At 41.7% G+C, this 288,358-nt stretch overlaps 7 protein-coding genes across 20 annotated transcripts in view; 4 read left to right on the forward strand and 3 right to left on the reverse strand.

The window, feature by feature from the left end:
• Positions 1–19,558: 19,558 nt before the first annotated feature.
• Positions 19,559–28,689, forward strand: glipr2l (GLI pathogenesis-related 2, like). Of its 2 annotated transcripts, XM_080767125.1 has the most exons (5): positions 19,559–19,822; positions 21,901–22,009; positions 23,649–23,752; positions 25,054–25,131; positions 26,186–28,689. In XM_080767125.1, exons 1-5 carry the CDS (start codon positions 19,810–19,812, stop codon positions 26,353–26,355), a joined length of 474 nt encoding a protein of 157 aa, XP_080623251.1. In that variant the 5' UTR covers positions 19,559–19,809; the 3' UTR covers positions 26,356–28,689. The 2 variants fall into 2 exon arrangements, with proteins under 2 accessions (XP_080623251.1, XP_080623252.1); XM_080767126.1 differs by lacking the exon at positions 25,054–25,131.
• A 71,806-nt stretch (positions 28,690–100,495) lies between these two features.
• Positions 100,496–153,595, reverse strand: plekhg4b (pleckstrin homology domain containing, family G (with RhoGef domain) member 4B). 3 transcript variants are annotated; one of them, XM_080767210.1, is made up of 25 exons: positions 153,313–153,595; positions 140,547–140,744; positions 136,787–138,119; positions 131,653–131,862; positions 130,489–130,612; positions 130,178–130,271; positions 129,484–129,570; positions 126,651–126,767; positions 125,547–125,645; positions 124,883–125,025; positions 123,858–123,996; positions 122,110–122,232; positions 121,604–121,768; positions 119,634–120,031; positions 118,754–119,275; positions 116,149–116,401; positions 114,216–114,305; positions 113,399–113,623; positions 111,446–111,616; positions 111,143–111,320; positions 109,805–109,921; positions 108,722–109,027; positions 106,853–107,088; positions 105,693–105,748; positions 100,496–101,387 (listed from the first exon to the last, which is right to left on the reverse strand). In XM_080767210.1, the coding sequence occupies exons 1-24, from the start codon at positions 153,379–153,381 to the stop codon at positions 105,704–105,706; spliced, it is 5,442 nt and encodes a 1,813-aa protein (XP_080623336.1). In that variant the 5' UTR covers positions 153,382–153,595; the 3' UTR covers positions 100,496–101,387; positions 105,693–105,703. The 3 variants fall into 3 exon arrangements, with proteins under 3 accessions (XP_080623336.1, XP_080623335.1, XP_080623337.1); XM_080767209.1 differs by having other exon boundaries at positions 106,853–107,094; XM_080767211.1 differs by lacking the exon at positions 105,693–105,748 and having other exon boundaries at positions 100,497–101,387; positions 106,853–107,094.
• A 20,823-nt stretch (positions 153,596–174,418) lies between these two features.
• On the reverse strand, positions 174,419–222,376 carry nkd2b (NKD inhibitor of WNT signaling pathway 2b). Of its 4 annotated transcripts, none has more exons than XM_080767846.1 (10): positions 222,059–222,376; positions 221,888–221,914; positions 221,647–221,738; positions 184,769–184,829; positions 183,456–183,577; positions 180,439–180,534; positions 179,041–179,179; positions 177,496–177,565; positions 177,138–177,259; positions 174,419–175,963 (listed from the first exon to the last, which is right to left on the reverse strand). In XM_080767846.1, exons 1-10 carry the CDS (start codon positions 222,081–222,083, stop codon positions 175,281–175,283), a joined length of 1,437 nt encoding a protein of 478 aa, XP_080623972.1. In that variant the 5' UTR covers positions 222,084–222,376; the 3' UTR covers positions 174,419–175,280. The 4 variants fall into 4 exon arrangements, with proteins under 4 accessions (XP_080623972.1, XP_080623971.1, XP_080623973.1 ...); XM_080767845.1 differs by having other exon boundaries at positions 177,138–177,262; XM_080767847.1 differs by lacking the exon at positions 180,439–180,534 and having other exon boundaries at positions 177,138–177,262.
• An 11,981-nt stretch (positions 222,377–234,357) lies between these two features.
• trip13 (thyroid hormone receptor interactor 13) lies at positions 234,358–244,387 on the reverse strand. 2 transcript variants are annotated; one of them, XM_080767373.1, is made up of 14 exons: positions 244,276–244,387; positions 243,501–243,588; positions 243,142–243,292; positions 241,958–242,084; positions 241,179–241,234; positions 241,000–241,090; positions 240,795–240,867; positions 240,640–240,703; positions 240,444–240,530; positions 239,882–239,988; positions 238,889–239,042; positions 237,828–237,949; positions 234,924–234,993; positions 234,358–234,794 (listed from the first exon to the last, which is right to left on the reverse strand). In XM_080767373.1, exons 2-14 carry the CDS (start codon positions 243,584–243,586, stop codon positions 234,705–234,707), a joined length of 1,278 nt encoding a protein of 425 aa, XP_080623499.1. In that variant the 5' UTR covers positions 243,587–243,588; positions 244,276–244,387; the 3' UTR covers positions 234,358–234,704. The 2 variants fall into 2 exon arrangements, with proteins under 2 accessions (XP_080623499.1, XP_080623498.1); XM_080767372.1 differs by having other exon boundaries at positions 241,958–242,087.
• A 958-nt stretch (positions 244,388–245,345) lies between these two features.
• On the forward strand, positions 245,346–257,281 carry brd9 (bromodomain containing 9). Of its 3 annotated transcripts, none has more exons than XM_080768004.1 (17): positions 245,346–245,479; positions 246,646–246,866; positions 247,250–247,390; positions 247,645–247,780; positions 248,159–248,216; positions 248,926–249,070; positions 249,676–249,786; positions 250,484–250,677; positions 251,478–251,610; positions 251,852–251,930; positions 252,066–252,161; positions 252,535–252,667; positions 253,367–253,478; positions 253,959–254,015; positions 254,154–254,259; positions 255,702–255,872; positions 257,016–257,281. In XM_080768004.1, the coding sequence occupies exons 1-17, from the start codon at positions 245,431–245,433 to the stop codon at positions 257,114–257,116; spliced, it is 2,043 nt and encodes a 680-aa protein (XP_080624130.1). In that variant the 5' UTR covers positions 245,346–245,430; the 3' UTR covers positions 257,117–257,281. The 3 variants fall into 3 exon arrangements, with proteins under 3 accessions (XP_080624130.1, XP_080624131.1, XP_080624132.1); XM_080768005.1 differs by having other exon boundaries at positions 250,544–250,677; XM_080768006.1 differs by having other exon boundaries at positions 250,547–250,677.
• A 635-nt stretch (positions 257,282–257,916) lies between these two features.
• zdhhc11 (zDHHC palmitoyltransferase 11) lies at positions 257,917–266,133 on the forward strand. 2 transcript variants are annotated; one of them, XM_080767993.1, is made up of 11 exons: positions 257,917–257,953; positions 260,892–261,110; positions 261,700–261,878; positions 262,143–262,244; positions 262,323–262,447; positions 262,943–263,098; positions 263,618–263,727; positions 263,830–263,879; positions 264,870–264,915; positions 265,297–265,375; positions 265,776–266,133. In XM_080767993.1, exons 2-11 carry the CDS (start codon positions 260,892–260,894, stop codon positions 265,967–265,969), a joined length of 1,260 nt encoding a protein of 419 aa, XP_080624119.1. In that variant the 5' UTR covers positions 257,917–257,953; the 3' UTR covers positions 265,970–266,133. The 2 variants fall into 2 exon arrangements, with proteins under 2 accessions (XP_080624119.1, XP_080624118.1); XM_080767992.1 differs by lacking the exon at positions 257,917–257,953 and adding an exon at positions 258,072–258,802.
• Positions 266,134–269,886: 3,753 nt separating this feature from the next.
• Positions 269,887–288,358, forward strand: part of tppp (tubulin polymerization promoting protein) — a 20,417-nt gene continuing 1,945 nt past the window's right edge. The window contains exons 1-5 of one of the 4 annotated variants that reach the window (XM_080767422.1): positions 269,887–269,972; positions 280,435–280,515; positions 282,429–282,758; positions 287,619–287,772; positions 287,946–288,358. The exon at positions 287,946–288,358 is cut by the window's right edge and continues 1,945 nt beyond it. In XM_080767422.1, the coding sequence (XP_080623548.1) occupies positions 280,502–280,515; positions 282,429–282,758; positions 287,619–287,772; positions 287,946–288,155 (708 nt within the window). In that variant the 5' untranslated portion in view covers positions 269,887–269,972; positions 280,435–280,501 and the 3' untranslated portion in view covers positions 288,156–288,358. Of the gene's footprint in view, positions 269,973–278,647; positions 278,779–279,537; positions 279,679–280,434; positions 280,516–282,428; positions 282,759–287,618; positions 287,773–287,945 lie in introns of those variants that run through there. The other 3 variants (XM_080767421.1, XM_080767423.1, XM_080767424.1) reach the window with 3 other exon arrangements.

The following is a 288,358-nucleotide window of genomic DNA, read 5'->3' on the forward strand; positions in this document are numbered from 1 at the left end:
GTACATTTCCCTTCATTTTCAATGGTGTTTTTAAAACAATCATTGAACTAAAAACAAACATTAAACCTGGATAATAATTTTAAAAAATAATAATAAAAAGGGAACGGTTGTGGACGGTCTTGGCTTACAAGGTTTCCAGCGACAGCAACAATACACGCACACACACACACACACACACACACACACACACACACACACACACACACACACAGGTTGAATGCGTACACACACAGACAGAAAGTGGATCCTATTTCAGGCTGCTGTCAGCAGCGGACAGAGAAGAGGAAACAGGATGAATTCTCCTGCGCTTCATTCTATCACAGAGCAGTGACACTGCAATTTACCACCCCCATCCATCTGCAACGTGTGTGTGTGCGTGTGTGTGTGTGTGTGTGTGTGTGTGTGTGTGTGTGTGTGCACATGCTTGTGTGCATGTGCGTATGTGTGCGTCATCTCAATAGTCTCAGCATGGATGATGATGCCTATACTATACATACGTTTATTGCAGTGCAATCTGCATCTAGCATGCTGCATGCATGCTGTAAAGTAGGCCTACACATAGATACACAGACATCTCTGGCTGTTACCGTATAATACCAGACCAGTATAAGCCCTCTCGCCCTGAGGGCGAGGTCGCGTGCACGCATTCGCCTATGGGTGACGGCAGACTGCATGCTGGGTGAGCGCTGGCGCATTGGAATGGGGGGTCAGATCAACATATGGAATGAATTCTTTACTTATGGACTGATCTTACATTTAATGTATTCCAAATACACAGCCATAGATCGGTCCTATCGGCGCACCATTAGCAGACTGAGCTCGTCGACTTTTAAACTTGTAGCACTGCCGTGTGTTGTATTCACTCGATAATAATGTCCTAAGACGTGTAAGAAGATATTGTCCTGACCTCTATAGTTTCATATCCATTTGAAATTTCTGGCAGAAAACGTATTTTAAGTAAAATATTGTCACTTTCCCACAAGATTACAACATTATCTTTCAGCGACGAGGCCGGACCTGAAATGCCTGCTGGAAAATATGAAAATTGAAAACGTACTTTGGGAACAGTCGCTGTTTGGGAAGCACAAACAAGGGCACACAATTGACATGTGCGTTGCATTGGTGTGGGCGGGGTAATTGATCACACCATGACTGACGGACGGGTTTTGCAGGTTTTGCATACGCTATACGGTCGCAATTATCTCAGCAGTGAGTGAGTGAGTGCATGTGTGAGTGTGTGTGCGTGCGTGCGTGTGTGATACCGCACTGATTGTGTGGACGGTTTATTTCTCTGGGCGCTGTTAGGCGCCGTCAGCGGCTGACAGCCTCCCTCCCTCCCTGCTGTTTACATGGCCAGAGCACTGGTGTAAACGCCACCAGCGTTCCCACCGCGCACCAACTTCCTTTATTAAAGTTTCCAGCTGAGCCGGCCGGGCGGCTCGCTTCTTCCACAGCAATCTGTCCAACCCATTCCCCCATACATCCCCTTCCTCTTTCTTCTGTCATCTCATCTGGATTTGTACAAGGATGCCCCCCCTCCCCCTCTGTCTCCCCCTCCCTCTCTCTCTCCCCCTCCCTCTCTCTCTCCCCCTCCCTCTCTCTCTCTCTTTCTTTCTCTCATTTCAATCTCTCATTCTCTCTATCTCGTACTACTACTATTTCTAAATGTCTATCTCTCGCTCTCTCTATCTCTATCTCTCTCTCTATCTCTCTCTCTCTCTCTCTCTCTCACTAGCCGATGGCTTTCTCCTGCGAATACGAGATGCTTTCATTCCAGTGTGAAGAGGGGGCTCAGAGGGGTGGTCTATCCAATTCACCAACCTCATTTTGTCTCAGAGAGTAGAAACCATCCACTCTTCTCTGCCATTTATTTTTTCACTACATTTGTGCGTGCATGTGTGCAGCTCTGTGTGAGTTTCTGCATGATATAGTGCAAGCGCAGACACGCACGCACCGTGCACACACACACACACACACACACACACACACACACACACACACACACACACACACACACACACACACACACACACACACACACACACACACACACACACACACTCTCCCTCTCATGGATACTACTCTAACCCCCAAGGCTGTGGTCATGCATTTTCACTCCATATTAGATTTCGTCTTTCTTTCTCTCTCTTTCTTTCTGTCTGTTTTTTCTTTTTCTTTTTTCTTTCTTTTTTGTCACTCTTTGGCCTTCTATGATCCATGACTGCAACAGAGAAAGTGAGGGAACACACAGTGGAGGCAGCGGTGCGGTGTGGGGGGTAGCATATAGGGGCTGTGCAGTAGACATTCAGCATTGAGCTGTCCCATTGTGTCCCAGGGACCTATTCCTCACAGAGATACTGTACAGGCCACTACTCTTTCTTAAGGCAAACAACAAACCAGGAGTTGCAGCTCTCCCTGTTTTCTGGGTCCGCGTCTCCCTTGACAAACGTGCCCGCAGGGTGACTGTATTGTGGCGGTAATACCCACAGCAGGCATGATGGTGAAGGCTGCCCTGTGAGAAACATTCATTCAGCTATATGTGCTCGCAGCTGCATCATCACATCAGTCTAAGACAGACAGACAGACATTCCTGCACATTCAGTGGTCAAAGTAAGATCCAATTTGAACTGTCAAGGGACCAACATGTCAGACTATAGACCCCAATAACAAGTAAACAACTTGTCTTTAATGGCTCTTGGACGGCCCATGTCAGTCAGTACTCCAAGTACTCCAGTTTATTAAGTCTAGAGAGAGGTTACTGTAATTAATGAATGAATGACCGCAGTTAACTCTCAAAGCTGGGAGGGACACAGTGCAGACAGTACAGACAGTAGAGACAGTATAGGAGCGACCAGATCATTTCAGGGAAGAGAATAATGCAAATGGTAGAAAAATACAATTAAACTCCCTCCTGTGTCATTCCAATAGGCTATTTCAATGATATTTCCCTACACCAAAAATAAATCAATAAATTGGAATGTTTGCAGTGGCTTTGATTGAATTCAGCTCCCAGATGCTGTATCTATTCACGATCTGTTCACACACAGTGTGACAGCTTAACACATGACAATGTACACTGCAGGGAGAGTGCTACAACACAAATGTATGCTGTGTGTGTGTGTGTGTGTGTGTGTGTGTGTGTGTGTGTGTGTGTGTGTGTGTGTGTGCGTGCGTGCGTGCGTGCGTGCGTGCGTGCGTGCGTGCGTGCGTGCGTGCGTGCGTGCGTGCGTGCGTGCGTGCGTGCGTGCGTGCGTGCGTGCGTGCGTGCGCGTGTGTGCACATGCATGCATGTTGTTTTAACGATGATTTTCATAAATGTTGTGAAAACCATGATAACCATGAAAAATATTAATATTTATGAATATCATATATATTTTTTAAAGCATGAAAAACTACATACTATATATACAGTAGCATGTGTTTCTCATGATTTCTCATGATCAGCTAAGAGTTAAAGAATATATGTGGTTAACAGAAAGACAGAGTCTTCTGAGATGTTCCCCACCAACACTAAATAAGAGCAAGTGTGTGTGTGTGTGTGTGTGTGTGTGTGTGTGTGTGTGTGTGTGTGCGTGTGTGTGTGTGTGTGTGTGTGAGTGTGTGTGTGTGTGTGTGTGTGTGTGTGCGCGCGTGCATACAGGTATTTACTATGCTGGAGAGGGCTTCTTGCACTGACAGCAGAGGATGACAAGCTGTCTGGGAGAAAGGTGTTGGTTAGGCCATCAGTTCCCACTCACCCACACAGACATAGACACTCGCACGCACGCACGCACGCACGCATGCACGTGTGTAGGCTACACATTCACTCACACAGTTGCTGTTGATCACACACAGTTAGTTTTGTCATAAAACCTAATTGATCAAATCTTCCCTTATCCTCAACACTTTGATGCCACTTAACAAAGCAAACAGAGCATTAAAGCTGCATTCTGCGAATCTGCGTTATGCTCCGCCTGCCAGGGGAAATGACTGTCTATAACAAGGCAAGCCAGCTCTCCTCGTCCTGTCGATAGCAGTTTATCTCAATCACTTTCACGTAAGGGACTCCCACACTGATACGTATTGGAATTTGGGCCGCGGACCCCCATCTGAAAAGGTTTCGTGACTAGGACCCCCGCAGGAGAACATTTGTGTCGTTACATTTTTTCAAAATTATAAAAAACTTTCTGAACTACGTACGTTGAGGAACAGGAACGTGAACAATCACAGGTGTACTGTATGTACAGTATACTGGGGATTGCGACAAGCATTGGCGACTGAGATAGGTGAAGGCAGGTGTAGTTGATACGGTGATAAGGATGGGGCGTGGCCTATACGTATAGGGTGGTCTCCACTCCTGAACTTGGGTTGATCACAAATGAATTTGTATAGGGCAGCTGCCAGCTGACCGTGGCGTGTACCACCGACTGCAACATTCCTGGGTCGATTCTGTCCTTTCCAGTCACTCTACTATCCTATTCAAATAAAGCAAAGATTGGCAAACAAAATTGGATGAAAAATAAAATAATCTGCCATATTGCAGTAGTGAGAACCATGTATGAGGGAGGGGCTTAACCTTTGTATTAAAAGGCTAGTCCCATAGAGATTAAAATCTATTACAAGAGAGACCTGGCCAAGAAGGACACCAATAAACATATTTAGAAAACTTGCATACAAAAAAAAAATAACCACTGCCATGGTAATTAAAATGCATATTGTGTGTGCTTTGAAATAAAACTCCTAGAAGGTCAAGCCCTTTCTTGTCTATTTTAAGATGTGGTGATGAAAATACTGGTCGGTAAACAGTTTTTCATCATCCTTACTCCTTGTCTCCTTCATGTGCTGTCTCATTAAGAAGATGTATCAGAGAGAGAGAGAGGGGGGAGAGGGGAACCAAGGGGGTATTATTATGTTTTGGGTTGTGACAGGGAGACAGCTTAACAAAGCTTTGTTCATTCCCCTTGGCGTTGACTTTGAGGCCTTGTTGCTTTCCCTACCAAACACCACCTCAATGTTTTCCAGATCTGTAGTGAGGTTTTAAGAATAAGTTGTGGGACAAATATTAAAGATCAGATAATCTGGCAGAATTTGACAATTATGCTTTAGGAAGGAGGAGGGGATGGCCAACCTTTTAAACAACACATTCTTTTCCGGGTGTGTGACTATCCACAATATTGCACAATGCAGCTTTAAAATGCCCAACAATTTCAAATTATAAAATGAACGTCCTCCTCTACAACCAAAAAAGAAACTCTAGTTCCGGAGCATGTGTCCGTATTTCCCGCAATTAGGAGGAATAGCAGAGATTATATGTCAAAGTCTTCATTTCTGGCTCTTTGGTGGTTTCATCTGATTGCTGAGAAACAAAAGTATTGCTGATATGGCCCAGCCCCTCTCTCTCTCTCTCTCTCTCTCTCTCTCTCTCTTTCCATTTGTCAGTCCGCCTGTCCATCCGTCAGTTGAGGTAGTACAAAACAGCCTACAAAGTAATGAGTTAGTTATTGCGACTGTATGTCGCATTTACTGTCTATGAAAACCTGCATCTCTCATCTGACGCATCCGTCCGTCCGTTAGTCACCCACGCCTCCATATGGTCACGCCTCGTGACATAACGTCTCCATATATGGTCACGCATCGTGACATCACATCTCCATGTATGGTCACGCCTCGTGACATAACGTGACATCATGAAGACTGCATCATCACCTAGATCTGCATATATGGAGCCAGCCAGCAACTCTCTGACTTCAAACCCTTAGAGATCCATATGGAGCTGACCTGTTCTGACATTCCATATGTTGATCCTCCCCACCCGTCCTTCCTGTTCTGACATTCCATAGATTGATCTGACCTCATAAAACCCTACTCAAACCCGCTACACTCAAGGCACGCTAAATATATGGCCAGTACAGAATTCATTCCATTTGTTGATCTGACCCCCCATGCCAAAGCGCCAGCCCTCGACCAGCAGTCTGCCGTCTGCCGTCACCCAGGCGAATGCGTGCACGCAATCTCGCTCTTGCGCTTCTCGCCCTCAGGGCGTCTTACTGGTATAATGGTTATAATGTTGTGTGGCATATTTCAGGGAACCATACAGGCCACTAGCATTGGTCCGTCACACACACACACACACACACACACACACACACACACACACACACACACACACACACACACACACACACACACACACACACACACACACACACACACATACACAATTTATTCACTGAACATACACAATTTATTCACTGAACATACACAATTTATTCACTGAACATATACAATTTATTCACTGAACATACACAATTTACTCCTCCGCATATTTCCGTCTGATTGCGGTGGAAGAACTGCCACTTGACATTTTTCAGAAAAGCGCTCCTATCCTGGTGGAGACCATCTGTGCCCCAAAGGGCAATTTTTCTAGATCTTACTTTATTTATTTTGTGTCAGGTTTACCATGAACCTATTATGACACATTATACTCATTGATCATCACCTATTAAAGATGGACTACACACCCAAAGTGAGGTAATCGGTGAGAGAGGAGAGGATGCTTGCCTAACATGTACAGGAAGAGAAATGGGAAGGAGACTGTGGTGACTGCATGGTGACTGGTGAGGGAAAGAAAATAAACCTATTTTACAAACCAAGGGAAATAAACCTCTAATACAAACCAAATTGCAAAGATAATTTACAATTATGAGACAGAGAGACAACGCAGTTATCAAGAAGATGGACAAAAAGACAATGGAGACAAATGAACAAGTTCAAGGTTATCTTTATTATCCCCCCAAGGGACAATTTATATACCCAGCCAGCAGTATAACCACAAAACCACCAGACAGACAATAGACAATAATACAATATAATCACATCGAATTATTAAGTCTGGTCAGACTGTACCTGTGTGGCCAGACAGAAGCAAATCAAACTAATTCGACACGGGTTGGCTAGGATCAGCCAGGATTGCTTGCTGTACACTTTGATGGGGCCCTGTTGTTGCTGTTGTTGCTTTTTTGTTTTCTTGTTTTTTGAGGGCAAGTGTGACCCATACCAGGCTACCACCTGATAAAGGCAATTGTGCGGAGAGGACAGATTTGATAAACACAAGAATAAAACACTTTCATGAAGGTCTTGTCAACATTAAAACTTCAAAGCTTGCGATAAATGTGCATTTGCTGATGGGCTTTTCCACATACGGCATCCATATGTAGCTTGAAGGTCAGCTTGTCCATTACAGTGCATTATTAAAAGGTATCTCTTATATAATGGTTTCTCCATTGCTGCAAAACCTCAAGAGCCTGCTCATTAATCGTCACAGGAGAGATGTTGCACTATAGGATTATTCCTCAAATATATTGTAATCTCCTCTGTTTTGGAATTTGGACGCATTGATATAAATCCAATGATGATTTGCACCAGTCTGTGAACTCTGACAGTACAGTTCCATGAAGGTCATCACTGTTGAAAAGATACACGGTGACGCCTCACATACTTGGACACCCATTTCACCCGCCAAACTATATTTGACAGCCCACAAATATTGTATACTGTGCAGAGCCTTTTCATTGCATTTTGGTGGTAAATACAATAGTGGTCAAAATAAATTAACCACCAATTATTATTATTTTTTAAACGAAAGCAGCACTTAATTTTCTGCTTCAGATCTGTGAGTCTGAAGAGGTGAGTTTTCAGACTGCCGTGGAAAATTGGAAGTGGGGGCACATGGAGCATTGGCCTGTGTAGGGCAGAAAGGGACAATGTCACATGTCAAGCTTATTTAATACCATTTTCCACCTAAATTAGCATGTCATGTGCTGTATATGTCTATTCTTAAATATGGGAACACCTGCAAAACATTGGTGACTGAGTGCCACTGTCGGTAGATGAGTAGGCCTATACATTTCTGCTATAACCTTTACCAATAAATAAATTATCTTATGGTCTGTCTTATCAATGATGATGTTCTTTTGATCATGAAATGAGTGTGTTCCATAAACTGTGTGAGAGTGTGTGCATGCGTGTCTTACTGTCCTACTCTCTCTCTCTCTCTCTCTCTCTCTCTCTCTCTCTCTCTCTCTCTCTCTCTCTCTCTCTCTCTCTCTCTCTTATTACGTTATTTTCTCTATCCTGAAATCAGGAGACGCTCTCTCATAGCATCGTGCTGGAAAACATGGCAAAAATGTGTTCTTTTTCCCTCACTGCCAATCAGAACTGCAGCCAATAAATCATTTCTCAGTCATTTGTCCCGTGGGTGAAATGATTGTAACCTTTCCTTAACAGGCTTAAGTGTGTGGGAAGGGGTATAAGGTGTGGATCATGTCCTGAAGATAAGGGGTGCCATATGCCCTCAATTGTCTTAGGTTATCATAACCAGTGTTTTAAATTGGATATGGCAGCAACCGGAAGCCAATGAAGGGAACGCAGAAGGAAATGTGAATACTTTGCCGTGTTGAAGACCAGGCATACATGCCACAGCACGTGAATCAGTTGAAAGGGGTTGAAGAGTGCAGCATGCAGGCAGACCAGCGAGGAGAGAGTTGCAGTAATCGTCTCTGAGGAAGGGTCTGATCCTTCTGATGTTGATTGAATGAATGCTGCAATGTGTGCCTTGAAGGTATAGCTGCCTGACTGTCCTTGACACCCACAGTCTCTTGTTATTTGATACAGCTATAGTAGTTTGAGTGCTGTAGACGGAAATGGAGACTTTCAGATGAAGAAGAAAAGCTCAATCTCGTCAAGCATGCAGTGAGTAAGGTTAGGTGTGCTGCCCCGTGGGAGGTTAGGGTTAGGGAGAGGGTTTGAGATATCGGACCTGTACCCCCCGCAATTGGCACTTGGCTGCATGGTGTTAATTTAGACTCTGGTGTACAGGACAAAATAACAGAGGAGAGAGACAGGATGCATCCCTGCAGTGGTGGAGGAAAAAAAAGTGATGAAATGCCTGCCATTTCCCCTTCACCCAACATACTGCGTCAGGCCATGTGGGTGCTGCTCGCTAACCAATCTGCCAGAGATGACCAAAAACAATTGTCCCCTTGCTCAGTGGTCCAGATAGTTACCTCATTAACAACATTTAACACCATTCTGTCTCAGGAACCGTTTATGTTAAACCAATCAGATTCAACAAAATTATAACACAGTGAAAATGTTATCATATCACCCATTAGCCATTAGAACACACAAACTCAAGCACAGAGCAAAATGCTGATCATCTCTCTGGCACTAAAATGACAATATGTATTAGCAGTCTACCTGATCACAATGAGTGACATTAGACACTGTACAACACTGACAAAGTACAGACTCAGCACACACAGCCTGGCAACAGAAAGGAGCAGATACAGGAAAGAGGAGAGACTATGTCAGCAACAACTAATCAGCTATGGAAAGTGAGCTGCATTTCTTAATGGAGTGCATAAAATTTAAAATGAGCTACAAATATCTCCCCACGATTGAGAAGAAACCCACAATGTATACTATTGTTCACAAGAAGAGAAATGCAAATATTTGAGATTTTAATGATACTAATAAAATTTATTTGTATATCTCATTTCTCAACATTTTAGCAGGACATTAAAGTGTATTTGTCTGCTTGAGAGATAGTGATTGACCCTGGACAAAGATGCATGCACGCACGCACGCACACACTCTCACTCACATGCAACCACTTGCATGAATTAATGCATATACGCACGCACACGCACGCACACACACACACACACACACACACACACACACACACACACACACACACACACGCATGCATGCACACACATTTATTCATGTTCTGCTTAACCCACTTGTACGTCAATTAAAGCCAATGAATCAATTTGATGAATTTGCCTGCAGCAGGGGTCTTCAACCTCCCGAGTCCCTATCCCTCCTTTCTGCAGCAGGGGTCTTCAACCTCCCTATCCCTCCTTTCTGGGTTATCTTCACAATTCAAAACACTGATGATGACCTACCAGGCAATCAAGGGCACACCATGATCCACCTCTACACCACTTCCCACACACGTAGATCAGCTAACGCAGGATCTCTCAGATGTAGAAAAAATAAATATTGGACACACTCGCTTTACAGTATATCACGTGTCGCCTCTGGATATGTACAAATACTTTCATTTTCTCTTTTTTGTGTGGGGGTGTGTGCCTGTGCTTGTGTGTGTGCGTGCGTGAGAGAGGGAGACTTTTTATTTTTTTGAGTTTTTAAACAAATCGGTGGTTCTGGACAACTGGATAACGACGCCTTCGAGTGCATGCCGAGTTTGAAGTCGATCGTTTCCATATATGCACATGACCATATATGGGCATAGCGGTCGGATGTGTGGCTCTGGACAACTCAAAATCAATCAATCAAAACTATTTGTATAGCACATTTTATATAGCAAGTGCAACCCAATGTGCTTCACAGATTACAAATAGAAGAACGGATATGGATCTCCATATATGCTTATACTAGAGGTTCGGGCCACCATGTGTCCCTCACATCTAGAGTTCGGGCCACTACGCTTTAACTAGACTGTTTTTCTGTCCTACTTCAATACAAAAACAGTCAACATTTTTCCTCACAGAAAAACAAATAAAAACAAATGTTCAGCGAAGACATCAATACATTTAGTATTCTAATTGTACAAAACAATGCTCTCTTAGTGAGCACTGAGCAGGTCACCATCTGAGACTGTAGGATTGAACACAGCTTTTACATCAGACTAGACTTTTAACCCATTAAAAGTGGGAAAGCATCTGTGTAATTTACTAATTTTAGATTTTAGCTATTTTATACACTAGGCTAGCACATTGGTTGGCTATTCAAAATGAGCAGATCTACAGGCTCATATAGTGAGTCACTTTGTGCCACACTATGAACTTGTAGATCTGCTATTTTAAAAGAAAGGAAAAAAAACAGACATTTTTAACTCGAGCAGCCCTTTGCTTCTGGGGGTCCATGGAACAAAATATTTTGAGATGGGGGTTCACGGGCAATCATTTTGGAGGTTCTTGACATAAAAAAGTTTGAGCACCCCTGATATAGCAACATCTTCAGAAGGCTGTTTTTAGAAGGCATTTTTTGAATCGGCCTCAGGACATAATATGTCCTGAGGCCGATTCTAAAGATATTCCCATCTTCTTCCGAATGTTCTTCTAATATTATTAGAAGAACATTCGGAAGAAGATGGGAATATCTTTAGATCTACATTTAGATTGGATATTTTTCAAAAAATAAATAAGGAGGGATGACTCATGGATGACTCTTGTCATTGAAATATAATGATGTCATAATAGGTGAACATTCGGCAGACAAGGGGACAATATCTGGAGGAAATACATCTACATTTAGATTGGATATTTCGGCCCCCAAAAAAGGAGTGGGGCCTAGAATAGATTGACCCATGGAGGACTCTGGTCAGTGAAATATAATTGCTTATGGCCTTGACACCCCCTCAGTTGTTTTTCCACTCACAGAGTCTGTGGCATTCAAACATCTGTTCGCTTCCAGCTTAAGACCCAGAGGATTCACAGTCATTAAGTTGTGTCCTAATACACAACCTGGGGAATAAGCCTGCATCATCAGGTGTTTGTTGTTCATTAGACCATTAGCCACATGAGCCCCACCGTCTGTATTCTGGGGGCAAATATTGTGCAAAAATAGCAGATGTATAAGGTAAAGGAGGGGATTAGACCCCAGAGATACGAAGTATCAACACAGTTGGTTTAAGTCGTTAATCCACTCTGATAACAATGCTCAGTCCTTGTTTGTCAGCGATCGACTTCCTGATTTTTTCCAACATCCAACTAATCGAACACATCAGTCTTCCAATCTTCCTGCGATGGCAACATTATCCATGCGAGTCCCAGCCAGCAATAGCAAGTGTTGGACTGTAGTTACCCCTTATTTATTAAAGTCCCAGTCTTCATGGCTACTACCTCTTCCAAGGAAGTGCCTATAAAGCATGAGAGACAGAGAGAGAGAGACAGAGAGGGAGAGAGAGAGAGATAGCAAACATTACATGCGTGCTGCGTGCACCTTTGTGTGCATGCATTTGGTGGTGGAGGGGATGCTTACATACGAACGAATATGGCCCCCCTCAACATCTCGTGTGTGCATGCGCGCGCGTGTGCACGCATAGGTTGTGTATGAGAACGGGAAGTGAAGATAATTTAATTAGGGGATGCAGATAGAGAGAGGGTTAGCAGGGTTAATATCCTGGCCTGCTCCTCTCTGGACTCAGTAATTGCTTTAAGCACATTAGGAACTCTATTGACTGCGATGGCCTTTTAAGACGTTAGGTATCTGCCGCTTAGCGTCAGCCGACTGGCAGTGGGAGTCAGCCTCCTTGAGTCCTTCCAACTCTGTCTCTCTGTCTCTCTCTCTCTCTCCTTCCCACTCTTCTTCTCTCACTTTCTTTTCACTTCTGTCAACCCACCACTTGATCTCTATATATCATTCTTTCTTCGAACTCCTCTCTTCCTCTGGCCACCAGTGTACATTTTGACAGCAAATTTGTATTTAGTTTTAGTCATATTTTTGTCAAATGTGTCTAAATTTAGTATAGGCTATCATAGGATTTTAGTCGACTAAATCTACATTTGACTAAAATGTATTATGAAATGGCTGATTTATAGCGGCTTAGCCGAAAACAGCCAATCTTCAAGCTTACAGCATGTTCTGCTGCGACACGTTGTGAGCTTGTAGATCGGCTGTTTCCAGAGCGCCACACCCGAGCGTGACCAAACCTAAAATGACTCGTCTTAGTTCTACTGGATCTCTTCTCCACTAGTCACTAGTAACATTTTAGTCTATTTTTTATTATTTTGTTATTGTTGACAATTTTGTCAATATAATTTAGTCATAGTTGTAGTCATCATAGCTTAGTTTTTATTTAAGTTTTGAAAAAAGCCTGTGTCAGAAGGTTGCGAGACAGACAGAAAATAACATGTCTCTCTCCCTCTCCCTCTCTCTCTCGTTCTGTAAATATGAGGAGATATGTAGAGTGATCATCATCCCAACGAGGCCAGCTTGATGAGGCCTGATTGGCAGGCGATTAACTCCTCTTAACCCCGCAGAATAACTGCCGCCGTCCTCTGTGGCAGAGGAACAGCCGGAGCTAATGACAGGACGTCATATAAGATAATGGCTCCTTCCACTGTCAAAATCCAGGAAATGGCTTGGTGCAACAGCTGCACATAGAGAGAGAGAGAGAGAGAGAGAGAGAGAGAGAGTGTGAGAGAGAGAGAGAGAGAGAGAGAGAGAGAGAGAGAGAGAGAGAGAGAGAGAGAGAGAGAGAGAGATACGTACTGTGTATATAAATAGAAAGAGGACGTGACATCACACCATTGAAATTAATGGCTGAAAACCTCTCAAGATGGCGCCACCTTGTGCGTGTGTGCATGCACGGGTGTGTGTGTGTGTGTGTGTGTGTGTGTGTGTGTGTGTGTGCGTGCGTGCGTCAGGAATGCTATCAACAAGTTGATAGCATTCTAGTATTACACTGACATGGCTGTACACACTCTACACTTGACATGGGACTGACACTGACTATAGGACTGTGCAGGAAGTACTGAATTGATAACAAAGTTTTAATGTATAGGTTGTTTACAAGCTCTCCTGCCAGGCACAGCTGTGGTGCCTTGAGCCACTCGTAGCAGCAGAGCTTTTCGCCGGATCAAAACTTATTTACAAGGCTGTCACTCATACCGTGGACAATACAGTGAACAGGGCAAAATAAATTGCTGACACTGCTGGTGTGAATTCAGCTTAAGAGCCTACACTAAGCAGTCACATATAAAGTGAGTCTGTCCCTATACTATAAAGTATAATAGAATTGCACAACATGGCTGTGGAAGTGTGGATGTGTTCGACGATGATTGGCAATGTTTGATAATAAGCTATTCCTTTCATTCTGGTGTAGGCCTACAGTGCTCTGAAGCGCCTTCCAGAAGGAGATGTGGTGGCCAGGATGTGAGGGGTCCCGCTCCCTGGCTTTGGTGGTGAAGAGATCTTGGAGTGAAGGCTCTACAGACTTGATGATGCACTGCAGCTGGTGTGTGTCCTGTTCAGTGTCAGTGCCCAACCCAATGTTGGGCACCACAGCTGTGCCTGGCAGGAGAGCTTGTAAACAACCTATACATTAAAACTTTGTTATCAATTCAGTACTTCCTGCACAGTCCTATAGTCAGTGTAAGAAGGCCCACTCCACAGAAACTGCCCTGCTGGCAGTCACAGAAGCACTACATGCTGCCCAAGCTGCTTCCCACTCTGCAGTACTGATCCTCCTAGACCTATCGGCAGCATTTGACACAGTGAACCACCAGCTGCTCCTAGACACCCTAGCGGATCTAGGCATCGGTGGAACGGCACTAAAGTGGTTCTCTTCCTACCTCACCGACCGGACCTACCAGGTTTCCTGGAAAGGTCTGTTATCATCCCCCCGAACCCTCCAAACTGGGGTCCCACAGGGATCGGTTCTTGGTCCCCTCCTTTTCTCACTGTACACTAAATCCCTTGGCACTATCATCTCTGCTCACAATATATCCTATCACTGCTACGCCGATGACACACAACTGTTTCTATCCTTCCCCCCCTCTGCCACTCAGGTGGAAGAGCGCATCACCGCATGCCTGGCTGACATCTCACAGTGGATGTCCTCCAACCACCTCAAACTGAACCCAGACAAGACTGAGCTTCTCTTCTTCCCAGCTAAGTCCTGCCCTATGCGGGAGCTAACTATCTCCATAGACAACGCCCTGGTAACGTCTGTCCCAACAGCCAGGAATCTTGGTGTTGTCCTGGACAGTCAGCTCTCGTTCAAAACTCACATCACAGCTGTCACTCGATCCTGTAGGTTCACACTCTATAACATACGACGAATTAGACCGTTCCTCACCCAGGAATCAGCCCAGCTCCTAATCCAGACAACAGTCTTGTCAAAACTTGACTATTGTAACTCCCTCCTTACTGGCCTACCAGCATGTGCACTTAAGCCTCTCCAGCTGATCCAAAATGCTGCAGCTCGCTTGGTCTTCAACCAGCCAAAATTCTCACATGTCTCCCCCCTGCTCCGCTCCCTCCACTGGCTCCCGGTCGCTGCCCGCACAGAATACAAAACCCTGATGCTGGCATTCAAAGCAACCAAAGGTATGGCTCCCCCATATCTTGCAAGTATGATCGAACCCTACAAACCCTCCCGCTCACTCAGATCAGCCAACGCAGGGAAGCTGGAAGTACCCTCACTAAAAACGCCGGGACAACGCTCCACACGTCCCAAACTCTTCTCCCTTCTGGCTCCAAAACTGTGGAATGCACTTCCCATTGCAGTCAGAACTGCAGCATCACTCCCAATCTTCCGCCGTAGTCTGAAAACCCACCTTTTCAGACTCCATCATGGCCCATAGCACTTACCCCACCCCCTTAGATAGCAATTCTAGTAGTCATAGCACATCATAGTACATATGTGTAGCATAGTAGTATAGATGTATAGCTTATATGTATAGTTTCATTATAGATATTCCACTGTTACTTTCTTAGCTACGCATGTTTCATGATAAATGTCTTTATGTGATGTATTCCCATGCTTTTGTTCTTGCTTAAATGTAAGTCGCTCTGGATTAAGAGCGTCTGCTAAATGCCTAAATTGTAAATTGTAATGTCCCCTCTATAACTTGGGAGAGGACAGACTCGCAGCTGAAGATATCTCACCTCTGTATGCATTGTTACCATCTCATACAAGACCAATGACGATTGTGTCACCTGCAAAACGTCAGGAGTTTAACCGGAGTCATTGGTGTAAAAGGAGAAGAGCAGTGGGGAGAGGACGCAGCCCTGTGGTACGCCAGTGCTGGTTGATCGGGTGGAGAACGTAAGTTTCCCCGTCCTCACTGCAGATTTTGTGAGACAAACAAGCGGACGACAACAATGAGCAACTACATTACATGTTAGAAACAATTGCCCAACACAAACCAACCCGCAACTATACCAATATTTACAAACAACCATAGGCCTACATAAAAACGCTTATAATAGGCGCACATGGCAACGTGCCTCACTTGCTGCTTGCTGTCAATGAAAACAGCTGGTAATCCACAGACAGGCACATTGAGCTGAGAGCTTGGAGTGAAGTAGTCCTCGGATGATCGTGTATGTGTTTAAAACAAAAAAGAAACAAAAATGAGGCGCAACCACCTCATTTCGCTCTTTTCGCCCTGTTGTAGCGCAGATCAGTCAACTCAGCACTGTCTTATCTTCTCTTCTGTTCTGTCTCTGCTCCACAGACTTCGTTTAATGAGGATGGTGTATTAGTTATTAAAAAGTCCTCACCCTCTCTCACGGGTGCCCCTAAAGAGGAATTATTAGCAAGTAAGTGCACTTTATGGTCCCCATTTGAGTTATTTCACATTCCTGACACCATAAATCCACACAATTTGAAGGAAATGCGATATGAGCGTGTGTGTGTGTGTGTGTGTGTGTGTGTGTGTGTGTGTGTGTGTGTGAGCGTGTGTGCGCGAGTGTGGGGGGGTGTATATAAGGTGAATTAATTCAGTTTGGAAGGAATGAACTGAAGTGCTTTTTTCACTGATATAATAGATCTTTTTGGGAGGATTTTCATCTGGGGGATTCAGGTGACAAAAAATGGAAATTGCAGATGGAGAGTGGAAGTGTGTGTGTGTGTGTGTGTGTGTGTGTGTGTGTGTGTGTGTGTGTGTGTGTGTGTGTGTGTGTGTGCGTCTGTGTGCGAGAGAGAGGGGGAGAGAGGAGAGAGGGGGGGGGGAGAGAGAGAGAGAGGGGGGGGGGGGAGAAGAGAGAGAGAGAGAGAGAGAGAGAGAGAGAGAGAGAGAGAGGGAGGAGGAGGGAGACAGCAGGGCTGTCGCAGCTGACAGGGCAAGGAGCCAAGCCATAAGTAAGGCAGATATAGCCAATGTGCAGAGATAAATGAGGTAATATCTGCATGGATCAATGTCACTACTGTTCCTCTAAAAGGGGCTCTCTCCATAAATCATGACACTGCTCCATTCACTGCACACATACACAGTACGCACGCACGCACGCACACACACACACACACACACACACACACACACACACACACACACACACACACACACACACACACACACACACACAAATCCTACATTCCAGATATACCACTCATTCAATCTCTGTGCAGGCCAGCCTACGTGTTCCACATACGCACTGAACACAAATTGCATAAAGTACTACGCACGCACGCACATGCACGCACGCACACGCACACACACACACACACACACACACACACACACACACACACACACACACACACACACACACACACACACACACACACACACACACACAGGTCACTGAGGTCAGGTGCAGTTGCCAGTTAGGCTACAAGAGGGTATGATCGGTGCAGCGCGCCATCACATAAATACAGACACAGACTGTAACACACACACACACACACACACACACACACACGCAGACATTACGTTCACATTCACAATCAAAACACACACACACAGCCCTCTCAGTATGAATTAAGATGGTACAGTATCAAGCTGTCTCTGGAGTCTGGACACCAGTGTGTAAAATGTCTCCTTCCGGTGAAGCGGCTCCATCACTGAGCAGGGGATAAGAGGATCCATTACGACGGCCCTCATCCGCCTAATGAGAAATCAAGTGGCTTGACTTTTCACATGAATCCCATCATGTCCACTCATATTACTAAACCAAGATGTCACTGGCTGCGTTTAGCATGACCGATAGTACCAACCAACCACTTCCTGAAAACGCCAGCTGGGCCCTCTGGCCTCATCATTTGTTGCATGCTAACAGCACCATCTTGTGGGTGACAAGTAAACTGCAGGTCATATGATTTCCTACTTAGTTTTGGCTTCCTACTTCCAGAAAGAAATCACGCCTTAAGTTACAGACACACCTTTTTCATGTTTTACTTCATTACTCTACTTGTGAACTGGTGATGTAAAAGATTGCAGTTGCAGCAGGATAGCACATATCATATGGGTATGTTGCACATCATAGAGACACATGGATGAAAACAAAATCTCTTTTCTGCTGCATGTCACAAGACATAATATTTTGAGAGGTCAAAAGATATTTTTGTAAAAAAAAATATATATATATATCTATAGGCCTACTGTATATCATTTTTATTTTGGTAACAGATTTGGGTACGTGCCTGTTATGCTTACTATATAAAACAGGGCCTGACATGCTCTGTGACACTGGGGCCTGATGTGTTAGGGCGTCACATTCCATGTGACACTAGGGCCTGATGTGATAGGGCGTCACATTCCATCATAGTCCGCCAGTCAGGGTTGTGGAGCGGGAAATTTGGTAGATAGTCTTTTTTATTGGCCTAAAATATTGTCTATAGGCCTATACATACATTCATGAATCACTTACTGACCGGCTGTCAGTATTGAGCAATTATTTTTATAGGGGTTTCTTTTGACCCTACCATTAAGGCAAAAATGTCAAACTTTCCTCATGCTTTAAGTAGCATGAAACATGTCACACTAGGGGGTTTTCATGATTCTGAATCCATTCCAAGTTAGTTAGCATTAGTTTGGCACAAAAAACACTCCTTGTTTGGCCGATATCGATATAATTAATTGCCGTTATGGCCGATAACCGATATTACCGATGTCAATATTTTATCTCATTCTGTATTAAGAAAATAAGTTTTGTCCATTCTGAAAAGTCCATGTAACAGGGTATCTGCACTGCAGGCTTACGCAAGTCAGATTTAATTTAAATACCTTTTTATTTGATATTTGCTTGTAGATCTGTTCAAGCTGTTACTTTGTATCTGTAAAGACAGATCGGTCTAATTGATTAATCGAACTGATGCCGATTAATCTAAAAACAACTAGAATTGGCCGATACCGATGTGTTTGCCGATTAATCTCCCATTACTACTCAATACTGACAGCCGGTCAGCAAGTGGATTCATGAAGTATATAGACAATATTTTATGCCAATAAAAAAAGACTAGACTATACAAAATGTTCCACTTTAAACAAAAGTGCTATCAAGTCAGTATCTTGACAAACAGACAGACAGACAGACGTCTCCTTATTGTATTCTGGTTTGTATAGGTGAACATAAAGTGTGAATAGGTGAACATAAAGTCAAAATACTAGATCTACAAGCTTTTGGCATTGTGACACGTTCTGGCCTTGTAGATCCTCTATTTTCACCAAGTGTAGTCAGTTTAGGCCCTGGGGGACCCTTATATATGGGACTTAAGTGGTTCCATGTGTTACAAGCACAGATTGGCCATCATCCCAACTAAAGTGACTAAGCATTACTGTGCAACTGTTGCCTAGCCACCAAATCACACAGTATCAGGGATTATCAGGCCCATATAAGGACATGTCTAACAGAGATGATGTCATCAGAACCAGATGCTGCTTGGGGCTCCCCCTTTCAGTTACAAGAATGTGTAGTCAAGTCGTAGACGTTGACTGAGTGAGCAAAGGGTGTGTACTCTCATCTGCTCCACAAAGATAGACAGTTACGGTGTGTGTGTGTGTGTGTGTGTGTTGGGGGTAAACGGGGTGGAGGAACAATACAAGAGAGAACAGGAAAACACAGGAAGAGTGAAGTGAAAGAGAGGGTTAGCACTTAGCAGCATAGTTGGGCTAAATGGGAAGGTTGGGGCAGCGTGCTAAACGCTGAGGAGGAGATTATTACCATCAGCAGCTGTTCCACAGCGTCAGGCTCAGCCATTAGAGGGACAGAATAACAGAGAAAGGACGAGAGAGAGAGAGAGAGAGAGAGAGAGAGAGAGCGCGCGAGCGAGCGAGCTGAGACAGCAGCATGGGAAAGTCAGGTAAGTGGAAACTGTTCTGCCACGACTAACTCTGATTGCATTCATTTGGCCTCAGCAAGAACTTTGACCCCAGAAACTGTGTGTGTGTGTGTGTGTGTGTGTGTGTGCGCGCGCGCGCGCGCGCATGCGTGCCTTTGTGAACTCGATCAGCTCGTTTTGCCTGTATTGAGGAAGGGATACTGTGTGTATATTTAACGTTGCCTAGGGTTCATGTAAATTCCTTCCCTGTTGTTTCTTGTGACAGTCTTGTCATTCATTATGACTCAGTCACCGTACGTTCCTCTCACTCTGTGTGAAGGGCTCATCAACTGCTATAAGGATCGACTGACTCACACTAGACAATCTTAAAGAAAGTTTGCAGATAAACAGCATTTTCCCATTCATCGCAAACAGTAGTTGATCTTTGAAAGGGACTCGGGAGACGGCAGTGCAGGGAGCAGAAGTATAAGATAGTTACAGCCATGATGGATGATTACACCCATAGGGCCGTGTGGGCGTTCACAGACTGTTTGATTGACAGCTCCCTGCAGTCACAATCCTGTTAGTTTTGTAGCACATCTAAGGACAGTTCAATGTATCATTCCTATTGGCCCATACAGTAGAATGAGTAGATCAGTGGGAATCTGGATCCAGGGACCCTCCGGTCTCTTGAGTGGGGTTCCAAATGGACCCGTACAGGTCTGTAACTCCCAGAGTGTACAAAATACAAATGGAACCAAATGGACTCTTACGCCCAATTTGGTTACAGAAGTCCTTGAAATTAGAAAGTGTGAGAGCCACTGCATGCAGACAGTAGATTGTGTGTGTGTGTGTGTGTGTGTGTGTGTGTGTGTGTGTGTGTGTGTGTGTGTCACAATCGGTCTATTGTAAGTGTGGGTCGCCATGAGACATATGAATAGACCTGTGAGTGATAGGCACCAGTTTGTTGTTGTATAGTGTGCGTGTGCTTCTTGGTTGTATGCATGCCTGTGTATTGGTGGCACAGACTGTGTGGGGGAGGGGGGGGGGGGGGGGGGTGGGTGGATTCTGGAGACGCATCATTATCTGTTTTTCGCTCCATCATACAGTATCTCTCTAACTCTGTCACTGTGGTCTCTCTCTCTCTCTCTCTCTCTCTCTCTTATCTCTTTCTTAAAACGCTTAACTAGTTTGGATTTGATTTGATCTAATTTCTCTTACATTTGGGAACGCATCCGACTCATGGAAAGAATAAGAGCATGGGGGAGCTATTTTTACACATGTAAGTAATGATTCAGACAAATTAACCGTACAGCTTGTATATGACAACAGTCAACATATAGTTATTGAGGATCAGAGGGGAATAGATAAACTCAGGATAGATGATAATGTTTCACCTTACATTAAGAAGTGAGATTCTGTCTCAACCTCTCCCTGATTACAAAGTCAACACAGCGTGGTATGGTAGCCATCTCAGCATGATGCTGTGTCCATTCTGCCTGTACATTGTCTATGTCAGTCAGTGGTTCTCAACTCTCTCTGGATCAGGGTCCACTTAGACATTTCAATAGCGTTTGCACTTTGCAGCCCACCCATCTGACCACTTAACCTCTTGAGTGGGCCGCGTGCATTTTCAGAGCATGAATTTTAAACGATCAATCAATCAATTTTGTTCCGGCTTGGATCAATGAAACTAATATAGTACCAAAATGAAATCAAATTTGTATTCTATGACATCAAAACATTTTACTTTATGGCAATTATTTTGGGGCCCACTTGTAATATCCTCACAGCCCACCATAGGTCCCTGACCAGAGGTTGAGAATCACCGTTCTGTTTTTCTTTTTCTCCCCCCACCACCCTACTTGACCCTGTTTAGGGTCAAATAGAATCCTGATTGACTTTGTGAGGTTTCGTTCCCATATTTGATATAATATAATTTTGGATGTGCCAGATTGATTGCTGTCTGTCTGTCCTGAATGTTGGTGCTCTCTCTGTGAACTATTAAGTATTTACTATTTTCTCTTGCACAATTGCTGCATGCAAGAATTCCAACAGATGTTTTACTCATTTGGTGTAATCTTGGATGGTTAATGGACCTCTCTCTCTCTATCTCTCAGCATCAAAGCAGTTCTCTGATGAGTTGTTGCACGTTCATAATGACTACAGGAAGAATCATCAGGCTCCTCCGCTCAAAATGAGCCGCAAGCTGAGCAGAGAGGCTGCACGGTGGGCACACACACACACACACACACACACACACACACACACACACACACACACACACACACACACACACACACACACACACACACACACACACACACAGGAAAATTAACAGCTCAGTTAACAATCATTTCACATAATGTTGAGTGTCCAATCGCTCAGGACAACAGTCATAGTTTAAAAGCTTACGCCGCCTAATGCATTAACTGCTAAACACACAAGTGGGCTCATCTGTCCTGTCATAAACATTACACGTTAAATGTGTCTGGTGCTGCCAATTAAGGAGTCATTATCATAATATCATTTCACTCTGAACTTGATTAATTGATAGACTGTGTTTCACACCTCATATACTAACAAACGTTGCCAAACAAACTCCCTGAGCTCATTGGCTCAGAATGCCATTCACCCGCGTGAGTGAGTCCAGAGACACAGAGATGTTGACAGCGAGCAGAGCTGTTTTGTGAATGGGGAACACGACTGTTTACAGTAAAGTGTTTACACTGGCTGTTCTGGAAGAGAAACTAAGTTAATCCACACCTGATAAACCAGGCCACTGTTTACGAGAACATGCACATACACAGTGAAATCCTCAGTGCACAATGTTAATGTAACTCTTTAGTGTGTACAAATAGACCTGAAAAGGTCCATTGAACATTAAATGAATACTGAGGATTTTACGGTGCACTGCGTTATGTTGTGTCGAGGAGACAGAATTTCAATTGAACCTTCAAAGAAGTGATTGATTGTTTAATCAATCAATCATTCAAAATATCAGGTACAGTCTTTCATATCCTAATCCTGTTTTTAAGTGATTAAACTATCTGAGCATATAACGCTGCTAATAACTATAATAATACACAACAAACACTAGTGATTTCAAATCTAATTTTAAAATGAGCTTTGCCATTAGAAACACATCTTTCACGGACCCTAAAGAGCGTGACTGTACTCAAGCGTGTAAGTAAGACATAATTACAAAGACGTGGATAGCTGTTTCTGCCTGCCTCTGTTGAGCAGAGGTTACAAAGGCTCAGGATTCCTCCCTATCAATTCTAATGCATGAGTTCGGGGTATTTTATTTGTGAGCTACAGTAGATCCAAATGTGCTCTACTATAGAAGATAGAAGATATAGAACGTGCAGTCCCGACCCCTTTCATGACGACGACAGGCCCAGGAAATAATTATAAAGTATTTATTTAAAGATCTTTAAAGCCTCAAACTAGATGAAGTGCCCCGCAGGGCACAGGTCTCCTCCAGGGCAGGTAAAATTGTGGCCTCCTGGTGGCGCGATAATAGGCCAATGTGAAAAGGGTGCCATTTCTTCTTACGCCTTGGATGGCAATTGGAATGTGTGTGAATGTAATGCACTGTAAATGTAAAGCGCCTTGGATATATATATATAAATGCACCATTTACCATTTACAATGCTGTCGCATGCTGAAAATAGTCGATTTACAAGCTTACTACGTGTCACGTTGTGACCCATACTAAGAGCTTGTCGATCTGCTATTTTTAACTCCTGGCGTTGATCGTGTGTGTGCGTGCGTGCGTGTGTGTGTGTGTGTGTGTGTGTGTGTGTGTGTGTGTGTGTGTGTGTGTGTGTGTGTGTGGGGCGCGTGGCGTGATCTGCGCATGTAGGTATGCAGAGAGTCTGGCCAGTACACGCATCCTGAAACACAGCGTGGAGTCTAGCAGGGGCAGTTGTGGAGAGAATCTGGCCTGGGCCTCTTACGACCAACCAGGTACACACACACATGCACGCACCCGCATACATACAGTATCACTTAATGAGTGGAATGGAATATCTGGTGTGAACATACACTTCACTGCATGTTCAGATGGCATAATCTCTCACAATGGTACTAAATAGGTCATGTGTATCACACACATACTGCAGACTGGCCATACAGACAGACAAGACAGGCCCCCCACTTTGAATGCCATCAACCCATAATCACCAGTAGGTTACTCATCAAGACCATGCAATTAATATTTAGGCTGACAACAACAACGTCTCCGCTCTAGTAAAGCCTATACTGTCTTACTACGAGCCTACTACGAGCTCACATCACAGACTGTGACTCTGTGCTTGAAAGTTGACAATTTATGGCAGTGTTTCCCAAACAGTGGGTCAGGATGGGCCAGATTTAAAAACAAGAAAATCTCACTTTTTCACGCGTTGTGAGCTTGTAGATCTGCTATTTTCTCTAGTTAAGAGACATTTCTCTGGTGGGAGATGAGCTAAGACGTTTGGGAACCACTGGTGGTCTATGGTGTGGAGCTCACAGTCTAATAACTCACTGCACAACAGTGTGTGGGTCCATGTGATTTATAACTTGTCTCTTACACTGTACGGTAGATTCACAGGAAAGTCCCAAGTGTTAATTTACACACAACAAAGATGGCTTTTACACCTCACAACACACAATGTAAAGTAGCATTGGATCATACAAAGGGTACTTGTCTATGTGTGTTTATTCATAAAGACATGCCATACACGCAGGGTGGTGTGTTGCACGTACCTGTCCTGCATAAGTGATTGCATCATTGTTTCTTAACCAGTGCATCAGGATGCCAAAAAGTTGTCACGACATGTTGTACTTGTAACAATATCATAGTGTTAATAGAGAACCTTTAATTCCATGCATGTTAGCTTCATGGTGCACGGCTGAGCTACACCAGGATTTTCAGCGTGCGTTTAGCTCGGTGTTTAGATCGGTGTAGCTTAGTGTTTAGCTCAGTGTTTAGCTCGGCCGTAAGACTAAATTCAGGACACTGGTCTAGGATAGGAAGGGCAGATTGAACGTGTTTTGTTTTTGTCCAATTTATTTGTAAGCGTAGCACGTTCTAAATGAACATACTTTGCTGATTTTGTAATGAGCCAAGTAAGGTTGTTTTTATGTTATGACACATTGTAAACACATTATGAAAGTGCAGATTGTAAGCTTCCAAAGGGTTTCAAATACAAACATGCTTACAACTTTGCTTTTAATTGGTGTGTGTGCGTGCGTGCATGCTTTCATGCGTGCGCGTGTGTGCGCAGGAAAGGATGTGGCAGACCGCTGGTACGACGAGGTAAAGCAGTACAACTTCAACCGCCCTGGATTCTCCTCTGGCACTGGTGAGCTTCTACATGTTCAAGAATGCACAGTCATGCAGATACCTGCTCTGTTTATGTGCCTATCTACCTAACTCTAGCTATCTGTGTCGATTGATCTTAAATATTGATCACATTGTTTTCCGTTCCCTGTTCTGTTATTATTCTGTATGGTCCCGTTTTTTAACAGCATACAATCAGTCTGTGAATCAACACCAATCTATCGTATTTGTGTATGCATGTGTGTCAGAGTTACTGAGTTACAACCAGGGCTGGGCTAGCAGGCCCGGGGATAAAAGTGTGTCCTACATACAGCACAAGTGCAAAGGTTAAAAAAGTAGTAATGTGTAAGGAATATAGATTCAGACCAAATGTGAGCAGTATGAGCATGGGTTACAATACAGGTATTGTACAGAATGCTCTTGTCTTCTCTAACCCAGTGTCCACAGCAGCTGAAACGCCACATTATGCAGTGGCAGATCATATAAAGGCATTGCATTGTCACAGCCGGGGAACAATCTGGTGAATTCCATGTGATTCTCCTCATTCCAGTGAATCACACTTGGACTGGTTCCAAAATCTGACTCATGAGAGAGGAATGAACTAAGGATTAATGTAACACTGAGACGTAGGAGAAGAGAGAGAGAGAGATAGAGGAAAGAGAAGCGATGGAAGAGCATGGTGACTGTAAATGTTTAGAGGAGATCATGTACCGTGTGTGTGTGTGTGTGTGTGTGTGTGTGTGTGTGTGTGTGTGTGTGTGTGTGTGTGTGTGTGTGTGTGTGTGTGTGTGTGTGTGTGTGTCTTACTCTTCACTTTCTATCCTCTGCTCTGCTGTGTCTTTCCGTCAGTCTCATCTCTCCATATTTTCTGTCATCATCTTTCCACTTTCCATCTGCCTTTCTCTCTCCCCCTCCACCTTCCCCCTCGCTCCCTCGGACCCCACCCTCCCATGTCTCATCAGTTACTGTAGAGATGAAAGAATGTAATGATTATTTTCATTCCAGAATGGAAAATTCTTAATCTCTCTCTCTCTCTCTCTCTCTCTCTCCCCCACCCCCCCCCTTTCTCTCTCTAGGTCATTTCACGGCAATGGTTTGGAAGAGCACTAAGAAGCTGGGTGTGGGAAAGGCCGTGGCATCAGATGGCTCTTCCTTTGTGGTGGCCAGGTACTTCCCCGCGGGCAACATCACCAACCAAGGACACTTTGAGAGCAATGTGCTCCCAGTTACTGCACCAAGCTCCTAAAGACGGAAGGAAATACTCTCCTGCCAGTTCAGATAAAAAATGTGCAACTAGTCGTCACGCTGTTTGGTTCCAACTGGAGGTACTTGTTGCAGCGCCACACCGCCTCAGTATCCTTTCTCTGTACAAAATAGCATTCCGTAAAAAAAAAAACTCTGATGAGATGATACAGTTTAAGAACATTGCAGAGAATAATGTCAGCCATGGCAGTGTGAACTAACCCATCTCAGAAGTCTGTTGGCAGATGTTGTCTTGGGAGATTCGTCTCATCGCAAATCTTTCATCTGAACTGGCTTTAAGACCCTGCCCCACTGAGAACTGATTCAGTTACTGCAACTACTGACCATGTTACCGGGCAGACTGTGTCTCTGGAGTTATGGTTAGTCACGGGGCTGAGAGACAGAGTCCACCACCAGGACGGTTCCTTTCCCCTCTCCACTGTGCCACTACCACCATCCAGCGGACTGGATTTTGGACTTTTGCTTTGAATCACTGTAATTTAAAGCGTTGGGGGGGAATTCTCAATAGGACAATAGACTGGTTGTTTTCAAATGCACACCTGTGGAGCCAGAACCGATCCAGAACTCTCTACACCTGAGGCTCGGTCAATTAATAATTAGAGAATTTGTTGAATAGAAAACTAGCTGTCTGGGTCCTGAGGAATAGAGTTCAGACTTCAGAGCCATTAATATAGAATGAAAGGTATTCCTAATTTCCTAATTTGAATTTGCTAATATTTTCTTCCCTGTTTTAAATACATTTAGTTTTGACTGTATACTGATAAAAGCATTCCATATACGCCAACGCCTCCTGAGCCAGTACTGTCACCTTTAGCCAAGTCTATATACATTTCCTGTCCACTATTAATTTGGAGGAGGCCTGTGTCCTGATCAGGGACATTAAGGGATTAAGGTATTTATAGCAAGTTATTTAGCACGTAGTGCAGCATGTACACACATACTACAAAGACGGTGTTCTATTTCACCAACAGTCTGTGTTGGATTTTACAGTTACGGTACTTTAATTTGAAATTTAAGACCCTGTATGCAAATCACACAGGCCAGACGGTCAATGACACACGACAAGCACACATTTCATCACCCCATTTCTGCACAGCGGCAGAAGCAGCAGCGGCAAAGCCTGGGCCGTGGATCAGTGGTCCAGGCACCTTTGGCTGGTAATCCAGTCTGGCAGTGTTCTGCGGGTTCGACTCCCGATCCCGACGGCCTTTACTGCATGTCATCCCCCCATCTCTCTCCCCATTTCATGTCAGCCTACTGTCTCTCCCTCCGTAAAAAAATAAAAAAATAAAAAGCAGCAGCAGCAGCAATAAATAATATGTCTTACCTATATTAGGGAGAAAGTGCCTTCCCTTTCCCCATGAATATATCCAACCAGGCAATAGTTTATTAAATGAGTTTGCAACGCGCTCTCCAGCTCAAATGTAAACCGAGGTGCAACCATTAACAGGTTCCTGTGTCACGCAGTACCAGTTACAAAGATTCCTACTACCCAAAGGTAGGTCCTAAACCACAGATACCTGTATTACTAAAAAAAACACCTATTTTTTCCCCAAAGTTAAATACATTTTTGTTGTGCTCTATATATTTTTTAAATATAAACATTTATTTTTACAAAAACAACATATATGTTTTTCTCCCCCCCCCCCCCACCTGTGCTGCAGCACCCTCAGCACCCCCGTGCCCTGATAGAGATTGTTCTCCACCGAGTGCACACCTAGGCCTACTGGTATTGTCTGTTTTGGTTGTTTTGTGTGATGGCGTGGTGTATTGACTTTTAATTGTGTACTTTTATATCAGCTGTTCATTTCATTGCATTATTGTGTTCTAGTTGTCACTAATTGTCAACTGACTTTGCATAAATCATTTAGTAGGCCTATTAAATGTTTCTCTAAATAAAGCATTCAAATCAAAGAGATTATCACTTAAAAAGTTTAAATCGTAAATTTTAAGTTTTTATTAAGGTAACCAATCAACCAGTACAATTTGGGTTCAAACAGGTCATCATGCATGTAAGGCTGTCAGAACATATAAGGGCAAAGTTAAACAACATATAAGAAATAATTCTACAATAATTCACTTACAATTAACACTGTACATACTGTAGTGTACAGTATATGGGCATCTTGAAAGAACCATACAATATATAGAATCAATCGTATAACAATCTGCAATAGAACAGGAAAGAATATTTTATATTCAAAATGGTGATAGATGGTAAAAGATGTAATCTACTGTAGGTAGAGGTGTAGTATCTGTTGACAGTTTTGTTATTGTTCCATCAATGTAATGAAAGCAGATAGCTCTATGATATTGGTCGGGGGGAAAAAAGCTGCAATCGTGAAAGCTGGTTATATACTGTAAAGGGGTTTTGGGGGTACTGATGCGTGCAAGGAAGCCACACAGACAGTGTTAAAAATCATAACATGCTTTAAGAAATTTCACTTCAATAAATCATTGCCTCAAATCATCTTTAAAAAAGTTGAACTGTAAAATACATTCTCATCTTCTTCTACTCAACATTTCACTTATCAGATGTTTGCTTCAGGGAACTGTGTCTTGTAATCGTCATCTGGGCTGCCGTAGCCTATGTTGCGATGACGGCCGGCTCTCTGATTTTCCCGCTTTGACTTGAATCTAACCCTAACCTCTGAATAGTTGAGCTCTACGTCTTCTTCACTGGTCTCCGTGTCAGAGTTTCCCTGCCTGGGGTTCTTTGGAGGACATGATGCTCCTCTGATGTTCTCATAGTTTTCCAGCCCTTTCTTCTCATCCTAAGAGTGATCAGTTAAAGGTAAGATCATGTGTGAGTTATTCATTGCTGCGCATTGTACATGCACCGTCGGAATGATGCACAACTGAATATTTGTGAAGTTTCCGAACTTTTTTCTTTCTTTCTTTAGACAAACAGCCGTAAGATATAGTCATGTATGAGTTTGACACATGGCGCAACATAACAGATGTTAACATGTTGACTGCCATACAACATGTCCTATTGATCCTCATATGAAAAGATGCTTTGTTTAGAATTACATTAAATTGTCTAAATGTAATAATTGTAAATAATCAGAAACAGATTGATACTGCAGTGGAGATATTGTTTTGATAAAGTATTGTTTGAGACCCTCAAGGACCCCATGGGGTTACATGCGGATCGCACTTTGAAAACCATTGTTGTACAGACATGTTGAATTAGACAAAATAAATCTAATGTATGAATGGCAACTTTACAATGCACCTATCCATTTACAGTATCTACGTCTACCATAGTAGAGTATGGAAGCTGCTGTTTCAGTGTATTTTGCAATACTGAAAGTGGCGGAAGCTCATGGCTTCTTAGTTTCTTGTGAGGAGATAAGCATCTATGTGCCAAATGTCTATGTCAAACGTGCTGGGCATGGGTTTTCAAGGTTTGCACGATCCCCTCTTAAGCATGATTTATACTTCCCGTGTCAAAAATACCAATCTACAAGCTCACTACTGTGCAGCGGCACCCGTCATACAACAGAGAATCAATTAGGCTTAATGCGCAACAAATTGAATGCTTTATACACCGACTCATTCCTGAGCCAAGAGGATTATTATAAATGTGTTAAAGCTTAGAGGTGAAGAGGTCCAAAATGTGGGTGGAAAGAGAATAATTATGTGAGTGCCGTTGCTGAAGTAACCACACTAATTAGCCTACAAAATAAGCCTCTTACTCAAGATAGATTTAGTCAACTAAAACGACTAAAATTAAAACATTTCACAAAAATATTACTAATATTACAAAATACTATATGACTAAAACTAAATAAAAAGGTGTTGTCAAAATCAACACTGATACAGATTGGTTAACTTAAAATAGAATTGTATTCAAGTTTTCACTGGTCAAGTTTCTGAACTGCCCACAGCCCTCCTATGAGACACAGACCGAGTAGAAAACAGTTGCGCCATTTTTTCATGATTATTAGTGAGGACCTATTATATGAAGATAGGTTGAAACGTGGTGAAGTGGTCCTTTAAGGATCGCTGACCTTTTCATGTGGCTGGGCCACCTTAGCATAAAGACCATCCTCGCCAGCTTTTGCTTTTAGCCCCGGAGAAATGCCTTCTCGGATGCTGAGTGCTGGATTTGATAAATGGAAATTTTAATTGAGTCTCACTTTTCCTCATTCCCAAAGTATAAGAAGGTGTAATTGACAGCATCATCCTGTGTCCCCCCATCTCCATCCCTGATTGGCTGCTGTTGCGAGGGAGTCTGAACATAATGTATTATGTATCAAGCATCAGTGAGTACAGTATAGCAAAATAAGCATTTCATTCACTCCTTCAAAGAGAGGCTGTACTGTAAAGGGTGATTAAATACTACTTTGCATGCCAGTGCCATGTTTGTAGATTTACAATACAGTAGCCTACTCGATTACTATGGTATTGACACCCCGGACAGTTTTTAAGTGGCTTGATTCAGTATTTACATATTTGATATTAATTTTAGCTGCTCTGCCCCCTTCCTATACAAACCCATAACTTCAACCTCAATTTTAACCATGTTAGATTCATTGAAAACAATCGTCCTTTTTTCTCGTCACTGATACTGCCCTCCTAATACGTGAGGTTTCAATTACTTTTTCCATTTATTTTTAACATGTATTGTTTAATAATTTATTTCTGGGCTTTCTCAGGCTGCTGATGCACATGTTCCAATAAAAAATAAAAACGAAAATTAAAAAGTAATAAAAAAAAACATGGGCAACCATCACCAGACAAAAGGTTGGGTGTTTTCGATGATGGTTAAAATGGAGGTTGAAGTTACAATGGGTTTGTATAGGGGGCGAGGCAGCTAAAATGAATATAAAATATCTAAATACTGAATTGAGCAAATTAAACACTGTCCGTACTGTTCACAAAAGCCTGAGTAGAAACTAGAAAGTGAAACATCCCTTTAAATAGGAGTATTAGATTTTGTATCTTTCATCAAGTTATTGCAGCTTTGCTTTGACATTTTATATAATGTCAATGGCCTAAAATCAATGTCACCTGTTTTCCAAAAGGCAAGTTCACAGTGCTGTATACAGTATGGATGTTGTTACACAACCTGAAAAGAAATAATAAGAACCGTAAACCTCTGCGTCTGTAGCACAGAACACCACCAATGCAGACAGAATTAATTTAGATACTGATATTATTTGAAATTGTTTAGAATTCCATAAAGGAACGTGGATTTTATTGTAGTGTATACATTAATTTCTGCTGCGATGATTATCTGTATTAACCTATATTCATAACTAATATCAACAGATGCTATGCACATACATATAAGTAGATTATCATGAATGAAAAACAAATTATGTGAACAATGTAACATTCACCACAAATGCAGTCACATTTGTGCTGAATGTAAATTAAACTAATAAGTGGGATCAATGAGTCGAGATTGCTAGCCCTTTCACCTACACAGGCCCCTTTTCCACCAGGGTTGAACCAGCTGAGTGTTTACACAGAAAATGAATTGGTTCAGAACCCTAAAAGTTGGCCAACACACACACACACACACACACACACACAAGCACATGAACAAGTTAACAAACGCATGTAAAAAATGTCATGTATTTTCTGTAAACGATAACGTCAGAGAAGTACACAGCAAAGTGGTCGATCACCAGAAAAATGAAAGGGCTCCAACATGGAATGGTATTAGACGTCCCCTGTTGGACTGACTTGTTTCTGTTGTGTCTGAATAAAAAGGCAAAAGATACCAAATTAGCTATGAATGAACATAAATGTACAGTTGATAAAAGGTTCATGTTAAATGTTTGTCTTACCTGTATACAAGACAGATAAGTAGAACGACAAGCAGTAGAAGAAGAAATGAAAGGACGAATGGCATAGCCTTCATAAAGTTTCCTGTCATTGGGGAAAGAGATTCATCGTTTGGTTTGCATCTGGTTTGTGATTTTGATCACTCACTCACTCACTCACTCACTCACTCAATAGAACTTGATGGAATTTTCACTCACTGTCCAGGAACAAGTCAACCGTGTCAGACCTTTTGGCTGCTATTTCATTCAAGGCTACACAGTAGTATGTCCCTGGTTGGGTTGGGAGAACAGTGAGGTTCTGATCCTCCGAAACAAACTTGTCCACAAATTTGCCTTTTACCGACCAGTACCATTTATATTGTATGATAGGAGGAAAGCTGGAACTGCTGCAACTTAGCACCACAGAACTTGACCCTCCAGGCTGCAAGCTTCTGCTTATAATGGCTGCGTGTTTTGGAGCATCTATAGGGAGATAAATCATGGAGAAAAGGTTGTTGCAATTAGACATCTGCCATTTTGCCAAGAGGGAAGTGTCGCAGCCTGCTTTTAAAAGTAACTCCTTAACATTGTTTTAGGCTGCACTGCCCAACACAACAGTACTTATGGCTTTGGGAGAGAATCAAGTTGCGTTCCATAGTACGAGACAGAACATACATAAACTGAATAGCACTTTTATGTAATGTAACATTTGAGAGAGGCTTCAGTGATGTACAGTATACTGACATTTGACTTTGACCTCAACCTCCAGGGATTTCCCTGCCCCAAGGACGTTATTGGCCGTGCATCTGTACCAGCCACTGTGGGAGGGAGTGAGAGACTGGATGGTCATGTTCTGAGCTGGCCCCATGGTCTCTTTGTTCCCTGGGGTGGTTCTCTCCCAGGTGAAGGAGGTAGCAGGTGGATTAGACTGGGCTGTGCAGCTCAGCACTAGCTGTCCATTCTCAGTCACAGTGGTACCTGGATGAGCCAACACTGTCACATTTTTGGGACTATCTATTGTTGTCAAATTAAAACATAGAAAGAAAATACATACATAAATATATATTATATAATAATTATACAGTAGTCTTTCCTGTGTTATGGATGACAAATTATTACATCTGGGTTACATATGGGTTTATGTCAAACATGCGGTCACATTCCACTATTCCATTGCTAGTAGAGGGAGTGCTGTGCTAGTAGGATCAAATACATGACAATGGCAAACATTCCCTCATGTGTTTTATTCATGTTGTTTAACCTTTACTTAGATCGGCATAACAGATGTATTATGTTATAGAATTCATTCAGAGAAAGTTGTAAGAAATACAGTACACTTACATGTCACCGCTAACTCCTTCTCTATTCTGTCTGAGCCCTCAGAGTTTTGGGCATTGCAAGTAAAAGGCCTGCATGTGACAATGTCAGATTAAATGACACCTGGAGAACATTTGGAGTACGTGGACCATAGTTTGGAGGCAGTATCTTGAAAGGAGTGTGAGACTTTGACTTGGATATCCTTGACAAAGTGATGCCTGACACAGGGAAACAGTGGACAGTACAGCTGATGATGAGACGATCGCCCTCCCTAACCTCAGATACCATTGACAGTTCAGGTTTCTTTGGGCCATCTGTGAATAGCAGGTAACGTATTATTAGCTTGACTGTCAGCTAAATTGTCTATGACAGCAGTTTTCAAACTTTTTCATATCAAGGCCCATTATTTATTCAGCGTTTCAGCCACAGATGGTGATTTGATGAGATTTTGCCTCTAGTTCCAAAAACATTTTGTTGTCCTTGGATAATATTTTGTCCACAATTCCATGCTGTATTGATGTGGTATCATAGGACAGATAACAACATAGAAAATCAAAATCAATTATTCTAATTGTGTAGACTTCTTGTAAAGTAAGTAATGCAGATGTTAAACAATAATTTAACTCTTGAAAGCGTAAAATACACTTTATACAGTATTCACTTTGTTCACTCAAATTGTAATCTACAGAACTATTGAAGCCAATTTGGAGTTTACATGGTAACTACACTACCTCTACGGAAATGTAATTGTTCTGCTTTAATGATGATCACACTTACACAACACCTGTATAGACAATCTACTGCTATTCCTCCCTGTGCCGACGGGGTTTGTGGCACTACACACATACCATCCATGGTCAGATATTTGAACATGCATCAGTTTTATGGTCTTGTGCCTCTCATTGACCATCCAGTCCACATGGTTGTGTTCACTGATGCGGTACCAGGAGTAATACAATGGGGCAGGATAGGCATCGGTCTCACAGATGAATGTGAGAAGGTTATTGACTTTTACGGTGTTGCTGGGATCCGTGTGCATTCTGGTGTTCTTTGGCCTATCTGTAACAATGAAAAGCATTTGATTTAAATCAAATCAACCGATTGTTTTCAACAGAGACACTGTCAGACATCTTTTACCAGTGTAACATGGTAATAAATATTACATTGGACTTCAATCTGAAGGCGAAGTGATTTTGTTTTGCCCACACTGTTACCAGCTTCACATCTGTAGGAGCCACTGTCTCGCTGTATGTTGCGAAGCTCATGTGTCTGTTGGTTAAAACCAGTTATCATTTCGTTCTTATACCAAATGTAACTGACTGGGTTGGGGTTGCTTTTCTTCACTTCACAAGTTAATGTTTTGCTGTCTCCTTCATTAAGTAGACATGTATCAGTCTTCATGAAAACTTCAGCTGTAGTTCTTATGTCAACTCCAACTGGGGCATCTGAAACAGAAAGTGTGAGAATGGTTGGTTGGTTCTGATAGTCAACAGAAGACAGTACTTAAATACTGTAATTAAGTACAACTTGGAGGTATTTGTACTTGACTTGAGTATTTACAATTTTCAATACTGTTACTTATATTCCACTATCTCAGGGAAAAAATATTGTAGCCTACGTTTACTCCAATACAATTATTTGAAAACTTTAGTTAGGCTACTAGTCATTTTGTAGATTTCGATTATTATTACAAAACATACATTAACCACTTTCAGCCCTTTATTTTGGCAATTTGAAAATAGCTCATCTACAAGCTCACAATGTGTCATTGCCTCAGCAGCCTTTTGACCATCTTTAAACCAGGACATGGTAGAGTTAGGACGCCCTCTGCTGGAACAAGTTAAAGTTACATGGTCTTTCTCCTTGATGTCCATAGACCTTACATGGGCAGTTGTACATCTAAATCAAAAGAAGAAAACAGAAAAGTTAAAATGTAAAGAAACGAAATATACAAACGCAATGTTAATAAGATTGATATGATTCATATACTTCTCGTGTGTGAATGCAATCTTTAACAGTGCAAATCTGAAATAAATATGCATTAGCCTACATTTTTTCCCATTGATATCTGAATTCCACAAATTGTTACTTGCGCAAGCAGAGCGCGCAAGTAATAGTTTCGCCCGGCTCGTATGCACCGTCCCAGCCAACCCGCCACTTTTGATGCGTATGCACCATCCCAGCAAATTGTGCCTGATTTGCTGGGACCAGATTACATGGTGTGTATATGTATAACTAGCTCTCAATGATGACGTATGAAATATGTGGATTAAAGGACCCAATGCCAGAGTGTAATTGGTTTTTTCGATGGTGACGTAATGACGATATGTTTTAGTGTTGGGAGGATTAAAGGTAATGCTCCTGTGTATACATGTACAGTATGTAATCTGGCACCACTGCCGTATCAGGCACAGTTTGCTGGGACGGTGCATACGCATCAAAAGTGACGGGTTGGCTGGGACTGCGTACGGCGCAAAGTAACCACAGTATACCACTAATCAATTTACAAATTAGGTGTAAGTATTTAGGACTAGTAGCATGCCAAAGTTTGTGTCTCATCCTCCGCAACACCCATTCTCATACACCGCTATACTTTTAAGTATGTTGCGGCAGAGAGAACGTCTGTTTCGGTAATGATAATTTAATAATGTCAGACTATATTTTTAAATAAATCATGTTTATATTTAAATCAACTATTAATTTAAATATTATTCATTAACTAGATATTTTAGCCCATCGTTTTTTTAATTTTTGGAAAAAAGAATATCCTCGTTTTTCATCATTTCTTACCATGGGCTATAGCCCATATCGTACGGCATACTATAGCACGCCATTTTTCATAATTTTTGAGGATTTGAAAAAAATGAAAAAAACGATGGTTTTTTTGAATTTTTGAATTTCTTTTTAATCCTCGTTTTTCATCATTTTGGACCATGGCCTATAGCCCATATCGTACGGCATACTATAGCATGCCGTTTTTTCATCATTTTTGAGGATTTGAAAAAAACGATGGGTTATAGCCCATCGTTTTTTGAATTTTTGGGGAAAAAGATATATCCTCGTTTTTCATCATTTTGTATGTAGGACTATTAGCATGCCAAAGTTTGTGCTATTGCCATATAGAATGCATTGGGCGTTTAAGTTAAATAACTCAGAAACTATAAAACATTTCAAAGTAAAAAGTTCCAGTATGTGTCTCCACAGTAAGCTGAATAATAAAAAGTGTGAATGGAGTTTCTAGGTGAAAGTGATTTTTGTGCCAATGTCTGCCATTGAGCCCCATTGTAAATTTGAAAGCACTATATTTCTAAAACTATGAAACATTTCAAAGATTCCTTTTCAGGCAAACATGTCCACTGTAAGATGAACCTAAGTAGGCTAGAATGGGGTTGCTAGGTGTAAGTATGTAGAACTAGTAGCATGCCAAAGTTTGTGTCTCATCCTCATACACCGCTATACTTTTAAGTATGTTGCGGTAGAGAGAACGTCTGTTTCGGTAATGATAATTTAATAATGTCTATATTTTTTAAATAAATCATGTTTATATTTAAATCAACTATTAATTTAAATATTATTCATTAACTAGATATTTTCTATTGAAAATAGTTATAGCCCATCGTTTTTTTAATTTTTGAAAAAAAGAATATCCTCGTTTTTCATAATTTTTTACCATGGGCTATAGCCCATATCTTACGGCATACTATAGCACGCAGTTTTTCATCATTTTTGAGGATTTAGAAAAAATGAAAAAAACGATGGGTTATAGCCCATCGTTTTTTGAATTTTTGATTTTTTGAACTTATGATTTGAAAAACGGCGTGCTATATGCCGTACGATATGGGCCCATGGTCCAAAATGATGAAAAACGAGGACGATGCAACATTGTCATTCTTGCTCAACATAACATAGTAGCCTACTGTAGGCTACGTACCGTTTTGTATACTCCACAGAAGGCACAGCCACTCTTTTTGTAGCCCTGAAACTCCCTTTGAATTTCTGGGAACTTTGCACCTTTTTTGTCATATTCTGACAAACACTCCCATAGGCTACAGACTTTGTCCACCTCCTCTCTGGACAGGGCATCGTTGTCTTTTAATTGGAGTAAGAACGCTGCAAAGTTCTGGACTGCTTGGAAGCCCTCAATATTGTCAGGTCCAACACAGTCCTACATCAAACAAAATAGTGGTGACATTTGTATGCAGTTACTACAGTTACAACTTTAATGAAGTTTAAACATAAAAGAAAAAAAGTAAACCTACATCATGAGTGGTGGAGGCTGATGCTGTTGATTGCTGTCCGCTGGCTGTGTCTTGCTGGGTAGCTGAGAGATAGACAAAACATTAATGAAAATATAATGTTAACATTATAGTTTAGTGTGAGTTCTGTGGACCAACACTAGGGGGCAGCAGAACACATGCCTAGGCTTACTGCTGAAGTCAGTATCATGGCCAGTGGTGGAAAAGTATCAATACTGCATATAGATGTACTTTGTTACAAGTAAAAATCCAGAATTCAAAATGTGCATAAAAGTACATAAATGCTGTATGTCTCATTTAAAGTTTTGAAATGTATAATATACAGATATCTTTTTAAATAGCTGATCTACAAGCCTGCAATGCTTCGCAATGCGACTCAGGGTGTCAAAACAGGTTGAGCTTGTAGATCGGCTATTTTTGCCACGACAGTAGGCTATATGCAATGTGGCCCCTCTGGAGTGATTGTGGAAATATAGTGGCCCTCTCCATAGCATCAAAGTTATCAAATAATAAAATAATACAGACTAGGCTTTGAAGTAAAAAAATAATTAATCATTGTTAATATATCAGTGTACACTTTCAATGGAAAGAAAAAGGCATACAGTTTGCTTACGGTGTTTCTCATTCACTGTTACACAGAAGAAGAAAAAATCACTCTGCAAATGATCATCACAATCAGAAATAAATAAAACGCTAATTTAAAAGTTTCCAAATCCCTACAATATTTGTTTTTAAAATGTATAATTTGTCTTAAGACTTAAGGTGGACTCAGAAGCTACTTTAATAAAGACGTGCAATGTGCAAACTACTCAAAAGTATAATATGGTACAACATGCAGTAATTATACCAGTGCTTTTTTGCCTCTGCAACACCATGCCTTTACTTGCATGTGAATTATTTTGTTTTGACGGTACGTGTACTGTTCTACATTTTTAATAAAATATTAATTTAATCAATCAATCAAACCCATTAATTATAACACAGGTATGCTATTAACTAAGCTATTCATGCTCTCTGAGTCTCAATAATAAGTAACTGCTGTTTAATGTAGCAGAAGAGGCAATTAATTGAACACAGTTTGGCACAATTTTAACATCCCAGATCGATTGAAATATGAATCTACTGTGCTGACTACAGCAGGGCCATATATAGTTCTAATGCACATTAGAGCTATGGACCAGAGCTAGACTACACCATGATATATTATTAGGAGTACAATAACTTTGCATTGTGAATAAAAAGGTAGCCACAGTGGGGTTGCAGTGTAATGCTGAAGGTTTAATCACAGGTCTGTCTTCTTTATGTATTATGATTAAACGTGCTGACTACAGCAGGGCCATATATATAGTTCTAATGCCCATTAGAGCTATGGACCAGAGCTAGACTACACCATGATATAATATTAGGAGTACAATAACTTTGCATTGTGAATAGAAAGGTAGCCACAGTGTGGTTGCAGTGTAATGCTGAAGGTTTAACCACAGGTGTGTCTGCTTCATGCAGTAAGAAGTGAGGTCACGTGCACACATCTGCCTGGGTGACGGCAGACTGCTGGGCGAGCGCTGGTGCTTTGGCATGGGGGGGGGGGGGTCAGATCAACATATGGAATTAATTCTGTACTGGCCATATATGGAGCGTGTCTTGAGTGTACAGGGTTTGATGAGGTCAGATCAACATAATGGAATGTCAGAACAGGTCAGCTCCATATATGGAGATCTAAGGGTGGCAGCGGGGGCAGTGTCTTGAGTGTACAGGGTTTGATGAGGGCCCAGGTAGGGCCGGGCCTTCATTTTTGGGCCTTAGAACTCTACTAATAACTTTGGGGCGGGCCCGTCTAGAGTTTGAATGGTATCAGTCAAAAGGGAAACATTGAAGAGGAAGGACGGGTGGGGAGGATCAACATATGGAATGTCAGAACAGGTCAGCTCCATATATGGAGATCTAAGGGTTTGAGGTCAGATGTAGAGTTGCTGGCCGGCTCAGCTCCATATATGGAGATCTAGTGATGATCCAGTCTTGAAATTTTGAAAAAAAAAATTGCCTCGTTTCTCATCATTTTGGACCGTGGGCTATAGCCCATATCGTACGGCATACTATAGCGCGCAGTTTTTCATCATTTTTGAAGATTTGAAAAAAATGACGAAATGACAAAAACGATGGGTTATAGCCCATGTTTTTTGAAATTTTGAAAAAAAACATTTGCCTCGTTTCTCATCATTTTGGACTGTGGGCTATAGCCCATATCGTACGGCATACTATAGCGCGCAGTTTTTCATCATTTTTGAAGATTTGAAAAAAATGACAAAATGACAAAAACGATGGGTTATAGCCCATGTTTTTTGAAATTTTGAAAAAAAAATTAGCCTCGTTTCTCATCATTTTGGACCGTGGGCTATAGCCCATATCGTACGGCATACTATAGCGCGCAGTTTTTCATCATTTTTGAAGATTTGAAAAAAATGACGAAATGACAAAAACGATGGGTTATAGCCCATGTTTTTTGAAATTTTGAAAAAAAAAGTTAGCCTCGTTTCTCATCATTTTGGACCATGGGCTATAGCCCATATCGTACGGCATACTATAGCGCGCCGTTTTTCATCATTTTTGAGGATTTGAAAAAAATGACGAAATGACAAAAACGATGGGTTATAGCCCATGTTTTTTGAAATGTTGAAAAAAAAAATAGCCTCGTTTCTCATCATTTTGGACCGTGGGCTATAGCCCATATCGTACGGCATACTATAGCGCGCAGTTTTTCGTCATTTTTGAAGATTTGAAAAAAATGACGAAATGACAAAAACGATGGGTTATAGCCCATGTTTTTTGAAATTTTGAAAAAAAAAATTAGCCTCGGTTCTCATCATTTTGGACCGTGGGCTATAGCCCATATCGTACGGCATACTATAGCGCGCAGTTTTTCATCATTTTTGAAGATTTGAAAAAAATGACGAAATGACAAAAACGATGGGTTATAGCCCATGTTTTTTGAAATTTTGAAAAAAAAAGTTAGCCTCGTTTCTCATCATTTTGGACCATGGGCTATAGCCCATATCGTACGGCATACTATAGCGCGCCGTTTTTCATCATTTTTGAGGATTTGAAAAAAATGACGAAATGACAAAAACGATGGGTTATAGCCCATGTTTTTTGAAATGTTGAAAAAAAAAAATAGCCTCGTTTCTCATCATTTTGGACCGTGGGCTATAGCCCATATCGTACGGCATACTATAGCGCGCAGTTTTTCATCATTTTTGAAGATTTTAAAAAAATGACGAAATGACAAAAACGATGGGTTATAGCCCATGTTTTTTGAAATTTTGAAAAAAAAAGTTATCCTCGTTTCTCATCATTTTGGACCATGGGCTATAGCCCATATCGTACGGCATACTATAGCGCGCCGTTTTTCATCATTTTTGAGGATTTGAAAAAAATGACGAAATGACAAAAACGATGGGTTATAGCCCATGTTTTTTGAAATTTTGAAAAAAAAAGTTAGCCTCGTTTCTCATCATTTTGGACCGTGGGCTATAGCCCATATCGTACGGCATACTATAGCGCGCAGTTTTTCATCATTTTTGAAGATTTGAAAAAAATGACGAAATGACAAAAACGATGGGTTATAGCCCATGTTTTTTGAAATTTTGAAAAAAAGATTTAGCCTCGTTTCTCATCATTTTGGACCGTGGGCTATAGCCCATATCGTACGGCATACTATAGCGCGCAGTTTTTCATCATTTTTGAAGATTTGAAAAAAATGACGAAATGACAAAAACGATGGGTTATAGCCCATGTTTTTAGAAATTTTGAAAAAAAAAGTTATCCTCGTTTCTCATCATTTTGGACCATGGGCTATAGCCCATATCGTACGGCATACTATAGCGCGCCGTTTTTCATCATTTTTGAGGATTTGAAAAAAATGACGAAATGACAAAAACGATGGGTTATAGCCCATGTTTTTTGAAATTTTGAAAAAAAAGTTAGCCTCGTTTCTCATCATTTTGGACCGTGGGCTATAGCCCATATCGTACGGCATACTATAGCGCGCAGTTTTTCATCATTTTTGAAGATTTGAAAAAAATGACGAAATGACAAAAACGATGGGTTATAGCCCATGTTTTTTGAAATTTTGAAAAAAAAAATTAGCCTCGTTTCTCATCATTTTGGACCGTGGGCTATAGCCCATATCGTACGGCATACTATAGCGCGCAGTTTTTCATCATTTTTGAAGATTTGAAAAAAATGACGAAATGACAAAAACGATGGGTTATAGCCCATGTTTTTTGAAATTTTGAAAAAAAAAATTAGCCTCGTTTCTCAATTTCAAATATAAAGTACTCACATTTTGTCTCACGGGTGTTAGCTAGTAGCAGCCCAATCGCTAGCACTGCTGCATTCCGCGTTCTTTAATAAAAAGCATTTTTGTCCGGTCATTTCTGTGTTTTGCCCGTTTTTGCCTTCAACTTCCGCCTTTCGGAACTGCACCTCAGCGCCCCTGTCGGTTGTCACTTGCAATGATTTTCAATGTTATTGTCATTTTATTTGTTTGTATTGCAGGCTGGATATCACAGCAATTAAACCCCACACACACAAAGATGGCACAGGCACTTCAGTTGAAATGTGTTGGCTGTAATACAGCCTTTACAAAGGGTTCTGGCGGAGGCTATAGAAAAGTGAAGATCTTGACTGTAACAACCCCTAAAACAGCCAAAGCTGTATTTCCTGAGGTGACCAGACGGTTGAGGCCCCCTTTTGGTGTTTTATTTCATACATACATACATACGATACAGCAACGTTTCGGCCTATGCGACCTTCATCAGGTCAACAAGTACAACATCAACATTGTACTTACCCAAATATTTTCATGATTTTTCTAAAAAAGCAGATCTACTCTGTGCCATACTATGAGCTTGTAGATCTGCAATTTTTCAATAGCTAAAGTTTAACAAAATGCTTAAAACACCAAAAGGGGGCCTCAACCGTCTGGTCACCTCAGGAAATACAGCTTTGGCTGTTTTAGGGGTTGTTACAGTCAAGATCTTCACTTTTCTATAGCCTCCGCCAGAACCCTTTGTAAAGGCTGTATTACAGCCAACACATTTCAACTGAAGTGCCTGTGCCATCTTTGTGTGTGTGGGGTTTAATTGCTGTGATATCCAGCCTGCAATACAAACAAATAAAATGACAATAACATTAATATAACCCTCGGGTATAAGGTCTTATACAAAAAATAAATAACAGCAACTACAGTGTCATACATAGACTTTCCAAAAAAATAAATAAATAGCCAAAAGTATTAAATGGATCAAACTATTAAAGAAAATAAAGAGTAGGCCTACTAACCTATCATTACTTAAGCCTATAACCTACAACAATACGGTAATCAATAATAACTTTTCAATAACTGTAGGCTAATAAGCTGAAAAAACACACTAACTGAAAGAATAATAAATCAAACAATCTATAATAGATCTATAAACAAAAAAACTAAGGAAAGTAAAAACTACTGAAACATTAGACAAACCAACAAACGGATCATATAACCTAAAACATATGCAGAAATGTAAAACATAAATGTGGCAGACGGCCAGATTTATCTTCTTCCTTTGGGCATTGAAAATCATTGCAAGTGACAACCGACAGGGGCGCTGAGGTGCAGTTCCGAAAGGCGGAAGTTGAAGGCAAAAACGGGCAAAACACAGAAATGACCGGACAAAAATGCTTTTTATTAAAGAACGCGGAATGCAGCAGTGCTATCGATTGGGCTGCTACTAGCTAACACCCGTGAGACAAAATGTGAGTACTTTATATTTGAAATCTGAATGTTTATATATACGTTTAGTTTGTAAATGCAGCAAGTGCCAAAAATAGGGTGAAGATTCGTCATGACTCTCGTATGAATACGAGAGTCATGTTTCAGGGCTACTAATAGATAGACATACCAACCAAAACCCAACCTTTATTCATTGCAGCCAGCAACACCTTCCTGGATCTCAGCCAACTCCCTCCCCAGGAGTGGGGCACCCTCCCACACTGTCAGGAAATCCCAGTGGGAACTGTAACTGACTTGACTAACATTCCGTTCACCACAGCAAATCCTCCTCCTCCTCCTCCTCCGACCGACAGCAATGTGAACCGATTAATTATGTTGAACTGTCCATCAACAGTCAACTGTCTGTCTGTCTGTCTGTCTGTCTGTCTGTCAGTCGTGTGTGCGTGCGTGTGTGCGCGCGCATGCGTGCGGCTTCCTTCCACACAGCTGTGATCCATACACTCTGACGGACCAATGACCGACGGTCTAGACCCGGATACAGTAGGCGGGGCTTATGATTTAAAATGGAACCGCACGCGTTCCGTAGCAGTGTGTTTGGGGCGTAGCTGCAACAAGGTAAGGTTTATTTTAGAACCGCATGGTTGTTAGCCAACATTAACTCTGTTGTTTTTTTAATATTAGTGTTGTTAGAAGGACTGTTGGTTGTTTATTGTGACTCTAAAAGGACAACAATATGAGGAATGTGTTGGTACTTTTTGAGACACAAACAAACAAACAGGTGGAAAGTAAATAATTCTACTGAAGTACTGTGGACAATAATATTGTACTTTTATATTCTATTATGTGGACACTTTACTAGTTATTTTGTAGATTCGGATTATTAAAAAAAATATATCCTTTTGGCTACATTGGCTACACAATTTACCACTTGGCTACAACCACATTTTGGCCATTTGGAAGTAGCTGCTCTACAATCTCACAATGCATTGTGATGCAATGCATTGTGAAATTGAAGATCTTCTATTTTCAGATTTATCTTTCTTTCAAACATTTGATATGGGACACTTCTGCTTAATGAGCTACATTTGTTCATTTTTTAAGTGCATTTTGATGCCATACCTTTTTACTTTAGTACATAATGGTAACACAAGTTGTTACTGTGGCTCAGACACATTCATAAGGCCACTTATGGGCCACTTCACCCCTTTTGCAACCAGATCTTATTTGAATGATTTTTGAGACGCACTTTCCTGGGGTTTTTATGTGTTTTTAGATATTTTAGTATTTCAAAGTGTCCATGGACTCCATGATGTCATGGACACCGGGCTCACTTCCTTCCTGAACTACTACTACTACTAATTCCCACAATGCTTTGGGCCACTGCTCCTTGTGGATAGGGGGAGGGCTGTCTTACTGAGACAACATTTAGTCCAGGAAGGAAGTGAGCCCAGTGTCCATGACATCATGGACTCTTTGAAATACTGAAATATCTAAACGCATAAAAACCCCAGGAAAGTGTTTTTTATCATCATTAAAATTAGATCTGGTTGCAAAAGAAAAATGCAAGCATTTCCTAAAGATGTGTTTTCTACAATGTATAATATCTGGATAAAGAGTAATGTTGTATGTTTGTGTCTTACAGGTTGATCATGTGACCTTGGATGCAGTCTTCAGGAGATAGCTGGTATTGATAATAGAGTGTCTACTCGGCTGGGCTGAAACGAATAACGGTGTCAACGAACGCTCCCTGAGATTACGAGGCGTACGGTGCTCGGGACGTATTGTGCCATACAACCTACGCGGCTCTATTAATACCGGCTATCTTCAACCGAGCGACGGAAGGCCCCCCATGGTAATTACATACAGAACTTTTTAGCTTTTAGGCTTCATAAAAGAAATGGTTGCACAAGGCAGATTATAGCCCTAGAATGTGTGTAATAATGGTGACACTCTGTCAGTGACTGTTATGACTTCCAAAATGTCATCCTGTAGGCTGACAACTAATTTTCTTTTCCCCTGCCATTTCAGAAAGTGAAGCTGACTGGAGGTGTGAACTCTATGCTGTTGCCACTGCTGGGTGAACTCTATGCTGTTGCCACTGCTGGGTGAACTCTATGCTGTTGCCACTGCTGGGTGCTGTTATCAGTGAAGGTTAGTTAACCGTCTGATTCCTGCTGCTTGTTTAAGTGGGCTACATGCTACCATACCATAGGTTGTCTTTCGCGCCATGTATAATTTCACTTAATTTGTGTGTATAATGCCAGTCCACATCACAGTTATGTGATGTGTTTGTGCAGGCATGTGATTTATTTATCGTTTAACATAATTTACGGGTAAAGTCTGTCCACATCCACATCACATAATGTATGTTCTCTTGTGTCTCCTCTCTATTCTTAAATAAAGTTGTTTATTATTTGTTGTCATAGTTTTTAATCGCATTTTGCTTTATTTTATTTAGGTAATTTCTTTCTTCTTGCCTATCTTTCCCTAGTTCTTCACTAGTGTTTTATGTGATGTGGAGGTGTGTGCTTTATGTCTTGTGTCATTATGGTAGCATGTAGTCCCTTAACACTGTGTTTACAGCTTACTATGCTGTTGGTCTGTGTAAACTAACAAGAGGAAGCAAATGATGGCCGCTGTGTCATTTGCTTCCTTCGTTGGTGTGTGTATTTTGTTTAGTGCTGATATTGAAGGTAAGTGAGTGTAGTTTATTATCCTTGACTGTTGGGCAGAAACCTTGTATCTCCATAGTTCAACCTTTTGTAAATTAATTTCCTTACTTGGTCATGCTACAGTGTCACACACAAGTAGCAAATGGCCAATCTCATGAGGCAAAGATAATCCATTATTGAATATTTAACATGTAGTATTCTGTTTTTCAAACCAGTGAAGTATCAGCAAGAGCTTGTGACTAAATAATAACATTGGAACACAGATTATTATATTAATAATATTGGATCAGTTGTTTTGGTCCATAAAAGTAACCATTTTGGACGTACAAGGTTTTTACCCAACCTTCATCTTTTCTCTCTTCTTTGCTTTAATAAAGTTATTTGTTTTTGGTCTCAGAGTTTTTAATCGCATTTTGCTTTATTGTATTGTAATTTCTTATTTCTTTCTTTCCTTCCTATCTATGACACTAGTTTTTCACTAGTGTATGTGTGACTCGGGTGAGTCGGGTCATGTCTCGCGTACAGTTTCTCATTTGGAGCTGTTTCATGTAATTTACCAGTAAAGCGTCATCACGTCAGTTCACATCAGATATGAACACAGGCCGATATGTGATGTGCATTTATGTGGTTTTTTTAAAGGTGATTTTTCACAGCAATTGCGGCTAGCTCGTCATTCACGTCTGTTGGCATTGCGCCATATGAATTGTGTTTATTGCTGTTCATGTTGTGTACTAATGTTCATAATATTGCTGACAAATACTGGGGCGCAAAGAATGCTGCTACCTCGTATAATTTATGTCAATCGTCCACAAATGGCATAAATTGTACAGTCTTGCCCCATGTTTCCTACATGGGACAACTAGATAGAAAAATACTTGCGCCACGGAAACCTAAAGGCCAACTGCTTGGGCAGAGACCAAGAAAATCTATTTTGTTCATGTTCATAAAGCGCTCAAAGTGCTTGAAGTGAAAAGTGCAGCAGCAAACATCTAGGTCATAAGACCATTGTTCATGCTATATTATCAGATCTAATTTGTGAGTAAAGCTTCATTACGTAAGCCCACATCACCTATGAACACAGGCCCGGTATGTGATGTGTGTTTATGTCTTGTCTCATTTCACATTTGTGAGTAAGGCTTCATCATGTCATCCCAACATCACATAATTAACTTAGGGTTAGGGTAGGGCTAGGTATGTGATGTTGGTTGATGTGATGTATGTCTTATAATGTCCAAGCTTCATCGTGTCAGTTAACATCACATTATGTGGTGTGTATTGATGTGATTTATTTATGCTGCCATTTGCAGCTAAAACTTTGGCATTGACGATGGGCCTATGACCCAAACGTTTTCTGCTGCACTTTTCACTTTTAGCACTTTGCAGCACTTTATGAGCATGACAATATTTTCTTAGTTTATGTCTGAGGAGTTTTCCTTAAGGTATTTGTGGAGTGAGTCTTCCGGCTTTCAATTGTATAAAGATATAAGCATGGCTATCATTATAGTCAAGATTCAAATTGAGTGTGTAGGCTCTCTCTTTTTTTTAATTATATTGCAAAATTTAAACTAATGACTGATTTGGACCTGTAAATTATAAACAAAAACTAAGGCACTGGTGTGGTACTCCTGGTTTACCAGAACGGGGTTCAACTCCCTGCGGTGCCCTCAATTTGTTGTATTTACATGGTTCATTTTCTGCTCATTGTTTCCTTTTCATAGATGATAACCCCCAGGTTCTTTACTGTGTCAAAATAATATAAATTGCTCTAAGCCTGATCGTTATCGATATAAATTAATGAGCTCCATCCCTACCCAATACCCATGTGTCTCCTCTTGCCTCACTTTCGTATTCTGACTTTTGTATCGCTCTCCTCCTGGGATCTTTGCTCAAAATGCCTAAACATTTATATATGGAAATTAAGTAAAAGACTGGGTTTACTACAAACTGTAGTCCTGTCCGAACCTGGAAGGACCACAGACGATGGTTTTAAATGTATAACAATCTTTATTAAAGTAAATACTCAGTGGGTTATAGAACAACACTAGAATGAGGCAAAACGGTAAACTACGACAAGACATTTCATATAATGCAAAGCACTTAAACACAAACTCCCATCACATAATAAAGCCTTTCTCTATAAAATACTAGCCTCTATTACGTGTACATAATATACTGATATATATACAACAGTGTTTGGTTGTGCAATTAACTCGCCCTGGTGGCGTGACCACGCCGAGGGGTTGGGTGGAGGGGTTCTCGTCTCACCCTCTTTACTTTGTCGGGTGACCTTTTGTCATAGAGGTTTTTAATCTAGTCTTGACTGTGCAGAGCGTGTCACCCCCGAGGACAGATGCCGGGAGAACTTAAACGCTCTGCCTCCTATTGTAACTTTTGATATTCAGGACTAAACATTTTTGTAAACTATGAACACACTGTTCTGTTAAGATTGTAGGGATCGATGAGTTCTTTGAAATATTGTGGTGCCTGACCATTGTGAGCTTTATAGGTGAGGATTTTGAACTATATGTATTTAACCGGGAGCCAGTGTAGAGGCCAGTGATGGTTCTGATCACATGGTTCTCGGACCCCTAGTATAGGGTTTCCTCGTTACTACAGAGGAGTGCCAAATCTTTGATTGCTACTTTTTTCATTTAATATCCATTCATTCGTTCATATCATTAATGTAATAAATCAATCATATATCATTGGAAAGGTCTGGACCTCGAGCTGACTGTGGTCTGATCCAAATATGGTCACTTCCTTTGTACCAACAACCAATCATGAAAATAGAGATGGTGGCTTTTCACCCCGAAAAACGAGCTGTCATTGGCTAAAATAAACTATCCAACTAAACATCTAAATATGTATTTTTAATGTGTATTTTGCTTTAGTTTGAAAGAAAACATGTTTAGGAAGCAAAATAGCAAAAAAAAAAAAAAGAAAAATCATGATTTCACCTGGGGTGTCTCACCTTAATTACATTAACCCTAGAATCACTATTCTGAGGTGAACATTGGCAAAAAAATCTGATGCTACAAGCTCATGATTTAAGAGGATTGGAAAAAAAGTCGATGCCAGGCCCAGGAAATGAATCCCAATGCATTTTTCCCATAGACATTTCAAAGTATTTATTTAAAGACCCAAGTGTCGTACAAAGCAGAGTGGTGACGAATCATGACAACAAACACAATATCTTGGCCCAAACAAAGAAGAAAAACAACAGTGTTGTACCTGCCGTTTTTTTTTCTAATTCTTTGTTTTGCCCAAAACATTGTGCCGTCATGATTTGTCACAACTCCAGTTGTCTTTGTCCGCGGCGCAAACGTCTTTAAATAAATACTTTCTGAAAAGTCTGAGGAAAATGAACAGGGATTTATTTTCCGGGTCACTCGAGGGGGCGGGACTGCGACGCTCTATAGTATGCCGTGGTGCAACTCAGCAGAGTTGCAGCACTTACTTCACACAGGTGTGATTTTTTTCTTATTTAGACTGTGTATTTCAACTCCAACTAAATGTTGTTCCCCCAGTATGACACGGAAAAGAAGAATAGCATAAGCTCAATAAGCTGTATGTCTTTTATTGGCTCTCAAACATAAACGATTTGTTTAGGTTGGGGGACCTGAACACACAACTTTGACATCTTCACAGTTTATTATTACAGCTACAATCCATATTGAAATATTTACCTTCAAGAAAAAGTGTTTGACCTTTTGAAAAAAACTCTTGTTTCAAGATGAATACACGGAGACAGTTGTGTAAAAGGTTCATATATTTATTTATAATCACAGCACATGTTTTAGAACAACTAACATGACTGCATCAGGTGAAATGGCAGTGTTAAGGCTAGGATATAATGTTCATATATTTTGAACACATGTTTCCAAGACCATGGTCTCGGAGTGATTGTTTTCCCAGTGTCTCCCCAGTGCCCCCCCAGTGTCCCCCTAGTGTCCCGCCAGTGCGCCACTTTAAATTACCTGTAAATTACAACAAAACAAACTCAAGGCACTGGTGTGGTAGGCTACTTTCTGGTTTACCAGAACAGGGTTCAACTCCCTGCAGTGCTCTGCTCAATTTGTTGTATTTACATGGTTTATTTTTTATATTCTGCTCAGTGTTGCCTTTTCATAGATGATAACCCTCAGGTTCTTTTTTGATTTATTTATTAGATCCCCGTTAGCTTAGTGTGAGTTACAGCTTGCTGTGCTTGGTGTGGCATTTTTTTCACTATTTCTGAGGATTTGAAAAAAAGGTGAAAATCACTCAGAACATGGACCAGGGTCTCGGAGTGATTTTCGTCCCAGTGCCCCCCCCCCCAAAATAAAAAAAACTATGGGTTATAGCCCATGTGTTTTGAAATAAATAAATAAAAAGTTATCCTCGTTTCTCATCATTTTGGACCATGGGCTATAGCCCATATCATACGGCATACTATAGCAAGCCGTTTGTCATCATTTTTGAGGATTTTAAAAAAAATTAAAAATTAAAAAAACGATGGGTTATACTTATAGCCCCTGTTTTTTGAAATTTTGAATTCCTGCCTGTCCAATTGTCCATGAGTAGCTGTCTGCCTGCCTGTCCAATTCTCCATGAGTAGCTGTCTGTCTGCCTGTCTATGAGTAGCTGTCTGACTGCCTGTCTATGAGTAGCTGTCTGCCTTCCTGCCTGTCCAATTGTCCATGAGTAGCTGTCTGTCTGTCTATGAGTAGCTGTCTGCCTTCCTGCCTGTCCAATTGTCCATGAGTAGCTGTCTGCCTGCCTGTCCAATTCTCCATGAGTAGCTGTCTGTCTGCCTGTCTATGAGTAGCTGTCTGACTGCCTGCCTGTCCAATTCTCCATGAGTAGCTGTCTGTCTGTCTGCCTGTCTATGAGTAGCTGTCTGCCTGCCTGCCAGCCAGCAAGTTGGTTAACAGAAAATAAATTGTTATGGCTGAGTAAAATAAAATACAATAAACACAATTTGCCTGAAAATAGATTACCCAGCTATGACCTTTTTCATGAAAAAAAATGAGTAGTGATATGGCTGACTGAGTAAAATAAAACAAAAGTTATCCTCGTTTCTCATCATTTTGGACCATGGGCTATAGCCCATATCGTACGGCATACTATAGCGCGCCGTTTTTCATCATTTTTGAGGATTTGAAAAAAATGACGAAATGACAAAAACGATGGGTTATAGCCCATGTTTTTTGAAATTTTGAAAAAAAAAGTTAGCCTCGTTTCTCATCATTTTGGACCGTGGGCTATAGCCCATATCGTACGGCATGCTATAGCGCGCAGTTTTTCATCATTTTTGAAGATTAAAAAAAAATGACGAAATGACAAAAACGATGGGTTATAGCCCATGTTTTTTGAAATTTTGAAAAAAAAAATTAGCCTCGTTTCTCATCATTTTGGACCGTGGGCTATAGCCCATATCGTACGGCATACTATAGCGCGCAGTTTTTCATCATTTTTGAAGATTTGAAAAAAATGACGAAATGACAAAAACGATGGGTTATAGCCCATGTTTTTAGAAATTTTGAAAAAAAAGTTATCCTCGTTTCTCATCATTTTGGACCATGGGCTATAGCCCATATCGTACGGCATACTATAGCGCGCCGTTTTTCATCATTTTTGAGGATTTGAAAAAAATGACGAAATGACAAAAACGATGGGTTATAGCCCATGTTTTTTGAAATTTTGAAAAAAAAAGTTAGCCTCGTTTCTCATCATTTTGGACCGTGGGCTATAGCCCATATCGTACGGCATACTATAGCGCGCAGTTTTTCATCATTTTTGAAGATTTGAAAAAAATGACGAAATGACAAAAACGATGGGTTATAGCCCATGTTTTTTGAAATTTTGAAAAAAATAATTAGCCTCGTTTCTCATCATTTTGGACCGTGGGCTATAGCCCATATCGTACGGCATACTATAGCGCGCAGTTTTTCATCATTTTTGAAGATTTGAAAAAAATGACGAAATGACAAAAACGATGGCTTATAGCCCATGTTTTTTGAAATTTTGGAAAAATAAAATAGCCTCGTTTCTCATCATTTTGGACCGTGGGCTATAGCCCATATCGTACGGCATACTATAGCGCGCAGTTTTTCATCATTTTTGAAGATTTGAAAAAAATGACGAAATGACAAAAATGATGGGTTATAGCCCATGTTTTTTGAAATTTAGAAAAAAAAAGTTATCCTCGTTTCTCATCATTTTGGACCATGGGCTATAGCCCATATCGTACGGCATACTATAGCGCGCCGTTTTTCATCATTTTTGAGGATTTGAAAAAAATGACGAAATGACAAAAACGATGGGTTATAGCCCATGTTTTTTGAAATTTTGAAAAAAAAAAGTTAGCCTCGTTTCTCATCATTTTGGACCGTGGGCTATAGCCCATATCGTACGGCATACTATAGCGCGCCGTTTTTCATCATTTTTGAGGATTTGAAAAAAATGACGAAATGACAAAAACGATGGGTTATAGCCCATGTTTTTTGAAATTTTGAAAAAAAAAGTTATCCTCGTTTCTCATCATTTTGGACCATGGGCTATAGCCCATATCGTACGGCATACTATAGCGCGCAGTTTTTCATCATTTTTGAGGATTTGAAAAAAATGACGAAATGACAAAAACGATGGGTTATAGCCCATGTTTTTTGAAATTTTGAAAAAAAAAGTTAGCCTCGTTTCTCATCATTTTGGACCGTGGGCTATAGCCCTTATCGTACGGCATACTATAGCGCGCAGTTTTTCATCATTTTTGAAGATTTGAAAAAAATGACGAAATGACAAAAACGATGGGTTATAGCCCATGTTTTTTGAAATTTTGGAAAAAAAAATTAGCCTCGTTTCTCATCACTTTGGACCGTGGGCTATAGCCCATATCGTACGGCATACTATAGCGCGCCGTTTTTCATCATTTTTGAAGATTTGAAAAAAATGACGAAATGACAAAAACGATGGGTTATAGCCCATGTTTTTTGAAATTTAGAAAAAAAAAGTTAGCCTTGTTTCTCATCATTTTGGACCGTGGGCTATAGCCCATATCGTACGGCATACTATAGCGCGCAGTTTTTCATCATTTTTGAAGATTTGAAAAAAATGACGAAATGACAAAAACGATGGGTTATAGCCCATGTTTTTTGAAATTTTGAAAAAAAAAATTAGCCTCGTTTCTCATCATTTTGGACCGTGGGCTATAGCCCATATCGTACGGCATACTATAGCGCGCAGTTTTTCATCATTTTTGAAGATTTGAAAAAAATGACGAAATGACAAAAACGATGGGTTATAGCCCATGTTTTTTGAAATTTAGAAAAAAAAAGTTAGCCTCGTTTCTCATCATTTTGGACCGTGGGCTATAGCCCATATCGTACGGCATACTATAGCGCGCAGTTTTTCATCATTTTTGAATATTTGAAAAAAATGACGAAATGACAAAAACGATGGGTTATAGCCCATGTTTTTTGAAATTTTGAAAAAAATAATTAGCCTCGTTTCTCATCATTTTGGACCGTGGGCTATAGCCCATATCGTACGGCATACTATAGCGCGCAGTTTTTCATCATTTTTGAAGATTTGAAAAAAATGACGAAATGACAAAAACGATGGGTTATAGCCCATGTTTTTTGAAATTTTGGAAAAAAAAAATAGCCTCGTTTCTCATCATTTTGGACCGTGGGCTATAGCCCATATCGTACGGCATACTATAGCGCGCAGTTTTTCATCATTTTTGAAGATTTGAAAAAAATGACGAAATGACAAAAATGATGGGTTATAGCCCATGTTTTTTGAAATTTAGAAAAAAAAAGTTATCCTCGTTTCTCATCATTTTGGACCATGGGCTATAGCCCATATCGTACGGCATACTATAGCGCGCCGTTTTTCATCATTTTTGAGGATTTGAAAAAAATGACGAAATGACAAAAACGATGGGTTATAGCCCATGTTTTTTGAAATTTTGAAAAAAAAAAGTTAGCCTCGTTTCTCATCATTTTGGACCGTGGGCTATAGCCCATATCGTACGGCATACTATAGCGCGCCGTTTTTCATCATTTTTGAGGATTTGAAAAAAATGACGAAATGACAAAAACGATGGGTTATAGCCCATGTTTTTTGAAATTTTGAAAAAAAAAGTTAGCCTCGTTTCTCATCATTTTGGACCGTGGGCTATAGCCCATATCGTACGGCATACTATAGCGCGCAGTTTTTCATCATTTTTGAAGATTTGAAAAAAATGACGAAATGACAAAAACGATGGGTTATAGCCCATGTTTTTTGAAATTTTGAAAAAAAAAAATAGCCTCGTTTCTCATCATTTTGGACCGTGGGCTATAGCCCATATCGTACGGCATACTATAGCGCGCAGTTTTTCATCATTTTTGAAGATTTGAAAAAAATGACGAAATGACAAAAACGATGGGTTATAGCCCATGTTTTTTGAAATTTAGAAAAAAAAAGTTATCCTCGTTTCTCATCATTTTGGACCATGGGCTATAGCCCATATCGTACGGCATACTATAGCGCGCCGTTTTTCATCATTTTTGAGGATTTGAAAAAAATGACGAAATGACAAAAACGATGGGTTATAGCCCATGTTTTTTGAAATTTTGAAAAAAAAAGTTAGCCTCGTTTCTCATCATTTTGGACCGTGGGCTATAGCCCTTATCGTACGGCATACTATAGCGCGCAGTTTTTCATCATTTTTGAAGATTTGAAAAAAATGACGAAATGACAAAAACGATGGGTTATAGCCCATGTTTTTTGAAATTTTGGAAAAAAAAATTAGCCTCGTTTCTCATCACTTTGGACCGTGGGCTATAGCCCATATCGTACGGCATACTATAGCGCGCAGTTTTTCATCATTTTTGAAGATTTGAAAAAAATGACGAAATGACAAAAACGATTGGTTATAGCCCATGTTTTTTGAAATTTTGAAAAAAAAAATTAGCCTCTTTTCTCATCATTTTGGACCGTGGGCTATAGCCCATATCGTACGGCATACTATAGCGCGCAGTTTTTCATCATTTTTGAAGATTTGAAAAAAATGACGAAATGACAAAAACGATGGGTTATAGCCCATGTTTTTTGAAATTTTGAAAAAAAAAGTTAGCCTCGTTTCTCATCATTTTGGACCGTGGGCTATAGCCCATATCGTACGGCATACTATAGCGCGCAGTTTTTCATCATTTTTGAAGATTTGAAAAAAATGACGAAATGACAAAAACGATGGGTTATAGCCCATGTTTTTTGAAATTTTGAAAAAAATAATTAGCCTCGTTTCTCATCATTTTGGACCGTGGGCTATAGCCCATATCGTACGGCATACTATAGCGCGCAGTTTTTCATCATTTTTGAAGATTTGAAAAAAATGACGAAATGACAAAAACGATGGCTTATAGCCCATGTTTTTTGAAATTTTGGAAAAATAAAATAGCCTCGTTTCTCATCATTTTGGACCGTGGGCTATAGCCCATATCGTACGGCATACTATAGCGCGCAGTTTTTCATCATTTTTGAAGATTTGAAAAAAATGACGAAATGACAAAAACGATGGGTTATAGCCCATGTTTTTTGAAATTTAGAAAAAAAAAGTTAGCCTCGTTTCTCATCATTTTGGACCGTGGGCTATAGCCCATATCGTACGGCATACTATAGCGCGCAGTTTTTCATCATTTTTGAATATTTGAAAAAAATGACGAAATGACAAAAACGATGGGTTATAGCCCATGTTTTTTGAAATTTTGAAAAAAATAATTAGCCTCGTTTCTCATCATTTTGGACCGTGGGCTATAGCCCATATCGTACGGCATACTATAGCGCGCAGTTTTTCATCATTTTTGAAGATTTGAAAAAAATGACGAAATGACAAAAACGATGGGTTATAGCCCATGTTTTTTGAAATTTTGGAAAAAAAAAATAGCCTCGTTTCTCATCATTTTGGACCGTGGGCTATAGCCCATATCGTACGGCATACTATAGCGCGCAGTTTTTCATCATTTTTGAAGATTTGAAAAAAATGACGAAATGACAAAAATGATGGGTTATAGCCCATGTTTTTTGAAATTTAGAAAAAAAAAGTTATCCTCGTTTCTCATCATTTTGGACCATGGGCTATAGCCCATATCGTACGGCATACTATAGCGCGCCGTTTTTCATCATTTTTGAGGATTTGAAAAAAATGACGAAATGACAAAAACGATGGGTTATAGCCCATGTTTTTTGAAATTTTGAAAAAAAAAAGTTAGCCTCGTTTCTCATCATTTTGGACCGTGGGCTATAGCCCATATCGTACGGCATACTATAGCGCGCCGTTTTTCATCATTTTTGAGGATTTGAAAAAAATGACGAAATGACAAAAACGATGGGTTATAGCCCATGTTTTTTGAAATTTTGAAAAAAAAAGTTAGCCTCGTTTCTCATCATTTTGGACCGTGGGCTATAGCCCATATCGTACGGCATACTATAGCGCGCAGTTTTTCATCATTTTTGAAGATTTGAAAAAAATGACGAAATGACAAAAACGATGGGTTATAGCCCATGTTTTTTGAAATTTTGAAAAAAAAAAATAGCCTCGTTTCTCATCATTTTGGACCGTGGGCTATAGCCCATATCGTACGGCATACTATTGCGCGCAGTTTTTCATCATTTTTGAAGATTTGAAAAAAATGACGAAATGACAAAAACGATGGGTTATAGCCCATGTTTTTTGAAATTTAGAAAAAAAAAGTTATCCTCGTTTCTCATCATTTTGGACCATGGGCTATAGCCCATATCGTACGGCATACTATAGCGCGCCGTTTTTCATCATTTTTGAGGATTTGAAAAAAATGACGAAATGACAAAAACGATGGGTTATAGCCCATGTTTTTTGAAATTTTGAAAAAAAAAGTTAGCCTCGTTTCTCATCATTTTGGACCGTGGGCTATAGCCCTTATCGTACGGCATACTATAGCGCGCAGTTTTTCATCATTTTTGAAGATTTGAAAAAAATGACGAAATGACAAAAACGATGGGTTATAGCCCATGTTTTTTGAAATTTTGGAAAAAAAAATTAGCCTCGTTTCTCATCACTTTGGACCGTGGGCTATAGCCCATATCGTACGGCATACTATAGCGCGCCGTTTTTCATCATTTTTGAGGATTTGAAAAAAATGACGAAATGACAAAAAACGATGGGTTATAGCCCATGTTTTTTGAAATTTTGAAAAAAAAAGTTAGCCTCGTTTCTCATCATTTTGGACCGTGGGCTATAGCCCATATCGTACGGCATACTATAGCGCGCAGTTTTTCATCATTTTTGAAGATTTGAAAAAAATGACGAAATGACAAAAACGATTGGTTATAGCCCATGTTTTTTGAAATTTTGAAAAAAAAAATTAGCCTCGTTTCTCATCATTTTGGACCGTGGGCTATAGCCCATATCGTACGGCATACTATAGCGCGCAGTTTTTCATCATTTTTGAAGATTTGAAAAAAATGACGAAATGACAAAAACGATGGGTTATAGCCCATGTTTTTTGAAATTTAGAAAAAAAAAGTTATCCTCGTTTCTCATCATTTTGGACCATGGGCTATAGCCCATATCGTACGGCATACTATAGCGCGCCGTTTTTCATCATTTTTGAGGATTTGAAAAAAATGACGAAATGACAAAAACGATGGGTTATAGCCCATGTTTTTTGAAATTTTGAAAAAAAAAGTTAGCCTCGTTTCTCATCATTTTGGACCGTGGGCTATAGCCCATATCGTACGGCATACTATAGCGCTCAGTTTTTCATCATTTTTGAAGATTTGAAAAAAATGACGAAATGACAAAAACGATGGGTTATAGCCCATGTTTTTTGAAATTTTGGAAAAAAAAATTAGCCTCGTTTCTCATCACTTTGGACCGTGGGCTATAGCCCATATCGTACGGCATACTATAGCGCGCCGTTTTTCATCATTTTTGAGGATTTGAAAAAAATGACGAAATGACAAAAACGATGGGTTATAGCCCATGTTTTTTGAAATTTTGAAAAAAAAAGTTAGCCTCGTTTCTCATCATTTTGGACCGTGAGCTATAGCCCATATCGTACGGCATACTATAGCGCGCAGTTTTTCATCATTTTTGAAGATTTGAAAAAAATGACGAAATGACAAAAACGATGGGTTATAGCCCATGTTTTTTGAAATTTTGAAAAAAAAATTTAGCCTCGTTTCTCATCATTTTGGACCGTGGGCTATAGCCCATATCGTATGGCATACTATAGCGCGCAGTTTTTCATCATTTTTGAAGATTTAAAAAAAATGACGAAATGACAAAAACGATGGGTTATAGCCCATGTTTTTTGAAATTTTGAAAAAAAAAATTAGCCTCGTTTCTCATCATTTTGGACCGTGGGCTATAGCCCATATCGTACGGCATACTATAGCGCGCAGTTTTTCATCATTTTTGAAGATTTTAAAAAAATGACGAAATGACAAAAACGATGGGTTATAGCCCATCATTTTTGAAATTTTGAAAAAAAAAGTTAGCCTCGTTTCTCATCATTTTGGACCATGGGCTATAGCCCATATCGTACGGCATACTATAGCGCGCCGTTTTTCATCATTTTTGAGGATTTGAAAAAAATGACAAAATGACAAAAACGATGGGTTATAGCCCATGTTTTTTTAAATTTTGAAAAAAAAAATTAGCCTCGTTTCTCATCATTTTGGACCGTGGGCTATAGCCCATATCGTACGGCATACTATAGCGCGCAGTTTTTCATCATTTTTGAAGATTTGAAAAAAATGACGAAGGGTTATAGCCCATGTTTTTTGAAATTTTGAAAAAAAAAGTTATCCTCGTTTCTCATCATTTTGGACCATGGGCTATAGCCCATATCGTACGGCATACTATAGCGCGCCGTTTTTCATCATTTTTGAGGATTTGAAAAAAATGACGAAATGACAAAAACGATGGGTTATAGCCCATGTTTTTTGAAATTTTGAAAAAAAAAGTTAGCCTCGTTTCTCATCATTTTGGACCGTGGGCTATAGCCCATATCGTACGGCATACTATAGCGCGCAGTTTTTCATCATTTTTGAAGATTTGAAAAAAATGACGAAATGACAAAAACGATGGGTTATAGCCCATGTTTTTTGAAATTTTGAAAAAAAAATTTGCCTCGTTTCTCATCATTTTGGACCGTGGGCTATAGCCCATATCGTACGGCATACTATAGCGCGCAGTTTTTCATAATTTTGAAGATTTGAAAAAAATGACGAAATGACAAAAACGATGGGTTATAGCCCATGTTTTTTGAAATTTTGAAAAAAAAAGTTAGCCTCGTTTCTCATCATTTTGGACCATGGGCTATAGCCCATATCGTACGGCATACTATAGCGCGCCGTTTTTCATCATTTTTGAGGATTTGAAAAAAATGACGAAATGACAAAAACGATGGGTTATAGCCCATGTTTTTTGAAATTTTGAAAAAAAAAGTTAGCCTCGTTTCTCATCATTTTGGACCGTGGGCTATAGCCCATATCGTACGGCATACTATAGCGCGCAGTTTTTCATCATTTTTGAGGATTTGAAAAAAATGACAAAATGACAAAAACGATGGGTTATAGCCCATGTTTTTTTTAATTTTGAAAAAAAAAATTAGCCTCGTTTCTCATCATTTTGGACCGTGGGCTATAGCCCATATCGTACGGCATACTATAGCGCGCAGTTTTTCATCATTTTTGAAGATTTGAAAAAAATGACGAAGGGTTATAGCCCATGTTTTTTGAAATTTTGAAAAAAAAGGTTATCCTCGTTTCTCATCATTTTGGACCATGGGCTATAGCCCATATCGTACGGCATACTATAGCGCGCCGTTTTTCATCATTTTTGAGAATTTGAAAAAAATGACGAAATGACAAAAACGATGGGTTATAGCCCATGTTTTTTGAAATTTTGAAAAAAAAAGTTAGCCTCGTTTCTCATCATTTTGGACCGTGGGCTATAGCCCATATCGTACGGCATACTATAGCGCGCAGTTTTTCATCATTTTTGAAGATTTGAAAAAAATGACGAAATGACAAAAACGATGGGTTATAGCCCATGTTTTTTGAAATTTTGAAAAAAAAAATTAGCCTCGTTTTTCATCATTTTGGACCGTGGGCTATAGCCCATATCGTACGGCATACTATAGCGCGCAGTTTTTCATCATTTTTGAAGATTTGAAAAAAATGACGAAATGACAAAAACGATGGGTTATAGCCCATGTTTTTTGAAATTTTGAAAAAAAAAGTTAGCCTCGTTTCTCATCATTTTGGACCATGGGCTATAGCCCATATCGTACGGCATACTATAGCGCGCCGTTTTTCATCATTTTTGAGGATTTGAAAAAAATGACGAAATGACAAAAACGATGGGTTATAGCCCATGTTTTTTGAAATTTTGAAAAAAAAAGTTAGCCTCGTTTCTCATCATTTTGGACCGTGGGCTATAGCCCATATCGTACGGCATACTATAGCGCGCAGTTTTTCATCATTTTTGAAGATTTTAAAAAAATGACGAAATGACAAAAACGATGGGTTATAGCCCATGTTTTTTGAAATTTTGAAAAAAAAGTTATCCTCGTTTCTCATCATTTTGGACCAATAGCTATAGCCCATATCGTACGGCATACTATAGCGCGCCGTTTTTCATCATTTTTGAGGATTTGAAAAAAATGACGAAATGACAAAAACGATGGGTTATAGCCCATGTTTTTTGAAATTTTGAAAAAAAAAGTTAGCCTCGTTTCTCATCATTTTGGACCGTGGGCTATAGCCCATATCGTACGGCATACTATAGCGCGCAGTTTTTCATCATTTTTGAAGATTTGAAAAAAATGACGAAATGACAAAAACGATGGGTTATAGCCCATGTTTTTTTAAATTTAGAAAAAAAAAGTTATCCTCGTTTCTCATCATTTTGGACCATGGGCTATAGCCCATATCGTACGGCATACTATAGCGCGCCGTTTTTCATCATTTTTGAGGATTTGAAAAAAATGACGAAATGACAAAAACGATGGGTTATAGCCCATGTTTTTTGAAATTTTGAAAAAAATAATTAGCCTCGTTTTTCATCATTTTGGACCGTGGGCTATAGCCCATATCGTACGGCATACTATAGCGCGCAGTTTTTCATCATTTTTGAAGATTTGAAAAAAATGACGAAATGACAAAAACGATGGGTTATAGCCCATGTTTTTTGAAATTTTGAAAAAAAAAATTAGCCTCGTTTCTCATCACTTTGGACCGTGGGCTATAGCCCATATCGTACGGCATACTATAGCGCGCAGTTTTTCATCATTTTTGAAGATTTGAAAAAAATGACGAAATGACAAAAACGATGGGTTATAGCCCATGTTTTTTGAAATTTTGAAAAAAAAAATTAGCCTCGTTTCTCATCATTTTGGACCATGGGCTATAGCCCATATCGTACGGCATACTATAGTGCGCCGTTTTTCATCATTTTTGAAGATTTGAAAAAAATGACGAAATGACAAAAACGATGGGTTATAGCCCATGTTTTTTTAAATTTAGAAAAAAAAAGTTATCCTCGTTTCTCATCATTTTGGACCATGGGCTATAGCCCATATCGTACGGCATACTATAGCGCGCCGTTTTTCATCATTTTTGAGGATTTGAAAAAAATGACGAAATGACAAAAACGATGGGTTATAGCCCATGTTTTTTGAAATTTTGAAAAAAATAATTAGCCTCGTTTTTCATCATTTTGGACCGTGGGCTATAGCCCATATCGTACGGCATACTATAGCGCGCAGTTTTTCATCATTTTTGAAGATTTGAAAAAAATGACGAAATGACAAAAACGATGGGTTATAGCCCATGTTTTTTGAAATTTTGAAAAAAAAAATTAGCCTCGTTTCTCATCACTTTGGACCGTGGGCTATAGCCCATATCGTACGGCATACTATAGCGCGCAGTTTTTCATCATTTTTGAAGATTTGAAAAAAATGACGAAATGACAAAAACGATGGGTTATAGCCCATGTTTTTTGAAATTTTGAAAAAAAAAAATAGCCTCGTTTCTCATCATTTTGGACCATGGGCTATAGCCCATATCGTACGGCATACTATAGTGCGCCGTTTTTCATCATTTTTGAAGATTTGAAAAAAATGACGAAATGACAAAAACGATGGGTTATAGCCCATGTTTTTTTAAATTTAGAAAAAAAAAGTTATCCTCGTTTCTCATCATTTTGGACCATGGGCTATAGCCCATATCGTACGGCATACTATAGCGCGCCGTTTTTCATCATTTTTGAGGATTTGAAAAAAATGACGAAATGACAAAAACGATGGGTTATAGCCCATGTTTTTTGAAATTTTGAAAAAAATAATTAGCCTCGTTTTTCATCATTTTGGACCGTGGGCTATAGCCCATATCGTACGGCATACTATAGCGCGCAGTTTTTCATCATTTTTGAAGATTTGAAAAAAATGACGAAATGACAAAAACGATGGGTTATAGCCCATGTTTTTTGAAATTTTGGAAAAAAAAATTAGCCTCGTTTCTCATCACTTTGGACCGTGGGCTATAGCCCATATCGTACGGCATACTATAGCGCGCAGTTTTTCATCATTTTTGAAGATTTGAAAAAAATGACGAAATGACAAAAACGATGGGTTATAGCCCATGTTTTTGGAAATTTTGAAAAAAAAAAATAGCCTCGTTTCTCATCATTTTGGACCATGGGCTATAGCCCATATCGTACGGCATACTATAGTGCGCCGTTTTTCATCATTTTTGAAGATTTGAAAAAAATGACGAAATGACAAAAACGATGGGTTATAGCCCATGTTTTTTTAAATTTAGAAAAAAAAAGTTATCCTCGTTTCTCATCATTTTGGACCATGGGCTATAGCCCATATCGTACGGCATACTATAGCGCGCCGTTTTTCATCATTTTTGAGGATTTGAAAAAAATGACGAAATGACAAAAACGATGGGTTATAGCCCATGTTTTTTGAAATTTTGAAAAAAATAATTAGCCTCGTTTTTCATCATTTTGGACCGTGGGCTATAGCCCATATCGTACGGCATACTATAGCGCGCAGTTTTTCATCATTTTTGAAGATTTGAAAAAAATGACGAAATGACAAAAACGATGGGTTATAGCCCATGTTTTTTGAAATTTTGAAAAAAAAAGTTAGCCTCGTTTCTCATCATTTTGGACCATGGGCTATAGCCCATATCGTACGGCATACTATAGCGCGCCGTTTTTCATCATTTTTGAGGATTTGAAAAAAATGACGAAATGACAAAAACGATGGGTTATAGCCCATGTTTTTTGAAATTTTGAAAAAAAAGTTAGCCTCGTTTCTCATCATTTTGGACCGTGGGCTATAGCCCATATCGTACGGCATACTATAGCGCGCAGTTTTTCATCATTTTTGAAGATTTGAAAAAAATGACGAAATGACAAAAACGATGGGTTATAGCCCATGTTTTTTGAAATTTTGAAAAAAAAAGTTATCCTCGTTTCTCATCATTTTGGACCATGGGCTATAGCCCATATCGTACGGCATACTATAGCGCGCAGTTTTTCATCATTTTTGAGGATTTGAAAAAAATGACGAAATGACAAAAACGACGGGTTATAGCCCATGTTTTTTTAAATTTTGAAAAAAGAAGTTAGCCTCGTTTCTCATCATTTTGGACCGTGGGCTATAGCCCATATCGTACGGCATACTATAGCGCGCAGTTTTTCATCATTTTTGAAGATTTGAAAAAATGACGAAATGACAAAAACGATGGGTTATAGCCCATGTTTTTTGAAATTTTGGAAAAAAAAATTAGCCTCGTTTCTCATCATTTTGGACCGTGGGCTATAGCCCATATCGTACGGCATACTATAGCGCGCAGTTTTTCATCATTTTTGAAGATTTGAAAAAAATGACGAAATGACAAAAACGATGGGTTATAGCCCATGTTTTTGGAAATTTTGAAAAAAAAAAATAGCCTCGTTTCTCATCATTTTGGACCATGGGCTATAGCCCATATCGTACGGCATACTATAGTGCGCCGTTTTTCATCATTTTTGAAGATTTGAAAAAAATGACGAAATGACAAAAACGATGGGTTATAGCCCATGTTTTTTTAAATTTAGAAAAAAAAAGTTATCCTCGTTTCTCATCATTTTGGACCATGGGCTATAGCCCATATCGTACGGCATACTATAGCGCGCCGTTTTTCATCATTTTTGAGGATTTGAAAAAAATGACGAAATGACAAAAACGATGGGTTATAGCCCATGTTTTTTGAAATTTTGAAAAAAATAATTAGCCTCGTTTTTCATCATTTTGGACCGTGGGCTATAGCCCATATCGTACGGCATACTATAGCGCGCAGTTTTTCATCATTTTTGAAGATTTGAAAAAAATGACGAAATGACAAAAACGATGGGTTATAGCCCATGTTTTTTGAAATTTTGAAAAAAAAAGTTAGCCTCGTTTCTCATCATTTTGGACCATGGGCTATAGCCCATATCGTACGGCATACTATAGCGCGCCGTTTTTCATCATTTTTGAGGATTTGAAAAAAATGACGAAATGACAAAAACGATGGGTTATAGCCCATGTTTTTTGAAATTTTGAAAAAAAAGTTAGCCTCGTTTCTCATCATTTTGGACCGTGGGCTATAGCCCATATCGTACGGCATACTATAGCGCGCAGTTTTTCATCATTTTTGAAGATTTGAAAAAAATGACGAAATGACAAAAACGATGGGTTATAGCCCATGTTTTTTGAAATTTTGAAAAAAAAAGTTATCCTCGTTTCTCATCATTTTGGACCATGGGCTATAGCCCATATCGTACGGCATACTATAGCGCGCAGTTTTTCATCATTTTTGAGGATTTGAAAAAAATGACGAAATGACAAAAACGACGGGTTATAGCCCATGTTTTTTTAAATTTTGAAAAAAGAAGTTAGCCTCGTTTCTCATCATTTTGGACCGTGGGCTATAGCCCATATCGTACGGCATACTATAGCGCGCAGTTTTTCATCATTTTTGAAGATTTGAAAAAATGACGAAATGACAAAAACGATGGGTTATAGCCCATGTTTTTTGAAATTTTGGAAAAAAAAATTAGCCTCGTTTCTCATCATTTTGGACCGTGGGCTATAGCCCATATCGTACGGCATACTATAGCGCGCAGTTTTTCATCATTTTTGAAGATTTGAAAAAATGACGAAATGACAAAAACGATGGGTTATAGCCCATGTTTTTTGAAATTTTGAAAAAAAAAGTTAGCCTCGTTTCTCATCATTTTGGACCATGGGCTATAGCCCATATCGTACGGCATACTATAGCGCGCCGTTTTTCATCATTTTTGAGGATTTGAAAAAAATGACGAAATGACAAAAACGATGGGTTATAGCCCATGTTTTTTTTTAAATTTTGAAAAAGAAAGTTAGCCTCGTTTCTCATCATTTTGGACCGTGGGCTATAGCCCATATCGTACGGCATACTATAGCGCGCAGTTTTTCATCATTTTTGAAGATTTGAAAAAAATGACGAAATGACAAAAACGATGGGTTATAGCCCATGTTTTTTGAAATTTTGGAAAAAAAAGTTAGCCTCGTTTCTCATCATTTTGGACCATGGGCTATAGCCCATATCGTACGGCATACTATAGCGCGCCGTTTTTCATCATTTTTGAAGATTTGAAAAAAATGACGAAATGACAAAAACGATGGGTATAGCCCATGGGTTATAGCCCATGTTTTTTGAAATTTTGAAAAAAAAGGTTATCCTCGTTTCTCATCATTTTGGACCATGGGCTATAGCCCATATCGTACGGCATACTATAGCGCGCCGTTTTTCATCATTTTTGAGGATTTGAAAAAAAGGACGAAATGACAAAAACGATAGGTTATAGCCCATGTTTTTTGAAATTTTGGGAAAAAAAATTAGCCTCGTTTCTCATCATTTTGGACCGTGGGCTATAGCCCATATCGTACGGCATACTATAGCGCGCAGTTTTTCATCATTTTTGAAGATTTGAAAAAAATGACGAAATTACAAAAACGATGGGTATAGCCCATGGGTTATAGCCCATGTTTTTTGAAATTTTGAAAAAAAAGGTTATCCTCGTTTCTCATCATTTTGGACCATGGGCTATAGCCCATATCGTACGGCATACTATAGCGCGCCGTTTTTCATCATTTTTGAGGAATTGAAAAAAATGACGAAATGACAAAACTGATGGGTTATAGCCCATGTTTTTTGAAATTTTGAAAAAAAAAGTTAGCCTCGTTTCTCATCATTTTGGACCGTGGGCTATAGCCCATATCGTACGGCATACTATAGCGCGCAGTTTTTCATCAATTTTGAAGATTTGAAAAAAATGACGAAATGACAAAAACGATGGGTTATAGCCCATGTTTTTTGAAATTTTGAAAAAAAAAATTAGCCTCGTTTCTCATCATTTTGGACCGTGGGCTATAGCCCATATCGTACGGCATACTATAGCGCGCAGTTTTTCATCATTTTTGAAGATTTGAAAAAAATGACGAAATGACAAAAACGATGGGTTATAGCCCATGTTTTTTGAAATTTTGAAAAAAAAAATTAGCCTCGTTTTTCATCATTTTGGACCGTGGGCTATAGCCCATATCGTACGGCATACTATAGCGCGCAGTTTTTCATCATTTTTGAAGATTTGAAAAAAATGACGAAATGACAAAAACGATGGGTTATAGCCCATGTTTTTTGAAATTTTGAAAAAAAAAGTTAGCCTCGTTTCTCATCATTTTGGACCGTGGGCTATAGCCCATATCGTACGGCATACTATAGCGCGCAGTTTTTCATCAATTTTGAAGATTTGAAAAAAATGACGAAATGACAAAAACGATGGGTTATAGCCCATGTTTTTTGAAATTTTGAAAAAAAAAATTAGCCTCGTTTCTCATCATTTTGGACCGTGGGCTATAGCCCATATCGTACGGCATACTATAGCGCGCAGTTTTTCATCATTTTTGAAGATTTGAAAAAAATGACGAAATGACAAAAACGATGGGTTATAGCCCATGTTTTTTGAAATTTTGAAAAAAAAAATTAGCCTCGTTTTTCATCATTTTGGACCGTGGGCTATAGCCCATATCGTACGGCATACTATAGCGCGCAGTTTTTCATCATTTTTGAAGATTTGAAAAAAATGACGAAATGACAAAAACGATGGGTTATAGCCCATGTTTTTTGAAATTTTGAAAAAAAAAGTTAGCCTCGTTTCTCATCATTTTGGACCATGGGCTATAGCCCATATCGTACGGCATACTATAGCGCGCCGTTTTTCATCATTTTTGAGGATTTGAAAAAAATGACGAAATGACAAAAACGATGGGTTATAGCCCATGTTTTTTGAAATTTTGAAAAAAAAGTTAGCCTCGTTTCTCATCATTTTGGACCGTGGGCTATAGCCCATATCGTACGGCATACTATAGCGCGCAGTTTTTCATCATTTTTGAAGATTTGAAAAAAATGACGAAATGACAAAAACGATGGGTTATAGCCCATGTTTTTTGAAATTTTGAAAAAAAAGTTAGCCTCGTTTCTCATCATTTTGGACCATGGGCTATAGCCCATATCGTACGGCATACTATAGCGCGCCGTTTTTCATCATTTTTGAGGATTTGAAAAAAATGACGAAATGACAAAAACGATGGGTTATAGCCCATGTTTTTTTAAATTTTGGAAAAAAAAGTTAGCCTCGTTTCTCATCATTTTGGACCGTGGGCTATAGCCCATATCGTACGGCATACTATAGCGCGCAGTTTTTCATCATTTTTGAAGATTTTAAAAAATGACGAAATGACAAAAACGATGGGTTATAGCCCATGTTTTTTGAAATTTTGAAAAAAAAAATTAGCCTCGTTTCTCATCATTTTGGACCGTGGGCTATAGCCCATATCGTACGGCATACTATAGCGCGCAGTTTTTCATCATTTTTGAAGATTTGAAAAAATGACGAAATGACAAAAACGATGGGTTATAGCCCATGTTTTTTGAAATTTTGAAAAAAAAAGTTAGCCTCGTTTCTCATCATTTTGGACCATGGGCTATAGCCCATATCGTACGGCATACTATAGTGCGCCGTTTTTCATCATTTTTGAGGATTTGAAAAAAATGACGAAATGACAAAAACGATGGGTTATAGCCCATGTTTTTTGAAATTTTGAAAAAAAAAGTTAGCCTCGTTTCTCATCATTTTGGACCGTGGGCTATAGCCCATATCGTACGGCATACTATAGCGCGCAGTTTTTCATCATTTTTGAAGATTTGAAAAAAATGACGAAATGACAAAAACGATGGGTTATAGCCCATGTTTTTTGAAATTTTGAAAAAAAAAGTTTGCCTCGTTTCTCATCATTTTGGACCATGGGCTATAGCCCATATCGTACGGCATACTATAGCGCGCCGTTTTTCATCATTTTTGAGGATTTGAAAAAAATGACGAAATGACAAAAACGATGGGTTATAGCCCATGTTTTTTGAAATTTTGAAAAAAAAAGTTAGCCTCGTTTCTCATCATTTTGGACCGTGGGCTATAGCCCATATCGTACGGCATACTATAGCGCGCAGTTTTTCATCATTTTTGAAGATTTGAAAAAAATGACGAAATGACAAAAACGATGGGTTATAGCCCATGTTTTTTGAAATTTTGAAAAAAAAAATTAGCCTCGTTTTTCATCATTTTGGACCGTGGGCTATAGCCCATATCGTACGGCATACTATAGCGCGCAGTTTTTCATCATTTTTGAAGATTTGAAAAAAATGACGAAATGACAAAAACGATGGGTTATAGCCCATGTTTTTTGAAATTTTGAAAAAAAAAGTTAGCCTCGTTTCTCATCATTTTGGAGCATGGGCTATAGCCCATATCGTACGGCATACTATAGCGCGCCGTTTTTCATCATTTTTGAGGATTTGAAAAAAATGACGAAATGACAAAAACGATGGGTTATAGCCCATGTTTTTTTAAATTTTGGAAAAAAAAGTTAGCCTCGTTTCTCATCATTTTGGACCGTGGGCTATAGCCCATATCGTACGGCATACTATAGCGCGCAGTTTTTCATCATTTTTGAAGATTTTAAAAAAATTACGAAATGACAAAAACGATGGGTTATAGCCCATGTTTTTTGAAATTTTGAAAAAAAAAGTTAGCCTCGTTTCTCATCATTTTGGACCGTGGGCTATAGCCCATATCGTACGGCATACTATAGCGCGCAGTTTTTCATCATTTTTGAAGATTTGAAAAAATGACGAAATGACAAAAACGATGGGTTATAGCCCATGTTTTTTGAAATTTTGAAGAAAAAAAATTTGCCTCGTTTCTCATCATTTTGGACCGTGGGCTATAGCCCATATCGTACGGCATACTATAGCGCGCAGTTTTTCATCATTTTTGAAGATTTGAAAAAATGACGAAATGACAAAAACGATGGGTTATAGCCCATGTTTTTTGAAATTTTGAAAAAAAAAGTTAGCCTCGTTTCTCATCATTTTGGACCATGGGCTATAGCCCATATCGTACGGCATACTATAGTGCGCCGTTTTTCATCATTTTTGAGGATTTGAAAAAAATGACGAAATGACAAAAACGATGGGTTATAGCCCATGTTTTTTGAAATTTTGAAAAAAAAAGTTAGCCTCGTTTCTCATCATTTTGGACCGTGGGCTATAGCCCATATCGTACGGCATACTATAGCGCGCAGTTTTTCATCATTTTTGAAGATTTGAAAAAAATGACGAAATGACAAAAACGATGGGTTATAGCCCATGTTTTTTGAAATTTTGAAAAAAAAAGTTTGCCTCGTTTCTCATCATTTTGGACCATGGGCTATAGCCCATATCGTACGGCATACTATAGCGCGCCGTTTTTCATCATTTTTGAGGATTTGAAAAAAAGGACGAAATGACAAAAACGATAGGTTATAGCCCATGTTTTTTGAAATTTTGGGGAAAAAATTTAGCCTCGTTTCTCATCATTTTGGACCGTGGGCTATAGCCCATATCGTACGGCATACTATAGCGCGCAGTTTTTCATCATTTTTGAAGATTTGAAAAAAATGACGAAATGACAAAAACGATGGGTTATAGCCCATGTTTTTTGAAATTTTGAAAAAAAAGGTTATCCTCGTTTCTCATCATTTTGGACCATGGGCTATAGCCCATATCGTACGGCATACTATAGCGCGCCGTTTTTCATCATTTTTGAGGATTTGAAAAAAATGACGAAATGACAAAAACGATGGGTTATAGCCCATGTTTTTTGAAATTTTGAAAAAAAAAGTTAGCCTCGTTTCTCATCATTTTGGACCGTGGGCTATAGCCCATATCGTACGGCATACTATAGCGCGCAGTTTTTCATCATTTTTGAAGATTTGAAAAAAATGACGAAATGACAAAAACGATGGGTTATAGCCCATGTTTTTTGAAATTTTGGAAAAAAAAATTAGCCTCGTTTTTCATCATTTTGGACCGTGGGCTATAGCCCATATCGTACGGCATACTATAGCGCGCAGTTTTTCATCATTTTTGAAGATTTGAAAAAAATGACGAAATGACAAAAACGATGGGTTATAGCCCATGTTTTTTGAAATTTTGAAAAAAAAAGTTAGCCTCGTTTCTCATCATTTTGGAGCATGGGCTATAGCCCATATCGTACGGCATACTATAGCGCGCCGTTTTTCATCATTTTTGAGGATTTGAAAAAAATGACGAAATGACAAAAACGATGGGTTATAGCCCATGTTTTTTGAAATTTTGAAAAAAAAAGTTAGCCTCGTTTCTCATCATTTTGGACCGTGGGCTATAGCCCATATCGTACGGCATACTATAGCGCGCAGTTTTTCATCATTTTTGAAGATTTGAAAAAAATGACAAAATGACAAAAACGATGGGTTATAGCCCATGTTTTTTGAAATTTTGAAAAAAAAGTTAGCCTCGTTTCTCATCATTTTGGACCATGGGCTATAGCCCATATCGTACGGCATACTATAGCGCGCCGTTTTTCATCATTTTTGAGGATTTGAAAAAAATGACGAAATGACAAAAACGATGGGTTATAGCCCATGTTTTTTGAAATTTTGAAAAAAAAAGTTAGCCTCGTTTCTCATCATTTTGGACCGTGGGCTATAGCCCATATCGTACGGCATACTATAGCGCGCAGTTTTTCATCATTTTTGAAGATTTTAAAAAAATGACGAAATGACAAAAACGATGGGTTATAGCCCATGTTTTTTGAAATTTTGAAAAAAAAAGTTATCCTCGTTTCTCATCATTTTGGACCATGGGCTATAGCCCATATCGTACGGCATACTATAGCGCGCCGTTTTTCATCATTTTTGAGGATTTGAAAAAAATGACGAAATGACAAAAACGATGGGTTATAGCCCATGTTTTTTGAAATTTTGAAAAAAAAAGTTAGCCTCGTTTCTCATCATTTTGGACCGTGGGCTATAGCCCATATCGTACGGCATACTATAGCGCGCAGTTTTTCATCATTTTTGAAGATTTGAAAAAAATGACGAAATGACAAAAACGATGGGTTATAGCCCATGTTTTTTTTAATTTAGAAAAAAAAAGTTATCCTCGTTTCTCATCATTTTGGACCGTGGGCTATAGCCCATATCGTACGGCATACTATAGCGCGCCGTTTTTCATCATTTTTGAGGATTTGAAAAAAATGACGAAATGACAAAAACGATGGGTTATAGCCCATGTTTTTTGAAATTTTGAAAAAAATAATTAGCCTCGTTTTTCATCATTTTGGACCGTGGGCTATAGCCCATATCGTACGGCATACTATAGCGCGCAGTTTTTCATCATTTTTGAAGATTTGAAAAAAATGACGAAATGACAAAAACGATGGGTTATAGCCCATGTTTTTTGAAATTTTGAAAAAAAAAAATAGCCTCGTTTCTCATCACTTTGGACCGTGGGCTATAGCCCATATCGTACGGCATACTATAGCGCGCAGTTTTTCATCATTTTTGAAGATTTGAAAAAAATGACGAAATGACAAAAACGATGGGTTATAGCCCATGTTTTTTGAAATTTTGAAAAAAAAAGTTAGCCTCGTTTCTCATCATTTTGGACCATGGGCTATAGCCCATATCGTACGGCATACTATAGCGCGCCGTTTTTCATCATTTTTGAGGATTTGAAAAAAATGACGAAATGACAAAAACGATGGGTTATAGCCCATGTTTTTTGAAATTTTGAAAAAAAAGTTAGCCTCGTTTCTCATCATTTTGGACCGTTGGCTATAGCCCATATCGTACGGCATACTATAGCGCGCAGTTTTTCATCATTTTTGAAGATTTGAAAAAAATGACGAAATGACAAAAACGATGGGTTATAGCCCATGTTTTTTGAAATTTTGAAAAAAAAAGTTATCCTCGTTTCTCATCATTTTGGACCATGGGCTATAGCCCATATCGTACGGCATACTATAGCGCGCAGTTTTTCATCATTTTTGAGGATTTGAAAAAAATGACGAAATGACAAAAACGATGGGTTATAGCCCATGTTTTTTTAAATTTAGAAAAAAAAAGTTATCCTCGTTTCTCATCATTTTGGACCATGGGCTATAGCCCATATCGTACGGCATACTATAGCGCGCCGTTTTTCATCATTTTTGAGGATTTGAAAAAAATGACGAAATGACAAAAACGATGGGTTATAGCCCATGTTTTTTGAAATTTTGAAAAAAATAATTAGCCTCGTTTTTCATCATTTTGGACCGTGGGCTATAGCCCATATCGTACGGCATACTATAGCGCGCAGTTTTTCATCATTTTTGAAGATTTGAAAAAAATGACGAAATGACAAAAACGATGGGTTATAGCCCATGTTTTTTGAAATTTTGAAAAAAAAAATTAGCCTCGTTTCTCATCACTTTGGACCGTGGGCTATAGCCCATATCGTACGGCATACTATAGCGCGCAGTTTTTCATCATTTTTGAAGATTTGAAAAAAATGACGAAATGACAAAAACGATGGGTTATAGCCCATGTTTTTTGAAATTTTGAAAAAAAAAGTTAGCCTCGTTTCTCATCATTTTGGACCATGGGCTATAGCCCATATCGTACGGCATACTATAGCGCGCCGTTTTTCATCATTTTTGAGGATTTGAAAAAAATGACGAAATGACAAAAACGATGGGTTATAGCCCATGTTTTTTGAAATTTTGAAAAAAAAGTTAGCCTCGTTTCTCATCATTTTGGACCGTGGGCTATAGCCCATATCGTACGGCATACTATAGCGCGCAGTTTTTCATCATTTTTGAAGATTTGAAAAAAATGACGAAATGACAAAAACGATGGGTTATAGCCCATGTTTTTAGAAATTTTGAAAAAAAAAGTTATCCTCGTTTCTCATCATTTTGGACCATGGGCTATAGCCCATATCGTACGGCATACTATAGCGCGCCGTTTTTCATCATTTTTGAGGATTTGAAAAAAATGACGAAATGACAAAAACGATGGGTTATAGCCCATGTTTTTTTAAATTTTGAAAAAAAAAGTTAGCCTCGTTTCTCATCATTTTGGACCGTGGGCTATAGCCCATATCGTACGGCATACTATAGCGCGCAGTTTTTCATCATTTTTGAAGATTTGAAAAAATGACGAAATGACAAAAACGATGGGTTATAGCCCATGTTTTTTGAAATTTTGAAAAAAAAAATTAGCCTCGTTTCTCATCATTTTGGACCGTGGGCTATAGCCCATATCGTACGGCATACTATAGCGCGCAGTTTTTCATCATTTTTGAAGATTTGAAAAAATGACGAAATGACAAAAACGATGGGTTATAGCCCATGTTTTTTGAAATTTTGAAAAAAAAAGTTAGCCTCGTTTCTCATCATTTTGGACCATGGGCTATAGCCCATATCGTACGGCATACTATAGCGCGCAGTTTTTCATCATTTTTGAAGATTTGAAAAAAATGACGAAATGACAAAAACGATGGGTTATAGCCCATGTTTTTTGAAATTTTGAAAAAAAAAGTTAGCCTCGTTTCTCATCATTTTGGACCATGGGCTATAGCCCATATCGTACGGCATACTATAGCGCGCCGTTTTTCATCATTTTTGAGGATTTGAAAAAAATGACGAAATGACAAAAACGATGGGTTATAGCCCATGTTTTTTGAAATTTTGAAAAAAAAGTTAGCCTCGTTTCTCATCATTTTGGACCGTGGGCTATAGCCCATATCGTACGGCATACTATAGCGCGCAGTTTTTCATCATTTTTGAAGATTTGAAAAAAATGACGAAATGACAAAAACGATGGGTTATAGCCCATGTTTTTAGAAATTTTGAAAAAAAAAGTTATCCTCGTTTCTCATCATTTTGGACCATGGGCTATAGCCCATATCGTACGGCATACTATAGCGCGCCGTTTTTCATCATTTTTGAGGATTTGAAAAAAATGACGAAATGACAAAAACGATGGGTTATAGCCCATGTTTTTTTAAATTTTGAAAAAAAAAGTTAGCCTCGTTTCTCATCATTTTGGACCGTGGGCTATAGCCCATATCGTACGGCATACTATAGCGCGCAGTTTTTCATCATTTTTGAAGATTTGAAAAAATGACGAAATGACAAAAACGATGGGTTATAGCCCATGTTTTTTGAAATTTTGAAAAAAAAAATTAGCCTCGTTTCTCATCATTTTGGACCGTGGGCTATAGCCCATATCGTACGGCATACTATAGCGCGCAGTTTTTCATCATTTTTGAAGATTTGAAAAAATGACGAAATGACAAAAACGATGGGTTATAGCCCATGTTTTTTGAAATTTTGAAAAAAAAAGTTAGCCTCGTTTCTCATCATTTTGGACCATGGGCTATAGCCCATATCGTACGGCATACTATAGCGCGCCGTTTTTCATCATTTTTGAGGATTTGAAAAAAATTACGAAATGACAAAAACGATGGGTTATAGCCCATGTTTTTTTTTAAATTTTGAAAAAGAAAGTTAGCCTCGTTTCTCATCATTTTGGACCGTGGGCTATAGCCCATATCGTACGGCATACTATAGCGTGCAGTTTTTCATCATTTTTGAAGATTTGAAAAAAATGACGAAATGACAAAAACGATGGGTTATAGCCCATGTTTTTTGAAATTTTGAAAAAAAAAGTTAGCCTCGTTTCTCATCATTTTGGACCATGGGCTATAGCCCATATCGTACGGCATACTATAGCGCGCCGTTTTTCATCATTTTTGAGGATTTGAAAAAAAGGACGAAATGACAAAAACGATAGGTTATAGCCCATGTTTTTTGAAATTTTGGGAAAAAAATTTAGCCTCGTTTCTCATCATTTTGGACCGTGGGCTATAGCCCATATCGTACGGCATACTATAGCGCGCAGTTTTTCATCATTTTTGAAGATTTGAAAAAAATGACGAAATGACAAAAACGATGGGTTATAGCCCATGTTTTTTGAAATTTTGAAAAAAAAGGTTATCCTCGTTTCTCATCATTTTGGACCATGGGCTATAGCCCATATCGTACGGCATACTATAGCGCGCCGTTTTTCATCATTTTTGAGGATTTGAAAAAAATGACGAAATGACAAAAACGATGGGTTATAGCCCATGTTTTTTGAAATTTTGAAAAAAAAAGTTAGCCTCGTTTCTCATCATTTTGGACCGTGGGCTATAGCCCATATCGTACGGCATACTATAGCGCGCAGTTTTTCATCAATTTTGAAGATTTGAAAAAAATGACGAAATGACAAAAACGATGGGTTATAGCCCATGTTTTTTTTTAAATTTTGAAAAAGAAAGTTAGCCTCGTTTCTCATCATTTTGGACCGTGGGCTATAGCCCATATCGTACGGCATACTATAGCGTGCAGTTTTTCATCATTTTTGAAGATTTAAAAAAAATGACGAAATGACAAAAACGATGGGTTATAGCCCATGTTTTTTGAAATTTTGAAAAAAAAAGTTAGCCTCGTTTCTCATCATTTTGGACCATGGGCTATAGCCCATATCGTACGGCATACTATAGCGCGCCGTTTTTCATCATTTTTGAGGATTTGAAAAAAAGGACGAAATGACAAAAACGATAGGTTATAGCCCATGTTTTTTGAAATTTTGGGAAAAAAATTTAGCCTCGTTTCTCATCATTTTGGACCGTGGGCTATAGCCCATATCGTACGGCATACTATAGCGCGCAGTTTTTCATCATTTTTGAAGATTTGAAAAAAATGACGAAATGACAAAAACGATGGGTTATAGCCCATGTTTTTTGAAATTTTGAAAAAAAAGGTTATCCTCGTTTCTCATCATTTTGGACCATGGGCTATAGCCCATATCGTACGGCATACTATAGCGCGCCGTTTTTCATCATTTTTGAGGATTTGAAAAAAATGACGAAATGACAAAAACGATGGGTTATAGCCCATGTTTTTTGAAATTTTGAAAAAAAAAGTTAGCCTCGTTTCTCATCATTTTGGACCGTGGGCTATAGCCCATATCGTACGGCATACTATAGCGCGCAGTTTTTCATCAATTTTGAAGATTTGAAAAAAATGACGAAATGACAAAAACGATGGGTTATAGCCCATGTTTTTTGAAATTTTGGAAAAAAAAAATAGCCTCGTTTCTCATCATTTTGGACCGTGGGCTATAGCCCATATCGTACGGCATACTATAGCGCGCAGTTTTTCATCATTTTTGAAGATTTGAAAAAAATGACGAAATGACAAAAACGATGGGTTATAGCCCATGTTTTTTGAAATTTTGAAAAAAAAAATTAGCCTCGTTTTTCATCATTTTGGACCGTGGGCTATAGCCCATATCGTACGGCATACTATAGCGCGCAGTTTTTCATCATTTTTGAAGATTTGAAAAAAATGACGAAATGACAAAAACGATGGGTTATAGCCCATGTTTTTTGAAATTTTGAAAAAAAAAGTTAGCCTCGTTTCTCATCATTTTGGACCATGGGCTATAGCCCATATCGTACGGCATACTTTAGCGCGCCGTTTTTCATCATTTTTGAGGATTTGAAAAAAATGACGAAATGACAAAAACGATGGGTTATAGCCCATGTTTTTTGAAATTTTGAAAAAAAAAGTTAGCCTCGTTTCTCATCATTTTGGACCGTGGGCTATAGCCCATATCGTACGGCATACTATAGCGCGCAGTTTTTCATCATTTATGAAGATTTGAAAAAAATGACGAAATGACAAAAACGATGGGTTATAGCCCATGTTTTTTGAAATTTTGAAAAAAAAGTTAGCCTCGTTTCTCATCATTTTGGACCATGGGCTATAGCCCATATCGTACGGCATACTATAGCGCGCCGTTTTTCATCATTTTTGAGGATTTGAAAAAAATGACGAAATGACAAAAACGATGGGTTATAGCCCATGTTTTTTGAAATTTTGAAAAAAAAAGTTAGCCTCGTTTCTCATCATTTTGGACCGTGGGCTATAGCCCATATCGTACGGCATACTATAGCGCGCAGTTTTTCATCATTTTTGAAGATTTGAAAAAATGACGAAATGACAAAAACGATGGGTTATAGCCCATGTTTTTTGAAATTTTGAAAAAAAAAATTAGCCTCGTTTCTCATCATTTTGGACCGTGGGCTATAGCCCATATCGTACGGCATACTATAGCGCGCAGTTTTTCATCATTTTTGAAGATTTGAAAAAATGACGAAATGACAAAAACGATGGGTTATAGCCCATGTTTTTTGAAATTTTGAAAAAAAAAGTTAGCCTCGTTTCTCATCATTTTGGACCATGGGCTATAGCCCATATCGTACGGCATACTATAGCGCGCCGTTTTTCATCATTTTTGAGGATTTGAAAAAAATGACGAAATGACAAAAACGATGGGTTATAGCCCATGTTTTTTTTTAAATTTTGAAAAAGAAAGTTAGCCTCGTTTCTCATCATTTTGGACCGTGGGCTATAGCCCATATCGTACGGCATACTATAGCGCGCAGTTTTTCATCATTTTTGAAGATTTGAAAAAAATGACGAAATGACAAAAACGATGGGTTATAGCCCATGTTTTTTGAAATTTTGAAAAAAAAAGTTAGCCTCGTTTCTCATCATTTTGGACCATGGGCTATAGCCCATATCGTACGGCATACTATAGCGCGCCGTTTTTCATCATTTTTGAGGATTTGAAAAAAAGGACGAAATGACAAAAACGATAGGTTATAGCCCATGTTTTTTGAAATTTTGGGAAAAAAAATTAGCCTCGTTTCTCATCATTTTGGACCGTGGGCTATAGCCCATATCGTACGGCATACTATAGCGCGCAGTTTTTCATCATTTTTGAAGATTTGAAAAAAATGACGAAATGACAAAAACGATGGGTTATAGCCCATGTTTTTTGAAATTTTGAAAAAAAAGGTTATCCTCGTTTCTCATCATTTTGGACCATGGGCTATAGCCCATATCGTACGGCATACTATAGCGCGCCGTTTTTCATCATTTTTGAGGATTTGAAAAAAATGACGAAATGACAAAAACGATGGGTTATAGCCCATGTTTTTTTAAATTTTGAAAAAAAAAGTTAGCCTCGTTTCTCATCATTTTGGACCGTGGGCTATAGCCCATATCGTACGGCATACTATAGCGCGCAGTTTTTCATCATTTTTGAAGATTTGAAAAAATGACGAAATGACAAAAATGATGGGTTATAGCCCATGTTTTTTGAAATTTTGAAAAAAAAAATTAGCCTCGTTTCTCATCATTTTGGACCGTGGGCTATAGCCCATATCGTACGGCATACTATAGCGCGCAGTTTTTCATCATTTTTGAAGATTTGAAAAAATGACGAAATGACAAAAACGATGGGTTATAGCCCATGTTTTTTGAAATTTTGAAAAAAAAAGTTAGCCTCGTTTCTCATCATTTTGGACCATGGGCTATAGCCCATATCGTACGGCATACTATAGCGCGCCGTTTTTCATCATTTTTGAGGATTTGAAAAAAATGACGAAATGACAAAAACGATGGGTTATAGCCCATGTTTTTTTTTAAATTTTGAAAAAGAAAGTTAGCCTCGTTTCTCATCATTTTGGACCGTGGGCTATAGCCCATATCGTACGGCATACTATAGCGCGCAGTTTTTCATCATTTTTGAAGATTTGAAAAAAATGACGAAATGACAAAAACGATGGGTTATAGCCCATGTTTTTTGAAATTTTGAAAAAAAAAGTTAGCCTCGTTTCTCATCATTTTGGACCGTGGGCTATAGCCCATATCGTACGGCATACTATAGCGCGCAGTTTTTCATCATTTATGAAGATTTGAAAAAAATGACGAAATGACAAAAACGATGGGTTATAGCCCATGTTTTTTGAAATTTTGAAAAAAAAGTTAGCCTCGTTTCTCATCATTTTGGACCATGGGCTATAGCCCATATCGTACGGCATACTATAGCGCGCCGTTTTTCATCATTTTTGAGGATTTGAAAAAAATGACGAAATGACAAAAACGATGGGTTATAGCCCATGTTTTTTGAAATTTTGAAAAAAAAAGTTAGCCTCGTTTCTCATCATTTTGGACCGTGGGCTATAGCCCATATCGTACGGCATACTATAGCGCGCAGTTTTTCATCATTTTTGAAGATTTGAAAAAATGACGAAATGACAAAAACGATGGGTTATAGCCCATGTTTTTTGAAATTTTGAAAAAAAAAATTAGCCTCGTTTCTCATCATTTTGGACCGTGGGCTATAGCCCATATCGTACGGCATACTATAGCGCGCAGTTTTTCATCATTTTTGAAGATTTGAAAAAATGACGAAATGACAAAAACGATGGGTTATAGCCCATGTTTTTTGAAATTTTGAAAAAAAAAGTTAGCCTCGTTTCTCATCATTTTGGACCATGGGCTATAGCCCATATCGTACGGCATACTATAGCGCGCCGTTTTTCATCATTTTTGAGGATTTGAAAAAAATGACGAAATGACAAAAACGATGGGTTATAGCCCATGTTTTTTTTTAAATTTTGAAAAAGAAAGTTAGCCTCGTTTCTCATCATTTTGGACCGTGGGCTATAGCCCATATCGTACGGCATACTATAGCGCGCAGTTTTTCATCATTTTTGAAGATTTGAAAAAAATGACGAAATGACAAAAACGATGGGTTATAGCCCATGTTTTTTGAAATTTTGAAAAAAAAAGTTAGCCTCGTTTCTCATCATTTTGGACCGTGGGCTATAGCCCATATCGTACGGCATACTATAGCGCGCAGTTTTTCATCAATTTTGAAGATTTGAAAAAAATGACGAAATGACAAAAACGATGGGTTATAGCCCATGTTTTTTGAAATTTTGAAAAAAAAAGTTATCCTCGTTTCTCATCATTTTGGACCATGGGCTATAGCCCATATCGTACGGCATACTATAGCGCGCCGTTTTTCATCATTTTTGAGGATTTGAAAAAAATGACGAAATGACAAAAACGATGGGTTATAGCCCATGTTTTTTGAAATTTTGAAAAAAAAAGTTAGCCTCGTTTCTCATCATTTTGGACCGTGAGCTATAGCCCATATCGTACGGCATACTATAGCGCGCAGTTTTTCATCATTTTTGAAGATTTGAAAAAAATGACGAAATGACAAAAACGATGGGTTATAGCCCATGTTTTTTGAAATTTTGAAAAAAAAAGTTAGCCTCGTTTCTCATCATTTTGGACCGTGGGCTATAGCCCATATCGTACGGCATACTATAGCGCGCAGTTTTTCATCATTTTTGAAGATTTGAAAAAAATGACGAAATGACAAAAACGATGGGTTATAGCCCATGTTTTTTGAAATTTTGAAAAAAAAGTTAGCCTCGTTTCTCATCATTTTGGACCATGGGCTATAGCCCATATCGTACGGCATACTATAGCGCGCCGTTTTTCATCATTTTTGAGGATTTGAAAAAAATGACGAAATGACAAAAACGATGGGTTATAGCCCATGTTTTTTGAAATTTTGAAAAAAAAAGTTAGCCTCGTTTCTCATCATTTTGGACCGTGGGCTATAGCCCATATCGTACGGCATACTATAGCGCGCAGTTTTTCATCATTTTTGAAGATTTTTAAAAAATTACGAAATGACAAAAACGATGGGTTATAGCCCATGTTATTTGAAATTTAGAAAAAAAAAGTTATCCTCGTTTCTCATCATTTTGGACCGTGGGCTATAGCCCATATCGTACGGCATACTATAGCGCGCAGTTTTTCATCATTTTTGAAGATTTGAAAAAAATGACGAAATGACAAAAACGATGGGTTATAGCCCATGTTTTTTGAAATTTTGAAAAAAAAAATTAGCCTCGTTTCTCATCACTTTGGACCGTGGGCTATAGCCCATATCGTACGGCATACTATAGCGCGCAGTTTTTCATCATTTTTGAAGATTTGAAAAAAATGACGAAATGACAAAAACGATGGGTTATAGCCCATGTTTTTAGAAATTTTGAAAAAAAAAGTTATCCTCGTTTCTCATCATTTTGGACCATGGGCTATAGCCCATATCGTACGGCATACTATAGCGCGCCGTTTTTCATCATTTTTGAGGATTTGAAAAAAATGACGAAATGACAAAAACGATGGGTTATAGCCCATGTTTTTTGAAATTTTGAAAAAAAAAGTTAGCCTCGTTTCTCATCATTTTGGACCGTGGGCTATAGCCCATATCGTACGGCATACTATAGCGCGCAGTTTTTCATCATTTTTGAAGATTTTTAAAAAATGACAAAATGACAAAAACGATGGGTTATAGCCCATGTTTTTTGAAATTTTGAAAAAAAAAGTTATCCTCGTTTCTCATCATTTTGGACCATGGGCTATAGCCCATATCGTACGGCATACTATAGCGCGCCGTTTTTCATCATTTTTGAGGATTTGAAAAAAATGACGAAATGACAAAAACGATGGGTTATAGCCCATGTTTTTTGAAATTTTGAAAAAAAAAGTTAGCCTCGTTTCTCATCATTTTGGACCGTGGGCTATAGCCCATATCGTACGGCATACTATAGCGCGCAGTTTTTCATCATTTTTGAAGATTTGAAAAAAATGACGAAATGACAAAAACGATGGGTTATAGCCCATGTTTTTTGAAATTTAGAAAAAAAAAGTTATCCTCGTTTCTCATCATTTTGGACCATGGGCTATAGCCCATATCGTACGGCATACTATAGCGCGCCGTTTTTCATCATTTTTGAGGATTTGAAAAAAATGACGAAATGACAAAAACGATGGGTTATAGCCCATGTTTTTTGAAATTTTGAAAAAAAAAATTAGCCTCGTTTTTCATCATTTTGGACCGTGGGCTATAGCCCATATCGTACGGCATACTATAGCGCGCAGTTTTTCATCATTTTTGAAGATTTGAAAAAAATGACGAAATGACAAAAACGATGGGTTATAGCCCATGTTTTTTGAAATTTTGAAAAAAAAAATTAGCCTCGTTTCTCATCACTTTGGACCGTGGGCTATAGCCCATATCGTACGGCATACTATAGCGCGCAGTTTTTCATCATTTTTGAAGATTTGAAAAAAATGACGAAATGACAAAAACGATGGGTTATAGCCCATGTTTTTAGAAATTTTGAAAAAAAAAGTTATCCTCGTTTCTCATCATTTTGGACCATGGGCTATAGCCCATATCGTACGGCATACTATAGCGCGCCGTTTTTCATCATTTTTGAGGATTTGAAAAAAATGACGAAATGACAAAAACGATGGGTTATAGCCCATGTTTTTTTAAATTTTGAAAAAAAAAGTTAGCCTCGTTTCTCATCATTTTGGACCGTGGGCTATAGCCCATATCGTACGGCATACTATAGCGCGCAGTTTTTCATCATTTTTGAAGATTTGAAAAAAATGACGAAATGACAAAAACGATGGGTTATAGCCCATGTTTTTTGAAATTTTGAAAAAAAAAATTAGCCTCGTTTCTCATCACTTTGGACCGTGGGCTATAGCCCATATCGTACGGCATACTATAGCGCGCAGTTTTTCATCATTTTTGAAGATTTGAAAAAAATGACGAAATGACAAAAACGATGGGTTATAGCCCATGTTTTTTGAAATTTAGAAAAAAAAAGTTATCCTCGTTTCTCATCATTTTGGACCATGGGCTATAGCCCATATCGTACGGCATACTATAGCGCGCCGTTTTTCATCATTTTTGAGGATTTGAAAAAAATGACGAAATGACAAAAACGATGGGTTATAGCCCATGTTTTTTGAAATTTTGAAAAAAAAAATTAGCCTCGTTTTTCATCATTTTGGACCGTGGGCTATAGCCCATATCGTACGGCATACTATAGCGCGCAGTTTTTCATCATTTTTGAAGATTTGAAAAAAATGACGAAATGACAAAAACGATGGGTTATAGCCCATGTTTTTTGAAATTTTGAAAAAAAAAATTAGCCTCGTTTCTCATCACTTTGGACCGTGGGCTATAGCCCATATCGTACGGCATACTATAGCGCGCAGTTTTTCATCATTTTTGAAGATTTGAAAAAAATGACGAAATGACAAAAACGATGGGTTATAGCCCATGTTTTTAGAAATTTTGAAAAAAAAAGTTATCCTCGTTTCTCATCATTTTGGACCATGGGCTATAGCCCATATCGTACGGCATACTATAGCGCGCCGTTTTTCATCATTTTTGAGGATTTGAAAAAAATGACGAAATGACAAAAACGATGGGTTATAGCCCATGTTTTTTTAAATTTTGAAAAAAAAAGTTAGCCTCGTTTCTCATCATTTTGGACCGTGGGCTATAGCCCATATCGTACGGCATACTATAGCGCGCAGTTTTTCATCATTTTTGAAGATTTGAAAAAAATGACGAAATGACAAAAACGATGGGTTATAGCCCATGTTTTTTGAAATTTTGAAAAAAAAAATTAGCCTCGTTTTTCATCATTTTGGACCGTGGGCTATAGCCCATATCGTACGGCATACTATAGCGCGCAGTTTTTCATCATTTTTGAAGATTTGAAAAAAATGACGAAATGACAAAAACGATGGGTTATAGCCCATGTTTTTTGAAATTTTGAAAAAAAAAATTAGCCTCGTTTCTCATCACTTTGGACCGTGGGCTATAGCCCATATCGTACGGCATACTATAGCGCGCAGTTTTTCATCATTTTTGAAGATTTGAAAAAAATGACGAAATGACAAAAACGATGGGTTATTGCCCATGTTTTTAGAAATTTTGAAAAAAAAAGTTATCCTCGTTTCTCATCATTTTGGACCATGGGCTATAGCCCATATCGTACGGCATACTATAGCGCGCAGTTTTTCATCATTTTTGAGGATTTGAAAAAAATGACGAAATGACAAAAACGATGGGTTATAGCCCATGTTTTTTGAAATTTTGAAAAAAAAAATTAGCCTCGTTTTTCATCATTTTGGACCGTGGGCTATAGCCCATGTCGTACGGCATACTATAGCGCGCTTTTTTTCATCATTTTTGAAGATTTGAAAAAAATGACGAAATGACAAAAACGATGGGTTATAGCCCATGTTTTTTGAAATTTTGAAAAAAAAAGTTAGCCTCGTTTCTCATCATTTTGGACCATGGGCTATAGCCCATATCGTACGGCATACTATATCGCGCCGTTTTTCATCATTTTTGAGGATTTGAAAAAAATGACGAAATGACAAAAACGATGGGTTATAGCCCATGTTTTTTGAAATTTTGAAAAAAAAAGTTAGCCTCGTTTCTCATCATTTTGGACCGTGGGCTATAGCCCATATCGTACGGCATACTATAGCGCGCAGTTTTTCATCATTTTTGAAGATTTGAAAAAATGACGAAATGACAAAAACGATGGGTTATAGCCCATGTTTTTTGAAATTTTGAAAAAAAAAATTAGCCTCGTTTCTCATCATTTTGGACCGTGGGCTATAGCCCATATCGTACGGCATACTATAGCGCGCAGTTTTTCATCATTTTTGAAGATTTGAAAAAATGACGAAATGACAAAAACGATGGGTTATAGCCCATGTTTTTTGAAATTTTGGAAAAAAAAGTTAGCCTCGTTTCTCATCATTTTGGACCATGGGCTATAGCCCATATCGTACGGCATACTATAGCGCGCCGTTTTTCATCATTTTTGAGGATTTGAAAAAAATGACGAAATGACAAAAACGATGGGTTATAGCCCATGTTTTTTTTAAATTTTTGAAAAAGAAAGTTAGCCTCGTTTCTCATCATTTTGGACCGTGGGCTATAGCCCATATCGTACGGCATACTATAGCGCGCAGTTTTTCATCATTTTTGAAGATTTGAAAAAAATGACGAAATGACAAAAACGATGGGTTATAGCCCATGTTTTTTGAAATTTTGAAAAAAAAAGTTAGCCTCGTTTCTCATCATTTTGGACCGTGGGCTATAGCCCATATCGTACGGCATACTATAGCGCGCAGTTTTTCATCAATTTTGAAGATTTGAAAAAAATGACGAAATGACAAAAACGATGGGTTATAGCCCATGTTTTTTGAAATTTTGAAAAAAAAAGTTATCCTCGTTTCTCATCATTTTGGACCATGGGCTATAGCCCATATCGTACGGCATACTATAGCGCGCCGTTTTTCATCATTTTTGAGGATTTGAAAAAAATGACGAAATGACAAAAACGATGGGTTATAGCCCATGTTTTTTGAAATTTTGAAAAAAAAAGTTAGCCTCGTTTCTCATCATTTTGGACCGTGGGCTATAGCCCATATCGTACGGCATACTATAGCGCGCAGTTTTTCATCATTTTTGAAGATTTGAAAAAAATGACGAAATGACAAAAACGATGGGTTATAGCCCATGTTTTTTGAAATTTTGAAAAAAAAAGTTAGCCTCGTTTCTCATCATTTTGGACCGTGGGCTATAGCCCATATCGTACGGCATACTATAGCGCGCAGTTTTTCATCATTTTTGAAGATTTGAAAAAAATGACGAAATGACAAAAACGATGGGTTATAGCCCATGTTTTTTGAAATTTTGAAAAAAAAGTTAGCCTCGTTTCTCATCATTTTGGACCATGGGCTATAGCCCATATCGTACGGCATACTATAGCGCGCCGTTTTTCATCATTTTTGAGGATTTGAAAAAAATGACGAAATGACAAAAACGATGGGTTATAGCCCATGTTTTTTGAAATTTTGAAAAAAAAAGTTAGCCTCGTTTCTCATCATTTTGGACCGTGGGCTATAGCCCATATCGTACGGCATACTATAGCGCGCAGTTTTTCATCATTTTTGAAGATTTTTAAAAAATTACGAAATGACAAAAACGATGGGTTATAGCCCATGTTATTTGAAATTTAGAAAAAAAAAGTTATCCTCGTTTCTCATCATTTTGGACCATGGGCTATAGCCCATATCGTACGGCCTACTATAGCGCGCCGTTTTTCATCATTTTTGAGGATTTGAAAAAAATGACGAAATGACAAAAACGATGGGTTATAGCCCATGTTTTTTGAAATTTTGAAAAAAAAAATTAGCCTCGTTTTTCATCATTTTGGACCGTGGGCTATAGCCCATATCGTACGGCATACTATAGCGCGCAGTTTTTCATCATTTTTGAAGATTTGAAAAAAATGACGAAATGACAAAAACGATGGGTTATAGCCCATGTTTTTTGAAATTTTGAAAAAAAAAATTAGCCTCGTTTCTCATCACTTTGGACCGTGGGCTATAGCCCATATCGTACGGCATACTATAGCGCGCAGTTTTTCATCATTTTTGAAGATTTGAAAAAAATGACGAAATGACAAAAACGATGGGTTATAGCCCATGTTTTTAGAAATTTTGAAAAAAAAAGTTATCCTCGTTTCTCATCATTTTGGACCATGGGCTATAGCCCATATCGTACGGCATACTATAGCGCGCCGTTTTTCATCATTTTTGAGGATTTGAAAAAAATGACGAAATGACAAAAACGATGGGTTATAGCCCATGTTTTTTGAAATTTTGAAAAAAAAAGTTAGCCTCGTTTCTCATCATTTTGGACCGTGGGCTATAGCCCATATCGTACGGCATACTATAGCGCGCAGTTTTTCATCATTTTTGAAGATTTTTAAAAAATGACGAAATGACAAAAACGATGGGTTATAGCCCATGTTTTTTGAAATTTTGAAAAAAAAAGTTATCCTCGTTTCTCATCATTTTGGACCATGGGCTATAGCCCATATCGTACGGCATACTATAGCGCGCCGTTTTTCATCATTTTTGAGGATTTGAAAAAAATGACGAAATGACAAAAACGATGGGTTATAGCCCATGTTTTTTGAAATTTTGAAAAAAAAAGTTAGCCTCGTTTCTCATCATTTTGGACCGTGGGCTATAGCCCATATCGTACGGCATACTATAGCGCGCAGTTTTTCATCATTTTTGAAGATTTGAAAAAAATGACGAAATGACAAAAACGATGGGTTATAGCCCATGTTTTTTGAAATTTAGAAAAAAAAAGTTATCCTCGTTTCTCATCATTTTGGACCATGGGCTATAGCCCATATCGTACGGCATACTATAGTGCGCCGTTTTTCATCATTTTTGAGGATTTGAAAAAAATGACGAAATGACAAAAACGATGGGTTATAGCCCATGTTTTTTGAAATTTTGAAAAAAAAAATTAGCCTCGTTTTTCATCATTTTGGACCGTGGGCTATAGCCCATATCGTACGGCATACTATAGCGCGCAGTTTTTCATCATTTTTGAAGATTTGAAAAAAATGACGAAATGACAAAAACGATGGGTTATAGCCCATGTTTTTTGAAATTTTGAAAAAAAAAATTAGCCTCGTTTCTCATCACTTTGGACCGTGGGCTATAGCCCATATCGTACGGCATACTATAGCGCGCAGTTTTTCATCATTTTTGAAGATTTGAAAAAAATGACGAAATGACAAAAACGATGGGTTATAGCCCATGTTTTTAGAAATTTTGAAAAAAAAAGTTATCCTCGTTTCTCATCATTTTGGACCATGGGCTATAGCCCATATCGTACGGCATACTATAGCGCGCCGTTTTTCATCATTTTTGAGGATTTGAAAAAAATGACGAAATGACAAAAACGATGGGTTATAGCCCATGTTTTTTGAAATTTTGAAAAAAAAAGTTAGCCTCGTTTCTCATCATTTTGGACCGTGGGCTATAGCCCATATCGTACGGCATACTATAGCGCGCAGTTTTTCATCATTTTTGAAGATTTTTAAAAAATGACGAAATGACAAAAACGATGGGTTATAGCCCATGTTTTTTGAAATTTTGAAAAAAAAAGTTATCCTCGTTTCTCATCATTTTGGACCATGGGCTATAGCCCATATCGTACGGCATACTATAGCGCGCCGTTTTTCATCATTTTTGAGGATTTGAAAAAAATGACGAAATGACAAAAACGATGGGTTATAGCCCATGTTTTTTGAAATTTTGAAAAAAAAAGTTAGCCTCGTTTCTCATCATTTTGGACCGTGGGCTATAGCCCATATCGTACGGCATACTATAGCGCGCAGTTTTTCATCATTTTTGAAGATTTGAAAAAAATGACGAAATGACAAAAACGATGGGTTATAGCCCATGTTTTTTGAAATTTAGAAAAAAAAAGTTATCCTCGTTTCTCATCATTTTGGACCATGGGCTATAGCCCATATCGTACGGCATACTATAGTGCGCCGTTTTTCATCATTTTTGAGGATTTGAAAAAAATGACGAAATGACAAAAACGATGGGTTATAGCCCATGTTTTTTGAAATTTTGAAAAAAAAAATTAGCCTCGTTTTTCATCATTTTGGACCGTGGGCTATAGCCCATATCGTACGGCATACTATAGCGCGCAGTTTTTCATCATTTTTGAAGATTTGAAAAAAATGACGAAATGACAAAAACGATGGGTTATAGCCCATGTTTTTTGAAATTTTGAAAAAAAAAATTAGCCTCGTTTCTCATCACTTTGGACCGTGGGCTATAGCCCATATCGTACGGCATACTATAGCGCGCAGTTTTTCATCATTTTTGAAGATTTGAAAAAAATGACGAAATGACAAAAACGATGGGTTATAGCCCATGTTTTTAGAAATTTTGAAAAAAAAAGTTATCCTCGTTTCTCATCATTTTGGACCATGGGCTATAGCCCATATCGTACGGCATACTATAGCGCGCCGTTTTTCATCATTTTTGAGGATTTGAAAAAAATGACGAAATGACAAAAACGATGGGTTATAGCCCATGTTTTTTTAAATTTTGAAAAAAAAAGTTAGCCTCGTTTCTCATCATTTTGGACCGTGGGCTATAGCCCATATCGTACGGCATACTATAGCGCGCAGTTTTTCATCATTTTTGAAGATTTGAAAAAAATGACGAAATGACAAAAACGATGGGTTATAGCCCATGTTTTTTGAAATTTTGAAAAAAAAAATTAGCCTCGTTTCTCATCACTTTGGACCGTGGGCTATAGCCCATATCGTACGGCATACTATAGCGCGCAGTTTTTCATCATTTTTGAAGATTTGAAAAAAATGACGAAATGACAAAAACGATGGGTTATAGCCCATGTTTTTAGAAATTTTGAAAAAAAAAGTTATCCTCGTTTCTCATCATTTTGGACCATGGGCTATAGCCCATATCGTACGGCATACTATAGCGCGCCGTTTTTCATCATTTTTGAGGATTTGAAAAAAATGACGAAATGACAAAAACGATGGGTTATAGCCCATGTTTTTTGAAATTTTGAAAAAAAAAGTTAGCCTCGTTTCTCATCATTTTGGACCGTGGGCTATAGCCCATATCGTACGGCATACTATAGCGCGCAGTTTTTCATCATTTTTGAAGATTTTTAAAAAATGACGAAATGACAAAAACGATGGGTTATAGCCCATGTTTTTTGAAATTTTGAAAAAAAAAGTTATCCTCGTTTCTCATCATTTTGGACCATGGGCTATAGCCCATATCGTACGGCATACTATAGCTCGCCGTTTTTCATCATTTTTGAGGATTTGAAAAAAATGACGAAATGACAAAAACGATGGGTTATAGCCCATGTTTTTTGAAATTTTGAAAAAAAAAGTTAGCCTCGTTTCTCATCATTTTGGACCGTGGGCTATAGCCCATATCGTACGGCATACTATAGCGCGCAGTTTTTCATCATTTTTGAAGATTTGAAAAAAATGACGAAATGACAAAAACGATGGGTTATAGCCCATGTTTTTTGAAATTTAGAAAAAAAAAGTTATCCTCGTTTCTCATCATTTTGGACCATGGGCTATAGCCCATATCGTACGGCATACTATAGTGCGCCGTTTTTCATCATTTTTGAGGATTTGAAAAAAATGACGAAATGACAAAAACGATGGGTTATAGCCCATGTTTTTTGAAATTTTGGAAAAAAAAATTAGCCTCGTTTCTCATCACTTTGGACCGTGGGCTATAGCCCATATCGTACGGCATACTATAGCGCGCAGTTTTTCATCATTTTTGAAGATTTGAAAAAAATGACGAAATGACAAAAACGATGGGTTATAGCCCATGTTTTTAGAAATTTTGAAAAAAAAAGTTATCCTCGTTTCTCATCATTTTGGACCATGGGCTATAGCCCATATCGTACGGCATACTATAGCGCGCCGTTTTTCATCATTTTTGAGGATTTGAAAAAAATGACGAAATGACAAAAACGATGGGTTATAGCCCATGTTTTTTTAAATTTTGAAAAAAAAAGTTAGCCTCGTTTCTCATCATTTTGGACCGTGGGCTATAGCCCATATCGTACGGCATACTATAGCGCGCAGTTTTTCATCATTTTTGAAGATTTGAAAAAAATGACGAAATGACAAAAACGATGGGTTATAGCCCATGTTTTTTGAAATTTTGGAAAAAAAAATTAGCCTAGTTTTTCATCATTTTGGACCGTGGGCTATAGCCCATATCGTACGGCATACTATAGCGCGCAGTTTTTCATCATTTTTGAAGATTTGAAAAAAATGACGAAATGACAAAAACGATGGGTTATAGCCCATGTTTTTTGAAATTTTGAAAAAAAAAATTAGCCTAGTTTCTCATCACTTTGGACCGTGGGCTATAGCCCATATCGTACGGCATACTATAGCGCGCAGTTTTTCATCATTTTTGAAGATTTGAAAAAAATGACGAAATGACAAAAACGATGGGTTATAGCCCATGTTTTTAGAAATTTTGAAAAAAAAAGTTATCCTCGTTTCTCATCATTTTGGACCATGGGCTATAGCCCATATCGTACGGCATACTATAGCGCGCAGTTTTTCATCATTTTTGAAGATTTGAAAAAAATGACGAAATGACAAAAACGATGGGTTATAGCCCATGTTTTTTGAAATTTTGAAAAAAAAGTTAGCCTCGTTTCTCATCATTTTGGACCATGGACTATAGCCCATATCGTACGGCATACTATAGCGCGCCGTTTTTCATCATTTTTGAGGATTTGAAAAAAATGACGAAATGACAAAAACGATGGGTTATAGCCCATGTTTTTTGAAATTTTGAAAAAAGAAATTAGCCTCGTTTCTCATCATTTTGGACCGTGGGCTATAGCCCATATCGTACGGCATACTATAGCGCGCAGTTTTTCATCATTTTTGAAGATTTTAAAAAAATGACGAAATGACAAAAACGATGGGTTATAGCCCATGTTTTTTGAAATTTTGAAAAAAAAAGTTATCCTCGTTTCTCATCATTTTGGACCGTGGGCTATAGCCCATATCGTACGGCATACTATAGCGCGCCGTTTTTCATCATTTTTGAGGATTTGAAAAAAATTACGAAATGACAAAAACGATGGGTTATAGCCCATGTTTTTTGAAATTTTGAAAAAAAAAGTTAGCCTCGTTTCTCATCATTTTGGACCGTGGGCTATAGCCCATATCGTACGGCATACTATAGCGCGCAGTTTTTCATCATTTTTGAAGATTTGAAAAAAATGACGAAATGACAAAAACGATGGGTTATAGCCCATGTTTTTTGAAATTTAGAAAAAAAAAGTTATCCTCGTTTCTCATCATTTTGGACCATGGGCTATAGCCCATATCGTACGGCATACTATAGCGCGCCGTTTTTCATCATTTTTGAGGATTTGAAAAAAATGACGAAATGACAAAAACGATGGGTTATAGCCCATGTTTTTTGAAATTTTGAAAAAAAAAATTAGCCTCGTTTTTCATCATTTTGGACCGTGGGCTATAGCCCATATCGTACGGCATACTATAGCGCGCAGTTTTTCATCATTTTTGAAGATTTGAAAAAAATGACGAAATGACAAAAACGATGGGTTATAGCCCATGTTTTTTGAAACTTTGAAAAAAAAAATTAGCCTCGTTTCTCATCACTTTGGACCGTGGGCTATAGCCCATATCGTACGGCATACTATAGCGCGCAGTTTTTCATCATTTTTGAAGATTTGAAAAAAATGACGAAATGACAAAAACGATGGGTTATAGCCCATGTTTTTAGAAATTTTGGAAAAAAAAGTTATCCTCGTTTCTCATCATTTTGGACCATGGGCTATAGCCCATATCGTACGGCATACTATAGCGCGCCGTTTTTCATCATTTTTGAGGATTTGAAAAAAATGACGAAATGACAAAAACGATGGGTTATAGCCCATGTTTTTTTAAATTTTGAAAAAAAAAGTTAGCCTCGTTTCTCATCATTTTGGACCGTGGGCTATAGCCCATATCGTACGGCATACTATAGCGCGCAGTTTTTCATAATTTTTGAAGATTTGAAAAAATGACGAAATGACAAAAACGATGGGTTATAGCCCATGTTTTTTGAAATTTTGAAAAAAAAAATTAGCCTCGTTTCTCATCATTTTGGACCGTGGCCTATAGCCCATATCGTACGGCATACTATAGCGCGCAGTTTTTCATCATTTTTGAAGATTTGAAAAAATGACGAAATGACAAAAACGATGGGTTATAGCCCATGTTTTTTTAAATTTTGAAAAAAAAAGTTAGCCTCGTTTCTCATCATTTTGGACCGTGGGCTATAGCCCATATCGTACGGCATACTATAGCGCGCAGTTTTTCATCATTTTTGAAGATTTGAAAAAAAATGACGAAATGACAAAAACGATGGGTTATAGCCCATGTTTTTTGAAATTTTGAAAAAAAAAAGTTAGCCTCGTTTCTCATCATTTTGGACCATGGGCTATAGCCCATATCGTACGGCATACTATAGCGCGCCGTTTTTCATCATTTTTGAGGATTTGAAAAAAAGGACGAAATGACAAAAACGATAGGTTATAGCCCATGTTTTTTGAAATTTTGGGAAAAAAAATTAGCCTCGTTTCTCATCATTTTGGACCGTGGGCTATAGCCCATATCGTACGGCATACTATAGTGCGCAGTTTTTCATCATTTTTGAAGATTTGAAAAAAATGACGAAATGACAAAAACGATGGGTTATAGCCCATGTTTTTTGAAATTTTGAAAAAAAAGGTTATCCTCGTTTCTCATCATTTTGGACCATGGGCTATAGCCCATATCGTACGGCATACTATAGCGCGCCGTTTTTCATAATTTTTGAGGATTTGAAAAAAATGACGAAATGACAAAAACGATGGGTTATAGCCCATGTTTTTTGAAATTTTGAAAAAAAAAGTTAGCCTCGTTTCTCATCATTTTGGACCGTGGGCTATAGCCCATATCGTACGGCATACTATAGCGCGCAGTTTTTCATCAATTTTGAAGATTTGAAAAAAATGACGAAATGACAAAAACGATGGGTTATAGCCCATGTTTTTTGAAATTTTGAAAAAAAAAATTAGCCTCGTTTCTCATCATTTTGGACCGTGGGCTATAGCCCATATCGTACGGCATACTATAGCGCGCAGTTTTTCATCATTTTTGAAGATTTGAAAAAAATGACGAAATGACAAAAACGATGGGTTATAGCCCATGTTTTTTGAAATTTTGAAAAAAAAAATTAGCCTCGTTTTTCATCATTTTGGACCGTGGGCTATAGCCCATATCGTACGGCATACTATACCGCGCTGTTTTTCATCATTTTTGAAGATTTGAAAAAAATGACGAAATGACAAAAACGATGGGTTATAGCCCATGTTTTTTGAAATTTTGAAAAAAAAAGTTAGCCTCGTTTCTCATCATTTTGGACCATGGGCTATAGCCCATATCGTACGGCATACTATAGCGCGCCGTTTTTCATCATTTTTGAGGATTTGAAAAAAATGACGAAATGACAAAAACGATGGGTTATAGCCCATGTTTTTTGAAATTTTGAAAAAAAAAGTTAGCCTCGTTTCTCATCATTTTGGACCGTGGGCTATAGCCCATATCGTACGGCATACTATAGCGCGCAGTTTTTCATCATTTTTGAAGATTTTAAAAAAATGACGAAATGACAAAAACGATGGGTTATAGCCCATGTTTTTTGAAATTTTGAAAAAAAAAGTTATCCTCGTTTCTCATCATTTTGGACCATGGGCTATAGCCCATATCGTACGGCATACTATAGCGCGCCGTTTTTCATCATTTTTGAGGATTTGAAAAAAATTACGAAATGACAAAAACGATGGGTTATAGCCCATGTTTTTTGAAATTTTGAAAAAAAAAGTTAGCCTCGTTTCTCATCATTTTGGACCGTGGGCTATAGCCCATATCGTACGGCATACTATAGCGCGCAGTTTTTCATCATTTTTGAAGATTTGAAAAAAATGACGAAATGACAAAAACGATGGGTTATAGCCCATGTTTTTTGAAATTTTGAAAAAAAAAATTAGCCTCGTTTTTCATCATTTTGGACCGTGGGCTATAGCCCATATCGTACGGCATACTATAGCGCGCAGTTTTTCATCATTTTTGAAGATTTGAAAAAAATGACGAAATGACAAAAACGATGGGTTATAGCCCATGTTTTTTGAAATTTTGAAAAAAAGAGTTAGCCTCGTTTCTCATCATTTTGGACCATGGGCTATAGCCCATATCGTACGGCATACTATAGCGCGCCGTTTTTCATCATTTTTGAGGATTTGAAAAAAATGACGAAATGACAAAAACGATGGGTTATAGCCCATGTTTTTTGAAATTTTGAAAAAAAAAGTTAGCCTCGTTTCTCATCATTTTGGACCGTGGGCTATAGCCCATATCGTACGGCATACTATAGCGCGCAGTTTTTCATCATTTTTGAAGATTTTAAAAAAATGACGAAATGACAAAAACGATGGGTTATAGCCCATGTTTTTTGAAATTTTGAAAAAAAAGGTTATCCTCGTTTCTCATCATTTTGGACCATGGGCTATAGCCCATATCGTACGGCATACTATAGCGCGCCGTTTTTCATCATTTTTGAGGATTTGAAAAAAATGACGAAATGACAAAAACGATGGGTTATAGCCCATGTTTTTTGAAATTTTGAAAAAAAAAGTTAGCCTCGTTTCTCATCATTTTGGACCGTGGGCTATAGCCCATATCGTACGGCATACTATAGCGCGCAGTTTTTCATCATTTTTGAAGATTTGAAAAAAATGACGAAATGACAAAAACGATGGGTTATAGCCCATGTTTTTTGAATTTTAGAAAAAAAAAGTTATCCTCGTTTCTCATCATTTTGGACCATGGGCTATAGCCCATATCGTACGGCATACTATAGCGCGCCGTTTTTCATCATTTTTGAGGATTTGAAAAAAATGACGAAATGACAAAAACGATGGGTTATAGCCCATGTTTTTTGAAATTTTGAAAAAAAAAGTTAGCCTCGTTTCTCATCATTTTGGACCGTGGGCTATAGCCCATATCGTACGGCATACTATAGCGCGCAGTTTTTCATCATTTTTGAAGATTTTAAAAAAATGACGAAATGACAAAAACGATGGGTTATAGCCCATGTTTTTTGAAATTTTGAAAAAAAAAGTTATCCTCGTTTCTCATCATTTTGGACCATGGGCTATAGCCCATATCGTACGGCATACTATAGCGCGCCGTTTTTCATCATTTTTGAGGATTTGAAAAAAATTACGAAATGACAAAAACGATGGGTTATAGCCCATGTTTTTTGAAATTTTGAAAAAAAAAGTTAGCCTCGTTTCTCATCATTTTGGACCGTGGGCTATAGCCCATATCGTACGGCATACTATAGCGCGCAGTTTTTCATCATTTTTGAAGATTTGAAAAAAATGACGAAATGACAAAAACGATGGGTTATAGCCCATGTTTTTTGAAATTTTGAAAAAAAAAATTAGCCTCGTTTTTCATCATTTTGGACCGTGGGCTATAGCCCATATCGTACGGCATACTATAGCGCGCAGTTTTTCATCATTTTTGAAGATTTGAAAAAAATGACGAAATGACAAAAACGATGGGTTATAGCCCATGTTTTTTGAAATTTTGAAAAAAAGAGTTAGCCTCGTTTCTCATCATTTTGGACCATGGGCTATAGCCCATATCGTACGGCATACTATAGCGCGCCGTTTTTCATCATTTTTGAGGATTTGAAAAAAATGACGAAATGACAAAAACGATGGGTTATAGCCCATGTTTTTTGAAATTTTGAAAAAAAAAGTTAGCCTCGTTTCTCATCATTTTGGACCGTGGGCTATAGCCCATATCGTACGGCATACTATAGCGCGCAGTTTTTCATCATTTTTGAAGATTTTAAAAAAATGACGAAATGACAAAAACGATGGGTTATAGCCCATGTTTTTTGAAATTTTGAAAAAAAAGGTTATCCTCGTTTCTCATCATTTTGGACCATGGGCTATAGCCCATATCGTACGGCATACTATAGCGCGCCGTTTTTCATCATTTTTGAGGATTTGAAAAAAATGACGAAATGACAAAAACGATGGGTTATAGCCCATGTTTTTTGAAATTTTGAAAAAAAAAGTTAGCCTCGTTTCTCATCATTTTGGACCGTGGGCTATAGCCCATATCGTACGGCATACTATAGCGCGCAGTTTTTCATCATTTTTGAAGATTTGAAAAAAATGACGAAATGACAAAAACGATGGGTTATAGCCCATGTTTTTTGAATTTTAGAAAAAAAAAGTTATCCTCGTTTCTCATCATTTTGGACCATGGGCTATAGCCCATATCGTACGGCATACTATAGCGCGCCGTTTTTCATCATTTTTGAGGATCAGAAAAAAATGACGAAATGACAAAAACGGTGGGTTATAGCCCATGTTTTTTGAAATTTTGAAAAAAAAAGTTAGCCTCGTTTCTCATCATTTTGGACCGTGGGCTATAGCCCATATCGTACGGCATACTATAGCGCGCAGTTTTTCATCATTTTTGAAGATTTGAAAAAAATGACGAAATGGCAAAAACGATGGGTTATAGCCCATGTTTTTTGAAATTTTGAAAAAAAGAATTAGCCTCGTTTCTCATCATTTTGGACCGTGGGCTATAGCCCATATCGTACGGCATACTATAGCGCGCAGTTTTTCATCATTTTTGAAGATTTGAAAAAAATGACAAAATGACAAAAACGATGGGTTATAGCCCATGTTTTTTGAAATTTTGAAAAAAAAAATTAGCCTCGTTTCTCATCATTTTGGACCGTGGGCTATAGCCCATATCGTACGGCATACTATAGCGCGCAGTTTTTCATCATTTTTGAAGATTTGAAAAAAATGACGAAATGACAAAAACGATGGGTTATAGCCAATGTTTTTTGAAATTTTGAAAAAAAAAGTTAGCCTCGTTTCTCATCATTTTGGACCATGGGCTATAGCCTATATCGTACGGCATACTATAGCGCGCCGTTTTTCATCATTTTTGAGGATTTGAAAAAAATGACGAAATGACAAAAACGATGGGTTATAGCCCATGTTTTTTGAAATTTTGAAAAAAAAAGTTAGCCTCGTTTCTCATCATTTTGGACCGTGGGCTATAGCCCATATCGTACGGCATACTATAGCGCGCAGTTTTTCATCATTTTTGAAGATTTGAAAAAAATTACGAAATGACAAAAACGATGGGTTATAGCCCATGTTTTTTGAAATTTTGGAAAAAAAAATTAGCCTCGTTTCTCATCATTTTGGACCGTGGGCTATAGCCCATATCGTACGGCATACTATAGCGCGCAGTTTTTCATCATTTTTGAAGATTTGAAAAAAATGACAAAAACGATGGGTTATAGCCCATGTTTTTTGAAATTTTGAAAAAAAAATTAGCCTCGTTTCTCTTCATTTTGGACCGTGGGCTATAGCCCATATCGTACGGCATACTATAGCGCGCAGTTTTTCATCATTTTTGAAGATTTGAAAAAAATGACGAAATGACAAAAACGATGGGTTATAGCCCATGTTTTTTGAAATTTTGAAAAAAAAAGTTAGCCTCGTTTCTCATCATTTTGGACCATGGGCTATAGCCCATATCGTACGGCATACTATAGCGCGCCGTTTTTCATCATTTTTGAGGATTTGAAAAAAATGACGAAATGACAAAAACGATGGGTTATAGCCCATGTTTTTTGAAATTTTGAAAAAAAAAGTTAGCCTCGTTTCTCATCATTTTGGACCGTGGGCTATAGCCCATATCGTACGGCATACTATAGCGCGCAGTTTTTCATCATTTTTGAAGATTTGAAAAAAATTACGAAATGACAAAAACGATGGGTTATAGCCCATGTTTTTTGAAATTTTGGAAAAAAAAATTAGCCTCGTTTCTCATCATTTTGGACCGTGGGCTATAGCCCATATCGTACGGCATACTATAGCGCGCAGTTTTTCATCATTTTTGAAGATTTGAAAAAAATGACAAAAACGATGGGTTATAGCCCATGTTTTTTGAAATTTTGAAAAAAAAATTAGCCTCGTTTCTCTTCATTTTGGACCGTGGGCTATAGCCCATATCGTACGTCATACTATAGCGCGCAGTTTTTCATCATTTTTGAAGATTTGAAAAAAATGACGAAATGACAAAAACGATGGGTTATAGCCCATGTTTTTTGAAATTTTGAAAAAAAAAGTTAGCCTCGTTTCTCATCATTTTGGACCATGGGCTATAGCCCATATCGTACGGCATACTATAGCGCGCCGTTTTTCATCATTTTTGAGGATTTGAAAAAAATGACGAAATGACAAAAACGATGGGTTATAGCCCATGTTTTTTGAAATTTTGGAAAAAAAAGTTAGCCTCGTTTCTCATCATTTTGGACCGTGGGCTATAGCCCATATCGTACGGCATACTATAGCGCGCAGTTTTTCATCATTTTTGAAGATTTAAAAAAAATGACGAAATGACAAAAACGATGGGTTATAGCCCATGTTTTTTGAAATTTTGAAAAAAAAAGTTAGCCTCGTTTCTCATCATTTTGGACCATGGGCTATAGCCCATATCGTACGGCATACTATAGCGCGCCGTTTTTCATCATTTTTGAGGATTTGAAAAAAATGACGAAATGACAAAAACGATGGGTTATAGCCCATGTTTTTTGAAATTTTGAAAAAAGAAATTAGCCTCGTTTCTCATCATTTTGGACCGTGGGCTATAGCCCATATCGTACGGCATACTATAGCGCGCAGTTTTTCATCATTTTTGAAGATTTGAAAAAAATGACGAAATGACAAAAACGATGGGTTATAGCCCATGTTTTTTGAAATTTTGAAAAAAAAAGTTATCTCGTTTCTCATCATTTTGGACCATGGGCTATAGCCCATATCGTACGGGGTTATAGCCCATCGTATAGCCCATCGTTTTTTGAATTTTTAGAGAAAATAAATCCAGGCCCATGAATTAGAGGATAAAGCTCACATGTTACCCAAATAGTTGAATACACAAAAGCCATTTCAACCATTTCCGCAATTTCCGCAATTACCATTTCCGCATTTCCGCAATTTCCATTTCCACCATTTCCGCAATTACAATTTTCGCAATTTCAGCAATTTCAATTTCCGCAATTTCCATTTCCAACTATTAATGGCAGCTGGGTTTCATCATTCAAATAAAATAGAATTCTGTCCGTTTAGCTATAAAATTATGTCAGGGAATAGGGATACAGCCTTGCATTTCCCCCCCCCCCCCCCCCCAAGCTTTTATTTTCGTTCGAGTAATAGTACAACTCTAATAGTATTACTTATAATAATGTAATTAAAGATAACTTCATTCAGATTTATTTATTTTTATTTCATTTTCCAGATTTTTTTTTCTTCTTTTTTTTAGATTTTCATTGGTGGGCCAGTCATAATGGTCCCGCGGGCCTGATGTGGCCCGCGGGCCTGAGGTTGAGTATCACTGGCCTACAGGTGCTCAAAAAGTTGCAAAACATAGCACACGCATCCGAAGTGGTGACAATTTACATAATTTATGGCTCTTGGACATCCTTCTTCTTTCAGTTCATTGGGGTCGCCACAACAGATCAATCTATTCCTGTGCTGGGCGTCCTCCTCAGTCACTCCAGCCACCGGCATGTCCTCAGCGTCCTCACCACATCCATAAACCACCTCTTCGGCCTTCCTCCTTTCCTCTTGCCCGGCAGTTCCATTTTGAGTATCCATCTCCCAATAAATCATAACTCTTCCACACCAACCTGTAGTACTCGTCATCTTCTTGTCCATGCTCTCCAGTGACAAGGAGATCAACCAGTGAGGTTTACAAAATAGTAAAAATAAATAAATAGGCAAGTAGTTTAGGGATAAGGGGTTTAGCATGGACGAAAATAGAGCCCCCTTATTATATATAGCTCAGCAAAAGAAGCCAAAACAAATGGTTTACAACATTTTTAATACTCTGTACAGGTTTACAAGACTGGCAATAGTACAAGAGAGAAAGACAGTATAATGTTGTTGGTACTTTATGTTTGTCTACAGTAGATAATAGACTGATTTCTGCTAACCAAAAAACCTTTTCCCCTGTAAAATACATATTAAAAATCTCATCTACAATATAAACATGGCTTAATGTCTAGTCAATAGAAACAAATGTACAGTCCATGACGTACCATTGTGACAGTGTTCAGAACTAAGCAATCAAAGTCAGATAGACCATGAAACGACGTGATGTTTTAAGAGGGCTGTGGAGTCTCATTTGTATAAAGTTTGAAGAGTCTCATCTGTGAAGAGTATCATCTGTGAAGAGCCTACAGTAAGTGGAATCTCAGCTGTGAGAGTCTCGTTGCCCCAAAGAATTCTATTTCAGCTTCTAGAGTCTAGACTCTTCTTACTTCTTCTGCATTCTCTCGTCCTCTTCTTATGGGGGTTAAAATGTTCATGTTGAGGACCTCAGAGCTAGAGAGAAGGAAAGACACATTATCAATCATTTAAAAAGGAGAGCAGGTAGACCTGGACCACTGTTTTTTCACCTTTGACAGACAACAGAGGACATCTGCACTGCCTCTGGGCTTAGGACAATAAATTAGTATGATCCACAATCCTCATCGGTTATTCATAGTAAGTTACAGGTTACATTCTGATAAAAATCGTTGGGTGTTCAGTAACCACTGCCAGAGTCTCTCTGTCTCTCCAGCTCTTTAATATTAACAGATAAACAAACGAACAGCCGTCATCCAATCAGGAGAGAGGACCCCAAAAATATCACTTAATTCAGTTCGTATTAAGGTCCTTTCAAACGGGCAGTGATTAACGCACCTAGTAATTCATTTTCCATGAGATCTGCTTTTTTTTCTCCTGTATGCGTGGAGAAGTCGAAGTATTTATGTGATCGGCTGAGTGCAGTCATAAAAGTTGTAATAATGTCTGTTACTAAACGAGCTGGTGAGACCCCACTGAAGAAACATAGCAATGATTATAGCAATGATTGCTATAATCATCAGCATTTCACAATCAGACAAATATTATAACATAATACTGTACCATGCATGGTCTCCATTCATGCACAACCATTTTGAATGTAGGGAATAAGTTCTATGCACAGCAGCCATATTGGAAAGAGAATTGGGCCTCTTCCTTAGTTCCTTCACAGGTCTTACCAATGATAGCGATAAGGCTCTGTTCCATTCTGGTCAAATAGAGTCAGGGTGCTGATGTTACTGGAAAGACTCCAGTGTGTCTCAAAGTGGGGTCCACCCACTTTCATGATGGGGTCCAAAGTGGGGTCCAGGGACCCTCATGATTCCTTGAGGGGGTTTCAATTGACCCCTTAACAGTTGTGTAACTCTTAAAGAGGCCCTGAACATATCATTATGATACTGTACATCAAGTACATATTGTGATGACTTCACGCAGCAGTCTGGGGCATATTGTATTTATCCCTACTGTATTGATACGGCTCCTAGTCCCAGCCCAGAGACAAACATTTCCCTGCATGTATGTCTCCCCTCCGCGCAACACTAAACCAGGAAGTGACTTTACACAGATAACGTCTTTTCATTTGTAAATCTGTCCATATAAAACATATATTTCCTCTCAAATATCTTAGTTTTACTAACATTGTTCATGTGAAATAGTTTGTTTATGCTTACTTAAACAGAAGGCCACCAGTCATAGTTCCAAGAGGCATCACATCACACTCTATGCGCGGAACTGAGATGGGGCCTGCTTGTTCATAAGTCCTATACTTATGGGAACAAACGATCTTGAGGCCCTAGCCTGCAGGGAAGGTACCATATACCGTCGCCCTGATGGTAAAAGATGGTATTGGCTGTGTAACGGGTGTGTGTTGTCCCTAGTAATGGCTTTCCCCTTCCTGAGTACCCGGGTCTCATACATTGAGGTCATACTCTCAAATCGTACCCCAGCTATTTTGCTGGACACGCTGATGATTTTATGGAGTTTGTTCTTATTAACCAATGATAATGAGCCATACCATGAAACAAAACAAAATGTCAATGCACTCTCCACAAAGGATCGATGAAAGAGTGCCATGATATTTTTTTCAACGTTATACTGTCTCAGTCTGCGCATAAAATGCAGCCTCTGCTGACCTTTCTTGTAGATGGAATGAGTGTTGGAATTCCATGTCAGCTTGGAATCAATCGTTGTACCCAAGTACTTATATTCGTCCACCATCACTACCCCATCCCCACCAATGACTATTTCCTGGTGTGCATGGGCACCAGTCCTAAGGTCCAATATGACCTTAGTTTTTTTTATAGGAGGAAGTTACTCCTGCACCAACCGGCAAACTCGTCCACTGTTCTTCTATAGCTTATCTCATCATCCTCAATCAGACCAACAATAGCTGTGTCGTCTGCGAATTTAACAATACAGGTGTTATCTGACTCACTCCTGCAGTCGCTTGTGTACAGCGTGAACAGTACCGGTGAAATCACGCTCCCTTGTGGAGCCCCCGTGTTGGTCGTAATGGGGAGAGATATTGCTTTATTCACCTTGACCTGTTGTACCCGCTCAGTCAGGAATGACTCCACCCACCTGATGATATTGGTGTTAACACCCATATCAAAGAGTTTCCTCATCAAAATATGAGGTCTCATTGTGTTAAACGCAGAGGAGAAGTCTACAAAGAGTACTCGAGCATATCGTTTCTTTTGAGGTTTATCTAGATGGTAGTAGATTTTATTAAGCATAAGAAGAAGAGCATCATCAGTGCCCCTCCCCTTTCTATATGCAAATTGCAAGGGGTCCATTTCATGTTGCACATTATTAAGGAGGTTATTTAAGATAATGCGCTCCAAGCTTTTTATTAACAATGATGTCAAGGCAACTGGCCGATAGTCGTTAAGGACTTTGGGATTAGACATTTTCGGCACTGGAACTATAAGCGAGGTCTTCCACGCTTTTGGTATATAGTGTGTATCTAGCGATACCTGGAACATGTGTCTCAGTACAGGGCTGAGCTGCTCCCTACACTCCTTAAGCACATAACCCCTTATCCCATCGGGACCCGGTGCTTTGCGTGGGTTAATTCTATTGAGGGTTCTACGCACCTCCTCCTCTGTAATAATGACCAGATTGGGTCCCTAAAATTAAAACGTTTGAAAGCCACTGTTACACTAAATGGAACAGAGCCTTCATTAGAATCATTAGTAACACCTGTGAAGGAAGTAAGAACTTAAGAAGTAACTTTTCCAATATGGCTGCTGTGCACGGAGAAACATGAAGGTAACACCCAGCAAGCTATATGAAAAAGAAGGTATACAAAGCCACCAACGTCATTTTCGCTATCATGCAATTTCAGTCGGCAGATTCGTTGGACCATGGGAGTCAAACTGCACTGCTGGAAGTTTTGTGGAATGCATTGGAGTCAATGAGAGCCCGGTTACCAGCTCATGAACAAACACTATTTCTAAAGACCTTTGTAAATAAATTACTTCTGGAAAATAACAGAAGACATATAACACATTATTGTCTGCTGTGTTGCTTTGTGCGATGTGTACACACTGTGTAATTTTATGGAGGTATCTAAAGAGCACAAAGTACATTTCTGAACCTATCAAGTATCGCAAGACTGTCCACCGTTTCCTGTCTGGCAGCCAAATCTCGCGATACCCCTACGACAAAAACTATACCTGCCGCTGTTTAGATTCTCAATAAAATTGTACTGTGCACATCGAAAAGCAAGTGATTAGAAAACCTGTGATGTAATTTTTTATATTCCTAAGCCAATTATATGACAAAGGACAAAGGTCGCATTTTGTTCAGAAAATAATGTTCACGAGCTGGTCCAGCTGGCTCCATTCACTGCATGTCACTCATGTATTTATCGAACTTCCGGTGCGAGGTTTGCCACCCATGAAAGCGTCCATGAAAGTGTCATGGCGTATCCATGACGTCAACGGCTTCCGTTCCTTCTGTAAAGAGATTCCTTGACACCCAGCAGGAAACACGAAAACAAACCCAAAAGCTACACAAAACAAAACCAGCCATCAGGAGGGGAAAGCCTAAATCCTGCTTTATTCTTAGTTGCACACCGATGTATCATGAAGTATAAATCTTTTATAATTTATACTTTTATACTCTGTTACGCTTTCGACAAAGAGTCGACAATCATTCTTCAAATCATCACATCATTATTTTAATATAAATTTGTCTTTAATTAAGGCATTTTTAAAACAGGGTTTTTCTAAGGTGCCGTGACACAAATCTAGGGGTGCCGCAGAATAATTAATAATATTTGGATTTTATCAATATCACTTCAGTTTAACCACTTAGACCCTCTATACTTAAACCAGACCTGAGTTGGTACATGGTGTGTTCTATTTCAATCTACAACAAATCTTTTTGACAAAATACCCGATCTACAATCGATTGTTTGTTTGTTTGTTTTTGTCACATTCCTAAGCCAATTTGATGACCGGCAGAGTCTCCTACTCCTATTGACCGATGATCCAGTCAAATCAAGTAGTACTCCATCAATTCAAGGCTTCGTGGGGTGTGTAACTGATAGAAAATAAGCCATGTTTTGGGTGAACCGCTGCTTTAAAACAGTCAACAGGTTAACAGGCAACAGATACACACAGCCAGCGATACCAAAAGATGCATTTTCAGCACAGATTAGTAGAGTCAGGCCACACAAAGTCATAAACAGCAGCTATAGCTCCACACAGTCGTTAGCAAAGCTGGTGACCAAACGGAACACCACAAGATGAACACTGGCCAGACCATTTTACTTACTGAGCTCTCATTCAGACCACTGTGGAGAGGCCTAGTGCTATATGAGAGGTCTTGCTCTACAGAAAACAACAACAAAACGGTGCTGCGTGAGAAGGTATAGCCTCACCTTCAACCCAGGGGGCTGTATATAGAACAGTGGTTCTCAACCTGTTGGTCGGGACCACCAGGGAAGCCCCAGATGACAGTGAAGTGATAATTTGAGGACTTTTAAAGGTATATTGCACTTTCAAAAACATTTCTTTTTCTCCCTGGAAATAAAAACGTCTGGGTTTTCGAGGCTATTTTGTCATCAACTCAGACTTTTGTGAACATCCCAGACAGTTTTTAAGTTGCTCGATTCAGCATTTATTTGATTAATTCAACTCCATTTTAACCATGTTGGATTCATCAAAACACCCGTCCTTTTTTCTGGTGACTCAGTCATAATGCCCTCCTAATAATTATATGTGTGTTTTTTTTTTTTTGTAACTGTTTTGTTTTAATAATTGTTTTAGATAATGAAAAGCATCAGGGAAAGAATAAGGCTATTATTTAGTTTTGATTTTTTTAATAAAATAAAAAAAGTAATCGAAAAAACATGGGCACCTCAGGTATTAGGTGGTTAGTAAGAGCCACCAGAAAAAAGGGTTTTCGATTCATCTAAGATGGTTAAAATGGACGCAAGATGTCAAAATAAAGCACAACCTTGAACCTTGATGGCGGTGGGGCTGTTTAGTAACCTGACACGGCCAGACGGGGGCAGTATTGATTCACAAGTTCGGGTTAAAACTTTCAAATCAATGCATGTCTAATATCAACAGCAAGCTGGAGCATGTCTAAATCTTTTTGATTTATTCACATACATATTGATCTTTTACTACTATTGTACATGCTTTGGGTAAAATCAACCCAAATTATTCTGAACATACTAACACAAATCTACTTAACCCTAACCTTGACATGACAGATCTGGCAAACTCATTATTTTAAGCCTATGGTAAATTCCTGAGAATGCTCAAGTGTAGTAGTCACAGCGCCCTCTACTGATAAACTTAAATCATTGCACTTTTAGTCAAATAACATTCTATTGGTGGTTACAGGTTGTAAATAATGTTCCAAATGTCCTGAAATTCCTGTTCCCTTTTTCATCCAAGATGCAAAGGAGAAATTACAATACTTACTGCTGTGATGAAGTTTGTGCCTTGGGGTTGGAGGTCCTGGTTCTCCTGGAACAGGGGAGGAGGAGGGGCCGCGGACGAGGGGGTGGTGGGTGTGTGGGAAGAGGAGGGAGGGGATGGGTCGCACAGGAAAGAGGGGGAGGGGTGCTCGTCATCGTTGATGTTGTTGTCGATGATGTAGGCGTCCAAAACGGGAGCCGACATGGCGCTCCTCCCCATCACACTGTCACTGGACGTCTCTGTAACTGTCACACAGTGTCACAGTGTCACTGGACGTCTCGGTAACTGTCACACAGTGTCACACTGTCACTGGACATCTCGGTAACTGTCACACAGTGTCACACTGTCACTGGACGTTTCTGTAACTGTCACACAGTGTCACACTGTCACTGTACGTCTCTGTAACTGTCACACAGTGTCACACTGTCACTGGACGTCTCTGTAACTGTCACACAGTGTCACACTGTCACTGGACGTATCTGTAACTGTCACACAGTGTCACACTGTCACTGGACGTCTCTGTAACTGTCACACAGTGTCACACTGTCACTGGACGTATCTGTAACTGTCACACAGTGTCACACTGTCACTGGACGTCTCTGTAACTGTCACACAGTGTCACACTGTCACTGGACGTCTCTGTAACTGTCACACAGTGGCACACTGTCACTGGACGTCTCTGTAACTGTCACACAGTGTCACACTGTCACTGGACGTCTCTGTAACTGTCACACAGTGTCACACTGTCACTGGACGTCTCTGTAACTGTCACACAGTGGCACACTGTCACTGGACGTCTCTGTAACTGTCACACAGTGGCACACTGTCACTGGACGTCTCTGTAACTGTCACACAGTGTCACACTGTCACTGGACGTCTCTGTAACTGTCACAGTGTCACACTGTCACTGGACGTCTCTGTAACTGTCACACAGTGTCACACTGTCACTGGACGTCTCTGTAACTGTCACACAGTGTCACACTGTCACTGGACGTGTCTGTAACTGTCACACAGTGGCACACTGTCACTGGACGTCTCTGTAACTGTCACACAGTGGCAATGTTTACAGTTATCCATGTCAGAGAATTCTTTAGAAATAGTAAAGTGTGAGCTAGAGGCTACATTTTAAAGCAGGGGCTGAGAGAGATGGATCTCCGCGTGCATCACACTCCTTGTGAAAAGAAGCGTCTGGAGTAATAGACGGGACAGTTAACACGGGACAAATAACTTACACTGACGTAAAAGTGAAAGTTCGGTTAGTTAGTCCAAAAGTAAAAGTAGTCATTGTGCAGAATGTCCCATCGCAAGTATTCATACTGTCTGTATAAACTTTTGAAAATAGCAGCTTGTAGATTGGCTATTTTCGGATGGCCGAAATTAATATACATCAAGTGGTAAATGTGTGGAATAATCCAAATCTACAAATAAGTAAAGTACTTGAGTAAATGTACGTAGTTACTTTACACCACTGCTGTCATACACACACACACACACACACACATACACATACACATACACACACACACACACACACACACACACACACACACACACACACACACACACACACACACACACACACACACACACACACACACACACACACATACACACACACACATACACACACACACACACACACACACACACACACACACACACACACACACACACACACACACACACACACACACACACAACAACTGTATTTGGCCATGGACCTGTGGGTCAGGACCCACATGATTTTGTTTAGGTTAGGGTTTGAGATAGGTTGTCGTTGTCGGACCAATAGTATGTCGAAACTAAAGCCTGCATCATCCAAGGGTGTCGTTGAAATAAAACAAAAAGTGTGAGGTCATTCTAGTCACTCACTCATGGAAGGCTGGCCGCCAGCGTCCTGCTCCAGCTCGTCCTCCTCGATGCAGTCGTAGGGCCAGTGGGCGAAGGAGGGCACGCTGCCCGCCACCGGGTAGGGGTGGGGGTGAGGGTGGGCGTGGGAGGGCGAGGAGGAGTAGAGGTGGAGGTTGAGCGAGCCCAGCAGCGAGGAAGACGACTGGCTGCTGGAGGAGGACGTGCTGCTGTTGGAGATGGTGGAGTGCGGCCTCTTGAACGACGAGGCGGAGGAGGAGGAGGAGTGGTCGAACGAGGACACGGCGATGGACGCTCGGGTTCGACACTCTGTGTCAAAGAAACAGGGAGGAAAGAATATATAGAGACGTCAGAGCGTCATTAGTTTATCCCTAAAAACCTAGTGGTGGAAAGTAACTAAGTGCATTTACTTAAGTACAGTTTTTACTTTACTGGAGTATTTCCAATTTTCAATACTTACTTCTACTTCGCCACATCTCAGAGGCAAATATTGTACTTTTACTCCACTTCATTTATTTGAAAACTTTGGTTCCGTTCACGAAAAGGTAATTATTTAAAAATATCTTTACAGTACACTTTATTTAAAAACGTTCCCTTTCTGCTAAGCAGCGAGCAAGTTATTCTTAGATGATTTAGGTCTAATCTGAGCGACTGTAAAGATGAAACGGAATTGGGGAGGAGGCTTTATCGCTTGATCTTTGTCAGAGTTTCTGTGCTCCAGACTCTATGACGGAAGCATCTGAAAATTGTGGGAGGCAACAGTCTGGCTCGCGAGACAAGGGGCAATCAGAGTCAATTAAGCTGTTTAGAGAACAGGTTTTCAGCCGCTCCATGAAGTCATGACCAGGCCTGGACTGGCAACTTGACACACCGGGCGTATGTCCGGCACCCCGTCTTAGGATCACTACAGGAATCATCAGAACATGGAGGGATGTTTTTCAGTAAAAGTGGTGGTGTTAGGGCTTGATTTTTCAGACGGGGGTCCATGGCCAAATACATATTTCAATATATTTTTCAGATGGGCGTCCGTGGCCACTACATTTGGAGGTCCTTGACAATGAAAATGTGTGGGAACCACTGGCTTACCCGAGCCCTTCATGATGTAGTCGATGGCTCTGTCACTGATGGCTGCATCGCTGGGCTTGATGTCCATGAAGGGTTTACTACCGATCCCCATGGAAACCATCTCCTGCATGCGCAACTCTGTAGTATTAGAAAAACATGTATCCTTTTAGTGCACCGTTTCCCAAACACTGGGTCACGTCGCGGACATTAATTAACATAATATTATTTCAAGATTTTAAAAGGTTAAAGGCTTTCAGCAGATTTTGTAATGTGTGTTTAATTGCTGAAATTTCATTTTCTCAACTTTTTCATGAATACAACTAGAAAAAGTGCTCCTCTGAGCACAGGTCTCCACCAGGTCAGGTACAGGTTATCAAGATGGGATATGAACAATCTGAAAGACCAGTTTCGTTTCAGAGATAGAGATGCCGTGTGCCGATGTGCGTGGTTTTGCGTGGAGTACTGTCCAAAAATATGTTTTGCAAAAATGGACCACTGGTGGCCCTATAACAGGCCCATGTTGCCAGAGTTCTGCCCTGGCATCCAGGGAGTGTGTGTGTGGCTTGTGCACAGTTTTGCTGCAAGCAAGCCAACGGTGCCGGAGATAGCTGATAACAGACGGACGGACGGCAAACAGACAGACAAACTTTGGAAGCCAATCTTAGCTAATCAGGACGGAATATGAAAACAGCGCCCCTACTGGTACTAATAGTCATACTGGTGCTCATTAACGTCACATAGGCGGACACATAGACACGGACATTGCTGTTCCTTGTTGCACCACTCAAAAATACGGACGGACGGACGGTCAGGGTGCAAAACAGTCTCTGATTGATTGATAGATTGTAGATTGTAGTCAATCTTTAATGCACCGAAATACACAACATCCAACTGTTAACTACTGCTTTAATGCACAGAGGCCAGTAAAATACACAACATCCAACTGTTAACTACTGCTTTAATGCACAGAGGCCAGTAAAATACACAACATCCAACTGTAGTTTCTAATATGAAATAAAGGTTTAGCATTGAATCGATCAGAAAACAGGGATGACAGGCACTCGGGTGGCGCAGTGGTATAGTCCCTACCCACCACCACCACCACGGAGGTTGTGGGTTCGAATCCACCGAATTAATTGGCATAACGACTACATTTGGGATAAAAAGGGGATAAAATAATTTTCTTCATTTCTTGTAAACTGTAAGCAGCCGTCCAAGTCAAAATCCTTGCGTGGGCAAATGTACTTGGCTGCTAAATTGAATCTGACCATGATCAATGATCATGATTACTGCCAAAGAAATCACAGTAAAACTACAGTAACATTCCAATATGTAGTAGGAACTGAAGACGTTTCTCACCCCTGTTTCTGAGCGCCTGCCTCCAGAGGATCTTTCCAATAATGGCGGTCCACACGGCCTTCACCTCCGCAGAACTGGCCTGGAGGATGAACGTGTCCTGAGACTTCCTCCGACGGAACCAGATCTCAAAACGCAGGCCGCTGTCGCCCACGTTCTCTGTCATACCTATCTCTGCCGTCTGAGGAGAGAAAATGTACTTCAAATACACAAATGGTTGCGTTCTGTTTGAGAAAACGATCATTCAGCGTGCAGAAAAAGAGGACATAAAATAGGAACCTCTTTTGTTTATACCAACATTCACACCTTGTAAGACTGTTTGTAGATGTAGAAGTCATATCCTCCCTCGATCTTTTTGGTCTTGCTGAAGAGGATGAGGTCTTCAAACAAGAAGACGTGACGAAGGTATTTCCTGCGGCCACACCAGACAATGAACTCATCCTGACAGCGGAGTTGACCCTGCTCTTTCAGGTTCACCTGGGGAGGAAACGTGGGGCGCATGCATGCGTCAGAGAGAACAATGGCCCTGACCCTCAACTGTACAACACATACAACACGCGATGATTGCCTTCTTGTCATTGTACAGAGACATGCCATAGCAATCCTACATGACATTCAGCCTTTTGGGAGGATAATAACTGTTCCCTAGGGAGACGCAATCACTTTTAAACTGACACCATCATTTTGTGTTGTCAATCAAGTAAGGAACAGATACATTATGAAAAATAAAATGGAAAATAAATGGTGGATTTATATAGCGCTTATATGCAAAGCTGGATACATATATTGTGCATTACATTCACCCATTCCGGAGGAAACCATGCAAGGCACCAACCTGCTCATCGGCAGCAATTAGGGGTTCATAGTCTTGCTCAAGGACACTTCGACAGCCCGGGATCGAACAGGGAACCTCACAGTTGCCATCCGGCCACTCTACCGCCATTCTACCCCTGAGCCACTGCAGCCCACTAGAATTAATTATTCCTCTATTAAAGTAATTCTTTGTCAGAACACCATGGTTCTCAAATGGGTTTTTTTGTTGCTATTTTTGGTGATCTTCATTTCCGGTTTCCCAGCCTGGAGTGGAGACCACCATTGTAACGATCGGCTATTATTAGCGTTAGCTCACGCTGTTTGTCTTTTGCCAGAAACGTTAACATGTCGGGACTCGGGAGTGATGCGGCACAAAATCACAAATGACATCCAAACCTTGTATGGATGACGATCACCAAGGACAGAGCTCGTATTTTCAGAGTTGAAAATAGTTGAAGTTCAAGGCATTGAAAATACCTACTTTGGTAAATGGGGGGGCCGTCGTGTGCAAAGATATTGGTGCTGGGGGTGACGGAGGCGTTGTTTAACCAATGTTAAAATCAGATTTTTGGCTCAACCGCTTCATATATGGTGTAAACTGTAAAGGATATACTGTATGTACATTGCTGGCAGATAACGTCCCATAGGCGGGGGGTACGAATATGTACGTAGATGGCAAAAAAAAAGAGTTACCGTAAACAGTTTGAGAACCACACGAGTTGATGATGTGGTACAGTAGTTTCAGTGGTGATGGCCGTGCCGTGCACTCGGTGTCACCGAGTTGAATGCAGATGGCATGGGAATTAATGGCATGGGAGTTAAAATGTATTTATATCTTTTATATTTTTTATCCCACGATTTTGTAACCCATTTTTCACCCGTGTGTCAATTATCTAATGTGATCCTGGGCTCTACACACCTTCTGCCAACCTGGGGAGAGCAACGGACTTGAACTCATGCTTCCTTAGTTCATGCATGAGTGTCCAAGTTGTTCCTTTACACCTGACAGGGGGGAGTTTCCCTGGTTGGACGTAGCGTGAGGAAGGAACAACCAGTTCCTTTCCCCTCCTGGCCAGGGGGAGGCAGTTTGGAGACCAGGATTACTGCATGTTTTTTGTGAGGGTACCCACCCTAAGGGACACGGGGAGATGCAAACTCCACACAGAAAGGCCCTTTCGCCAACCCTGCCTCGGGTATGGGCATTGATGACGCGGAGGAGGGAACACGCCGCCAGCACCCACAGCGTCCCCAGCGGGAATCGAACCCAGGACCTTCTAGCTGTGAGGCGACAGCACTTCTGACTGTGCCCCTGTGACCCGAATATATATTTTTTTAAATGGTAATTACCACAATACCGTCGGTAAGGGTGATTACCGCGGTAACACAAATCCCATACCGCCCCATGAGCCCTAGTGCGTGCGTGCCCACATGCTCTACTGTACATACATCACAGCCCTGGATGGCGTCCATGGCCAGCAGGTCGTTGCCATGGCGAAGCTGAAACTTGACCATCTCCTCGGCGGTGCGGAGGTCACTGAGCTCCTGCTCCTGTGATTGGCTGCACTCCTTGATGAGGTCCTTCAGCAGCAGCGCGTACTTACTCATCCTCTGGATGGGCTTCAGCAGGTAGGACGCCACGTCCATCTTGTCTGCCAGCTCCAGCTGCTTGTTCTGGACGGGAGGGAGAGGGAGAGAGGGTTCATATTAGTAGCTGAGCTAGCATAGCAAGTATTCTATCAATTTATTGCTGTCCGGCAGAAACCGCTTATCTCCATATTTTTACTTTTTGTGGGGTTTTTTTTTGTAAATGAATGCCCTACTTGATTATACTGCACCGGATTCAAATTCAAAATGGATATTTTATACAGTCTGCAGCGTGACACCAAACTATCTATTTTGAATATTTGTATGTTTGGTTTGTATGTAGTATACAAATGTATAGTATTTTCTTTTTCATGCATGTTTGTTTACACACAAGAAAATAATTCAATAAAACAGACATTACGACAGGAAAGAGGTGGTAGATGAATGATCGACATGTGACACAAAACACATGTCTGGCCAATCAGACAGCAGAGTGGAGGAGAGAGAGATGGACAGGGGTAAAATCATGTAATTCAAATTATTTATACATGTATTAAATATTTACTTAAACTGGTTTTGCTACGTGCCAGTGATTTATTTATTCTGCATTTCACACGGGTTGCATTTGCTGTCCCAGCTATGGGACAGATAAGCGGAGCCATTTCACTTGCAGACGCACCTTAAAGAACTCGTTCCCATGGCTGCTGAGCAGGGCATCCGACTGCGGCTTATTCTTGCTGTACAGAGCATACATTCCAAACTGATCCTCCTGCACACAAGAATAACAAGTTACAACACGGACTACAGTAAAACGCACGCACGCACGCCCACGCGCACACACACGCGCACACACACACACACACACACACGCACGCACGCACGCACGCACGCACGCACGCACGCACGCACGCACGCACGCACGCACGCACGCACGCACGCACGCACATGCACACACACACACACACACACGTACACACACACACACACACACACACACACACACGCACACACGTACACACACACGCGCACACACGTACACACACACGCGCGCACACACACACACACACACACACACACACACACACACACACACACACACACACACACACACACACACACACACACACACACACACACACACACACATTGGGCATGCTCTGTCACACACTGTGCAGTGGTGGAAAGAAAGTACTCACATATTAGTATCAATACAGCAATGTGGAACTAACTACTCCGTTACAATTAAATGTCCAGAAATGGACATTTACTTGAGTAAAAGTACAATGCGGAATGTCCTGTTTCAAGTTTTCAAATGTATTATATTAATATCTTTTGAAAATAGCAGATCTAGAAGCTCACAATGCATGGCATCGCGGCGCATTGTAAGCTTGTAGATCTGCTATTTTCAAATGGCCTAAAAATGTATGTAGGCCTGACGTGGTTGTAATAATAATCAAAATCTACAAAGTAACTAGTAACTACTTCAAATAATTGTAGTGGAGTAAAAGTACAATATTTGCCTCTGAAATGTAGTGGAGTAGAAGTAAAAGTACAGACATTTTTAAATAGCTCCAGTAAAGTAAAAGTACCTAAAAATTGTACTCAAGTACAGTACTTAAATGTAAAGTTACTTTCCACCACTGACAGTGTGAAGCATTCAGCATGGTGGGTTGACGAGAGGTTCTCCTCGTGCTAGTTTCCCAGCCAGGGTTCATCATTATGTCCGTTTACGGACAAATGTGTCCGTGGCAAAGAAATATATATATATATAGGGCTGAAGTGGTGGTTTTGTGATAATAATAATCAAAATAAAAAAAAAAAAAATCGTGAAAATGTGGCGCAAATCTTTGAATGTATTGTATATATTCTTCCAGAGCGAACGTTTTTAAATCAAATCTTTGCTTCTGAGGGGTCCCTGGAACAACGTATTTTCAGACGGAGGTCGGCGGCCAATTACATATCATTTTTGGGGTTCTTGACATGAAATGGTTTGAGAACCAGTAACATAGAAACAGGTATTTCAGAAAACTGTCAGGATTTTGAAGACATTTCGACGTCAGGCCTAAATGGGTTAACTCAAATATTTGTAGTGGCGTAAAAGTAAAATATTTGCCTTTGAGATGTAGTGGAGTAGAAGTTAAAGTACAGAAAATTGGAAATACCTGGAGTAAAGAAAAAAGAAAAAACAAAAAAGTACAGCAATTGAGTAAACGCACTTGATGACTTTACACCACTGGTGAGTTGTGAAATGCAGTACACACCTGTGTGTCTCTGCAGTACACACCTGTGTGTCTCTGTGGTGTCTGGTGTGCCAGAAGAACACACCAAGCTGACTCGTCCTGACAATTACAAACTATTGTACGTTTCAAGTGCAATGTTGTGCTTTATTGTTACATCTTGTGTACAGGTACATAAGAGTAAAACTTTATTGTTACATCTTGTGTAGTAAAACTTTATTGTTACATATTGTATACAGGTACATAAGAGTAAAACTTTATGGTTACATCTTTTTACTCAAGTCAATGTTGATTACTGGACTTTTAATTGTAACAGAGTACCGGTATTCCTGCATTGCAGTATTGATACTTTTCCCCCCACCACTGGGAACTCACGTGTCTCAGGAAGCAGCCGCTGACGGACAGCGGGGCGTGTGCGCACGCCTCCAGCTCCTTCAGGAAGTGGTGGCCGTGGAAGTCGCCCAGCTTCTCCACGTTCCCGAAAATGACGGCGCGCTTCCCCCGCAGGTCCTGCGGCAGGTCCGGCCGCTGCATCTCGGGGAAGTAGTGCTCCACGATGTAGCCGAGGGACCGCACGTAATCCCTCTCGGTGGTGATCATCTCGTCCATGATGTGCTGGACCTTGCCGCTGTGGTAGAAAGAAAACAGATATTGTCAGTGGTGAAAAGTAACCCAGTACGTTTACTCAGGTGCAGCACTTAAGTACAATTTGAGGTATTTATACTTTACTATTTCCAATATTTTGACTTCTACTCCACTACATCTCATAGACAAATATTGTACTTTTACTAATCAGGCGAAAAATGGATAGAAAAACAATTAAACTAATCCTTAATTGCAGCCCTGTTAATAAGGTATCAAAATTAAAAAGGGTTGTGGAACATTCAAAGGCCCGGATCCAAGAAATCCTTTAATTAATACATTATTATGCAATGTTGTAATCTATTATTACAATTGTGAAGTTGGTAGCCAATGAAAAGCGGCAAAAGATGTGAACATGTCGTCAGAGCTCTCAGCCCCTCCCCTTGCGAGCCTGCAATTTCATCCCTCTCTCTCCGAGACCCGCAGGAGAACACAAACAAGGAAGGGCAGGAATTCGATTTTGCTTATTCCTTCTAAATCTCTGTATGTAAACTATATCTCTCTCAGCGATCGTGTTACTTACATCAACATTGTTGTTTGTCAATAGTTGTTTTTTGCCGAAGTGAAACAATTACACTGTTCGTTACTTGACACATTGCATGCACACACACACACACACACACACACGCACGCCTGTAACTCCACCACGGCTGTTCGCATTGCATGCACACACACACACACACACACACACACACACACAGTCCCGGCTCCCGAAAAAACACCACACACGATTAGAACTTATAGATGCGCGATTACATACAGTTTCATTCATGCAAACACGGCATTTCTGCCGCGGAGTGCGTGGCGAAGTAACTCTGGTGTAATTCTAGTAATTCTAGTGAAGATATATATGGGCTCCATCTTGCGCCACCCTTATCCCTTATCCCTAAACTTATTTAGCCATTTTTGACTATTTTGAAAATCATTTTAAAATAGTCCAACTAGCCGATCTACATCTACACGTTGTGAGCTTGTAGATCAGCTATTTTAAGCAGGGTAATAGGGACTGTGATTTCCTCTACATAGCAGGGTAATAGGACTGTGATTTCCTCTACATAGCAGGGTAATAGGACTGTGATTTCCTCTACATAGCAGGGTAATAGGACTGTGATTTCCTCTACATAGCAGGGTAATAGCAGGGTAAATAGACTTTAGACGACGTCAGAGCTGGTGCAGTATAAAGCGGCGAAAGCACAATTGCCTTTGACTCTTCTGTCTGTCTGTGTATGTAAGATAGTGTTGCACCTACAGAGTCTCACCTCATTTTAAGACCAACAATGATGTATGATTTATACAATGTGTGGGCGCTGGTTGGAAAATAGCAATGATAATTGCACTGATCCTTAAGCCGTGTGGATTCACTCCTCTTGTATAATTTGAAAAGTGTCACTTGAGTGGCATCATTTCTATGTTTTTTGTTTTATTTAGTTTTTTGCTTAGTTATTTGTAGTTCAAAGACAGGTTACAGAGAGGGTATGCTACAGGTTGTGATACAGACAGTGGCTACGTTTACATGAGCAGTTAAATCCCCTTTTCATTCCGAATAGAAGTTCAATCCTATTAAACGTTGTTATGTAAACACCTACAAAAACTTACATCCGAATGAAAACGCTCGATGCGATCTAAAAACCATTCCGATGTCACTGGCCGGATTACTCCGATGTTCAATGCGATTGAAAGAAAATTTGACTCATGTATACACTGCTTCGGATGTAAGTTCATTCTGGTCTTTCTGAGCATGCTCCAAGGCGCTCATATCCAAGGCGCGCCGAGGAGTTTGCACATAGAGCGCGTTATTTCGTTCCTTTTTTCAGATCCGAAATCCACAAAAAAACGTGGATCAGCAGCAGATGACGATACCCCTGATCTGTGTGTGTGTGTGTGTGTGTGTGTGTGTGTGTGTGTGTGTGTGTTCAACGGTCTCTCTCTCTCTCTCAAAAATAACGAGCGACCCGATACAATAATAATCATCAGTTTTGCGTGCCCTGGCCGTGCTTTAGATAATAAAGTACAAATAAAAACGAGATGATCACCTTCCCAGCGGAGAAGCGGAGCCGCAGCGGGTGGGGAAAAAAAGACGGTAAACATATATGCCCGCCCCAAACCAAGTTACTTCACTGAATGAGCCCAAGGAACAAAGGCACAGTTCTCACATGCACTGAACTGTCTGAACCCACAGGATGTCCTCAATCCCCACCAGTGTTCATTTTGACAGCAAATTATGATTTAGTCTTAGTCGTTTGAGTAACACACCATTTAGCTTTAGTCCTATTTTAGTCATCTGAAATTGTTTGGTGTTAGTCTAGTCCTAGTCAACAAAATGACCACTGCCCCCCACCTGCTCTGTTTGTTGCCATCTCCGTCGGCGTGTCTGCCGTGCGTCCTGCAGGGCGTGGACATGCTGCGGCTCCGCCCCAGGGCGGGGCTCAGGATGTCAGGCCTCTGCAGCTTCTTCTCCGCCGACACGTTGTTGGTGACCTCCAGACCCTTGATGTACACGCCCGTGTAGCCATGATGGCCGCCGGGGCTGCCATCCCTCGGGCTCATCTCGTAGCTCATAGTCTTCTTCATGATCTTCTTCAGCGGCTGCTTGCGGTGGTGGTGCCGCGGTGCCGCGCCACCGCACGACGACGAGTAGGCCGGCTCCGAGTGCGTGGAGGTGACGGCCGAGTCCACGGTGCAGTCGCTGTCCGTGTCGTCAAACAGCGACGTCGTCGGGCTCTGGCGGAACTTACTGACGTCGTCGCAGTCCGACGGAGGGAAGGGGAAGTGGGAGGCGGAGGAGACGGAGCCGGAGGGACTCGTGGGGAACGGGCCGTCGCCGTCGGGGTCCGGCTTGCCGCCGTCCTGGCAGTTAGGGCTGCAACGATATGGAGATTTCATGTCTCGGTTATGTATGCCAAATATTGCGATATCGATACGATATACAATATTACTACTACCCCCTCCCCCCCCACCCCCACCACACACACACACACACACACACATACACACACACAAACAGGAGCATGAAAGAGAGGGAAATGGAGTGATGGTTTATTTTCCGAGGAGCACAGGCTAAAACAAATGAATGTTGCTGGCTTTTGAAGTGGACGATATATCGACAATATATCGATATATTGCGATACCGCTGCCTTTTTGCGATACTGATATTGTGATTAATGCGATATGTTCATACCTCGATAACAATACATTAACGATATATTGTGCAGCCTTACCCGTCGGTATAAGCAGCCACGTCAGGTAAAGAGGAAACTCCGTTAGCGGCGTGCTTTTCCGCGCAAGCGCTCGCCTCGTCTGCCGTGCGCTCCTCAGAGGAGACTTCTCCTTCTTCTTCTTCCGCCGCTGCTGCCGCTTTGGCTAACGTCTCCTCCAGCTGCTGCTTGGTCCGCTGACACTCGAGCCACAGAGCGTTCCACTGCTGCAGCTGCCGGGGACTGTCCAGGGACAGCACCTTCTCGTTGAGGGTGCCGAAGTTGTCCGCGGAGAACTTGGAGGCCTCGCCGTGATAGTCCCGGAGGATCCGCACCACTGCGGGCGGGAGGAGGCCGACGCCGTCGCTGTCCAGGTTCAGCTGGCGGAAGTAATCCTGGCAGTGCTGCATCCACTGCCTGGCCTGTATGTGGGACGAGACAGGAGCTCTGCTTAGACCAGTGCTTCTCAAACCTTTTCACGTCAAGGACCCCCAGCACCCATTCCCCGCTTCTGACGTAGATCAACGTCTTATGAATTAATCTGAGCACCCGCCATTGGCGTAGAGCTACGTCTTATGGTCTTTTGTAGTTGTTATGATCAATCATCATGTAGTAATGCTACTCACATTAGCAGTGGGTTGCTAGCCGCTAGGTGATGGTGTAAACAGCGATGGCACACACACAACAACATCCGGTTACGGTTTTTGGCTCTTCAAAATATGTTTTACACTTGGAAATATCCTGGCCGATAGGATTGAATTAATTAATTAATCCTGGAATGGGTTAAATTAATATGTATTTATAATAATATGTATAATAATATTTAGGAGCACCATCTGAAAAGATTTTCTTCCAGCGATGCCATGGAAGATTTCAATTTGTTTAAAAAATATGATAGGCCTATATACAAATGGCCGAGACACTTTTCTACACTTTTGTTCAGTTGACAATATGTCATGTTTGTTGTCACGTGTCCACATGCGACAGTATTACTGATGCTGCGTTCACACGAGTGGTGACCAAACTACAAAGCGGCCAAGCGCGGCCAGCTTCACTGCTGCTGAGCACACAACAGGGTATAGGGTTAAATAGCACAGGGAAGTGGTTAACAGCAACAATGAGCTTTTTATTCCATTTACAAAACGGAGCAGGAATTGTGGGGGGAGAGCTGGGGAGTGGAAATGGTGAAACAAAAACATGATTGACACTTCACTGCGTCATTGGGGTCACGAAGAAAAGTTGAAGCCAGCTCAACATTGTTTTTGCAACACGTCACACATCAGTTGGTGTCTTCATATTGCTGGCTGCCATCGGGAAAAAACCCACAATAAGTTTCAGTAAGCTATCGTTTTTTGTAAAGCCTTGTTAAAAAAAAAAAAAAAAAAAAGTAATATGTAATTTTGTCCAATCTGTATGGTAGAGTGTTAATGCAATATAACTTATACAATTGGGTGGTGTTATTTTGTCGCCCTCCCTCCTGAGGTTGTGTATCCTCAGCTGGTTACATTAGCCAGTGGGTTCCAGCCTGCTGCGCTGCGTTCCGTGTTTTGTTTTGTCACTTTGCTACTCAGTCTGGCCAGCAGGCAGCAGACTCGCATTTCATAACGTCACCTGGTACGTAGCCACGTTGTTACGTAGCCACGTTGTTACGTCATCAGCCAGCGCCACTCGGTCCATGCTTTTCTCACTGTTGAAAAAAATAGCGCCAGTTCGAGACTCGAGAGAAAAAACTACGGTAAAAAGTAAACCCTCATTTGATTCAGTAGCCCAGATTCAGTAGTACAAAAAAACTGACGTCTGTGTGGGGTGAGTTTAGTGAATGACACGTTCGTTGCAGTCAGAAGCCATAAGCCACGGGTCGATTTCACCCAGTTACATGTCCCTCCTACCTTGGAGATAGATAGGACCCTGTCCAGACTGAGTAGCGAAGTGACAAAACAAATCACTGAACGCAGCAAAGCAGGCTGGAACCCAAGCAGACTATGGATACATACCGAGTCGTAGAACACATGTAGATTGCTGAGGATGTCCAGCTGGGCTTTCCGCCTCTCCAACTGGCCCAGGATGGTCCCCAGGTGCTGTTTAAAGTCCAGCAGGGCTGAACTGGGGAGTGACTCTGGAGACTCTTTCACCAGCTGAAGTCCAATCCTCTGCTGGTGCTGTGGAGGCATAGTGATGATTTGGACAGAACATTTGGATCTAGTTTTTAGTCAGTCTTTTGAATACAATTTAATTTAGTTTTAGTCATATTTTAGCCATCTGGAATGTTTCACTAGTGTTAGTCTAGTTTTAGTTGACTAAATCTACAGTTGATTTCGTCGACTAAAATGTATTTTGGAGGGCCTTGGTGGTGCCGTAATGGCTGGTTTTAAACTTGGTTGCATGCTGAAAATAGCCGATCTACGTACAAGCTACGTACAAGCTACGTACAAGAGTACTTTTTCCAACATCAATGACACTACAGTACAGCACTGCATGTGTGGGCATGTAATGTATTTACCACAGACTCCTCCATGAACTGGTCCAGGCTCTGTCTCATGTCCTTCACTGTGGAGACAGACATGGTCAGGGAGTCCAGAGACACCAGCTGCTTCTCTCCTTCTATGCTGAACCACAGCTTAATCTGAGAGAGAGAGAGAGAGAGAGAGAGAGAGAGAGAGAGGGAGGGAGAGAGAGGGAGGGAGAGAGAGAGAGAGAGAGAGAGAGAGAGAGAGAGAGAGAGAGAGGGAGGGAGAGAGAGAGAGAGGCAATCGGAATGGAATACGAAAACTCTGACAGACATGTCTTGATCACATGACTACACAGATAATGGGTACTGATTTGCATGAGTTTCGGACAACATCTATAGGAGTAGCAAAAATATATATTGTTTTGCAATAATGGCCCTCATGGTAGCACTATAACAGGCTGTGGAGGTTTTTCCTTGGGCTTCCGGGAGTGTGCGTGCAAAGTTTCACACCGATGCTCAAAGTTTCACACCGATGCTCGACCGGTGCCTGATATTAGCTGTTCACTAGATCGGTGGTTCCCAAAGTGGGGTCCGGGAACCCCCGGGGGTCCTTGAGGGAGTTCCACGGGGTCCCCACCTAAATGATAGTTAGGGACCAAACTCAGATAGTGTACATTTGTACACACTCAGAGTTAAATTAACATTGAGGGGGCACGGTGGCACAGTTGGTAGTGCTGTCGCCTCACAGCTAGAAGGTCCTGGGTTTGACTCCCGCTGGGGACGCTGTGGCTGCTGGCGGCATGTTTCCTCCTCCGTCATCAGTGCCCATACCCGAGGTGGGGTTGCCGAACGGGCCTTTCTGTGTGGAGTTTGCATGTTCTCCCCGTGTCCCCTAGGGTAGGTATAGGTACCCTCACAAAAAACATGCAGTAATCCTGGTCTCTAAACCAGAGGTTCCCAACCACCGGTACGCGGACCGGTGCCGGGCCGCGAGACATGTGCCACTGGTACGCGAGAGGGGAACATCAAACAGTCCGTCACTGACTGTGATTTATAAACGGCTTCGAGTCTGTGTTACTTCCATGTTGCGTAGCAGAACTGTCCAATCCTTAGTATCTTTACCGTTCATGTGTGCTCTGCGGGCAGCAGCAGCAACCACCACCTGTAGGCTATTTTGTCACGATCGCGCTAATGAAACCAAATGCATGGTGACGGTACAGGATTATTATTTCATGTCAAAATGAAAAGATGGTGTTAAGGTAAAGTAATGCCTAATGTTTAAGTTTTCCACATGTACAAAGCAATTTATGAAAAAGACATAAGCCTAACCCTTTTTTTTAAATCATATCATTGTTGATAATGATATAACGCCAATTAGGTCAATGACATATAACAATAATAGGCCTATAGCAGCAGGTAGCCTATTTAAGGGGCAGTCAACTGTCTTCTGTGAGAACGTTAGGTTTTTTACACAAGGGTGTGTAGAGCCCAGGATCACATTAGATAATTGACACAGGGGTGAAAATGGGTTACAAAACAGTGGGATAAAAATTATATAAAAAAAGTAATAATAATAATAACATTGATTTTACGATACAAATTGGTTTTTGGGTGTTTGTTTTTGGCTACACAGCGCTCCTCAGACCAGCCCTGAGTAAAACAAGCGAGTAGTTTTTCCCATGTAGTTTTTTTCCATGTAATGTAATGTAATATAATGTAATGTCTTAATGTAATATCTCTGCTCTCTTCTACTATAGCATAAGAAATACTGCATGTTCAGACATAAAGGTGGAACCTACCTGTTGTGTTTGCTCCTCGAACCTGCGGACGTCCAGGAGACTCTCCAGGTGTTTCTGGGACTTGTTTGAAAGAATCACAAGTTTATGGACCTCTTCGTCCACCTGGTTGTACAGCAGGTGCACCATGTCCACGGCATCCCTGGATTCATGGAAAACATTATAACAATCATGAAAAAGACAGCGATCAGTATATAAAAAACTAGTGTATGTCCTCTCATAGACTGCGTGTGTAAATGAGGAGATGGAGTCGCACACCACCGGTACTGGTGTGTCCTCTCACATAAGACACCAGAGTGAAATATGGACATGAGATAATTGATTTGAGCTCACTCTTTGTGGGCACTAACAGAGGAACTTTGTGTATGCTTACTATGCTACCTGCCTGTCACTTTTGGAGCAATAGTATTGTGTACATTTGTAAAGTTTTTATTCATGAGTTTTCGATTCGATCTCAATGTTTTATACAGTTGTGTCAATAAAGTCACTAACTAACTAACTATGAATACACTACACTGTGAATAGTGCAGAGAATATAGTGTTCACTCACTCCATTCAATGTGGTTCGTCAGTACTGATACATCACCTATTATATCGTTGCTGTCGGGCAGAAACCTCTTATCTCCATATTCAAAAACTTTGTGTGTTCTTTTATTTGTAAATTAACGGCATACTTGATCATCCTACAGCGTCCCGCAAAAGTAGCAGATCCACAAGCTCGGAATGCGGCGTAAAGCAAAAGTGGCATTTGTTTTGCAGGTTTTTGTGTTCTACGGTATATGGTATATACATAACACTGATTCCCAACCTGTCCTGAGGACCTTGTGTCCTCTTGTGAATCCACGTAATGAATCAGTCTGGCTAATGAGAGGCTATACTCCTACCTGTAGATGTAATTAATCAGTCTGGCTAATGCCAGGCTATACTCCTACCTGTAGATGTAATGAATCAGTCTGGCTAATGCCAGGCTATACTCCTACCTGTAGATGTAATGAATCAGTCTGGCTAATGAGAGGCTATACTCCTACCTGTAGATCTCATTCTCACAGGGCTCTTCCTTCCTGATACGGGCCAGCACCGTCCCTCCCTCCAGTCTCAGCCGGTTCAGACGAGTGTCCTCCAGCACCAACCTCATCAGACTCTTCTGCTGTTCCATCACCTCCGATATTACCTATGATAAAAACACGATGCATGCACACACACTAACCTTTAGTCATTCCTACTAGCCTGGTTTCCACACTGCGTTCAGTGAATTTGTGGGCTACATTTCTACAACAAGGAGGTGTGATAAATTAAAACGCTTGCTTTTTATTATAAAAGGATGAACCAAATCAGAGACAACATGTTGATTGGAAATGTTTGATTGGAATGGAAAATGCCACAGTTCAATCAGTAAGGCAGCACAGAGACTATGGATGTAAAAGCTAACAATGAAAACAGAGACATAATATTTACTTTATTCAAAAGCAGAAAAGCAGATCGACAAGCTCGAAACCTGTCACTCCGCGCCGCGTTTCAAGCATGTAGATCTGCTACTTTTGATCATTTTGTGTGACACTGCAATATGATCAAGTATGGCGTTAAGTTACAAAAAAGACCACACCAAAAGTTAGGTTTCTGCCTGACAGTGACGATATGTAGCCAGAGGCACAGCCATTGTGCGTCAGAGACGCATAAATCCTTTGCTCTGACCTCAGAGGTTTCCAGGTTGCCACTGTTGTTCAGCGAGCTGATAGACTCCTGGAGGGAGGAGACGGCCGCACTGCAACTGCTGGCAAACGGCTCGATTTTCTGTAAATGAGAGAGAGAGAGAGAGAGAGAGAGAGAGAGTGTGTGTACGGGGAGAGGGAACCTTTAAGTTAGAAAACTGAAAAAATAACAGCATGTAAGATAAAAGGTAGGGTACGGGATATTTTTGGGTTAAAACAAAAAGTATTTAGTTAAAATGTTAAATCACTATATTCTGATAGTAATTGCTTTAAATTGTTTGTTCAAAAACAGGGGTCTCCAGGTCTATCCCACTCTTTAATAAACAGAAAATCAACAAGCACTTTATCACAATATAGAGCTTTTTAACACGTATTTAACCAAAGAAAATGACTTTATTTACCCTACCTTTAATAATGTACTAGAGATTAAGTGATGGAGAACAAACTAAATTCACATCACAGGAATGCAATGTGCAATGAGGTCATGACGTCCTTAGACTGGCCGACCTCCGAAATCCACATGAGAGCCAAGCCGCTATTAAGTCTTATTTTGGTGGCGGCCGGTTGTTTATGTACTGTATGTTGTATCACTGTTCCATTGGGGCCCAGTTTATATAAGGTGTACCTGTCTGAAGAGGATCCAGTGAATGTGGTCGTAGTGGAAGGAAGGTGTACCTGTCTGAAGTGGATCCAGTGAGTGTGGTCATAGTGGAAGGAAGGTGTATACCTGTCTGAAGTGGATCCAGTGAGTGTGGTCATAGTAAAATAAGGTGTATACAGTACCTGTCTGAAGTGGATCCAGTGAGTGTGGTCATAGTAGAATAAGGTGTATACCTGTCTGAAGTGGATCCAGTGAGTGTGGTCATAGTAGAATAAGGTGTATACCTGTCTGAAGTGGATCCAGTGAGTGTGGTCATAGTGGAAGGAAGGTGTACCTGTCTGAAGTGGATCCAGTGAGTGTGGTCATAGTGGAAGGAAGGTGTACCTGTCTGAAGTGGATCCAGTGAGTGTGGTCATAGTAGAATAAGGTGTATACCTGTCTGAAGTGGATCCAGTGAGTGTGGTCATAGTAGAATAAGGTGTATACCTGTCTGAAGTGGATCCAGTGAGTGTGGTCATAGTGGAAGGTGCCGTCCAGTTCCGCCGTGAGTTGAGTGGAGTCGATGTGCTTCAGTAGGGCCTTCAGAGAGCTGCACAGCTCCGTCTAGAAACCAAAGCAACACAGCCAGCCACACATTATGCTCTGACCTGTGGCCATTTTGAAGACGAACTTCTACTCCGTAGTATGACTGTGCCGCTTGACAGAAAGAACTGATCTACAAGCTAAGAATGTATCGCATTGCGACAACCTTGTGCTACAGTAAAATAAGCTTAACCACTTTAACCCTATTTTGTGATGATTTTATGTGATGATTATAGAAAAAACAATAGTGTGGGTTTTTGAGTAGCTCGCTAAGTACAGTATGATGATGATGTACTGTACATGATGTCACAGGTACCCCAAAACCTTTTGGTTGTTACTCTATCAATAATAAAGTCAGGGTTAGCCACTAAAAGGAGATCAACAACCGCATGACGGGTCGTAATGTGACACACTGAGCTTTTAGATGAACGGTTGTTTCACATTTTCTTTTTCCACATTTTCAAATAAGATCAAAAATCTATGTCTTTATTTACTTTGTTTAGCCATTATGAATCCAGGGAAAGTCAACTGAGCATGGATACCCTTTAACAGCAACAGCCATTCCTCATGGGCCTAGTGATGATGTAATGGTTAAGGCCCTTCCTGTTCCTGGCCTATGATCAGAGCCAGAGTCCAGCGCTATCTATGTCAATAGAGGAAAACGCTAATGTGTAGACCACTGGGTCGGGACCCATTTGTGGGTCGCGGACACATTGTTATGGGTCCCCTTATTTTTTTGTTTCCTAAATTTGGTTTTAATATTTATATTTAATATTTCAAAAAAAAATCTGTAACATTATTAAGAAATAAAATAAATTCCAAAAATTAACCCATTTTGACCTGGGAACAATTCTACAAATGTCTTCTAAATCCTGACTTTCTATGTCGTTCTCAAACATTTTCATGTCAAGGACCCTCAAGATGTTTAATGGCCGCAGACCCCCATCTGAACATATGTTGTTCCAGGGACCTCCCCAGAAGCAAAGATTTGAGTTAAAAACGAATATATATTCAAAGATTTGCGCCACATTTTCACGATAAAAAATAAATAGCAGACCTACAAGCTCGTAGCTTGAGAGAGAGCTTGTAGATCTGCTATTTTTCAATAGCTAAAGTATAACAATGCTTAAAACACCAAAAGGGGTTCCCGCCCAAAATGGGTTAAAAGAGGTCGTGAAAATAGCAGATCTACAAGCTGACAATGTGGTGCGAACCGTTGTTTTGGGTCACGGGCTAAAACGTTTGGGAACCACTGGGTTAGACAACACATTGTCTTTACAATGTGATTTGATTAGGAAAAGAGTAATATATGAAAAAAGAAAAAGAAAATAAGTAATATCTTCTTATGCAAATGATAGTACAGTAATGCTTGATGGGATGTTATTGGGCGTTAGTAGCTAGAGTGGGTTTTAGTAAGTTTTAGCTCTGTAACAACAGTCAACATTGTGGCTAGAGTGGGTTTTAGTAAGTTTTAGCTCTGTAACAACAGTCAACATTGTGAACAGCTGTTGACTCAAAAATGATTGCAACTGATAAACAACACTTTGATAAGAATGGAAAAAGGCTTAGATAAACTCTCTCTCTCTCTCTCTCTCTCTCCACCGGTCCGTGACCTGATAGCAGGACGGCTGCTTCTCCCATCATCACAGACATGGCTCAAGGACAGGCCAAAGAATGAATGGCCACAACGGACGGCAGTCTCTCACAGACCGTGTCCTTCCTGCTGGTGGAACACTGAGTTGTTATGCCACCGCGGGATGTGAAAACCACACTGTTGTTATTGTCACCGTGCGGCGCTGTTATTAAATATGACGGTAGTGATGAACTTGTTTCACATGTGATCATACCTCATTTTGGCGGTTGTATGTTACATCAGGAAGCAATAGGCAGTATATATTAGTATATTACTTACAGCATTCGACAAGGTTTCTTCAACTATGCAATGCATGCACCTCATGGTACCACAACAGCACCTCAAAAAGGTCATAAAAACAAGGCTCCAGACTTCCCAAAACAAACTAGTCAGGCTACTACTTGGCCTGACTCCCCAGAACCCACCTCACCCAGCTCATTTTGATAGGTTGGAATGGCTTAGAGTTGACGACAGAGTACAGCAACTTGCAATGGGCCTGGTCTATAAGATCGGCTACACCACTAAGATACCGGTACCCATGTACCTGTCAAAATACTTCCTTAATGTCAATGAAGTCCACGATCACAACACCAGAGGGAGTTCAACAAACCACGTTCAACCCAGATTCGGCTCAAATAAGGGGCTAAATTCATTTCACTCCTATGCCACTAAAATGTGGAACGCCCTACCAACAGCCGTTAAGAAATGTGAGTCGCTAGCCTCTTTACCGCTCTGAAAGAGCACCTACAGGCGGCTATAATTCGTAACTGGCCCATGTAAAAAAGCTAGTCCCCTCCCCCTTCTATTTTTCTATACTGTACACGTTTTCCCTTCTAAAAGTGTATCAGATTTTTTTTCTCCCTTTTTTGCATAGATGTGTATATCTGTTTATAAATGTTTTTCTGAATTGAAAATGGAGGACCCTGATGTAAACAAGTCTCAGTGCTTTTCTCTTTTTTGTATTGATCTGTACACACTCTGCAATCTGTTAATAAGATTCAATCAATCAATTCCTCCGGAGTAATATTTCACATTTATGTCATACCAGGCATCAGGCAGGTTAATGCTACCGGAGCTATTAATTAACTAAATTAAGTCTATTACCTGTACAGTGATTTCTCTCTCAGGTTTGATGGATGTCTCCTTGTCCACCAGGAAGAGAATGGAGTAAAGTGCATTTGGTATTAAGACCTGGGAAAACATGCACACACACACACACACACACACACACACACACACACACACACACACACACACACACACACACACACACACACACACACACACACACACACACACACACACACACACACACACACACACACACACACACACACACACACACACACACACACACACACACACACACACACACACACACACACACACACACACACACACACACATTCGTTTTTCAAATCAGTTTTAATTGAGAACAATACAATGAAAATGCACACAGCGTTTTGCCACATACAGCCAAACAACGCAAACTACGTCTTTAAACTGAAGGCCAGCCTTAATCACACAAAATGTCATGTCATGGAGGAGCAAGGAGTGCTTCTTTGAAAAGGCAATCAAACTTGGTCAGCGGTGAAGGAGCCAGCCAAAGTGTCAGGATAGCATTAATTACAGCGAGGGAAAACATTGCTTCATTATGGTATAAAACACAACATCAGAGAGAGAGAGAGCGAGAGAGAGAGAGAGAGAGAGAGAGAGAGAGAGAGAGTGAGAGAGAGTTCCCTGCTCCTTGGGCAAGTTGGAAGCTAATTACTGTGCATATTTTCCAGTGTGGGCTCACCTGGAGTTCAGACAGGGATGATAGAAGAGCTGGACGTGGCTGCTGTCTCCTGCTGTCTATGAGGACAGTCAGGCCTTGATCACGCCTCTCACTCCTATACAACCACAATTCACAATTAATATACTAGTTTACTGTATACTAGTATACAACCTGTGGGTCGGGACCCCCAAGTAAGGTGAAAATGTATCGTCAAATGCATGTCATATGAACGTTCCAATTTTTTATTTTTAAGTTCATACACACACACACACACATGTTGAACTTGGAACTGTACTCAGGTCAGGTGTGAAAGTAGATGAAATGTGACTTACCGTAGCGTGGAATAGTAGTATCCCAGTAAACAGGTGAGGTCTGTGGCTGTGCAGCTCTCACCTGTCCACACCCGACCCCTGGTGCACACCTGGAGCACGGACCTCCCACCGCGGTCTCGGTTTCCTGGAAGAAGAGAAGGCCATGCAGCAACGGGTCAATTAAGTCAGCAGCTCTCGTACTGACAAACCTCCTACCATAATGTCTAGTGGCGTTAACCCTCTCAGTAGGTTTATGTTTGTTTGTGTTGCGGTAACGTCCACCCAGATCGCAGATGTAAATTATCTCTCAGCTGCTTCATTTCACTTTTACAGCCACAGTTGAGAAATTCCAGCAAGGTGCTTGAAAAGCACCTGGACTACATTTCCACCCACCACTACTGACCGTAAAGACGACTTTAGTGGCGACTTTAGTGCCGACCCTCATGATTGGCTGCCTCCTAGCGACCTTACTAGGGACCTATATGATTGCCTGCCTAAGCAAATGATAGTCTGAATGGCATAAAAACCAATACTCTGAACGCCGCAATGCGGAGTGAGTGGCAACAGAAGCTAACAGAAGCTAATGGTATGAGCTGACTGGAGAGTAGAGGACAACCATTACAAAACACTGTGAGTGAACCAACAAAGGAACGTTGGAAACGAACGAAAACGGGCGCTACAAGAACTTAGGGCCCTATTTTCATTTTACCCCTAATCCCTAAACTTCTTTGCCTTTTTTACTATTTTGAAAAACATTTTTGAATAGTTCAAATAGCCGATCTACATCAAAACGTTGTGAGCTTGCTCGTAGATCGGCTATTTGAACTATTCAAAAATGTTTTTGCTAATTAATATGTTTTTCAAAATTTTAGCACTGATAAAAAAATAGGGCCCTCGAGAGTCATTCTTGTTTTTAATTTGAGTGAAGTAGGATGGTACGTGTGCGAGTTACTTTGGGCTATACAACTCAGCGACGATGATACGAGGATATTGTATGACACGGCCCTATCAGGTGTGTGTAAGATGAGAACATACTGTGTACACACACACACACACACACACACACACACACACACACACACACACACACACACACACACACACACACACACACACACTAAGCTGCGGGATAAACCTGCAGCCACTGACTGATATGTCACAGCGCTCGCTCATGGCATTACCTACCGGGTAGAACGACGGCCCCGGAGGCCAGCAGTTCCTGGTTGAGCTGTGACGCTAGGGTGGGGAGGCGTGAGCAGCACCAGTCTGACGGAGGACTTGTGGACCCAGAGGACGGGTGGACGGCCGTCCCATTAGCTGGTTTAGGCACGTGTGAGTCCTCTCCACCGTGGCTGGGCCGCCGGGTCTCGCCGCCGATGACCACGTCATGCTGACCTGCAGACAGTGGTGGCGGAAAAAAGTGCTCAAATGTTGTTAAGTATCAATACTGCAATGCAGAACTGCAAAGTAAAAGTCCCGGAATTCAAAATGTACTTGAGTAAAAGTACAAAGGTATTGGTATCAAAATGTAATTAAAGTACCAAAAGTACTCTGTGTGGAATTTGCATGTTCTCCCCGTGTCCCCTAGGGTAGGTACCCTCACAAAAATATGCAGTAATCCTGGTCTCTAAACTGCCTCCCCCTGGCCAGCCGGGGCGCCTGATGGAGGGGAAAGGAACTGGTTGGAATAACGTGCTCCTTTCACGCGCTACGTCCAACCAACTCCAACCAAACTCCCCCCTGTCAGGTGTAAAGGAGCAACTTGGACACTCAAGCATGAAGGAAGCATGAGTTAAGTCCGTTGCTCTCCCCAGGTTGGCGGAGGGTGTGTAGAGCCCAGGATCACAGTAGATGATTGACACAGGGGTGAAAAATGGGCTACAAAATCGTGGGATAAAAAATATATTAAAAAAATAAAAAATAAAGTAGGCTACTCAATATGCAGAATGTCCCATGTCAAGTTTTCAAATGTATAAAGATCTTTTAAAATGAGCAGATCTACAATCGCAACGCATTGTGTGCTTGTACATCGGCTATTTTCAAATAGCCGAAATGTATAGGTTTAAAGGGGTTAATGCATGTTTTGTAATGATAATAATCTAAATCTACAAAGTAACTAATATAACGTTTTCAAATAAATGTAGTGGGGTAAAAGTACAATATTTTGATCTGAGATGTAGTGGAGACAGTACATGTAAATTGTATTTGAAGTTGGAAATACTCAAGTAATGTACAAAATCCTCAACATTACCAAGACAACAACATCGATGTGTAGACTAGTCCGTAATGATACAGTATTTAGTATTTAATTCCATGATGATATATTACAAAATTGTTATTAAATACTCTTGTTATTCCATCATAATTGAGAAAAATAAAGGGAAGCTCCGCACACTCAGATCTGCGCACAATCAATGTATTTATTTAGCAAGCTTTCGGTCTACTGACCTTCTTCAGGCATAATCATTATTATTACATCATAATTAAAAATATATATTTTTGTATTTTTGTAAATATAAGGTTTTCTTTTATATTTTTAATTTCCTGAAAAATGAACATTTTGGAGTAGGGTGGTTTCTCCCCAACAGCAGAGATATGAAAATGTACTGTACATCACTGACTTAATTAGGAAGACTATCATGTTGGAGATTACTTTTTGTTTAACAGAACAGTGGGCATTCTAGTACCCATTCTATTTGTATTTATTTATTTATTCATTCATATATGAAGCTGAGCAGGGGAAATAGAGGAACAGGAAAGTGTGCAGCCCAGTTACGTACTGTTAATTCTTCACAGTCTGAAATGTTTACTGTAGGTACTAGTTGCGCACAGTCAGTATCATGTCGAATCTTCCTTTCACCTCAGCACTTTCTTACCTAACAGAGTCATGCCATTGACCAACACTCATTAGCGGTGAGCAAGGTGTGTTCTAGTGGCAATGAGCTCACTCTGACTCATTACGGAGACCAGGTGTTTGCTCACTGTGACTCATTGGTGGCTTCTGCAGGCTAAAACTCTGGCGTTATTAGCCTTTTCGTCTCTCTCGTCCTCCTCCCTCCTTCTCTGCTCCACAACCAGCCCTCAGGGCTCTGTTTTTACAGGAATGCTGCTTCTGACATTCCCAACTGGTACCACTGTTTACTGGCTTCATCGTAACCCTGGAGGGCCAGTCCAGTAACCTGGCAGCTTTCACACGGAATATTGATTTGAAAAATATTCAGTATTGGACAATAAATATGGCACTGATTGTAGACGTTTGTGAGATTAGCTGCAGGCAGACAGCTAAGACGCAGGCATGATCGAATGCAAGTTCTCAGCCTGGCAGAGATAATCATCAGGAAAATATTTGTATACATGCCAGGGTTTAATGTATGAAGTCATCTTCTAGACTTGTTGTCACCACTAGACTATTCTGGTGATGACATTGGACCATTGGGACTGGGAGTGTGCAGAGAGATGGCATTCTATGGTTCAGTATTTGACAGACACCTTCCTGGGTGTTTTCTTTTCAAAGCGTCTCTGCCTGGCCTCCTGTATTGTCCTGCCCTGTTCTGTGACGGTTACCCCTGCCAATAGGTTGAGCTCAACCTCTATTGTCTTCAAAAAGTCAATGCATTTCCTGTGTGACTGCGCGGCCGCGCTTCTGTTTGCTGCATGCTTCCTAAGTTGCTTTGTTTTCAGAGGAAGCGACAAATGTAGGGCAAAGCCTCCTGTTCATTGTGCCATGTGAAAGCCTGTTTTGTATACCATCTTAGACACTGTTTTAAACCACCAATGAGAGGCCAGAACAGTTTTAGCATGGATTGATAGCAGGCAAACATAGATGAAATGAAATCACAGAGGTTTCGCACGTAAAATGTTTGCAGTCTGGCATCATGGGTTTCAATTCTGTCCTGCTTATGCCACTTATGCCTGATTGATACATTGTTCTACGACAGTGTTTAAAATAATCTTGGCCTATAATGATATGTTCGAAATAGGAATGCCAGGTTGAAAGTGGTTAAAACTCAGAGTATTTCTTTTCTCCAGAGCAAAGTGTGAATCCGTGCAGACTGGATCTAGTGGTTCCACATGGACACAGGTAGAATTTGAAAGGCTTCTGCTGCATTCATCCCCAAAGCGCCTCAATGTTTCACAATGGAACCTTTTGTGAACGAGGCAACCCATCTGTCTGGGATCCGAGCCGCCAGACCCCCGGCCCTGTTCACACTAGAAGGTCCACCTCACTCCAGGCCATGTCACTGTGGGATACTGGGGTCTCTCAGGTCGCTCACAGGATCCTTTGTGATCACTCTTTTAAGTTCTCTGTGTGGGAAACCTGCTTTGCAAGAGCTGAAACACAATCTACACTGAGGTAATCTTTTTTTTTTTTAAGATTTGTTTTTGTCTTTTTGTTAGTTACAAGTGAAGATAGACAGGAAAGAGGGAGAGACATGCAGCAAAGGTCGTCATGAGCGGGACTCGAACACGTGACACGCTGTCAGGCCAGGACCTATATGTGGCATGCATAGGGTGGCCAGACGTCCGGTTTCACGCCGGACAGTCCGGTTTTACACCCACCTGTCCTCCTCCCACCTCAACCTCTGGCCGGACACATAATTGTCCGTTTTTTTGTGATATACAGTGCTTGTGCCATAACTGTCATTTACGTCGTCTGCCTGGGTATTAAAATCTCTGCAGCGCTGCTCAGCTCCGAAGCGAGTGGAGACGTTCGGAGTGTTGCCATGTCCGCTTAATTATAAGCGACTTTGGGCTTGTTATATATAATAGGCTACTAAGCCTAGTCAGGCTTCTTTTGGGCTTGTTTTCATAGACATGGTTGCTTGGTTCTCTTCCAAAACCTGGCAACACTGCCAGTGGGATGGTCGGTTTGTTACTTTGTTGAGCTCTCACAATCAATTTAGTATAGTTAATGCAGAGATAAATAAACCAAATATGCCGAAATGAAAAACTACATTTAATGAGCAATATGGAGCTCGACATCATAAAGAAAGGGAGGCTAAAGCACTGTGAACATATACATATAGGCTACTGGCTTCATTCTATTTCTATGTCCCACACCGATGACCATAAGACTGTATAAAAAACCCCACAAGAAAGAGATTAAACATAAAACATACCGGTATCTAAACATGAAATAAAATAAATTGATTATAAAATGAATGGCCTTTGTGGTACCCTAATTTAGCCTAATTTAAAAAGGTTAATTTAATTAGCAAATATATGTTCTCTGTGGACATAATGCTGGAGAGGATGGTGGTGAAAATCAGGTGCAATAGTAGTAGTAATAATATTAATATCTGGAATCTGGGGGGGGGGGGGGGGGTCGTGGGAGCGAGCCCCGCAAAAAGTGTCCTCCTTTCTGAGGTCTTGCAGGTGGCCACCCTAGGCATGCACCTGGACCACTAGGCCAGCGAGCTCCCCACACTGATGTAATCTTGTGTGTGTATTGATCATTTTGTTACTGTATCTTTACTGCACGGCTGGCGTAGTGGTCGTATGGTACTCTTTGAGAGGTTTAAATGAGCTCACTTGTCATCACAATTCAATACCCGGAAGAGGCTGCGCTTAACAAAATAGTGTGATTTCCCCGGCAACACTTTCTCATTGAGCTACCTGTGCAGACCAACACGAAAAGCAAAAAGTAAATCTCACGTGACGTCACAGTATAGTAAAGAAAACAGGAGTCAGCTTTCTGATTCTGAACCACGCCTGGGCTGGGGTTTAAAACGTTGCCTGTTTCCAGGGTAGGGCCATACGTGTCCCCAGTACAAGCCAAAAAACACATGGCTATGGGCTTTTAAAAAAGCAAATCTGTCACCAGTCATACTGATAAAGCAAGCGCTTGTCAATTATGAGCCGTCTCCTGACATCAACTCATGAGTCCAACCCCGCCCACTGACTGACTAACCTCACCAATCATATGCAGTATAATCACGTACGTACGTTTTGTAATGAAAGCTGAATTTTAGGCCCTAAGGTTGTATTTGATACGAAGAAGCCAATGTGCTCAATCAAGGCCGTTATGATTCAGCCACAGTTAGAGGAAAACAAACAACTGTTGTTAATAAGTTCAGAGTGACAGTTGAGAATATTACCCTGCCAAGGTACGCTTGTTGTAACAAAGCCTTGTTTTATGATGAGAAAATCATAAATCCTTTTATTTTTTCCCCCAAGCAACTTAACTTTGATTGCTGTCATAGTAATGTACTACAGTATATAAACAAGTAATTTCAATGAAGTTAAGCAATTTGTAGTGATTAGTGACTTTTGCATAATGTATGGCACGAGGTCGAGCTGTAGTACATTCTCCACCAACCTGACTCCTCTCGGCTGCTCCTCCTCTCAGAAGCAGGGAAGGCCGTGTCCAGCTCCAGCTTCCCGAAGCGCAGCGCGTAGCCGTTGATGAGCTTCTTGGGGGAGATGTTGACCGAGCCCCCGGAGGAGGAGCGTTCCCTGTGACCCTTGACCTGGCCAGCCTTGTTAGTCCTCTCCAGGGACTTGGAGCGCCTTTCGGCCCGCCTCTCGGCGCTGCGTAGCCCCCTCTGCAGGTAGAGCAAGGGCGTGCTGGGGCGGGGGGAGTCGTCTCCGCTCAGCAGCCAGCCCCTGCCCGTGCCCCCCAGCCTGCGAGACGTGTGCTCTCTCGGGGAGTTACGGGTGTCGGCAGGGACGCTGCCCGCCGCCACCGCCGCCACCCTGCCCCCCGCGGTGCCGTGCTCCGGGCCCTCCTCCAGGATGGACTCGGAGCTGGAGCCCAGATGCATGGGGTTCTGCAGGGCCTCCATGTAGGACTTCCTGAACAGTCTCTTGGTCTCGAACGCTGCCGAGTCCCTGGGGTGGCGGCGCCGAGGCGCCGAGGGGCCCGGCTCACTCAGATCCGTGCTGAAAGACAGGGTCTTGGATACTGAGCCCCTCTCCCTCCCTCCTCCCCTGTCCTCCCGCCCGATATGTCCCGACCCATTGTCTCGGGTGGCTCGGTCTGTTTTAGTGCTAGAGGCGGCCGTTTCGGCAGCTCTGAGGTTTTTATGGCCCTCCGTGGGTTCGAGTCCAGAATCCTGATCTGGGGCGGCCCGAGTGCTGACAGAGGGACCCCCATTGGGGGTCGTCGGGGGATCCGAGAAGGTGGAATCGGCTCCCTGAGAGTGCAGGGACTCCCTGGAGCTGCGGTGGCTGTCGAGGGTCCCCGTGGAGCCGCTGGTGCTGCAGGTGCTCAGGTGGCCCCTGAAGCCTCCGCCGCCCCCACTGTGGCCACGTGCCTGCATGATGGCGTCCACCGTGCTGGTGACAAACAGCGGGTTGACCACGTTCTTCCACGGCGTCCTGTACACCGCGGTGCCGGTGGTGAGCAGGCAGTTCTGTAGCGGGTGCAGGTTGCTGCCGCCGCGCTCACGCGTCACATTCTGCAGGAAGTCGGCGGTGAAGACGCTGCCGTACATGCTCTCCGCGACGGGGATCTCGGCGACGGCCTGCCCGCTGGCCGACAGGCATTTTATCACCAGCTTGGCGGCCTTGCGGCCCAACGGGACGACCTGCAGGTAGAAGTCCCCTTGCCTCAGGCGCACCTTGTGCAGAGGGGCGAGCTGCAGGACCACCTTCTCGTGGATGCAGAGGGGCCAACCCTCGTGGAAGAACAGCAGGCCTCGGAACCGCACCTGGTCCGGACAAAGAGACAATGTTACATGTCAGCACATCTGTCGCTCCCAACATTTAACATTTTAAAACCGTTTTTAATATTTAATATAATATTGTTTATGTCCCACAAACGGTTTGAGCATAAATCATCACTCTGATAAAAACCAGTCCGTGTAATTTCTGTCTGGCTTCTAAAGCAGTTTTAGCTGCAGTACCACAATGTCCTGATGTGGTGGGGGGCACCGTGTATGTAAATGATTTGGTCTGCCACACCCTCATCCCAGCTACTCCCCTCCCACATCTTTGACTCATTATAATAAGGCCCACCCCCCCCCCCCCCCCTCCCCTCCAACAGTCCCCCCCCCCCCCCCCCCCTTTCATAGAGCCCGATCAATGCGAGATTCTTTTTGGCCCAATGCTGATAATAATAATAATAATAATAATAATAATAATAATAATAATAATAATAATAATAATAATAATAATAATAATAATAATAATAATAATAATAAAAATAATAATAATAATAATGTAACTGTGAGACTAAATAATAACTACAGTGGATCTATTTGGAACACAGCTTCTTCTTTTCCATTTTTGGAACAAAAGTGAAAGTTTTGGACATATACAGTATTGGCCAGATGGATACGTTGGTCAGGCTCTGTGTGTAGAAAACACACAACGTCATTTCTGGGTGAACTATCCCTTTAAACCCTATATGGTAGACCGGAGTCCCTTAGGGCTTTACATTAGAGTATTTTCAGTTTTTTTTACTCAACATTAAATCTTTTCTGCTAAAGCTTTCCCCTCAACATGGATGCTCGGACCACTTCTATTTCATTCTATCTTCATATACTGTAACCGGTCCTCATTAATGGTCATTTGACACATTTTCTGTCTCTCAGAGGAGGGCTGTGCCAACCAGTGATATCAGGGTTGGTCAGTTCAAAATTTCAATCATTTTTTAAATGTTCTATTAATGCAAGAAGAATGGTTTCTATTTCAGCATGCTAACTTTCCAGTCAGAGAAAGGCTATAGTTTCTTTGAGCTTGGAATTCTCAACGATGATGGCATTGGTATACAGGCAGGTTTCTGAACTGTCCATAGCCCACCAATTAGAGTTTAGTAGACTAAAGTACATGACAATTGTGCATTAGCAAGGACCAATTATATGAACATAAGGTTGAAAATGCTCCTTTAATTTGAAGAACACCAATACATTTGAGAGTGTACTCCCTTACGGGTCCATTTGATTTGTACACTATCACCATTTGGAACCCCCTCAAGGAGCCATGAGAGTCCCTGGACTGCACTTTTGAGAGCCACTGCATTCTCTGGATGCAAACCAATAAGGTTCTGGCTGGTTCTGAGCCAATAGGCTGCACCACCAGTACACCTATAGTGAAACATCTGTTTAACTTTAATAGAGACACAAGGAGCTATCACAGGACCCCACCCCCAGTGGATGAATCACTGCAGTCAACCATCACTCTAACAGGAAGATAAAAACCTGTCTGATCAGGCCTGAGCCCTTAGCAACAACAACACAAATCTTCCCCATGACTCTACTGTTATGTACAACGTCAGACAGACACTAAAAGCAACAAAAAACAGTGCTTGAGGGTTGCCTTTTTTCCATTATTCCTTTTTCCTTTCCATTTCTTTCCCTTCGACTTCCTGCTAAAGTGATTGAGAACGTGATCCTCCAGCGAAGCCTCTCATATTGCGAGCCGTACAAAGACTGCACTGCACACCAAGCCGTTCTCAGGGGCTAGGCTTAGGTGAAACTATTGCTGTATGGCTATCGTCACAGTGTAATCACAGCAGAGATGAATACAGCAGAATAAGGTTTCAGGACTTTGGACATGGAGCCCTAACCCACAGCAATCAAAGCTTGTGGGAGCCGATATTGAGTTTCAGTTTGGGCCAAAGAGGCTGAGAGCGACCACAGTTTCTCTCTGTTTGTCTATTCAGAGCATGGATGGCCTGGCTCTCAGCTTGTTTTCTGAACAACAATCAACTCTGTCCCAGTCCGTCGCTCCCCTTCGCCTACTCGGCAAAAAAGTTCCCACTCATCAGCTCTGCACTCACATTCTCTCTCTGTCTTTTCTCACAACATTTTTGTCTAATTGCTCCAACGCAGTATCTATCGGAGTGTGTAGTATTCCAGATATGACGTGTTTGGGTGGAACTAAATGGGGGTTTTGTGAAGCTTTCAACTTTATCTTCCCTTCATTTTGTCCCTCGCTGCCCTTTTCATTGCTTTTCATCTCACCTGGGACCGAAGCCAAATCTAAGTGCCAAACAGAACATCTAGCCAGCTCCGCTGTGTTCTCCAGAAAACCACGGAGGTCAGCTAACGGACGAAAGATTAGCCTGCTTTGCCCTCTTAACACCAAAGCAACACAACAGGAGTCATCCATCCAGTCCTGGCCGTCTTACTTACGCACGTCTCCTGCTGGATGACCTGGAGGATTCTCTTAGCGGGGAGGAGGAAGTCGACGAGACAGCGGAGTCCGTCCCCGCGGTACTGCCTCTCCACCACACTGAACAGCTGCCAGAGCACCGTGGCAGCGGTGACGCTGAACGGGGGGTAGAGGGCCGACAAGGTGCTCTGGATGCAGTTGTCCAGAGACTCCGAGTCCTGAGGAAGAGGACAGAAGAGACAGAAGCTGGGTAAAGAATCAATATGTCAAATATACCGGCACATCAACATAACACATCGCCATACTTTTCACAACGCAAATTCCGTATTGCAAACAGGCAGCAACTTTTAGACAGCCTTGCAGTAGGAAGGTCTTGGGTCCCAGGCCAGTAACGAAATGTGTGGTCCAGGAGGGCGAGCATCTTAACCACTACTCTTCTAGCCAGTACCTTTGAAGTCATGCTTCAAAGAAAGGTTGTTCGAGGCCACCGGTTTGCATGTATTTGTCCACATGCATGCACTATTATTCACAGTATAATGAACCATTATTGTTCACCTCTGAAGCTGGCCAAATAGTGACGCAAACATGACATCAGACAAATACGTTATAACCCGCAACGATGAACACTTGTTTTCATCATGCTGTGGTTCCCACTGACTGCACAAACAAGGGTGCACTCACACAAGCATGACCACGTAAACACAAATCTGTATCACAGATCACAAGCAAGTGCTGTCGGGTAGAGTAGTGCTGTAGCAGTAGAGTAGAGTAGAGTAGTGCTGTAGCAGTGCTTTTCAACCCTTTTCATATCCAGGCCCATTATTTATTCTGCAATTTGAGCCACGGACCACCATTTGATGAGACTTTTCTAGAATATTTACTAGAATAACATTTTGTTCTCAATTTCATGCTGTATTGGTGTTTTAACAGGACAGACAACAGGCAAGCGTTTATCAAAATAACATTTTTCTTCTACATTCTCTAAATGTGTAGACTTCTTGTAAATTAAGTAATGCAGATTATTAACAATAATTTAACTCTTGAAACAAAATGGACCCTCCTGGGTCCATTTGGTTTCATTTTACACTCTCAAGAGTTAAAGGGTCCATAAGGGTCCATTTGGTTACCAACTCTCCATCATTTAGCTGGGGACCACCTGGAACCCCCTCAAGGCCCACTGGTGGTCCCCGGACCAGTGGTTGAAAACCACTGATATAGAGGTTATGCGTATGCATAAAGTGAGTGGCAAATCGAGTGGCAAAGTGAGTTTAATGTTGTTTAACCCATTCTGACCGGGAACCCGTTTTGGTGTTAGCATCATGTTATGCTTTAGCTATTGAAAAATAGCAGATCTACAAGCTCATAGCGCGCCACCGAGTGGCGCGCTACGAGCTTGTAGGTCTGCTATTTTTGAAAAATCGAAGAACGACTGACATTTTTAGAATCTGATCTCAGGTCAGAATGGGTTAATCAGACCAGTGTGTGTCCCAGTGGAAACCTCGTATGAATCTGATCTCAGGTCAGAATGGGTTAACGCAATCCCATAGGACCTTTCTGTTTGGATGTACAGTATGGGCTGTCAAGGCCAGAAAGTATTTTTTTGCGACTTAGTAGGTGTTCCTGAATAACTTCTGGGTATGGTGATGATGTCATGCGCATGTAACCTCCATTGTAACTTATCTGTAAATAAAAGATATGGATGGCCTGTTAGTAGCTTTAGCTACCCAAATCTGCTACGTTTTGCCAAACTTTGTGTACCTTTTGTGTTACAGTATGTGACACCTCACAACAGACCGGCAGAGGAGCACCGAGTGACACGGAGTCAAACAGTCAGGAAGCCTGAACTTCACGGGAAGTGTCGGCCATATTGGTCTTTCCATTAAAGCGAGGGGAAACACCTGGGGGGGGGCCGGAATGTGACGTCACTGTCAGCGTACACAAACAGCAGAACTGGAAAGTCCAGACTAGACTCCAGTTTGGCAAGCCCTCCAATAACAACCATGTCACCGCTCACTCTGTCTGACCCTTAGTGGTCATTAGGCCTGATTTATAGTTAGTTGTGCTCCGGCACCGCGCCCCACCACAAATGTCCAGATCTGCAAGCTCACAGCACGTCGCTGTGAGATGGTGCTGTGAGCTTACAGATCTGCCATTTGTGGTGCATGTATGCACGGCGTGGCCGTGCTACTGACAGGGTTGTGAGTGGCAGTGGTCTGGGACTCCAGTTCTCTCGGAGGATGAGGTTGACCTGCTGGTGGTGTGGTCATCGTGTTCACATGGAGTTCAGTCACCCCCACCCCCCACTCCGTCTCCCGTCCTTCCCGAGTGGAACACAGCAGGGCAATGGAGGCATCTGCCTCCACAGATAGAGAGAGAGGGCTGCCAGGGAAAGTCCAGAACAACAGGACAGATAACTGTGCGTGTGTGTGTGTATGTGAGGGGGAGGTTAGATCGTGGGAGGTAGGGTGTTAACTTACAGTTGATTGGCAATGCCAAGTTTTAGAATTTGCAGGACAGCGTAGCAGTAGACAGATCGTAAAAAGCAGAAGGTCAGTGTTTGTTGTTAAGGCCTCTGAGGTGCCTCTCTCCCAGGCTTTTTACTCTACGTTTAAAGCCAGATTTTTTTCGGGTTAATTGAACGCTGGAGCCGCGCACCGGAAATAGCATGTATTAATTAAGCATTACAATCGGTTTGGGATTGTGCAGAATTTAAGTGTCATTGTATGAGATGAGATGAGAGATGATATGCTTTATTAATCCCAACAGGGAAATTTAATCGGCGCGTTGCGTTGTGAGCTTGTAGATCTGATTACTTACTGAAAGTATATTTTCCCTTTAATTAATGGATTTTGTATGGAATTATGGGGGGAATTTTTGGCACATCATTTGAAATAATAGAATAACAAAATATAGGAAAACAAAAAATACTCCATGTGTGGGTCCGCGACCCACACATGGATCCCGACCCAATGTTTGGGAAACAGTGATCTACACAGTCCTTCAGCACCATCAATTAGCGGAGAGTGACTAGACTCAAGAGTGCATCGGTACACACACACACACACACACACACACACACACACACACACCACGGCATCACCACCACAAGGCCCCTATTGTGCTCTCCTCCGCCTCTCTAAGCGCTGTGTACTGTACACCCGCTGGTGCCCTGAAACGAAGGAGAAAAAAAAACGCCCACTTCCATTAGCAGCCATGCAGCCTCTCTCTCTCTCTCTCTCTCTCTCTCTCTCGACAAGAGACACAAAAATGTCTCTGGGCATTAGTCACTGTTGCGCCAGGGAGGAAAAGAATAACACTGGCTTTTTTATTGAGGGAAAGCTAACAATGGGAGGAAAGCGTGAGGGCTTCGGGGTTTTCGGAGCGGCCTGGAGAGTCGTTCCTCGGGTTCCCAAGGCGGAGAGGAACGGCTGCTGGGCCACAAAAGCGGCGCTTTGAAAAGCGATTAATCAGCAGAGCAGAGAGGTTTTTTTTTGTGTTTGTTTGAGCTCGACTATAAATCGGCTGCTCATTCAACCTGTTGCACCGGACTGGCTGACCAGGGAGAACCCAACCTTTACAAAGTCACTGCTAAAACCAGGCAGCACAATGGTGGCTTTGAACAATGTGTACACATTCAGCATGCTGGCAATACATCGCTTCATAGGCCCCCTCCACACACACACATGTGCACGCGCACGTGCACGCGCACACGCACGCGCACACGCACACGCACACGTTGCCAAGGGCCTATTCAGAAACTCACTTCACCTGGCAAGTGGGAGACATCATCTGCATGTCTCAGCACAGCCATGGAGCCGAAGCCTGAGCTATATACTGTACTTAGTTGTGCGCGGGTGACACGTAACCAGAAATAACAGATCTACAAGCTCACAAAGCACCAGTAGTGAGACGCGCTGTGAGCGTCTAGATCTGCCATTTCCGGTGTTAGCCACAACAAGCTTTAGCCACAACACCACTGCTTCCCCTCTGCTGTAAGCCAGAGAGGAGGAATGTTGCGTGCGGTCGTGTGCGTGTGCGTGTGTGTGTGTGCGTGTGTGTGTGTGTCTAGCCTCAGAGCCTCAACCAGGACTCAGGGCTCCGGTAGTAGACCTTCTCTCCGGTGGTGTAGGTATTTATAGCCGTCTGGCTGTGGCAGGCAGGCTGGAGGTAAAGAGCCAGGATGGTAATTAATAGGCAGAGGATCCAGGTGGGATGCCGCTGTCCCCGCAACCCCGGTTGTTTCGACAACTGTTCCAGATGCATGCTGAACAATGCCAGTATACTAACTAAGCACAGTAAAAATGACCGTTTCTCAACCAGTGGGTTGGAACCCACGGGGTGGGTCACTCCCAAGATGACCTGGCAGGGTTGTGGGCGAACATTTACAGAGGAATTACCATCATCAGTAACACAACAACTTTAGGTCCCGGTGTAAAATGAGAATTTAGTTATCTCATAGAAGCAGTCGAACGAATACTCTCAACACCAGAGTTTTCTTTGTGTGCATTGTTGGTGTCATGATGAGTACATGCAAGTAAATGCAAGAACAATATGAATGTTTTGATGCAAAATTGCTAAGTTTTGAGACCCTTTCTAAGGACTATATCAGTTATTAGATGTATATAACTAAGCAAGTCAAATACGTCATCCGCCAATAAACAAGATTGTAGACCAGATATCTCTCCTGTCACCCAATGACATATCTGTGATCTGTGTCAGAGGGCATTGTGGGAAAAATAACATAAAGAGGTGGGGGGGGGTTGGGGAGGGAAAAGGAGAAAGAAAGAAAGAAAGAAAGAAAGAAAGAAAGAAAGAAAGAAAGAAAGAAAGAAAGAAAGAAAGAATAGAGCAAGGGTGAAGGGGAAAGAGGTAGTCACACTCACAGGCACATTTAGTGGGTCAGGGACACAAAAGGAGTTGCGCACCAGGCGTCCAGTGAAGCATGAAGCCACCAGGGGTTTGTAACAGGAGGAGAGCCCTGGAGCCCCACGCAGCCAGCTCACTAACCTAGAGCCCTGCATGGAGCCCCACGCAGCCAGCTCACTAACCTAGAGCCCTGCATGGAGCCCCACGCAGCTAGCTCACTAACCTAGAGCCCTGCATGGAGCCCCACGCAGCTAGCTCACTAACCTAGAGCCCTGCATGGAGCCCCACGCAGCCAGCTCACTAACCTAGAGCCCTGCATGGAGCCCCACGCAGGTTAGTGACTAACCTATAGTCCTGCCTAGACTCATGGAGCCCCACGCAGCCAGCTCACTAACCTAGAGCCCTGCATGGAGCCCCACGCAGCCAGCTCACTAACGGTTAGTGAGCTGGCTGCGTGGGGCTCCATGCAGGTTAGTGACTAACCTATAGTCCTGCCTAGACTCATGGAGCCCCACGCAGCCAGCTCACTAACCTAGAGCCCTGGAGCCCCACGCAGCCAGCTCACTAACCTAGAGCCCTAGCTGGAGCCCCACGCAGCCAGCTCACTAACCTAGAGCCCTGGAGCCCCACGCAGCCAGCTCACTAACCTAGAGCCCTGCATGGAGCCCCACGCAGCCAGCTCACTAACCTAGAGCCCTGCATGGAGCCCCACGCAGCCAGCTCACTAACCTAGAGCCCTGGACTCATGGAGCCCCACGCAGCCAGCTCACTAACCTAGAGCCCTGGACTCATGGAGCCCCACACTAGGGGTGGACAATATGGTGATATTGATAAATATCGTCAAGACAATACAATGTTTCCACCAGTGATGGGCAAGCTACTTGGAAAATGTAGTAAGCTACACTACCAGTTACTCTCTATTAAATATAGCTCAACTACAACAAAGCTATCCCCAGATAATTATAGCAAGCTACACTATAAGCTACATGGCAAAAGTAGCTAGCTACATGGACACTACTTTTTTTTTTAAATATTTTTTATCAACTTCATGATCAAGTTTCCACCGAACAAATAGCCTAATAGGCAGGCAAAAATGCTGAGTTTGGTTGTTTATTAAAAAACAAACTGGAAACAAGCCCTCTGTCTGGCTTTTGGTGTCAACTTTTTCACATTTACTTGTATTAATGTACCTTGCGGTGTGGCTGATTCATGTGTTCAGTGTTGGGAAAGTTCTTTTTTGTATTAACTATAGTTCAGTTCACAGTTAATTTTTTTGAAAGGAACTAATTCAGTTCATAATTAAACATTTTGAACTAAAGTTCATGGTTCCAAAAAATGAACGATTTTAGGTATTTTTTGTTCTTTTTTAAAATAATTATTATTGCCACAGCCTAGCCATTTGCGCACCAGCTGAGAGACAGGGATTTAGACTAGAGCAGTGGTTCCCAAAGTGGGGTCCGGGGACCCCCAGGGGTACCTGAGGGAGTTCCAGGGGGGACCCATCTATTTTGTTCATGTTCATAAAGTGCTAAAGTGTTTAAAGCAGTGGTTCCCAAACTTTTTCATGTCAAGGACCCCCAAATTGACACTACATAGCCTGTGGACCCCCATTTGAAAAGATATGCCAGGGACCCCCATAAGAGAAGACGTACACATTTAGACGTCTACATTTAGACGTCTGTATACATTTAGACGTATACATTTAGACAGTGTCCCCCCGAGTGCCTCCCCAGTGTCCCCCCGAGTGCCTCCCCAATGCCTCCCCAGTGTGCCCCCTGAGTGCCTTCCCAGTGCCTCCCCAGTGTGCCCCTGAGTGCCTCCCCAGTGTCTACCCAGTGCCTCCTCAGTGCCTGCCCAGTGTCCCCCCAGTGTCTCCAATAGCAATACAAGAGCAATAATACAAATTAATCTTAATGTATTAATCTAATTAATTAATTAATTAATTAATTAATGAAAATTGCGGCCTGTGCCCAGCACCATGCCAAAGCTTTTTCCTGCAGGAAACACTGCTTGTGGTTGTAAATATATTGTTATCCGTGTTGCGAGGATGAGGGGGTACCTGGAAAAATATCTACCCCAAAAGGGGTACCTGGTCCAAAAAAGTTTGGGAACACCTGGACTAGAGAATGCGGGTGGCCTGTTTGTTTGTGTCAGACTCTTCTTATCTAAACCAACCAATCATGGATTTCTTTCCAGGGATTTTTTCCCCCCACAAAACTTTATTTAACAGTAAATTTGTAACTTTGTAGCTTTTGTTGAAAGCTACGTCACTACTTGGGTCTAAAAATAGCTACACTACAAAAAACGCTACTTGGTTCAAAAGGAGTGAAGCTACCATCAAGCTACTGATAAATGTAGTAAGCTATGTAGCTTCGCTACTTGTAGCTAGCTACTGCCCAACACTGGTTTCCACGATATGCCTTTTCAGAGATATCATATGTCTGATATCACTGTATCATATGATACAGTGAATGCACATTCTATGATTTGCAGTTCTATACCTTAGATTTATACGTCTAAATGGTCTCTTAAGGTCTCCACACATCGGGCGCGAATCAGGGCGCTCTTATCATTACAACATCTCATGAACAACTGAATTTATGTGATTGGTTGGTTAAATTTACTTTGGCGGACATTTGTCCTAATTTCTCCTTTCATTGTCAATGGCAAATATTGAGACCTGTGGGGACAAAAGCTGTATATATAGGAGGGGCTAGCGCCCCTCAAAAAGGCTTAGGCCTAAACTGTCAGCTCTGCTCCAGTGTCTATCCTTTCTTCTGCAACTGTTGTCCTCTGCTCCTGTTACGCACGAGAAAGCCGTATTAGGCTTAGGCTCGCTGGTAGACTCCCTTTGTTCATTAAATTGTAACTTTAGAAATGTGCAGATATCCTGTATATGCACTTAATGTTGAGTGAGAAAACCATGATGCACAGTAAGATAATCATCTGTGGATCCCCCAAAATAATACGGGAGTTTGATAACCAGTGCTAGAACCCTTGACTGGTGGATCCCCATACAGTCAGCTCACACAGGACCACAAGTCCCCTTGACTTTGTGTTGTACTTTTAGCCTCAATGCCGTACTGTATCTTTGTACTGTTTACATTAGTAAAGTGAGCTAGTGAGATAGCTAGTGAGCCTAGCCGGCTCACTAGCCACCGAATGCCAGGTTGAATGTTGTTGAGAATGAGAACCTATAATAAAAAACGCATTACAAGGCAAGACAATGGCATTTGGCCTGCGAGTTACTTACAGCATATACTGAAATGCAAAAGTGATCCAAGGATACTTCAAAGGTACTGTATATGGAATTACAACAGGACACAGAGGGTATAAAAAGGGCTTTCCTGGACAGGTGCAACAAAGAGCCTGCAGGTTGCTCAGACCTGCCCTTCTGCCAGGTGCCAAGAGCCCCACAAAGGAACCGGTGAGACCTCACTCCACTGTCCGAGCTGCTGTGGGATTCTGCCTTTTGATGTGTGCCAATAGAAATCCTACCTCACGAGAGAATGGTGGAGTACGTCCCTCTTTTTTCACTCATGAACTGATCCCATCTCTTCAAATAGGAGCTCACATCAAAACCAAACACAAATCCCCCCCCCCCCCCCCCCCCCCACCCGGCACCTCACCCTCTCTCCCCTCTAATTAGTACCTCTCCAGCCCACCCCATACCCTGAGGTGTTCTCCTCAACTTACTTCATAACAGATATTTATTTTAAATCCTCTATGATCACAGTCATTTCAAAGGACTTTGACCTTTGACCTTTGTGCTACTTCATATTGGTTGCCTGGTCCATTATGGTAAATGGTTTGCATTTCTAACACTGGTTCTCAAACCTTTTAAGTTCAAGGACCCCCAGTTTGGTATGTATATTACCACGGACCCCCATAACTCAGTTTACATGTAAACACTTGTATCTGTAAGGGTCCATATGGCATTATGGTTCCTCCTAACTGTCATAACATATTTTTTGCTGCAAGGGGACCCCTGGGTCTCTGATACTTTGATAATCACTGATGTATTATCATGTATACAGCATCTTTCGCACTACAATTTGTCCATTACATACGCCAAGTCACACAATGGCAGAGGCAGTCATGCAAGGCACCAACTCGCTCATGAGGAGCAGCGTTAACACATTTAGTACCGGAACTGCATCAAAATAAAGGCGCTGCTTGCGCCAGAGTAATCGCCAGAGTAGTGATCGCTTCTATTTTGAAAGCCATGAACCGGAAATACGTTCTTAAAAAAGTTGACTGACAAAGTGACCTCAAAATCTCCGATCATCTTAATATATTTATATACGCTTCAAAAAGAGTTCATATTTTGCGGGAGAGACGGATGAGGAGCAGAAACGCAGCGCCAGCATATCGATCCATTCATCACCACGGAGAGCGCCCTGGATCAGGAGATACGAGTCATTCTTTCCGCCGCGCTAACATGGGAGTCAATGACAAGCTAATATTTGCACAGAGCGTTAGCATACGGCAAGCGAAAAGCGAAATGCCAAAAAAAAAAGAAGGAATAATTCTGAATATTATCATCTCGCCCCGCGTCGTTTGGACGTCGCTAGGACGTCCACAGACGTCTAAGGCACCTCTCGGTTCCAATCCTTATGACGTTTCAGGACGTATTATGTACAAAATGTGTTAAGGGGTTCAGCGTCTTGTTCAAGCACCCCTTCGGCATTATGTCAAGAACACCTGGAAATTGAACCGAGAACACTCATATTCCCAGACTGTAACTGGTCTACCTCCCTGAACCACTTTTGAACCCTTTTAACTGAAGCTTATGCCGTAGTTCCACTCATAAATCGCATTATTTGAAATGTCTACATTGTACTGTAAATGGTATTGAAACAGAGGGAGAGACAGGAACCGGGGGTGGGGGGTTGTGTCACTGTTGTTTTGACCCAACAATTGTGTGAGGTCTCAAGCTGAGAGGGTCTAAAGTGGGAGAGAATGCAATCTGTCGAGGCACCTCTGCTAAATCAAGACCTGGTACTGGAAACTCACAACCAGAACATCCTCATTATCTGTTAAAACGCACACACACACACACACACACACACACACACACACACACACACACACACACACACACACACACACACACACACACACACACACACACACACACACACACACACACACACACACAATAATGAAGTGGATTTGTAAAAAGACACTTGTTGTAAGTGTTATCTCAGCAGATAAACTTTAACTCTACAAGCCCATAGCAACTGTGTGTCAAACACAAGCAGCTCTGACAGAGGCCTGTGGCACAGCAAGAGACAGGCACTAACTGTTCCCATCCTTTATTGCAGAGGCCTAAATTAAAAGGATTAATGCAATAGCATTGCATTTTAGAGATTTAAATACATATTTTTTTTAAATAATACTCCTCTCTCATGTGTGTGTGTAGTATCGAGCGCCAAAGTCCTGACGTCACTCGGTCATCCCCTGGTTCTGCCTGGTTCACAGAAGTAATTTCTATATATTAACAATAATAACATGGGGTCATCTTAAAATCGTTTCATATAAGCATTGTGGTCCAAAAATAAACAAGCTGTCTCTGCGTTATTGTCAGAGAGGTGTCTCTGTATCGTTTACGACAGTCAGTCACTCATATATGATACAGTCTGTTTCTAGAGAAAATGTAACTAATTCAGTAACAGTAACAATAGCGTTTTCTCTCAGTCAGTTTATTCTTCATATCCATATGAGTGTAACGGCCGGGATGACATGTTTATTTTTCAAACACAGTTCTTATATGAGGCGATCTAAAATCCCCCTATGGGGATTACAATGCAAATAAAAAGTACATGAACCCCTGGATTTGCGCCCTCTACCGATTTTGATGTCAGACTTATAAGTTTGGGCCACTACACGACCCTCACATCTAGAATTTGGTATGAAAAGAAGGGAAACATTTATGCTGATTCTCAGGCTGAGCTGGGAAAAGTCTGGGTATTAGGGGTTTTCTGAAGTTGTGCGAGTGCAAATGGCTATAGGGAATAGAGTTTACAAGGGGATGTGAGGTTCTTGACAATTAACCACCTGTGTTACTGTTAATCCATTAAACCCAGAAAGCATCTGTGTCATTTTAGACCTTTGCGCTGGCTTTAAAAAAATCTTAGATCTTCAAGCTTGTACATCTGCTATTTCTTTTTTTTTATTACATTTTTTAAGTCTGGAAAGTCTGCAAACTACTGATTTAGAAGGCATTTGTAGAATCGGCCTTAATGAGTTGTAGGCTGTAGGCTTTCAAACCCTATGGTATATGTTACTGTAGGCAGGGTGTAAGACAAGTGGTCTGCTTCTTTTTTTACCTCGACACCAAATATCGTCGTAGTGTTGTTGTGAGCTTGTAGATCTGCTACGTTCGTCGATATGTTTGCCAAGTTTCAAGTGGATAATGTAAGCATCAGAGTTTGTGGTGCAGTTTCTGTACATTGTGCCCAGTTTCCCCACAGTTGTTATCAGAGAGTTGACCATCAGTGGACAGTTAATGACTGTGTCCTACAACAGGATGTAAACAGCTTGGGACAGCATATTGTTCCTGAGCAGAAGACGTCACACCGCACAGACCCTATAGTATAGAATAGTAACATCTCTCTCACACACACACACTCTCTCTCTCTCTCTCTCTCTCTCTCTCTCTCTCTCTCTCTCTCTCTCTCTCTCTCTCTCTCTCTCTCTCTCTCTCTCTCTCTCTCTCTCTCTCTCTCTCTCTCTCTCTCTCTCTCTCTCTCTCTCTCTCTCTCTCTCTCTCTCTCTCTCTCTCTCTCTCTCTCTCTCTCTCTCTCTCTCTCTCTCTCAGACCTGTTGTGAGTGAAGCCTGATAGTCGTGCATTGTGCAATGAAGATTGCAGATCTACATCACAAAGTGTAGATCTGCTATTTTTGGCACAACACCATGCACAACCGAGTATAAATCAGGCATGACAGTAGGGACAATAGAGTGCAACAATCTAGCGAAAACTGTTGGGTGAACACAGGACAAATGTAAATCCTATTTTTTAACCAAATGTGGCACCTACAGTTTACATTCGGTGAAAATATTTGATCTACAACCTCACAATGTGTACAATGGTGAAGATATTTGGTGTAGGGGGACATACTAGCAGACCTAGTACAGAGCCCTGATGGATCCCGGTCAATAAAGTATTATATAGGGTTTAAGGAGATATTAATTATTGACAAAAACATATTTTCCATGGCCACGGCTTTAGCATGAACACGTCAGGGTGCAACAACAGGTGAATCCCTGGAAGAAACAGACAGAGTATGCAAGCATGCATTGCATGGAATAACTTGTTAGACTTATGATGTTGCATGCCATGCAACACTTCATAGTCTAACAAGTTATTCCATGCCATTTAGAAAAGTGAAAAACGTGACATGGACCACCTCTAAAGTTTTCTTCTGTTATTTTCTGTCATGCATTCTGAATTCAAAGTGAATTCAAAGTGCTCCACAAACACAACACAAAACAACTTTGGATTTACTTGCAATGTTAAGAGTTAGGACAAGCGCTCTCCCTTATCCTTATGTGTAAGATAAAACATTACCCGTTCAACACAATCCAATAGCAGTCGTCTAGAATCTCCAACATAAAGGAAAGAAAAAGCCTATTGTAGTTCCCCAGGATGTATAATAACAGGCACATGTCACTTATTGTACAAACAAGCTGCAGGACCTTCCCAGAAAACCTCAGCTGTGTATTCAACAGAAATAAAACATGGCACAGAAAACTTTGAGAATGAAAAAGGACTAAATATAGCAAAACCTCAGGAGAGACAGACATCACAGGCCGGCGGCTGTACATATATAGGATTTGGGTCAAACACCGCCCCGGGGCCGGTCCAGCCATAATGAGAGGGCAGAGATGTCAGATAACTCCATTCCAGCACGTACCTTAATGCTCAGGTAGTTGTCACAGCTCCTGGACTTTGCTCTGGAGTGCATTTTGCCCAAGGATAACATTTAGGATATGGTCAGGAAACTGAAAAGTCCCCCAAGAAGTTTAGTAAATAAATGCTAAACAACGCCAACCCCAAAGCATGATAGCATCCACTGTAAAGTCCGCACTGGAGGTGCTGTACGGTTGCTCTCAGGGCTGCTGTATCAACAGGTCCAGCGCCATGGCAGGTTTTTCTGTCCCCTGTTCTCTCTCTCTGTATTATGTCTCGGCCCTGTGCTGTCCTGTATAGGGCAGGGAGGCTTGACTAGACTAAACTCCTGTTGCAGCATGAGAGAGCCAGAGCCACAGCTCCACCCCCCTCCCACCACCACCTCTCTCTCTCTCTCTCTCTCTCTCTCTCTCTCTCTCTCTCTCTCTTTCAAGCCTCCACCATCAACAAAACCTCCCCCACCCTCCTGCACCACACTGCATTGCACTGCTTACTACTGACGCCTCTCCCAGCTGAGATAATGCACAGCAGCACAGATGCAACATCCATCAAATGTGGGCACGTGCGCACAATGTGGTGGGCACGCACAATGTGGGCACGCACGCACGCACACACACACACAGTCACAGTCACGCACACACAGTCACACGCACACACAGTCACATGCACACGCGGACGGACACACACACACTTGCCTGCACAACATACACAATAACACCCCTCCACTCGACCCAGCAGGGGTGGAAGGGGACTCTCTGACTAAACCCCCCACCCCCTCCCTTGACCCCTGGCACCCACCATCACCCTCACCCCCCACTCCCCCTTTCCCTCAATGGTCTCTTTTTGTCCTGATAATACAAATGGACTAAGGTTTCAGCTTATTCTGCATGCTTTTGAAAAAGGAAGGGTGGGAGAGGAGGGGTGGTGGTGGGTAAAGCAAAGAAAAGAAGACATCAGCATAGGATTGGTGGTGGCTGAGGTCACCCAGCACCACAATGGTGGCTCCCCTTAACTACAGTCAGAGAGGGTGGGAGGGGAGCGGGGGGGTCCTCAGAACTATCCCCTGACACACAACTAAAGTGACAGACGCAGTGCCCACTTCCTGTTTGAAGAAGACAGATGTGACAGCCTCCAAACAGATCGCCTTTAGAGGAGACACACATGACTCCTCATGCCTCAATGTCGCGCTGTCCGGCGTGGTGAATTATGTATTTGTTCTGCTGCTCTGCGTGAAAAAGAACATCGACACACTTGAGATGGGTGACGGGTCTGTGTCGACGGTGGGACTATATTGGCAAGTTGTTGGGGCGGTGCAGTGGGTGGATCCTTCCTCACCACCTCTTTGAGACGACAAAAACAACACGGTTTTAACCCTTAATCCGCCAGGATTAATTAATAACATGCCAGGATATCGCCCCGTTCAACCCTTATTTTGAAGATCCAAAACACCCCGACCGGATGTTGTGTCAGCCTAATGGTGTGTGTGGGGTCGGATCGATTGTTATTGTTTCACAATCCGAGGAGAAGCATATAGGCCGGTGACATTACTGCGACCGCCAGGCTCCGTGCAATAAGCATTGTTTTGACCAGAAATTCCGCCTGCATGGGAGGGGATTTGGAGACTAATAAGCGACTGAAAGCATGCGTGTGCGTGCACACACGCGTGCACAATCAAGATGGCACAGTCCAGTGTCTAAGCTAACAACAGATAGCCATCCGAAGCTAATGTGAGTAGCCAATTTCCACTAGATCGGATCAAAGGGGAGGCATACTTTGGTTAGATATAGCATTGGTCCGACTGGATTAAGGTTGGTGAGGGGTGTGTTAAAACGACCGGATTAAGGTTGGTGAGGGGTGCGTTGAAACGACCGGATTAAGGTTGGTGAGGGGTGTGTTGAAACGACCGGATTAAGGTTGGTGAGGGGTGCGTTGAAACGACCGGATTAAGGTTGGTGAGGGGTGCGTTGAAACGACCGGATTAAGGTTGGTGAGGGGTGCGTTGAAACGACCGGATTAAGGTTGGTGAGGGGTGCGTTGAAACGACCGGATTAAGGTTGGTGAGGGGTGCGTTAAAACGACCGGATTAAGGTTGGTGAGGGGTGTGTTAAAACAACCAGACTGAGCTTGTAGATCAGCATTTCCAGCTTAAAATGCAATAGAAACAGTGGTTCTTTTTCATATTAGATATATATCCACCACTGACGAAACATGGAGAATTGGGAGAAAAGAAAATGGTCATTATTCCTTTAATATTCACTCACTGTTTACATTTTTAGCAGTTCTTCTAAAGTATTTGCTTGGTATGGTTTAAGTGCTGGAATGTAACACGGCTGACAGTTTGTCAGAGGGTACACATTAAGGGGCCTGCCTATCTCTTCAAAATGATGCACAAAACTAAACATAGGAAATCCATGCCGGGGAGAGCATGCAACAGTACAGAATGGGATCTTTGTGTGAGGACGTGAAGATCATATTAAGGAGGGCCTGTGTAAACAGAGGAGGCAGTGAGGAGGGGTAATTAGGTTGGGGTATATTTAGAGAGAAGCTCTGCTGGACTCGTCTCAGACGGCATTAGTTGCCAGACGGCACAATGACCCACCGTGGACATGAAAAACACGAGGGGCTATACTGTATGTATGATCACACAAACAGTAAACACACACACACACACACACACACACACACACACACACACACACACACACACAGTGTACTCAATTGTTTTACTTAAGTAAAAGTATCAATACTGCAACATAGAACTACAAGTACAAGTAAAAGTCCAGAATTGAAAATGTACTTAAAGTACCAAAAGTAGAAAGTACTCACTATGCAGAATGCCCAGTTTCAAGTTTTCAAATGTATACAAATATTTTCAAATGGCCAAAATGTACTGTATATAGGGCTGAAGTGGTTAATATATGTTTTGTGATAATAATCAAAATCTACAAAGTAACTTGTGAAGTTGCCCGAGGGCCAAGGCTCCAAAAACAGTTGATGCTTTTTGGTGGATTTTATTTATCCAAAACTCCAGCTCCAGTGCAGAGATATTCACAAAACATATCAAACTGCAAAAATAATACTGGCCAAAAATACAAAACAAAGAACTCAAAAATACTTAACGCACAACGTAGGAAAAAGGAAAAATAACAAACTGCACTAGGCTATGCCCATGACCTGGGCCCTAGCAGCTCTCTCACTGGGCTGTCAGCATGATGCCTGCCCAAGCATATCTAAACTGACTAGCTCTGCCTGCAGTCTCCCCTTTATAGGAGAGGATCCTACCACCAACAGAGAAGCAATTAATTATACACAGCTTATCTACAAGCTCACCGATATCAGCTGAACCTGAATAAGTAACCCCATACCCAGATGTTCTATTTTAGCTTAATCATCATATGGGGTTACATTAATTTCCCCAGCTAATACATACTTTGATAATTGAAATTGTGGAACACCCCTACTCCTCAACAGTACTTGGCACCTTCCCCCCCTCTTAAAGGGCCAGCACTGGAGAGGCCATACAAACACTGAGGTTACAATAAACACAGGTTAATGAACTGAATGTTTTCCCTGTGTGTATCATTTTATTTGTACATCCTGTAAATGCATAGATCAACAGTATTGACATTATATGATAGGACCTGTCTGCCCCACTATACCCACAGTCTGTGTGTGTGTGTGTGTGTGTGTGTGTGTGTGTGTGTGTGTGTGTGTGTGTGTGTGTGTGTGTGTGTATAGGGCACGGGCTGCCCCGTGACATAACTAGTAACTGAAGTTTTCAAATTAATGTAGTGTAAAAGGAGGAGTAAAAGTACAATATTTGGATCCGAGATGTAGTGGAGTATAAAGTAAAAGTATTGGAAGTTGGAATTACTCAAGTAAAATACCTCAAAATTATACTACAGTACTTAAGTAAATGTACTTAGTTACTTTCCACCACTTGTTCACGGTCAGTTATTATATCTAGTGTTGCACTAACACTACTTCACTGTTGTGGCTGAATCATGGCGACACTATTCAAACAAACCTCCACCCTGAAGTATCACAGAATGATGACGAATCAGACAAGGAATCTGATATCCTGTTGGTATCCACTTTTCTTTCTTGTACTCGGATCCAAATATTGTACTTTTACTCCACTACATTTATTTGAAAACTTTAGTTACTAGTCACTTTGATTATTATTACAAAACACAATGTGTCGCGATGCGACACATTGTGTTTTGTAATAATACAAGCTTGTAGATGTACTGTAGATCCTTGTTGCCGAAAGGTTGCCGGTTCCGGTTCGATTCCCCCGGACAGGCAGGAAGAATCTGGTTCGGGAACTCGGGAAGAAATTGGTCATCACTCACCCAACACCGCTAAAGTGCCCTTGAGCAAGGCACTGAACCCCCAACTGCTCCAGTGGAGCTGCGTAGTGGCCAACAACAGTATATAAGACTGAGGTTGTACTGGTCAGCTCCCAGGTTTTAATGTGTGTGTCTGTCTGTGTGTTTCTATGTGCAGGGCGTTGCTGAAAATGAGCACTTGAGCTCAGCTACTACCCTGGGTAAGAAAGGAAAAAAATGCTATTGAGCCAAATGTTTAGGGAGCATACTACCTCTTCAGCGTATCCCGGGTTCGACCCCCAGACAGATGATCGTTCCCCTGCTCTCTGTCTGCCTTTCCAGTCTCTCTGTCATTGTTGCGATTTAAATAAAGCAGAAATACTGAAATCTTTAGAAAATAAGCTCCATAACGCGACGCGGTGACCTTGCCCAAAATAGGATTAACATGTTTAAATTAATGATAATGGATGCATCCAGCCCATAGCGGACTGGATGGGAAGTCAACAGTGTGTCTACTGTTAAAATATAGCAGAAACCACCAACAATACATAATGCAACCCTTCCCGATCAGATATGATCAGAGGGTTGTAGGTTATCAGCCCAGAGCAACAACTCTTTCACTATGTCTTTCCTCCCTTCTCCTCCTCCTCCTGCCTGTCTGTCTGTATGTCCTCCTCTGAGACCTACAGTAGTTGTGGTGAGCAGACAGACAGACTTCAGGCTCCTCTGTGGCTACCAGAGGAGGTCTGTCTGTTTTTCTTCTCCTGCTGATTTAGACCAGCAGCTTGGCCTGTTGCACTGGAAGAAAACAAGAACTGCGACAGTACAGTACATCATGGGACCAAGATCAATATACTGTATAAAAAAAAACCCAGCAATGACGCACACGAGTCAGGCCGCTGTGCTTCTCAAGGAGAAAGGTTTAAGACCCCAAAGGGGGTCACAAGATGTTCTGAGAGGTTCACAGATCAAAAACATCATCGCAGGATGAATATATTGTGGGGTATCTATTCTAATAAACTGGGTCCAGACTTTGTGATCTGATCAACACAAAATTCACACCTCAGTTTGGTATAATGGAACAGTTGTAACTGTTTACAATTTCACTGGAGAAATATTAAGTGTTGACTACAAATGTTGTCACCGTTCAAATCTGCTAACATGTGTTTTTCTTCTGCCACTACACCTTAAGTAAGACTTAGCAGTCGAATGTATCAGCGTATAATAACGCATCACGGCTAATATATCTATTTTAGCAATTTTCCAACGCCATAACCAAAACAGGGTCGCCAGGGTTAATGTGTTTAATGTTTCTATACTTTGTTTGGTTGGTTTGTTTTTTCATCATGAGTGACTTCTGGTTTAAAATAGCCACAATTTACACAGGCTTCTGGTAAACAATATTTATGTGATGTGGAGGAACAGATAGGGCAGTCCCTTGGGGGCATGGCATACCATCTGATAAAGGTTATCTGGGGAACAAATTAGACAGATGACACAGGAGCTGCAGCTCTATCATTTATCATGGCTAACTGACGGTAAGTAGATGTAAAGAGGAGATGAGCACAGTGGTTGTTTGGATTAAGATGTCTTGATGGACTTCTCTGACACACACACACACACACACACACACACACGCACACACAAGCATGCACACAACTTTGCCTTCCACATAGATTTTTCCAATTCTCTGGGCACAATATGCATACACATAAAGACACATGGACGCACGCACGCGCACACACAGCACACACACACACACACACACACACACACACACACACACACATGCACACACACACAGCACACACACACACACACCCACCCCCACACACACACACACACGCACACACACATGCACGCGCACAGTAGACATGTACTTGATACACATTACACAAGCATGCACACAACTTTCCCATCCACATGGATTTTTCCAATCCTCTCTCTTCACACAATACACATCACAACTGCTATAAAAGTGTAGCTTTGATATGGGAACAATAACCTTAGTGACAGAGGACGTCCATATAATTAAACTTAAATGGGTGGTCTATTGTCCTAGGGCAGCATTGTTGACAAAGCCTGGACTGCCACCAGAAAGCATCCCCAGAAAACACACACACACACACACACACACACACACACACACACACACACACACACACACACACACACACACACACACACACACACACGCACACACACACACACACACCAAACTGTGGAATGTGACACCTTGATCTCACCTCAGTCAGATCACAGTGCCACCCAACTCCCATTGTTGTGAACTTTCAACTTCACCACTGTTCTCGCTCACAACAACTAGAGATAATCGACCAATATGATGCTCTACTGCCTACATTATTATTATTATTGCAATGCGAGTTAAATAACATAAACCCAAAGCAATTCTGTCTATAATTACTATATCAACAAACCGTATCATACTTAAAAGCAATAAAATACAGTTCAGTGCAGTGTGATATAATACAACAGCTGAGGAAACGCGTCCTAAGGATTAAGTTACATCACTCTCAGAATCAATGATCTCTATTGTATGAGAGCTAAAAGACACACAATTGGGCAATTCACATATCACACACGGCAGGATACAGTAGTGGGCTAAACCACAAAGTATGCACATAATCATAGCAATTACACAAAAGGAAGTGTAGCGGCATTATGTAGCCAATGTAAAGACAATTATTTCTGGTACTCACTCACTAAAGGTTCAAGTTCTGGACAGCGCAGCGCAGTTCCTCTTGGAAAATAAGTTCAACACACAACACCGCCACTCAGGGGGAATGCTATACCACAGCTCTGTCCAGCTCCCATGGTCTTGACAACATGAACATCACATCAGCATCAGGGTGGGAGTGGGAAAGCAGTGCTCCTCACTCACTCTGCCGGCCTTGGGTCATTGCCCACTCCCACACCCACATAGCCACCCAAGTCCAAAGCTCTGGGATCAAAGAGCAGCAGCACAGGGACTTCCAGGTCAGTGAGTTTCTCAATCAGTGGGTCTCGGCTCCCAAATGGCTTTCAAGATGGCCGGGATCAATAAGACACAGCAAAAACTAAGATGAAAGATAGTATTCTATGTCAGATCCACATCCACATCCCCCTCCTCCGACACAACAGAGCCGTCATAGGCTGTGGACACTGCCGTCTTCACATGGACGACCTTGTTGTCCAAACGCAGCTATACAAACACACACACACACACACACACACACACACACACACACACGCACACACACACACGCACACACACACACACACACACACACACACACACACCTCACTTCCCAGCCTTTTATGTACCTCATCCACCTCCCATGCACACTCGCAATACAAAGACACACAAGTGTGCACAAACATAATATATAGAGCCAATGAATAATGTGCACATATAATGCACAAACGCATGTAAACTATTTGGAATATAAAAATCACACCCGTGTGAAGTGAGGGCCACTTTACCAACCCTGATCTTACATCATCGCGATATCATAACATCATTGCTCAGTGACAGACAAAACAAACATTGAACTCTGTCCATTGTCAATGGCGTTTTTGATGTTTGTCTAGACAAGATACACATTATACCTGTATATACAGTAGGAGGGACTAGAGCCCCTCAAAAAGAAATCACAGTCATGTGAAGTGAGGGGCGCTCTTATCATCATACATCACATTTTGTGCTTAGCCAATCAAATCAATCAATCAATCAGACTTTATTTTATTGTCCAATAAATTGTACAATAAAATAAAGTCTGATTGATTGATTGATTGGCTATCATCGACGGGACACGTTTTTCGGGAAAGAACGCAGCTAGAAATCTTAAAAATCACACCCGTGTGAAGTGAGGGGCGCTCATATCATTATACATCATCATACATCATCTCATGAACAACTTAATTTATGTGATTGGTTAGTCGATTTGCTCGTCTACATATGACTTAAATTTTCCCTTCATTGTCAATGGCATTTAATGTTTGTGTTGCCACAAATTGGTTAAATTTACATCATATTTGGCGGACATTTGACCTAATTTCGCCTTTCATTGCCAATGGCAAATATGAGACGTGTGTGGACAAAAGCTGTATATAGGAGGGGCTATAGCGCCCCTCAAAAACGCAGGAGTGTGCGATGACTCTGTTAGAAGCCAACCACCCACCCACCCCCCCATCCATCTTGCCGCTCTGTGGCAGAAAGCAGCTGTCCTGTGATGAACAGCCTCCACCGTGCTTGCTTGTGTACTTACTTTACGGCGGGGAGAACACCTGTCTGTCACAACTTAAAGCCCCGTAATGTACCTCTCCCCCCCCCCCCCCCCCCCTTCCTGTTGTGTGGACGTCCCAGGCAGCTCCAACACAAAGGACACTGTCTTCTCTCTGGGCACATGAGCAGCGAGCACAGGTGTGGCTGGAGGAGGCCACCAGGTCCAGTTACAGTCAGGGGCCACTCCCGCAGTGGCGGAAAGTAACGAAGTACATCTACTGTATTTAAGTACAAGGTATTGAGGTATTTGTACTTTACTTGAGTCATTCCAATTTCCAATACTTTTACTTCTACTCCACTACATGATTGATTGATTGATTGAAATGTGTATTAACAGTTTGCAGAATGGGTGCATTTCACATGAAAGCACAACTCGATACAAAAGGCTGTTACTATGGACGACACACTAATTAAGCATTACACTTGTTTATAACAGGGTCCACCATCAGAACATTTAGAGACGTACAAATATACACTTCTATATAAAAACAGGAAATCATGTAAGGAGGTAAAAAGTGAAAAGAAATCTCAGCAACAAATACCGGTATTGTACTTTTACTCCACTACATTTATTTGAAGATCTTAGATACTCATTTAATACTGGTAGATTTTGATTATTATTACAAAACATAGGCTTAGCCTACATTAACCACTTCATTTCGGTCATTAGAAAATAGCAAATCTACTACATGCGATCTACTGTCTAGATCAGCCATTTTCAAAAGGTTTTTATACATTTGAAAACGGGACATGATGCATAATGCATGATGCATAATGAGTAGGCCTACTTTTACTTTTTGTACTTTAAGTACATTTTGATACCAATACTTTTGTACTTTTAATCAAGTACATTTTGAATTCTGGACTTTTACTTCTAACAGAGTATTTCTATATTGCAGTATTGATACTTTTATCAATACTCCACAACTGCTCCTCCTACAGTGTGAGCACCAGTGGTGGAAGAAGAAGTACTCAGATTATTGCATTCAAACTTTTACTTGAGTACATAATTACATAAAAAGTACATCGTTGCTATGAAAATGTAGCCTACGTACAGCACCAAAGTAACACGTTGCGATGCTTTGTTGTCTTCTTTTCTTCTTTTTTTTTTATAGCCAAAGAATAATATTGTATAAGTGGTTAATGGCAAATGCATGTTTTGTATTAATAATTTACATCTGCAAAGTAACTACCAGTAACTAAAGCTGACAAATAATTGTAGTGCAAGTAAAAAGTGCAATATTTGCCTCTGAGATGTAGTGGAGTAGAAGTATCAAAGAAACTGGAAATACTCAAGTAAAGTACACCACTGGTCTAAAGCACCAGCGACTCTCCCAGGTAGCAGCCTGGGTGTGGTGTATTATAATCAAGGTAAGTGATGTGTGCAAACTGCAAAGAAACATTTTACAATACAAAAGATGAGCATGCCATTGTGTAACAATCCCTTGTTTTGCTTGGCAGGGTGAGCCGCAGAATGAATGAAAGAGCTAACACGTTTTATACCATAGAGTTATATATAATCTAGAGACCGGACAACCCCGCCCCCAGTTATTAATTTCAATGGAAGTTACTCAGTGGCGTTTGAAGTACCGAAAGTTTGACAGTACTATTTAACTCTATAGTTGGCTCGTGCGCGGTCTCAACTTTAAATTGACACACTTTTGTGGGTCTTGGTTTATACTGTAATGTCATCTACTTCCTCATATTGTACTCAATGAGTACCAGCTGAGTCAGGACAGTCGACTACAGTCATGTCATTTATTAGTAAATCAACACATTTTAAGTTCCCCAAAAACGCTGAATTGAGTTTGCAAGCTGACACGCTTGGATGTATTGTAATGTCAAGGCTCCAGACCTCCCAAAACAAACTGGTCAGGCTCCTACTTGAGAGATGTAGTGGAGTAGAAGTACAAGTACTGGAAAATGGAAATACTCAAGTAAAGTAAGAAATACCAAAAAAATGTACTCAAGTACAGTACTTAAATGTAAGTAAATTAACTTAGTTACTTTCCACCACTGGTTCCTACGTTCCCCATTTCATAGTCAACACACAGATCATCCAACTCCCAGTGAACCATCTGAAATACAATGCTTATACAACGTTAATAACATGTCATTTCTAGGGGCTTTACTATACAATGCCTGCATTTCAACTGCTCTCTCATAGAACACGTCAGCTGCAATTAATGTGTCGCGTTCCTTCTCAAAAGCAAACAACGGGTCATCGCAGAGGGGCCTTGGACTCAAAAGGCTCAAAAGGCCAGGAATGAATCTCAACAACCCAATTAGTCCACCTTCACACGAACCCACATCTGTGAAGCCGAGCTTAGCTCTGTCTGACAAAATCTGTTCAAGTGTTCAACTGAAAAAACCTCCACTCACCTTTATTCGCCTGTCCTGCTTTGATGTTTCAGCTTAAAACAACACATGAAGAGAGGGAGGGGTGCTGCATAGGGAAGTCCCTAAAACAGGGCTCTCTGTTGCTCTGACAGCTGTCTAACCCGGGACCCGCAGACCCCGTCATCACCACCACCATCAAACTGACATGTTCCATCAGACACACTGCTTTGTTGACAGAGGAGTATTGCGATATTAAGCCCTCACTGAGGAGAGAGAGAGAGAGAGAGAGAGAGAGAGAGAGAGAGAGAGAGAAAAAGCGTTCCCAGCCCCTCCAGGCATCCCAATTCTTTGGAGGGGCGTAACCCTGGCGTCTTATCTGGGTCCCATCTCCTGCTGTGTGTACACTGTGTGTGTTGGGGGGGGTTGCAGTGCAGCAGTCTCATCGGCCCTACAACATCAACACCGCAGTCTAGACCTACTTCGCTTTACCTTTGCACTAGGTTTGTCACGTGGAATATCCAGCGTGTTTGTTGTAAGCAAAGGTGCATCGTTGGAGCGCGGTAATTTCATAGACAACTTCATCTGCATTTCGTCGTCGGCCACAATCCTACACATGCGATGGCAGTTGGCAAACTAGACAGATGTGTTTTAAGTTTAACTCTGAATGTGGTTTGTCAGGTGGAATAGATAGTGTGTGCTTCATGCTATGCCGAGCTGCCTACTGTAGCTAACGGGTTAATTTTCTTGACAGGACTTGTTCTTGTTTCATATTTCATCATTTCAGTCTTAATCCTGTACATTAGTTGTACTCGCCAACCCAAATTACGTCACCTTTGATTTCTGATGGTTTATGCCTTGTTAGGAATTGGCTGACTTTGTCTTTGTATTTCATAAACCATAATTTTCTACATTAACTTTAGAACATTTATCTATGACAACTATGATTGTAATGAAAATGTCCCTATGCAATGCATGCATGTGTATTTCACTCTAGGTAAAGGTAGACAAGGATCATTTCCACGTTGTATCAGACTTGATGCTATTCATTAATATATTGTACTAGTCTTGGTGGTGTAAATGTCTTCACCTTCACACTGTCAATGTACGTATTTGTAACTACCTTTATACTTCATAAATTATCTGAAAATAGCAGATCTACCATCTCACAATACAACACGTTGTAAAGCTTGCAGTCTGTTTTTCGGCAAATATATTTGGTGTTGGCTATAGAGCGGGAAGGGGACCTAGACTGTAGATCACTGTTTCCCATTTAGTGGGTCGGAACCAAACTTTGGGTCGCGGACCAATTTGTATGGATCGTAAATAAATATATCCTTTTTTTCCAGTTTCCTACAGTGTAGACCCCTGGGGGACCACGGAAAGCTTCACCATTGCTGCTGTATTTCTGGTGCACGACATGCGCATTAATAATACAAACGCATGGATTTCAGGCCATTGTCAGTTTCACACTTTGCCACAAGTTTGCATTGACCCAGTCAGAACATCAGTATAGAGGTCATCTAACCCCATTGTTTCACAAACACCATTTCAGAAAATTGTCACAATAGATTGATCGACCTGACAGCGGATAATCCCTAATCTGTGGAGACAATGCTGAGGCTGCCAGAATGCAACCTGCCCTGGAGTACCTCTGACGGCGCCAGATGTCAGCCTGCATTGTCCTGTGGATTACCAGACACTTCCAGGTGTGCATTCCACACGTACGAGCTACATGGGAGCCTCTCCAAACAATCAATAAAAAATGGCTGAGTCCTACTGCATATTTCCCTTATTTCCCTCTCTATGTATTACTTACTCTCTCTATTGACTTTCTCTCATTGTTGCTATTCTGTCTATCTATGGCCAGACTTATTCTTAGTTATGCACCAGAGTCACACAAGGAAAATGTTATCGGAAAGATTATCTACAAGCTCGCCACGTGTCGCCATGCGAAGCGTTGTGAGCTTGTAGATCGACTATTTTCGGAGCACGACACAATGCACAACCAAGTATAAGTCAGGTGTATCCATCGCTTTCCATCAGACTTTCTCCCTTTCTGGCTTTCACTCTCTTCCTCTCCTTCTCTTTTCTCTCTCTCTCTCTCTTCCTTTCTTTTTCATTTCTCTTTCTTTCTCTCTCTCTCTCTCTCTCTCTCTCTGGTCTCCCCCACCCCTTTCCTTAACATTGCAAGCCGGAGTACAGGAACAGCCGATATTATCCCCCCCAAACACTTCTCTCTAATAATTCAAACCACACCAACATGCACTACCTCTTAGATAGCGTTGTGTTGGTCAGAAACCTCTCCTTATTAACTTAACTTTTTATGTAATTGTGTCAATTAGTGCCCTACTTCGTACTACAGTGTTCTACAGAAGTAGAATTCTGTGAGGAAGAAAACAGCGAGGATAGCACACGGGACAGGGTGTGTGAGTACGCCATGTTTTCACTGTCTGAGATGAAGCCCTAATGGCCGGTCTGAAACATACACCTGGTCTGTCTCTTTAATCTGTTGAGGAAGGAGCCCAAATTAGAGGCTCCTCACTCAAATCCCCTCACGCTGGGACTTAAACATTGCCAGGAGGGAGCACTGCAAATGAGTCACGGGTATGCAGTCAAAACGTGAACACCATTGTAGCCGAGCAACGGTAAGGGTTCCCGCCCGGCTTCAGGGCATTTAAAGTTACAAACTGCATAAGCAAGTTGACATCGTGGGCAGATATAGCAAATGTCGATCATTGCTGTCCTTGTATGTTTCTTTTCAGAAAAATAACCTGTTTCAATGTTTTTTCACAGAGTGTGGGAGCTGATGGGCGCTGATGGGGCTCTTACTTGTGGAGTGCGAAGTGCTCTGCTATGTGTTCATTTGGACGGCACGCAAGTGGGTATAACCTCACAAAAACTATGCCTATACATAACCTTAACCCTAACCTCACAAAAACTATGCCTAATAGCTTTATAGCCTGATACTCGATAGCTTTAGGCCTATTTAGTCATTTGAAACTGTTTAGTCTTATTAGCCTAGTTAACGATGTCATAAAAGAAACTAAAACTAAATTCCCCAGACTCTTCTTCAACAAAGATGACGAAAGCAAACATTCTTTGTTCTGTGCTTAATGCCCAAGCAGGGCATTCATTTACAAAGAACATACAACGTTGAAATATGGAAACATGGAGATACAAGGTTTCTTCCCGACAGCAACGATATGTAGTTTGTCTAAGTGGGTATAATTTTCCCACTTGCTAGTCCAATGGTGGGTCCTGCGTCTATCACTTTCATCATGGGGTTGGTAATAACAGGGGCTGGGCTCCTAGCTGTCTTCACTGCAGATGACAAAGGCTGAGGAGGTCAGACTGAATGTAATTACAACATGCGTGTCATCATGAAGCATTGTGGGTGCGGGCGTGTCTAAACCACAGGGAGTACGCAGCGACGTGACGAACAGTGCAAGGATGAAGCATGTAGGTCAACACTGTAGGGCTTGATTATCATCTCAGAGATGATCCTATGTATTGACTACATTTTTAATTCATCGAATAATTGAGAACCTCGTTTTCAGGATAAATTAAAAAAAAAGTATTATTTCATATATATAGATCAACGATTCGAATCAACAAACTGATTTTATGTTATTATTTGTAATTGACTGAATCCATTAGTCTGCACTTGGGTTCACCACCCCGGAGTCTGTAGGAGGTTCAAATCCACCGCAATGCATTCCACAATTGGAGGTGTTCAAGGGGAGGGAAACCGGGCATGGAGGGGATCGCCAGGCTAGTGACACGTAAAGGCATGGCCAGTAGCTGTCAGCAGGGGGGGACGGGTTAGCAGAGTAGGATGGAGGCGTTTTTTTCTCCCGCTGGGGGCTCCTCACTGGCAGGTGAGCCATTAGGGTACAACAGCAGTGACAATGACAAGCCAGAATATGGGTGGCCGCACTGGCCGGAGTTAATTTGTATGAGAAAAAAAAGAGGTAAAGCAATAATTGGGTATTCGAAAAACAAACAAACTACAGTAGAAGGCAGATTTACTTTCAACTTTGCGTCCCCATTCATTACAGGTGAAAATCTTCAAAGGTTTTACAGTAAGAGATTTTCTAATCTCTACTTTCTAAGCCAAAGTAGCCAGGTATAAGATCACTTATATCTCAGCTATTTTTGCTGCACAGCACCCTCATACGACAAAATAGTTAGTTCTTCAACAGGATGTTGCAACTACTGACCCCCAACTCCAGACCCCCCCCCCCCCCCCTATTTCCAGTAAGCCAACGGATGCAAAACAGTCTACTCTAAAGTACCATGGGACTCATTATGGGTCACACTCCTACACAGAAAGAGAGAGAGAGAGAGAGAGAGAGAGAGAGAGAGAGAGAGAGAGAGAGAGAGAGAGAGAGAGAGAGGGAGAGAGAGAGAGAGAGAGAGAGAGAGAGAGAGAGGGGGAGGGAGAGAGATAGAGGGGGTGGGGGGGGCTGATGTTTGAGACATCTGCACACCCATCTCTCACTGTCCAGAGAGAGAGAGAGAGAGAGAGAGATAGAGTGGGGGGGGGGGGGGGTAGAAGGAGGCAAAGTGGGGTGGCTAAAATAAGAGAGATGGGAGGAGGTAAAGAGAGGGAGGGAGGGAGATAGATAGTGAGGGCGAGGTGCTTCCTGTTTCCTTGGCTCTAATTATACCCCTGTCTCCTGAGGACACTAGGGTCCTATCAGGAAGAGACCGAACCACCTTCACCTCCACGAGCGTGTGTGTGTATATAATATAATAATAATTATAAATACACACACACACACACACACACACACACACACACACACACACACACACACACACACACACACACTAGACCTACTAGACCCCAGGAAATGACATGTGGCCACAGAAGATCACATGATCTACTGAAAGTGAAGGAGGCCTACTGGGGGGAAGCCACTGTGTCATAGGCTCAATATGTCAGTTTGACACATTCAGTAGATCTTGTGATCTTTTGTGGCCAGATGTAATTTTCTGGGGTCTAGTAGGACAATAGTAAATAATAATAAAAAAAATCGCTATAGAATTTTGTAAAAATAAATACATATAGCCCCATGCTCAAATGCCCCTGCCCCCTGTCAAAAACAGCTAAAATGCTAAAACGAAATAATCTTTTACTTTCTCTAATAACAACCTAAAACATGAACCTTGGTTGAAAAAAACGAAAGTTGTCCTTTAACTCAAGGTGTCGCCATTGGGTATGCAGCTATCTGGTACATACACTTGGCTCATGTAGGCTACAGTAAAAGTTAAGTTTCACACATCAAATAAATAAATAAATAAACAAATAAACAAACAATCAATAAAAGTGTCCTGACTGACAGTTAAGTTAACGCTGAATCAAATAAACCAGTGATTCCCAAACTTTTCCATACCAAGGACCCACAAATATATCATCTGGCAGTGGTCCCTCTATATTATTGCACTGCTATTTTCACTATTTGCAAAAACAAAACTAAAAATAAATTATCATTATCTTTAAAAAGATCATTTTGAAGTCTGGACCGACGTTGCAACAGACCAAAAAAGGTTCAAATGTGTACAACAGAATTAAACATGGCTTCCATATGAAAAAACATCGGCTACAAATGAACAATTAAAATAAAGTATACTTATTGTTTAGCATAGTTGCTTGTCCTTGTGATCAAACTGTGCACTTCAGTGTGTTTGATCACTTCTAGGAACTGAGCTTCTATCTGAACTCCAAATAAAAGGTCACAATCTAATATTATACGTTTAAATAGGCCAGTTAGGTTGGCATATGTCTGAGACTTGTTTATTTGTTATTAAGAGAGCCTACTGTTTTGTACATAAACTAAGCTGTTAGCCTGTTTGCAAGAGTTGTTATCTACATAATGGTTATTTCCTGTTTACAGATGCAGTGAGGATAGATTCCTGGATATTATCAAGCTTTTTGAAAGATGCTGTGTCTTGGTGGGGGGGGGGGGCACATTACTTCAACATTTCAGCAGAGGTACATAATATCTCATAGTTGAGTGTGTCAACTCAGTGTCACTCACTGAAAATAAGCAAGTGGGCATGAGAAGCCAAGGTTGAAGGTAGGTAAATGCTTTCCCCTAGTGGTCAGAACTGGTTCCAGCATGCAAATATAAATTAACTGGCAACAAGAGAGGAGAGGATTACTTGCACCACAAAAACTGTAGTGTGGACTGGGGGAATTACGATTTCATCAAAGTGGCCCTCGATCACAATGCCACATTAAGACCAAAAGCATTACGAACAATCCAAAACTAAGTTCCCAGACATTGGCCCCCGTGTAAAGACCCCCTAAAGTATAGGATATTAATAATCAGTTTGACAGGCCTGGATTGTAATCAGCTTTTAGTCTGTCTATTAGTATGCAGAGAGACAGGCAAGCTGAGAGGGAAGAGGAAGAGGAGGGGTTAGAGGGAGGGGAGGATGGAGAGAGAATTGAAGTGAGAAAGAGCCATCTCTCTCTCTATTTCTTTCATTCTTTCCCCTTCAACTTGCTCACATCTCCTGGCAACCAAACCACAGTGCAGGGAATGTGTACAGTGGTCTAGAGACTGGCTCTGGCTTCGCCTCTTCTCTTTGTCCGCTCATTAATGGTGTTAATTGCTTACAAATACATGAAAGAAAAATCTCTAGTTGGTTTTTTTTGTTGTTGTTTTGTTTTTTCTTGCGTCTCCTGAAAGAACGTAGTGAGGATTTAATGTGTGCTAGTGTTGGTCTGAGACTTTAGGGCTGTAAGAAATGGGACCCTTGAGTGAGAGTTGTCCCCATTGTAAAAACAAGAAGGGGGAAAAAAAGAAAGAAATCCTGCCGTAAACCATGGCAGTCACTCACAGCAATCCAGAACATTTGTGTCCCCTTCAAGACTGAAGTAGTTCCACATATCTGAATACTAGAGGCCGGCCGATTTATCTACGGTTTGGCAGAAATATTATCTTTTTTTTAATATCGCCATCTGCAACATGCATCCAATTTATTTTGATTTTGTAGGCCTACCACTTTCAGTGGGTAACAGGAAGGCTAACCCCAAAACACATTTGCGCCAGTTGTTTTCCACAGACGAGCGGTTCTTGTATTTGTTTTACTGAGGATAAGGTTTGAAATAAGTTTAGGGTTACGCATAGTTTTACTGGGGTTACATTTAGGAATGTGAGCTTGTTGATGAGCTATTAAGAATATCCATGTAAGTGAGTTAAACTTCAAGCATCATAGCTTTGCATGTAAACAGAGATTTGAACGTACACCTTATTTTAAAAAATATTACAATGCATAAACGAAACATAACCATTATGCAGATAATCGGATACACAGCTTTACCGGTTGCAAAATAAATCTATTATTATACATACCTCCACAAACAATACATGCTTGCATATATCCCTGCCCCTTGAGCTGAAGAATGCAGAGTCTGTCGACGGTTTTAAGAAATTGTTAAAAACGTATTTATTTCGTCAGCACTTATATTTTTACTTGATTTATTTGCATCTCAATGTTTTACCTTCTATTGTTTGTTTCATGCCCTTGTTTTAACATGATTGTTTTTGTTTTACCTTGTTGTACAGCACTTACAATGTAACATTGTTTCGAAAGGTGCTCTATAAATAAAATGGACTTACTTACTTACTTACTTACTTACTATAGTATTATGACATTATGGCAAATATGACATAATGAAAGGATAGCATTTTTCTGTTTGTTGCTTAGTTATGAGTTCAGCTATGAAGTATTGAACAATTTCACTAATTGACCATAACAGCTATGTGACTGTCATCAAGCTGTAACTAACCAGAGAGGCTTATCTAATGAAGTTTAGGATGGGTTCTACAAAGACAAACACACTGTGCAGTGTGCACCCCAAGGTCTATGACATGCCCCTAGGTTAAAGGTTAATCTCTACTTGGAGCAACGAACAGAACCAGAGAGCAACCCCAAGAGCAAAAATAAATATAAGATTGCATTGCAGCCGCAGCTCACTCTATCAGTATTTCTCCATCTGCATACCGGTACGAGTACGTTTTCCCCAAGAATACAGTAGTTTTTAAAAAAGGGACGCTCTTGACACCTTGTTGAGTCTGACTAAGAGGGGAAAATGGAGACGACAGGCAGCCTTTCTCTTTTGTTGTCAGACTTGAGCCTTGGGAGGAATTAGCAAACCATTTTCCCTCCACATTCGACTCTAAAAGCTTGGGGCTTAATCAAGTGGAAATTTGTGCAAAAGGGGGTGATGGGGTGGCTGTGGGTCGGGGTGCAGGGGTAGAATGGCACAATTGTTCACAGAAAGGCCTCATGTTGAGTCCTCTTTGATGTTTCTCTGTGGAGATTCTGCTGAACTTTTACAGTAGCTGTTTTCTCAAATTAGTTTGTGTGATAACATGATGCAGACAACATACAAGGTGCAAGGGCAAGGAGATACATTTCACCTGTAGACCTAATGTATCAATAATAATATCCCCACATAACTTTCACCAAATAGCCTATTGTCAGGTAAAAAATAAAATGTAACATTTCTAGTTGTGTGCTGTTGTAGTAGTTGTGTTTTGTCCCGGGTATGAACTTGCTTATTATGTCTCAAAGAAGAATATCAACACTGTGACTGAAGTGAGATTGCACTCTGTTGTGCCCATGCTGCCTATACAAGCAGGCAGGCTCCCACTGGTCCATTGTGTTGCAAAGCCTTTCTCATGCATGTCTTGAATGAAAGCCAGCGTATCGACGGGCTAAGGATAATCACGTTTTCCTAAGACAGGCTTATTATTATAGTTGCAACTAAATAAGCTGCACGAAAAAGGTGACTAGTAGAAACCAATGCATCTTATTATATTTTGGAGAAAGTTGTGCTCGTGGTGGTATAAGAACAGGAGAAGGATGTCTAATTCGATTTAAATTAATGCAGTATATATAGGCTATGCCTATATTTCGAGGCAAGTAAGTATTATTTCAGTGTTACATAAGTGTTATTGATTAAATTGGATTGATGCGAAGCTTTAGGCTACATCATGTTTTAAAAGCAATGCATCGACCACTGCACTGGTCGACCCATGTGTAAAATGAATGACACAAATGAAAACCATACCTTTCTGCTCTTGCAATCTTCGGCAGGACAGGTGCAGCGCTTCCTGCAGCCCTTCAGTGACACCCCGATGCGTCCTCCTGTCCTGGGACACTTGTTGAACTTGTCATGTCACCACCTGCACGCCCCGTCCCGTAAACTCCCGTTGCTTTTGGTTGCTGCAAGCTGATCAACGAAAACCAATACAAAAAAATGCACGGAGAATGAGATGCTATGTTGCTTTACTTTACTTATTGCCAGCAGAGCTGTTAACGTGTCAGTGCGGGCCAGGGGGACTGGCTGGGGGAGGTATTTGCATTAAGCCGGGGCCATCCCATCTCCTCCCTCCCCTCGCCTTTCAGTCAGAGCTGCATTGTTTTGTTCGTCCCAGCTGGGGCGCTGATTTGGCCCTCTGCTTACAAGCCCGATTCATACTTCTTCGTCCCAACTAAGTTCCCAACGACCACGGCGGGTATAAAATATCAGCAGACTGACCTGGCGAGCTCTCAACGTGAGGAGCTTTCTGATATTTTCGACGGTCAGAGCACGATGATGGCCATGCAGGGTCAGGGAAGGGAAAGCTCTCTCCGCCCTCAGATAGACTGTGCGCTAACTAATTAACCACGAGACAACAATAGCGTAATGATGGTGGGAAGCGAAACCAGTAAACACCTTAACAATCTTCACAATAATAAATAAAGCCTACTAGTACGAAAAACGTGAGTTTCAGACTTGTAGGCAGTAGGCCTAGGCAATGCCTACCTTTCTTTGCAGTTATAACTTGTACTTTCTAGCATAACATGAATGACTGGGCTCAAAAGGACGTGCAAGGAGGTCACGTGGCATATTTCCGCTCCGAGATGTTTTTTGATCTTCAAATGATTATTTGCACCTGTGTTGGCAGTAGACGTCTTGCAACGTGAGTCTATTCCTATGGTCTATTCTACTTCTTGCCACAGGGTGGCAGTAGTACCCCATTATGCGGAATACAGGCTCTCTATCAATCTTGTTCTCTGAGGTCCTATTTTAAGTTTCAACAAAAATAAAATAAAACGTGTTACTACCAGTAATATTACCAAGTAATATGATCTATATGGTTTATTACAATATATAAAAGACAAAATACATATATGCATAATTAGAATCCATGATGAAAATATGCATACACAGTATAATTATACAGTAAAATGTGTTACATATAGATTTTTATACATAATAGCGAGATATTTTTGCATTAAAAACTGGCAGTGGTGATTTTGTTTCTCCTCAGACAGGAGAGACGCCCTCAAGTCCACACAGCGGGGCAGGGGGCTCCTTGTGAACAACGTCCCGAGAGCAGCAGCACCGTTACACCTGAGATCCACGGCTTAGAAAGGTCACACACACACACACACACACACACACACACACACACACACACATCCGCACGTACACATACACACACGCAGAACAACAAATTCCACTCCACTCTTATCACATAGCTTCTAGGGTCAAACACGTCAAACCGACAGCACAGAAAAGTTGGAAAACATCAAACGGCCTCTGGTCTTCATCGTCCCCGAACGGTGTCCCTTTCGGAGGACGAGCAATGAGCCGAGCAGTCCGGCAGAAAAAGTCTCATCAACAAACAAATTCGGATCAAACTGTGATGCTATGCTTTTCATAAAGACACCGATAGCTACAGAGAAACTGTCTAAAGGCATATATCGTATACCCAGCCATACGAGGCATATCGTATACCATTGGCAGCCATACTGCGTGCCAACCCCCCCTGCCCCCCAGCATGTCTAATGTCTGTGTACATCAGGATAGCTTAGGCAGAATAGGACTACTGGAGGAGTGGGTATAATGAAAAGAATAGATCCTGGACAGACATGGTAACATTCCCACGGGTGTTGAGGTAAAGTCCTTCAGACTGGTGTTGCGGCGGTGGTTGGTCCTGTACTGTATCATGTCTGGTGGTAGTGGTGGTAATGGTGGTGGTGGTGGTGTTCGTGGTGGTGATGATGCTCGTGCCGTTGGACCAGGGGGACCACAAACCCGGGGCTACCCCCGCCGGGCGGACCCGAGACCACCTGCTCTCTATCCATGCCCGACAGGGCAGAGGCCCCCTGAGGGGCCTGCTGATGCTGCTGGGGGTGGGGGTGGGAGGGAGAGGACATGGGGACTTTGGAGGGCGACGAGGCCTCTCTGGCTTTGGCCCTCAGGCGTTTGCTGTGGCTGTACTGCAGTGGGTGTTGGTGATGGCCGGTGGCCTGGCCCTGGTGGGGGAGGTGGTACACGTCCTGGCCCCCAGAGTTGGCCCCGTGCAGCGCCGCCGACTGCAGAGCCGGGTAGTAGCCGTGACATTTACCCGATTTGCCGCCTCCTCCTCCATTCCCCGCGCCTCCTTTGTGCGTTCCCTTGGGGGACTTGAGGAACTGGATGCCCTTGCCTCGGGACTCGGCCGGGTTGTAGTTGTAGTTGTCCGCGATGACCTGCGAGCGGCGCTGGTGGGCCACATGGGGCTCGGTCTCATGGGAGCGAGAGCGGCTCTGGGACTGGGCATGGTTTTGGGCCTGGGACTGAGCCTGGGATTGGGACTGCGAGGTCCGAACCTGGGCCTCCTGAGTGGGCAGCGGAGAGGTGGTTCCTGGAAGACAGGTGAGAACACAGATCTGTGATTTATCAACGGATGATAAGAAAGACGCATGATTTATACTTTGTAGTACGACTTGATGTAATTTGATCTACAAGCTCACAACGCATTGAGCTTCTAGATCGGCAATTTTTGCCTTAAATTGACATGGCGTGTCTGCTCGTGGTGGTTAAGACTGTAAGACTGTTCCCTTAGTTTTAAGTTTGTAACCTTTTGAACTAGTTAACTATGAGTACCTTGAAAAGTGCTATATAAATTGTATGTAATGTAATGTATGTAATGTGTGTGTGTGTGTGTGTGTGTGTGTGTGTGTGTGTGCGCACGCGCAGCAATGGCGGCACGGTGGAAACGCCGGTGGACGCCAACTTTGCAAGTTGTTCTTTAACATCTAACAACCGCACCCGTTCTAACTACGATCGTTAATGTAGTGGGTACAGCTTTTGGAACTTTTGCAACTCCTGTGGCGGTGGCTGTGTGTCAGGATACCGCGTCAAGATGTACCCAGCCACGTAGTCTACTACCGGCGACCACGCTGCCTGTTAGGTCCCTCCCGTGAACAACAGGTGCCGGGAGGAGAGGCAGTGGACCCGGTGACTTCCCCGCGGTGTGTCGGTCCGCCATCGGGGCAGCGGTGTGTGGACTTCCAGGCCCATGAGAGCGGCTGTGGGGTGTGGAGGGTGCAGCGTCACCGGGAGAGACCCGGTGAGTCGGCAACTTCCCTACGGCAAGCGGACGCCGCGTGTTGTCACCGGGCGGCGGTGTGAGACTGCTTTCTCTCTGATGGACCAGCCTGGGACATGTCCACAGCGTGGGAGCGTTTGTGGGAGCGTTTCGAACTCTCGACAGCTTGGAGTATCCATAAGATGGACTTGCGAGGTGTTGTACTGTCCCTGTTGTACTGTCTATGCCACCATATGAGACTAAGCCTAGTCCTGAGCACCGCCGTGTGAACGAATATGGCTATCAGAGACGCTGCTGAGTGACATTCTTGCATGCTGTATCATGATTCCAAACACGTGTCATAGGCTTGTGATTGTAACATTACTGCACCCATACTGTTTGTGTCCTGATGCATTTTCCTTTTAAAGTGTGGACCAAATAAAATAATTCAAATGTGTGTGTGTGTGTGTGTGCTCGCGTGCGTGCGTGCGTGCGTGCGTGTACACACCATCAAACCGGGAGGTGTAGTTCTCTATACCAGCCAGGTCCAGATAATGATTCCTCCTCTCTGTGTTCTCGTCAACACAGTAATGTTGGCCGTCGGCTGCAGGCGTCTCACTGCTCTGTCCCCTGCTGATGAGTCCATCACAATCACAAGCATTATTTAACACTGACTGAACTGCAGTGGTGGGGGAAAGTACTCAATTGTTTTACTTAAGTAAAAGTATCAATATTGAAATGTAGAATTACTCTGTTAAAAAAGTAAAAGGTCTGGAATTCAAAATGTACTTGATTTAAAGTCCAAAAGTATTGGCATCATAATGTTGTAGCAAAGTAAAAGTACTCATTATTTGTGTGCTGCTAACCTGACATGAGACGAGAGACGTTTGTCCGCTGAGCGCCCCTCCTCCTGGTGACAGCGTCCCAACTCACGCTCTGAACAGAGATGTGCAAAGATACCTTTTAATAGACACTAGACAGACCCACATACTGTAACAAACACACGGATATCCCCACTGTACAACCCACAAGCAACTTGTAGGCCAGGCCTATACAAAGTGGATCTGGATTCATAATAAGACTGGGAAGTCCACACTATGAAGAAATCTTAAGAGGGAGGAGACCAGGTCTGATCAGCAAGAAGTATGAATCTAGACACTAACAGCTGACTGCACTACACCGTCATGAACAGCAACGTATGGTTTCCCCCCCCCCCCCTCCGAACATGGCCAGCTGTGCTTCTTGGAACACTCATTTGAGTTCTCAACCTTTTTCGAGCCAAGGACCCCCAAAAATGATATGTATTTGGCCGCGGACCCCCATTTAAAATGTTTTATGCCAGGGACCCCCCAGAAGAGAATATTTGTGGTGGGCAGGAACTTGAGCCCTGTGCCACTTGAGAGCCCCAAAATACAGTATTTCACCACTGGAAGAAACTGCAGTCACTCAATGTTAATAGTATTTGTATTGCACCCTATGGCCAGAAAAATAATGAAGTTTGTGTTTTTGACTAGGGTTTGACTGGATTGCTGAATTTCTACAACTGCCCCTCCTTGTGGAGAGGGGAGAGACTGCGTGGGGTGTGTGACTTGTAGCCAGGGGGGCAGTCAGACGGATATTTTGTGAAGCCACTAAGGAAATGAAAGTTCATATAATGGCCTGTTGTGGCGCTGTCATTGGGCTCAAAAAAACCCATAGCCCCATAGAAGTCCATGTATTTGGGCCCAACTTCACCTAGACTGTATTACCTTAATAAACATGGTCATGAATACTTTTTGCTTCCAGTCACTAGTTTAAAGTCTCATTTCTAATGTCATAATATTCTTTTTGGAAAATTATGGTCCCATTTATAAAAAAAATGACCCTAAAGTCGCGCATGTTCTGAGGGGCGTGGCTACCGTTACAGTCTATGAACGGGATCCCCCTCCCACTCGAGTCAAAATAAAAACCAACGAAGAAGAAGGGGGGAAGTCCCGCCTCGTTGTCTGGGCCAGCCAATGGGCCAGCTGGCCTGAACTGGGCCAAAACGGATCTTGAAAGATGGCGACTTCCATTGCAAGGACTGACAGGCTTCATTTTAAGTTCATGTTAGACCCGCGGAACGCTTTGTCCATATGTTTTACAGTCTATGCTTGTAGCCCAGGAAGCAAATGAGACCACATATTCATGACAAATTTTGGTCATGAAGATGGTGTCATGACTATAATATCTACAAACACATATTACACAAACCCAAACGCCAGGAATAGTGTTTCTTGTGTCCTAAACATGAGATCTGATTGCACAAGGGGTGAAGTGGCAATTTAAGAGCTGGACAACAACCTTGAACCTTGAACTTAGAATCGATCGAGAACATCAAACCGTTGAGGAACACCAAAAATGCTGGAGGAAGTCTTTGAAATGTCTCTGACCTGAAACAGTGTCCCTCCGGCGGGTCCTGGGCTCAGGGGTGACAGTCAGTTTGACGCGGAGCGTCTTGCTCTTGTGACAGGAGTGATTGACGGAGGCGTCCACCACATCATAGATGGTGTGCATCAGACTGGACATGTCCTGAAAAAGCAGGGAAAACAGTGTTTTGTACTGAAACTTTGTAACAAAAACATCTTTCAAGGACCATTTCAGCTTCTTTCTCCTGATTCAAACCCCCATTAGCCTCGATACCCAGGCTTTCATTTCGTCTGCGCGGAAAATGAAAGCCTGGATTTACGCATGGGCTGAACTGGTCTAAAAGTTGGAGTCAACCCTTCCGTGTAGGCGTCGCTCCAAATGATGTGACGTCAGGGCTCTGAGCGGTGTGCACCCCTCAAAATAACACCGTGAGGAAATCATTACCAGTGGAACGTCAAACGAGGCTAAGCGAGGAAAATGAGAAGAATGGCTGAAGAACCCACCACACCGTCTAAGAAAAAAACCATGATGACACAATTATGGGATTTGTGCACAAACCAGGACGCCCATGATGACACAATTATGGGATTTGTGCACTAACCAGGACGCCCCAGTGAATATATATATATATTTTTTAATGACTTAAAGTGGCAATATCTTTTGGCCTAAGTCACAAAACCATGTGACTTCAGGAAGAAAATGCCTATTTTGGCATGAGATGAGCGTGAGACCTTGAGGTACACCTGTATTATGAAAAATGGTGAAAATAACAGATCTACAACTCACAACAAGATGCAACAAATGTTATGAGCTTGTAGATCAGCAATGTTTTCTACTTTTGCAAACTTTGCTTACTTAAAAAAAATGCTTATAATGACATGCCCAAAGTGGTTGCATATATTCTTTAGGGTATAGAATTTGTCACCAAGTACTGTAGCAAAATTAAGAAATAATTTGTAGCTTTTTGTAATGCAGTTGCAAACAGGTGGTTGTCACAAAATCCCAAGGCACACCTGTACTTGTCTCATGGCACACCAGTTGGAGAGCCACTTGATAGTAAGGAACATTACCTCTATTACCTATTACCTCTTTCACAATCTGGCAGCCCATTCAGTTAAAAATATATCGTTGCTGTCGGGCATATAACTCTTATCTCCATATTCTAGCCTCCCCCCTACCTGATCACACTACAGCTTCACACAAAAGTATCAACAGTTTGCGATGCATTTTGAGCTTGTTAGATCTGCTTTTGCTATTTTGATAGCAACAGTGAATCCAGAAAAATAACAGTTTTGGACATATGAGGTTTCCACCCAACAGAGACGATATATTTATTCTGTATATTTATTTTTCTTTGTGTGTGTGTGTGTGTGTGTGTGTGTGTGTGTGTGTGTGTGTGTGAATCTGTCTTGAGCGATTACCTCTTTCGTGACTTTGCCACTGTTGTCAAAGTCATAGAGGGTGAAGATCCACTCCTGTCTGTTGTCATCCTCTACGGAGACATCGCATTCCAAGTCCTGTGTGGACACGGTCACATCAGTTAATGTGTTTAACAAACGTGTATTACCGTCAATTAGTTGAGTTGTAGCAGGTCCTATTTACAGCACCCACGTAGTTTTTTTGTTAAATTAGTTATCTAGTAGTACGTCGTAAATTGTATATATATTGTATAAATGTCTGTTATTGATTAGATTGTTCTGTATGTCTCTGTTACAAGTAAAATGTGCACAACCACACTATGTGCTGCCGAGAACAAGTCTTGTAAGGTCAAGCTCAAGACAGCAGAGGGCAGCAAAACACGGCGAACCTTGTATGTCCAAAACAGTTAACTTTTGGAAAATGGAAAAGTAACCTGTGTTCCAGCGGATCCAATGTAGTTATTATGTAGTCACAACAAGCTTTTGCAAATACCTTCCAATGGTCAAATATTTCTAAAAACCCACAGACAGACAGACAGACAGACCACTTTCACTTAAAAAAAAAACGTTTTCCAAACATTTCAAAATGAACCCAAATAGCAGATCTAGAAGACATAGACAACAATAATTTACGGGGGGAAATAAATACAAAGTTGAAATATGGAGGTACATGGTATTATTCTGCTCGTCAGCAATGTGATATTATTTGTTCACATTTTGACAAATTACTGACATGGTAGAGAGGCTGGACCTCTTCTGTCTCACCACTAACTTCCATTGTAACAGGGTGAGTGGGCTGTCACACCCACCACCACAAACTTCCCTCAGGTACTAAGTGCTTGCCCTTCCTTTCAGATGACAGCAGGTGATTCAGAACGCTGATGCTCTAGTGACTAGATTTGCTCAAAAGTATATACTGTAGATTAAGATGTCCTACCGATCATCCTGGCCTTTCTTCTTTCAGAGAGAGAGAGCGGGGGGGGGGGGGGGGGGGAGGAGGTTTTAACCGCAATTCTCAGTTACAGCTTTTTTTTGGCAGTAACCTTGATTCAGAGGTATCTTGTAACATGACTGTAATTGGAAAAATAAACGTTTGGAGCACGGGCCCTGCTCGCAGGCATGTAAGATATGGAGGACTGACACCCTTGAGAATTGCAGAACGCTTACAATAGAGGAGACCCCAGGAAGAGGGAGAGAGAGAGACAGAGACAGAGATTGAGAAAGAAACAGCTCTTTATGGATCTAGAACATCTCAGCTTGCAAAACCGGGGGAATGATTATCAAAGAGCCGATCCGAGTAGTTCTGTTCTGTTCTCTGAAACGAGGCCACGCTCGAAACCAGGCTCGGGATTCAAGAAAAACAGAATCAGAACCACGTCACTGCCAAGAACAGGGTTGGTGTGAGGAAAGTGCCCTTCGCACAGAGAGGAGGCACAGTGACTACAAAGCCAACATTACACCATGAACACACAGGAGGACAACCAACACATTAGATGAATACAGGAACTTTTTTATCTATTTATTACACTCACTACATCAAAGCAGTGACTCTCAACCATTTCTAGGAACTCCACTAGGAGATCTACTATTTTTGCATGCGACATTGGCGCGCAAATAAGTACTCCAGGCTTAGCATCGATTATTGTTTGTGGTGGTTTTGTATTTCCTCAAGCCTTCTGATGGCTATAACAAGGGGAGAACTAAAGCTCTTGCAGTAGCCTACTTCTGACAGCAAATATACTAGTGAAAGCATACATCTCAGGGGTGCAATTCAGTACCAGTAATAGTAATGGTTTATGGCTATACATAAAGATGAATCTGTGGAGCACAGTAAAAAATGGAGAGTTAATTTAACTCTGAAAGTGTAAAAATGGAGCCGTAAGGATTCTGCTTTGAGGGTGGGCAGGAATGAATGGCGGAGGTTTTGCTTTCTTACTTGCCTGTGCCTTGTGGCCTGTCACAATTATTACATAATTACCTAATTGCAATTAATTGAGATAATCACAATTATTTTGTGTCATTTCTATGTTGAAAAATGCTCATATGTTTTCAAATATTTTGCGATGCAACACGTTGTGAGCTTGTAGATCGTCTATTTCCGCTATTTTTAAAATATTTCTGAAAGTATCAAAATATGAAATGCCAGTGTGCCATGTTCAATGCCAAAAAACACAATTAAAATCATTAAATGCAATTTGTACGATGGCTAATCATCCCGTCAAGTAAAAATGTCATGATCAGTGACAGCCCTACAGCGGCCACAGCTGAGTGGTTAATGAGCCTGTCTGGGCAGGCCCTGGTTGCCATAGGTTCGGTTCGGACAAATTTAATTTATGTGCATATAAACACAATACAGTGACAAAAAACATCCCATTATTATTACTACCCTAGGGTTCCCAAATTAGCGGCCCGCGGGCCGCAGCCCCTTGTGGCCCGCGGAAGAATTGCCTCTGCATGTCAAACTGGAGGTCCTTTTCAAATGGGGTCTTGCCCTGAAAATTTATTTTCAGGGCAAGACCTCGACCTCGCGTGCCGACGCGGCCCCCAGCCTGGTACCCTAGTCAAAATATGGCCCTTGAGGAAAATTAATTGGGGAACCCTGACTGCAAGGCGGAGTCTCCGGCGTCATTCACCGGCAGCCATCTGGTATGTTTACGGTATCGGTAGCTGGTTATCTGCTCAAAAACAAATACTCTTCTTCTAAATCTTGACGGATTTACAAACAGCTTGGTTTATTACAAACATTATCAACGTGGCTATGATTCAGGATGCTTATTGTTATTTATTTATGAAAGTATGCTGACGTCTCTGACATTTATAACAAACCAAACCGATCGGTTAAAAATTGAGCAAGTTATGGTTATTTAAAAAGTACATGCCCTATAGACACAATGTCATGAGTGGGCGAGCTACCTGTAGCAAAATGGCCGCCATGTGGCGACGTCGCTCTCCGTTGGCCAGCAGTGCGGGCGAGCCATCTAGCCTTTCTTATATATATATCTATGATTAGTACTACTTACATCCAGACTTATGCGTTTCTTCCCAGAAGGCTTGGTGGAATCTCTAAGGAGCTCTGCGCCCTCGGAGTTCACATACCGCAGGTAGCTCTCACAGCCCTCCGCCTTCTCTGGAGGAAGAACCACTGGCAACACACAACATCACCTGGGTTACGAAGGGCTGGGCAATTCACAGAAAATAGATCCAATCCCATATTTAGAAGCAGTAACGAAACTAAAGGCCAATGTATCGTCTCTGTGGGGCGGAAATCTCATATGTTCCAAAACGGTTACTTTTCAGGATTCAAATTCAGAAACGGCAAAAGTAGCAGATCAACCCGTTTTCGAGCTTGTGGATCTGCTACTTTTGTGTGACGCTGTAGTATGATCAAGTAGGACATTCATTTTAACGTTAAAATATGGAGATAAGAGGTTTCTGCCCGACAACGACGATATGCTCTTTCAGACGTCAGAGGAAAGAAAGTCCGTTCGGACGGGATTCCCAGACATACTTCTGAGAATATGTTCGGAGGAGACTGCCAATCAGAAGTTCCGAATGAGGTAGTTCTATCACCCGCCTTTCAGAAACAGGAGCATGTACAGGTATTGGGATTTAATCTTGCTCATGTAGGTTAATCGAGAAGCAGGGGTTTGTTTTGGTAGGGTATGATTAAACCCCCCCTCCCCCCCTCCCCAAACGATAGACTCAAGACCGGTAGCTATGAAGATGTATAATGCTGCGTTCACACTGACAGATACTGTACAAAGATGCAGGCTACCAATCCTTTTCGATGGTCGCCAGCGACATGAAGACACAAAGACACATCCAGCTGCTACAACAGTTACAAAAAACATTGAGTTGGTTTCTTCAACTTCAGATACAAAGCTACAAATATGCTGTGTAGCTTTGTATGTTTGACTTTGTATCTTTAGTATGTGCCAGTATGAACGCAGCAAGATGAGGCACATGTTGGTCACTCATCTGCCCAGAAACAAGCAGTATGGTATGCTTCTGTGTGTTCTTTTGTACTGTTGTCTTGCACTATGCTGCAAGCACTGCTGAGGGACCAGGTATAATGGTGTATAGTATAGTGCATTGATGTACTATGTTGCATATTATCCTATTTAATTATTTGTATTTAATTTTCTTTAAATGTTGGTGTTGCCTTGACTTTGATGTCTCTCCATCATTCTGTATCTACAGCGCTTTTTGTCCTTGCCCAATAATCAGTTTTTAACTGCTGTACTGTCTTTGGCGCATGAATTCCCCCAGCGGGATCAATAAAGCTCTTATCTTATCAAACCGAACCAGAGATGTAATGTGTTTTTCATCTTACCCTCTAGGGGGCAGTGATGGGCTATCAATTGTCCTTCCTTCAGCTCACCATTTCGAAACTCCTGGGAGGGGAGAGAGAGAGAGAGAGATTAAGTTATCTTTGCTTACATGTATCTTTATCTTTATGTCTGAACAGCAAAAGCACAATTCTTGTCTTCATATTTTAGTTTTTCTACATTTTCTACATAGTCTATTTGATTGCCAACACAACTCTGTTTCACGTTTCTGTATTCTAGTCTTTCTGTTTCTGTCTTTCTTTCACACTTGCTTTGGCATTGGCAATGTAATGTATGTTTCCCATGCAAATAAAAACCCTTGAATTTGGAGAGGGAGGAGGGGAGAGATGACTGCAGGGCTCCCCCTCACAGCCAAACTGTTTGAAACATCTGCACACTCATATTTTCTTCACTGTCCATCAAAAGTAAAGAACAGTAAATGCTCAACATCATCTTGGCTTTCTGTAGGAGACATCTCTCCAAAACCTGTTCCTTCTCATCCTTGCCGGACAGTGGAGGCCGGAGCGTGAGATAGATTGCTTAATGATTTTAGCATTTTCACATCCAATGGTAAATCCATTAAAAGGGTGCTCTCTGACGTATAGGTGTACGATGATTGATGAACTTTATGGCTCAACAATTACTAAGGAAGCTCAAAGTGAAGATTGCTTGCTTCAGTTTCAACGACAAGAAACTAAACTTGGATGCTACTTTTCTGTCTGTGATTGATGGCTGTGTCATATTGTATGCAATGCAGCCTCCTCCATTTTATGAAGCCTTGAATCAGTCAGTGTGCCATGACCATGATGCATCTCTACATTTCACTACAAATGCACCATTGTATGGGCCGGGTGTTAAGTAGGAGAGTGGGTAGAGAGAGAGAGAGAGAGAGAGAGAGAGAGAGAGGCCATCTGGGAATCAAAATGTCGCCTGTTTGACCCCCTGGCCCACCTAGTCTATGTGTCGAAGTGTCCCAAGGTGTTTCACGTACGTACAGTATATGTGCATCTACAACAGCACTGGGTGAAAATCCAGTTTACCTCAGTACCAGCTCTGGTAGTTTACCTCTGTACCAGCTATGGTAGTTATCTCTGGTAGTTTACCTCTGTACCAGCTCTGGTAGTTATCTCTGGTAGTTTACCTCTGTACCAGCTCTGGTAGTTATCTCTGGTAGTTTACCTCTGTACCAGCTCTGGTATAGAGGTAATATTTTCAGCAGCAGTTGGCACAGCACAACTCTGCCTGGGCCGGCCGTAAGAACAAAATACAGTACACCAGGTGAGGCGATAAGCACATCAATGTGGTGAATTGAAAAATTGCCCAAGTGCCCCAGGGCAGCTGCACAGTGCACACTAACAGCCTATGGATAATCCGGCCCTGATTTTGGGCAGGAACCCCTTTTGGTGTTTTACCCCTTCAGGACGGGAACCCCTTTTGGGATTCCTGTTGCTATGTACAGAATATTGAACTTGGTAGCATACATTTTTTGTAATTTCTTTATTAATATTTGACTTTTACTTAGTCAAAATGGAGCCAGTGGTGGAAAGTAACCAAGTACATTTGATTTACTCAAGTTCTTTACTTAGGTACAATGTTGGGGTATATTTTACTTTACTGGGGTATTTCCAGTTTTCAATACTTTTACTTCTACTCTATTACATGATACATCTCAGAGGTACTTTTCACTATACACGTTGGCTATGTGAAAATAGACAATCTACAAGCTCACAATGCATCGCAAAACAGTAGATCTGCTATTTTCAAAGGATTCTATACTTTTGTGAAATCCTGGGTTTTGACAAATCTAGGTACTGTGTAAAGCAGCATGTTCCTATCGGGCATTGAATAATCTACAAAAAGATCTAAAATTATACACATTTATCACCATTAATGAATCGAAGGGAATCATAAACACTGTGATGACGGAGGCATGTGGTTGCTTTTCTGGAGATTCCACTGTTTGAATAGCTGTTATTCTGTTTTATTGTGGACATTTGTATGTTGTGTTTTTCCTTTACGTTTAAGAATGCAAACTGTCTCGCGCTGTCTTAGTAACATGCATTATTATTTATTTTTTGCATCGACTCAAATTTCCTGTTGGAAAATTCCAGATGGGATATAGGATGGGACTGATTAGGCCCCCAACTCCTAAGCTGTAAAACAAAAGAGGGTGGAGGGGTGGGGCATGGAAGTTCTTCTGTCAGATGTGAATAATCTATATACCCCTACATAAAACACAACCGCAATGAATTCACAGCCGTTCCACAGATGTACACAGCCTATGGCTCATATGCGTGCACATACAGTACATAAGCACACACTTATAGACTATCCCACACACACACACACACACACACACACACACACACACACACACACACACACACACAATTCAGTTCTTTAAAGTTCGTTAATTACATCTGCATCGTGGAAACAATGAAAATGTATCCGAGTGCAGGACCACAACTATTCAAACAACAAATGATTCATCTCATTTACGTCACTCCCGCTCGGCTTAGCAGCCCCGCAAAAAAAGGGGGGAAAAAAGAAAGGGAAAAAACCCACGTTGAAATAAAACCTCAGCAGATTGAATCAAGGAGGTGTTCGCAAGCTGAAGTGAAACAAATATAAAACAGATAGACGCCCAGACCGAAAGAAATAATAAAAGAACTCTGTGTACCTTTTCAACAAAAGAGCCAGGGCTTAACTGGAATCCACACATCTGCATGCATTTAGGTAAACGAGCCCCCCCACCCCCACCGTCTCTCCCCTCCCATCACCACGGCTCTCCTCTCCCCTCCTTTATTCCCCCTCATCTCCCCTTCACTTCCTCCCTCTCCCATCCCCTCTCTCTTCTCCCTTACTCCCCTTCACTTCCTCCCTCTCCCATCCCCTCTCTCCTCTCCCTTACTCCCCTTCACTTCCTCCCTCTCCCATCCCCTCTCTCCTCTCCCTTACTCCCCTTCACTTCCTCCCTCTCCCATCCCCTCTCTCCTCTCCCTTACTCCCCTTCACTTCCTCCCTCTCCCATCCCCTCTCTCCTCTCCCTTACTCCCCTTCACTTCCTCCCTCTCCCATCCCCTCTCTCTCGTATCCTTTACTCCTCTCCCCCGCTCTATTCCCCTCCCCTCTCCTCTCCCCTCATCTCCTTTACACTGCCTTTGGATCGCTCCCCCCCTCCCGTCCTGTCTCCTCTCCTCTCCTCTCAGAGTAATGACAGTGCAAGGACTTGTGGTGCCGTTTAACAATCTGCAAGCTTGGTGATTACTGCTCACTTCACAGGATGATACCTTCCCAGGCCTGTAATTGGTGGCCCTGACCTTCAACCACTGATGGGGAGGGGAGAGCTGTGTGTGTGTGTGTGTGTGTGTGTGTGTGTGTGTGTGTGTGTGTGTGTGTGTGTGTGTGTGTGTGTGTGTGTGTGTGTGTTATTGTGCACACGTGCGTGCATGCGTGTGTGCGCTACAGGGTGAAAGCTCGAAACAGCCACTGCAAAGTTGTCCATCAAGGGGGAAAGAATAAATAAAAGTATAGCCAATGGTAAGGAGAGAGAGTGGTGGAGTGAAAGGATAAAAAGAAGGGAAGGGGGAGGATGGATGGATGGATGGATGGAAGGACGGAAGGAAGTGGGAGAAAGGGGAGTGGGCACAACGTCGAGAGAGAAGAGAGGGAAAGATAATTAGGACAGAAGATGAGAGAGGGAGCAGGCAGAAGGAGATAAGAGAGGAGTACGGAGGAGAGGAGATAAGGAGAGACCATCAGAAGGATGCAGAACATGGGAACGCAGTAATGTGGACTGAGGTGCAGAGGAGAACACTATCTGGGAGACACAGAGAGAGAGGGGGAGAGAGAGAGAGAGAGGTGGAGCCAACTGGTACCTCTCCCTGCATGGGCCCCAAATAAGCAGCTGTCTTTAATCAGGACTCAACAAAACACACATGCATACAGTCACACACACACACACACACACACACACACACACACACACACATCCCCCCCCCCCCCCCACACACACACACACACACACACACACACCTATTGACCTATACTTGGGAGGACATTCAACACATTTCCACTAACTAAATTCATAACCCAACTTCTAACTCCTAACCTTGAATCTCACCACTACACTTCTAACCTTCTGACCTTAACCTGACCCTAAATTAACCTTCTTCTGAAAAGGGACGACCAGTGCAGTGACAAGTGCGTCATTCAAAACGCTGATAGGGTTGTGCCAAGACCCACCCCTGCCTGCCTCTGATTGGCCCCCTCCTACTAGTAGTAGGAGCTGGTCATTAGACTGCAAATCTTAGAGTATATATTAATAGAGACGGCACCGGATTTTTCCTCCCATCCACTTGCATTAAGTTGCTCAAAAGCACATGAGGCGATTTCACTCCTCCTTCCGGGTAGGAACAGAGTGCATTCTGGGATGCATTGGACCGAAACACATGAACGCGTTGCCGTTGACTAACAGCGTTCACGTGTCATCATGAACGTGCGCAATGATAGTCAACGGACCAGCACGTTCATGTGTTTGGTTCCAAACCGCAATACCAAATTCAACCACTATGTCCATTTCGCCTCAGGGTTTCCTCCGGGTGCCGTCTCTATTAATATATACTCTAAGCTGCAAATCCCCACGTTCGAATCCCGCTGTCGCCACTATTTTTCCAACAACCGATAGTGTGTGTGTGTGTGAGAGAGAGAGAGAGAGAGAGAGAGAGAGAGAGAGAGAGAGAGAGAGAGAGAGAGAGAGAGAGAGAGAGAGAGAGAGAGAGAGAGAGAGAGAGAGAGAGAGAGAGAGAGAGAGAGAGAGAGAGAGAGAGAGAGAGAGAGAGAGAGAGAGAGAGCGTGCACTCCTACTCTCTCTCTCTCTCTTTCTCTCTCACACACACACTGTCACACACACACACACACACTCTGCTCTGGGAACATCAAAGACGACTAGTAGAGACGCCACCAGTCTGTTTTTTTAGGATCTTTATGGTGTCTATAGCTATGATTTATTCTTGTTGCCTGGGTCAACTAATGTGCATGGGGTTTATTTTTAACCCTTTCTTACACCTACCCCCAATCCGAACCATACAATGAATGAATTAAGTTTATTTGTATAGCACCAAACATATAGTTACAAAGTGCTTTACAGACAGGTTATAAAACAGTAATCATAAAAACATCAAAACAACAAAACATCAAGACATCAGAGACAATAAAGCATGAAGAAAATAACAGGTCAATAAAACAATTAAAAACAATATTTAGGAAAAACACTTGGCATACAGATGTGTTTTTAAAAGCGTTTTAAAAGAAGGCACTGATTCTGCTAATTCTGCCAAAGGCAGGGAGTTCCAGAGCAAAGGTGCCCGAGCCGCAAAGGCCTGGTCACCCCGAGTGACCAGACGCGTTGCAGGAGGAACTAGGAGGGCCCTATCCGATGACATAAGGGAGCGCACAGGGTTATGGGGTTGCAGCAAATCTCTTAAATAAATGGGAACTAGACCATGTAGAGCTTTAAAAGTAATCAATAAAATCTTAAAATCAATTCTGTATACAGGGAGCCAGTGAAGACTAGCTAAAATCGTTGACGTTTTGTTCACGTTTTCTCGTGTTGGTGAGAAGGCGAGCCGCAGAGTTCTGCACCATCTGGAGGCGAGATATATATTCTTTGCTCATACCAGAGTCTAGTGAATTACAATAATCCAGTCGTGAAGATATGAATGAATGTATGACGGTTTCCAGGTCTGCATATGACAAAAAAGGTTTAATTTTAGCGATATTTCTGATTTGATGGTAACATGACTGGACTACTTTGGTGATTTGGGTGTTGAAGGAAATATCCAGGTCGAAGAAAACACCTAGGTTGGAGATAATAGATAGACAATGGAGATAATAGAAAATACCATAACCCTACCATAACACATTTTCTACATAAGTTGGACCCAAGGTTTTTTCCCCTCTGGAACTACTTGGTCCAGAGGACCCAAAACATGAACCCACAACATTATTGTGTCAGGTGGGTCTATGATGGACTAGGCTTTGGCGATATGCGAGATTGACAATATATTTGCACTATAAGCAACAACAACTCCCCAGTCCTTTAACCCATTTTGGGCGGGAACCCCTTTTGGTGTTTTAAATATTATGTTATAATTTAGCTATTGAAAAATAGCAGATCTACAAGCTCATAGCACGCCACCGAGTGGCTCGCTACGAGCTTGTAGGTCTGCTATTTTTGAAAGATGATAAAAATATTTATTTCAGAAAACTGGAGGATTTAGCTGGAGTTATATTCACTGTACAGAGGGCCACGTGTGAAAAATAGCAGCTCTACAAGCTAGAGCTTCCTTTTTTTTGCAGCGCCGGTGTACGAACGTGACTGCACGTTGTCAATGACCAAAATAAGCTAGACCACAGGCGGAGATGAAGTGAAGTTCAGACAGTAGCCTAGTAGGTATGGCCATGGTGATGTTGTTTACTCTTCCACTTAATCTACGTCCGGGTCTAGTCACTTCTGACACCATGTTTGTGTGTATAATAATGAGACAGCAGTGTGCATTCTAATGTAAGAAAGGGTTACAAGGGTTGACCCAGGAAACAAGAAGAAATCGTAACTAGACACCATGTGGGGGGCCGGGGGCACACATTTTGTCAAAAGTATCAGATCAGTTTAGAGTCCCTAAATATAAGAAAAACAGACTAAAGAACTCTTTTGTACATCAGTCTGTCCTGCTTTTAAACCAAATTCATTAAACCAGAGGATGTGTTCTTGTTCTTGTCTGTTTCTGTCCTGTAATGTCTATCATTTTGTAATGTATGTCTATGTCTTGTCTGAATCTTGAACGGTGACACAAAACAAATTTCAGTGCAAGCTGACAATAAAGTTGTATCGTATCGTATTGTATTGTAGATCACAACGTACTGTATAACACTATAGATGGTCTAAAGGCCAATATTTCGTCTGCAACCTTCAGAAAGGGAGGCGAATCTGATATAACAAATTTACGCCACCAAACTTTTTCTCAAACCTTGTGCATTCTCAGACTCTCCGAACCGTAGTTCAGAAAGCCTGTACGAACCCTGTAGCCTTCGGAAGAACTGCCTGTTGGCCTTTGGCACTTTATGCTCTTCTCTCTATCGTTTTTAACTGCAATGATGAGCCTGCACAACCACGTTTTTCCACCCATCGTACTTGTAATGTGATGTGACAATACTGTTTGATTCAGATTCAGATTCTTCAGCGGTTAACCTGGACACATTGGACCTCAGAGAAATACAGCCCTCCCTCCACGGTCATTATATATCTAGTGGGGGGATTCTAATGAGAGAGCGGGCGGGCTAACACCACAGTCTGCAGTTTTTAACGTTGAAACACATGGCATCTCCATTCTGCATCCCCATCGCCCACAGTGTTTGGGGGGGCTCTCTCGAAAAATCTGCCTGCCACATGTGCAATTAACTGCTATCTGGCATCGAGCCGCTCTAATTCCTTCACTATCAGATCACAGGCTCTGCTCTGCAGTCTAGAAACAGTGTTTTGGAGTGTATATTTTGGGGAGCTATTTCCTTTTTCTGAAATAGTTTTTGGGGCATGGGCCTAAAGGGGGGCCTAACATCCAAAAGTATGCATCCAAACAAGCACGCACGTGTGTGTGTGTGTGTGTGTGTGTGTGTGTGTGTGTGTGTGTGTGTGTGCGTGGGTGCGCGTGTGTATGGAAGGAGGATGGTAAAACCATGTGGGACGATATAGCACCTCCACATCAATGACAAGAAGAGACAGGAGATATTACATCTCCCCTTCTAACGCAACACAGACCCACACAACTCTGTAAACAGGATCTGTCTCTGAGAGAGAGAGAGAGAGAGAGAGAGAGAGAGAGAGAGAGAGAGAGAGAGACACGTGGAAAGATAGAGACGGAGGGCAGGAGAGAAAGACAGAGAGAGAGCTGGAGCAATGATGAGGGGAAGACAGGGAGAGGGGGTACGTGAGAGACAAATAGAGAAAAAGACACAGAGACACAGAAATAAATAAATTGAGGTAGGGAGGGAGAGAAAGACCAACGAAGATGGAAAGAGTGAGATGGGGAGGGGTTATTGAGAGACAGAAAGAGAGAGACACAGAGAGAGAGAGAGAGAGAGAGAGAGAGAGAGAGAGAGAGAGAGAGAGAGAGAGAGAGAGAGAGCGCGCCAGAGAGAAGAGGGGGGGGGGGGGGATGTGTGATGTTTGTTCCTGTGTCTTGAAGCAACATTGCCAGGCTCCTCCAAAGCCCTCCTGCCTACTGCCAGGCTTTTATGTGGGATAGGATAACCGAAGGGGGGAGGCTTTCGTAGCTCCCTACCAGGTGACATCAGACACCCCACCACCACCACCACCCCCGTCTGTGTAACACTGCATATCTTTGTTCTCCAATACCTCCCTCCTCCCTCGCCATCATAACTCAGCCCTCCTAAATATAAGCACACGCAATGCTGTTTTTAGTCTATTCTTCAAAACCGCATGATGCGCCAGTGATTTCAAAAAGACAACAACGACAAAAATGCAAAAGGCATGAATGTTGACACTAGCCCACAATACCCACAGCACCACCACCTCCACCCATGGGGTTTGACATATAGCAACTAACTATGTATCCAGGGGAACATATATAGGGACGCACGCTGGAAAGAAAGTAAAACAAATAAGCCAACAGCTTTGGATTTGGGCTCATCTAATTTTACAGCAATGTGGTCGGCTGAAATCTTTCAGATAGCTTCCTTTTCACAGAGAGATGTAATTAGCTTCAACAACTCAGCTGCCTGGAACGAAGGCACTGCTATATTTCACTATCTGCTTCTGGCTTCCCTATTTGCTTTTTAAATGTCCTGCTATAGTCTACCACACGTTTCAAGAGCAGAATGTCAGGTCAATATTTACATTTGAAGTGTTTTGCCATTGAGAAAAGACAGTGACTTACGAGTGCAAAAGGCAAAAGCAGACCAATCTTCAATTCGCAGCCATTTTTTGCCTATCCAGATCGTAATCACAATGTTTTTTATCAAGTCTAAACAGTATGAGCATGATTTATACTTATATGCCGATGTCACTCGCTGAAAATAGCACATCTACAATACAAACTCACAGGTAACCATTACTCACATCTATATCGTCACATCATTAGCACAGCAACCAATACAAATAGGTCGATGGTGTCTGACTGCACAAATTTGATCTGATCACTTGTGAATAACATTGTGGCCACTGGCCAGTCAGTATACTAAAGATTGAATCTGAAAAGAGGGGGGGGGGGTCTAGACAAAGCCTAAATACTGCAGGTTTAAATCCATCATGTTCCTCTGATCCCAGAAGATCAGGTAAGTAAGGGAGGAGGGAGGGGAGCAAAGGATTCTTTTCCCAGAGGCATTTCCTTAATAGGACTCAGAGAATACCTTGGGTACTAATACTGATTGTCTGGAAGCAGTAGTACGTTCCTTTGGCCGTACAAGGTTTCCAAAACCACAAAGTCCATCTCTGACTGACACTTCAGAAGGCGCCACAGGAAAGCCACGGTGACCGCCGACCCTTCTTGCTCGCCTGACCTATTAATCGGAGATGATTGCGGGATCTCTCAAGGGCGAGAGCGAGGGATCGGAGCAGTATCGATATAATGAAAGGAACGGTGCTTTGTAAACAAACTGCGTAGTCATTACCATGGTATGAAACTGGAGAGGCAGTGGAGCCATTGAGAAATATATAACAAAAAGCCCCTCCATTCCAGAAGCAACCAACCTGGCCTTGACTCAAAACCAGATGGGAGCTGTTATAATGGAAGAGGGGGGAGAGAGAAAGAGAGAGAGAGAGAGAGAAGGATATAGAGGAAGCGAGGAAGGGGTTAGAAAGGGTATGAGAGAGAAAGAGGGAAGAGAATGTGAGAAAGGGGTTGTAGCTGGATCCAGAGACACAGGGCTATATCTTGCGCCACCCCTCATCCATAAACCTATTTGCCTATTGCCTTTTACTATTTTGAAAAACATTTAAATATAGTTCAACTAGCTAATCTACATCGACACGTTGTGAGCTTGTAGATTGTTTTTTTCAAAAATAGTAAAAAATTACAAATAAGTTTAGGGCTAAGGGGTGGCAGAAGATATAGCCCTGTTGTCAACGGGAGTGCGAGAGAAATGTTCGAACATTAAGAACAACGTAGGAGTCTGATGGTGGAACAGCAGACCTTGTCTGTCCCTACACAGGCTGATGGGTCCTCAGCTGAGCTCTGACAATGACCAGGATGATCACAGTTAACATAAATTAGTCTCACGTAGCCAGACAACTATTCCACAATCTCCGAATGCTATATAGTCTGGAACTACACAAATCCGAGTAATCTATTCTTCAATCCTTTCCGTTCACAAAAAGATATATATTTTTTTAGAGCAAGCTATATATGTTTAGAAAACTTCTATTTATATTAGGATACATTTGCGCGACTGTAAAGACAAAATGGAAGTGGGGAAGAGGCTTCACTGCTGCTTTATATTTTACTCATGAACAGAGCTTCCGTTGCTCCTACATGACGGAAGCATTTGAAAACTACGAGAGGTAACAGTCTGGCCACGCAACACTACAGTAACAGGACACTACAGTCAACAGGACAATACAGTCAACAGGACACTACAGTCAACAGAGAGGTAACAGTCTGGCCACGCAACACTACAGTAACAGGACACTACAGTCAACAGGACACTACAGTCAACAGAGAGGTAACAGTCTGGCCATGTGACACTACAGTCAACAGGACACTACAGTCAACAGGACACTACAGTCAACAGGACACTACAGTCAACAGAGAGGTAACAGTCTGGCCATGTGACACTACAGTCAACAGGACACTACAGTCAACAGGACACTACAGTCAACAGAGAGGTAACAGTCTGGCCATGTGACACTACAGTCAACAGGACACTACAGTCAACAGGACACTACAGTCAACAGAGAGGTAACAGTCTGGCCATGTGACACTACAGTCAACAGGACACTACAGTCAACAGGACACTACAGTCAACAGGACACTACAGTCAACAGGACACTACAGTCAACAGAGAGGTAACAGTCTGGCCACGCGACACTACAGTCAACAGGACACTACAGTCAACAGGACACTACAGTCAACAGAGAGGTAACAGTCTGGCCATGTGACACTACAGTCAACAGGACACTACAGTCAACAGGACAATACAGTAAACAGGACACTACAGTCAACAGAGAGGTAACAGTCTGGCCATGTGACACTACAGTCAACAGGACACTACAGTCAACAGGACACTACAGTCAACAGGACACTACAGTCAACAGAGAGGTAACAGTCTGGCCATGTGACACTACAGTCAACAGGACACTACAGTCAACAGGACACTACAGTCAACAGGACACTACAGTCAACAGGACACTACAGTCAACAGGACACTACAGTCAACAGGACACTACAGTCAACAGAGAGGTAACAGTCTGGCCACGCGACACTACAGTCAACAGGACACTACAGTCAACAGGACACTACAGTCAACAGGACAATACAGTCAACAGAGAGGTAACAGTCTGGCCATGTGACACTACAGTCAACAGAGAGAGGTAACAGTCTGGCTACGCGACACTACAGTCAACAGGACACTACAGTCAACAGGACACTACAGTCAACAGAGAGGTAACAGTCTGGCCACGCGACACTACAGTCAACAGGACAGACCGAGTGATACAACTGAAGGACCATGCTTAATCTATACACTATATCTGACAGAGGATTTGAGTGGATAATAACATAATACCAGTGATACCATGCATAATCTATACACTATATCTGACAGAGGATTTGAGTGGATCATAACATTCAGCATCGTTCAAAGCCCAAACCTTTGTCAGTGCATTTCAACGCCATCACGGCCAGCCAAAATTAATTTTAGTCGACTAAAGTACTGTACTTAAGTACAATATTTTCATTCTGCACAATGAGTACTTTTTACTTTTCGCACTTCAAGTACTTTCTTTTTCGTGGCTTTCTCCTTTTTAATATATTTTTATAGAGGGAAAGGAAGTAGGCTGACAGGAAATGGAGGGAGAGATGTAGGGGTGACATGCAGTAAAGGCCGTCGGGATCGGGAGTCGAACCCGCAGCACACTGACAGGCTACCGGCCAAGGTGCCTGGACCGCTGAGCCATGGCCCAGGCCCTTCAAGTACATTTTGTACCAATACTATTGTACTTTCACTCAGGTACATTTTTAATTGTAACGGAGTAGTTCTATAATGCAGCACTGATACTTTCACTTGAGTAAAGAATGTGAGTACCTTTTCCATAACAAAATAGAATAGTCAAACAAAGCCTGTCAAACAAAGCCCGGACGCCCAGGCGCTGAGCATTACATACAGTAGAGGAAAAAGTTTAAGTTCCACGAGAGAAACCGCATTGCAGGCAACATAACATGCAGAAAAACACCCAGACGAGTTAAGCACCAAATAAAAGAAAAAAGAAAAAAAAACTATTAAAAATACATACATTTTTAACCCAACCTCCTGATCGGGTCAAGCTGTGAAACAACATTCCAGTGAACTTGCACCTGGTATATGAAATTGTCATACTACAGCATGGAGCTATAAATAAGCACCACGACCAATGCAGGTATTTGAAACTAATCCTCATTCGTGAAGATAATGTCTGACAGCCTGGCTGATCATCATCATCATCTGGCCTGTATCAGCCCCACTCCCTCACTGGACAGCTGAGAATCTGGCGTTGTCCATTAATTGGCCTTGTTTGTCCGTCTATCCCTGTGCCATGGCCCATGACATATATCTCTGGCGGAATGGCGGCGAGATAAGAGCAGGATGCCACTTTGTAGTGTGGTGAGGGCCCATGGAGTCCACACATGGCCCTCTTGTTGTGCCTTTAAGTACTTCTGGACCCCGCCGAGGTCAAACATGAGGCATAGCCTCGTTCTTGGCAGGACATGAAGCGTGAGGCAAAAGCTTTGTTCACACGGACTGCAGGCAAATCCCATTTGTTTCTCAAATGTGATCATTAGGACTGACACCTGTTATTCTGCGTGCCGATTTGTGCGTTCAGTAGAGGTGCTCTGATCAGGTTATTTGTGCGTTCAGTAGAGGTGCTCTGATCAGGTTATTTGTGCGTTCAGTAGAGGTGCTCTGATCAGGTTATTTGTGCGTTCAGTAGAGGTGCTCTGATCAGGTTATTTGTGCGTTCAGTAGAGGTGCTCTGATCAGGTTATTTGTGCGTTCAGTAGAGGTGCTCTGATCAGGTTATTTGTGCGTTCAGTAGAGGTGCTCTGATCAGGTTATTTGTGCGTTCAGTAGAGGTGCTCTGATCAGGTTATTTGTGCGTTCAGTAGAGGTGCTCTGATCAGGTTTTCTGCGACTGATCCCGATTGTTTTTTCGCGCTCGGCCGATACCGATACCAATCTTGTGCGTAAGCGGAACATTTTAGAAATCCCATTTGAATCGCATTTCAAATCAACCTAGGAAGGGAATGTGGATCCAATCTGATTCGCACAAATCAGTTACCATGTGATTAGTTTATTTTATTTTACTGTACAGACTTCATCAAACCAGTCCAATCTAGTGGACACTGGACAGGCCAAAAATGGGACTGCCAGTCTGAACGTAGCCAATGGCAGCTATGAGGCAAGGCGGGTGTGCGCGCCTCGCCTGTCCATGTGAGGGCTGCATCTCAAGTCTGAAGTGGCCTTCCCTCTTCCCTGCTCTCGTTAAGCCCTATCCCCTATGCTCTCTCTCTCTATCAACTAATCATCCGCTGCCTTTGATTGTAACCTGCTGCACGTCACACACCGAGATTAGAACGGTCCAGGCTGACCACCCAGCATCTGTCAGCGCTGCTGTAATCAGCCTGCCTTCATTAAGGCAGCAGCCCTTTGATACCACTCTGATGGAACCGAGTGGCTCCATCTCAGCTGTCACTGCATCTCGTGCAGGAACGTCAACGCCATGTGCTGCATTCCTGAGCGGCGAGAAGCACGTTTATGAACCTGAGCGAGGCAGATGTTCACAACAGCGGCCCAAATCCCAAATTGTGTCCCAAATTCAAGATTTCTTTTTTATCAAGCTAAAACACACGTTTTGCTAAAACGATTTAAACCAGCGTCGGATAGGTGGTTTGAAATTAAATTCAAATCTGATTTCTAGAGATGATTTATATTTTGCTGTACGGTGACACTCAATGAAAATAGCCAATGCACAAGCTCACAATGTGTGGTGTTTTGCGATGCAATGTGAGCTTGTACAGTAGATCTGCTATTTTGGAGAATAACATCGGCAATATGCAATCTATGTTGCTGTGTGTATATACGTATATAAAAATCTAAAATGGTTTTAATCTGTTAATATAAAGTCTGTAGCTTTAATCACTTTTGCCCAGCAGATGAAATGCACTTTTTGGGGGGTGAGTTGGGGTTGTACAATTGTATGGAAGCCTAGCTTGGAGTTTGGTGTCTACAGATTCTACACACTACATGGTTGTATGTACAGTACAACACAAGGCTGGTGATGTAACACGATACTCTCCTGGATGACTTTTATAGGACTAATGTCATGTTTTACTGCACTCCAACATTTATTGGCACACTGCACCAAAATGTCAAGTACACCACAATGGCTTCTTTGAACAGAAATCGATTTTAAACAATATATATTACGTATGTTTCATAATATACGGATACTGTATGTTAAAAAACTTTCTAATTTAAGTGTCCGGTAGGACAAAACAGCGAAGACACACGACAGTGCGCGCACACACACACACACGCACGCACGCACGCACACACACCGCACGCACGCACAAAAAAACACAGATGGGGAGGCGCAGGCACACACCCTGGCAAACATAAGAGCATGGAAAGCAAGCACCAGGGCGACGGCGTATCAAAGCCAATGTGGGACGGGCAGTTGGACTCAAACAGGATGTTCCTCTGTTTCTGGCCTGCATGTGAAATTCTGTAAGCTCCTGCACAGGCCCCCAGCTCTTAAGTCCGGCCAATGGGGGAGCGCGCCCGGGCCGATATAAAGCTGAGGGGATTTGTTCCACATTCCACAGTCCCTTTAAACAACATAGATGAGCTCAGAATGCCAGGTTGTTGGGTCAGGTGGCCTGTAAGTGTACGCAGGTCCCCAAATGGTTCGGAAGCGTCTCTCTGGGCACCAGCGGGGACAAGACGGATGCATTCGAATAACTATGTCTGTCAAAAGTCAGTCAATGACTGTCTGCAATGATTAATGGCCTGGGTGGCCAGGTTTTTCTTGAACAGATTAGAGCTCGTATTACCTACATGCGGAAATTGGCCTTTTGGATACACTTGTAGTAGATATGAAAACAGGAAGCTAAATACACAGTGAAACAGCACAATACCCCCTGGATAGCATACCAGCTTATGTGTTTCCAGTGCCCTTTTCAAAAAGGTCTGTCATCTACTATGAGTCTATGAGCAATGTTTTTACTTTCACCATGACACAAACTAATCCCTAAGCACCTTCCTCTTTGTCTTCTCAAGGCTTGAGTTACTGGTAGAGTGACAAATGTATCAATACACGCGGTTAACGCTTATCGTGAGCGTCTATTTTAAACTGTGGCGAGTGTGTCTGTCCTGCTTTTGTTTGGGTACTGACATGTGGGTTTTCCTTGTCCCCACCTGTGTCGACTGCCACACCCGCGCGCAGCTTTTAACTGGTCTTTTTTGTTTGTAGCTACAATGGCTCTGAGTCAGGGCTTTGAAAAGGCAGGGGCCAGTGGTTGGAGGCTGGTTAGAGCTGCAACCGGTTACAACTCCTGCGGGTGACTGAGAAATGTAAACAAATCATGCAGGGGGAAGGAGGGCTGTGTGCCGACGCCAGGATGGAGGATTAGCAAGCGTGCCGCCACCGACTGCATGTGTTGTACATGCATACATGACGTCGGGGCAGTCTAATCCACACACACACACACACACACACACACACACACACACACACAGAGACATGTTACACCTGCCTTTCCCCCGCAGGCGTTCACGACATGATCTGCAGCACGCCCCGGTGCAAATGTAACAGTTGACGATCACACAGGCACTTGTGTTGTGCACTTCAGCCACAAACCCCGGCACCACGGGATCCATGTTAGTTGAATTTGCCACCGTCTTATCAACTGTGTCAGCTAAAACAGAATGAATTAAAGTGGGGAGTATTTCAACTCAAGAGTGAGTTTATATCCCTTAAGGCTTAATGGATTCTACCGCATGATACCAACCAATGTTACGGATGTATGGAAAATTGGAAATGCATTTTTGGGAGTAGGCTTGGCTTCTGGTATCTGTTGTGGTAAAGACAGTGCATGCATCGCAGCACACCTCTTTCAGAATAGCTGTATGATTAAAAACAACAGCATCTTGCAATATTTCTCCTCCATATTGCATAAAATGTCAGATTCCCTACAACATGCCAACTGATTATGGGCCTGAAACTGAGGAGAACACCAAATGACTTTCATTATGAAGCTGTCTTGCTTGATGTACAGCCCCTGGACATGACGCTAGTATGTCGTAGGGACTTCTTACGCCCAATCCAAACTTTGATGCTGAACGCCAAGCAGGGAGGCCTTTTGGTCCCATTTTTATAGTCTTTGGTATGACCGGGCCAGGGAATCGAAGCCCCGACCTCCCAGTCTCAGGACCGACACTCTAACCACAAGGCCACTGAAAGCATATAGATACTAGAAAATGTCCTTCAGCTATGCAGCAACACTCTGCAGTCTTGACTGCTGGTGGACAGAGTGGTGCTGCAGAAGGAAACCTCTCGATAGTTTGGAGAATCTGATTAATTAAACAGACTTGCACTGAACTATGGCAAAATCACATTGGAAATGATACCCATCTAGCCTTTGATTGCCTTTCATTTGGTTATGACACAATTATCAGCTACGTGTTACTGATTATGGGGAATTTTACATTATTTTAATCCATTAGCCTACATATTTGCTTCCTAATGGGGTGATGAGGTGATAAAACTGAACGAGGGAATCGCGCACAATGCGCCTTAGCACAAATCTAATAACTTCTTTGACTAGACAATTAAACACAATGAGCACAAGGAATTGACACTGCTGATTATTGGGAAATTACAATCAGTGGGGAATTAAGACAGAACAAGACCTCTGAGCTGTGAATGTATCAAGCCGAGGCAGCTCCAACTCAGGTCTCAGGAGCGCATTCTTTTATCAAACGGATTCGCATTACGGGTGGTTTGAAGAGGCACTTTCCGTTGTCCTAAACCTGTGTGTATAAGATAGCAAATATAGGGAAAGCGCATCAACACGCCTACAGACACACCTCCACCCGCAAATATAGGAGTCGGCAAAATGAATAGTGGGTTGTTGCAAGATAACGTTTATGCATAGTGGAAGCTCCTAAATGGGTAATTCACGGATAATGTTTAATACTTGCGGGTAAGGCATGGCATACGTTAAAGCCCCCAATCTCTGTGTGTTTGGGAGGTGTGGAGACCGGCTTCCCTGATTGGCCACCACCCAACCTGTCGACTTTGTGGACTGACTGAGCTTTTCGCTGTACCGAATCGATACACCAATCCAAGTGTGTGAGAAAATGCGAGATAAGCCCAAGACGCCCAACATGTCATCAAACTACATCAGGTAAAGGAGTACAGGTGGGCATGTATTCCCGAATTGCATAGTTACATTGTTCCCGACTTGCACCCGTAGGTTACTGTTTAAACAAGACAGCATGGGTGTTATTGTACATGACACTAATGCACTCCTAATTTATCATGCAACACACAAAATGCAGCCATCAATCATTGCTCTCATTCAGATTTGCTTAAACAGATTCATCGTGCTATATGACTTGGAAAATCTTAGACCACACGATACGATAAAAACAAAACCAAAAAAACAGTAAGATTAAAGAGGGAACTTTCAGTATGAAATTGAAAGTGGCTGCATTCTATGGCAGCAAAGTATCAATTATTAATTTTTATCAATTAAATCGATCAGTTATTCCCTGCAGTCCTACAGCATTCCAACTCATCAGTTCACCGTCTCTCAACTCACATATCTCTTCCATCTCTCTTCAGCCTGATTTACCCTATAGTCTAGCGGCTAGACACCGGATAGCTGTTAGGCTATAGACTCTAGCCTAACAGCTATCCGGTGTCACACGGCACAAATAGCAGATCTACAAGCTTGCGACGTGTAGCATCTCTGGCACCCAACGACGTACAAATCAAGTCTTTCTCTCTCTCTCTCTCTCTCTCTCTCTCTCTCTCTCTCTCGTCTGCTGCAACTGTCTGATCCAAGCTGTAGGGACAGCCTGCCAACCTCAGAGACCACCAGAATTCTTGACACCGGTGTGAAGAACAGGCTTAATTCCAAGCTGTGAAGTTCCTCACACTACTGGAACCGGGCGGGGCGAGGGGGGGTCATCATAGGGTCAACACCCGAGTGCTTTCCTGAGGATTCCTAAAAATACCCTCCCGCCGGGCACAGGAAGTGGGGGAGACTCCGGGCTTCTCAGAGCACGACACGGAGCGAAGGCTGCGTTATGTGAAGTGGACCCACGCCAACAGGCCATTACTGGCAACACGTTACACAACCTCCCCACGAGAAACATGAGAGCAGCAGGAGGAGGAGGAGACGACGTGAAGAAGACGAATGGATCAGATACAGACTTGGATGCAAACCTGCGTCACAAAGGCCAATTATGGATGCTAATATGAACACCAAACAGTGGTGGAAAGTAACCAAGTACATTTACTCAAGTACAGCACTAAAATTTTGACATGCTTTTTTCTTTGCCTGAGTAGTCCATTTTCCAATACTTCACACTACACTTCACTACATCTCACATATTGTACACTTTACTCCACTACAATAATTTGATACATAGTTACTTTGGAGATTTAGATTAATACAAAACATACATTAACCACTTATACTGTTACAGTATACGCTCAATGAGCTTGTAGATGGGCTATATTTGAAGGATTTCGGCACTTTGGAACTTTTGAATTTGCCCGTTTTTAAAACTTATGAATTTGAATATTGTGCATTCTGCACAATAAATAATAAATTGGCAATATTTTTATGCCAATAATATATGTTAGCACTTTTACTCAAATACAATCTTTAATACAGGACTGAATATTTTTTTTACTGATACCAATTCACGACAAGCTTTTCAGAACTCGCTCAACTTCTTTCGACTCCCATTTGTCCGTCAACTGGACGAGTTAAATTAACACCCAGGTTTCTACAAGTGTGAAAGAATTGAGCAAGTAAGCAACGGAGGGGGAAAAAAAACACGCTTTCATCAATGACGAAGCATAAACTGACAAGAGGGCTAAAGATGAAAGGCGCTGATCTGTCTGAGCCTGTGACTTCTGCTGTTTTTCCTTTCCCGTCCGACTCAAGACTGCCATGTGTGCACCTTAGTGACCTGACAGGCAAGCTGTGTGTGTGTGTGTGTGTGTGTGTGTGTGTGTGTGTGTGTGTGTGTGTGTGTGGCTGAAACACTGTTCCCCAGTGTGAAATTCTGGAACGTAATTCATCCATGGCACAAGCAGAGATCAAAAGGCGACGGTGCAGAGGGCAGCTCCACTCAGCTCCTCTCTCTCTCTCTCTCTCTCTCTCTCTCTGGCTGAGCGTTTCTTTTTTTTGTAGCAGAGTGCACACAGAGCTTGCTTGCTTTCACAGCCATAATTACTGGAAACCGGGGCTTCGAGAGGGAACGCAGTACGCACTAAAACACAAGCAGAGTTCTTCCAGACTGCTTACTTAACACTGCATTAGCAATGGTTCTGCTAAAGTCCTTATCTTATCTTAAGGCAACACCGAGGTACGGGAGCCGTTATGCCATGTTGCAGCCAGCGTGAGTGTGTGTGTGTGTGTGTGTGTGTGTGTGTGTGTGTGTGTGTTGGGGGTAGAGGTTAAGTCCGAGGGAATAAGCCCACTTGAAAGCACTTAGTGTGACACTTCAAGGTTTGATAAAAGATTTTTCAAAGGCGGGGGATTTGTGCTTCGCGAGGCACAGGGGTGCCGATGTGTGATGATGACGGAACAAGCGAGTGATGAGATAAGCAAGTGTGTCACCACGACGGAGAAGGGCCTCTAAAAGGCTGAGCGCATGACGATCGGAGGTAAAAAGTTCAGATGTTGCGATACACTGGCATTCTTGAGTTGATAGGATCAGTCAGACCCATATCGAGCCGAAGGAGAGGCCTCTCTGCTTATAGGGGGAGGACCCCTGCTGAGCTGCCGTGTATGCGAGACATTTCAGGGGGAACGGTCTACAAAATGCATGGCTTTGTATCCCAAAAAGTCATATCCACACTGTGGCAATTAGTATTTTATCCACTTTCTTTGAGGCCTTCCTATCTCCGTGACTGGTCATTGTTGGATTTGGATTGGATTTTTATTTTTTATTTTTTTTAAACTTTAACCACTTTTACCCTGGCTTCCCAAAATTGTAAGTGTATATAAAATGTTCACAGTTTTTCTAAATATTTTTGAAAAGAGCAGCTCTACACATCGTTAAAGTGGTTAACATGTTGTTTGCAAAATAAATGTCCTTGTCCTATTGCGACAATTTGAAAAAGGTTTCTACCCTTGCGATGAATTGTGGAAGGACACCACCGTTGCAGACCCACCGTTGCACTGCACGGAGGTATAATTTTAATCAAATCCACATTGTGCGAGGACAGCCCGCTCAGCTCTGTGCCAGGCAGCAGCCTCGCTTTCAGCCGATAGCGCCTCGCTGAAAGGCTCTCAGTAACAGCGGCAGGCATCTCAAGGAGAACTGGTGTTTATTTGAAAGGAGCCTTTAGGTAAACATGTTACGCTGCACACAGGGCTAGGTCAGCGTTTGAAGTGGACGGGGCTCAGAGAGAGGTGGGGGGAGGAGGAGAAGAAGGCCTCCTTCAGAGGAAACGAGAACAGTGGGCTCTTTCAGCACTTTTTCATCTTCTCCCCTCCCTTTTTGTCACATATACAGCCAACACAAAAGGTGTATGGTCATATGAATGCGTCACTGCGGGACGTGAGAGCCCAATTCTCGGTTCGACAAAAAAAAAACAGGCACTCTGCAATGCCTGAAGGATGTTCTTGCACACACGAAAAAAACACCATGTTAAATGACGAAACGATCTTGCTTTCCTCGAGCTGAATCCCTGCACCAAAAATTATCCTCCCCCCAAAACCCTCCCCCCCCCCCCATCCCCAAAACAAAATCCTCATCTGCTGCTGGCTTTCTGAGGTCTTGATGAGGAGAGCAGGTTTTGTGTAACAAAAGCGAGTTCGCAGCCATTCCCCATCGGAGAGGAATGCGATGTGAGGACGGAGGGAGGGCCAGACCCCGGCTCTGTCTGCAGAGAGAGCCCGGCTCTAGGCTTTGAAGCCGCTCGTATGTTTTCAACAGCTAACCACTTTCAGATGGGACTGTGGCGTTTTATGAGCTGAATAATAGCGATACCTACACATGTGCAGGCTTGGGGTCCAGAAGAGGGTGGAGCGAGGCTCGACTCGTAGCGGGGAGAGGAAGGGAAGAGGGATAACTCTGCCGGGGACTTGGGGATTTGCCTGTTTGATATATATCTTGTGCTAGAAGAGCATTCTGGAGTCCAGAACTGAGTGTTGAAAATATACAGACGATTATTGTGGAAAAACCTTTTCCAAGGTTACCTCCCCTATCAAATGAACTTCTAGGTACCGTGGTGGAATTGTCAGGGAAATCCCCCCCCCCAAACCAATATAATATAAAATAATATATAATATAAAATACTAAAATGGTGCAAACATCATGATAGCCAAGTGGTTAAGAGTGCATATACCAATGATGGTGATGTCTTGTTCAGTCCCACTACTGCCATCAAAAACGACTAGTAACAATCAATGGTGTAAAGTCACTAAGTACATTTACTTAAGTATTTAGTACAATTTTGAGGTTTTGAGTATTTTCAGTACTTTTACTTTTAATTCCACTACATTTCAGATGCAAATATTGTACTTTTACTCCACTACATTTATGTGAAAACTTTAGTTACTAGTTAGGCTACTTTGTAGATTTACACTATTCTTAGAAAACCTATAGGCTACTTCAGCCCTATATTTCGGCTATTTGAAAATAGTCAATCTAAAAGCTCACAATGCGTCACGACGCAACGCATTGTGAGCTTGTAAATCTACAATTTTCCAAATTTTATACCTTTGAAAACTTAAAACGGGGCATTCTGCAAAAGCATTACAAGTACCAATTCCGGACTTTTACTTGTAACAGAGTAGTTCTACATTGCAGTATTGATATTTTTACTTATGCAAAACAATTGAATACTTTTTCCAGCACTAGTAACAATCTACTTGTGCTCCAATGGGCTTTCCTAGCTATAGTAGACAGGAGGCCAGGGGGTTTTGGGTGTCACTGTGCTCACCCCCGGCCCTGGGCCCAGCAGGACGTCACACTCAGGAATGTGGAGCAAGCCAAGGAGGACATTTTCTGAAGCAGGGGTCTTCAACATCGTTCAGGGCAGGGACCCCTTATATTAACTGAGGCGGAGATGAAGCAGGGACCCCCACCTACCTATTGTATGATTCTGACCTGAGATCAGATTCTAAAAATTACAGTTTTCTGAAAAAGCTATGTTTCTATGTCAGTCGTTCTTCGATTTTTCAAAAATAGCAGATCTATAAAAGATGACTCTAGTCTAAAGTTTAAACACGAGCTAGTCATGATTGGCTGCCTCTTGGCGACCATAGTAGCGACGTAGTCATGGATGGCCATACTCTGTTATTGTGCTAACTGGAGCTACAGGAAAGCCATGACAAATCACAGTGCGCAAACCGACAAAGGAACGTTGGAAACGAACGAAAACGGGTGCTACAAGAGCTTGTTGCACCTGGCAGTTATGACTTAGTCATTTTCTTGTTAGATCAATGTTGGATTCATGTTAATTAGTATTTTCAGACATTTAGACACTTAAAACCATTTTGGGCGGGAACCCCTTTTGGTGTTAGCATTATGTTATACTTTAGCGTTTAGCTATTAAAAAATAGCAGATCTACAAGCTCATAGCGTGCCAATCACTTGTAGGTCTGCTATTTTTGAAAAATCGACTGACTGACAACTGACAGAAACATAGCTTTTTCAGAAAACTGTCAGGATGTAGAAGACCTTTTTAGAATCTGATCTCAGGTCAAAATGGGTTAAATCTAGCCTGGCTCCAGAGTCCAGAACAGAGACTCCACCCACTCACTGAGTGGAGCTTCAGTCAGATAATCTGGCTAATTTAAACCCTTAACACTTGACCTTTGGCTCCCTGAAGTACCATTTAGGAGTTAGGACCCCCTACCAGTACCTAGGGGTCCCAGGCCCCCTGTTCTAAAGCATTAAAAAAAGAGTGACTATGGGAGCTTTTACAGTCATGGTCATGGATAAAGTCTTGTAAGACTTGTAAATCCAACTGACATGTACACGCTGCTCAGTGTCATGCCTGATGTATACGTTGTCGTACGTCAGTGTAATTATTGTGACGCAGTGTGAACTTGTGAGCTTATAGATTGTCTATTTCCAAACACGTTACACAGTACAATTACAATAGTGGCATTCAGCAGATGCTCTTAATCCAGAGCGATTTACAGAAGCAGGGTAAACACAAGGAAATGCATGGAATGGGGGTTCAGATCAAGATATCTGCCTGGGACTGCTGGGCGAGCACTGGTGCTTTGGCATGGGGGGTAAGATCTTAATTGTCGGGCCTGTTCATAACTAGTTTTTGCCGGTTGCTGGGCGCAGCTGCACTAATAACTTTGGGGCAGGCCCGTCTAGAGTTTGAATGGACAGGTATCAGTCAAAGGGAGACATCGAAGAGGAAGGATGGATGGGGAAGGATCAACATATGGAATGTCAGAACAGGTCAGCTCCATATATGGAGATCTAAGGGTTTGAGATCAGATGTAGAGTTGCTGGCCAATATTGATGACATCAGGGATCTCCATCCCTGATGATGTCACGTGCCTGACCAACAAACCAACACACACTGACGTGACCAAATCTACAGTGAAACGGAAATGAAAATACCGCTGGCTTATGCTGTCTATGGGAACGCTTTTGATGTTTAAATTAAGTTGAAATGTTAATGGTATTTCCTGTAGCAAACGTATTACTGATTTATACAGTGGATTACCAAGCCTGTATGCTTGGCGCATTTCTTTTCCAAACAGTTCCCTGGGTTCTTCTTCTGCCCATTTCTGAGTGTTGTTCCTCAGCCACTCAGCCCAGTCTCGTTGAACCCTAAACCACAAAAGCCCATCATCTGAGCCACAGCGCCATAACGCTCTTCTGTTTTAAGTCAAGCCTAACGGCCGATGTATTGTATTGCATATAACAATGCAGTTCTTCCAACACTTATAGTGTATAGAGATTTAAATGTTGACTACACCACTTTCTCTGGTCCGGGAAAACAACTGAAGACAATGAAAATGTTACCATTGGGCTTTTTTTAGTTGCCCTCTATAAGTACGATGCATTTAAATCAAAATCAAAACGTAGAAGGCCCTGGTGCATCAGCCACTGTTGCGTGTAGTAGCACTAACCAGTAAAGAGGCAAAACTGGCAAACACCTACAGTGTTAGTCAGTGGAGGGGGGGGGGGGGGGTATGAAGCACTGTTCAATGGTTGTTGGAGATTGCACATGTACTACTTGTGAATACCCCAGATTAGTAGTAATTTTTGGGGTGTTGGTTACACGTGTAGGTTATTTGTTAGGCATAATTTCAAACACCAATTTTATACATTATTTTATACATAATTTTATACAATTAATGTATAAAATTGGTGTTTGAAATTATGCCTAACAAATAAACCCCCACATTGTCCAAGTCAAACACAGAACAGAATAATTGAGGGGTGCTAGCCCCTCCTATGTCCAGCTTTGAGGGTTTGTGTAAAACACAAACATTGTCTTAACACAAACATTGAATGCCGTGGGAAAATTAATGGGCAGTTTCAGGGTTTGTGTAAACACAAAAATATGTAAACACAAACGTCACACGGGTGTGATTTCTTTAAACTCATGTATGCTACATAAAAAAACATTTAAAAAAACAGCGAAGGTTTTGGCTGTTTTTAACTTTTCTAAATAAAGTACATTGATTTTTATCCACCCTCTCCTAATTTTTTATCTTTTTGAGTGCTCGGATCACCACCTTTTTTTCTAGTAACCCACATAATTATTTGGGATCAGCTGTATGTCACCAAACTAGGCGGGACTTCTAAACTCTATTGTGAGAAAAAAAGAAAGTCATACACTGACCACTATATGGAGACTCTCCAGTTTCCACTGGCCTGATTCACAGCATAACAAACAATGTCAGCGCCAAAACGTGCATGAAATTTCACCCGATTCCTAAAAATGACCTTAGGCTTAAGCATGCAAGCAAGAGACACATTCTCTCTGCACATTGTTTTTTTTTTAAGAAACACAAACTAGAATAAATAAGAAATCATGTCAACTTTCAAATTCAGAGTAATCAATGTAACAATGTTACTGTATGTCTGCTGTATACATACAGTAACATTGGCTTACTGTTAGTTTAACACTGTCCTCAACACCTTGCGTCAAATCAAACGCATCATGGCGATGTCAAATGTCTTATTAACAGAAAACGTAATCAATTAATAATGGCTACAGTGACAGCATATAATAACAACCAATAATAACAACTTGTGGCTGAAAAAATAAAATATTCCCCAGGCTGCTCTAGAGGCTTGCGAAATGAAGTCCGCTTGGAAGGGAACTAAAGCTTTCTGAGAGGGAACAGGGGTTTATGTGGAAACATACCTTTACACACTAAAATGTAATAACCTTTTGAGTCTGGCTGTGTTTTACTTGGCCGGGAGAGGCACGACATCAAACGCAGAGTCGGATCCAACAGACTTAGCCAAAAATGTCAGCGCTAAGCACTGGGATCCAGCTCCAGGTATTTACTTTCCTCTGGCAGAGGAAAGAGCAGCACAGAGACAGAGACAGAGAGAGAGAGACACACACACACACACACACACACACACACACACACACACACACACACACACACACACACACACACACACACACACACACACACACACACACACACACACAGAGAGTGAGAGTGAGAGAGTAGATCAGTATTAACCATCCTTGGGGCTGCCCCCTCCCTGCTCCAGAGAAGCAGCTGCCAGCATGCTGCTCTCCCCCAGCCCAGTCCACTCATACTGGGGCTTCCAGCATGCTGCTCTCTCCCAGCCCAGTCCACTCATACTGGGGCTTCCAGCATGCTGCTCTCCCCCCAGCCCAGTCCACTCATACTGGGGCTTCCAGCATGCTGCTCTCCCCCAGCCCAGTCCACTCATACTGGGGCTTCCAGCATGGTGCTCTCCCCCCAGCCCAGTCCACTCATACTGGGGCTTCCAGCATGCTGCTCTCCCCCAGCCCAGTCCACTCATACTGGGGCTTCCAGCATGCTGCTCTCCCCCCAGCCCAGTCCACTCATACTGGGGCTTCCAGCATGCTGCTCTCCCCCAGCCCAGTCCACTCATACTGGGGCTTCCAGCATGCTGCTCTCCCCCAGCCCAGTCCACTCATACTGGGGCTTCCAGCATGCTGCTCTCCCCCCAGCCCAGTCCACTCATACTGGGGCTTCCAGAAGCCTGCCAGAGACCACTCACATCCGGGTTACTCGCTGTCACCGACTTGGAATCTGGGACCTTTTTTTTCTCTTCCCTTCGCTTGAATAGAACCACAAAGGGGGAAGAAGAGGGATTCTTGACGTGTGATTATTTCACATGTGGCTATACATTTCCCACGCTTTTAGCCATGTCGCGCAGCCCCGGCGCCTTTGGAAGCATGGTTTTAAAACGCGTGGTTTGAACTTAATGTTGAACTGAAACATATAAATGACTTCAAGGGAGGGCAGGGTGAGATGACGTGCGTTCTGGGGGAGACAGGACTTCATTCCGTCTGTCTGCAGATGAAAGCCTCTAATATGAAGGGAGTGGACGGACTGTCATCCCTCATGTCTAAACACACACAATGCACTCTTTAAGCCAGAGCACCATGCTGAATTTATGCCTCATGCCACATATTATTTCTAGCAGGAGGGGGGGGGGGGGGGGGGGGGGGGACCTTACAACCTGTCAACACCACCTCGCAATTACTTCATAGAGCTAGCATCAGAAGATCCTTTACCACTGGGACATTTTACGCATTACGTGATGTTATTAAGTCAAACCTCATTATCTCCAAAACGTATTACTTTTCAGGATTCAAAGCGTTTCAACGCTGCTTTTGTGCAACGCTGTAGTTAGTAGGGCGTTCATTTACGAAAAAACACAAACATTTAAATATGCAGATAAGAGGTTTCTGCCCGACAGCTTTAAAGTCCAGGTGACCTTACAGTTAGTGAACAGCGCCAGTGCGCCACCAATCACTTGGCCTGTCATGTACTGTATGTAGTCTCGTGTTGCCAGACTGTTGCCTCTCGCATTTTGTAAATGCTTCCGTCATACAGTCTGGAGAAACAGAAGCTCTTTTCATGAGTAAGCGATAAAGCGGGTGTGACGCATCCCCGCACTTGGTGCAGCGGCCAAAACAAGTCCTACTCGAAGCATTATCTCTTTTTCACTGCTTTGTTCTGCGTTACTTCTTCTTTCGCTAGTTTTGTGGCTGTTAATTCCACGATACATTTGTGTGTTAAACTATCCACGGCCGCGCACATAATGAATCTCCCGCTCGTATGACTCTATGCTCCCCGTCTCGGTTGTGTTTCCAATGTGACTACAGTTTCGTGAGCGCCACGTCGTGATTGGTCGAATGTCTTTCCGGTCTGAGCAACAGAGACAGCTTCCGTTGCTCGGCTCTTGGGAGCTGTAGTTCCAGACTCTATATAGCATTCTCTTGGGAGCTGTAGTTCCAGACTCTATATAGCATTCTCTTGGGAGCTGTAGTTCCAGACTCTATATAGCATTCTCTTGGGAGCTGTAGTTCCAGACTCTATATAGCATTCTCTTGGGAGCTGTAGTTCCAGACTCTATATAGCATTTGGAGATTGTGGAATAGTTGTCCGGCTACACGAGACTATACCGCTCATATAACAAGCCAACTGAGGATGAGGAGTCGCCATAATTTAGTTGACTTTAATCTATCACAATACAAAAGAAATGATGGGATGTTTCAACATCACCACTGTGAATCATATGATATGTACAGTAGGCAGTGGTGGAAAGTACATTTACTTAAGTACTGTACAATACAGTACAATTTTGAGGCATTTGTACTTTACTTGTACTCTACTACATCGCAGACGTAATATTGTACTTTTATGCCATTAAAATTATTTAAAAGCTTTAGTTAATACCGTAGTTACTTGCATATTTTGATTATTATTAGAAAACATACATTAACCCCTTCAACCCTATATACTTTTCGGCCATTTGTAAATAGCCGATCTACAAGCTCACAGTGCATCGTGATGCAACAAATTGTGAGCTTGTAGATCTGCTATTTTTATACATTTGAAAACTACTTTTGTTACTTTGGAATTCCAGACTTTTGCTTGTAACAGAGTACTTCTAAGTACTTTTTCCACCACTGCATTTAGGTACCTTAGCTCGGTGTGGTCCTGTGATACGAGGAAATCATCACATGCATATAGAGCTAGACATGTGTCAAAAAGGAGCCTTTTCTGCATTTCTATAAAGGCCTGTGTCACGCACCGAAAATAACCAGTCAATTAAAAAAAAAAAAAAAAAAAAAGGTCTACACACAAGCCCGACGCAGTCGACACCCGCACACAACTAAGTATAACTCGGGCTTAAGGGATTGTGAAGCCATGTCTGACTGGCTGCTTGACTTCCTTCCTGTCCTTACTGCCCCCTCCCAAACTGTCCAGGGTGTGTGTGTGTGTGTGTGTGTGTGCGCGCGTGCGTGTGTGTGTGTGTGTGTGTACTGTGTAGGGGGTTGTTGTTGAAAGCGAGCAAACAGCTTCAAAGTGCCTCAGACAGTATAAATATCCCCAGATAAATAAACACTCAATCTGCCTGCAATGTTCTGATGTCTTTTTTCATGAAATGTCCCACATAATGTGATGTACTTCATGGAAAAAAACATGCACGCGCACACGCACACACACACACACACACACACACACACACACACACACACACACGATGAGTCTCTCAGCCTGCCAGGTGATGATATTTACACACACACGCGCGCGCGCACACACGCAAAAGTAACGAAATGATACGCCGTTAAATACAGAGTGTCAAAATGGACCCGCAACTCCCGATTTTTCAGTCTTATTGTTCATCCTTCCCTCTGTGCCTTCAAAAGCCATCGAATATCTCCCTGAGAGAAACACACACACGCACACACACACACACACACCCTCCTCCTCACCAACACCCCTGCTTCCCCCTACTCCATTCCCACCATAGCAACCTCCCCCCCACCCCCCTTCAGGACTTCGCTGTACAAACCAGGAACAGATGTGAGTCGGGCCGCGCTGAAAGACCCTGCTGTTCTGGACGACCGCCACATGCTTTTCATTCAGAGATGAAGGCTCACAGCTCGCCCTTCTTGTGAAGCCAATTCTGACCCAAAAAAAGGAAAAGAAAAGAAAAAGAAAAGAAATGAAATGAAGAGAGAGAGGGTGTGAGAGAGAGAGAGAGAGAGAGAGAGAGAGAGAGAGAGAGAGAGAGAGAGAAAACAAACGCTCCCAATGCTTTCAAGTCCCTTCAAAATCCCAACACTATACATATAATAGTGCACCTTTCTCGTCGCCGTTCTCTTCCTGATAGTCGCTTCAAAGGGGGTTTGTTGGGAGATGAGTTTTCGTCTCATTTGCAACGCAGGAGAAGTGGATGTGAAAAGTAAGCAGTGGGGAAATCGTGTTCTAACGACTTGGCCTCAAGCAATCGACAACTTTTTAGGTGTTATATATTATTAATTACACATTCAAACTGGGAATAGAGGCATTTTCTGTGTCGCCTGAATGAAACTGAAACAATAACCTCAGTATTATTAAACTGGGATGTCAGTACACAGTAGAGTATCAGTACAGAAAGAAAGGCCCTTTTCGGAACACGGCCTTAAAATTACCCAGATATCCTTGCAACAACTCCAAACCAAATACTGCTTACTCAAAATTAACATGTTGAATATAAGATCTGTGCAAATGCCTGACAGCCAAAGGGCTCCAAACAAAACATCCTTTTTTTTTAGTTAAACTGCCAAAAACCTGATTTTAATTCAAAGGGACAACCTAGTTCATAGGCTAAATTACAAGCTGAAAGGAAAAAAGAAAAGGGGAAAAAAACATTAAAGTTTAAAGTTTACAATTACTTTAGCGAGTTGCTTAGGAACTTTGCTCTCAGACCTAATTCATTATCAAGGAATGAGATGTGAGCAAGTCCCTGAAAGTCAAAAACACATTTATGTTTCTAAATTCTAAGCTCTTGCGGCCTCCTCCAGAACAAAGCGATCGCCCTAACCAAACCTTCCAGCAAATGTGATATTATCAACATTTCAAAGTGAGTAATAATGGTCTTTGTTTCTGGTTTCAGAGTGTTGACGTGCTCCCTCTTAACAGGGTTAAAATCTGGGAAGTTTTGAAACAAAGACTGCGTTGAAAGGGCGAATTAGCCTGTCATTATTTGGGGATCCAAGCATGTCTGTTAGAAGCTCCAAACTGAAGCACTACGGAGCGTGCGCGCGCGTGTGTGTGTGTGTGTGTGTGTGTGTGTGTGTGTGTGTGTGTGTGTGTGTGTGTGTGTGTGTATGTACGTGCGTACGTGAGTGCGTATGTGTGTGTGTGTGTGTGTATGCATGCGTGTTGAGACTGTAGCTGTCTCCAGAGGTGAAGCCCAGTGATCCTTTACAGAGCTGTCCCGCTGATGAACACACAGCACTGGGTAAGTAGTAAGTACAGGGTCGCGACACGCCGCAGAGCTGTACGTTCCATATTCATCATCATTGACTGAGTGGAGTTCATTCTCTCGAGCAGAAAGGAGGAGCATATCAATTATTCTGGCTCGCCTCATTCCAGCTCTCACGTTTGCCTGTCACTCTTCTTTGATCTCACCTCGGGTGATATTTCTACGTTAACACCAGATGCTTGGACAGGTACTAGTTGTCTCGAACACCTGCGATGAGGTGTCAGAAATCTGGTGGGCTGCTCTGCAGGTCAGGGCCAAGTCATCCTGCTGACTCACATTCCCTCTTTCTTTCTTTCTCCTCTCCTCTCTTCTCCGCTCCCAGTGGAAACCTTGACAGGGCCGTGTAGGCTTACACTGTCTAGTCGACCTGCCAGCTGCAATCTCCAGATTTTTGACAATCAGTATTCAGCTAAAATGTTTAATGTATTCTGCATTCGAAATTTGGCCCACATTAATGACGCACTGATCCACTAACCAGCAGCTCCCTGGCCGTTAGTTAGAATGAGAGCCTCAGCCCAAGAAAGAAAGTAATACAAATAATATATTAAATCAATATCCGACTATATTCAATATCCAATATCCGTACTTTAAACATTATGCCACATAGGGTTGTTTGTAAAAACAACCATAAGTTAACACACTGACTGAACCCCAACCTCAAAGCATGTATATGCTCCAAGCAGGGGCATAAACTGAATGCATGGAATATAATCATCAATTGGTGATTTTACCACGATATTTTAATGGCGTCACACGTCACCTCACTTAACACACTATGACTATATCATTTGTTCTCAAAGTGGGGTCCGGGGACCCCCAGGGGTCCTTGAGGGAGTTCCAGGGGGTCCCCAGCTAAATGATAGATAGTTAGGAACCAAATGGACCCTTATGGGTCTGTAACTCAGAGAGTGTACAAATGGAACTATTTGGTTCCATTTCTACGCTCTCTGAGTTAAATGAACATAGATTTTACAATATAAATTGGGGTCCCACCCAGAGATAGAAATACCATTAAATGGGGGTCACACTGGGGGTCCTTGCAATTGAAATGGTTGAGAATCACTGCTAGAGACGTACAAATCTTCTCTTATACCCGCATAATTTGACATATGTTTTCAAATTCCAAATAAATGTCGATTTGGGGGTCCTTGACATGAAAATGTTTGATAACTGCACTATAGGATCACTGATATGCATCCATTCCTTCACACAGTCTTTGTCAACTTTGTTGAGGTGTGAACTTAAGGGTTGTTTTTGAGGGGCACTAAGTAGCCCCTCCAACGCCTGGCATTGTGCGTGCCCCTCTGTGACGCCATGTGGCAGCCAACTCTATGGAGTTTTTACTATGATGTAGTATTGTAGTGGGTGCCCCCCCCTCAAAGGCACCCCTCACTTCACACGAGTGTGATTTATACTCGATGCATGTGCGTGCGCATGCTCCTGAAAAATCTTTGGCCGAATGACGTGGTACGGCGTGCAATGATCAATGCAATACTGAATCAAATAATAGCATATATGTGTTTGACATTGTCTGCATGCTAAACAAGGCCTCCTATACCGGATTGTCCACTTTCTGGCAACGTAAAACAGCCATCAACATTTTCCTATGGATTAAAACTGGCTGATGTTGAGCGTGGACAGAATTCCTAGCCTGTTCCCTCTTCCTGCAGCCCCCCATCCCTCAGCCCACCCATCCCCCAGGATAGAGAGAGAGAGAGGGGAGAGGGCTCCACTGATATCAGAGCTCTTTTATAACTCCCAGCTCAGCCCTTTGAAGTCACAGCCAGACAGCTCAGGAATCCCACTCCCCCTCCAGTTGACAATGGAGGATGGGGGGGTAGTGGGGAGCTAAACAACATGTTCGACCGCCAATCTTCCCTTCCCTCTCTATATGAAATCATCATAAACAATTTTAACTGTCCCCATAGGTCAACCGAGCTGTGCCAGGGCCAAAACTATGTGTGTTATATACATTATACAGTATGTATGTACTAGAGAGAGAGGGGGGGGAGAGAGAGAGGGAGAGAGAGAGAGAGAGTAGTGCAATTTAATCCCAGGGAATAATCATGAGACAATGTGTGGCTTCAAATGTGGAAATGTCTTTCTTTTTGAGGGGCACTAGCCCCTCCTATATACAGGTTTAATGTTTGTTTTTAGTTAACAATGATGGGAAATTTACGTCATCTTGTCCCTATAACAAACAATAAAGAAGCAATAAAGAAAGTTTAATGTTTGTTTTGTCCATGTTTGTTTTACATCACCATTAGATCACCTAATCATAGCAACATGAGTTAGACTTTAATATATTAGCGGCCCTCACTTCATACGGGTGTGATTTTTTTTGTCAACATACAGTGCAGCAAAGGTAAAGTCTTCCTGAGGAAAAGAAAGCCAGGTTTCCTAGAATCCCAGAATCCCAGGATGAAACAGCAGCTCAGAATGAAAGAGAAGCTCAGAGACAGCTTTGCTCAACGCATAATTGGTGGTGTATTTTAAGGACATACAGAGTGCTGTCATGTGAGTCAGAGTACTGTAATCGAGTTGCAGTGTATTTCCTCTTTAGTTCCATTGTTTTATTGAGAATGTTCCAGATCAGGTTACAACAACATCAACTGTATTCAAAATAATGAGTGAGTTAATTGTCAAACATTGATTGGACACTTTACTGTACATTGGAATATCGATGATGCTTAACATAACTGATTAATTAAGCAATATTACACGAGAGGGTGTGGGTTAACGTGATTATTGCCACGACAGGGATGTGGTCAGGAACGAGACGGAGTCGAGTTCCGCAAGCATCACTGAAGTGGCAATAATCACGTTAACCCACACCCTCGAGTGTAATATTGCAATTCTACCACAGTTACCCTTAAAACTACGAAAATCGCTGAAAGAATATATTTTTTTAATGACAGATGTAGTCACAACGACCACAAATGTCCCAAGAAACTAGCTAGCCTAGCCACCGAGTTTGCTAGTGCTCTGGGAGAACAGAGCGGCTGAATTCTTTGTTTTGATTAGGTGGTGAACAGTGCTGGTTTAACCACCGGCTAGAAGGCTGTTTCAACCAATCAGATTGCTTCCTCGAAACGACCTGTGGTAGAATAGTATATCTTCATCCACTCCCTAAATGTATCGCTTGTATGGATCCAACCACAGATTCCACTGGAAACTGTTCTGACCTGACCACTGGTATAGCTCCATTTACATCACACCCGTGTGGAGTGAGGGGCGCTAATATATTAAAGTCTAACTCATGTTGATTAGGTGATGTAAAACAAAAGGTGCCAACACAAACATTAAATTCTCTTTATTGTTAATGGCATTTAATGTGTGTGTTATCGACAAGATGACGAAAATGAATGAGTGCAGTAATTTAGATATACTGTATTGAGTGCACGTTATCCTAAAGGTGGTGAGAGGAATGGGCTCACCAAAATACTGGGCGTTCTGGGCGTTGATGGGCATTCTGAAATCTCCATCCTTATAGCCTGAAATAAATCAAGGCCAGGACTTTGATAGAACATGGTCAGTGTGGGACACACCTACTACTAATAGGTTCCATGCTTTCAACAGTTTATATTCAATGGGGGGTGAGGGCTGGCCTTGGCAAACTAGAATTCCTCTTAAGTAGAGGAAAGTTCTCTTTTAATTTGCCACAAGTGGGTGGATAATAAGACTGATATAATCCATAACTCCTCGGCCATTAGAGCCACCCACCTCACAGGGTGTCAGTCAGCGCCTCGCTCGGTGTGAACTTCTCATAATTTCTGTCTGAGTGCTCGGAGCCCTCGCACCCCTCGACGTGACGCGTTAATTGAAGTGATGTAATGTTATGCCACAGCGGGGCTGCCCGCTGGGAGCGGCGACAGAACAGGACGCGTTGAAAATTAGACGTGGCTCTCAGTAACGCTGCCAACAGCCGCAAGAAGCAAACTTTATATCCCTCAGTGTGAGCATTGACTACCTTTCCGTCCAGCCTCGACTCTGCATGTAACATAGCCTCTGTCTGTCCGTGTGTGTGTGTGTGTGTGTGTGTGTGTGCGCGCGTGTGTGTGCGCGCACGCGCAGTGGTAGAAAAAGTACTCACATTTGTTCAATGTATCAATACTAACACAGTAAAAGTACTAAAATATTGGTATCAAAATGTACCCATTTCACAAGTTTTCAAATGCATAATTTTTTTGAAAATTGCAGATCTACAAGCTCCCAATGCATCGCATTTTCAATGCCTGAAATGTATATAGGCCTGAAGTGGGTAGTGTATGTTTTGTAATAATAATCAAAACTTACAAAGTAACTAGTAACTAAAGTTTTCAAATAATTGTAGTGTAGTGGAGTAAAAGCATATTTGCCTCTGAGGCGTGTAGTGGAATTGAAAATACTCCAGTAAGGTTCAAAATACCATAACATTGTACAATACTTGAGTACTGCTGCTAAGTTACTTTACGTGTGTGTGTGTGTGTGTGTGTGTGTGTGTGTGTGTGGTTTGAGTGTGTGCGTCTGTCCAAGTGCTCTGCTTTGCCAAACCTCACCACGGGGCTCCTTGCTGTCACAACCTAACCAACGCGCAGGCAGGCAGGGGAATAACCACTGCTCTGTCGTGCCAGAAATGACAGACTCTACAACAAGAATCCCCACGACTTCACACAGAGAGAGCAGCATGTCTTTGCACATTGCTTTGCTAAAAGACAGCTAGAGTAAGAGTTGTCTCAGTAAGTCTAGTGGAGAAGAACTCTCATCTCGTCTTTCGGGGATAAGAGGCATTGACACGGATTCCTCCAGCCAACTTTGAAATGCCTGACAGACTCCATGTCCGATTGAGGCAGTGGTTCTCAACCAGTTTTCCGGGGACCACTAGTGGTCCTTGAGGAGGTTCCAGGTGGTCCCCCCAGCTAAATGAGATGGTAACCAAATGGACTATTATACGGTGCATCTTTAATTCTTGAGAGTGTAAAATGAAACCAAGAGTAGAAGAATTGTCATTTTGATCAACGTTTGCCTGTTATCTCTCCTATATGGTACCACATCAAAACAGCATGGAATTGTGAAATCTTATCAAACCATAACAACATATTCTAAGTTTTGGGTCTGACAGGCTGAATCTGTCTCAAATGCCGAAATAATGGACCTTGATATGAAAAAGTTTGAAAACCACTAAGGGAAAACACCCACCGGGTATACATTTGACAGATGATGCACAATGAAGCTGTTGGTATTGGCAACACTTGCTTATACATGTGTAAACAACACATATGATACAAAGCCTGTACACACATAACACACATGAATCCTACCAGAAAGCACTACAAGAACACTCAGGGACCATCAGAAATATAACCGGCCACATGGTGGTTTACCATTAAGAAACAGAACCATGTCCACCACAATGTCCCTGATTCAAAGCTACATATAATTCCAATTAAAATCTGTATCTCATTTGTATTTCCAGGCAGTGATGTAACATTGTTTTGTCCATAATGCATTTCTTCTCATGATGAATGTGTGCTGCTGTGGGGAATTATCTAGGCCTGCTTAAAAGCACTTTTACAATAAAAGCACTTTAGGTAGACACTTTTTTCACAGCACACATTCATGAGGCTGTGTAGCCTACAGTAGGCTATAAATGCAGATATGACTTTTCAGCAAACATCAGCTATGATGAGGTATAGGCTACAGTAAAAACCCGCGCTACTAATTAATGATATAGGCCTACTATGAATATGAACAACTTGAACAAGTAGCCTATTTATCATTATTTATTTTTTTGTTTAAATTAACTTTAGGCCCATCCGGGAAGGTCAGAAAGGACCAAGTAGGCTACCAATGAGCTACCAATGAGGACCAAGGTTTATGTGTGTGAGATTGGTACCTGCATGTTCTTCAGTTTATGATCGGATGCGCTGTACCTCTCGCATTCCTCCATCCCTCTCCGGAGGAACGCGTTCACGACAAAACTGTCTCCTGGAGGGAAAAACAAGTCAAAATGCAGTGATGCATGGATATCATATATCTCGATACAACGCATTTTTATGGTATGGTTAAAACTTATACGGGATCGGTCGTCTTATATAATAAACTGTTCATATAGGATTATAGGTTGATTGACTCACCTTCAGGGTTTTCTCTGCGCTTGCACGCTAGACGCACAGGAATTAACGCACACATGGAAAACACAAACGGGGGGGAAATAATTACATTTAATTACGGTAACTTAAACGCCCTATATCCTATTCAGTATTATTGCTATTCTGAATGTTTAAACTCAGCTGTTTCTTTCTTACCGTGCTTAGACTGAAGTTTCCCCATTCTTTACGTTGCTCTCCCCTGGATCGATCGATAGGCACTTCGGCAACCCGTCAGAACAGTCACTGTTGGCTCAACATTGTCACATTGTGTCCGTTCAGTAAGAACAAATAGTGTCCAAGTTCATCCAAAGGCACGCGTTCAATTCCACCGGTCATTAGAATAACAATTTTCTCCACACAGGTCGCAGGGCACGGGCAGGGGCAGGGGTGGGGGGGGACGAGGTATAAGGATGCAGGTAAAAAAAAGACTGAGCGACGGAGACGCGAACAGCCGCTTCTTCTTCCAGCCGCACACTAGTGTCTTCAATCCAACTGAGGACTGATCAGCGCTCTGTACGCTCACTGTTCATCCCATAGCCCGAGAGGACGACGATCGGGACGCTCGCGATGTGATTGGCTTATTAGTGCAGGGGCCAACTCCATGGCCAACTCTGATTATTTTCACTAATTGGTACCACCGTTACCACGTAAGGTGGTGACCGTTAAATGTTTGTATTTTTGTATTCCTAGATTATGACATGTCTCTATAGTTGTTAATATTTTTGCATGATATATTTCCCAATTCAGTATAGCTTAAAGGCCTTAAAGGCCTATTCAGTGCTTTCACTTGATTCAAATATCACATTTTTGGTTTTGTTGTGATAATCCTCCCTCCCTACTAGAGTGTAGGGAACTCCTTATATGGTCAGCACACTGTGCTGACCATATAAGGAGTTCCTCCCTGTCCCTAGTTAACCCCTGGGGTCAAAAAACCTTAGGTTTCGTTTTTTGGCTAGGTGGCCCAGCCTTCATCCAATCAGGATAGAGAAGGGCCTTCCGCCAATCATGTATAATGTGACCATAACATAAATTTCATTTAAGTAGAATGTGACATGTCAAACTAAATTCTGCCATAGCCACTTGCCCAAATGCGATGACCTCATCACATTTTTGATGACGGCTATGGCTGTTTTTAGCCCAAGGGTTGTTTTTCGTGTTCAGTATCATGAAACGGTGAAACCCCCCTAGTTTGACACATCACATGCAATTTATAGCATACTGAAATTTAGATATTTTTTTACTTAGCCTATATAGGTTGTTACAATTTACAATTTACAATTTAGGCATTTAGCAGACGCTCTTAATCCAGAGCGACTTACATTAAGCAAGAACAAAAGCATGGGAATACATCACATAAAGACATTTATCATGAAACATGCGTAGCTAAGAAAGTAACAGTGGAATATCTATAATGAAACTATACATATAAGCTATACATCTATACTACTATGCTACACATATGTACTATGACGTGCTATGACTACTAGAATTGCTATCTAAGGGGGTGGGGTAAGTGCTATGGGCCATGATGGAGTCTGAAAAGGTGGGTTTTCAGACTACGGCGGAAGATTGGGAGTGATGCTGCAGTTCTGACTGCAATGGGAAGTGCATTCCACAGTTTTGGAGCCAGAAGGGAGAAGAGTTTGGGACGTGTGGAGCGTTGTCCCGGCGTTTTTAGTGAGGGTACTTCCAGCTTCCCTGCGTTGGCTGATCTGAGTGAGCGGGAGGGTTTGTAGGGTTCGATCATACTTGCAAGATATGGGGGAGCCATACCTTTGGTTGCTTTGAATGCCAGCATCAGGGTTTTGTATTCTGTGCGGGCAGCGACCGGGAGCCAGTGGAGGGAGCGGAGCAGGGGGGAGACATGTGAGAATTTTGGCTGGTTGAAGACCAAGCGAGCTGCAGCATTTTGGATCAGCTGGAGAGGCTTAAGTGCACATGCTGGTAGGCCAGTAAGGAGGGAGTTACAATAGTCAAGTTTTGACAAGACTGTTGTCTGGATTAGGAGCTGGGCTGATTCCTGGGTGAGGAACGGTCTAATTCGTCGTATGTTATAGAGTGTGAACCTACAGGATCGGGTGACAGCTGTGATGTGAGTTTTGAACGAGAGCTGACTGTCCAGGACAACACCAAGATTCCTGGCTGTTGGTGTTGTTGTTAATGGTATGGCCAAATATAACTGGCATTAAGCTACTGAATTGGAAGATGTATCATACAAATATGAACTAGAGACATATGTAGGAATACAAAAATACAAAATGTGTACGATCACCTTACGTTGTACCAAAATCTGGCTCGGTCACTGGACTATAACCTATTAGTAGTATCCTCGCAAAATATCAGAGAACATTTTAATATAAATTAAGGTAATGAATTTGATATATACATATAGGCCTATATATATACACACACAGACGTTTACATTTTTGAGGAAACAATTTTTGAAGAAACATGGAGTCTACTGCTCCTGTAGACTTCATGTAAACAGCATAACATGGGGTAGCATGTTTGTTGAGAAGATGTCTGTTATGATTAACCTCGCCTCACCAGGCTTTCCACCAGTTATGATGAAGTAGTAATAGTGGTTTAATGAAAGTGGTTTGGATGAAACCAGTGGCTGCCCTGAGAACCAACTATAGCCAATCACAGCTCGACCAAACGTCCACCCGGGTTATGGGATCTATTGGACTCTAAGAAAGCATTCGCAATGACAGCGTGAGAGTGTAAAACTGCGCCCCCTGTTGGGACTAATTTCCAAAATGTGGAGGGGTGACAGGATACAAGTACAAGGGTGTCAAGTTGTAGTGGTAGAAGAATACATGTGGTATTGCATAACATTTGAAATACCACAATTTAAAATCAATCATTTACATTAAAAGTCCTGCATTCTTTTTTTTTTACTTCAATAAAAGTACAAACATATTGCATTTGATAAACTTACAGAACCAAAAAGTACCCAATATTCATTATGCAGAATGGCCCATTTCACAATTATATGAACAAATTGCAATTAGTATAGATTAATGTGTCCACTTTGGTAAAATGGTGCATTTACCCAAGGCACTTTACATAGATTGTGCATTACACACCCATTCACACACACATTCACACACCGATGGCAGCGGAAACCATGCAAGGCACCAACCAGCACACCAGGAGCAATTAGGGGTTCGGTGTCTTGCTCAAGGACACTTCGACACTAACTCTGGGGGAGCCCAGGTTCGACCTGGCAACCTTGCGGTTGCCATCCAGCCACTGTACCCCTGAGCCATCGCCGCCACTTTGATGGTGCAGCTGGTAAAGGTGATGCTGATTGATTGATGTATTTATTAACAGTTTGCAGAATTGCACAACTCAATACAAAAACTGCTAACTGTGGACGACACCATAAAGCATTACACTTGTTTACAACAGGGTCCACCATTTTCAATTCATCAGAACATTTAGAGACAAATATACACTTCTATATAGCCAAAAACAGGAAATCATCATAAAAGGCGGTAAAAGGGAAAGGGTGTGGGATTTTAATTAGGCCTACTTTAGGTGTTGCTGGTTAGCTGCTTCACACACAGCACACGCACACGCGCACGCGCACACACACACTCACTCACACACACACACACACACACACACACACACACACACACACACACACACACACACACACACACACACACACACACACACACACACACACACACACACACACACACGAAAGCTGCCAAATAATTGTAGTTGAATAAGTACAATACTACTCTTGTTGTTGTTGTAGTGGACTATCGTAAAGTAGCCTAGGTAAAATCATCTCAAAATTGTACAGTAGGCCTACTAGTAGTACTTATAGTAAATGTACTATATTTTCTATCATTGGTGTCCACTTACAGTAAGCTATAGTTAAAGAGTTAAATAAAGTCATTAAAACAATACTATTAAACAAAATGTCCTTCACAAATGAAGGCATGCTTTTTGTATTTGTTGATGTTGAAGTGATTAGTTGGCCTTCAAAAGCTTGTTGAAGCAGAACAAGATGAACAAAGATTCTCTGTATTACCTGCTTGAGCATAACACCAAAATAATTAGCCACTTATGGGAATTCAACCCACGGTAGGTTAGTCATAAACCACACAACTCAATTTGATGAACTACAATAACAATAACATGTTCTCTAGCCGACTTGTAGAAAGAGTCGTATAGGCCTCAGACACACATTCGAAACAGAGACAGAACGAGTGTTCTGTCTCTGTTTCGAATGTGTGAGCAGTCAGCAACCCTCACCCTATTCCCATGGAATACCAAAACACTCGCCTCAAACCACAGTCGCCCTGGGCGCAAATCCGGCAACCTCTGGACGGTCTCTCTCTACCCAGTATTCCTAAACGTGGGAACTGGATTCTTCACGCCAAACCTAGACCGGTTTGGCAGCCGACAGAACCATTCCACAACACACAATCTAGTCAGTTACAAAACACACCACTGGAAATATGTGGATGATATGACCATGGCCCAGTCATGGAAGCCCAAGGTTCCCTGCACCCTCCAACAGACCCTGAATGGTCTGGACATCTGGGTAAACGAGCACAAAATTAAACTGAATCCGAGAAAATGCAAATTAAGTTATACATGTCACTGGCATGAGACAGAAACCGGCACTCCCAACACTTTCCATTGACCAAAACATACTAGAAGTGTGTGACTCAGTAAAGGTTCTGCATGGGGGTCACCATTCAAGCTAACTTGAAATGGGACAGCCAGGTAGACCATATGTTAACCTCAGCCAATAGAAAGCTCTTTGTCCTATGTTGCCTGAATACATTTGGGGTCCAAGACCCTGAATTGGTTTTAATCTAGCCTACACAGGCTACGTGCTCCCAGTGCTGGAATATGCAGTCCCAGTCTGGCACAGTTCCTTGACTGCCAGCGAGACTAAAAGTCTGGAAAGAGTCCAGAAATGGGCTTGCAGAATCATTCTTGGCCGGAGGTACTTGGAGCTCTCCGCACCCTCACATTGTGCACCCTAGCAGAGAGGCGCACCCACCTATGCCGACTTCGCCAGGAAGCTGTTCAACTTCAGGATCTGGCTTGGCTATCCCCCTCAGGAAAGAGATCTCTGGACGTCAAACTAGAAATGGAGACGACCTGGACACGAATCATGCAGAACTGAGAGCTACAGAAAATCACCAATCCCATATGTGCAGACTTTTAAATGATAGTGGATTTTAGATTTGTGTTTTACATTATTTAGAATTTGTTTTTGTGATCGGCAAAATGTTAGGGTCTTTTTAAACCTGTGATCAATCTGAAAAGTTGAATAGACATTACATAGTGTCACACCTCATCTATACTGCCAGCGATGCGAGCGAGCGACCGATGAAATCAGAGTCCACCCCTCCTATATTCTCCTCATATCTACGTTTTAGCTCCGAGAAGTGATTCTTGTGGCAGAATATCCCTGCACGGGTAGAAACGACACTACAGTGACAGGCCTGATCTCTGATGACGTGGCAGCCTATACAAGAGAGAGAGGTCCGCAAACATATACAGCGATACCAGGAGATTGTGGACTACAGGAATGTAGAGAAAGCAGTAATAAAACTGTCACACCTTACTCACGCACTCACTCAAATATCGCATTCACCACAAACATAACATATTTACATTCCACAATCTTTGATGACAGCAACATAAGCAGAATGTGTCTGCTTGCACATACATCACAGCATAACATCCCTCTGCACACCTCGAAAACATCAATAACCCTTAGGTGAATCTGCACCACAACCTCTCAGGCTTAACACAATAACACAACCTTGATGAATCAAAAGTGACTTATCATTTGTTCCACACACACACACGCACGCACGAACACGTCTAGTGGGACGTCAAAAAGGAATTATTCGTTAAAAAATATATTTTCTTTTTAACCACAATCGTAGCCCCTAAATGTCTAATCCTCCTAACATCTTTGTTATGTGTGTTCGTTGTGACATTGATAACCACAACCCCTAAATGTTGGGGGATTCAGGGTTAAGAGCAGGTCATACTTTTGAGTGTATCGGTGTGATGGAGGCAAGCTTTGTGATTAAGGCAATGGGAGGAACATATCCAGAGGAAAGGGAGGAGTTAACTTTTTTTGTGAATAGCAGAGAGAGAGTGGGGAGGCAGTCCTCAAGGAGGGGTGATGGTGGGGGTAGAGTTCTCAATGGGCCTGAAAATCAGGGCCCGGTTCTAACTGGGCCCTAACTGATCAGGCCCCAGGCCCGTCCAGACCCCACCGTAAAACGTCTTCTATAGCTATCTTACACATTTTGATGAAAACAAATGCCCAAAATAGGGACCCCTTGGAACCCCTCATGGACCCCTGGGGGTCCCCGGAACCCATTTTGAGAACCACCGCCCTAAACATGCCACATACTTTCATCAGAAGGAATCATTAATCTAATGACTCTTTTCGACTACGAAGGTTAATCCAGAAGCTTCCAGAAAGCTGACACCTTTCCAGAACCTGAGTTATCGCATACAGATCCAAAAAAGTTCATCTTTCATACCAATATTCATATGAACCCTAGTCACAGTTGGGACATGAACTCCTCTGAGACATGCTGTTGGTACTTATCACCTTTCTTTTTCATGACACTAGCTTTACAAAGCATATGCTTTTTTTGTTTACGTTTACTGTACATTATAACCAGAAACCAAGTCCTGAAGGGGTAGGCATTTTTATAATAATAATAATAATAACGAAAACATCGAATCTACAAGCTCACCACGCAAACCTCCTGAGCAAGCCCTGAAATCAATCCAGAAACCTGTGTGGAACACGTTTCACGGGGCACAGCATGGTTTTGTAGTCGAAAACAGACGTAATTTAGGCTCCAAATTTCAGTCTCATACATCATTTTTGGTGAGTGACAAGTCGACGAAGCAGTTGTTTGACTCTACAAATTAGTCTCGAGTGTGTTTCCCCCCCTGTCCTTATGTGAATCATTACTGGCACCTGTAGTGATCTTCCATTGCTTTGGGCCATGTAGGCCTACCTGAAGTACGGCTGAGGAGGATAAACACAGAGCTGTTTGTTTTGTTTGGAGTTTTCTGACATTTTCAAACGGCTCAAGGACAGTGATATAAACCCTGTGTAACAAAAAGGCTTTTGACTTCTTCCCCTCCCTCCACTGTCTTGATTGCACTGCAGCAGCTGCCTGCTCCTTGGACAGACTACAGTCAAAAGAAAAAGCCTCCAGACAAGTGTAATTATGGTTTTAGTTATCATGCTCTTTTCTCTCGCCCCCCCTGTATTTTGTTTTGACTTTGAAACCATTGATTAAATCAGGGGAAAGCCAAACTTTTATACAACCATCTCAGAGAAAGAGAAAGAAGTGGGAAAAGCAGTCATTATGTGTCTAGATATTATGGGATTAAAAAGATAATTCAAAACCCAAACCTCAGAAATATGTTACACAGATGGAGAGTTAGAGAACTTTTTCGTTTTGTTTACAAAACCTCCAAACATGCGTTTAATTGTAGTAGAGCTTAGCAGTAACCATAACCCACTCCCACTATGCCTAGACATCTTGATTAGACAGGTGCAGACATTGTGTTTCATCATTTTCATGTAACTTATCTACTTTTCATGGTATGTAGTACATGAGAATTGAGGGTCAAAAGTCAATGAAAGCAAAGCTAATTGGAAAATGAATTGAAAGCTAATTCAATCAGTACCATGGCCTGTCATGTACAATCTCAGAATATTGTTCAAAACTGATTTAGCAGATTCTGAGCAGGAAATGGATCATTTAAGGTGAAAATTAAAATAAAAAATTAAGTCATTTGAATGAACGAAAAATGTGTTGGTTTACCAATGACCACAGATATTTTACTTAACCTTCAGTCACAATCAACCTTTTAGAGACAGAGTGGAAAAAGGTAAGTTAATAGGTCGAGCCAAACTTAATTTCCTTTTACATTATTAAGGAATCGCCTGCCTGCCCAACATTGCACTACAGAATCTACCTTTGAAGTGCAGTGAATAAAGGGGGGGGGGGGGGGGGGGGGACTGTTGGCCAACAACAAACAAAGGCCTCATTGTCTGTTTGAGCCGTGCAGCTGAAAGCAGCACAGCGTTCGCAGAATGCAGAACATGCTTGTGTTATGGAAATACTGGTCTGCCCGTGTAAAGTCTGCTCAATAGATCTGATACGATATCAGAGCACTTCAAAGGACGAAGTCACATTCAAGCCGTTTGTTGTTTTAAGAAACCAAATATACCAGAAATATCATCATGCCTTTATAAGACACTGAGGGCCTGAGGGGTCATAAGAAACTACATAAGACTGCATCTTGGTTTTCCACCATTGCTACAGATTGTAGTGACATTTTCCTAATGGGGGAACTTTCCTCTATAAGCAGGTACAATCGTAAAGTTATATAGAAAATAAATTCCACATGTTGTGAGAACAATGAACGGAGTGACTGCTTCCATGGTCCACCAAGTGGTCACCTAAAGGCATTGGGAACATCTTGCACCACCACGGCTTATCCCTAAACGTAATCACTATTTTGAAAAACATTTTAAAATAGTTTGAATAGCCGATCTACAAGCTCACAACGTGTCAATGTAGGTCGCCAATTCAACTATTTTAACATGTTTTTCAAGATAGTAAAATATATCAAAGAGAAAGTAGAACCTGAACCCTGGAGGATATACAGCAAACACACAGAAAATAAGACTATGTTGTTTTATACAATATTATATACAAATGAGTCGTGCAGTGGACTGTGAACACAAATCTGACAGAAAGAAATATCCAGAAATCAATCAAATTTAGATGACAATAGAAATTGAACAATAAACAATGTAGGCTAAAGCTGACAGGTGGACATAACCATCTGTTGTTACTATTTAATTTAAAAAAAGTAAAAGCAGATATCGGCCAGCGATATATCAGTGGCCGATCGGTCGAACACTACTTCAAACATTATAGCCTAGTCAGACCATGGCCATGCATATGCCATGAAAAGCAATATTTCTCTTGCCAAAAACGACATGGCCTTCTACAGGTATAACCACTGGAAGATCACAAAAACAAACAAAACAATATATAGATATTTTCTTTAAAGTATCGATACCAAACTTGATTCAGACTTGATACAGACTAAAAACCTTCTCTTAGCTTCACTAATATTCCCTGCAGCTTCTTTGTGTCCTGAGGACTGCACACAACGACGCCTGCGTAGGCCCTGGTCGTCAACCTGGCCTGGGGGAGATCTGCACTCAGAGGAGCACACTTTTCTAGTTTTATATATTTTCTATTCCTGGATTTAATGTTGAATTGATTGCAACTCAAGACTCTCTAATATAGTGATCCCCTTGAAAGACTGAGAAAGAAATGCCTACACCTATTACTTACAGTACAGTCTCGGACAGAATCTGCACCTGGCTCGCTGATAACAAACTATCCTTACACCTGGGAAAAACTGAATCCATTCTCTTCGGATCAAATAGTAATCTCAGCAAGGCAGATGGCTTCTTGGTTAGAGTGGGTGACAATATTATCACACGAAAAGATGAAATTACCTACCTAGGTTCCATCCTGGAGGCCAATCTTTCCGGTGATAAAATGGCCACCAACGTAATCAAAAAAAGTCAATCAAAGAACAAGATTCCTTTACAGGATCTCCTCACTGGTCAACAAAAACACCTTGAAGACCTTAACAGGAGCCCTCGTACAAGGTTTCTTTGACTATGCATCCACCTCTTGGTACCACAGCACCTCAAAGGCCCTTAAAACAAGGCTCCAGACCTCCCAAAACAAACTGGTCAGGCTCCTACTTGGCCTCACCCCCCGAACCCACCTCACCCCTGCCCACTTTGACAGGCTGGGATGGCTTAGGGTTGACGACAGAGTACAGCATCTTGCAATGGGTCTGGTCCACAAGATTCGATACACCACCAAGATACCCATGTACCTGTCTAAATACTTCCTTAATGTAAACAAAGTCCACACCCACAACACCAGAGGGAGTGCAACAAACCATGTACAACCCAGATTCGGCACAAACAAGGGACTAAATTATTTTCGCTCCTATGCCACCAAAATGTGGAACGCCCTACCAACAGTCATTAAGACATGTGAATCCCTTGACTCCTTTAAAACCGCTCTCAAAGGGCACCTACGGATGGCTGCAATTCGAAATTGGCCTCTGTAAAATCTGAATCCCCCCCCCCCCCCTTCCCCTAAATGTATACCGGTATGTATCTTTTCCCTTTTTGCTTCCTATATGATGAATTCCCATTCTATTCCTTAACTACATAGAAGTGTCTATTTGTATGTCTCTAAATGTTTTGATGAATTGAACAATGTGGACCCTGTTGTAAACAAGTGTAATGCTTAATTGGGTCGTCCACTCACAGTTAACAGTCTTTGTATTGAGTTTGTGCTTGAAATGTACTGAAATTCTACAAACTGTTAATAAATATTTCAATCAATCAATCAATCAATATGAAATAGGCCTAGCATAATGATGATAGTCTTACATTATTGCACATATAGGCTACAATATGTGTATTTTTTATATTTGACATGCACTGAGTATCTTTATTGATTCACTTTCCTTTGTGCCTCACTTACAAGGCTACCTTCAAGCACTGAGCACCGTCTGTTGCCAGACTGTCTTGACAACACAGTCATCCACACTTACTTTACTATGTGTGTTTCAGTGGTGCTTTGCTGCTCAAGTACCACCTATTTTTATTCTGTCTGATTAGGCTGCTAAATTATGTCTCACCTGCACTTGAGACTATACACACAAAGGTCTAGGTTTATGAGGAATATTTAGAATTACTTGTTCTTTCTATCTCTGTCTATCATGTGATACTGTCTTGTGTTGTGTCTTATATTAGAATGTATTTATGTGTATAATGCGTTTAGCAGTTGCATACTTTAAGCAATAGGGGCAACTTCAGAGAGCACCCCCTACCTCTCTTCTGTGGTCTATGCCTCCTTTGGTGCTTTTGGATGCATGGGTGTTACAAAAAACCTTTAGTAACAAGGCATGGGTGTGATAATAACATAATTAGATTAGATTATGCACAGGAATGGAGTAGAATGTTCAATGTTATGATTATATCAGATTAACAAGTGAAAAGTTGATTATTTCATTTTTGAAAAATAAATTATATATATTTTTTTTTAACCCAAAATAGGGACACCGTGGTTAATGTGGTTAAAATATCAGCAAACCTTTCCCTCAATATAGCCTCTGAGAAAATGTGTGTAGTTGTAGTTATAAGTTATAATAACCAAAATGCCTCACAGAAAATGTACACATTAAAACTAAGCAAGGGAAACAAAACACAATGCAAAGGATGCAAAATAGAAAATTAACAACTTAGAGATCAGCTATAATTGATACAAAAATCCAGCAAGAAAAGAGGGGGGAATGGGTGCTTTGCAAGAATGGTTGTCTTAACAAATACGTTTCCCTGGTTGGACGTTTCTCTCTACGTCCAACCAGGGAAACTCCCCTGTCAGGTGAAAAGTAGCAGCTTGGACTCCTCATGCATTGAAGGAAACATGAGGTCAGTCCGTTGCTCTCCCCAGGTTGGCAGAGGGAGTGTAGTGCCAGGATTACATTGATTCGACAATTAACACTGGGTGAAAAAAATGGGTTACAAAAATTGTGGCTGACAAATAAAACGATTCTAAAAGCAACAGCAAGCCAATGAAGAGTAACCAGGACTGGGGTAATGTGGTCCCGTAACCTTTTCCTGGTGTTAGTCAGCAGGGAAATGTATGTCTGAGTTGGGCCAGTGTAGTGCATTACAATAATCTAAGGGTGATGTGATGAAAGCATGGATTACCTATTCTAAATTCGGAACCGTTAGATATGTTTCTTAGCTGAAAGAAAGATGTTTAAATTACCGGTAATTTGGACATTAAAACTAAGGTCGGAGTCAATGAAAAGTTGAATACCCCAAAGTTTAGGCCACTGGGGTAACATTCATGGCCAGTCTGATGTATTTTTATATTTTATTCGTGGCCAGTCTAGCTATGGCCAGGCTGTCTTTAAAAATGTCGATGTCGTTTTGGAGGGCCAAAGAGGACAATTTCCTTTGAGTTGAGTTGCAAGATAGTTTGGGACATGAAGACATCCATCTATTGATGTCCAAGAGGTAGGCCTTTAGGCCGACTAGACCTAAGATCCTCCTTAAGGAAGGATCAGCTGTTTGCGATCACTTTATAAATGCCGTGGCGACGTGGGTGTACTACGAAACCTGCACTCGAATCTGTGGCAGATTTTACACTCGATTGATAAATGAGGGCCTAAGGTTAATGGATTAATAATAGCAGTCTCCTGACATGGGGTTTTAGAAGGTCATAGCACCATTGAATAGATCAACCAGTGGGCTATGACCCAAATGTGAACTGTGCCATACTGTCAAACGGTCATGAGATTAATGTGGATACAGAAAACTTTATTTAGTACTGAACATTGGATTGTGACTTCATGAACAAGGTAAAATGTGTGTGCTGCCGGAAACCAGTTGAAACAGCTGTTATACGTGACATTACATGAATGAATTCTATTCCCCACTCAGTGCCACGGGATGCCTTATGGCACTCCCCCGACTGTGAGAACTGTAGTACTGCAGTCACAGTGCAGCCAAGTGCATTATAATTGGATAATGAAGCTTTAGAAAAAAAGATTGATAATGATGGCATTTTCCTGCACATCAGACCAACACAGATGTGGATTTACAAGACAAAAACCTCTTCCTTCTGGCCGGGTGTGGACCAGTCACATACTAGTTAACCAGATTAGCCTTCTCCTCTTTCTGCTTGTCCACCGCTTTATCCATAGCTTCCAGGAAGCTTTCGAGACTTACTGTCGGTGTCTACAAACAAACCAATGAAAAGAAATTGAGTTTTCTTTTATATATCTTAATATTGTGAATGTTAAAATAAAGTTCACCTGCCAAACCTTTTTTTGTAAAACATACAGTACAATGGGACCAAAAGCTGACCTTTAGAAACAGTGCGTGGGCCAGAAACGGGAGCTTCCTCAGTGCTCTTCCACTCAAGCCTTTACTTTTTCTGGGGAATAAATCAAATAAAACAAGTGTTGACGTTGAAGATTAGCACCTTAGATTAGACACAGGACCAGGGTAAATATATACACTTATAGGCCCTCATTTATCAACCGTGCGTACGCCAAAATATGGGTGCACGCCGAAATTACCGAAATTTTCTGCATTTACCATTTCCGCCAAAGCTTGAAATTGAACTTGAGTAGGACAAAAACTCACGTCTGGTCGGGAGCTGTCGTACGCTTTGTCCTCACCTGTTTTTCTGTCGTAGAACAGCGGAGCAGCATTGTTTGACCAGCTGAGAGGCTGCCACAGGCATCTAAACATATATGTAGGCTATTCACTCCTAAAATGTTATTTATATATAACTGTATAGGTATGCATATGGGCTACATGTAAAAAAGAAGTTAACGAATACATCAACGATGTGTCTTTATGTCATATGAAATTAGTAGGAGATAAAATCGCGCAATTAAAAACAATGTTGCAAGTTAGATGCTTAAGCCATTTAAACAGTGTTTTGCATGAGCGCATACATGCGAGGATTTGGGCTGTCTGTGCTGAAATATTTCCATGACGGAGAGTCCCAATTAACGTGGGTAGCCTATAGGCTACTGTAGCCTAATCTACAGCAGGCCGATGTCTTTCTGGAGTTACGGTATGTGCAATCTCCTCCTCGTTTAATAAACCTGACGTGTTGCTCGAATGCCAAATTTACCGTGCCAGCGCAAGTGGGAACCGCATCAGAGATAGGTAGGCTGTCCCAGCCAGCCCACCACCACCAGTGCCTGCTGCATGCAGCCATATAGGCTACGGTTTTGGCTGCACATTCATATATTGACAGCCACTGCAGCGACTAGCGACTGCGAGGCAATCTAAATAGACTGTCGAACGTGCATGGTCAGTTGGTCACGGTGTCACGGACGGACCACAGTGATAGAGAGAGACAGACGGACAGGAGGAGCATATGCAAAACAGCAGCGTGTGTGTGCCTATTTGTTATTTAATTCATGGTTCACAGGTTCAGGTTTTCGTTCACTAATATATCTTGTTGTATATTAAATTAAAAATACTTTAATAATTTAATATACAACTAACAACACACAGTGACAGTTGCTTGCAAATTGCGATATGTGCGTGCGTGCGTGCGGGGGGTGAGGCGGGCAGCAAGGGAAGCGAAGCGAGAGGAGAAACAGACATCTTTATTTAATTCATGCAGGTTTATTTATTTAAGATAGTTGCGATAAGTTGCGTGTGCGTGCGTGCGTCTGTGTTTGTGTGTGTATGAGAGAGGGGGCAGCAAGGCAAACGAGTGAATTTTTTTTCCCCCTGTAACCATGGTTTCAGGGTCGTATTGCATGCTGTTCATGTCGCAAAAACGAGGGTGAGGCTTGATTTCATAGGGCGTGCCAGATAGATTTCAGCCGTCACATTTATTAACGTCGGAACGAAATTAAGGAAGGATCAGCTGTTTGCGATCACTTTATAAATGCCGTGGCATCGTGGGTGTACTACGAAACCTACACTCGAATTTGAGGCATATTTTACACTGAATTGATAAATGAGGGCCATACAGTATATCTATACAGTATATATAACCATATTATCAGATTGGGAATACCTCACCTCCAAACATATACAAGACCTTTCAAAAACAATTTGAATACAATTGAGTCGCGCTTTTAAAGCCTTTTTTCTTTTTAAATAAATAATAATTTAAGACATAGATACAGGATAGAAAACGGCATTGTTGCCCTCCCATTTAAGACGGGAAACCTTTTTGGGCGTTCTTGTTGCTATACACAATATATAGCAGAATTAACTTTTTTTCATTTTTATTATTAGGTCAGGATTTTTAAAATCTGCCTCCCGTTAGTCCAACCGATTACTAACACTACCATAATCACAACAATAACTATAACCTCAGTCTTCATCATTTTTTGACCGTGGTCGAGATCATGGATTTCACAATGCCATTGTCAGACTTTCCGGTCCTTCATTGCCATCCCCAGTTCCTGCTTACTGATGCATGTGTCCCTAGCGATGACATCAGGGAACGACAGTTTTCTACCTCTGGTCTGCTTTGAGGAAGGATTCCAGAGAAGGGAAGATATAACCTCATTGTCAGCTCTGTAGCAGTGGCCGGCAAACTGTGTTCTTCTGGATCGGATTAGTGAAGAACCACGGGGAAGGTTGCCATATATTAGATTAGTCGATGGGTGGCTCTTCCAAGACAGATTTTGTGCTCTCATTAGAAGGCGGGTGTAAGTGCCATCCAACCGTTTCTCTAATTTCTTTGAAAGTGTCCATGTCTCAGAGCTATAGAGTAGAATCGGCTCAATGGTCGTCCTAAATATTTTTTACTTTGAACATCTTACTAAGCTGGGATGACCAGATCTTATGCATGTCATTGCAGACTGACAAGGTCATACCTTTCCTAGTTTGACCTTTTCGGAAGAAGATATATATGAACCCAAATACTTGTAGTCATCAACCTGTTTCAGAGGAGTGGTGTTTTTATAATGTGGTTATTGTTGGATTTGCATATATTTACGTATTCAGTTTTCGTCTTGTTGAAATAAAGACCAACACAGTTGGAGGCCTGCTCAAGAGACTGAAGGCGAGCCTGAGCGTATTCCAATGATTGACTGATAAGCGTGATGTCATCAGCGAAGTCAGTGTCGGTTAGGTATTTAGCAGGATGACGAGTCTTAACCGGTAACCTCAGCCTTAACCGGCCACGTAGGTCGGACTAACGGGAGGTTGGACTAATTTATGGGCAGGGCACTAGGCCCCAGTCCTAAATGGGTTAAGTAATTGATGATTGGAGGCTGTACTCACATTGCGAGGTTTCTAAGAGCCAGACTGTGTTCTGACAAAGTGCTCTCTGCAAAGCCCATGGTCTCCATGGTCTCCAGCTCATACAAGGTAAACAGCTGCTGCCGCGGGTAGATGATCAGGCACTGTATACAAACAAATTAAGTAAGTGCACGTCTGGGTCAACTGGAACGGATTAAAGACAATGATTTTAGCCCATTAAGGAACCTGAAGGTTCTATGAAGATTCTACAAATACCTTCTAAAATCACTAGTTCTCACACACACTTTCATGATCTTTCAAAAAAATTCAAAAATAGTCTGCTATATTTGAATAGCCAAAACGACTGATTCTTTCCTGGTTTTAATGGGTTAAGGCAAGCTTCTTTGCCCCCAAAGTGCCTAGTTTGGATAATACTAGAGCGAACTACTAACATATAGTTCTTACAAGATAACGTGCTGTAGTGCTGCATTTCTTTCAAAATAATTTCACTGATTTCGATGTCACAATCAAAATGAGGTTTCATCGGTGGAGGGACAGCCAAACATAACACCAACAATCCAGGATAACATTCAACATTACAGAACAAACATTATTGGCAGTGGTGGAAAGTAACTAAGTACAACTTAAGTACTGTACTTAAGTACAATGTTTAGTTATTGGTGCTTTACTTGAATATTTCCAATTTCCAGTACTTTTACTACTACTCCACTATATCTCAGAGGCAAATACTGTACTTTTACTCCACTACATTTATCTGAAAACGTATAGTTACTAGTTACTTGTAGATTTGGATTATTATTACAAAACATACATTACCCGCTTCAGCCCTATATACATTTCTGTCATTTGAAAATAACAGGTGCACCGTGCACAATGCGTCACGATGCGACGCATTGTGAGCGTGTAGATCTGCTCATTTCAAAATAATTGTAGACATTTTACAACTTGAAGACATGCTCTGCATAATGAGTACTTAGATTGCAAGTACACTTTTACTTGTAACACAGTATTTCTACATCGTAGTAGATACTTTTACTTAAGTAAAACATTTGAGTACGTTTGGTTATTGGGTGTTTGCTCACCCTCATCAGCTCCTCCAGGCAGGAGAGGTAGATGTTATAGATGCCCTTCTCAGACGGCGGGCCGATGTACTGTTTTATGTCAGCTCTGTCCACAAACGCCAGGTCAATCTTGTCCGTCACATTGGACGTGGTCAGGATCACCACATTGGAATGCCTAACAGCAGCATAGAAAATGTAATAATGAAAGTATGAAACATAAAGAAAGTGGTATGCGGTGCGAATTAAGTCTACTGATTCAAGTGTTTAATGATTTATACAAAACAATAAGAGTGATCTTATGAACAGTAAACTTGTGGCTGCCAGTTTCTTAACAACACTTGAGATTTGTGTTGTCATCATTGAGCGTGCAATAAGCTCACTTTTCATGTTTTGTTATGAGAGAGAAAGGCAGGGGAGGCACGGGAGAAGAGGCATGCAGAGTTATGCGTTTCCATAAATGAGCAGCTTAACCAGCTGGAAAACAACAGTAATGACAGAAATGTTTGATGACAATTTATACCCCATTAGGAGGATAGGCATGCGATGAAAAGACAGGAGAGACAGTTTGATAAGATTTGGCTGCCCCTTGTCCATTACCTGAGTAGAAACGATTAATAGACAGGATACCATTGATATGGTTGACTCATAGACTGTAAAAAGGGTTGACTGTACGCCATTTTCTTTTCAGATGTTTTCCATGAGCTTTCTATCATCTTATTATATAGTATGCAATGTCACTGAGCAGTAGGGGTGGGAGGGTTAAGGGATTTCTTTATCTTTTTGTCTTTATTTTTTCTTTCATTTTGTTTCATAAAAAAAAAGTATTTCATATTATAATGTTTGTAATAATTTATCTGTTCAATAAAAACATATTTGACAAAACAAAATGCAAAAAAAAAAAAAAAAAGACAGGAGAGGAGGGACCACATGTAAAGTTGTGGCTCATTAACTGGTTGAGTCACATGACGGCGCCTGAAGAGAGAACTTTTACTTATAGGCTATACAAGTTCTGACCGTTTGATCTGGTCGAGCTGTGTGAGAACAGAGTTGACCACTCGGATGGCGTCGGAAGGCTCCGTACCGGCCTGGCTGGCGCTCCTCGACGCAGTCAGACTCTCCACCTAACCAGCGTACAAAACAATGGAGTGCTTTCACTCATGGGTAGCTTACATTAACCACATGAATCCTAGTGTTCCTATTCTGGGCTGAACATTCAGCGAGAATAGCAGATCCACAACCTCACAACCAATTGCGACACATTACTTGTGAGCATGTAGATTGACTATTCTCGGCAAAGAGATTTGTTGTACAGTTAAGCTCAGCTGAGAACTGCCCAGGGAGGAGGGTCTTGCTCAGGTACACCTCAACACATTGTTGGGGCTGGGAATTGAACCTGGGACCTTTTACTGCTACCCAGGTGGGCTCTGTCTGCCCATCCAGCTATAGCTGCCGTTACAACTGTAATAACTCGACCAGTTGCAACTTGCATACAGTAGACTAGCAAAAGTACACTTGAAGGTTTTTCTGAATGTCAGTTGTCTTGAAGTCTGGACAAGAATAACACAGCCAATTTTACCTCGTCAATAAGCACAAACACAAGGGCTTCCTGGTCGTCTATCAGTTGCTGGATCTGCTGGAACATTTTGGTGACAAGTTTACCGCTCTGTAACAAAGAAACATTACAGTTTAATGATTAAATACCTGCTCCAACATCATGAACACAATCAATTGACGTGGAGGAAAAAGAAGGCTATACTGTAGTTGTATAGTACCTCTGAGAACCACTTGGAGAAGAGACTGTGACTGTTGATCTCCACAAACTGCCCATAGGAGTACCTAGGGGAGGAAAGGAGAACATGGTGAAATGAAAGGAGTTGGGGTGCAGTTACAACAGGAAGTGGGTTCTGCTGAATGAGGGATCTCTTACCGAGATGATAGCCTGATTGACAGCTTCTGGGCAAGGGCTTTGCACAAAGACGTTTTACCTGTGCCTGGGGGGCCTGGATGTGGGCGCATACAAACAGCTTTAATTACACTGGTTTTCATTATTATTAATATACGTGTCATATTCACATGCCATGCTCACAATGAAGTCATCAGTCAAAAGAACATTCCTGTTCACAGTTAATTACCATGAAGCAGAACTACGCGGTTCCACGAAATCAACGTGCTGTCTACATTTTTGTCTGAGAAGAAAATTGTCGTTGCGACATAATCCAGGAGCTAAAGAAAAACATTTTCCAAGTTAGGCCTTTGAAGTTAAAACGAATAATAATGTAATTTCACCTTCACCTCATCAAAAAAAAATTACCTGTGTTTTGATGCCATCCTCATATACCAGACTCTCCCAAATGCCATGAAATTCAGCTGTAAAAAAAAAAAGAAACACGTGTAGTCATTTCATTATTGTGACTTAAAGGAGTAGTTCACCAAAATAATTATGCATTTCCTATCAATTACACACCACATGAATCCTTGAATTTGTGGAGATTTTTTTGTTTTGTCGCATTCCTGAGCCAATAATTTGATGACCGGCGGAAAGATGCTAATGTCTACGGAGACTCTGCTGGTCAAGGCTGACAAGGGTGGGCTAATAATATACTGTAGATATTACATGTACTGTAGTACTAGTAACGTAACTAATCACATTTGATAACAATTAATACCTGAACTAACATTACCTTTTTAAATAAGTAATATTTGAAGAACTTGCACAACACTGGAAATGTGACAATGTGAAATTACTTCTGTAATTTGACCTAAACTACTGTAGTGTCACACCTGCTGCTGTAGTGTATTAGTGTTTGAACTGAATAAAAAACATAATTTAAAATCCGTATCTCGTACGCCATTTTCTTTTCAGATGTTTTCCATGAGCTTTCTATCATCTTATTATATAGTATGCAGTGTCACTGAGCATGCAGTATGGGTGGGAGGGTTAAGGGATTTCTTTCTCTTTTTTCTCTTGTTTATTTTTTCTTTCATTTTGTTTCATAAAAGGAAAAAAATGTATTTCATATCATAATGTTTGTAACAATTTATAATCTGTTCAATAAAAACATATTTGACAAAAAAAAATCCATATCTCACCAGCTGGCAGGAGCCAGTGATTGGCTGCAGAGAGGTCCTCGTCATCCTGAAGGTTAAGCTGAGTGGGGCCATCCTCGTTCAGTGTAAAGATATGAATACAGAGAGTGGATCTCTTCAGATCAATAGGCTGCTAAATAGAGGACAAGATAGTCATGAATATTAGGTAGGGCACTGCACTCACATTTTGTTGCTGTTGAGCAGAAACCTCATTATATCTCCATATTTCAGCGTTTTATGTTTTTCCGTAAATTAAGGCTCTACTGTTGAAAATAGCCGATATATGGTCTGGGCCGGCCTAGCGGTCCGGGCACCTAGACTCCCAATGCAGCCGCCTGACAGTACATTGCAGTACCGATCCTGATGAACTGCTGTATGTCACTCCCCGTCTCTCTCTCCTCGTTCCCTGTCTGTCTCCACTTACTCTATAAATAAAATCACACCAGTGTGAAGTGAGTGGTGCAACTCCGTGTGGGGGTCCCCGGGGGGTCCATGGAAGTTCCAGACCCACAAGAACGCCGCCAGGGTGCCGGTTCTGGTGAGCCGCACCGTGTCCGAAACCGTCGAGAAATGTCATAGTTACCGTGTGGGGGTCCCCGGGGGTACCTGGAACATCCAGACCCCCAGGAATGCGTGCGGCCAGGGGGCTGGCCTGGTTCCGGCAAGCCGCCCCACGTCCGAAACGGTCGAGAAATGACAGAGTTACCAACCAAGCTATTTCTGTGCTTGGACGGACTGACAGACAGACCCAGGGACACACATAGCTGTGTAATGGAGTGATTGCACCACTCAAAAATGGTTTTGGATATAAAAGGTTTCCACCCGACAGCAACGATTTGCTGGTAATAGGCTGGAAGAATGGGATGACTGACAAATGACAGGAATTATTTGAGCAGTTTCATAATTCAGTCCCCAAAAGCTACGTTAAAAGGGTATCACTTTTCCATCAATATTTTCTTGTTAGAAGAATTGAATTGAACTCGACTTAGCACAGTTCGATTAACTGAGCACCTCTGTTGATGTTGTCCAAAAAGACTGTACTATAATCTGTTCTGTTGATTGTAAAACCCATACAAAAAAGGTGATTTAAAAAAATCTGCCTTATTTCCTTTAGGAATATGACCAAAGTGTACTACTAATTTACAAACATATTTGTCATTACATTAAAACGAACAGGCTCATCTTACCCTCTTGTCTACATCAACTATGGCCACAGATTGAACATGATCCTTCAGGAAATCATCATCAAACTCAGTCCATTTGTGATTTCCAAAAACTGTGCTGTGGCGGTTCAGTAGAGTCAGAACGTTCATCTTCACCTCAGACCGTTGGACGGTGCTGACAGTGTAATGAAATGAGACACAATCAATGTGTAAAATAGTACTGTTAATACAAATAATAATTTAATAATAATTGAATACAAATCTGAGTGAGTGAGTGAGTGAGTGAGTGAGTGCTATGTGTGGGACTGTGGGTGTGTACCTGCTATATTTCCGAGGACTAACATAACAATGAGCCATGTTGATTAAATGAGTCCGTTACTCACCTGTGTGATTTAACATGGACTTCCACATGGATGCTGTCATCACCGAAATGCGGCTTGTGGCCAACCTCCATGCTGTCAGAATCCATCCCTGGACAACAAGTCAACAAGGAATAGTCATTCAAAGTTAAGACCTCTAGGGGCTGTATTTTGCGTGTCTTAAGTACCAGGTCTTATTACCTAACTTGAGTAAACTAAAGACCTGGAGGCGTGATCAATGCCATTTGGCTATTCTGAGTGTCCAAAGAGCATTGATCACGCCTCCAGGTCTTTCATTTACTCAAGTTAGGTAATAAGACCTGGTACTTAAGACGCAAAATACAGCCCTAGTGTTTCTGTTTATGCGGTTGAGAGAGGAGATCCAGGGAGCAGCAAGGCAGGGGGACCCTAGCCTTACGTAGCCAGCCTTCATCTGCCTATGCAGTGCATATTGCCCGAGTAACGACCATACACAACGATGAACTTAGAGGTTAAAAACATTTCGAGGATAATACAATAAAGTAAAGTCAATGTTCTTACCAATGTGGTATTCTAATCTACAAGCTATTACATAAAGCAGTATGTACAGTACAATTTAAAATAGACAACAACGAAAACACAAACGAACACACAAGCAAAGACGAAGAGATGAAATGAGACAGTTTAAAATGTGATTTGTTGTCATTACGTGCTATTAGTTCGTGTAGCTATTGCTAACCCATACAGATGCTCCCAAAGGTTACAATTACATTAATGTCATCACTATTATCTATCTAGTAACTTTAAAAGTCAGACCAACCTAGGGTTGAATAAGGTTCATATAACCGTATGAACGATGTCGACGTTATTGATGTTTACTTATTGACGTTCACACTGTCGGTCAATCGAATACAGCGCGCTGTTCATTCAACCCGGAACAACATAATTCTAGAATCTGGTCCAGTGTTGCCAGATTTTGCAACAGAAACAAGCTATCAGGTCTACGAAAACAACTAAAGCCCAAAACAGCCAAAAAATGTGGAAATTTGATATTTTTGCAGTGGTGGCAAATAACTAAGTACATTTACTTAAGTACTGTACTTGAGTACAAGTTTGAGGTACTTTTGCTTTACTAAAGTATGTCCAATTTCCAATACTTTATACTTCAAGTTCGACTTCAACTTCCAATACGCGCACTACAATTATTTGAAAACTTTATAGTTTCATACTTTGTAGATGTATATTTATATTTTATTTCAAACCATACATTAACCACTTCATTTTAAACTTTGGCTATTTGAATAAAGTAAATGTACCAGCTCACAATGGTTCACACGCCGTGAGCTTGCTTGTAGAGTAAATATATATATACACACAATAGTACCTTTACTTTTGTTACTGTAAGTACTTTTTGATGTCAATGCTGAGTACACTGATGTTTTTTAAACATTTTTAAAACACAAAACATTGGTCCAAAAACAAAAACATGTTGGGGTGTGTGTCTACAATGAGTACAATCTGATTCTGCAGACAAATACATAATTTGGGGGCCTTGGCCCTTGACGTGAAATAGTTCGAGACCCGGCCTCGCCCTCGATCCCAGCCTTATTCATCACTACAACGTTACGAAGCTATCCCAATTCAGTTTATATAATAAGCAGACTTGGCAACACTGGCCCGACAGGGATGGGATAATTTGGCTTTGCAGTTTCCATATCCAGTCTAGAGCGGATACGGAAACGGTTCGTGTGCGTGCATGTAAAGCTGTACGTGGAAAATAGAAATGACCAGATACGGTAGGCGGGATCTAGCCCGGATCAGATCTGAGCACTGAAAATAGAAACAAGATGAGTTAAAAGAACACTATTGTTAAAGGGTCACTCATCATCGTTTCCGGCTAATGGCGGTGCTGTTGTTACATCGCTTGTAGTAAACAATAGTAGACGTATTTGTTGATTGTTATCGTGGAGAGATAATGGGGAAGAAACACAAGAAACACAAACCGGAGTGGAGAACAGTTGATGGTACAGTAGCTACACGTGCACGCGGACAACGACGCGCTCTTGGTTCTATGTTTTTAGTTTTTGTCGCTATTCGTTACCCATGGCAGGCTGGCAGGCAGCTAATGCTTAGTTTCATATGCATCGCGTGAGGAGGACAGATCTACCTGCAAAAGTGATCTTCTTTGTTTTTGACGAGCTCACTGAAAACACATTTCTTGTGTTGATATTAGCCATGGATCAAGACTATCCAGACTCGATCAAATACATCTATGACGATAGTCTTCTTGATTCAAGGCTAGGTTGATTGATATCATGCAGCAGTTCTGAAGAAATAGTTTGATTTACTATATAAGCACAAATTAATTATATTTATGCCTAATTGTAGGCAGTTTAATTTCGTATTCTACGGTGCAATCAGAGACTGTGTACACGCTGTGCGCGTGCGTGTGTTGCTTTCCTAATGAATTCTTATGATGGTCTACTCTAGACTAGAGACTCTAGCCCCAATATGTTCCCTCAGCAGTACGCGTAGTGCTGAGGGAACATACTGGGGCTAATGATGGTCAAACAACACCGCATGCTTTAATCAGACAAGATACTGATTCTGTAATACTGTAATTATCATCACTGCTAGGCTATAATTGGTCTCACATGATATATTATCAGCCACTCTGCCATACACTTAATTTCATATTATGTTATAAATTAGGTTTGATTGTTTGAATGCTTTATTAACAGTTTGTATAGAAGTACGGTTTGCAATGATTGTTAAAAGGATATTAGATGTTTCCATTGTGGTTCTGTGTATTATTCAATTCGTTAAGATGTAACAACTGCACCTACATCCCGATTCCACAATCCACACCCATAACACTCACCTCCCACACAGTAGGCTATTAAATAAAGTATGCCTGCTGTTCCAATAATCACATCATTATAATTGCAATTATAATAATTACATTTTCGAAAAAATACTGGAAATGGCAGATCTACAAGCTCATAACGTTTCATGATGTGACACGTTATGAGCTTGTAAATCAGTTATGTACACTATTGTTCTTATTATGACATTAGTAAATATGTTATTATGACCTACCGGTATATTACAATATGGCTGTACATTATTTTGATTGTCATATCTGCCCAGTGCAACAAATGTTTTTCTTTTTTACTTACTACGTTCACAGACTATGAAGACAAGCCTTCGGAGAAACCATTAAAACTTGTCCTCAAAGTGGGAGGAAGCGAGGTGACGGAGCTCTCTGGTTCCGGACACGACTCCAGTTACTATGACGACAGGTCAGACCACGAGCGTGAGCGCCACAAAGACAAGAAGAAGAAGAAGAAGAAAAAGTCTGAAAAGGACAAAGACAAACACATTGACGATGATGAGAGAAGACGGAGGAAGGTAAGCTCACAGTTGCGAATTAATGAATTATTTGAAACATAAAGCCAAAGAGCTTATTCCATTGTGGCCCTCTAATATATCACTTATTAATAAACCTCCAGAAAAGGAAATAATTGAGTACCGTATTTTTGTACCATACTTTTAACAAATTGGAAGTGATTAACATCTTTATATAAAGGTGGTTCTGTTTTGACCATTTACATGTTGTGTGCAAGCTCAAGATGTGTATGTGGATTGGATATAACCCATGTAGTTTGTGATAATACAGCATACGTACCAGGAGGTGGCAGCGTAATCAACATGACATTGATTTAGAGCTCCAGCTAGTGTGTGTACTGTGTTATAAAACACTTCTTCATCTTCAACACTTCTTCATCTCCCAGGAGGAGAAGAGGAAGAAGAGAGAGCGAGAGCAGAACGAGTCTGAAGCGGCCGTCGTTGCCGCTACCAGTGGCAGTGGGCCTGTTGAACCTTTCACAGTCACACTCCCTAAGCCTAAGGCCATTAGTATTGCAACAATAGAGGTGAGCAAGCAAGAACCTCTCCCAGTAAGGTCATGGTGATCATTTTGACCCCATAACCTTCTAAATCAGTAGTGCTCCATTGAAATTGAAATTCAAAATCGCTTTCAAGATTTTTCAAAAATATTTAAATAGAAAATGTACAAGCACTGTGAGCATGTAGGCATATATATAAAACGCTAAAATCTAGTAATGTGGGATAAAACGATTAACTCATTTGAACATTTGTGGATTTCCATCTTCCATCTCTCCACCAGCCCGAGGAGAAGAAGAGGAAGAAAGAGATTAAGTTTGAGATCATGGAGGCTGAAATAGAGGACTTTCACCCTAATGTGAAGGTGGAGGTGGAACAGCAGGGAGACAGACCTGTCCGTGCATGCAGAACACAACAAGGTACGGCCATGTGTGTGGATCATGTTGTGATCTACTTGTGTCCTGCTGCTATTGACTGCTGTGGGAAAAATAATAATGTATGCCCAGGTACTGTAAAAAGTACTCTGAGATAGCCCTTCTACTGGTGCAAAATGTGATGTATGAATGTATCCCGAACGTAACCACTTATATTTTGTCACACAATCGTGTCAAAATAGCTGATCTACAAGCTTGCATCACATTGTGAGCTTGTAAATTGGCTTTGATATTATTTTTTGCTATTGTAGAATATTTTTTGCCTATGACATCCCCAAAATAGGGATGCCATGTTGAAAGTGGTTAATGTTTCTGTGCTAACTGACTTTGCACCAATATGTTTTGGTGTCTGTCTTAATGTAGAGAATGAGTGCACTCCTCGGCAGCAGCTCCTAGAACACTTCCTGCGCCAGCTACAGCGGTGAGTGTACAAACATTGCTGCCAAGCATGATCTTCATACAATTAATCTGATTTGGGACATCTTGTAATACTGGAGTCAAAATTTTAACTATAGCCAGGTTCACATTTTGCATGGCATGATCTTAAAGGTAAACCGTCTAATCCATCTGATTATTAAAATGATTTTTATTACTGGTCTTACATGCACATGCAGACATGCTCTGCATGCACAATGAATGACCAATTACAATCACGGTCGGTAATATCTTTTACTTAGATTAATTCCCTTACCGTTTTGGTGTGACCATAATATGAGTGAGGAACAGAAAAGAAACTTCCCCCTCTAAAAGGCTCCTCATCATTACTAAATTCTAAATGGAGTGTGCGAAGAAACACATTAAGTATCCTCACAAAAAACATGCAGTAATCCTGATCTCTAAACTGCCTCTGCCTGGTCAGCGGGGGCATCTGATGGAGGGGAAAGGAACTGGTTGGAATAACATTGTTCTTTCCACACACTACATCCAATCGAGGAAACTCCCCCCAGTCAGGTGAAAAGAAGCTCCTTGGACTCCCATGTATTGAAGTAAGCATGTGGTCAGTCCGTTGCTCTTCCCTGGTTGGCCACGGAGTGTAGACAATTGACACTGGGTGAAAAAATGGGTTACAAAAATCATGGGATAAAAAAAGAGCTGCTGCTGTACTGAAACATTTTCTTTGGTCTTCTCAGGAAAGACGCACATGGATTTTTTGCATTCCCAGTGACAGATGCCATTGCTCCTGGATACTCCATGATCATCAAACACCCAATGGATTTCAGTACCATAAATGACAAGATTACTACCAATGAGTACAACACTATTACAGAATTCAAGGTTAGAATGAACAGTTGTAGCGACTAGCGATTGGAACTTAGGGTAATGAAAATGTTTTTGTAATGCCTGTCATAGTGATGTAGACTAGAGAGCATTAATAATACACTTTGTGTTGCCCCTTTCATAATTAGAATGCATATCAAAGTGCTTTTCATTGTTCAGAATATAAAAGGAAAAATAATAGGCACTCTGACCATGTCTTGATTCAGTTACAATTCTTTACTAAACTATTCATCATGATACCTGAAATGTTAACGCATTTTAATTAAATTAGTTAATAAGTTTAATCCATTTGATTTTGAACACATTATAAAATTCATTTTGACATTCCAAATGGGTTAAATTGTATCGCCACCTCAAGGTCGGTGCGTCATGTTGGATCATTGCATTTTCAGCTGGAGAAGTGCATGAAAACTGCTTCCACCCTCTACATTTGAACCAGTGATGACTTGAGACGAAGAACAGTTTAAGTCCATCATTTATCCTGACCCCCTCCCAAAAGTCCCATCTGTCCTGATTTATAAAATCATGGATAATTAGTATGGACTTAAATGGTTCTTCGTCCCAACTCTTCAAAATGCTGACAGATGCTTTTCTTCCTCCAGGCCGACTTTAAGCTTATGTGCGACAATGCCATGGTATACAACCGACCAGAGACCGTCTACTACAAGGCAGCCAAGAAACTTCTCCACACCGGCTTCAAAATGATGAGCAAAGTAATGTGGTCATATAAGATGAGAGGAACATTTCTTTAATCCTAGATAACGGAATTTGACGTATGTATTGCATAAAATGACGTGTATCGGCATGCGGAAAAAAAACTGAGGGGGTCATCCAGGTGGCCCAAGGATAAAAGTCCATGCCCACCACAGAGGAGGATTTGAATCCTCTGGTGCACCAGGCACATGTTCAAGGGTGGGGACGGCGAACTCTGAGGCATTCCTCCTCCAAATCTCGTGAACCCTATACTTAAAGAGAGCACATTTTCTTTAGAAAAAGCTGTGTGATACATATTCATATTTAGCAATGTTTTCACTACTCTCTCTCAGTGAAAATCTGTATGTCAGTGGCAAGTTCTTTGCTTTGTATTGAAACAGTGGTCCTCAACCTTTTCGGCTGGCGACCCCCACAATAGACTTGACCAAGTCATGTGACCCCCGTCCTTGATCTAGCAACATACACACGCTGAACAATTGCGCACACCAAACGCGTGTGCGCACAGATACAGACTGCTATAATTAATAATGGGCTAACTAAACATTCTCCAGTTGAGTATCATCATTCTCATCATAGTCATCGACTCCGCCGTCCTCATCCTTTCCATTCCACCGGCCATCCAGTCACTCTGTTGCCGGTTATGCAGATGAAGTGAAAGTGTGGCCTGTGGCTGTCTTATCTCTGCTCTGTTTGCAGGAGCGGCTGATAGCTCTGAAGCGCAGCATGTCTTTTATGCAGGCCATGGATTTCTCTCAGCAGGCGGCAGCAGGCATTTTGGGAGATGAGGACATTGCTGCGGAAATCCCTCCTCCGGAGATCATCCCCATCCCTGTGGAGTCGGCCAAGAAGTCCAAAAAGCAGCCAGTCAAAGACTTGAAGGAAGTCATCAGGTAATGCAATACCGGGTATGCATTTATTAGCACACACTCATCCAAAGCGACTTAAAGTTGGAGTAAACGGTATTAACTCTAGTCAACCACCAACAGGGTAATCAGTCAATTGAAAGGAGTGCCAAGAAAGAAAGCTAGGCTCAGATTACAAAACAAAACTAAATCTCAAAAGATTTGGAAATCTTGTAGCATTACACACTACAGGATTATATAATCTGATAAAATGAAAGGGAATGAAAGATTCTAATAAGATTTTAAAATAATGGGCCATCACACTACAGGATGGGGCTAGCAACGTGTTATTTCATCTCATGTGATCACATGCAGAAGTAAACAATGAATGGTTATTGCAGTGGTGATATTTCTGAGAATACACTATATAAACAGAGTTCTTGCCACATAAATACAAGACTCAGCTGTCCAATGCACCAGAGGTTGTTTGGACCGGTCGCTGTGCCAAATGTCCACTCATTCACTTCACATCTGTTTCCTTGACCGCCATTGCCTCGGTGGTGTGCAACTCCCAGACTCCTCAGAGCAATAGTGATCATCTATATACAGTACACCGGTAAATATCAAACATGGTTGAAAATGATCGTCCCATGAGCAAATCCGGAGGCTTAAGATTGGATCTTTGAATCGCTCACACTAGACGACAATCGTGCCTGATAATATCTACATTTTCCTGAAATGTAGGTAGGTTAGGTTTGCTGTGTGACAGTGACACCATTGTACGACAAAGTATAAAATAGGGCTTACGTTGTAAAATATTATGGTCCAATGATGTTTCTCTGTTTTAGCTACCTGTATGAACCAGAGGGAAATGCCTGCAGTCTTACAGACAGCACAGCGGAGGAGCACGTTCTGGCTCTGGTGGAACACGCAGCAGATGAAGCCCGAGATCGAATCAACCGATGCATGCCCAGCTCCAAGGTTGTTCACTTTACACATCACAGGAAAAGAAACGCAGTCTTAAATGCAGTATACCTAAAGAATGTATACATATGATAAGCACAACGTAGTTGATTTCAATCTGTACAAATTAATTTCACTTCATTAGTTTATTTACAGTATATGCTACTCATACTACATTCTAACAAGTAGGCCCGAATTCACCCTGCTGGGTGAATTGAGGGGTCGGGAATAACTACTTAATTTCATCCTGTGTTTCCAGATGGGTTACCTTCGTAAAGGAAAAGACCATGGTTCTCTGCTGTATACTGTTGTAAATCAGCTTGATCCTGAAGCAGAAGGTTTGGCATTTCCTTTTTCCAGTTTGTCAAGCAGTGCATGCTCTAGGAACTCCACTACATACTATATAAAGGGCTATAATAAATACCTATAACAGTGTTTTGGAACAACTGTATTTTTCCTGCCATATTTTGCAGAAGAGGAGACCCACCCTGTTGACCTGAGTTCATTGTCAAATAAGCTGTTACCTGGATTAACCACCTTGGGTTTCAAAGACGACAGAAGGCACAAAGGTATATCAATGAGATGCACATTTTGTTAACTCGTGGCAAAAGCCTCTCTGGTCTTAATGGACCATATTTACCAAAATAATTGAGTGAACCCATTTCCTCAGTTCATAAGACATCAATGTTTGAATTTCATCCATTTCTTTCTTTCTTGGTTATATTTTGTCTTGGTTTAAGCTAAATCAGAATTAATATGACAAAGATGTCCTATAAATGTGGAAATTTGGACGGCTTACTAACCCGTCATAGCCAGTATAAATGGAACGACTTTCATCGTTCCTGACATGCACGGATAGGCTAGTAGTTTGTACTAGTTTGTAAATGTAGGCCTATTGGGCATTTGTTATGGACTGCTCTAACATTGCTCTTCTTAATGCAGTGACGTTCTTGAGCAATGCTTACAACACCCAGAGCCTTCAGAAGAACTCCATCTTCCCAGACTTGTTGCCTGATGAGATGGACATGTTGTATAATTCGTACGGAGATGACACAGGCGTACAGTGTGCGCTCAGGTAGGACCTAGAACACTAAGAAAACTGCTGCTTCAATAATACAAATGTAATTTAAATGATTTCAGTCTCAGTATTTCAGTTTGTCACATTGGTTGTACATTGTCAGATATCTTGAAGTAAACTATAAAGTAATATTTATACTATATCTGTAATTCCGTATTGCCAAAGGTTGCATTCATTTGTTCCCTATTTCTTACTTCATCGTGTGACACTGTCACAGGAAAGTAGAAAAACTACCCGCTTTATAGTCTCACAGTGAGCTTGTAGATCTGATTTGTTTTATATTGAAAAGCGTTAGAATCTTTGCTCATAATAGGAAAATAGTTAAGTCTGTCTGGGTATGTAACCAATGAAAAGTATTAACAAAAGCTTTGACTACCCATTTAGGCCTGACCTCGAAATAAAAAGAAATCTTCTAAATCCTCCAGTTTGCTGAAATAAATATTTTCAGTTTTTTCAAAAATAGGCTAGCAGACCTACAAGCTCGTAGCTATGAGCTTGTAGATCTATTTTGTAATAGCTAAATTATAACATAATGTTTAAAACACAAAAAGGGGTTCCTGCCCAAAATGGATTAACTAAAAAGTAACTGTTTTGGACATGTTTTGGTTTCCACCCAACTGCGACAATGATAATTATTATTTTTGTCGGCATCATGCAGCCTCAGTTTATCTGACATCAGTTCCCTCAACTCTTCAGTATACAGGAGTTTGTCAAGGGCTGTGGAAGTGTTACCAAGAAGCTGGTGGATGGACTACTGGATAAGATGACTGCAGACGACCACACCAAAGCTCTCAATCACATCAGACAGGTAATTACTACGCCTAATCCGCTAACAAAGCTTCACCCACCGCTTTGGAAACTAATCATGTCACCGCCCCAATACGAACTCTTAATTGTTTCCACCGAGTTTTAACAAAGAAAGCAGAGGCTTTCAACTAGAGACTGTCCCCAGTCTCTAGTTGAGCGAAGCGTTTTGAGGTGGACTAGGTATTTGCAATCGCAATCACTTTAATTATGGGCTAAATAAATCTGAGCGAACGAACACAGATGTTGACTGTGTTGTTCAACAAGATTGTCACTAAGTCAACTCGTTTATTCCAATGATGTAGTGGCATATTTGTTTCTGTTTGTGTATCCCATTGTTTGTGTACCACAATAAAAAGTAATTAATAACAAAAAAGGAGAACACGGTTACATTATCACTGTTAAATTCATGGTATCTGTAAGAGATTATTTTACATTGTTCCTAAAAGCATATCATTTTCAAATGATGCCTATTTTATTGCAGAAAAGAAATATGGTGCTGAAATCTGATGAAACCAAGGCCAACATTTGTGACATGCAGGTATGCTGTAGATTCTGGAACAGTACACTAATCAAGGTTTAAAGAATATACCATTGTGTACCATTCACAACTAATACAAAATGGTTAATAATCATGAGTAAAAGATTGTATGAATATTGTTTGTATTTCTTTGGTCAGATGGCAGATGGCAGCGGTCTGGGCGAGACTGGCTCCGTGCTGGACTTCATGTCCATGAAGAACTACCCCGATATGTCTCTCGACATTTCCATGCTCAACGCATTAGGTGACAATCCTCTCTCAACAATATTAGTATTATTTATTAATTGTATATATATATAAGTAAGTATATAAACCACTAAAACCCTTATACTTAGGTGCTTTTTACACGAGGATGGTGTTCATAAAAAACGGCAAAATAAAGTATCGTTTGCTGCTGTCATTTAGACGAGAACCGTGTTCACAGGAGGTGAAAACGCAACGAAGTGAAACCACCTCCCAGAGTGGAAATCTTTTAGAACGCCGTTTCCTATGGTCTCCATATAAACAGGCAAAACGGTGGATACGCAAAAATTGTGACATCATGGCTTACGTCAGCTCTGGTCGGCTCACCCGTGTCCTACGTTTTTACATGGTGTCATAGGCATGCGTCAGTTGCTAGGGGAAACGAACAACAACAACCATGCTAGTGATGAGGACGCGACGTTTGTTTACTTTCTGTGTAGAAGAAGAACGGAAGTAGTTCTACGCATGCGTGACTTATGTCTATGGTTTATATATGCGCTGCGTCACACGGACCCCACAAGGACACGCGCCACCTAGCGACCTGGCATGTATATGCATGCACTTTGTAGCGTTTTCATTCAAGTGTGCGTTCTCATTTTTTTGGACCAACGGGACTTTGACGTGTTACATGGAGATGGTCGCCGTCTAAAAGAGGCCTTAGTTTACTGGATAAGGTCTATGGGCTCCATTTGTCATTTTCGCTAAACCCCTTATCCCTAAACTTCTTTTTTTACTATTTTGCAAAACATTTTTGAATAGTTAAAATGGCCAGTCTACAAGCTCACAACATGTCAATGTAGATTGGCTAGTCAAAAATGCTTTTAAAAATAATTTTAAAAAAGGGCAAAGAATAAGGGGTTTAGTGGTGACGAAAATGGAGCCGTATCCCATCCCTTTTCCCCTCTTCGCCGAAAATAGCAGAGCTCCGCTAGGATATTTGTGGTTATTCTATTTACAAGTCTTAGATCCACATTGGAACCTCGCCATTCCCATCTGGATCCCGAGATCCATATGATTCCATTTGTTATTCATAATTCATTATACAACATGTCGTTTCAAGGAACCAATCTGGTTTAAATATCCATCTAGCCGTGCTTAAACGAGCATGATGGAACACCAATAGTCGGCATAGCCGGTTGGGTGGCTTCACTAGCACTTTTCATGGGATATTTTCAGTCGTAGTGGCTACATATGTCATTAAAAAAAGGATTTATTTTATCAAATATCTTAGTTATAATGAAATTGAGTTCACAAGTTGTTTAAGGGTAACTGTATTACACTTGAGGATGTGCTTCAGGGAGTCTCAGGGTTGAGGGGGTTTCTAAATGGACCCATACAGGTCTTCAACTCTGTTATGGGGTCCCCGACTCCCCGAAATTAAAAAGTTGAGACCCAATGGAGTAAACGCTATTATCTCCCTGTGTCTTGTCCGCTCTTATCCAGGCAAAGCGGTGAAGAAGGAGCCGGGCCAAGACGAAGGCCAGCAGCACTTTGATGATGCAGACAAGTTGTTGCAAGAATTCCAGGAGGCACAGGTGGACAGAGTGGGCTCCAGACCTTCCTCCAACCTGTCCTCCCTCTCCAACGCCTCAGAGAGGGACCAGCACCACCTTGGTCAGTGACTTTTAACCTTTGGAATTTCAAGGATCCCCAATTTGATAGTCACAGACCCCCATTTGCTGCAATTATTTGTAAAGAAATCTCTAGGACCCCGATCTACACTAAAATTCTCAGTTTTCAACTTCATCTGTATCTTCATCTTCTATCTGCGGAATATTTATATTACCGGGTAGTTATGAAGGGACTAAACTAAAACTAAACAAATGTTAATAACTTCACACACTCATTTGAAAAAAGGATTATCATGGGCCCAGGAAGAACTGATTGATTAGCATGTCACATGCATCATGAAGTTCTGGCCAATAGAACTGGACGTGGTGTTAGATGTACTGCAACACAATCTGCCTTCATTCCTCTTGGAATATGAACCTTTATGTACACTTTAAATTTCACCCAGTTGGGTTAGTGTCATCTCTTCATTTAAGATTCAAGTCTTCCATTTTCTATAATAGTGCACAAGGTTGGTTTGACACAGTCCTAATATGAAAAGTGTCTCATGCTTGTGTGTCTTCGGGGCAGCCTACTGACCAAAGTGACCATTGCCACCAAGTTTACTGAAATTCACCCAATCCATCCCAAGTCAGTTCACAGACAGATACACATACAGTACATGAGCCATTATAATGCCCTGGCACGCACTGCCACAGGAGAATAACAATATAATTAATTGTTTTCTTTGGCTACTGACATGCCAGCATCTCCCCTAATGCCTTGATATCAGTGCATTAGTATGCATCGACTTTCGTTTCCAGATGATTTAGGGTTGGAAACTGATTTTAAGCAGTCAGTTGTAGATTTTCGGTGGACAACACCCATACTCAATAAGTTTACTCGGGTTTATCTTCCCAAAACTTTTTTTTTCCTATGATATTTTTGGGGCCTTTTTTATTGATAGATATTACAGCATGTAGACAGGAAACAGGGAGAGAGTTGTGTGTTGGGGGGGGGGGGGGGGCAGACACGCTGCAAAGGTCGTCGGGATCCGGACTCGAACCCGCAACACACTGTCAGGCTAGGATTACAAGCCTAGGTGCCCGGACTGCTAGGCCGGCCCGGGCCATCTTCCCCCAACTCTACCACCAAAACAGTATCTGAACTACTGTTTCACCAGATGTCTCGTATTGCCTTTGTCAACAGGGAGCCCTTCACACCTGGGTGTTGGCGACCAGTCCGAGATGGTTCACGACCCCTACGAATTCTTGCAGTCGCCAGAACCGGGTTCTACAGCCAACAGCTGACCTCACACTGGCTCACAGAGCGCCTTTTGGAATCCCATCACACCATGATCTAATATTGTCCTTGGGACAACAGGAATCCACCTGTTCCGATCACCATTGTACATATTATTGTTTGTATTTTTTGGTTTACTTTAAATAAAAAAATATGGTCTACAAGTTTTTATTAAAAAAGAAAAAAAAACGTGCAATGTCTGTTTGTTTTTTACTGGTTGTTCTCTGTGTGTATGTGTGTATGTGTATAGGATTTCACACTTGGGTGATATAAAATATAGACCTCCAGTTTCTGCTAGAGAATGTGTTATCCACCAGATTGACCAGAACAGTCAATATGGTTAACATTTGTTTCTAATACTGCAGTAATTGTGTTTATTACCACAGACAGTGAAAAGCAATTGACATGTAGTTTCTAATGACAACACACAGTATAGTCCTAATTGGACAGTTGCTGTTGGTTCCTGTTTTATAGCCTCGATCGGTACCCAGGCGGGCCAGGCTTCTATTTTCGTTCGCATTACCTGTTAGGCTGCTGTTTGTAGCTTTATTTTAACATTATTATAGTATGAGGAAGTGCAATTTCACTTATTTCAAATACGATGTTAATTGTAAGAGCAGATACGGTTCATCTTACCCAAAACAGAGGAAGCTGAATGAGTGTTTTACATTTTTGAACGCAAAGCAGAACTTAGTGTCGTGTAGATTACCTCTTGTTCTCATCTCTGGGGAACCACCGAACCAGGCAGTGTATGCTATTTTATGTAAAGTTTCCAGTTTAGTTCCCATGGAGAAACAAACTGTGCAGTGAATGCAAGTCATGCGCGCTGCCTGAGTCTCAGCAAAGTAGGTGTTATGCAGAAATGTCACTTTACCGAATACTGTGATTTAAAAGGCTGTACTTTCAGCAATTGATGAATTGGGTAGGCTTTAAACCTACCATAATACGAGATGATTAAATCATCAACATATAGTTCAGATTCAGAATACGGCATAGTTATTATATATTGTATTTGTAACGAGTCAACGACCCTGAAAAAGACCAGGCCGTGGCGGCGTAACTCTCTTGGCGTGGCTTGTTGCCTGCCCCTGGTCTGCTGAGTTGGAGATCGGGGACGGGGTTCGATTCTAGCTCAGGGTGGTAAAACGTTACAATGGGCGCGTTCGGAAATAGCGCACTGCAATGCAAACTAAAAGGCGAGTGCGCTCCAGTGCGGTATTTCTGAACGCAACGCGCCCCTAATACACCGGTGGGTCGCGTTTTGTGCTAACCAGGGTAACCAACAGCGACGCCAGGAGGCACACAATTCGATGGGTCACAATGTTTGGTTTAACATCAGTTTCCATAGCACTGGTTGGAACTGCGTCCTTAAAACTTATTCTGACTCATGTCCTATTGGGTTTAGAAGGCATGGAAAAGGTCGGAAGACCATCTGATATTTCTTATGCGCTTCATATCCATAGAGGGAAATGAGTAGCCTCCATTAAATAATGGAGTTATTTCCTTTGACGGAGGCAATTGTGTTTCATGGATATTATGGGAGAACACACCTGCCCAATCGCCAAACGAATTATCCTACTGTATGGATGGACTGTATGGTCGACCAAGCGAGAGAAACCTGCCTCTTTATTTGAACAATACTACAGGCCGATGTTTTCTATTTTATGTTCGCCGAGCGGCATCCAATGACAAGGGTAAGTTGTTATTCATTACTGACACGCTTTGTGAACAAAATCTGCATATTCTCTATTTTATGTCGCGTCGTTTTAAGCCATTAGCCATCTACGGAAAATTACTAAAATGTGTTTTAATAAAACGACACAAGTTTGAAATATGTTTGGGCTAACTGTCAAGTCGAAGACAACAATCTCATTGTTAACAATAGTGTGCACCACCAAGGGATTTGTTTAGCAAAATCGAGGACGCAGCCAAAACCAATCGTCACGACTGACAATAATTTAACTTTATTACTGTGCCTGCTCTCCTGCTAGGCAACAGTATCGTATTCCTCACCACTGGCACTGGTAGTGAGGCCTGTGTTCAAAAAACAATTATTGTGGGGGGGTTGGCATTCGAGGTTGCAACTTTTGATTGAGTAACATTACCAAACATGCAATGCAATTTCCTTTTATTTTCGGCTACGATTCCAACTGCATGCAATGGAATTCAATCAATACAACTACCCTGAAACCTATGAATTCCGAACCGAAAACCACTTAAACGAACATAACATTTTTAAACCACAGATAACGCATAACCCCTTATCCCCAACATGAAATGACACATACAAAATATCACAATAGACAATAAGCCAAAGTGTGTCAGAGTACGTTGCACCTCAAGGAAGGACACCACTGTCCCAACCCACCTGTTATGGAGACTTGTCCTACCTTAATTTTCAAGTCGCCTGGCTCGGAGACGGTGTAGTGTAGTTCAGACGCACATTCAAGGGTCCATTATTGTTTGCACACAGCGTTGTTTTAAAACAAATTCCAAAACGATCAGCTTCGCTGTGTGTGTGTGTGTGTGTGTGTGTGTGTGTGTGTGTAAATAAATCAGTGTAGATGTAAGAGTTCAATATAACGTAAACAAAACTATTCTCTTCTTATTTCTTCTTTCTATTGTGTTGTGGACTTGTTTATAATTATGTGGTCATAAAACTGTTTGCTGCCGTCCTCGCTCACGCGTGTGCGTGTCCAAACATTTCCCCACTGTCACACCCTCTCTCTCTTCCTTATCAAGAGGTTCCATCCTGCTGTGTGAGCTGTGGGCCTGTGGCAACTATTTCATAGCCCAAACAGCGAGGGGCAGCAACGAGTGTCCAAGCAAATCAATAAATAAGATAGAAATAACTAAATTGGCTCTAACACCACCTCATACATAGGCTATTTCAGGTCCAGAAGGTGACCAGGTAGGCCTATATATATATACATATTTACACTTTAAACTACACAGGCTCTGGAGGCCCAGTGGGAGGGATGTCCAGTGTGGGGGGTCTCTTCATATCCTTCTGGTTGTCTTTGGGCCAGTAAGGGATGGTGCCAGGAGGCAGGAACCACCACCACCAGTAGCCTACTCTACTCTACACACACTGCCAAACACTGGGTCGGGACCCTTTTGCCCAGAGGCATGCTGGGACATCCTTCCATGTTTATTGGTACACCCGGGGACATTACAATATATTCAGTATGAAAGTATCGTAAATGTAAAGAAATTGATGCTGCTATATCAATATTTGAAGTTTTTCAGAAAACTTGGGTCAGGATTTAGAGGCGTTTTTAGAATCGGCCTCAGGCCTAAATGGGTTAAGTCACACCGACAGGCGACAGCCCTATATATGACTGAGACACCTTCTAACCCTATCATATCTCAATATGCAGAGGGCGACAGTCACCACCACGCTCTGCTCATTTCCCTGGCAAATTTATTCGCAGTCTAAGGGCCGATTCATACTCCTATTTTAGAGCCGAATAAAAGTCGGTTCGGCTCTGTAGAGCCTACAATTTGACGTCATTTGAGGTTCGGGGGGGCGGGTACCGTCCTAAAGTCGGCTCTTCGGTGCTACTGAAAATTTCTGACAAGCCGAAATCATTTCGGCACTACAGCGCCGAAACAGGAGTATGAATCGGCCCTAAGTCAGAGCTACTCTCCATAGTACTATAACATTAATCCATGGGGATGTTTTGTCAAGGACTACTCTGTTCATTATTGGTTGTCTGTCTTCCAAACCCATGTGTGATTTCTCTTAGCCACTGTCCATTTTCATGTTTTTTTTTTTTGTAGATGAATTGCTTTGGCCGGAGGGAGAGGCGTACAACCCCTACTCCTGGCAGCAGTAAGAATGAGCTGGTTCCCTCCAAACCTCCCAGGATCAATGGCTGGTCGTGGCCTCTTCAAGGTTACCAGGTGGTGGCCTGGCTGGTGTATGCCTACTTTGGCATAGTTTGCTTTGGCATTTACACCCCTCTTCTCCCCGTACCATGGAATGTTGTCGCCTACTCTGTATCCTTTGCACCAATGACTACATTAAACCTGGCTAATGCTATTGTACGTTATGAAAATTATTCTAAAATAAGCAGATCTACGGCTTTTACTGTAGCTATGATGGCCTTCCAACCAAGACAAGGACTTTGTTGTGCGAGAGCTTCTGAATAGAAGCTCAAGGCACGCTAGACATGACTTTGTCTTCTTTGTCTCAATTACGATCCTCTCCATTAACCATGGCCACATTATCAGTGGGCTGTTTGTCTTGTGATGAATGCAAGGCAATCCCAGTGCCACTTGTTTACATAACTGTAGGCTAGTGGTTAAAATGGGAACAGCTGAAGTATTCACACTTGGACTCTTCACCCCTCACATAAGACAATCTTGTATTTCCATCCTTAGGCTCCCCCTAGTAACTGTGTAGCCTATGTGAAAACGGTCACTTTCTTATTCACATCCACCCATGGCTGTCAAACGTCTTCCTAAATGGCAGAGGTAACGCCTACGTCCTACTCCTACGAAGATTGCCCTCCCCTTACGTCCCTGTGACTTACCCTTTCTAGCAATTCCAGCTAATTTGAGTTCCTTGACCCCCTGCTGTGTGTAGCTAACTGGGATGGCCTTTGTAGTGCATATGATCACCCATATTGCTGCAGTGTCTATAGATCCGGCAGATGCCAGCGTCCGATCCAAAAACAGCTGCTCCGGTCCGGCGCCATTGTTTGACCGAACGAAGCAGCCACATGTCATCCAGGACCTCCACTGTTATCTGTGTGATGTCAAAGTGTACGTATCCACACAAACGATTACAATCTATTTAATTGACACATTGACATTTTGACACTTCTTCTTTCTTTTATTGTTTTATTACTTCTTCTTTGTTTGTCTTCAAATGCCTTTCTATGCCTCATGTAAAGCACTTTGAAATGCGTTAGTGTATGAAATGTGCCGAAAATAAAACATTGCTTGCCTTGCCTAGAGACAACATTACACTATCCTTCAAAAGGCTCCAAGTAGCAGTGTTGACATAATGCAATCTTTTGTGTGCAGTGGCCCTGGAGTGAAACACTGCGGTGCTTGCAACAAATGTGTCGCTGAATTTGATCACCATTGTAAATGGCTCAACAACTGTGTCGGTGGCAGGAACTATTGGTAAGAAAGAGGAAGTGTGGATGATGTTGTTATGAGTGCCGTGCTCTGCATCGGAATAAATGGTCTCTCTCCTTTCAGGTGTTTTTTTGTGGCATTGTCCTCTGCTACTGCAGCTGTGCTGATGCTTCTCATAGTTACCATGTTCGTGTTCATTCAGCATTTCTTGGATCCTGGCATTCTACGGACCGCCCCACAGTTTGACCGTGAGTCTCAACATATGTCGTGTTTGATGATGCAGTACACGGTACAGTACAGTACAGTACAGTACAGTACAGTACAGTACAGTACAACTTAATGAATAATACCTCCGTATAAATTCTAAATGGTATTCTTTACTGTCATTAGTCTGACAAAAAAAGAGTACACATTCAAATTCATTGTCAAACCTAACCAAACCCTTTCCATGATTTACAATCTTTCTATACCTGTTCCTTGCCAGTCTGTATCATGCACTTTTAAGTGCAGGGAGAGCATGTCAGTTCTGGACCACATTACAGTCATACACAACAAAATGGCACAGAATACATTCATGCACAGCTTATCATGCTTTGTTGGAATTAGCTGCCAGTTGGAATGCCTGTTTGCCCAATCAGAATTCTAGTTATTTACACATTTAAAACCCAAGGCTCAAGGCTGTAACCATGCATTCTGTCTGTATTGAGGCGTGTGTGTTTCGAACCTGTTTCTTATTTCTCTAGGTCTGCTGGGTAATGGCACCTGGCTCGTATTCTTACCTGTAGCTCCCATACAGACCAGCTCAGTGGGGCTCCTTGTGCTGGCCTGCATCACCATGATGCTGTGTTTCACCTGTCTGCTGCTTCTTGGCCACCTGCTGGGATTCCACCTCTACCTCTGTGAGTCACAATTACAGTAAAGTTTGACCATAAACACCACCCCCTAGTGGATGGATGGTATAGTGCACTGCAACGTTGGGCTGGGTGGATTTAAAGTTTCATGAAACTTGGTGGGTATGATCAGTTGGCTGCCTTCAAATAGATGATTAGCAGTGGGTTGAAAACCATAAACATCAAGGTTACAAACAATGATGGTCAAGGTCAAAATTAACTTAACTTAATTAAATTAATTAACTCATATCTCTGGAACGACATTAAGATGTTTTGATTTAGAAGACTTTTAACACTTTATATCTGGTCACTATTTTGGGCATGTGCATGTCATGCAAAAATATTCTCAAATCTTCCAAAAAGTTATAGAAAATATCGACAATAGCGGATCTAAAAGCGCACAATACCTCACAATATATTGTGAGCTTGTAGATTTCTGAAAAAGTGATTATTATTATTTGTGGTTATTATTATTATTATTCTTTGTTGTCATTAGTCTCCTGGTTTGTTTTCTCACGGTTGATGCAGTTTACAAAGGTATGAGTACATTTGAATTCATAAAGCTACAGCGCCAGAAAGAAGGCAGACACAGAGACATGGAAGCAGGGAAGAAGCTAGACCATAAGAAATCGTCACAGGTCAGACCCGTCTAATCTCTGACCCCTTCTGTCACATTTCTGAGCCCATGCATGGAGTTCATGCATATGAACTGGAATTGTTGTTTTTAAAAATATTTTCAGAAGCAGGAAACCTACATTGACTGTGATCCCAGACTACAACACAGCTCAAGGTAATTTTGAAGTGTCTGGATCACATTGTGTACGATTGAGGAAATTGACTTGCTGACTTGTTCACACAAAATTAAATAGCCACATTAAAACAGTTCAGTTATATAAAAAGTGCACATGATAAACTTTATTGCAGACACTATAGGTCCATATACAAAACAATAGAAAACACACATTAAGATTATTATTTTTAGCGTTTTTGCCTTTTATTGATAGGGTACAGTAATTTGACAGGAAAGGGGGAGAGAGATGGGAGTGACACGTGGCAAACGGCGTCGAACAGGTCTGCTCAAGAGGGGCACGACAACGCAATGTCTCATGTGCACTTTTTATTATTACTGGACTGTTTTAATGTGTCTATTTTATTTTGATGCCTCTTGGAACTATGACTGGTGGCCTTCTGTTGGCATGTACTGTGTGATCTGTTTGTTTGTATAATGTCTTCTGTATCCTGATGAAAAAAAAAAAATCCGAAAGGACAAATAAAGTATCTATCTAAGTGTGAAAAATAAATAAACAGAATCCAGCTCTGGTGAGTCGTGGGTGTGTGCACGAAACGAGCATGCGCGCAACAATTTTACTAGACCACGCCCACGGTTTTACACTCACACATGGTCTTTGTCAGAGAAAGCTTGATTCATTTCACTGATAGTTTTAGAATGATTAAATCACACTCATGTGAACTGCACAGTGAGCGGCACCTTTTTATTATGCTGCTCATGTATGATTGATTATGTTGGCCTAGAAATCTTTATGGAATAAATTGTTCTGGAATAGACTTGACTGCCACATGATGTCACTCACAGGGGAGCCACACTAGCACGCGACACGCATGCGTTGGAGTGGCTAGCGCTGCTCAACAATCAGATCATATGGATCTCGGGACCCATGTGAAATGGGAACTTTTTACAGTAATATATTCTTTCATGAGGATTCTGGGAATGTAAATATGTCCAAATGCATGATACCTGAAACTGTTGCATTTTCTGCAGTAGCTGCACATGTACTGAAGAAGGACCTCCATCCATCTGCATGGAGGTGAGAAAGCATGTTGCCTTCGTTCAATAATGTCTCCTATATACAACATCTGTTTGTTACGTGATGTTTGTGTTTACAGTTTACACTATGAATTGTCCATTCATTGTCGATGGGAATTTAATGTTTGTGTAGGACACAGTTTGTGCACACACACTAAAAGCTGGACATAGGAGGGGCTAGTGCCCCTCAAAAATGCGGACCAAAGTAAAACACACAGTTAACATTAATCCATTAGTTAGTGGGGGTCCCTACTTCAACTCTCTATCAGCTAAGGGGTCCTTGGCCTGAAAAATTCCTAAGCCTAAGTCTTAGGTGGTTCTTAACGTGTGGGCTGCGAGGATAAGTGTACACCCAAATATATTTTTATTTCATTTTTACTAGTTGGAAAAGATTAAGAAGTCAGCAGAGGAGGAAAACAGCCATCAGTATGGGACAGAAACTCCTACAGCGATGAGAACAGGTGGGTTGCCACGGCCACGAGGAATACCGTACTTCTTTCTGATTGATCATTGCTTCTGTATCATTTTAAGATAACCACACCTTTGGATGTAGTGGTGCATTGTAGTGCACCATCAGACAGACGAGGGTTGAAAACAATTAATCAATGGCCTATCTTCCAAAGGGAATACAAAGGCCTAATACATAGTGGTTTCAACACCATTCTATAATAAGTCATATTAAGGGTTATTTACAAAATTAAAGATGCTCTACAATAAAATAATACACTATAACACAACAGCAGTAGTGAAAAAACATTAAAGAGATAAGCTGGACTTACCGAAGTAAAAAGGTAACCCCCTCTGTGTGGTAATATTAACAAACGGCATGTTTTCCTTCCCCGTTTCCTCTGCGTTTGAAAGGTGACATTTCAATGATTGACACCAAAGTGTGGCACCCTGAAGCAAACATTGAGGAGGAGGAGGAGGAGGAGGAAGAAGAAGCAGAGGAAGTTCAGCCTGCTGAGCAGGCCAGTGTTAAATCTGTGGATAATGTCCCTGAATTCCAGAACTCACTGGGAAGCTGCATAATGGTCCCACAGGAAGCTCAGCCATAGACTGCTCACAAACAGTTTTTTATTTAATTTGAGAAATGCTTTATTGAACTGAGCAATATTATCACAAGCACCCGTTGGTCCTTATGAGGATGACTTAGAACTAAAAAATAAACATTGCATGGATGCACCTGGGACGTCCCAGTAGCCACCCTTGATCAGTCCCATTAGGGATAGACCAGGGCCACACAATCCGTTGTTCCAGACACTTTATTCTTGAGCCGCAATGGTTCTGCAGGCTCCACCTGGGCAACGGTGGTGCTGCAGGCTCCGCTTGCGGCTTGAATGGCCCTCCTAAAGGCCTCACTGTGGGTTTGTTGGGCTTCCTCCTCACGGAAGACACAGGCTGGTGCGCCAATCCATACTGCTCCCGGGTGCCATCTACATTCCGGCTGTCACCTGTCTCTATGGTGGTCACCAGACTATTCCTGGTTGTCATGTACATTAGACTGTTTATAGCATAATGGTTTAATGCGAGCCATGGAGCATTAAACTGAGCCGTATTGGCTCAAATCCCTGTTACACCTGATTTATAATATGTCTCACAATAGGCTGTGAGCTTGTATATATGCATGTATGTATGTTTTCGGTGTGAGACACGAAGTATGAATCAGGCTTTACTATGATTGAGGATGACCTAGACTTGATTTCGCACATTTTAAGTGGTGAGTCATATAATTTTGTCAAAGGACTGGACAATGTTGTATGCCAGTGATACTCAACCTCAGGCCCGCGGGCCACATCAGGCCCGCGGGACCATTATGACTGGCCCACCAATGAAAATCTAAAAAAAAGAAGAAAAATAAATCTGGAAAATGAAATAAAAATAAATAAATCTGAATGAAGTTATCTTTAATTACATTATTATAAGTAATACTATTAGAGTTGTACTATTACTCGAACGAAAATAAAAGCTTGGGGGGGGGGGGGGGGGGAGATGCAATGCAAATGAAAGACATATACTGTGTATCCCTATTCCCTGACATAATTTTATAGCTAAACGGACAGAATTCTATTTTATTTGAATGATGAAACCCAGCTGCCATTAATAGTTGGAAATGGAAATGGAAATTGCGGAAATTGCGGAAATGGAAATTGCGGAAATGGTAATTGCGGAAATTGAGGAAATTGCGGAAATGGAAATTGAGGAAATTGCGGAAATGGTAATTGCGGAAATTGCTCTTCACTTATAGCTATCTATTTTCAGGTAGATTGTTTTATTTTACTCAGTCAGCCATATCACTACTCATTTTTTTTCATGAAAAAGGTCATAGCTGGGTAATCTATTTTCAGGCAAATTGTGTTTATTGTATTTTATTTTACTCAGCCATAACAATTTATTTTCTGTTAACCAACTTGCTGGCTGGCAGGCAGGCAGACAGCTACTCATAGACAGGCAGACAGACAGACAGCTACTCATGGAGAATTGGACAGGCAGGCAGTCAGACAGCTACTCATAGACAGGCAGACAGACAGCTATACTCATGGAGAATTGGACAGGCAGGCAGACAGCTACTCATGGACAATTGGACAGGCAGGAAGGCAGACAGCTACTCATAGACAGACAGACAGCTACTCATGGACAATTGGACAGGCAGGAAGGCAGACAGCTACTCATAGACAGACAGACAGCTACTCATAGACAATTGGGCAGGCAGGCAGACAGCTACTCATAGACAGACAGACAGCTACTCATGGACAATTAGGCAGGCAGGCAGACAGCTACTCAGACAGACAGCTACTCATGGACAATTGGACAGGCAGGCAGGCAGACAGACAGCTACTCATAGACAGGCAGGCAGACAGCTACTCATAGACAGGCAGACAGTAAGACAGCTACTCATTGACAGACAGACAAATAACTACTCATGGACAGACAGACAGGCAGGCAAAGAGCTACTCATGTTATGTTATTATGTTATTATAACAGCTACTCATGTTATGTGCAATAATTTGTGCAGTTATGGAAACAGCTCTTTGTGTTTATGCAAGAAAATGTAACACATTTATTTATTTACATATTGTGTGCATGCACATTGTATGATACATTTTGCGAAAATAAAGCAATTGAAAGAGAGAAGTTATCAAGTATCATTAATGTCGTAATTTTATCTACTGGCCCCTGGCCATTTTTGTAATGTGGCCCACAGGTAAATCTATTTGAGTATCCCTGTTGTATGCAATCTGAATTCCTATGGGAAAGAAAGGATAATGTATTTGCATTTGTTTCTTCATAAAATAATTTGTGTTAATGCCACATATATTCTATTTATCTGCCTTTTTCTATTTTCAATGATTCTTGACATTTGTATACCTTATTTCAGATAGATTGTTGTAGTGGGCCATGGGCAGAAAGAAAAAGTCTTTACCCTCACAAGCAGCGTAATATGGCCTGTGCACTAACTGGCTGGGACACCTTTTAGTGGAAATGCCATTCATCCATTTTAATAAAAATGCGTCCTCAGCAACTATTATAACTTAAATAATAAAGATTACATAAACATTACATAAACAATTCTTCATTCACTTCGCTTTATCTCTGCTTGACCACATGGTGGAGCTGTTGTAACAGTTTGAGGCATAAGTCATCACATTACACAACAATTATACAGCATGATTATATGTCATATTACTGGTTGCATAATCCTTTCAAATGTTTTTTGACACTAGCCATTACACAAAATCTCTTTCTAAGCCCAGCCTTATAGAAACTGCTCTGAACTGGGTAAATCATTAAATCAACATAACAAAATTAACCCTATCCCTGTTCTGGGAATGATGATAATAGAGGTAAATATACAAACATCTGGCAAAGGTTTTAGATGAACATTTGGTGAAAATAGGCAATCATTCTGCAAACCTATCAATAATAAAGGCATACAGTAAAAGCCCAAGAATAAATCATATTTTTGCTATTGACATACAAGGAAATATACAGCTGTGTGTAGGGTGTAAGTGGTTACAGTGAGTCCATGAGTCCATGTCTGTTTTTGAAGATACAGATCTTGAAGTAGAACTCTAGGGAGTCCAGATGAACATCTACTGCCGTGACCTCAGGCCAGTTCTTGGATCAAAGCCAGGTTGCAATTTCCTGGGAATGTTTTATTATTATTATTTTGTATCACCATGGTTTCTTGGCTTCTCGCTGATGCGGTTTCCTGCCCATGGCATGGTATGATATGGAGTAGAGCAGTGCTTCCAACACCTTTTCATGTCCAAGGACCCCCAAATCAAGTATTTGACCATGGACCCCCATCTGAAAGGATCTTGAGCCAGAGACCGCCATACAAAATTTGTATTGAAATGTAAAAAAAATAAAAATAAAACTGGAATCCCCTTAAGCCGTGTTCTCACACAACAGATCATCAGTTATGTTCTTGGAAGCATTGAATATTATACATTATTTGTCACCAAGCTTATGTCTCAAAGATCTCTGTGTTCAGCTTTATTTTATTCTCTTGTTTTAATTGACATAAAAAATGTGTTTGATTGGCACCAAGGCTGATAAATAATGATGTCATCAGTAGCCTACCACTGAGCTGATACAGAGTGAGGCAGGGCACATTCGGACATATACGGACAATACCTAACCTGTCATGAATTCCATGTAACTGATTGTCAATGAGCTTATTTTGCATTTAGATAAACTATTTATCTCAGACGTATTTCTGTGTTGGAGTCAGTGATTTACAACTTTACATTGCATGCTACATGGTTGAAACTTGTCACTTTTATCTATAAAGGAGGATCATTACTACCCCGTGAATTTTAGTAACTGAGAAAACTGAAAAACATGTAAACACCTCGTTGTTGAACAACAACAACGCTGCATGCCTGCCTGCATTCAGCCATCCAATCATAGAGCTGTTGAGCTGCAGCCCCCCCCCCCCCCTCTCTCTCTCTAGGAGAGCAGCAGCCAGTGTCGCTCATCCTCCAATGCAAATTATGCTTCTTCTGTGGAATTGACAACGAACTGCGCGAAGAACACAGCACATTACTTCACCAGGTAACGGATGACGGCATTTATATAGGCTATTGTGCGTTTTATTCCGTAAAATGTGGAGTTGCATTTATTTATTTTACCCTAAGAGAAATTTGGTCTGGTCGACGGTATTATTGGGATACACAACCTCAAAATATGAAATCTGTTTGTCAGCTGAGCTGACCAACAATAATAAATAAATAAAATAATTGTCGATGATATAATATCATTATGACATGCCACCTCAATATTAAGGTCGCAGAATTAGGTATTAGCCTATATCATAAAGCGCATTCAGAGAGAGAGAGAGAGGCAGTGAGAGACTGCGTGTGTGTGTGTGTGTGTGTGTGTGTGTGTGTGTGTGTGTGTGTGTGTGTGTGTGTGTGTGCGCGCGCGCGCGTGCGTGTGTGTGTGTGTGTGGGGGGTCCTCAGATGTTATGATTTGCCATAACAATGATCACGTGGTCTCTCGTTCCACACTGTCTGCTCCTGGAGGAATTCTCGCATTTTCTAGTTTATGTAATCACGTCTCATGCTAGAAACATGCTCTTATAGCGTTTATTCACCGCTGTCAAGTGAAATAAACATTACATTTGTTGAGAAAATCTGGGTTTAGTAGTGGGTTGCCGCGGTTGAAAGTCGTCCAACCTGCACCTGTGTGAGCATAAATGGGAGCGCACTGATGTGTTCCAATTCCAATGAGAGTCTGCTCATGTCTTTGTTTGAACACTTCCAATATCACTTGTTTATCCTGCTTCCCATTTACATTACATTTTATAGGCATTTAGTTGGTGATCGCAGATTTGCAGTTAGGCAGTGGTGGACATTTGGTGCCTTGCTTGAGGCTACTCTGTTTCAGGGATGAAACCCATGAACTATATGGTCAACCTTCCACCACATTAACCTATGGCAGCCAGGCCCCCAGCCCAAATAAATCTGTTCCATAAATTCACAAATCACACAAGCCAAGCCAAGCCACATCATGAATCTTTGCTCTGTTCCATTGCAGGGGGGTTAGGCCTAGTAAGCATCCACTAAAGGAAAGGTAACATGTTTTCCGAATGCATGCGTTGTCCTAGTCTTGTTTCTCTCCATATGTTGATTAGGTACGCATGACGAGAATATACGCTCATCGCCAGTTTGCCCCAGATTTTCTGCACTCTGTTGCAGTGTACTGACTGGTCTAAAAGCCACTGGGTTCTGTCATAAACAATTAACCTCAATGGGTAAATTAGTATAGCTTTGCCATTAGTTCATATTTAGGTCAGGTTGAAAAAGACCTAAAGGTTATGCTTATGGGTAAAATAAAACAATGAAATTAAATCTGCCCCCTTTGTTAAGATTGTTCTGTGATAAGAGAGAGATGGTGAGTGAGAAATAAACTGTTAATCTTCCCAGATACTCACCATTTAGTTAATACATTGTAACGGTCAGATATTTCTATCACAGTTACTAAAATTCACGGGGTAGTAATGATCCTCCTTTATAGATAAAAGTGACAAGTTTCAACCATGTAGCATGCAATGTAAAGTTGTAAATCACTGACTCCAACACAGAAATACGTCTGAGATAAATAGTTTATCTAAATGCAAAATAAGCTCATTGACAATCAGTTACATGGAATTCATGACAGGTTAGGTATTGTCCGTATATGTCCGAACCACACGCACCGGGCCTCTCACGCACGCACGCTCGCTCTATTGTTATTGTTCGTATCGTTCCATGAAACATCCACGCGTCTCCCTGACGCTCCAACCCGAAATAATAAAGTAATCCAAACGTAGTGATCCCCGAACGTAAACAAATCCAACGGTAAATCCACGGTCCTCCAAACGGACAAGCAGCATTCCTCGCTGGGCACAATTAAGCCACAAACAGTCAGACAAACAAAACTCTCACCGGAGCAGATGACGGTTCCCGGCCGGGTTACTCCTGACAACGGTGAGTTGGTGGCTATATTCCACCGTATAGCTACAGAGTTTACACTGCAAAGTAAACACGATCAGGTGACGGTCTGACGTGGACTCCCTGCTCTTTTGTGTCTCTGTCCCCACAAGTCTCTAGAGCCGGCGACTTCCGTGTGTTTAAATCACGGAAGCGTCACGGCCTGTCAATCTATCTAACTCCTCCCGACATTGACCCTCCAAAACATAAACAAACACAAAACAGATACAGATACTAGATCAAAGAAAATAGGACATTACACATAAGGATGGATATAGTGTTCAATGAATATTTTAAGCCATGCTCTTTTAAATGACACTTTAAGGCTCAGCAGCCTAGGTGCCCGGACGGTTGAGCAAACCGCCTGGGCCATAAATTGTTTATTTTAATTGCAAATAAACCGATATGTTGGTTAAAAGACATCTGAGGATAATAAAGTCCAGGACTTATTTCCCCTGTGAACCTCTAACAAACAAACAAACAAAAATATTTTGTGTTAGATATTCAAACTTTCTCCAGTTTGTAGACCATTTAATTGCTGACCTGTGTCCATCTATGTTATGTACACTATGTAAAATATAGAAGACACATTTTAATTTCTCATCATTACAATGTTTGAAAAAGCTGTACCAGGAATCTCTTTAGAAATAGAAGCCATGGGTGGTATAGCATCATGATCTTTCAAAAGCCTTCCTGTTAAGAATTTACTGTATGAAATTTGACCCGAAGAATAGCTGGCAATCCCTGGCATTGCCATCTTTGTCATAATTAAAGGGGTATTGTAAGGACCCGGGCCTCTGGTTGTGTTTTACACAGCTCATAATAACAAGCAGTGTAACATTGATGCTGAAGCACATTGCAACTGCACAACAATGCCTTGTATTTAATTCAGGAGAGGGCGAAGGTTGTACGTGCGTGCGTGCGTGCGTGCGTGCATGCGTGCGTGCGTACGTGCGTGCTTCTACTGGCAGTGACAGGGTAGTGAACTAGGGAGCCATGCATGCATCTTCGTGGTGATGTAATTCTCTGTGTGTCTGTGTAAGTGGTGACTGGGAGGTTGGGGACTGATGTCTCTGTGAAACGAAGGGACAAATACAAATTGGATGTGGTCGAGAGGCTCAGTCTAGCTAGCTGAGTTAATGATGATGTTATGCAGAAGATATTTGTTGAGGCCATTGTGATGGCAGCATTAGAAATGACCACCGTATCTAGTCACTTAGTTCAAGTTTCAAGATAATGTGTTGTTATAATTGTTCTGAAGTAGCCTACTGTTGGTCTAAGCCAACCCTAACCTCACAAAAACTATCTATGTTCAAAACGGGCCATACGTACAAACTTTAGATGTCAATCTTAGCCAACCACGATGGAGTATAAAAAAAATCACACAGATCCTCACATGACTATAAAGACCATGTGTACCAAAAAGGACTAATATAAAAACGTTCACATAAGTCGGTGGTGCTATAAAAGGCGGATTTGAAAAATGCAGGGCAGTCGTTTTTCTTTGGGAGTGTGCATACAAACCGTTACGCAGATCACTGCAGTTATAGGTAAAGACAGGAACAGGAGTATAAATACACAAGGACTATTAGACACAGGTGAACTAACTGTCAATAATAAGGTACAGAATTGTGTAAAAAAAAAAAGGGTGTAAATCAAAACCTAATTAAAACTAATGAACAAGGAAGACACATTACACAAAACAGTCAAATAAAACCCTGACTATAATTAAGAAACAAGGAACAAAATAAAACGCCATAGGGCTACAGAACAGACACGGATCGTGACAATGAATTGAAATGAACACTGCTGTAGTGCGGCTAGTGCACCATTCTGTATGTGTGTTATTTAGGTTTTTGGTATGACAATTCTCATGTCAGACTCCTAAACATTGTTTGTGCCAAGTATGGTGTGAATTGGGGTTACAATTAACTCGGTCCCTAACCCTAACCGCACGCAGAAGTCACGCAGTCAGACTGGCGGTGTCAGAATGCCACTCTGTTCCTGTGAATTGGAGCATTGGTGTGTCTGTGGACCCTTTTGTGACTATTTGCATGGCAAACCTCTGAACTGATGGTGATTGTCTATCCTGGTCATAGATGCCACTGTCCGATTGATTTGACAGTACTGATGCAAAGAAATAATGAGTGCTGAGGTGGAGTCTGAAGAGGTGAGCTGTCAGGGTCTGCATGCAGTCCTGACTGAGGAGGGTAGGAATCGTTCAATATCTTGGGAGTCAGGAGGGATAGGGGACTAGACTAGCTCTAGGGACAGACGTCTTGTGTTTGCTTATCAAAGTGTTTACTAGAAAATCTAGTCTACTCTTGCTGTCATCAGGCTGGCAAGGTGTATTTGATTAGATTAGGGTCAGTCATGAGCAGTGGGGGTTGGTGTGTGTGTGTGTGTGTGTGTGTGTGCGTGCGCGCGAGCGTGTGTGCACGCATGTTTTGGTAATTGCTCTCTAGTCTTAATATGATTGGCTGATTGAGGCGTAGCATTTCAGGACGGTGATCTGGAGATAGAACGCAGATGGGATCTCAGCAGGATCAGTCACCATGATGGCATGGGTGAAGGCAGCGTGCAGGCTACTGTTCAACACTCTACTCACACAGAAACCTCTCAAATCACTCAGCTAACGACCGTGTCCTTTTGTGTATTTTACGGGAACTACCAAACTAATAGTATTGCGGTCTGCTTATTGTCTGCTGGCTGAGTCTATTCACTGGGGAATGCATGGAACGTTGTTCCAGCCATGGCAGCATCTTGTTGTTATAAATAGACTCAGTTCAAAATGGACCACTCATCTGTGCAGTGCATCGCCAGAAGGCAAGTGTAGACGCACGCTGTCATCCAGTCATAGATTCGTCTGTGGAGATCTGGCCTTAACCAAATATCTTCGCTTTTGTGTCAGGGTGGGGGTAGGTCGGCAAATGTAACATGAGCCACTGTCTGTCATTCACCTGGTGTAATGTCTCAGTCTGCTTCGCTGATGGCAGCCTGGTCGGCAGACGGCAGTAGAGGTATCTGGCTACACGCACACCAATGTTCCTGAGTTAGGAGGCCTGCGGCTGCAGTCACACATATCAGACACCTGTTATGTGTCTGTCTTGGTTGTGCTTGTCCGTGTTTAATGGCTGCTTCAATGCATTTCGAATGAAAGTCACATGGTTTTTTGACGGTCTTGTTTAATGGCTGTGTTCTGCCCCCCCCCCCCAATCAAACAAGACTGTCTGGTCAAACCATGTGACTTCCATTGGTAATGAATTGGAGCGGCCATTAAACACAGACAAGACTAGACAGACACAAGTCTTCAAGGGAAGAAAACAGTTTTTAATTGAACCACTTGAACCCTATAGCATCACTGTTGAGGGGGCCGGTGAACATTCACTCAGGGAAGAAATCTGTGTTGTCTCAAGTGCGAGAAAAGAAAAAGTCATCAGTGTTATAGGCGTAAATGTCCACTGGGAATGATGCGAGGGACTTGTGGATCACTGTCCTCCTCTCCCTCCTATATAGCATCAGGGTGTTGATCTATATAGGCAGTGGTGGAAAGTAACCAAATACATTTACTCAAGTACTGTACTTAAGTACAAACACACACACACACACACACACACACACACACACACACACACACACACACACACACACTGACACTATGTATTATTAATCTAATGTCATGTTATGTTGGATCTGTCGTAATGAGTGGTACCTTCTTTGTTTTTAAGTAGTTCACAGGAAACATGATAACAAGAGAAAGAAAAGTCCTGGTCAAATGACTTCACTTTTGTGCCCGGGGCGGGGGTGGGTCGGAAAATGGACACGGGAGACAGCCACTGTGGTTCACCTGCCGTAATGTCACAGTGTGCAGCTCTCCTGATGGTGTGAGTGTCACAGTGGTATTGGCCTGTCCAACAATAAGACAAACCAGAGAAACAGGCTTTTACTAATACAGTCAACCCCGGGACTGTCTCTTGAGACAGCTGCAGGACAGGAACATTGGTTCTCAAACTGGTCCATGTCAAGGACCCCGGAATTGATATATATTTGGCAGCGGACCCCCATCTGAATTTTTCAGTCAGGAGCTTGTCTATAAAGGAGTATATCATTCATAGGGGGTGATGTATGACAGCATTCCGATTCAACGCAATCTTTTCTAACAACTTGTGAACTCTTGAATTCGAATAACCCAACTCATAATTGTAATTATTATTACATTTTTTTTTTTTTTTTATATTGTTTTTGTCATCTGTGTTTAAATATATTTTTTGTGTCCTATTGTTTACACTTGGTCAAATATGCATGATTGTTTGATTGGACTGGACTTTTTGTTGTTGTTTTTGTATGTCTGTACTGAATTATTATTATTATTTATTTTTATATTGTTTTAATGATGAACTTAAATAGTTGAAACCTGCTACCAATAAACATATATATATATATATATATATATATATATATATAATTTAAAAAAAATATATATATATATATAAAAAAAGTCACTAGACAGAATTAGAAGTAATTAAAAACACCACAAGACAACTGGACAACAACAAACTGTAATAGTTTACACTACATCAATCCACTACTCCCAGTCCCCACCACACAGATTGAATAATCCTTCTCTTTAGTAATCTTGAACATAATATGTTGGAGCAGTCCTGTTGTTCTGGAGTCGTCTTGTTCTGAGGACTTGAGTCCGGCTCTTGATTGTACAGACTATAATTTGGAAGGTGAAAAGATCCCTTTGTTTCACACTCATTTTTGCTGCTCTCCACGAGACAAAGGATCACACACAGTGACAGAGAGGAGTACTTTATTGTAAGAGCGGGAGAGACTCAGAGTAACAGGTCTATAAATAAATGTGTAGGTTATTAGGAACGTGTCTTCATGTGTGGACAACACACACAAACAAGCTATTACTTAAAAATATTACATCTGTCAATAGTAACAAAGTAAACTGTGTGTGTGTGTGTGTGTGTGTGTGTGTGTGTGTGTGTGTGTGTGTGTGTGTGTACATATACCCTATTACCCTCAGTAGTTCCTACATAGCTAAACGTGTACAGGACGTTTTTAACTTGCACAATGAGGCGGTTCCATAAAAGAGTGAGTGGGTGTTTCATGTGAAATCATTTCTAGTGCAAGTTGAGACATGATTGGCAGACTGACGCTGGTGCTCCTGGCATCCTCTGGCCCTCACTGCACACCTGCACCACACCTGGGCCCCTGCAGTCTGGTGCCCGCTATGGTCTTTTATCCAAAACATTGACCCATACAGGCCCCATCTAACTGCTTTCTGTCTGTTTCATTTTCTGACCCCAAAACCATTACAGCTGCTGTAATAAGAATGTGTTTCTTCATGTCATGTCAATAGGCAAAACAAAATCAGTTTGTAATGGAACCTAACGGAAAACCATGACACTAGTATTTATCTAACAAGTAGCATCATAATTCTGTATATGGCCTCACTTTACGTATGTCTAACAACCTCAACACACCAATCTTGTCAGATGTCAGGTGAGCTGTCAATTTCTCACCTTTGTGTTCAGACATTAAAGCATTAGTGACCCTCACAGTATTCCATATAAGACACCAGTTGTATCCGATAGATTGCCAATTTGAGTGTAACAACGGTATAGACAGGTGTAGAATGATTTAACGTTGGTCTTCAACACAATCAATCATAATCAAGTACTGGAATTAATAGGAAATACAACTGCAAATTGCTCTTATTTCACAATGATCTCATAACATTGTTGAAACCAGTGAATGATTAATTCTTTAACAATTAAATTAATTATTCATTTCAGCTGCTTCTGCTTGAGGATTTTACCCTGTTGAAGATAAATAATAAAATAATTGGTATTATTTGATGTTGATGATAAGTATGTTGGTAGCTAGCTGGTAGCAATAGTTTATTGCTCGTTAAATAGTCATAATCCTCAGCTATAGTAGAAGCTTATATAGTTCAGTAGGCCTATTTTCCTGATTTGTATTGATTTATATTTTTGATTGATTATTTGACTTAATCTTCCAGTGTAAAATGTGTAAAACTTTATGATATTCTTACTGTTTATTTGTCACCTTTCCTCTGCATTCAACCATTAAACTAAACTAAACTGAAGAAAATATATATATTTTCTATTTAAAGTTTTAAATAGGTTCTCTTTTTATCAGTAAAACAACGATTTGTGACGTCCACGTCTATATTTATAAACAATCTGCTGCAAAAACACAGATTGGAGCTTTTTATCAATCTCACTCTCACTCTGTCTCATTTGTCTTGGCCTGAGCCCTCGATGACATATGACTACATAATTAACAGTGATACTCTGCGATGTCACCGTGTATGTGTGTGTGTGTGTGTGTGTGTGTGTGTGTGTGTGTGTTTGAAGAGATGGACACGGGTCAGGGACACACAGAGAAAGCGCTCGCACAGCTGACACAATGGACACCCAGTGTCCATAGTCATATGAATAATGAATGCCATTATTCATAGAGATTAATAATCTCTTCTGTGCTGTTCCTCTATGAACATTGACATGTACAATGTCATGGCCTCGTACACAGTCACCAGTCCTGGGGCCTTTTGTTGCCTTTCAGGTGTCAGCCGCATACTCTCACATTTGTCTCAGAAACAAAACCCATTTTCCTTACACCCCCATGTAGGCGTAGTGCGTGCGCGCGTGTTTGCTCGCGCACATGTGTATGTGTGTGAGAGGGGAGCAGTGAGTGCAGTACAGTATATTGGGTCATTTGAAAGTAACTGAGGCTCAGATGAAACTGCTTGGTGGAGCGGGGTGGTGTTTAGCCCACGGAATGCTTTGCCATGGCAACGCGGCAGGTCGTTCGAGGATGTTGAGTTAAGTATGGGAACAACTGAAAGGTAGGCGGAATATTATTCCGTAGTTATACTGCTGGAGGTGTATAGACTCTGGTGTCTTTTTACGATGGTGCTCGCTCAGATTACTGGCACCCGCTAGCAGTTTTCACTCATTTGTGTTTATGTTTTGTTGCTTTATATTCCAACTATTTCTACCTCAATGTCTGTCTGTCTGGGGTCACTGCCTTGCTGGAAGATACTCTTCAACAGAGACCAAATAAGATCGACCCCAACTGAATATCTCCTTTGTTTACATCAGTGGTTCTCAAACATTTTAATTTCAAGGATCCCCATTTACTCTCAGAGTTACAGACCTGTCCCTGTGTCCATTTGGAAACCCCCCCCCCCAAGCCAAGGAAGCCTGAGGGTCTCTGGACCCCACTTTGAGAACCCACTTTGTTTGGGTTATGATTTTAGAGTTCATGCTAAAATGGCTTATTTGAATTGCAATGACCTCATGGTAGATGTTAAAATAGTTGCCACACATGTGGAAGCAAGACGTGGATTCGAAAGGATGTTGGTCTGTCTGTGGAGATACAAATTAGGGAGATGATGTCTTTAAAGAGGAATCCTGTCCACTGAATGAATCATCTGAACAGAGAGAGAGAGATGGAGAGAGAGAGAGAGAGAGAGAGAGAGAGAGAGAGAGAGAGAGGGGGAATCACTGCTTTAAAAAAACAAACCCTTAACAGGACAGTGAGCAGCACTATGCACATCCCCTCTACAAAGGTTGGAGCAGTTGCATGGATGTTATTACTCGATAAACAATGTAAGGGTAAGGGTGGCTGTAGTGAAGTACACTCTTATAGCAACCAGCGAGGAGAATCTTTTGTTTCCTTGTTACATTTGGAGATAAGGTTTTATTTGGTACATAAAGGATTATTGGAGTGGACTGTGTCTTGAGTAAGTATTGATAGCGGTATCATTTGGCTTGAGTGCTGTCTCATTAACATGCTGGCGTTAATGGGTGAGAGTCGCAAAATGATCTCGCCCCTCCTGGATCTAAGTGTAGTGTTTTTGTACATTGTCAGGTACAGGTACAAGTTATTAATCTAATGTTTTGTAATGGAACGTGTTGTTAATCTATTGTCATGTGTTATGTGAGATCCGCCGTAATTATATATTTTTTTTTTATTGGAGGATGACTAAGGTGAGGGGACAATGAGCAGTGTATTGATTGATTGAAAATGTTATTCACAGTTTGTAGAATGGGATGGGTAAATTTCAAACGAAAGCACAAGTCAATACAAAAACTGCTACGAGGATAAAACCAGAAAAAGCACTTAAGACTTGTTTACGTCAGGGTCCTCCATTTTCAATTCATCAGAACATTTAAACACGTACAAATATACACATCTATGAAAAAAAGGAAATCATCGTATATACAGTTAAAGAAAGTAAAAAAGAAAAGAATATGGGAGGGGGGGGGGATTATAGGATTATTGTACTGTTTTTGTATTTGTTTTGAAGTAGTTCAAAATGGACACTCTTTCCAATCATGTTCGTTGTCGGGGGGAAACTTGTCTGTCCGTCCGTCTCTCTCTCTCTCTCTCTCTCTCTATCTCTCTCTATCTCTCTCTATCTCTCTCTCTCTCATTCTTGCCAAATGATAAACACACTCACCATGTTTTTCTAATTTTTTTTTCCTTATTTTCACAGCACAAGGAGAAAACATAAAACAGTCAATTCAACTTGCATAGACGGAGAAACCCAGTCTGGTACCAGCATGGCAGAACACAAGTAAGTACTGTGTGAACAGGAAACTATACTAAACGTAATGTAACTGTGTGCGGTTGTGCGCGCACGTGTGTGTGTGTGGTGTGTGTACATACAGTATGTGTATATGTGTGCAAACTGTGCATATGTATACAGTTTACATACTGCTGTATGTGGGGAGGTATGTGTATGTTTCATGTGTGTAGACATGCTTAATGTTTGTGTCCACACGTGCCCTCATACACATCTATAAGCGGATTTGCGCGTGTGTATGTGTGTGTGTGTGTGTGTGTGTGTGTGTGTGTGTGTGTGTGGGCAGAGACAACTCAGGTCTATTTCACTACGTAGGCTATACTTTTTAGTATCTTAAAAACCCCATATGGTTGAGCGGAGTACCTCAGGGCTTCATACTAGTGTCTAGGGATGTCCCAATCAGGTTTTATTACTCCCGATCCGATTCCAGTCATTTGATTGTGAGTATCTGCTGATACCGATTTTCCCCAATCGGATATTTATATTCTTATAGAACACGTTTATGCCATATCACAAACGATATCCGAAATCACAGACAGTATCCAGTCTAATATCATGATATGGATATAATATTGATAATGGGGTTGTCCCTATCACGTTTTCTTTTTGGCTCATTTGAAAATGACGTGAACGGCCCTTATTTCCGATCACGTGATCGGATCTGGACAAGCCTAAGGACACTATGGGCTGTATTTTGCGTGTCTTAAGTACCAGGTCTTATTCCCTAACTTGAGTAAACTAAAGACCTGGAGGCGTGATCAATGCTCTTTGGCCACTCAGAATAGCCAAATGGCATTGATCACGCCTCCAGGTCTTTAGTTTACTCAAGTTAGGGAATAAGACCTGGTACTTAAGACACGCAAAATACAGCCCTATAGCCTTTCTGTTTGCTGTTATTGCGGGGAAAGCTTTCGCAGAGACTTTCTGCACGATGGGGCTGCTGCATGCGGTTTAAGTGTTTCAGACGTCTGTCTGAAACACAGACAGCAAAGCGCCTGCGCCTCAGTGTGACAACTGTCTGAACGTGCCCTCAGCACCGAGTTACCTGAGAGAGAGGAGAGTCACAGCCAAGTCAACAAGCTGTGTCTTGAACCACAGGCACGCCCAGTACTGGCAGAGTATTTCTGGAGCAGTGGATTGTGTGTCCCTGTTTTTTCCATAAAGGACTGATCGAGGGTAGCTACTGGGACGTAAGTCGGGACTTGTTCACCCCGGCTGGGTCACCCGAGTGAGGGTATGATGTTGGAAGACCCGAAACCCCGAAACCCCGAGGACCTTGGGATACATCCCAGTTGCATCCTAGCGATGTTTTTTTTTAGTACAGTGGTTGCCTGTCTATTTTAGTATTGACTTAAAATGATTCAAGGCTCCTAGGCTCCTTTTTAGTTATTAACACCTTTGTTCAGCTGGTTGTAGACGAGGGATGACACCTCCACTCTGGTCTGGAACAACCTGCTTGAGGAACCCAACATATTGTCACCCTTGCCAGTGCTTCTTTCCACCTGACAGTGAGGTGGTTCACTGGGAGCGCATAAACACATGTGGAGTATCACAATATTCCTCCCAGTTGAACAGGGACCCCATGCAACTAACCAGATTTTCTTGTGTTTTATAAATACATATTTTCTTGTGTTTTATCAATAAAGTTAAGGAAACAAAATAGTTGAATCACACTTTCCCTACTAGAAGGTCCACCTACTGGTGTGCACAGTTGAGCTGCCTGGTAGCACCCTCTGGTCAAACCATTTGTGGATAGTGACTGACAGACTGACAGACAAACGGACGGACGGACGGACAGACAGACTGACTGACTGACTGACTACGATAGTTTAAAACTGCGTGTCTCATCCAAAACACTGACCAGATGTCCATCCTGTTCCTGCTGTAATACTTTCTTTTCTCAGGGAGAACAACGAGGAGTTCAAGGTCCAGACGGCAAAGCATCCCAGCAGCACGGCTCCCTTACGGCCGCCCAGCGAGCACTCCAAGGACCGCGCGTCCAAGAGGCTGTCGCTGGAGTCCAACGGGACCAGCGAGGGAGGAGGGGCAAAAACCCCAGTGGAGATAACCGTTTTGGAGGAGTCATTCCGGCGCTTCGCTATCCACGGCGACACGCGCGCCACAGGCAAGGACCTGCACGGAAAGAACTGGTCCAAGCTCTGTAAGGACTGTGGAGTCATTGACGGCAAGAACGTCACCCTCACCGATGTGGATATTGTCTTCTCCAAAGTCAAGTAAGTAATGTGCACTGACCGCTGGCGTGGGCATTTTCATGGATATATCACGATTGTTTATGTTAAAATCGAATCGCAGTTCAGAATATTTTTTTTGTTCATTCATTCATTCATGTCAGAAAGACGGACTGACTTTATGTCGTTACATCTTTACCACAGCAGCCAACGATGATAATGCAGATCGACCACATCTGAATACACAAATCTGTCAGTCCTATAGATCAGATTTGAGAACAATTATTTAATACAGAAGGATGGTCTTCCTGCTTTCTTTGTCGCACCTCCAACGGTGCCATGGCGGACTATGCATGGCAGGGGCGTCCTCTTCCCTGAGCCAAGCCTAAGCCTGACCGCATACCAGAAAGGTAAGTTTTGCTGCAGGGTCATCAGCTGGGGACCACCATTCATGGATGTTTCGCCCCTTATCCAGCAGAACATCTCCTGGTGGCGGGGCAGTGAACAGGGATGTCTCCCTGACACCCCCTGCAGCGAAACTTATTTTGATCCCCCCCAAGACTTGTCTCGTGGTCTCAGCCAGAGCCAGTAGCTTGCTTTCTCTGCTTCTTCTGACAGTTCTTTGGTGGCCTTACTTAGCCTGGCTCCCCGTAGACCCACGTCCTTGAGCAGGCGTGACGTGGAGCTACCAACAAAGCCTCTAGCTCCCACCTCCACAGGGTACGTCCTGGCACTCCATCCACTTTCCCTGCACTCCGCAACCAGGTCTGCATATTTTGCCATCTTTCTTTCATAAGCAGCTTCCATTCCTTCCTCCCATGGCACTGTCAGTTCAATCAGCAGTACTGACTTCACTGCTGCAGACCACAGCACCACATCTGGTCTTAAAGTGGTGGTGCAGATTTCCGGGGGGAAACGGAGCTGTCTACCCAGATCCACTTCCATCTTCCACTCCACCCCTGGTGTTAACATCATAGTAAGCAAGCCAAGTTTCTATAGCGTGAGGAGGTTTGATGTACATGTACACCTCCTGGACATGACGCTAGTATGTCGCAGAGTCCCAATCCTACCCTTGATGCTGAGTGCCAAGCATGGAGGCATTGGGTCCCATTTTTACAGTCTTTGTATGACCCGGCCAGGGATCGAACCCCGACCTCCCACTCCCACAGAATGGACAGGGGGAGGGGGGACATGTTTCTATAAGCTGTTTGACTCCAGGCGTCGACTGAGTGAGCGTGCATGCGTGTACATCATCTGTGTGCCATGAAGGCTTCCACGCAAGAGATCAAGAAAGATCTGCATTCTGCACTTTATTTTTTAATCAGAGCCGGAGTTCCGATCGCCAACACATAAAGAATTAAACAGCTTTATGAGCGCTGTCTAACGGCAACACGGCTCAATAAATCCCCATTTATTCTGGGTGGAAGGAAGGAAGTGCCTGCCGTATAGTGTTCTGCCAGGCTGGCTCACTGGGAGACAGAATAACGCAGCATAAACCACGGATGTGAATGAAATAAATGCGCTGCAGACTAATTAATTCGGCTCCCGTGCTGTGGCTGAGGTTTCATCATTCACCAAGCAGATTATCAAGCAGTTGGCAGCCATCGCTACATGTGCTGCAGGCACTAAGAAAACTAGTTCAGGTCCATTTGTATGCCATTATGCTGTACAGTGTACACACTCTAGTCTACAGCATATTTTGCATAAAAATGGACGTGAACTAGTAGAACTGTAGAGTGGTTATTGTCACATACACACACACACACACACACACACACACACACACACACAGTACAGCTGGAAGCAGCAGTAGGGAATTCTTCATTTCTATCCACAACTGTGTGGATAGAAATCCAATACAAATAAAATAAGAAAATGTTAAATATCAGTAGTAATAAAAAAGCAAAGTAGCCAGATAGAAAAGAATGCTGAGCAGTCTCTCTCTCTCTCTCTCTCACACACACACACACACACACACACACACACACACACACACACATACAGAGAGAGAGAGAGAGAGAGAGAGAGAGAGAGAGAGAGAGAGAGAGCAATCAACAATGCTGTACAGACATACCAGTAATATAATATATAGCCTACTGTACTGTAACAGGCCTGTATATAATACGCAAACTACCATTTCCTCCACGGGTGGGTGGGACTAACAGTGATTGAGTTGGATTACAAAAGGAAAAATTTAATGGAATTTAATTTGATACAAAGGACTACTTTTTAGGGTCTGACATGTTTACTTTAGGCTTGAGAAAAGCTTCTCTGTATAGCCTTCAAACCATTGTTTTTTCTTCTAGAACGATGCTGATTTATTGTCTGCCTGTCATAATAATGGGGGAGTCTAGGGATTGGATGTGGTCGTGCTCGAACAGTGGGTTGGGAAACATTTTTGGGTCACTGGCCCAATTTTATGGAACATGAATAAATATCCCTTTTTTTGTTTCCTTTCCTTTTTTTTCTCCTCTCATTTTGGTAAGATTTTCAAACAATATTTTCATTTAAGAAAATGTATGTAATAAATAAATATAATTCCATAAAATAAATATAATAATTGAAAAAAAAATTAACTTTCGAAAATAGCACATCTACAAGTTCACAGAGCTCGTAGATCGGCTAGTGGTTTGGGTTCGGGGAGACATCGAATTTCTCTTTTCGGTCTCGAGTTGGGATTATCCCGGCTTCAAGCTGGGTTTCCTGTGTCCCAAAAAATATATATCTCAAACACTAAAATGTCACAGTTTTAACATTCACTACCAAAAAGACACTTGTTCTGAGTGCTCACATAGATGCTTATCATGTTCTGTTCTGCCGAAAGGTGCAGTCACTAAAATAATTGTCCCCCATCCTGATGAAAACACCAGGTGAAAATATATAGGCCTATAATTTGTGTTCTTTTGCGGATGATTAAGGGTTTTTAATAATATGGTCACCCTTTGCAGGTCGTCATCGGACAGCAATCTGGGAACCCATTAGATAGAAAAAAATGAAAGTAACGTGCCGACTTGTTAGTCCAGTTTCTCATCTGACATTAGACAGCATGGAACAGATTCAGAGGAGCGGAGCTCTCAAGTGTTCAACACTGACCGATAGTCCAAACAAATCTGCACACCGACGGGAGTCAAATTAATAATAAACCCAAACAGGCCTGTTTACTGTAGCTTGTTGCTATGACAGCCAGTTGCCTGGGGAAACTGGCCGCTGTTTAGGTGATTTATCACCACGGCGATGGGGCTGTTTATGTTTGTGTTACCATGCACTTCTAACATGGAAGTCGTGCGGGCCGCGGGCCAGCTAAACAACTCTGAGAGTGTAGACTCTCAGCGGAGGGAATGTACAGTGTTATGGTATTGTTGGCAGTGACAACAAGAACTACTGTAAACTCTAGGATATAATACACCATGCAGGAAGGTTCTGTGTGGAGACAGAATCACTCTACAGTAGCGCCACTCCACTTGTCACCAAAACTGGGTTGAGGGACGGGTGACATGCTCTCAAAGCGACTTGGACAGACCAGTAACAACTTCTCTCAGGAGTCTTCAATGTTTGTTTTTGTGAAGCAGGGACCTGCAATGCATATTGTATAGAATTGTGTTGCAGATTAAATGTTTTTGTAGATTTCATAGATATAGCTTCGTGATTGCTGCACATCAGTGTTTGGAAAGAAATCTTGACCTTTGCCTTCTGTACTCGGTGTGCTCCTTTCCGCCTCTACGCCACTGTTTCCCAAACACTGGGACTGGACACATTTTTATGGGTCCCCTTATTTTTCATTTTGTTTTGAATTATTTCAAAACATTAAAAAAACATTCCCCAAAAAAGCTAAACTTTTCATGAATTAAAAACTAAATTAAGTGATTCCCCCCCCCGATCTACACACTCACTGAGCATGTAGATTGGCTATTTTGGTGACGCTTGAGTTCAAGTGGTTAATATCAAGAAAGAAAGTTCCTACCACAAATATTTGGCAGTCCCCCCATGTAGTAACTCTGAGGACCCCTAGGGGGTCCTCAGAGTTCTCTACTACACTACATTTCAGATTCTTTATACATTTTACATCTTGTGAAATGGGACATTCTGCATAATAAGTACTTTCTACTTTTGGTACTCTAAGTACATTTTGATACCAATTACCAATACTTTTGTACTTTTACTCAAGTAAACTTTGAATTCCACTTTTACTTGCAGTATTGATACTTTTAATGTCAGTACTTTTTCCATCACTGGCTGAGAGACACGGAGACGAGATCCAAACAGTGAAAGTTTCCCTGCTGTTTATGTCCGAGAAGGACATCTCTGCTGGGTCCTTAAACCTGTCATGTTAAAGTGATCCCACATGTCTAGTCTGTTTGGTCCCCTTGCAAGCACTCACTCAACCTCTAATTAGAGGTCATAAAATATGCCCAGTTAAGGACTGAGGCCAGATTCTACAAAAAAAAGTGATTCTTAAACTATTTCATGTCAAGGACGCCAGAAATTGTAATGTAGCTGACCCCATCTGAAAATATGTTGTTCCAGGGACCCCCCCAGAAGTAAATGAGTTAAAAACGTTCACTGTGAAAGAATATATATTCAAAGATTTGTGCCACAAAAGCACACGTTTAGAAAAGACTGGACTGTATTAATCTCAGGAGCATTGCAGAAGCTTTAGAATCTAAAACTATGTAATAATAGTTAATAATTAAAAAGGCACTCCTGAGGTAAGAAAATAACCGATTGTACAATTAAGTTAAGCGTTTAAAAAAAATTGCAAAGGCTCAATCAAAATGTCACAGTTGTTTACACGTCAAGGTACAGACTGACGTTCTCCACGAGGGGTTCTTCACTTTGGAGTTCACAAATCGTACAGTGACAAATGTTGCTCCATGTCCTCCATGGTTTCCTTTCGTCCCGCTTCAGGAAGAAAACATGTCGTACCATCACCTATGATGAGTTCAAGACTGCTCTGGGGGAGCTGGCCAGGAAGAAGTATAAAGACAAGACGGGAGAAGAGGCTGAGGCAGAGGTCTTCAAACTGATTGAGGGGAAGGCACCGATCATAGCAGGAGTCACAGTAAGATCCACTAGAATACATATCAGGAGTCACAGTAAGATTAACTAGAATACATATCAGGAGTCACAGTAAGACTCAAGTTTAATCCATTACTGTAGTACACAATGTAGTGTCATGAATCATAATTATAAGGAAAAAAAATAGAATAAACTCCAACGTGTCACCCCTCACAGCGAGCCGTGGCCTCCCCGACGGTCTCCCGCCTCACGGACACCACCAAGTTCACAGGCTGCCACAAGGAGCGCTTCGACAACAGCGGCCGAGGAAAGGGCAAGGCGGGGCGTGTTGACATCGCAGACACGTCCGGCTACGTCTCAGGATACAAGCACGCCGGGTCGTACGAGAAAAAAGTCACCAAGCCCACCCTACCCAAACCGATGTGAGGTCACTTGGTCAGAGACAAACATTTAGATGATTTTCTATTTACAAAAGAAAAAAAGTACTCGAAAGCACAAAAAGGATAGGATTTTGTGTGTTTTGTTTTTTTATCTACCCGCCTGTTCTTTTCCTGCCTGCCATGTTTTGAGTTCCTCTCTTAGTGACGAAAGTGTGAGAACTGGAAAACTGTTTACATCTTATTTTTACT

This window comes from Protomyctophum bolini (genome assembly GCF_963924005.1).
Source record: "Protomyctophum bolini genome assembly, chromosome: 7".
Lineage (NCBI taxonomy): Eukaryota > Metazoa > Chordata > Actinopteri > Myctophiformes > Myctophidae > Protomyctophum > Protomyctophum bolini.

What these genes read in the sequence shown, in the direction of transcription:
- glipr2l (XM_080767125.1), top strand. An exon ending in CTGAGCAGAGAGGCTGCACG is followed by an intron (nt 22,010 to 23,648) that starts GTGGGCACACAC and finishes CTGCGCATGTAG; the next exon opens with GTATGCAGAGAGTCTGGCCA. An exon ending in GGCCTCTTACGACCAACCAG is followed by an intron (nt 23,753 to 25,053) that starts GTACACACACAC and finishes GTGTGTGCGCAG; the next exon opens with GAAAGGATGTGGCAGACCGC.
- plekhg4b (XM_080767209.1), bottom strand. Translation starts at nt 153,381, where the DNA reads ATGTTATCCTTGGGCAAAATGCACTCCAGAGCAAAGTCCAGGAGCTGT. An exon ending in CGGGGCCGTCGTTCTACCCG is followed by an intron (nt 130,613 to 131,652) that starts GTAGGTAATGCC and finishes CTCTTCTTCCAG; the next exon opens with GAAACCGAGACCGCGGTGGG. An exon ending in ATGGGAACGAGTTCTTTAAG is followed by an intron (nt 113,624 to 114,215) that starts GTGCGTCTGCAA and finishes CCTCCCGTCCAG; the next exon opens with AACAAGCAGCTGGAGCTGGC.
- nkd2b (XM_080767845.1), bottom strand. Translation starts at nt 222,083, where the DNA reads ATGGGGAAACTTCAGTCTAAGCACG. An exon ending in AGAAACGCATAAGTCTGGAT is followed by an intron (nt 180,535 to 183,455) that starts GTAAGTAGTACT and finishes GTGTCCACACAG; the next exon opens with GACTTGGAATGCGATGTCTC. An exon ending in CCGGAGGGACACTGTTTCAG is followed by an intron (nt 177,566 to 179,040) that starts GTCAGAGACATT and finishes ATCTCTGTTCAG; the next exon opens with AGCGTGAGTTGGGACGCTGT.
- trip13 (XM_080767372.1), bottom strand. Translation starts at nt 243,586, where the DNA reads ATGGATTCTGACAGCATGGAGGTTGGCCACAAGCCGCATTTCGGTGAT. An exon ending in TCACTGGCTCCTGCCAGCTG is followed by an intron (nt 241,235 to 241,957) that starts GTGAGATATGGA and finishes TTTTTTTTACAG; the next exon opens with CTGAATTTCATGGCATTTGG. An exon ending in TGTTTGTGCTTATTGACGAG is followed by an intron (nt 239,989 to 240,443) that starts GTAAAATTGGCT and finishes TACGCTGGTTAG; the next exon opens with GTGGAGAGTCTGACTGCGTC.
- brd9 (XM_080768004.1), top strand. Translation starts at nt 245,431, where the DNA reads ATGGGGAAGAAACACAAGAAACACAAACCGGAGTGGAGAACAGTTGAT. An exon ending in ATGAGAGAAGACGGAGGAAG is followed by an intron (nt 246,867 to 247,249) that starts GTAAGCTCACAG and finishes TTCATCTCCCAG; the next exon opens with GAGGAGAAGAGGAAGAAGAG. An exon ending in ACACTATTACAGAATTCAAG is followed by an intron (nt 249,071 to 249,675) that starts GTTAGAATGAAC and finishes TTCTTCCTCCAG; the next exon opens with GCCGACTTTAAGCTTATGTG.
- zdhhc11 (XM_080767992.1), top strand. Translation starts at nt 258,773, where the DNA reads ATGTTCGCCGAGCGGCATCCAATGACAAGG. An exon ending in ACCATAAGAAATCGTCACAG is followed by an intron (nt 263,728 to 263,829) that starts GTCAGACCCGTC and finishes AAATATTTTCAG; the next exon opens with AAGCAGGAAACCTACATTGA. An exon ending in TCCTACAGCGATGAGAACAG is followed by an intron (nt 265,376 to 265,775) that starts GTGGGTTGCCAC and finishes TGCGTTTGAAAG; the next exon opens with GTGACATTTCAATGATTGAC.